We start from the raw sequence: 214,782 nt of genomic DNA on the forward strand, positions 1-214,782 counted from the left end.
AAACCCTAAACCCTAAACCCTAAACCCTAAACCCTAAACCCTAAACCCTAAACCCTAAACCCTAAACCCTAAACCCTAAACCCTAAACCCTAAACCCTAAACCCTAAACCCTAAACCCTAAACCCTAAACCCTAAACCCTAAACCCTAAACCCTAAACCCTAAACCCTAAACCCTAAACCCTAAACCCTAAACCCTAAACCCTAAACCCTAAACCCTAAACCCTAAACCCTAAACCCTAAACCCTAAACCCTAAACCCTAAACCCTAAACCCTAAACCCTAAACCCTAAACCCTAAACCCTAAACCCTAAACCCTAAACCCTAAACCCTAAACCCTAAACCCTAAACCCTAAACCCTAAACCCTAAACCCTAAACCCTAAACCCTAAACCCTAAACCCTAAACCCTAAACCCTAAACCCTAAACCCTAAACCCTAAACCCTAAACCCTAAACCCTAAACCCTAAACCCTAAACCCTAAACCCTAAACCCTAAACCCTAAACCCTAAACCCTAAACCCTAAACCCTAAACCCTAAACCCTAAACCCTAAACCCTAAACCCTAAACCCTAAACCCTAAACCCTAAACCCTAAACCCTAAACCCTAAACCCTAAACCCTAAACCCTAAACCCTAAACCCTAAACCCTAAACCCTAAACCCTAAACCCTAAACCCTAAACCCTAAACCCTAAACCCTAAACCCTAAACCCTAAACCCTAAACCCTAAACCCTAAACCCTAACCGTTTGGGTTCGTACAAAAAGCCGATATTTCCTTCTGCGTTGCTGCGGACCAACGATATAACCACGACGTCTGCCTCTTCACCCTGGTAATTGTCGATCGTGGACACGCGAACGGGCTTGAGTTCCGCGCGCTGTGGCGCGTTTGGATTGTCCGTCGTTCCATCAACGGAAACGGCGTCGACAGCTTCGAGTTCCTCCATGTCGACTTCCCCGATCATCACGCTAAATTCATCGGCGAGGGATTTTCGCAACAACTGTAGCTGCCCGAGATAAGGGGTCAACACGACGAGCTGCGTCGGATCGTATTCCTGTTGCGTGAGGTAGCGCACGATAGAACGAACCATGCCAACCTCATGCGCGTTCGTCTTCGAGTTAGCCTCGACCTTCCACGCCGCATTACTCCCTTCGGGCTCGTCGTGCTTGATAAGCACTACGCGCGACTTAACACCGCGTATCGCTGGGTGATTGAGCGTTTTTTCATCGTCGACGAGCTCATCGTACGTCGGCCGGATAAGCTTCGAAATCTCCGGGTGCATGCGGTGTTGCGAAGCCAACGACGCGTGCTCGACGGCGCCCGAGAGAACGAGGCGCTCGAAGAGCGACCGGTTGAAGTCGTGGCTCGTCGAGCTGCACGCGACACTCAGTTCGTAGGTATCGAGCTTCGGCCGCAGCTGCTTGTGATCGCCGATCATGATCAGGTGCTTCGTATTATTTTGCAGACTGGTGATGACGTGCGCCTCGAGAATTTCTGCCGCCTCTTCGACGATAACCACCGTCGGTTGAGCCGCCTCGATAAGTTCCTTGAACATAGCCGCGCCCGTGGTCGTGCAGCCGATGATACGCGCACCTCTGAGCTTGACAAGATCGCGCCCGCGTTTCAGTTCATTCAGCTGGTTCGAGACTGTGTCGTGCTCGACCATCTTTGCCGCTAGTTCCTCTCGGTCCTCGCGGAAGTACTCGTCCTGCCATTCGCCCTTTTTCTGTTGACGCTGTTTATAGTCAAGCGCCCAGATATCCAACTCCGCCTCCTCGTTCGCCGGACTCACTGCTTGGTGCTCGTCGCGAAAGCGCCGACGACGTTCGTCCCCGCGTTGGCTGCATGGCACCACTGATCGTGATTTGCCTTTGAGCCAGGCCTTCCACAGCGCATCTTTCGTGAGGTTGGCGCCGCCGTTGTACACGACCTCGAAGCCTGCTTCGTCTTTCATGTCCTCGTCGAACACGCACAGCTGCGACCACGCGAGCGGATCGTGTTTCTTCAGGAAGTCGCCGACCCCTGTATTCCACCACTTCTCTCCGATGGTGTACGTCGTCCTGTGCGAAAGTTTGTCGATATCCTTTTTCAATTTCTCAGCACGAGTTGCGAGTTCCTTGAATCGTCCCTTTTCCGCTCTGCTGTGGTCGCCGCCCTCGACTTTCAGATTTCTCAACAGGTAATCCTCCAGGCGCGGATCCTTGCTGCCACCGCCGAGGCGAACCATTTCAGTCATGCCTTCATTCAGAAGATCACTCATGAAATCATCGAGAGCGTGGTTCGTGAAGCACACGCACAAGATGCGCTCGTTCGTTAGCCTGTAGATGATATCTGTGAGGCGTACGCCTATAAAAGTCTTCCCCGTCCCAGGCGGACCTTGCGTGATCGAGACGCGGTTACGCAACGCGAGCCGCATCGCTTTTTTTTGATGGTCGTCGTAACGAAAGTGATCGAGCTCGCGGTAGGCGTCTTCCAAAGGTAGATAATTCGTCTCCCGCGACGGCAGGTTCATGACGAGCTCTTCGACTAGTGGAATCGTGTCCATCCTTTGTAAGCAACGGAGCACCGGCGTGTATTGGAAAAGCCCGGTGCTCACCTGCACGAGCGCGGCCTTGATCTCGCTCTTGTCTCTCCCGCAGTAAGACAGCATTTTTGACAAATCTTCCTCCGTCGCATTCCCACACGCCCCAGACGTGAGCCCTATCTCCGGTTCATTCTTTGCCAACAGCTCAGGTATGCGTCGGACGATCGTCGCAAAGCACACGGGCTTGTCGCCGATGCAGAGGACGCAGAGCGCCCCGTCGGCGAGAATGCTCCTGTGATCGTCCCAAAACGCGATGCGTTCTTTCTTACTGCGACAGCGACGCGCGCCGTGGTCCTGCGGCAACTCAAAAGAGACAATAACGCATGGGTTTAGCTTCTTATCGTCGCCACCGCTGTCAGCGCCGACGAATTTGACGCCGCGGAAGGTGAAGCGCGATGGCCTTCCTCGTCCCGCTTGGGTGTTAGTCAGCTGCTGTAGCTCTTCGCGCAGCGGGGCGATGAAATCCTCGCGGAGTAGCCGGAACTGACGGTCGAGGAGTGTTGCGACGCCGGAGGATACTGAGTTCGTGTCCCCGGCGGACGCCGCGGCGCGTGCGTCCGACATAGACAGCGGCTGCGGCAGATAAGGCTTTCGCTCGCACAGCACTTCTTCCATCGTTGGCAGAACGCGCACGTCCCGAAAACACTTGTAGTCGTTGTCGTGGCGATCACCTGGAAGGTCGAGACGATCTTCCGTTGACGAGTCGCCCAAGGCTGACGGTCCGTCGTCGAGAAGGACCCGCAGTCTCCACGCGATTGGCAGTTCGCGTTCCGCGAGAGCGTCAGCGATGCCTCGCACGTCGTCGTCCTCACGGGCTTCGCTTTTGCGGGTCGCGACATTGATTATGAATTGCGCGAACGGCGTCGGGTCGCGAATCTTGTCGGGCTCTTCGATCAGTTTGCGCAGGTTTTGCAAGAAACCGACGATCTCGTATACATCGTCGAAGAGCTGCTCTATCGGTCCCTTCGCGGTCCCTAAGATCATCTCCTCCGAGCAGAGCAGCTTTAGAAATGGACCAACTGCGTCGTTGAGAAAACTGGGCGACGTGTCCCCGCGTATCGCTTGTTTCAGCTGCTTCTTACCATTGTATGACGTAGAGACGAGAAGATACAGCATGTCGTGCCTATCTTCGAAGGACATCGCGGCTTCGAGGAACTTACGAGGGTCGCCGACCTTATCTTTGAACGGTTCGCCGCTCTTCACCACTGAGATGAAGAACTTACGCAAACGATCCCTGGGATCATCCCGTCCAGCGCCTCGTCCGCCGCGTCCTTCTTCGCCGCGTCCTTCTTCGCCGCGTCCTCGTCCGCCGCGTCCTCGTCCTCGACCTGCGGACATCTTTTCCTCGGAACAACGAAAGGTGGCGGAGATCGTTTTCTCGTATCACGTCTCGCGCTGGCCTGAGCGTCGGTGGTCCTCGCTCGTGTGGTCGCGAATCGAATATTTAGCGGCGATTTTAACGGCGGCTTCTGAATCACCAGCGCAAGAAGCCCTAAGAATCCCTAAGCCCATCACCAGCGCGACTCGATCGGTAATTCAAACATTCGTATGATAAGTTATCGTCCTTATTAAGTGTTACCTTCGTATTAGGTTTATTTATTTACTGCGTGCTTACTAAAAATTACCTTCGTATCAAGCCTTGCGTCCAGTTCCCTAATCTTTTCTTGAAGCCGAAAAATAATGGGGTCTGTAGAACTTTTTATAACCTCGTTTGATCGTTCCCCTGGTTGGTCATCGCTTCGCTTACGCATCGCGTCCGCTTGAGCTCTCATTGCAAAGTTTGGAGCAAGATCAAGTGATGCCAACTTTGCTCCCGTCAGTGGTGATGTGTCGTGTGTCTCAAACCATCGTTCAATGTGTTCGCGTTCATATGTTATACCGTCGCCACAACAAAACACGGGATCTTTAAACAGATCGTAGCCGATAGGACAAGTGACATGTTTGAGACGCTCTTCATCAATGACATTTTCAGCGAACTTCTTGACGGCCTTCACAGCACCTTTAGACATCTTCATTGGAGCCATCGCGAGGAGGAGAGTAACGTGGCGGAGTAAAGTTGCGGGTAGGTAGTGGTGGTTCTTGAACTGGCAGATCTTCAACTGGTGGACCGAATGGCTGAAGTCGACGCCGTTCAACTGGCAGTTCTTGAACTGGCGGTTCTTGAACTGGCGGTTCTTGCACTGGCGGTTCTTGAACTTGTGGAGCTTCTATCCAGAGGGGAGCACCTAGCACGCCCCGGTGGTTGACCGGATCTGGACGTTGAACTTGGTTGAGCGGATACGGGGTTCCGCGATCTATAACACGGCGTAGTTCCCGAACCCCTCTGCTGGTATTCTGGATTGTAGAAAATCGTTCGTCGGCCCTTCGTCGCTGACACCTTTGGCAGTAAACTTGGAAAGTAACACTCACAGCGATCGCTAAGACGACGACCAATGCTTCCACTACCCAGGTCGGTCCCATCCGCGGGTCAGTTTATGAGACACACGGCAAGCCTGTAGGCTCATGTAGGCTCATGTAGGCTTTTTCATTTACCCTACAGGCTTACTTTCTATATATTTTCTATATACTTTAGTAAAAAATGTAGGGTATGTAGGGTAAAACGGGTAAACTTATTATGTAAAAAAATTTTTGAAAATAAGTTTGTTTTTTTTACCCTACAGCCTACAGGCCTACAGGTTTTGCGACCTTGCTCATCACTCAATTAGGTTTATAGTAATTGGTTAATTAATTATTATATGATGATATCATTATTTTATGATATTATTATTATTATTATTATTATTATTATTATTACTTGCTTCACTTGCGCAAATTGATTAGTGCTTGATTGCTTGCGATTGCTTATTTTATTTATTATTACTTGCTTCATTATTAATATTATTCATTATTCGAAGATATTATTATTAATAATATTATTTTTTGTCATATATGCATATTAATGTTATTGCATTTGCATTTTATTATGGGAATCGAACGAACGAAGAAGCATATCATCCACTGAAAAATTCATGCCGGCCTGCCCAAACACAGAAGCAGATAAAGCAAGTCTTTACGCGCCTGATAAATGCACAGATATGAAAACGACGCTCAGAAGAAAGATATGCGTGGTGACGTCAAACCGCTCCGACTGGAGCAAACTGAAACTTGTTGCAATCAACTTGAGAAAGTTATGTACCTCACAAGATAATCAAGAAGCGAGCGACATCCAGGTAGATATCATTTGCTTAGGTTCACACCTATTGCATGAACTCGGAGCTACCAAAAATATCGTCAAAGAAGATTTCCCTAATGCGTACGAACTACACACTCTTGTTGCCGGTGACTCGGTCGAATCAATGACGGACTCAGTCGGTTTTGGAATCGTTAAGCTAACGTCGCTTCTCTGCGCCCTCAAGCCCAACATCGTTTTAGTACATGGAGATAGATTCGATGCGTTCTGTGCGGCTATTGCTGCTAACATGTTAAACCTCACGATCGCACATGTTGAGGGCGGTGAACTTTCTGGAACAGTCGATGGTACACTCAGGCATGCTATCACAAAATTGTCACACCTGCACTTTACATGCACGCCAGAGGCTGCAAGACGGATTCGTGGGATGGGCGAGAATCCAGCATCCATATTCGTCACTGGGTGTCCTTCATATGAAAGTCTCTTCGCTGTCTCGGCCACGTGTTGGGAAGATGAGAAAATGGATCAGTTCTTCAATGGTACACCGTTTAAGTTGAAACCTAATAAGTTCATCCTTGTGATAATGCATCCAGTGACGAACGATCTCGAGGAAAGTAACACACTCTACGGCTCACTTCTTAGTTGTCTATTCAGCAGAAAGACTCCAACGGTCATGTTTTACCCCAACGTAGATCCCGGTAACAAAAGCATGATTCAAACGCTGCATAAGCACCAAAAAGCTGACCCGGCCTCCACCAGCTGGCTACGCCTCGTGACGCATATGCCGCACGCGAAGTTCACAGCGCTGATGAGGCATGCATCAGCCATGGTGGGAAACTCAAGCGCGGGCATTCGCGAGAGTTGTGTTTTTGGTATTCCTACACTTAATCTTGGAAGTCGGCAAGAGGGCAGGCGTGTGCCTGCGAATGTTACTACTCTCGTGAAACCAAGTATCCGCTCCATTGATTGCTGGTTCGATAATGAACTTGGCAAAAGGTATGCTCAAAGCACGATGTATGGATTCCCAGATTCAGCTAAGCGAATAGCCCACCACCTTTCCCGCATAGATACATCTGCGGGCCAGCTTAAACAGTTCTGGGAACCGCGATATGCCTTGCTGCCACCCTTGCAACCACGCCAGTATGTCTCCCGAACGCAAGCTATCTTAGCTGACTCGACCTCTTCGCCGACCTCTTCGCCGATTGGAAGATGCAAAATTCTAGGTTTGATTACTGCCCGTGGGGGTTCGAAGGGTATACCTGGCAAAAATATTATTGATCTAAATGGGAAACCCTTGATCCAGTACACAATTGAAGCCGCACTCAGCTCCAAACAACTAGATAGAGTGATTCTGAGCACTGACAGTGACGAGATCGCTGAAGTAGCCCAGAATTGTGGCTGTGAAGTCCCGTTCAGGCGCCCTTCAGAGCTTGCGGCAGATGATTCTTCGCACCTCGCATGCATTGTTCATGCGTTGAACATTCTTCGAGAAACTGAGTGTTTCGTACCAGATTTCGTTGTGATATTGCAGCCGACAAGTCCTTTCCGCAAGAGTATCGACATTGACTCGTGTATCAACATAATGCTTACATCATCGTGTGACATGGTCTTGAGTGTCTGCGAATCATCTTTGAACCTCTCTAAGAATTTTTACTTCGCAGCTGACGGAACCCTTTCACCATTCGCGGAGTCAACAGCAGAGATTGATTATACACCAAGGCAAAAACTGTTGAAAACGTATGCCGAGAACGGGGCTGTCTATGTTTTGCGAACGCAGTCGCTTCTTTACCCTCCTGATAATGCGCCAAACGTCGGATCATTTCGCTCTGCAGACACGAAGGGTTATGAAATGCCGGTTGAACGGTCTTTAGATATCGACAACCCCTTTGATCTGCATGTTGCCCGACTTCTCATGGCGAAGCCATTCTAAAGCGGCGTCGTATTATGGTGCAACGATTGACCTTCGTAAATCGCGAAATGGTTCCCATCCAGCTGCTCCAGCAACTCGATATAGCGGTTTTGTGATCGAGCCCACGACCTGAATAGCTTTTCGGCTCTTTCCCTTGCGATCGACCGCGAATACCATTCCTCCAGCGCAATACTTATGAGACCGGATTGGGCTTACATATTTTTGCTGTTCATTACCTTCATTCGTACCTTGCTTTTGCTTGGGCGTACGACCTTCGTAATTCCCAATCTTTATTTGTTGTCCGTGAAAAGTGCCTCCCTTGCAACTGAGGAAATTTTGTATGGGGTTTGCGGGCGGCTGGTTTAGGACGAGTCTTCAGAACTCTTCAGAACCGCGACATGTTTTGAAAAATGCCGGGTTGGAATAATAATGTGGTGCTAAATTATTTCCTTCGTTCGTTTTTGTTTGTGTCACAATTTATTTTCATTCACCGCCCCTGCGCTGCTGGCTGGCTGGGACGACCGAATGTATCACATTATTATGTACCAGGGCGTATCTCGCTCGGGTGTGAAAACGGGGGATTCTTCGGGAAAACGAATGAAGGTACATTTCGAAAGAACGAAGTTTGAAGTAGCTCACACTGTTTTGTCCAAAGTTACTGTTCTGCAAATTTGTCCCCTGTCAGCCTTGCCTGTTCAGAGCAAAATCAACGACACTCTTCTTAAGACAAAATCGGCTTCGGTAGACGCATCAAAAGAAGGGCAACCATCGCAACATCATCAGTGTCGAGATCTATAGAATTGCAAGAAGTTGCTGGTTATGTCGGGTTCGCCAAGCTGGTCAATTCTGACACTTATGGGCGTAAATGATGTACAGCCGAGCCGTGCAAGGTACCGATACATCGGCCATGCGATGGTGAATAATGAAGCAAGGTACAATCAAGTAAAAAGATCGTTTGATTGCAGTTCCTTTTACTTACTTGCAACGTACGGACGGATGGGCAAACCGTTCCTCAATCTCATCAAAGACTTCGCCGCACACAACGCCCACCGAGCATAGGCCAACATCAACAAGCGAACGCAAGACATCTACGACTCCATCACCCCGCCCACCGAGCTCCGCAACCGAATCCACCTACGCAACCTCGCCCTCGTGCACGTCGCGCTTATCACCTCGCTCGTGCAAAGGGTCGCCGGATCGACCGTCGCTAACGATCGCGACCACGGTGCTCGCCACGGGTTGTACATGCGGTGCTCACGAATTTTGTGAGCAGCCGAACTCCGTCACCATTCCCCAATAAAAACTGGGGTTTTTGGAATAATAATAATTCAAGATCCAATAATGTACCCTCGAAGGTACGAAGGTATTTATTTGTGACAAGAAAATAAATACGACAACGGCAGGCATGAGGGAGACCGGATGGCGAGAAGAGGACCCTAGAAGGGACCCGGCTCTCATGGGCCATGCTCTAGTTATCGGCGTAACACCCAGGTACGAGCCGCGTGTTCATAGGAGCTAATACCGACCTTGTAATGAACACAATTGTCAGCACAGAGCAGAGGGACACCTCTAGCTCTAGTTCTTAAGAGTAATCACGCTAATTAAAAAGTTGCCAAGGGATGATGTCAGCGTGCCCGCGGCTGTTTGGGGCGCGCCGCTTCGCAGGAAATGCAGTGCACGATGCTAGCGTGATACATTTCATGCTATCAATGCGCGGACTGCCAGCACTCCTCCAGACACTTCAGCAAAAGCAAGCATCCAAACGACGCGTGACCAGGCCGTTGCACCAGGAGGGAGCACACCCTGTCATAGGAAGGAGGCTGGGAAAGCAGTTCGCACAGTGGATTTAAATTACCCGAGAGTGGCAAAGTTCTGCAAGCACGGTAGTCGGCGCGATAGCTTCAAGGAGTGCAGCGGGTCATCAATATGCAAGCACAGCCGTTTGCACTGGGAAGCAGGCGCTCTGCTAATTTGTCTGTGACTGCGAAAACGTGCATTTGACAGACAGTGAAAATGCCCAACAGTTAGTACAACCCTGTTAGCAGCTGGATACTGTTGACATTTTACGCCCGCAAATCTTTAAAGCTGTGCCACGCTAGTAGTAAAAAAGTCACAATCTGGCCGCCTTCTTCCCCCGTCTGTTCGCATTTGAGTACGTCACCAACCCGGCGATCGTGATGCCATAACCAACAATGGCGAAGCTTGAGACGGGGTTCCGAAACACGATGATAGACGCCACCACTGCGACCGCGCCCTTTGCGTTTCCCAACACCTGCAATGTGAGTGGACTTGTGCACTTGGTAACCAAAAAATTTGTTAGATTCACATTGAAGGCCAGGATGCAGTTGAGCGTCAGTATAAAGACGAATCTTGAAGAGTTGAGGCAGTTTTGGTAAAAAATGCCGAATGCATCCGGCTCCATGAAAATGGTGCTGGCGACGAGCACGAACAGCGCCACCGGGGACATGTACATTAGCAGGTTGTTCGAGTCCAATTTCTCATCGTCATTCGTCAGCAGCAAACCCTGCAGCACACCCTTCAGAGCCCTCGCGAAAGCAGCCGAGAGGCAAGTCACAAAACCAACGGAGTGGAACTGCGGCTCAGCCTTCGACGCGATTATGATCCCAAGGACAATCGGTACTAAGGTTATGTAGGTCTTTGTGCTCTCCTTGCGCCGCGTGATTAGCAAGGACAGTAGCGCAGAAAAAAACGGTGTGATAGCGCCAATTGCCTGGTTGAACGACACCGGGATGAATCGAAGCGAGATGTTGCCGCAAACCACCGACACGACAAAGACTACGGCGAGGACGGCAATCTTGATCGCGTGTGTCCTGCCCTTGATCGCCTGTTTCCGCACAACCCCGGACGCGTGGGCTGCCATGGAAAGTAAAGCGCACATGAGCTGTGGTTAAAAGTGGGAGGATGGTCATTACAGGGAATTCGATTGGGGGCGAGGAAATGGAGAGCAAAGTGTGAGTAAAGAAGGGAGGACTATTGCTTCGTGCATACCATGTGCATCATCGTGAGAAAGACGGGATATCGGAATCCGTAGTTGGACAGGAGGTACTTGTTCAAGAGGATGACGCAGACGTTGCTTAAGTACCACGCCGCTATCACACTCAAGGTGTAAACCGATGCCATCTCTCCGGAGCGGACACAGTGGATATTCTCGTAGGATGTTCGGGAGTGACCCCCCACTTTATGGGGTAAGGTTTATTTGTTTTAGTCCCCGCGATGCCTGATGGATGCGAGCTCGCGCGAGCGATGGCGAAACAATAGGGAAGATAGTTTTACACCGTTACGTACGTTATTATTATTAGTTGGAAAGCTCTTTTTGGATTTTCAACGCTCATGCAAAGAGTCGCCGGATCGACCGTCACCAACGACCGCCAGCACGGCGCTCGTGGCGGAATGTACGGAGCACACGAACACTACGTGCAGCCGTACCCGGTCACTAACTTCTATTTCAGGAGCTAGCACGGCGGGAAATGATTTTGCATATTTTGCATATGTTGCCTAGCTAGTAGCTAGCTAGCTATGCTAGCTATGTTGCCTATAGCGAATTTTGATGCCTAGCTATACGCAAAAAAACGATTTTCGATGAATGCCTAATAATATGGACGTATGTACATACGCTACTACTACCTTCGAATGAAGGTACGAACGAAGGTACGAAGGTAGACTAATATTTTTTCACGAACGAACGAAATACGAACGAATGAAGGTGACAAATAATAATAAATCAAAGTAGTCTACATATTATTTAGTACTCGAGCAGCAGTACTCGAGCGATGTTATTATTATTAATAATACTAGACTACATACGTGATATGTACGTTGTGAAGGTATGTACGTAGTCTACATATATGTACATATATACGAACGAACGAAGGTACATATTATTATTAATAAGTTATTATGTGCTCCTTTTATTTGGATTATTTTAGATAGAGTATTTATTAGACCGTTTGATTATCAGTCTACTAGCTCAGCTAGATATCTAGCTAGATATTATTATTTAAAATTGTTTTTCCGGTACATAGTACTATATATGATAGTCTATATATGTATGTAGATATGTCGTTGTCATAATATTTTATTTTATTGGACATAACTTTCATGTGAAACACATCATCAGTTCCAAAAGACCGTCCACTTTCAGTGTTGTCGGTTGGTCGATGGTTTCGCAAACGCCATCCCGGAGAATATATCTTGTCGGGTGGACGCTGCTGCTCTTTCTTCTCGTGTCCTCACAACAACGAAGACCAGACCTCGCTCGAAATCCTTGTGGTTTTTGTTCAGGACGCGTTGAACGCTCATCCACCCCGACTTGCCCGTCCGTCCGCCGAGGCCGAGCTTTCTCTCAGAACCAGACTGAGTTTTATGTTGACTTTGGTGGCAACGACAAACGGTATTCATACCATTCATATCTCAATGCCACTTCTACTGTTATGGAAATAGGTGGTTACACAGGGGTCGATATAACTGCCCTCCGAGAGCGATATGGAATGTTTCGGGTATTCATCTTTGAACCCATCTTTTATCGGGAAGCCACGAAAACTTTTGAGGGCGTGGAAAACGTCGAAATTTTTGCATTCGGAGTCGGTGCTTCGACACGAAAGTCCTACTTCAACTTGGATGGCGTGGGGTCGAAGCCTTCAAGTAATGACGAAGGCGTTGAAGTTGAGATAAGAAACTTCAACGATGTGCTCGACTCTCTAAAGCTGACAAGGATCGATCTTTTACAGATAAACTGCGAAGGTTGTGAATGGGAAGTGCTAGAGATGGTGCTCCGCATGCCTGCCGTGTTCGAACACATTCAGGTACAGTTTCACCCCGGCGCGACATGGGTATCGAACCGTCTGGAGAGATATGCAGCGATACAAGATGCGCTCGCCAAGCGCTACCTTTTGGTCTATGATGTCCCATGGATCTGGCAGATGTGGAGTCTTCCGTCGGTGCAAAAACACGCGAGTGTGAAACTTTAGCACAGAAAATAGAAAATAATCTTTTACGAACATAAATGAAAGCGAAAGTACTTTCGAGCGAGGCAACTTGAAATTATCGTGCAGGCAAGCCCAAAATGTTGTTTTCTTATTATTAATTAATAGACCATATGCCCTAGCTAGATATCTTGCCTTGCCTATACGTGCCTATTTTTGAAATCGTATGGCCAAATAGTATGTTGCCTATACGTGCTGTTTATAGGCATGCCTAATATGATGCCTATCTTGCCTATACGTGCATATCCATCATCGTATAGGCAAAATATAGGCAAATCATTTCCCGCCGTGCGTGGTAATAGTGATGAACGATTGATGATCATATATCGCATGTATGATGAATAATACATATCGAAGGTATGAAAAAGAATTCAATCCGCTCGATGGTCGACACACAAGACGGATGGGCAAACCGTTCCTCAACTTCCTCCAAGACGTCGCCGCGCACACCGCCGACCGAGCCTCGGGCAACGTCAACGAGCGAACGCAAGCCATTTATGATTCCATCGAACCGCCCAACGAGCTCCGAAACCATTTCCACCTGCGCAACCTCACCCTCGTACACGTCGCTCTTATCACCTCGCTCATGCAGTTGGTCTTTAGTTCTCTTGCTGATGTTCACGTTTGGAATAAATTTCCATGATCCACTGCTAACGGTGTCGCCGCAGTCGGACTCGCATTCGAGCATGTCTGGTTCGAACCTGATACTGCAAGCAACACAACAAGCTACTTGCAGTCTTGACTCTCGATTATTTGTTCTGCAGTGGGATGACATGTGGGGATTTGGGCAACTTTACCTCCTTGCTTTGAACGGACTGCGTGCTGCGCTTTTGACAAATCGACAACTTGTTTTTTCCCGCCCTCCGCAAGAAGGTGCACACTGGAACCTTGAAACGGGATTGTCCAGAATGTTTGCATTATCGTCATGCCAAAGATTATTTTGGGAGAACCCCTCTCAGTTCAACAACCGCATGAACTTCAGTGTCAAATCAGAAGACGTCGGCCCGTGGGCTTGGGCCCTCATTCCACAATTTCATGGAGAATCAGCTGTATCTGTCAATCGGCAACTCGCAAATTACTTGTATGTTCACCCTGTTTATATACCGAGCAACACAGGACTCCAAGGCTATAGTGGTGTAATCCGTGTTGTTTCATCCCCTTCTCCACTACGGGATTGTGCCGATGGCGTTCTCAAGTCATCTGCTTGGCTCGATAATCCAAAGGTTGGAGCAGGTCCTCGCGGCAAACCTCCAAAGATTGAGGAACCTGCTAGTTCCGTAATAGGTGCCATGAAGCGAAAAAATTTCGATCTTCGTGGGGTGTTTGGTGGATCTGATGTATTTATCATCGGCGTGCACATCCGTCGAGGAGATGCATGTTCTCGACGACACGTCAACAAAGGGCGTCCACCCTGTTGGAATGATGAGAAATATATTTCTTCTATGGAGAGGGCAGTGGAAAGCACAAGGCAGTTGCGGCTCGGAAAATTGTTGAAGTTTTATATTGCATCTGATGATCCCTCGGTAATGCATACCATTCCATGTCTTTGGGCAAACAATTTCACTCGACCTAAAGCCGCTTTTGCTTTTTTGGAGCTCAATCGTACCAAGTACGAAATTGTGGTGGAAAAAAATGTCAACATCGAGAACCACGGAATGGGCGATGCGATGGGCATCGAATTTTTCAGAGAATTCATCACAGAAGTATCCGTGCTGGCTCAAAGTGATTTTCTCGTCGGAAATTTTTACAGCGCATTCTTAAACCTTGCGTGGATTATGTCAGATGCGCTTGGTTATTTCTCCGTGGACGATTCTTTTCCCTGCCTGCGAGGAGGCTGCCCCAACCCTCATGGTTTGTCGACCACTTGGTGTCAAGGGACATGGTGGTGGATGACTGCTGACATGATGAACCATGAATTCTTCACATTCGATTTGCGTCATCAACGATGGTTGGCCGCTATTCATGAGTTACAAGACTGTGGTGCACACACCAATTTTAAAGATTACTCTCCATTTTGCATATTGAGCAGCGCGTCAGGAACGACATCCGGGTGTATGACTGGGCTTCAATGAAATTTCGCTGCAGGCAATCGCTTCGCCCTTGTCGCGGCCGCGAACCCTCCATAATGTTGGTCAAAAATAGACATCCATGATAATAGACCCGAATGTTACTTCCTTAAGTCTTCATATTTAGAACGCGATCAAAGAAAACACGCCTCAAACTCCACCCCATCGAAGTCCGACCTTAACGATAAAACATTGGTAAGATCCGGCGACTTCATCAAGACATTGAAAGAAAATCCCCTCTACTCCGAGTATGAATGCACCGTCTATGACCGACACGGCAACGAGTTGAGGATGAAAGGTTTGTACGTGACGGTGGACGGAGGTTATTTCAGATGGCCACAAACGTTGGACGGATACAAGAGATCAAGAGATCCCTCGACAATGATGAAATGCTTTATCGGGAGCATCAGGCGAGTGTTCGGAAGGTCGTCGAGTGCACTTTCGGCATCTTAAAGAAACGGTTTCGTATGCTGCGCCTACCTTTCCTGGTTCGGGACGGTATCGACACCGAAAAGATCTTCAAGACTCGCATAATATTAATATACACCCGCTACTCGTCGAGGTCGGTTTGGACTCGATCGGAGACCTAGATGGCGACTGGCTTAGCGGGATGTGAATGCGCGTCTCGAGGAGAACAGGGGATGCCGTGTATTTACATTCGGCGGCGTTGAGCACCGGGAGACGGCTGGAAACGGACTTTACGCGTCTTACGCTAATAAAAAAAATTAATAATAATACGAACAAATAAAGGTTTTAGTTATTATATATTGCATTTCGGTTCCCACTCCATGAGTACTCCATGGTATCCTTACCCGCCCACGTTACTCTCCGACCATTCGATCATTAAGTTCAAACGCACCGAGCGCGACCGTAGGGTGATGATCCTGTCCCTGGGTGGTTATGAGCGCGTCATCCGCGCGCGGTCATCCCGGTAACCGATACCGCCCAGGCACTGGGGAAAAAGACATTGTCATGACCTTTAACCCTATTTACATCGCTTCAGGTGCCTGTAGTTTTGCAAATTGGGCATAGGAGCGTGAGAATAGATCAAGAAATATGGAAGCTCTTCTTGCATTACTAGCTTTAGTCATCCAGAACACGGCTCTGGTCATCCTGTTAAAATTATCTTTCCGGGATGGCGCGGAGCCTTACGATCCGAGCACAGTCGTTCTCAACGTGGAGATCGTCAAATTGTTTGTTTGTTCTTTGACCCTTTGGCGGCACTCTGCGGACCTCCTCTTGCGTGCTTTTGGGGAAATACCGGGTCAGCATTTGTTACTCGTTCCATCTGTTCTCTATGTTCTGCAAAACAACCTTCTTTTTTGGGGGGCACAGCGCTTGTCGCCGATCGTTTACATCGTCTGTTCGCAAATGAAAATATTCACAACCGCGCTTGTAAGTCGAATTCTGTTGGGAACAACGCTTTCCACCACACAATATTGGTCACTTGTTTTTCTTGTTATTGGCATAATAATCGTGCAAGGGGAGGGTCTAAAGAAGCGGGATCAATCTGTTGGTCCTGGTTTCGACAGCTTTGTTGGTGTAGCGGCCGTTTTGCTTGCTTCGCTCACCTCAGGCACAGCTGGTGTAGTGCTGGAAAAAGTTTATAAGGCAGGACAGCGCAATTCGAACGGCTCAGGAAGTGCAGTTTGGGCCCGGAATATTCAGCTGAGCATCGTGTCCTTACCGTTCGCTTTCGTCGGCACTCTGTTTCAGGATGCCAGGAGCGGGCAGTTCTGGACAGGATATGATTCAGTTGTAGTGAGTGTGATTTTGCTGCAAGCTATTGGCGGCATAATTATCGGCTTTGTTTTGAAGTATGCCAACAACGTTTCGAAGTGCCTGGCAATATCTGTATCGATTTGTTGTTGTGCTGTATACTCCGTCGCGAGAAGAGACGTCCAGTTAACCGCATCATTAGTTCTTGGTTTGCTGATCGTTAGCGTTTCGGTTTTCGCGTATTCTCTCAGTCCAAGTGGTGATGAAACCAGGGAGCAAGAAACACAGATTGGACAACCTTTAAAAGTGTTCGGAAGAAGCTCCGCACCTCTCAAGTAGTTGAATCCTTTCATTCGATAACACGATCATCACGAGAACGCGCGTTGCGCTACATTTTTCACATGAAGCTTCTGTTGTGGGAAATATGTAAGGTTGTTGAGTCGTCTCCCACACACACAATAATACGTGTTCATAAGCCCATGTCAATACCTTCGACGGATAAGACGCGTCATCGTCAACGTGATTGTCCCAGAGGAAGAAACTTGAGCACACCGGCAATACAGTTTTGGGATAGCAAGGCCAAAGCTGAAGACAGCGAGCAACGCCTGACAGACAAGAATGTGCACCCTAACGAACATGCCGTTGTCAACTACCTTCGAAGGTACTTCATTGTAAAATACCACGATCAAGTACATTTGAAAAGATGTGCGAAGAACAACTGTGGTCACCAGGTGTGCGCCGTCAAAAGCGGTGTAAAGGAAGCCGCACTTTCTTGGACGGCGCCGAAGCAACAAGAACAACGTGTCCAGCTCCACAATTCCAGCAAGAGTCGTGAACTTTGAGTGGCGACAGTCAAGGAGTGGCCTCGTGAGGAATATCAATGTAACAATGTGGTGGATTACTATCCGAATCCGGTGGGCGGGGATGCAACTCGGTCGACGTGGTATCCAGGTCAAATCACACACTGCCGTGAGAAAAGGTGCTGAAACTTTATTCCCACCACCACCTGCTTGTCGATCGTGGTCAGGATGGGCTGGATGGCCTCGATGCTGTCCACGAGGCGCGCAGACATCCTCTTGTTCTGCTTCACGCATTCCATCGCGGCGCTGCATTTCTTGACAACGCCGAGGATGCTGTCTACGGGGTTGAGGTACTGGGACATCGCGACGACGCGCCTGCAAGATCCAATTTTGTCGGGATTTCAGACACGCGCACCCAACCGCTCGGGCTCGGCGAGCGGGACTGGCACCGGCGGACTCGGGAACGTCACGTGCCGGTCAGAAACGGCTGCAGCGACCGAGTCAGCACGCGGATGCGTGCGCGGGGTGGCGCAACCCGGGTCTGTCCGGCGGCTTCCGCATGTTTGAGAGCTCGTGATCGCTCGCTCGATAGACAGAATCAGACGAGTCAGAATCTGAGATTTCCAAAATACGTTTAAGAAAAGCTGCTAGGAAATATTTTCATGTACTTTGTGTGCACGGCTCATGTCCACACCATGACACGAGATGAGTGACGCAACGCGTAAACGCCCTGATAGGTCTGAAGTCGTGAAACGTAGAAAAACTTGAGATGGACAGTCGTCAAAGTCAAGTCTACCCGGGATACTCGTTGCACACCATCGTCAAGTTCCTTTTCGCGAAGGAACTTGATCGGCTGGTTGAGAACGTTTCAAACAAGTCAACAAGGTTAGTAGATGCCAATACGCACAAAATCTACTCAGCTGTACACTGCGGCTGAATGCCGCCATATTCATCCGCACAATGCCAACATATTGCTCACCTGCTGTCTCTCAAGAGGCGGATAGTTTAGACGTCCCCCACCATCACGGAGGGAGGTACCATTGCCCTGTGGGCCCTCTTCCTCTCGTAATATGCACCCGATTGATCAACTGAAGGTACTGCGCACACCTTGCATGATAATATACTACCGCGATTTTGGTTCGCGCATGTCCCCAGCTCTTAAATTCCTTTGGCCTGAAGCCACTGGTCATATGAGCATGTGCTGTTCAGCTCAGAGTTCCAGAATGGCAGCCCAAAGTCGCATCCGTGATTATGACGAATGACGTCGTGCATCGGCAGCCCGGCCTGTTTCCTGTTGCGGAGCACAACTTCTGGCAGCAAGCCCCACGTGTCGGGGGTTGGTGAAGCATACGTCTTGAGCCCCATCAGCTTGGCAACGATCGAAACCACAGACTGGTCACTTTGATGATTGTACGGTATTGGGTTGCCGCTGAATTCAAAGTAATCTGTCCCAAGAGTTGATGGCGCCTGCGTTCTGACCCACGCCGTCGGCACTGCCGCAGAGCTCCAGATGTCCAGAAACTGCCGCCCGAAATGATCATTACTCACCAACATGTACCCTGCCACCGCAGTGTTTGTGTAGGCGAAGTCTAGGGTGTCCCCCCCCAGCGAAATCATGGTGTCTCGCTTAGTGGTTTCCACATCCATGATGCCGTTTTCAAAGATGATGACGCTGCGGGCCTTGGCAGCACAAAAGTAGTTCGTAGGATCTTGGATGAAGACAGAGTCACTGTCGACCCAGAACAGGACGTCGTTTGGACCCGCCCTGTCCAGCTCAAACCTCAGCAAAAAGGGTTTCCAGACCCAGTTCCCAATGCCAGTTGGAAACTTGTCCATCCAATCTTCCAGAAAGGCGATGCCGGCCTCCTTCGTGGTCTGCCGGTTGTGAATGATGAATGTGTCAATTCCAAAATTCCCGCAGGACTCCTTTAGTCTTTGAGCCAGTTGCCATCTTGAGCTCCCCTCGGCATATGTCACAACAATTTTACGCCCATATCCGTATTGAGCATCCCACTGACAATTGCCCTCGCCCCCTTGGTCGTTTTCATACACGTACTTCCAATAGAATGAGTTGTACTGGTGGATGTGCCTCATATGGGGGGCGCACGGCTTGTGCTGCAGCCGACAGTGCTTCTCGTGGGGGACGTCCAAACCGCCCAATTGGGGGCACCCCCGGTTCACCGTCGAAAAGCGTAGTGTCTCATTGCCAATGAAAGCGGGCAGCACACCATCCGCGGCATTGGGCAACACAGTGGCCGTGGGTGGCACAGCATTCTTGGGCAGCACAGCGGTCGCCGGCGCCGCACTTGCCGTGGGCGACACACTGGTCATGAGCACAGCAGTAGGCGGCTCTGCAGCGGCCTGTTTGCTTGCATGTTGTGTACTCGCATCCTCGCTCCGATGACTGTCACGAAACGACTCACGCTCATGCACCAAGCCGATACATCGTGGCGAAGCTGATGGCAGGTGTACGTAGGAAAGATAGTCTGTCGAAAGCACAGTCAGGGCAACACCCACGGCAAGGCCAAAGAAAAACTGCACTAAATTGTTCGAGGTGCCTCGGTGGAGCATCCAGTTAAGGAAGCTGATGGACGGCGTGGTGGTACCGAGTGGGTGGTATATATGCGACTGTCTGTAATTTTGTTGGCGACTTGGGTTGCCGAAGGACGTCGTGTTCTTGACGTGATGGCCGTTTCTTCCCTTCAAAAACACGAATATGCCACGGGACTTTGTGATCAATTTGATTGGGCAAGGCCGGTGATGAGTAGCAAATTCGGGCTAAATTACGCTAAATTTGAACCGCCATTCAAGGTTTAAATGTTGCATATTAACAAGCAAATTTAGCCGGCGGGCGAATATCAAGTAGTACAGCAGGATTGTTAAATTTTTAGCTAAAACGGACCATCTCTGGTGATATGTAGCAAGAGGCAAGGTGTCATACTAATTGCCTATACGGAGCTCTTTTTTTGCGGCCGAATTTACGCCCCGTCAGCGAATAGCAGCTTCGCTAAATTTGGGGCTAAATTAATATGGGACAAATCGACGGTCTGCGACTCAAGAGAATTTAGCAAACGACTGCAAAAACTACTTTTCTTTGGGCTAAATTTCATGAAATTTACGCCGACCCGCACCGCATGTAATAAATTCGTTCGTAAACCAAAAATGATGCGGGACGAAACAGACCCAAAATCACGGTTCAAATTTAGCCTGACCTGCTATTCACTGCCCTAAAACACTTGACTTATTAATTTTATGATATGGCAATAATTTCAACGAAATAAATAATAAAACGAATGAACGAAAGTACTTTGTACATATTGTTCCGTCGTCGTTCGTACTTTAATCTTTAATAATTATGATATTAATATTCGGCTAGCCGAAGGCTGCCGATCATTACACGACCCCAACTTACGAAAATGTAACAATCACCTGGTATCGTTTATCAAGGTCGAAGGTTTATTCGTCTCATACATTGTCCACATTATTTTTGACATCATTAAATCAAGAACGTATGTAGGCGCAGGTCTAGCGCTACGTACATAGTTGTCCACATTTTCTACACCGTTAAATCAAGAACGACGGTCTATCCGTCTCATACATTGTTGACATTTTTGCATTTTTAGCTCGAGAATCTTGAGTCAGTGTCCCATATAGTTGTCACACGATGTTTACTCATATAAACGGGTATTTAAATAGGGTTGAAAAATACAGATGTATTTCAAGCCTTACTTATTATTAATACGAACGATGTTAAACTATCTACGTATACGACAGTAATATTAGTAATATCATGTATGCATGTGTATAAATATACATACGTATACGAATGCCTCATCGGCTAGCCGACCACCCACAGGACGAACGATTCACACCTCATCAGGCATGCTGAATGGAACCGATTCGAACCGACCGCAGTCAAGGTTGCGACGTGATGTTTTCTTCAGAACCGATTTTGAGATTTGCGAACCGATTCGAACCGACCGATCAACGCGCGGTTTCAAATATAACCTACCTTTCGGGCCGAAGGGTGCCGAAATTTTTCACCCACGGCACCCCGGTCAAAAGTCCAGCGCGTTCTCGTCTTTGTCGAATGTGGTGACTAGTCGCGCGCGCGTGCACGCAGCCACGCCGCCGTCGACTAGGGATTAGAGGCTCATCCGCCTGTGATCCCCCGTCTATGGTCGACACCCGCTCATCGCCCCGAGTAGGACACATGCGCGCCTCTCCTTCGAGCGCGCGCACCCCTGCTCAGCCCGTACGCCGTGCAGCATGCGCCCATAACGCATCTCCCCAGAGCCCCGCGGCACGCGCCTCGCTGGTAGCGCGAGTGGGGGCGGGGGCGGCGTCGCCTGCGCGGCGGCGTAGGGTGCTGTCGAAGCGGAGGGCGCGCGCGCCCCTCCCCCCGAGCGCGTCGTGGTATCCATTTCCGCGCAACGCACAGTGTGCGTACCGTGGCAACGGTCCCCATCGGTCCATCGGTTTCCTCGTCGGTGAACCGCGTCGGAGCGTGCGAATTTTGGTGAAAATGTACACAGGCTTTTCAGTCTGAAAGTTTTGCAATTAAAACCGCATCCGAGACTTTATTTTCTCAATGATTTTCTTCATCATCATCATCATATCCAAATAAATAAACATGTATGTTATTATACGAAGGTATGTATTTAAGTGAACACTAGGAATAATGGGGCGGACGCCGCCGCAGGCGATGTCCCGCCCGATGCGCATCTTGAGAGTCGTCAGAATTCGAGCGACGTACGTACTCGCCAGATTAAAGAAGGGGAGAACGTTCCATCGTGTTTTTTCTTTCCCAGCTCTTGTTCTGCTGCTCTTTTCTTTTCTTCGCGAAGGCATTCTTGACCACGCCAAAGTTCATTGGCGGCTCGCCCCTGATTCAGAGGCTTTGCGGCGGCAACAATTTCGATTTCTGCGAGATACGATGTACACATTCAAGATTCCAGGTTACTCTCCCGCACTTGGCACATTGCACCACCAAGATCGCTGTGCTCCTGCGTGCAGGAATGAGCTATCAAGAGCCAACCTGGAAAAGTTTGTGGGTTCTTCAAAATCTTGCAAGAACAAAAAATACCTGTCCAAGGTTATGGACGTGGTTTACAACCCTGGTGCCAAGAGATCTCTCGCAGTTGTCATTCCGCATCTCGGGAGAAATGGAACGGACAAATTAGCCTTGTTTCGGGACACGTCGAAGATCTGCCAGGAGTCCACAGATGCAGGCCTCTTCTTCCTGAGTTTTCAGGAGGATACACCAGTTCAGAGCGGACTCACGTCATGTTTCCAAACAATAAATCGCGCCATAGTGCGACGGTCAAGAATAGACTCTACCCGCACGTCAACGTTGTTTGGCGAATTCCTTTTGCAACACCTTCACCAGCTCACCAAATATGAATATTTTCTTTGGTTGGATCCTGATACAGTTCCTGTTCGTGACTTCTGGCTCACTGAAGTTTTGGGCACTGTGAAACGAGGAGGGCCGTTCCTCGTCAAAGCTTCTCCCTTTTTCGGAGACAAAGATGGGGTCCTTGAAAACATCAATATAATCCAAAAGCGAGAGGGAGATCGGAATCCTAAACCGCTCACTTACCAGACGATGAAAATGAGCGGAGCTGCTCTTTATGGCAGTTGGAATCTACCATTTCTTCGACTCGTGTATGATATAATCAGCTCTATTTCAGGGAAAATACTACAACCTGAGCAAGATACTTTCGAGAACATTTTAACTTGGTTCTGGTTCAACGATGCCTGCACCTTCAAGACTCTTTCGCCCTATCTGGTCTTTGATTTTTTCCTTCTCAACTCTCCTCGTCTGGTCCACCTTAATGACGCACCTCCTGAGACGATCCTTGTGAACAGACCGTTCAAATGCAATAAAGATTCTCGACCTGTTGCGCTAGAGATGCTCTTTGAACGCGAGTGGTTCACATGTCTTGACTCTGTTGACAAGGAAACATTTGATTTCTTGTCAGAGCGGAACTTCAGAACGTCTGGTCTCACTCTCGCTCTCCGACAATCTTGTCTCGCTACTATCGCTAATCGCGAACAGGCGGCATATGATGAGGTGGAAGATCGTCTGGGCGTTCCTTGCAGCACATTTCCACCGGTTGGGCCGAAAAAAAAGGATGAACCAAAATTGTTGGTGACAATTATTTTCTCAGCAAAACAATTCGACAAACTGCTTTACGCGCTCTCACGCATAAGAAATCCTAATTATTGGCCTTGTGGTCGAATTGGAAATAGTTTCGGCTTACTCTTCATCCAGTCCGATCCCGTTGGTCAGTCACTTGAAAAGAAACTTTTTTCACTTCTCAGGCACTTTGCCGGTCCTCTCAAATGTTTCTCTGAAATAAACTTCCAATTCGTTGACATACCTGAGGGAGATGATGGCTACAGATATGGCCCTCCGGAAATGTTCAAAGAAATGATTTTGGGTGTTTTCTCTGACGGTTACGACTATGCTCTACAAATAGAACCGGACGTCTTCCCGATTCGCAAGAACTGGCTTGATCGAACTATGGAAAGTGCCCTGGAAGAGGACTTTTGGGTGAAAGGAAGTGCTGGCCTCTATCCGGACCAAAACGATTTTGAACAGGGTTGCTTACAGACGATTGCCCTGCAAAATGGTAATAACATCGCTGTTGGGCCATTTGGACCTCGAATGCTGCACATCAATGGCAATGCTTTATATTCTCTGGGACATGACTTCCGTAGCGTTGTTCGAGAATTTTTCAGTCAGGCATCCATCGCTCCGTATGGGCTCTGTCCCCGAAACGATAGAATGAAATGCTCGTTACACATGTGTTTTGGATCTTTTGACACCAGCCTAGCCGAATTTCTGTTCTTGAACGCGCAGCACGGCGCGGGGCGTCTGACAAAATATCGCTATACAAATTTTTTTGTGAATGACATTGATCCGTTCATCCCTTTCACCCGCCTGATGAATCTGACAACCTTCATGCACAAACCTTGGAAAGGTTTGAAAGAGATACAAAAGGCTGCATTTGACGATGCCGATATAAAGTTACTAGTCACAGAGCTCGAGAGTTGCGCTGCCGACGGTTGCCGTGGCTTCTCGAAGGAGCAACAAACTTTTTTCAGTAACGAACAGTTGCAGTGAGTATGAGATACTCTGGAGACAAGGCGGGCCTGTAGTTTGGTCATGACCCTGAGCGAGATACTCTGGAGACACGGCGGGCCTGTAGTTTGGCCATGACCCTGAGCGAGATACTCTGGAGACACGGCGGGCATGTAGTTTGGCCATGACCCTGAGCGAGATACTCTGGAGACAAGGCGGGCCTGTAGTTTGGCCATGACCCTGAGCGAGATACTCTGGAGACACGGCGGGCATGTAGTTTGGCCATGACCCTGAGCGAGATACTCTGGAGACAAGGCGGGCCTGTAGTTTGGCCATGACCCTGAGCGAGATACTCTGGAGACACGGCGGGCATGTAGTTTGGCCATGACCCTGAGCGAGATACTCTGGAGACAAGGCGGGCCTGTAGTTTGGCCATGACCCTGAGCACTTGCTAATAAAGGGTTCCCCGTGCTTCAATAGCTGTAGATCACGAGGTGTTGGATTTCTTGTGCGCGTTCTCTGCAGTATCGTGTCGTTCTGCGCCCAAGCTCTTCAGTAGGGTTACATCGTGTAGTTCCTTGACGTGCTTTGTGGGACCGCGTGGAGTCTCGCGCCCATAATATGTTCAATCGAAATGTGGGATATGATGACGGTGGCGTAACAGCGGAGGCCACCGGCGCAGATTTCGGGAGGTACACTTCGTATTAATTTCGCAACCTTTTATTTTGGTTTCCATTTTGACTCTCCAATCCTTGGCGTTCTTAGGGATTACGTCCCACGTTACTCTCCGGCTGTTGTGCCTCCCGATCATGTGCTTATACACCGCGCGGCTGAAGAACGAGCCCATGTTCCCGATGAACACCTGCCCGTGAGCGAGAAAATCCAGCGCTTCCAGCGCAACCCTCCGTCTCCTCCTTGACGATGTCGTCCATGTTCTCTATCCATCCCTTCCCATGCTTTAGCTTGGAGCGGGCCGTGTCAAGCCGTGCGGTGCGATGCGCGCCCGCGTCCCTGGTTCCAGTCACATGTTATTGTCCGCTCCTCTTCCTCCACCCTGTCGCAAGCGTCTCCCATGCGCTTGTGAATAGACATGAACACCGGGTTCTTCGTGTCCCGCGGCAGGTTGACGTTGGACACCACATCGTTTAAACAGCCATTTCTGAAATCGCGCGCGAACACGCGTTGAGCGGCAGCGCCCACCGAAACATCCAGTCGTGCAATAGCTTGGACAGGTACTGCGATTTACCCTCGTTGCGTTGCAACTTGTCGAAGATGCCTGCCCTTTTTCTCCAGATTTCTCGCGGGACGGCGAACGCGCCCATGTCTGCGGCGTCCCTCGAAGGGTCCGTGCTGCCGAACATGCAGTCCCACGCGTCGTCGGTGGCGCACTCGAGCTTTCGGCCCCATCGCTCGCTCTTCGGGGTCACCTTTATGGCCCTTGGCGGCGGTTCGTGGGCTTCGGCACTAGCAGCTATCTACTCTACTACGAAGGTAGCTAGCTGCTGGCATACTCTACCTAGCTAGATAGGCACTTATCCTGCAGCACCGACGACACCAATAAGGGCGATCCCAACAAATTGCACACGCATGTGGCAACCGTCAATGCACTTTCTCCTCAATTGGTAATGACGAGCACATGTGCACGACGAGGGCGACAAGAGTGAATATACTCGCGTAGAATGTGCCTTGAGAGTTTCGTGTGTGTTCCGAAGGCCCAACAATTTTACAACAACAATCTCATCTGTGAGGGAGCTGCATGATACGGAGCAATCTTCCTGCTTCTCAACGGAAAACAAAATTTCGACGTCAGTAGGCGCGATAATCATCATCTGCAATACGGATGGATAGTTTTTATCCGAAGGCTCTGCCAAGCAAAAAGCATCACGATCCCAGCTATGGGCGATTGCACTTGGTGAATTAGGATCTGGATTTTCATGGTCGTCGGATACAGCCTCGAGCATGACTAATTTCTTGTCCATTCCAACCAATGCAGTGAAGACAGGGTGCGTTGGCTTGGCACGCTCCAGTTGCATTATTGGCGTATCAAAGCAAAAATAATTCAATGTTTTGATGCCCAAGTGACAAAAGGAAACCTGATTGTTCACCCTCGCACCGATGAGGCCAATCATCACACCGTTCAAGGTTGACACAGCCGAATGATACTTTTCTTCCTGCCCTCGACACTTGTGTACACACTTGTAGTAATCTAGCAAATCACATCGACCTCCTAGAGTTTTTGTAGTGATAGCATCTCCTAAACAGTTCACGTCCCCAATTAAACTCCACGAGAATGAACTGTGGTTCTCAGGCACGCTCAGACACTCCCACCAATAGTCCGAGTCAACCAAGCAAGAAGAAAATCTGCCGTTGTTGTCCTCATTGCAACCGCCACAGGCAGTACAGCAACTTTCATCGTTTGTCTGTTGCACGAAAACATTACCAGATACGCCTGGTAATGGACTATCACTCGAGTTACTAAAAGTGAGCTCATAAATTCCGGGATACCTCCATCCATGCCCGCCCATCGATCGAAGGTGGTACCGCAGATTTAATCGAACGGCTAAGTACAAGGAATTGTTGTGTTCAAATAGCGAACCGATGTTCTCGCCTCCAGCATCCTCGAAGCCATCCGTTACTAACCTTGTAAAAGTATTGTTCACTTCTCCTTTGAATATTCCAACACCATACTGCCCTTGGTGAACCGCTGCGTACAAACCTTGAGCAGTGCGCAGGAAATGACCGCTAGGCCACAAGTGAGATGGCCACATTTCCTTGCTAAATTTCGAAGAGGATGATACGAGATGTCGCAGCTCGGCGCCATGGATAAGTTTATTTTCATGGATGATAAGCTCGACAGGAAGGTGTTCTCCACGCATGTACCAGAGCGTAGCCGCGACAGCTGTACCGTTCAAGTATGTCAAAGATGGTTGCGACATTGTACGCGAGCCAGCCTTTGGAAAGTGAAATATCTCTGTCTTTGCCGACCGGACAAATTTGTAAGCTATGTTCTGATTTCCTACGGTTGGCAAGTGCAGAAAACATGCTGGCAAAACTTGCTCCCTCAATTCAACATGGGAACTGTCCTGCTCGTTCGGTTGCCTAATGCGACGCCTGCTCGGAAACAGTCGTTTCAAATACTGGCAAGCACTGCGGTTGTGACTCCCAATAATGTAAACACACTCTGCGCTCGTCGATACAACATCATGGTTAGATGCGGTTGTGTAGCGTAGTGTGTCTGATGTGTGCGCACGAGTTCTCTCCATTATGAACAAGAAAAACAATAGGCACAAGGATGCGCGTACCTTCGCGTATCTTTTAGAGTACGAATACTCAAGAATTCTAGTAATACTCTCCGCCTGTGCCTCATAGATGTAAGATGCAAATAGAACAAGTGCGAGCCCGATGGCATGTGAAGTGGTGAAGGTGTCCCCAAAAAGGACACAAGCGAGTAACCGCGATACGCACATGCTGGCGCCCGACAGGAAAAGTTTCAAGATATTGTCCGCGTACTTCATCACGAGCGAAGTCAACAGTCCAACTCCGGTCAACGTAACAACAGAACTCCATGCCCCTACATCTGCAATGTCTGGTAATCCACTGGAAAACCCAGCAAAGAAATTAGCGCCGTGGGTCAGGCCAATAAAAAACATATTCGCGAGAGTGCTATGAAAATACAGTTGCATATTTTGCAAGTTGATGCTCTGGGGCGAAGATTTAAGCATATACTCAGACCAGACGGCAGCGAATGCCGATAGAAGGGCGCTTAAAAATGTGAGTAAATATGCGTGGGTAGGTCCAGCCAGCGCAATACCATCATGGAAGTCAAGCAAACTAATAACTGTTCCGACGCCGAGCAGTAGCACGCCATATAATTGAGTCCGAGACAGTCTTTTCCCTAACATCAGCCACATTAACGTCGCGGTGGTTGGAATCTTGATAGTACTCAACATAACATACGTGCCGAGTTCCATTTTCCGCAAAATAATATACGGGACATTGTTGCAAAACGTGTATAATATGCCGGGAACTGCGAAAAGAAAAAAGTTCGACACCGAGACCGCGTCGAGGCAAGTGTTTTCCCCAACAATTCCGAACCGCTTTTCGCCAAATAAAAATATTGCGGAGATTATTAACTTTGATAGTTCGACAAAGAGAACCAGAATTTGAGGGTTTGGCTGCTTTAGACCGGAGCGCACGGAGTGCTTTATGGAAACTGCGTTTGCGCAGGTACAGAAAACAAGAAGTGCACAGCTCAAGCGCATCCCAACGCTCATGTGCGCGAATGAAACCTTCATTATCGATGCATGTTTGATATAATTGATGGACGTCAGAAACTGAACGACGGAGGGGCAGGCAGCGGTACATTCAGTTATTATTTTATTATTTAGTTTATTATTCATTATTACCTTGCTTCGTACGATCGAAGGTACGTACCTTATTATTACTTGCTGGTACATACGTACGTACGTACATAATAATAATAATAATATGCATGTACGTACCTTATTATATTTATTTATTTAATATCAATAATAATATTACTTAATAGTTATTCGGCTAGCTAGCCGAACGAAGGCTAATAAGCCGATCTTATTATTACACGACCCCAACTTACCAAATAAAATGTAACAATCACCTGGTATCGTTTATCAAGGTCGAAGGTCTATTCGTCCCATATACATTGTCGACATTTTTGACACCATTAAATCAAGAACGATGGTTTAGCGCTACATAGTTGTCGACATTTTTGACACCATTAAATCAAGAACGATCGATGGTTTAGCGCTACATAGCTAGTTGTCGACATTTTTGACACCATTAAATCAAGAACGATCGATGGTTTAGCGCTACATATTGTTGTCGACATTTTTGACACCATTAAATCAAGAACTAACGATGGTTTAGCGCTACATAGTTGTCGACATTTTTGACACCATTAAATCAAGAACGATGGTCTTCATCATATAAACGGGTATTTATTTTAAATAGGGTTGAATATTTACATTTATTTACATATATTTAAACGCATTTTGTTACGGTACGAACTAATTAAGACGGTTGCAGACTTGTCACACATACAGTAGTATCGTGTGTGTATAATATACGTATACGCGCATCCCTCATCGGCTAGCCGACCACCCACAGGACGAACGATTCACACCTCACAATCACTCGCACTCACGAACGGTTCGGCCTTTGGAGAATTATTATTATTATTATTAGTTCATTCGCAATATTATTCATTTTTTGTTTTTTGTTTTTTTGGGTTTATATATGATAGCGAATTTAGATGCATATCTATCACCGTAAAAACCAGTTTACTAAAAATATTATTACTAAATTATACGAAGGTACGAAGGTAATAACACAAAAGTCCCTCAAAATTTCCATTCGTGATTTCACAGCTAGTGATGAGATATATGTACCTGCTGCTTCATTCATTATTATTATTCACATAAAATAGTCTATTGTTGCACGGAAAAAATTGTTCGTCCTCACGAGCTCCTTCTCTCGGCGCCAAAACATGAAGCTCCCTGCTCGTCTTCGTCTTCCAAACGTTCGCCTGAAAGCCAGGCTCACCATATACGTCGCAATTTGCTGTTCACTGATCTTGTTTCTATTCTTCCTCGAAAAAAAAACGACATCCAAGGCGGACAGACTTCAAGCGGAGTACAGCACAGGCAAAACTCCCCTTGACGATCTTCGACCTGCTTCACGTTCGGTGCTGTTTCCGGAAGAGGAAATCGCGAGGATGAGAGTCACTCAGTACGAAGATCCTTTGAGAAAACATTGGGAAGGTCCTGGTGCTGAGCACATAGAACTTTTTCACTCAATTTTGAGTGCGAACCCTGGCGGTCTGTATCTTGATGTAGGTGCAAACGAAGGTGTACTGATGAGATTAGCTGCCATGATGGGGCATCCCACGATTGGCGTCGAGGCTATAGCTCAAAACTACGTGAGCCTCCTAAATATGATTGAAGAGAAGCAATATGCCGCCAATGTTCGGGTTGTTCACGCGGCTGCATCGGACCGCTCTGGCGCCTTAGTCGCCTTCAAAGAAAACTTGAACCCGGCATCAAAACAAAGAAACGGGCAGCAACTCATTAGAAGCTCTGTCGATGGTTTAGATAAACCTGGCATTCAATACACAACCACAGTCGTCGTGGATGATATTTTGGATTATTCTATTGCCTTGATGAAACTTGATTGCGAAGGCACCGAATTTCTCGCTTTGATGGGCTCGCGGCACCTGTTCCTGCACAGGAAAGTTAAGTATGTGCATTTTGAGTTTTCCCCTGGTAACATGGCTGCACTCTCAGGAAAACATTCCCCAAAAGCAATGCTTAACTTTTTGTTAGACAGCGGTCACAGGCTCTTCATTGAAGATTGCAGCCATGACATATCCGACCAAGTCATAGATCTACTCCCAAGTCGCTGTGCAAAGCAGACAGACACACACTACTTCTTGAAGTTTAGGAATGCTGATCTGGTTGCTCTCAGAGAATACGAAATTACCTTAGAAAAACTTGATATATTTGTTGATACTCTTCTGGAACACTCACATCAGGGCAGCATGCTTGTTAACATGCTCAGCATGCTCCTGTAATTGTATTTGCAATTGGAAAGATGATGTAAAGCAGAACTTCATATGATTGCGAATTTTGCAAAGCAGGGTGTGACGGGGGTCAAATAATGTTCTGAACGGGTCAAATGTTACATATCTTCGTTCTACCTTACCACCTCTAACATGAATGCACGTAATGCAAATCAGACTATCACATGTTGCTATGCTCATACACGGATGGATCTCGTACATCTTGATACTAGGGTCAGTGAACCGCTCGGGTCAACTCGATGAAATCTTGGTACATCTTGAAACTGGTGCATCGATAAACCGCTCGGGTCGACTTGATGAAAGGAACATACATTTTGATTGGGTCTTCACTTCGTACCTTCGTATTTGTCAGAAAGATACGAAGGTACCTTCGAAGGCTGGTGATGACTGACCCATCGCGGCCCCCGCTCGCCCTGCCCGTTGCAGCCCCCCGGGCAGCCGCGCGGTGGCCTCCAGCGCCTCGTACGGCCCGCTCGCGCGTGCTCGCCGTCCTTGGGGGCGACATTGGCTATTTCAGCATGTTTGTCTTCAACGCATGCTGCCGGGCCGCGGCGCGAAGTGTCCTGCTTGTGATTTGGGACGAGGAACGCCAGTGACGAAGTCACATTTAGTACCACATCCCACCCCAACTTTTTTCGACCTGTGTTTCATTATTTATTCGTCTTCTGATTGGTCGAGAGCTCGATCATTTGCAAAAGTCATAGACTAAACAACCGTACGGTCGTCGTTTGGTACTTTATGCGACTAACAAAACTAAGCGACGCCTTCCGTGTCTTTCGACGACGACTGCTCTGCGTGACGTCGTATCGTTGCGCTTGGCGTGCACGTAGTCGTCGTCCTCACGTGACGCCACTTGTAAACAAAGAGTGGACGCCAAAGCGTCTTCCGATGAGGCGGTGATAGACGTCGAAGTTGACCGATGTATCGATGAAAATTCAGCTTCAAACCATATATAAATAAGTAGCCTTTCTCAATGCGTCTTTCACCGAGGCTTCACCGAAGCTTCATCGAGACTCGTCCCAAATCAGCCTCCCGCGAACCAAATAAACGTTCCTGTTCATTATTATCACTGTTGTCCTGACGAACGTATGGCGGCCAGTCTGATTGCCTTGTTGCTAATGACTTCCTCACATGCCCATCAGGACAGATTTGTCCTGATATCAGGACAGTTTGTCCTGACAGAAACCGCAGCGCGCTACGCGCTCCGCTCTCTCGCTCGCGCGCTCGCGCACTCTCGCGCTGCCGTTTTTCTCACGCCGGGTCGGCGCCTCGGGCTCGGACGAGGACCTTGATGAGGCGACCGCTCGTGCTCCGCCGCCACGTCACGCGCCGGCCCATCGTGGCGGCTCGACGAGGCCGACGCGGAGGCCAAGGATCACCGGGGCGGTGCCAAGGGGGCGGAGGAACGAAGCGGCGCAGCCAAGGGGGAGGCTGCACCCACCGCATCAGCGCCAACCCGGGATCGCGGGGAACGCGACGCTCCAGTCGCCCGTCCCCGTCCCGCGGGCGCCACCACGAGAGGGCGAGGAGGTGGCGATCCCGACGACTGCAGTAAACGCCGGGGGGCATCGATGCAAGGAGACGTGCTCATCGTCCGCGTTGACCGCGTTGACGGAAGCGGTAGATGCTGCCGCGAAGGACTCCGCCTCGCGCTCGAGCCGCGCGGCGACGGCGGTGAGGGTATGCTCCTCTTCGCCGCGGCTCTCGCCGGAGCGTGCCGACGGTTTGCCTGAGGACGCCCCCCGGGGCATCGGGCAACGAGTCGAGCGCAACGGCCAATGGCCGCACGGGCGTGGGGTGGCGCCCGCGTGTCAGGACCATCAGGACCATCAGGATATTTTCTGTGACCATCAGGACGATACGTAAATTATTGAGACTGAATGCCCATGTGCCAAAAAGCGACCTTGTTGAAAATGTCCTTCATCAGTCTCACAGCAGGGAGGCACCTTGCACGGATAATAAATTCCTTTTATCGTCCTGACACGCACGTACGTATGTACATATTATCTTCGTTCGTACATCACATACACATACAGCGTAGCACGCACGAATACGGCATTAGACTAAATCTTCATAGCGACTGAGTATTTTGTCTGATTGGCCAACACTACTCTTCAATCCTGAATTAATATCCCTTTGAATCCTGATGTGCGAAAATCGCACAAAAACATATGTTTTCAGCCACTTCGCGCGCTAGCGCAAGAGCCGGCGCGACTTCGCAAAAGGTCTCGGGCCTGGGAAAATTTTTCCCGCTACCTTCATCGACCACCAACGGTCATCCAACTGTTCGCGGGCCCGTTCGCTGAACTCTCGCTTGAGTAACTCGCTTCTTCGTCATGTTGCATTCTTGGCCATCTCCCAAAGAAGCATGTGCGAATATCGCACGCGATTCTTCGCCGGGTGGTGTGCGACTTACCGGAGCCATCCGACCGTTTCTGGACGTGATTCAAAAGATGCGCGGTCCCCAAGGAGGTGAGGAACTCGGAAAAATACGCGACGGGCGTTGCCGATGTTTTGAACTGTTTGGGCAAGCCATCTGGCCGCGATGAGGACGTTATGCAGGCGTTTCCAGCAGGCGTTTCCTTGCTTGAGTGCTGAGTGATTCGCGCTGCACATCGTGATGACGTCTACTCGTACATACACGGACAAATGCGCATCGGTTTCGTGTGTATATCCGGACATCATAGCCGTCTCCTCGCACTTTTTTGGCCTTGTTTGAACTGGTCAAGCTTTTCTAGTGTTTGAATCGAAGCCACAAATCTTACCGCACAGGTTTACTTCTTCTTCGCAGGATGTCTGACCTTTTTATTAAGAACGGCGGCGCAGTTATACGATGTCGTCCCGAATTCTGATACATCGATTCCCCCTCCCCGTCGGACCCCCTCGAACCCACCGAGTAGCCCCAACCCCCCCTAGCAAACCGATAGCGACAGCGAGGTCGACAAGATTGCACCTCAACTCCCCCAACAAGATGCAACGCGACCACACACCATTATCATGTTATTATTAAGCATATCTTCGTTCGTACGAGGTACCTTGCTTGGTATTAATACCTTCGATTCGTTATTAGCGTTATTACGAACGACCTTGCTTGCTTCGTACCTTCGAAGGTATTATTATTAGTTAAATTTCAGGAAAATAAATGAAAGTTTGCTGGATCACTATGGGCTTTTAGTCCCGATGGAGCATCCGTACAAATTCTCTACCATGTTCACCAATTAGCATCACTTCCAAAGGAGAGAGAACACATCCAAAACACGCGCGACACATCACCTTCACGCTCTGGAAATTAACTTTTAACTTTTAAACAATTCGTGCAACAGATGGCGGACTCTTCCGAAATACAGTCAAAAATTGATGCAGAACTACAACAAAGCAAACGTGACCAACAAGATTCGTCCTTTTTAGAAACTCTCGTGCCGATTCCCGACTTCTTCTTCAACATCAAAGCGGAGATCGAACCCATCGGCGGGTCGAAATGGCGCATTCGTATATTTGGATACATCTTGTATTTTATCACTCTGTGCGTGATGTTTGGATCTTTCGCGTACTACTCGCTTCCCGAGCAGCGCGTGAGCTTGGAATCTATTGTCACCTCGGAGTGGCAAAAGCCCGGCTTTGCGTGCAAGGCCCTCCAGAAGACCACTTTGCACGGTCTGAGCACGGACTGGAGTTTCGATGAATGCGTAAAGAACGTAAATGTGCCCGATGCGACGAACGTCAAGTCGGTGACCAAACACGCCAACTATGTCCACTACGACTATGACTTTGCGAGCGACGGCGACTCGAACAAAGGCGTGATCAGCTTGTACGACGATAGGTATGCATCCTCTGTTTTGCAGAAAACCAACCAGGCGGCTAATGACTGGAAACGGGATGGATACTCGTGCTATCCGGAACCGCCGTACGACAATACTTATAATTTGAATTACAACGTCAGCGAGTGTCCTGCTGCCGTGCTTCCGCCATCTTTGGATACGGTGTCACTCGAATCGTTTTATGACATTAGCGCTTATCCGAATCCTGACAGGGCAAGGTATAATCCATTTGGGACAGCAAATGGAATTGGTTACCCAACACAGGTCACGGATGTCGTTTCGTCGACGAACACACGACTTGACGCTTCTGGTACATTCCCGACCTGCGATATGTACAAGAAACTTTATGGCGACTTTTATTTCAAATCTATGGAATTGACTGAGATGTTCGTTTACAAAATGGACTGCACGTCTAACGGCGTCGGGAGCTATTCATCCACGATGAAGTCCATCACAGTTTCCGAAGGGATTGAAGCTTGGGAAAAACTCCTCAGCACTCCTGCAGACCAGTATGGTAACTTCGGCGCAGATGCAATCTGCTCCAAATTTAAACGCAACGGCAACGGCTTCCGCTGCTTCGACAAGCCCAAGCCCCCGACCACCAAGGAGCTCGCGATTCAACGCTACGCCACGGAGTATCCGCCTGAGACAATCTGCGCGCCGCTCAAGCTGAACAGCCCTTTTCAGTGCGCCCGCAACGTGGAGGTGCCAGCGACGACGCGACTCAGCCTTTCGGTCGCGGCGGCGCAGGCCGTGTTTGCGCTCACAGGCATCGCGCTGGTAGCGCTGCTGAGGAAACTCCAGAAGCCGTCAACGACGACCTCGGAGAGCTTGTCGACTGATGGCGACCTGCGTTCCATGATGCGAAAGCTTCGAAATGAGTTTCACTCGACGGTTGATCAGCTTCGCAACGGCCAAGACCAGCTCCGCGTCGAGTTCCGCACCGGCCAAGACCAGCTCCGCGCCGGTCAAGGCACTCACGAGGAGCTCATTCAAAAGCTCCTGAGCAAAGAAGGAGGTCGTTAGCGGTGTCCTTACTTTCGTTTACGTCACGTTCCTCTGATATGTCGATCGTTTCTTCATCATGTTCCAAGCGACACTAAAGTTTTTGTTCAAAGTTTCTTCTCCGTGTTTTTGTGCTACGTTTGTGAATGAATAAAGAAAGTCGTGTCACCCGATCAAGCACGAGCGTATTTTTGCGCGACTCCGCCGATCGTTCCACGTGCCGTCCTCGAGTTCGGTGCCAAAACTCGCGATGGTTGTCGAGCTAAGTCGCACGAAGTATAAGCCCCTCGAGGTGTGATTTTGTGCGAAATTCGCACGTAGATTTTCAGGATTCAAAGGGATATGACTAAATGTTCGTGGCGACTGATAAATAAGGGAATAAAATAAATAACAATAGGCAAAATATGCAAAATCATTTCCCGCCGTGTATACGTACGTACGTACGTACGTACCGTCATTAATAATAATAATAATAATATTCGGCATAGCCGAGCGATATTAAAAACACCACCTTATTTACTTGCTTGCTTATTATTATTATTTAAACTTCCAAAATGTAACAATAAATCACCTGATATGCATTCATGCGTCGAAAATCGTTTTTTTTTGCTTACGAAGGTATTAGGCATAGCATCATATTTATTATTAGGCATCTAATAAAATTCGATATTAATAATAACATGATAATAGGCAACATATTTGCAACATATATGCAAAAATCATTTCCCGCCGAGATTCCATTCGTTCGTTCGTTCGTTCGTTCGTTCGTTCGTTCGTTCGTTCGTTCGTCGTCCTTCAGAAACGTATCATTACGAAGGCGTGAAAAAACGAGCGAGCAGAAACCACAGGCATAGTCTACATTCAAGTTTCGATGGGCGACACATCGCATAACTAGAATGATTGTCACCACCAACCAGCAGAGGCAGAGTGTTAAATGCGCGAAATTCATCTGCTCCCGCTAGAAACACAGACTGGAGCAAAAGGATTCCCGTTTACAAACACCGTGACCATGAACAGCAAGGGAATCCGAATACGTCGCTCGCGGAAACGCTACAGGCGCAAACGCGCGTACCTTATTTTTTCGTTGTGTGGATGCTTACTCTTCCTTATTTTCTTGTATCGAAGGGAGGCAACCCTCAACAGAGCACTTCCACGCTTTTTGCGGGAAGTCAAACGAAGCTCGGTGAACTGGGGAGCACGACTTGTTGTTGCTCGCTCTCGACCGAAATACAATACCAGCTCGGAAGAGTTAAACGTCTTCGTCATTACGCTCCAACGCACTCCAGCGCGTCGTGCCCAGCTAATTCACAACTTGACACAGGCAGGTGTTGCCCACAAAATCTTTTTCGCAGTGGACGGGCTTCTTCCCCTCAACGGTGACGACATTTTGAAGTATGCTGGGCTTCGCAAACGGTCGAGGCTGACATCCCTCGATGTCCTTAGGGCTCACTCTCCGTCGCCAGAGCTGGATCTGATGATTCACGAACGCCTCAGATTTGGTTGTTACATATCCCACGTTCGCTTGTGGGAGCACCTTGTAAACTCTGAGTTGCCGTTTGCTGTCATCCTCGAAGATGATGTAATAATACTCGAGCGATTCGACTACTCACTGAGACACTTGATTCGAAATTTGCCGGATAACTGGGACATTTTTTACTTGAACAGTTGTTTTTCAAAGCTTGGGGGTCTTCTTCGACCCGGGATCTTTCAACTCAGGGGCGCCCTTTGCACTTATGGGTACGTGATCTCAAAGGATGGTGCTAATAAACTATTACAGAGTACAGCTCTCAGCAGTGAGAAGCCAGTGGATCACATGCTTGACGAAGCGATCTTCAGCAGATCGTTGACAGCGTATCAAGCTTTGCCACCATTGATTTTGCCGCGTTTATATACATCAACGTTGGCGTATCCTCATGGGCGTTCTATTTGATATTAATGTTTCTCCTTTCTCCGTGTTTGCATTCGACCCCCACACATCAGTTCCTCGAGAAACTTGGAAAACTTCAGAAGATTGCACACAGTTTCCTTCTTTTCTGGATAACAGCCAAAGACGTGTGGCACCTCCTCGGCCGTCAATCTACGAATCAATTCCGATGAAGAGCTCCAGTCTGACAAAATTAGACCGCGCGATACGGCACTAAGGGTGAAGAACTCGACTAGCGTGTTTTGGAGACATGTTACCCCACGCCTTGAAGGCCCTGTGCAATCCTTGGCGCTCAACGAAATAATTTTGTCACCAAAAACTTTTTGGAGGCCGATGATAGCTTTATTTTCATCACTGGTGACGAGAAATGATGCGTCCTGATCTCTTTCTAACGCTGATTTGATGTGAGGAATAAATGCATTGTAGTGGCAGCGGTCGCGATTACGCTTCACAGGGCCCATGGCACTACTGCCTGCTGAATGGCCCTCAGAAAGATTGTATATCCCTGGCACGTCTATCTCAATATTCGACTGCATCCGAATATGCACTCCGATGACCACCTGGTTTTTCTTTAACCTCTCGGTCAATTCGGACACCCTGTGGTTGACCACTGTAATCGGTCGAAGCTTTTGTATCTCTCCTCTAATGTCCTTTTCTGATACAACGGTTTCAGATTGAAGAACATATGCGGACCTGACATATATCGCTGACAGAGATGTATCCTTTATGACTTTGTCTTTCCCCCCCTTGGAATTGTAATCATATATGATTGCATGCATATGCAGCCTCTCCAAGGTCGACAAAATGGCGAAGTCGAAGACAACATGATCAGTGATATCGAAAAGTTCTGAGAGACGTGCGTTGACGTGAACATCTGGTATCCACACGACTACCAAATGTCGGCCACTTTTTCTTGCCAAAGCAGCGGCGCTAGCATAAGCACGCAGACGATTTCCAAGGCCGTGATACGGTTCCACAATCAGAATATTTGGGAAGACATCGCGGAGGGTCATCACCGCCTCCAGCTCTTGTGCAGTTTCCGGCCCAGAAATACTGCCGTGTTGCTTCATGCTGCCGGGGAAGACTATAGTGTTTCCATGCAGAATTGCCCTTAGCGCCAAGAGTGATGCACAAACTAACAGTGTGGAGCGTAAAACCCGTCGGTTCATTTCCTTGGGATCAACCCGAGAGAAAATATTCGAAGGTACGTAGGTAGCGTTCTTTTCTCACGCATGTTCGACTTAAACGTAAGCTGTAGTCGCAATAGAATTCCGTGAAGCAATTCTATAGGTTCGTTTGCTGAGAACCCTCCCGACGTTCTTCCTGAGTGAAGTACGTCGACAGCGGCAAACCCAGAGCCGAGAAAGAGAAATAAATTAAACAGATAATAATAATAATAATAAATCCCTCGACAGCGGCAAATAAATAAATAATAAATAAATAATAAACCCAGAGCCGAGAAAGAGAAATAATAAATTAATATTAGCCCTTTGAATCCTGATGTGCGAAAATCGCACAAAAACATATGTTTTCAGCCACTCCGCGCGATAGCGCAAGAGCCGGCGCGACTTCGCGAAAGGTCTCGGGCCTGGGAAAAATTTTACCGCTACCTCCATCGACCACCAACGGTCATCCAACTGTTCGCGGGCCCGTTCGCTGAACTCCCGCTTGAGTAACTCGCTTCTTCGTCTTGTTGCATTCTTGGCCATCTCACAAAGAAGCATGTGCGAATATCGCACGCGATTCTTCGCCGGGTGGTGTGCGACTTAGCGGAACCATCCGACCGTTTCCGGACGTGATTCAAAAGGTGCGCGGTCCCAAAGGAGGTGAGGAACTCGGGAAAAATACGCGACGGGCGTTGCCGATGTTTTGAACTGTTTGGGCAAGCCATCTGGCCGCGATGAGGACGTTATGCAGGCGTTTCCTTGCTTGAGTGCTGAGTGATTCGCGCTGCACATCGTGATGACGTCTACTCGTACATACACGGACAAATGCGCATCGGTTTCGTGTGTATATCCGGACATCATGGCCGTCTCCTCGCATTTTTTTGGCCTTGTTTGAACTGGTCAAGCTTTTCTAGTGTTTGAATCGAAGCCACAAATCTTACCGCACAGCTTTACTTTTTCTTTGCAGGATGTCTGACCTATTTATTAAGAACGGCGGCGCAGTTATACGATGTCGTCCCGAATTCCGATACATCGATTCCCCCTCCCCGTCGGACCCCCTCGAACCCACCGAGTAGCCCCAACCCCCCCTAGCAAACCGATAGCGACAGCGAGGTCGACAAGAATGCACCTCAACTACCCCAACAAGATGCAACGCGACCACACACCATTATTTTAGTTGATTGTACATAATACTATAAAAATATGTCGGGATTCGTGGTAAATACCTATTATAGCTTCTCAATAAAATAAAGATCACAATAAAATATCCTTACTTACTTCATTCGTTCGTACCTTCGTTCGTACCTTCGTTCGTACCTTCGTTCGTTCGTACAGTACCTTCGTTCGTACCTTCGTTCGTACCTTCCATTCGTACGTTCGTACGTACCTTCGTTCGTACCTTCGTTCGTACGTACCTTCGTTCGTACCTTCGTTCGTGTCAAAAATACGTTTAAATATGTAAATGTAAATATCAAACACTATTTAAATACCCGTGTATATGAGTAAACATCGTGTGACAACTATATGTGACGCTGACTCAAGGTTCTCGAGCTAAAAATCCAAAAAATGTCATCATCTATGTAGCGCTAGAACATCGTTCTTGATTTATTAGTATATGTGTACTTCATTTGGCTCAGTGCGCTGTGCGTACCCGGGGCGTAACAATGGTGGAGTCTTCGGGAAAATATCACCAGTTGCGAAGTTGATTTCCGAATTTTTGCCCGGAAATCCTGGGAAAATAAATGAGCAAACAGTAACGACCATCGCCCGGAAATTAAATTTCAGCGGATTTCCGCCAAAAAGAATGCTGAAAATTTCGGGCTTGGTACATACGGACATCAGTTTTGCAAATAAGAGTGATAAATTCGCCAATAATGTTATGATTATTTCAGATGACGGAGATCGATATTCGTTCAGTGAATTTAGTGTTTCATTCGTAATCTCAATTTATGTTATGACACAATCGGCTCTTGGACACCATTGCGAGCAAGTTCCTGAGTGAGAGTTGCGCATGTGACCGCCGTCCTGAGACGTGGCGCCGGTGGTTATCTGCGTGCCTAAGGAAACATCTGAGTTGTGCTCCGAGCACTGGCACGTGGTGGCCAAATCTACACATCTCCTCCAGAGGCACTTTGAGCGCCCATAACGCGGTATTCTTGACGGAGAGCGACATCATTTCTCTGCTTTGCATGGTTACATATGACATAACGAACAAGTCTCCCAACAAAGTCTTCTTGAGATACTGGCTGGCTTCGCCAGTGGACCGCCCGTGCACCTGATGGGTGGCGTCATAGATATAGACTTTTGACAGATGTGGGGGGGGGGGAGGTCAGCCTGTGTTGACGCGCATCTTCCGACCGTGGAGGAGGATTTCAGGACGTACCGTCAGTGAAGGACCTACTCAATCTATCGTATATGCAACCGGCCGGAGTTCGTATGGTAAACATCCTGCCGACCGAAAGTCAACGGTATCGGGAAAATGGTCATTCCAAACGCGTGGATAACGCGCCAGTGACGGCTGGGACCACGTTCTGTTCGGCGGGTTTGAGATCGCGACCAGGTTGGAAAACCACACGAGCGCGTCCGTATGGACCCTCTCGTCGATGAGAGCGCGCGCTTCGTGTTGGTCGCGATCTCAAACCCGCCCATCCGCGCGCGTGAAGCCTCTTTGGGTGTTTTTCCGGTGCCGAAAAAGTCGCCTAACAGTAAAATGACCCAGTGTTCGTATGGGCATTCAAACCGGTGATAATTCGACGTGGTTTCACTCTCGAGAGACGTATGTGAACTAGTCAGAATCCAGATTTTCGTTATTCAGGCGCTGTCATTCCCACATAATTTTTGAGCCGGAATTTTCGACTCAGTGCGTGAGACAGGTGTTGATGGGCATTCCGTGGCGCGTGAGCGCTCACCTCTGTTGTTCAGGCACGGAGCTCGACGAACTGGGAGGACCACGATAACGTTAGGCGCCACGAAACCAATTGCGCGCCTACTAGCGCGCCCGTGCTGTGAGAATATTGAGACGATCCACGGTGAGTTTGGCGCACGAACCAACCTCCGCCCGGTCCCGGTCAGTTTTGTAACACCCAGCGTTTTTTGGGTCGGTTTGTCACTTCTCACGGTGAGTCTCGAAGCCCTATAGGCTTTTCACTTGCCGGTCGAAAAAAATTGTGAGACTGGATTTTTTTCGACCGGGTTTTTCGGATTTTTTGGGCGCGGCCTGAATCCCCTCGGGTGTCAGGCGGCGCTAAAGCCAAGCACCACCAACCGCCAAACGAACAAAACCTCGTGCGAACGATATCGCCGCATACAACCTGCTGGAGATGGCCCGTAGTCCTCTTCGCATGCGTGACTGCCGCCCTCCGCTGGTGATCCGCGCCAACATCTGCGGCTGATCTTTCTGATGACATCATCAAACTTCTTCCTAACAGACCACCAAAAGACATTTACGTACGCATTGCGCTGATTGTTTCCGATGTACGGAGGATTAGGGCACCGATCATCTGATGATGGCGTCGTGCAGCCTCTCCTCGACGAGCACACGCCCCTTCGCACCAGCCGTGGCGGTGGAGGGGTGTTACATCGCGTGACCCGCTTCGCTGGCGCCGCCGCGATCGGCGTGCTGGTCGTCGCCGCGGGCTTCATCGGCACCGATCCCTCGCATCCCGAGGTTAAAAAGTTCAACGGTATTTCAGAGCTGGGCGATGGGATCGCGGCCAAGGCTACGCCGACCCATCACGCGGCGTATCGCCGTGCGGCGCTGACCCCCGCGCATCACAGCCTGGGGTCCCTCGACGCCGATACCGTCGGTCGCCTTGGCGATGAGGACGACATCGCGCAAATCGATTCCCTCGACGCACAGGTCGAGCGGCTCACTCGCGAGCTCGCTGAATCCCGATCGGAGAGCACCGAGCTCGAGAAGCAGGTGCAGACTCTGGAGCAGTCCATCGTCGACACCCGCGAGGAGTTCCTCAAGATCGGCCACGGCGGTCGCAGCAAGCACCTCGCGGGCTCGCACGACAACGAGATCATCGCCGACCTCGAGAACCAGCTCAAGGACAAACACTACGAGCTCGAGAAGACCCGCAAACAAAAGTACAAGCTCTACATCAAGAACAACGAGTGCAACTCCGCACAGGCGGAACTCAGCAAGAAGGTGGCCGAATACAAGAAGGACATGATGGAGGCATTCGAGCGCGCCGAGGAAGTTAAAAAATTCGAAACGTGCGCCGCTGAGAAACATGCCATCGAGTCCAAGCTCTCGACGTGCTCTGAGAAACTCGAGACGTCGCAGACGGACCTCGCCGCCGCGCGGGGCGACGACGTCTCTGACGATGAGCGCATCTCCTCGCTCGAGTCCAAGCTCAGCCAGTGCCACGACTCGCTCGACGCCTATGCTGATACGATCGCCGACTTCAAGAAAGCCGTGGAGTCCGACCAACTCGAACTCGCCGCCCGCCAGAGACTCGTCGACGAGCTCAACACCAAAGCCGCCGCTTCCGACGAGCTCGCTGATCGCCTCAAGGTGGAGGTCTCGATGCTCGTTGAAGACGTCCAGGCGTGCGAGCTTGACGGCAAGTCATTCGACTTCTTCTGCGCGGGCGAGGGTGAAACATGCGAGTGCCCCGACGGCGACGTCGTCTGGGGCCCAAGGTACCACGCCTCCGACCCCGACAGGCAAAACATCTTCGCCGACGTCATTGCCACGCAAAGGTTCATTGTCAAGCCCGGAAAGTCCGACTACGAGTGCACCAACGAGCACTTCGGCGCCGATCCCGAGCCTGGTGAGTCCAAGGCGTGCTTCTGCGCGCCGAAGGGTCTGAATTACAACGTCAAGGCGTCCATCGACGGCGCACAGCCGTCACCTGCGCCCGCCGTGGTTTCCGAGCAACCCGCACCCCCAGCGCCGGAGGTTGTCGAGGAAGCCGTGGTCGACGACGCCGACATTGAATCCTACGAAGAATCGCTCGAGTCCGCACCCGCGCCAACGAAGCGCGAGATCGAGCCCGTCGAAGTGGCCGAGGAGCTCGCGAAGCAGTTCGAAGAGACTGTCGGCGATGACATCATCCATGAGGTCGAGACCGATGCGGAGATTCGCGAGGACGAAGCCGCCGCCACCTCCGCGCCGCACTCCGACACCAACACCAGCGACGCCGACTCCGCTGTCGCTCTCAAGGATGTGGCCTGGAAGACATACGAGGAGGAGGACCTCGACGATCTCTACGAGGATCTAAACGAGAAACTCGACGAGGATCTCCCCGAGAGTGCCGACGACATCGCCTCGCAAGTCGCCGCCGAGAACGCCGCCGCCGCCAAGGCCAAGGCTGACGCTAAGGCTGCCGCTGTGAAGGCTTTCGGCGAATGCCAGGCCATGTGCGCCGCTGAGCACGAGTGCTGCAACATCGACATCGTCCAGGGCTCCAATCAGAGGCTCTCTTGCCTCCAGGCCTGCACCATGGTGAAGGGCGGCGTCACCGCAGATCAGTGCAACGCCGAGTGTGCCGACGTCAAGTGCGACCGCACCGTCAACGGCGTCACCTACCACCACTGCAACTTCCCTGGCTGTGGTGACGTGCCCGCGCATAAGGACGCCTTCGGCGATAAGTTTCAGCTCGCGCCTTACGAGTGCGCCGCTCAATGGGGCACCAACGACAACTCCTGCAAGAAGGGCTGCCTCAACGGCGTCACCGACTACGAAGCCTTCAAGGCGAAACAGGCTGCCGAGGCCAAGGCCGAGGCCGAGGCCGAGGCCAAGGCCAAGGCTAAGGCTGAAGCAGAGGCCAAGGCTAAGGCTGAAGCAGAGGCCAAGGCTAAGGCTGAAGCAGAGGCCGCGCCCTATGACTCGTTCGTTTTTGCCGAAAGCCTTGTTGGCGTTCAGCAGGACTGGAGGCACGATGGGACCAGAAGAAATGGCGGCTTCGTTATTAACCCTGACGGCACGTGCACCTCTTTCGGGTCCACCGGTCCGGTGACGGTTGTCGACGAAACCACTATCATCGCAAGGTTCGCTAACATCAATCATAAGATCGAGTACAAGAAGATCGAGGACGGCTACTACGTTGGCACTGTCGTTGAGCCAGTGCGAAACCCGCCGACGAAAGTTACTTTCGGCAAACCGTCATCTCCGCCGCCCTCGCCCGCGTCTCCGCCGGCGCCGACGCCGACCATGGCTGAGGGGCTCTTCATGTTCATGGGCGGCGAGTCCGGCAGATCCTGCGCTGACGAAGGCAGCCGATTCATCTGCAACCGGCCCCACATCGGGAGCTGGGAGAGGAACACGTTTGCTTATCCCACTCGCGAGCAGATGAACCAAGTTTCCGGCCTCAAGCCCAACATGGTTTCCATCAAGGGCGGCCAGCGCGGGACCTACTGCTACACCCAGAACCTCGATATGAAGTGCGGCAGCGGCAGCCCAAACACCCTCGCGCACTGGTTCACAGTCGGGGGGGCGGATCCCGTGAAAGCCGACTGGACCGGCGGCGGCTTCGGCTCCGCGGACAAGAAGTTTGATTACTTCATCTCACTCAAGTCCAACGAGGCCGGCGGTGCTTTTTGCAACGACGCGCGGGGGAGCTCGACCATCAAGTGCGACAAGCCGACCGTCGGCAAGGGCGAGACATTCCACATGCTCTGGCTCTCGACGGAAGAGTCCAAGTCTGCTGACGAGAAGGCGGCGGCTGAAAAGATCGCCATCAACTCGGCACCCGCACCGCCGCCCTCGCCCGCGTCTCCGCCGGCGCCGACGCCGACCATGGCTGAGGGGCTCTTCATGTTCATGGGCGGCGAGTCCGGCAGATCCTGCGCTGACGAAGGCAGCCGATTCATCTGCAACCGGCCCCACATCGGGAGCTGGGAGAGGAACACGTTTGCTTATCCCACTCGCGAGCAGATGAACCAAGTTTCCGGCCTCAAGCCCAACATGGTTTCCATCAAGGGCGGCCAGCGCGGGACCTACTGCTACACCCAGAACCTCGATATGAAGTGCGGCAGCGGCAGCCCAAACACCCTCGCGCACTGGTTCACAGTCGGGGGGGCGGATCCCGTGAAAGCCGACTGGACCGGCGGCGGCTTCGGCTCCGCGGACAAGAAGTTTGATTACTTCATCTCACTCAAGTCCAACGAGGCCGGCGGTGCTTTTTGCAACGACGCGCGGGGGAGCTCGACCATCAAGTGCGACAAGCCGACCGTCGGCAAGGGCGAGACATTCCACATGCTCTGGCTCTCGACGGAAGAGTCCAAGTCTGCTGACGAGAAGGCGGCGGCTGAAAAGATCGCCATCAACTCGGCACCCGCACCGCCGCCCTCGCCCGCGTCTCCGCCGGCGCCGACGCCGACCATGGCTGAGGGGCTCTTCATGTTCATGGGCGGCGAGTCCGGCAGATCCTGCGCTGACGAAGGCAGCCGATTCATCTGCAACCGGCCCCACATCGGGAGCTGGGAGAGGAACACGTTTGCTTATCCCACTCGCGAGCAGATGAACCAAGTTTCCGGCCTCAAGCCCAACATGGTTTCCATCAAGGGCGGCCAGCGCGGGACCTACTGCTACACCCAGAACCTCGATATGAAGTGCGGCAGCGGCAGCCCAAACACCCTCGCGCACTGGTTCACAGTCGGGGGGGCGGATCCCGTGAAAGCCGACTGGACCGGCGGCGGCTTCGGCTCCGCGGACAAGAAGTTTGATTACTTCATCTCACTCAAGTCCAACGAGGCCGGCGGTGCTTTTTGCAACGACGCGCGGGGGAGCTCGACCATCAAGTGCGACAAGCCGACCGTCGGCAAGGGCGAGACATTCCACATGCTCTGGCTCTCGACGGAAGAGTCCAAGTCTGCTGACGAGAAGGCGGCGGCTGAAAAGATCGCCATCAACTCTGGAAATGTCGGCATCGACGCCAACTTTGTCTACGAGTTCACTCTGCAGTCGCCTGTTGCCGCAGGTCACGGACCTGAGATATACGAAATTTTGTTTGACGGCAAAGCTGTAACGAAAGACCAGGTGGCGGTGCATTTCCCGGCAATCGGGCGCGTCGGACATGGCTCTGAAGCGTTCATGGATGGTAATCCTAACACATATACGACTTGGCAAGACGGGAACAAAATTCCCCCCGGAACCAAATTTTTCAGCATCACGTCGAAGAAGGTGAAAGAAATTAAGATCAAGTACCACAGGCCGAAATACTCTCCTGGCTGGACCATCAAAGAAAATGGCATGCCGTTTGTGAGCGAAACGTCGAACCGTGGCACTGGATCTTGGCCATCACCAGTGACGTACACCTACAACTCCTAAGTTTCAAAGGTGTGATTGGATCACGAGTTCTACGGCAGCTTGAGCGATTTCGGCGGAACACATAAATCTGTTGAGATGTTGCGTGATGTCAAGCCGCTGCCCTGACTGCAAATAAAACCAGTTTTGTACATCATCAGTTTGGTGGGGAGTACTTCTAGGGGTGAACCGGTCGGTCGCAAACGCTCTGACTGTTTGCCCATACGAGACGAAAATAATCAGGGGTAGGGCGTAGGGGTAGGGACGTAATAACATCCGTATGTAGGTGCCTCCCTGTGAGACTGACCAGATAGATCGTTTCTTCATTGATAAATTTTCTATGAATATCAGTCTGCCGACAGACGTTGAGAAATCCCGCTCGAAATCCAGCTCGGTCATGGTAGTCATGGTGGCTGGGGGCGCGCGGGCACGACGCGCACGCACTTGGTCACATGGGTGCAACACGGCGCGGAACCTACGCGGCCGCCGAGGCCGCTACCGGTTTGTAGTGGTCTACCAACATGTCAATTGTGCCAACCGGCACCATTTTTTTCGTGAAAAAAACAAGCTGTCGCGTGCCAAATTGACACAGCGCCTATGGGCAAAATGACCCCCAGTTGGCACGTTGACATGTGGGGGTCAGTTTGACGAGTTGAACGAAATTCGATCGGCGTCTGTGACTGTTTGCTTGTGCGCGACAACTCAACTTTCGCAATTTACTTTTCGGAGACGACGGCAACCTTATCTCTCGAGTGAGGAAAGTTCCGCGTGGTCTCGGCGGTCGCACTTCTCGCGGTGCGCGCACCTCCCAACGCCTGTTCCACTTGAACACGCGCGCCCGTCTTTGCGAGAGCGACGACTCCAAGCCATCAGCGCTTCGATTGAGCGCAACATGCGTGACAACGACCGCCGCCGCCGCGCGTCGAAGCGCCATGGAGATGGAGGTGCTGACGGGGCGAGAGGTGCGCTCGCACCGCATCGTTCGCTCGCATCGCATCGCACACCGCCCCGCCACGACGTGCGCATCGTTTCCCGGCGCGCCCATCCCGGCGTCGCACTCCCGAACGTCGTCGGGGTCCGCGCGGCGCGCCATCTCAACCCGCGCGACCTCCCCTGCACCCTGCCGCGTCTGCTCATGGCGTGGTGGTGGGGCGCGCCGCCTCCGTCTCTTTTTTCACATTCCAGCGCCCACGTCCCTCAACGCAGGCCCCGTCAACGCGCCACCGTCCCAACGACCACGCTCCACGCAGCCAGAACCATTGTGGGGCAACGGAAGACGCAGGCACGTGACGGGGAAAAGTGTTCTTTGCAGGTTGCGCGACCACGGCTCGTGGATGCGCGGGACGGTGCTCGAGTACGATCACGCGTCAGAATCGTACCGCATCCGCGGGGACTTCGACGGGGCGCCGCGGGACGTGCCCGCGGAGGATGTCGCGCCGATCGCCTCTGATCCAGATGTTCAGTCGGTCACGCCGGACTTCGGAATGTTCACGGCGCCGGCGCCTCCGAACCTCGGTGAACACCGCGGACGGGATGCCGCCGCCGCGATCCTCGGTGGCGAGGCTTCGCCGCATCCTCGCGGCGCTCAGGGGGGCGGCCAGTCGCCTGCCCAGTTGGTGCGTGAAACGCCTCCAGCGATGGCTTCGCGACCGAAGAGCCCGGCAGGGCGCACGGGCGACACCGAAGTGCTTGAAGTCTCAGACGACTCCGGCGACGATGGCGATGCCGAGAATCTTCGCCGCGGCGACGTTTTCGACGAGGACGGCGACGACTTCGACGAGGACGGCGACGACTTCGACGAGGGCATCATCGGCACCGACTCGGAGGGCGAGAGCGACGAGGAACCGAACGGTGACGCCCCCGTTGTCGACCTCACCGGGGACTCTGATGACAGTCTCAGCAACAGCGACAGTCTGAGCGACGTCGACGGTGTTGCCGGGGGGGGTCCCAACGACGACATGGACGCCTTCAGCTCAGGGTCGGAAGTAGAGATTGTCGACGAGGTGCACGTCGTTCCTGACGAGCACGAGATCCCGCCGCCTGCGCAACATGACGGCGGTGGACGCGGCGGCGGACGCGGCGGTGGGCGCGGCGGCGGACGCGTCGGTGGTATGATATGAATAAAAAAGGTTTAGGATCTGAATAACTACAAACCCAGGACCACATAAACGAACCTGTTCGCCGGTCCAGGCGCGGTGCAACTCGTGCTTGGTGAGCAGGGGCGACGTTTCAGTGGGCCCTGAGGGACCAGATGCCCCGACTTCGCCCTTGCCGCACAGTCTACGCCCACTGGGCGCTCAGTTTTTTCCTTGGTTTTTCATCAAATTCCCTGCAATCAAAAAATTTCGTTGGCGACGTCCTCGCCACCTCCACGCGCCTCTCCGGGTGCCTCCTCCACGCAAATGGGACACACCCAGTCGCCCTCTGGTACCGTCGTCAGCGGCGGCCGCAGGCACGCAATGTGCCACGCGCGTTCGCACCCATCCCCGTCGCAGAGCACGGTCTCCGCATCGGTCATCCCCGGCCTTGTTTCACCGCCGCCCCCACAACCCTCGCACATCTGCTCGTCGACGTCGATCGACTCGGGAACCTCCCAACTGCAGTCCGAGTCTGAGTCATCGATATCATCCGACGGCGTTGACGGCGTTCCATCCAGGTCAATGAACGCGCGGAGGTCGTCCGTCGCCACCGTCATGTGTTCGTCAAGCTGGCCCTTCAGGACGTTAAAGTCAACTCTGTGGTCTAGAAGTCCAAACGCGGTACCCTTCTGCTTCTTCCACTGGTGAAAGCACACAAACGCTGGTCGAGGATACCCAAGCCTGGGCAGCCAGAACATGTGTGGCATTCCCTTCGTCTCACCACGGTCGGATAGGCGGAGAAATCCGACCAATCCCACATGACCGTCGACCTCTATTGCGACAGGAAGACAGAACTTCAAAATCGAACATCCAGGAAAGGCGGCGAGACAAAGCGCGGCGAGGTGATGCGAGAGGCTGGACTGTCGCCTCCTCGCCTCGTGTACCGCGGCTTTCTCGATGTACTCGATGATGTCGGATTGCTTCCAGGTGATCGCGTGCCCCGTCCGCAAACACTCTGATGCAACATCCGCTGCCGTGCGCTTACTTTGTTCGTCGTAGCGGACGATTGCCCTTGGCGTGCCCTCGTACCCGAAGATCTTGTCGCTACGCATGGACCAGTACCCCGCGTTGGGAAGGGAGCGTTCCGCCCAGTGTTGAACCTCCACCGCCCCATTAGGCAAAGCCTCGACGGGCGTTGCCTCGAGCAGATTGTCAACCAACTTGTTGATTACCGCATGGCCCACCGGTCGGCAGGCATTCGCCAACATCTTCAGGGCCTTCGGGTCCGTCGCGTCGTCCAAACCAAGCTCCTCGCGAGTGAACGTGAACAAGTCGGCGACGGCCTCCACAGTAAACTCGACGCACTTGTACTCGCCGTCGTCATCACGAAAGACGAAACAAGGTGGCCCGGTGCCTTCTGTCTGGCATGCGAGGCGACCTATCACGGGCGCGTCACCGACCTTCCTCATGCTGAAGCCGTATCCGTTCTCGGGCTTGGCACCGCGATACTCCTCCCCGAGATTCAAGAGGGTCCCGCGAACGCTGGTCACGGCTTCCTGCCGACACAAAATGAACACGCGGTCGCCGCTCATCGCGTCCACACCGCTGTCGAACAGTTTCCACTCTCCCGCGTAACCCAAGTCTTTCAGGTTGTGGATGATCCATCGCAAAAACTCGCCCTTCTCCCCTTTGTGCCGCGCGGAGAGCAGCCCCCGGACGTTCTCTAGGAGCATCACCTGGGGTTTGTTGTCAGTGTCCTTGAGCGCCCTGAAAAAGTGCTGGATCATACGCGTCTGGTCGTTATCGATCGCGTTCGTCGCACCCCTGACTTTACCCCGCGTCGACGTCCCCTTGCACGGGAACCCCACGAGCGCCAGTCGGCAGGGCGTTAGCTTGGCCAGCCCGGCGATGTCCCCGATGATGTGAGGACACCGGAACGCGCGCTCCAGCGCCTTCTTCGCTGTATCGTCCTTGTCGACGAACTGGCCGACGCGGAATCCTTGTTCGTGCCTTTCGACGGCGTCTTTAGACCATCTGGTCATGGGCCCCAGTCCCGCGAAGTACTCCGACACGACCACATCGTGCGGTTGAGCGCCGTGCATGTCTATCACGGTCGGAGACGACGGCGAAGAGCCGGGCCGGCCCGACGGCGCCGCCGCCATCCGGCCACGGGGCGACGCGATTGAACTGCTCCGTCCACGTCCACGGCGGGACGTCGTCAGCGACTCGAACGGTTTGTACATCTTGGGTTTGCGAGTCAGCCTCTTGGATCTCCGCCTGACTGGCGATGCTGGTGCCATCCTCCTGTGAGGGCGGTAAGAAGGGCCGTGGATATGCTGGTTATTAGGGTTTTCAGTTACCTTCGTACCTTCGAAGGTAACTGATGAGAGACACGACGGACGCGACGGGGTGTTCTTTCTCGGATTCGCGCGGGCGCACCTGCTCTATGCGGGTGCTCCAACCTTCTTTTGAACGTCTGGACGAATTAGTCCTTGGAATTGCGTCGCCTCTGTCCCGCTCAACGTCACTGATGTGCGACTCGTCTGGCGCCGCCATTTTCACCATTATTAGTCTACCTTCGTACCGAAGGTAGTCGAATAATTATTATTAATAAGTGTTACGAAGGTATGATATTTAGTCTATTATGATACCTTCATTCGTATAAGGTATTAATATTAATCAATCAATTAAACATTATTACGAACGAATGAAGCAAATAAAGCAAGGAAACACTTATTAATAATATTCGGCATAATAGCCGAGCGATATTCGGCTAGCCGATCTTACACGACCCCAACTTCCCAAAATGTAACAATCACCTGGTATCGTTTATCAAGGTCGAAGGTCTATTCGTCCCATACATTGTCGACATTTTTGACACCATTAAATCAAGAACGATGGTCTATCCGTCTCTTACATTGTTGACATTTTTGCATTTTTAGTTCGAGAATCTTGAGTCAGTGTCCCGTATAGTTGTCACACTATGTTTACTCATATAAACGGGTATTTAAATAGGGTTGGATATTTATTTACATATTTTATTTTTATCAGTACGAACGATGTTAAACTATATATACGACAGTATCGTGTGTATACGTATACACGAATGCCTCTTCGGCTAGCCGACCACCCACAGGACGAACGATTACACCTCACCATCACTCGCACTGACGAACGGTTCGACCTTTGGAGAATTTTTATTATTACACCACCTTCAAAATCGAATGGGACTTTATTTGCCGAAATTCCCATTCGATTAAAAAAAGTCCCACGTAATTTTGTGGGACTTTTGTGGGACTTTTATTAAAAGTCCCACGTAATTTTGTGGGAATTTTCTGGGAATTTTGTGGGACTTTTGTGGGACTTTGTAGGGTTAGGGTTTGTTGTGGTCTACCAGAAAGTCATTCGGGTTTTTTCCGGGTTTTTGATACAGCCTATGGGCAAAATGACCCCCCTTGAGGGTGGCGACTAGGGTGTGGGGTTTAAGGGCCGACGCGGTCAAAGCGCAGCCGAAGAGCGGCCAGGCGTCCGAACGCGACCAAAATGCGCGCGCACGCTCTCCATGACACGGGCATCGCCGTACGCGCCTCGCGCGCGGGTGCCGACGTCGTGCGCGGCCCGCGCGGCGACGGCTCCGTGGCGGCCTTGAGGGTAGCTCGAAACTCGGGTAGGGTTCGCCTAAACCCCTGCGGGTAGGCTCTAGTGGGTTTGTAGTGGCCTACCAATGTGACAATTGTGCCAACGGCACCATTTTTCTGACTGGCCCCCATACGCTGACCCTGTGACAATTGTGCCACCGGCACCGTTTTTTTCGTGAAAAAAAAAGCTGTCGTCGTGCCACAGCGCCTATGGGCAAAATGATCCCTCGTTGGCACGTTGTCACGCGGGGGTCAGTTTGACGAGTTGAACGAAATTCGATCGGCGTCTGTGACTGTTTGCTTGTGCGCGACAACTCAACTTTCGCATTTTACTTTTCAATCGCTGTTTGTGACTGTCGCGAGGCTGTCGAGGATGGTTTCGAGTAGTCTCGGACGGACGCAGGCAGTTTCGCCCACGCCGAGTGGGGTTTCGCTTTGGGTTTATGTGGCGCGGTGTGGGGTTTAAGGACCGACGCGGCCAAAGCGCGGCCGAGGAGCGGCCGGGCGTCCGAACGCGACTAAAACGAGCGCGCGCGCTCTTCATGACGCGTGCATTGTCGTACGCGTCTCGCGCGCGCCATTAAAAGTCCCACGTAATTTTGTGGTAAGTGAAACGCTGGCTCGCGCGGACGAGAATTCATTACCTTCGAAGGTATTAATTAATTTATTTTATTTACCTTCGTAAAAGTTATTACGAAGGTACCTTCGATGGTACCTTCGTACGAAGTAAGTAATAAAAGATACGAAGATACGTTCGAAGGTACCTTCGTACGAATGAAGTAATAATAATAATAAGGTATGTACATACGTACATATAGAAGAGACGTTTGTAATTTTTACTTTCCTATTTTGCCTCTTTTTCCGGAGTCACTTCGCGCGCGCGCATATGGCCTGGGGCGCGCGAGTCGCCCTGCGTCGACCATCACGGAATCGGCTGAAAATCGGTGTGCGCAGAGAAGGCACGGTCTCGAACGGCCTCCTCGAAACCCGGCGTCTAACTCGCACGGACGGCTGAGATTCGGCGTCGATCTGTTCGGTCGCACGTCGCGGGGCTTATATCGCAAACCCCAAAAATGAAAATCTGGCTCCTTTTTTTTTCGGTGCTCGCTACTGTGGCGCTTGCCGAGGTGACGGATATCGCTCTGGGCGGCTGGCACTCGTGTGCCCTGCTGACGGGCGGCGCGATCAAGTGCTGGGGTAGGAACAGGTATGGCGAGCTCGGGGACGGGACCACCACCAGTCGCACCAACCCGGTCGACGTGTCCGGCATCACGAACGCGACGAGCATCGCTCTGAGCGACCGCCACACGTGCGCTCTGCTCACGGGCGGCAGGATCAAGTGCTGGGGCTACAACGAGTACGGCCAGCTCGGTGACGGGACGACAACCCAGAGCACCACCCCCGTCGACGTGTCCGGGATCACGACGGCGACGAGCCTCGCTCTGGGTGGCTATAGCTCGTGCGCCCTGCTGACGGGCGGCACGATGAAGTGCTGGGGCTACAACTACAGAGGCCAGCTTGGGGATGGGACCACAACCAACCGCAAAAAACCAGTCAACGTGTCCGGGATCACGACGGCGACGAGCATCGCTCTGGGCAGCAGCCACATGTGCGCCCTGCTGACGGGCGGCACGATGAAGTGCTGGGGCGACAACTACAGAGGCCAGCTTGGGGACGGGACCACAACCAACCGCAACACACCAGTCAACGTGTCCGGGATCACGACGGCGACGAGCATCGCTCTGGGTGACCATAGCTCGTGCGTCCTGCTGACGGGCGGCACGATGAAGTGCTGGGGCGACAACCGCCTCGGCCAGCTTGGGGACGGGACCACGACCAACCGCAACACACCAGTCAACGTGTCCGGGATCACGACAGCGACGAGCATCGCTCTGGGCGCCCGCCACACGTGCGCGCTGCTGATGGGCGGCGCGATGAAGTGCTGGGGTTACAACGGCCTCGGCCAGCTTGGGGACGGGACTGCCAAAAACAACCACAACAACCCCGTCTACGTCATTGGGCTCTACGCTCCGTCGCTACCACCATCACCGCCGCCGCCACCGCCGCCTTTTCCATCGCCGCCATTGCCGCCTTTTCCATCGCCACCATCTTCACCACCGCCTCCGCCTCCTCCGAAGCTCATCCTCGACGAGGACGACCACGCCGCGGGACTCACGGGCATCCTCGTGGTTCTGGTGGCGACGATTTTCAACATGTTGTAAATAATAATGTTCTCTTAAGTTAAACATGTCCGACCCCGACCGATACAAATCCCGAGGCCGCAAGGAAAGGACCCCCGAACAGCTCAAGGTGCCCGCCATGGCCCGCGAGAAAGCACGCTTGGTAATTGCCGAGCGAACGGAGGTTAAACGCGAGATGTCGGAAGCTCCACCCCAGCCCGAGCCTGCCGAGCCTGAGCCTGCCGAGCCCGAGGAGATCGAACCCCCCACCCCTCCAACCGAGCCCGAGCCAGCCGATGAGCCAGAGCAAGAACCTATCGAAGAAGCCCAGCGAAATACGAGTCTCTATTCGCGCCGCTTGTGCCCCGAAGGCTCCGGCTCCCAAAATGACGTGGCCATCACTGAGCCCAGCTAGGGTTCAAATAAACGACTACACACGGTAGATCCGGTTACGACGAATCTCGTTTGACCAAATAAATTTCCCAATTCTGACTACCGCTCATACGTTTCGACGTGACTTAATAAAAAATTTCATACGAAGGTAACATAAGTTTCCCCACCCAAATCCTGAAAATGAGCTAAAATTTTCCGTAGGTGCCTCCCTGTGAGACTGATGAACAAGGAACGTTCGGTTCCGGGAGGCTGATTGGGACGAGTCTCGATGAAGCTTCGGTGAAGCCTCGGTGAAAGACGCATTGAGAAGGGCTACTTATCCATGGTTTGAAGCTGAATTTTCATCGATACATCGGTCAACTTCGACGTCTACCATCGCCTCATCAGAAGACGCCTTGGCGTCGATTATTCGTTCACAAGTGGCGCGCGTGTGAGGACGACGACTACGTGCACGTCACGCGCAACGATAAGGACGTCCCGCAGAACAATCGTCGTCCAAAGACACGGAAGGCGTCGCACAGCGTTGTTAGTCAGAAATAAAGTAACAAACGACGACCGTACGGTTGCATAGTATATGACTTTTGCAAATGATCGAGCTCTCGACCAATCAGATCACGAATAAACGTAACATAGTTCCAAAAAAGTTGGGGTAGAATGTGGTACTAAATGTGACTTTGTCACTGGCGTTCCTCGTCCCAAATGCTTCGTGCCATATCATAACCGGGGAATACGTACGGACTATAGACGATTCCCCATATTTTCCCCGGTCTTTCCCTATTTTCCCCGGTGTTTCCCCGATTTTTTTCCCACAGTGGAAGGTAACACTTAACCCTTATTAATATTATTACCTTCAAATCATAAATAAATAAATAAAGGTACGAAGCAAGGTACCTTCGTTCGTACGAAGGTACCTTCGTACGAAGGTACCTTCGAAGGTAATATTTTCCCGAAGACTCCCCCATTGTCACGCCCCGGGTACGCCCGGGTACGATCTCAGGGGCGGTGAATCAAAAATAAATTGACTCAAACATTATACCTTAACCCTAACTTGGCTGGAAATCAGAGCTTAAGGCTAATTACGAAAAAAATGGATGACTGCTCAGCTGTGGCCAAAAAAAATCGGTGTCTTTTCGGTGTCTAGGGCTAAGTTAGGGCGTTGTAATGGACCACATAATCCCCGCCTGCCCGATGCCGACCGACAATGAGCGGAATCGATGCGGGACGGCGCGCCTCGAAAGTATCCGTCCAACCCCAGGCGGCGCCGCGCCGTGGTTGTGCCCATTGCGAATTTGACGGCAAATCAGTTTGCTCGGTCCAACTTTTTCGGGACAGAGAAAGAACAGCAGGACGGGTCTTATTTACACGACTAACACGATCGCCAGCATCGCGGCGACGCAGGCGACGAGCCTTCCTCCCGGTCCCACCACCGCGTCGTCGTCGTCCTCCACCAAGCTCGGCGGCGGTGGGCTCGGCGGCGGCGGGGGCGGGGGAGGCTGCTCGCTCGACGGGGCCGCCGCCGCCGCGTCCTTGGCCTCACGGTCAAACGTTTGAAGCTTGTTGGTGTCGATGCCGGGGATGACCTTGAGCTCCTGCATCGGATCCACGGACGTCTGGGACGTAACGCCCTCCACGCCATTGGCCTTGAGCTCGTTCGCAGCCGCGGCGAGCGCGTCGTCGCTCACCTCGGATGATTTGAACATGAGCTCGACATTGTACGTCGTCGCGGAGAGGCGGCGTCTCCCGGCGGCGGCTGAGGTATCCGGCTTGGCGATGCACGCGCCCTTGCCCGAGCTCACCGCCGCCTTGGAGTACGCGGAGGCGCACGCGGCGTCCGCATCCGCGGCCGAGAGCTTGGCGGACAGTATCTGGACCGTTTCGCCGGCGATCGCCGCGTCGGCGAGGAGCTTGGCCTTTTTCTGCACTGCAGGGTCCGCGATGTCGGCGAGGATCGAGTCGCGGGTCTTCTCCGCCGTCTCCTTCTTTTCCTGCGCAGGCGATGGGGATGGCGTCGATGATTCCGGTGACGATCCTGGTGCCCCCGGCGACGATGCCGACGACGACGCGGTGCACTCTGTCGCGTTCCCGCCCGCGCTGGTCGTCCCCGTCGCACACGCCACGCACGCTCCATCCTTCAGGTACTGGCTCGTTGTGCACGACGGCGTGCTGGCGGCTTTCTTCTTGTAGCGGACGATGACGACGCCGGAGCCGCCTGACCCTCCAGTATACGAATCTCCGGCGCCACCACCTCCGCCCCCTGTGAAGGCTGAACCGTGATAACTAGAGAAAGATGATCCTGACGCACCTCCACCCAATCCTCCATTGCCAGAGATGCCGCCACCGCGGCCGCCGCCTCCGCCGCCACCGCCATAATAATCGGAGGTACCAGATATGGCCGATTCAACGCCAACGCCACCGTCACCACCTTTGATAAATGCACTCAAATCTGGTGTCTCTCCTGGTCCTCCAGCGCCACCGCCGCCTCCACCCGTACCCCTGGAGGACGATCCAGATCCACCTGCATTTCCGGAGCCGCTTGCCCCGCCATCACCTTTGCCAACCTTTCCAGCCTTTCCGCCATTTGCCACCACGCCATCAAAGACGCTGGCGCCGCCATCGCCAGAGGGCCAGCCGCCAGTGCCGCCGGTACCGACAGTGACAGTGATCGAACTCGACGACAGCGTTTTGCTCGCAGAGTACAGAACAGCCCCGCCTCCACCGCCGCCGCCATAATCGGCGCCTCCTCCTCCTCCGCCTCCCACGACCAGCACCTCCACTTCGATCAGAGAGGAGTCCGTGACGGCGAGCGTGCCGTTGGATGTGAAATTGTGGATGACGTAATCGCCAACGGTGGTGATCGTGCCGCCGGTGGCGCGTGCGTCGCTGGATCCTACCGACGGCGTGCTGGCGGCTTTCTTCTTGTAGCGGACGACGACGACGCCGGAGCCGCCTGGACTTCCATTGCCCGGGCCCGGGCCAAAATCATATGCACCGCCACCACCTCCGCCCCCTGTGTAGGCCGAACCCGAATAGCCAAGTCCGGCAGTCGCGGCTGGGAAGTAATATCCGCCTGACCCACCGCCACCAAATCCTCCATCGCCAGGGTTGCCGCTCATGTAGACGCCGCCACCGCCGCCACCGCCATAATAATTGGAGGTACCAGATATGGCCGATTCAACGCCCGGGCCACCGTCACCACCTTTATTCGAGAGTACTGTCTCCCCTGGTCCTCCAGCGCCACCGCCGCCTCCACCCATGTATTCGCTGTACCCGCCACCCAATTCTCCAGAGCCGCTTGCGCCGCCGTCACCTCGGCCTATACCACCCTTCCCACCACTTGCCACCATGCTGTCAAAAGCGCTGGCGCCACCATCGAGGCCACTGCCGTAGGTTTGACCGCCGTTACCGCCGTTACCGACAGTGACAGTGATCGAATTCGACGATAGCGTTTTGCTCGAAGAGGACAGAACAGCCCCACCTCCACCGCCCCCGCCATACCCCCAGCCTCCTCCTCCTCCGCCTCCCACGACCAGCACCTCCACTTCGGTCAAAGAGGGGTCCGTGACCTGGAAAATGCCGCTGGATGTGAAATTGTGGATGACGTAGTCGCCGAAGGTGGTGATTGTGCCGCCGGTGGCGCGTGCGTCGCTGGACCCTAGGCCCCCTTGTACGGAAAAGGCGAGAAACACGAAGATCATCGCAAAGAAGGAATTTCCAGAGCGGACGAACGTGGATGACGCTCGCCCCGCAGTATCAGACGCGTGGGGGCGTCCAGAAAGCATCGTTCAGTGACCTGAGCGGGTATCACCAGAGGATCTGTGATGTTATCGGCGAAGGAGGACTCGACGAGGACGCGACCGACGCAAATCTCTCTGGAGGCAGGCTTTTTCCCGTGTTGATCACCCAAATATTCGTAACGCGCACTTGAGGTCCGCGGCTGATACTCTCCGGCGCTCGCACCGCACTCGTGCGTGGCGTCAGTGGATGCTCAAAAAGGTCTGAGGATGAGAACCTTTATTTTGTGCTTTTCACACAGACGGAAGAAATCGGTCAAAACTTTGGATCCTGCCTGCCTGTTGAAAGAGGAAGCGGAGGTGCATTAATTTTCGGAGGTCTGCGAGCTTGTCTTATGAAAGAGGCAAGTGTTTTCCGGCTCGCGTGTCGACAGTTCGGAAGAATTCAATGACGACAAAACTTATTGGCTTGCAGGTAATGGGGTGAACCAATAGCTTCAATTCGTCCGTAAGAAACATGAAGAAATATGGAAAGATCAAGAAAGATCGTCGTGTTTGACTTGTGGCCGGGGGCAGCGCTCAGAGAAGGTAAATAGCACTTTTGGCGCGAAGTATTTCACCTGTTGAATTGCTCGTGGCTCGAGCTGGGAAGTTGGATGAACCCGGTAGAATGTGTAGAGAAGTAGCCTCAATTGTTGCTTGCTTGTTTGCCTGCATTATTGCTTGCGTCTTGCTTTAAAAATACTCGTAAATAATACCTTCGTAATAACACGAACGACGAAGATAATAGTCTAATAAAAAATATCCATATCATCATATGCAAATAGGCAAAATCATTTCCCGCCGTGTTTATTACCTTCGTACCTTCTAGTAGAACGAACTACGAAGGTACGAAGGTACCTTCGTAATAAATTACCTTACGAACTTTCGAAGGTACCTTCGTTCGGTATATATTATGTAACCATCTAATACATACGAAGGTACAGGTAATTTGTCTAATTTAAATTATTAGTAGACTACATATTTACGAACGAAGGTAAATAAACTATTATTATTATCATATCATGTATGCTGTTTATTATTATTAAAAGTAATGAATATTATTAGTTAAATTTCAGGAAAATAAATGAAAGTTTGCTGGATCACTACTTCACCAATTAGCATCACTTCCAAGGAGAGAGACCATAGCCAAAACACGCGCGACACATCACCTTCACGCTCTGGAAATAAACTTTTAAACACTTCGTGCAACAGATGGCGGACTCTTCCGAAATGCAGTCAAAAATTGATGCAGAACTACAGCAAAGCAAACGCGACCAGCAAGATTCGTCCTTTTTAGAAACTCTCGTGCCGATTCCCGACTTCTTCTTTAACATCAAAGCGGAGATCGAACCCATCGGCGGGTCGAAATGGCGCATTCGTATATTTGGATACATCTTGTATTTCATCACTCTATGCGTGATGTTTGGATCTTTCGCGTACTACTCGCTTCCCGCGCAGCGCGTGAGCTTGGAGTCTATTGTCACCTCGGAATGGAACAAGCCCGGCTTTGCGTGCAAGCCCCTCCAGAAGACCACTTTGCACGGTCTGAGCACGGACTGGAGTTTCGATGAATGTGTGAGTGCTACATCGAGTCCGAGCGCGGAAAGTATCGTATCGGTGCAGAAAAACGATGGCTCCACCCAGTTTGACTTTCGTTTCGCTGCGAAAGACGGGTCAACTGGAACCTTGAGTTTCTACGACATTTGGAACGCGAAGAGTGTTGAGACGACCACCTGGGAGAAGGAAGGTTTTTATTGCAGACCACTTCAGAAGACCACTTTTCACGGTCTGAGCACAGACTGGAGTTTCGATGAGTGCGTAAAGAACGTGAACATTCCCGATGCGACGAACATCAAGTCGGTGACCAAACACGCCAACTATGTCCACTACGACTATGACTTTGCGAGCGACGGCGATTCGAACAAAGGCATCATAAGCTTTTACGACGACAGGTACGCATCCTCTGTTTTGCAGAAAACCAATCAAGCGAGTGATGACTGGAAACGAGATGGTTATTCCTGCTATCCGGAACCGCCGTACGACAATACTTTTAACGTGCGCTACAACCACAGCGAATGTTTGGATGTCGTGCTGCCCCCATCTGCGGCAACTGTTCAGTCTCAGTCGCCAAATGGGTATGGTTTTTCATATCATCCTTTTGGTAATGAAGGAACCCTTGGCTACCCATGCTCTGCGAGCCTTGCTAGTCGTCTATACACTGCACATTCCTCTTGTCCAATCATGCCACCTTGCAGCGGTTCATGCCAGTGTATGTATGCAAAATTTCTGCCGAGTGGAGCTGTATTTCCAACCACGTGCGATGCGACGAAACCTTATTACGTATCTGGAGGTGGATTTTATTTAGGGATGCAAAATTCGCTCGATGCTACTGGAAGTATTACTCTTGACTTGGCCATCAAAGGTTGGAATGACATTCTGAACACGCAAGCTGATCAGCATGGAGGCTTTGGGAACGAGTTTGTGTGCTCATTCTTGAAACTAAACGGCAACGGTTTCCGCTGCTTCGACAAGCCCAAGCCCCCGACCACCAAGGAGCTCGCGATTCAACGCTACGCCTCGGAATACCCGCCCGAGACCATTTGCGGACCAATCAAGCAGAACGGTCCATTCCGCTGCAAGCCAAAGGAGGAGCCCCCGACCACCAAGGAGCTCGCGATTCAACGCTACGCCTCGGAGTATCCGCCCGAGACCATCTGCGCTCCGCTCAAGCTGAACAGCCCTTTCCAGTGCACCCGCAACGTGGAGGTGCCCGCAACGACGCGACTGAGCCTTTCAGTCGCGGCCGCGCAAGCTGTGTTTGCGCTCACAGGCATCGCCCTTGTAGCGCTGCTGAGGAAACTCCAGAAGCCGTCAACAACGACCTCGGAGAGCTTGTCGACTGATGGCGACCTGCGTTCCATGATGCGAAAGCTTCGCCTTACAGTGGATCGGCTTGACTCAAAAATTGACCATTTTGGCACCGGCCAGGACCAGCTACGCACCGACCAGGACCAGCTACGCGTCGGTCAGGACCAGCTACGCGTCGGTCAGGATCAGCTACGCGTCGGTCAGGATCAGCTACGCACCGGTCAAGGCACGCACGAAGAGCTCATTCAAAAGCTCCTGAGCAAGAAATGAGCTCCTTTGCGATATTACTTCTTTCGTTTACGTCATGTTCCTCTGATATGTCGATCGTTTCTTCATCATGTTTCAAGCGACACTAAAGTTTTTGTTCAAAGTTTCTTCTCCGTGTTTTTGTGCTACGTTTGTAAAAGAATAAAGAAAGTCGTGTCAACCGATCAAGCAAGAGCGTATTTTTCCGCGACTCCGCCGATCGTCCCACGCGCCCTCCTCGAGTTCGGTGCCAAGACTCGCAATGGTTGTCGAGGTAAGTCGCACGAAGTATAAGCCCCTCGAGGTGTGATTTTGTGCGAAATTCGCACATAGATTTTCAGGATTCAAAGGGTTAAATAAACAGATAGATGAACGAAAATAATAAATCACGATCGATTTGCCTAATAATATTATTATCTTGCCTAGCTATGTGCATATTTTTGAAATCGTATGGCCAAATAGTTTGTTGCCTATGTGATACTAGGCATGCATACGATGCATATCTTGCCGTACGTGCGTGGCTATCCATCATCATATAGGCAAGATATTGGCAAAATAGGCAAAATCATTTCCCGCCGTGTATGGCGTAGGCTAGCTAGGGCTGCCGCGCCGGCCACACCAGAAACGCTCCCCAACGAAGGTACAATGATCGAGCAAATATGGTAGAGACTTCGCACGACAGGCACGGAATATACCAAAGACGTCACTTTTTTATCGTGCTTTGCGTCGTTTTTACAGGCGCGGTTTGCACACAGCACTTTTTTCTCCGTGCGTTAGCCAACTTGCGTCCGACTCGCCATTCCCACAAACTCTTGCCCGCCGAGCTTCAAAATGTCAGCGGCCCAGATGACACAGAAGAGTTCTCGCGCGATGTGACTTGCATAGAACCTGGTCTTCCTCGAGGTGCTTTCCATGTCGTCATCGCTGGTTGGGATTTCGTGGAACATTTTGCCGACCACTACCTTTGGGATCTAGGTTTGACCAACGCACTTTTCGTCCTGTACCGACGCACAAGGCCAGAATTGCCACCCAGGATTTGGAAGGGGCCATGCGGTATGAGAGGTCAAGAGATCGTGATGCTGCCAAATCGGGGCTTGGAAGCTTCCGCTTTTTACGACTACTTGATAAAACATTTTGATAATCCTCCTCTGGGTTTAGCTTTCTTACACGGTCACGCCGCTATCAGTTGGCACACCTCTTGCGAGTCGGTGCTTTCGAGAGTTTTTTTATACTACAACAAGGTCCATGATGCAGATGAGATGGACATCCCAAACATGTTAACGTTAACGAGCAAATCAGATGGTAGGAATATGAAACCATTCGAATGGTTCGGAGGGAGAAAGCTTCTAGACGGCAAGCTGGCATCTTCAAATGCAAAGCGCATCGAAACATTAAATTTGTGCAAAGCCATCCTTAGTGATATTTCCACAAGGGGGAATAACATTACGCAATTTGTAGGTTCCGCTGTGCACCGACCAGAAACGCACTCCTGCTGTGCAAGTTTTGTGCTGAAAGGTGCTCAATTTGGCCAGATAGAACTGCGGGTCCTGCAAAACCTGAAAGCCCTAATGATGGGCACAGATGTAGAACAGAAGGTAGCCGCCACCCACTGTTTTGAGTTCATCGTTTATGCGATGTATGGGGACGATTCAACCTCAGTGGCTCGAACTTGGTATTTGCAAGCAGAAGCTATCTTGCCGAAGATCAAGCAAACCACAGCTTTTGTCAAGTGCTCGAGAGAACGTGCTGGACACATAAGTTAAATACCACTGCAGCACACCGGACAGAAGCGAACATTTTTGCTGTGGTAGATTCACGAGCCGGAAAACCGCATGGAGGGCCATCAACATTTGTCTTCTTCGCAATCTTAGGACCTATGCCCGAAACTTTGTTGGGGCCCTGCACGAGCTCGCGCGCGCTCGTGATGCCGTACGGCAGGTAGAAAACCGCGTCGGCCGCGCGGCGCAGGGCTATGCGCCAACCCGGCCATTGTTCGGCGAGGTCGATGAGCATCTCGTAGATATCATTGTTCTGCGTGGTGCAGAATTCGTCGTCGTCCTTGGATGACTCCTCCTCGGACTCCTCATAATCCGAATCCTCGGCGGAATCGTAATCGTCGTCGTCGCCGATCAGGGGTTTGGTGGTCGTCTCGTAGACAGACTTCTATCGCTTCTTGTCGCGGAACCCGTTCAATTCCTCGAGGGCGTCGACGCGTTCATCGTTCGCCTGCATGAGGAGCTTCGTGAGTTGCTCGATTTTTTCCCGAGACTCTCGATTCTCGGTCCCGAGTTTGGTGACGTATTCGGCGATGGATTCGGCATTCATCACTCCTTTGCGTACCCACCACCTTCTCTCTTAAGTAATAATAATCACGGCCCTAGATCTGAATCCCGACCGACCGGTGTTCGAGTCGGTGACAGAGTACGTGACCTTATACGTTCCGGGCGTGGCCGTGACCGTATCGCCTCGTATCTTCCTTCGGTACTTGTAATTTTGATGCATGTAAATGTGTTCGGGTCAAAATCAAAATGATCACCAGCGTCTTTGGATCGTACGCGGGCCTACCTCTCGGGCGTAAAAATAATACATCGCTCAATTTCGGCCTCCGTCTCGACCTCAGCTTCCGTATCGGCTGGAAGAGCAGCAGGCTTCCAGCCGGATTCCCTTAGCTTCATATCGATAGCCTTGAGAAGCTATGGTTTAGTTTGTTTATCATTCGGCCCGGGTTCCTGTAAACCCTAACCCATAGACAACCTTTGGGCGGGAAAAAGTCGATCCGACCATGTCAAGTCCGCGTGAAGTGTGCGACCGTCCGCGTCAAGTCCGCCGACCAGATGTCAAGTGTGCGCCCGTCCGCGTCAAGTCCTCGTCCGCCCAGATGTCAAGTGTGCGACCGTCCGCGTCAAGTCCGCGTCCGACCATGTCGAGTCAGATGTCAAGTCGCGACCGTCCTAACCCCAAAAATGTTACGTCCCTACCCCTACGCCCCACCCCTGATTATTTTCGTCTCGTACGGGCAAACAGTCAGAGCGTTTGCGACCGACCGGTTCACCCCTAGAAGTACTCCCCACTAAACCCGCGCGCCCTCCGCTTCGACAGCACCCTACGCCGCCGCGCAGGCGACGCCGCCCCCGCCCCCACTCGCGCTACCAGCGAGGCGCGTGCCGCGGGGCTCTGGCGAGATGCGTTATGGGCACATGCTGCACGGCGTACGGGCTGAGCAGGGGTGCGCGCGCTCGAAGGAGAGGCGCGCATGTGTCCTACTCGGGGCGATGAGCGGGTGTCGACCATAGACGGGGGATCACAGGCGGATGAGCCTCTAATCCCTAGTCGACGGCGGCGTGGCGGCGTGCACGCGCGCGCGACTAGTCACCACATTCGACAAAGACGAGAACGCGCTGGACTTTTGACCGGGGTGCCGTGGGTGAAAAAATTCGGCACCCTTCGGCCCGAAAAGTAGGTTATATTTGAAACCGCGCGTTGATCGGTCGGTTCGAATCGGTTCGGAAATCTCAAAATCGGTTCTGAAGAAAACATCACGTCGCAACCTTGACTGCGATCGGTTCGAATCGGTTCGATTCAGCATCCCTGATGACACGTTCATCTGCCCCATGTGCCGGTACCGGGAGTGCCTGGTGTCTGACGAGGACGGCTGTGGGGAGCTCCAGGTACAGCTTTAATCACAAATCGAAGCGTACACGATCTCCACGCGTCGGCGTGTCCCTCGAGTGTGATGTCCAATCGTGGCACCCGAGCGCCTCCGGGGGCATTACTCGAGCTAGGCGCAACCTTCGACAGCTTCTTTTACATCCTCGGGCAACTAACGAGGAGCCCGACAAAGTTGTCGAGCCGATTTTTATTCACCCCCTTGCCATCGAGCAATCGCGCCTCCCGCGGGGCCAAACGATGAGGCGGATCTCTGCGTCATGAGGCCCTTTCTAAAAAAATCGGCTCGACAACTTTGAAGGGACGTTCGCGGGCAACGGGAAAAAGAGGGTTTTATTTTGTGCAGATAAAACACCTACCGCGGCTGAATGCCGCCGAGAGTGTGCACGTGTGCGTGTTCGTGCTCCTATGAGCAAATAGTATGATTTTCAAAAGGCCGGTTTATTAAATAGTCTAATTACGTCACCCTGTCCTTAAGAAATCATCGCTCACAGCATTGGGGTAGAGGTGAAAGTCTATCACTCGTGTGGCATATATGTTGCTTTCTGTCGGCGCACGGATGTGACGGTATCTCCCCGTACCCATCTCATGATGGTGTTGATGAGGGAGACGTAGACGAGGGCGATGCTGTGGAGATGTGCCTTGTTACGGAACTGCAGGGGCGGGGGTCCTTGCTGTGTACGCGCCTTGTGACTTCGACGGCTCAGGATATACAGTGCGCCTGTTGCTCGATGACTTCCTTCAGCAGCTTGAGGAATGGTTTCCCCGTGCACCCGCAAGTGTCCATAGCCAGTGGGATGATTTCTTTGTCCGCATCGCGTGCGGGCTCGACGGCGTCTCTTATGGCGTTTTGGTTGTGTACATGCTGTCTCCTGCGTTGCCTTTTGCGGTGAACATGAGATGGTTAAACGCGTGGTGCTCATTACGAGCTATAATGATCTATCTTCGAAGGTTCGAAGGTATCAAGAGCTGATTTGTGGTCATGAGACCTGCGAAGGTCAGGCTAAAAGTCAACCAAGTGCGTTTTGCTGTGATAAGGCATGGGCGAGTCGCAGAGCATGCATCATCAAAACTATTCGTTGGGGAACGCGGGGAAAAACCACATGTGTACGGAGGGGTTGTGGTCAGGCTAAGTCGCATAAAGCACAAGGGCTGCCTCGACGAAGTGATCGTGTACGAAAGTCCAGCATTAATCTCACGGTCAAATTAAAAAATCAGTTCGCTAGACTGGAATTCGATCTGAACACAGTGGGCGAAGATCCGCCCTCTCGGAGAAAAGTTCCTCTAGGAACTGCTGTTGCTGCGTGCAACAACAATCAAGGGTACACAGGATTCTCGAGTAGTCATATTTGTTAGCGTTTATAGCTCGATAGTGGGTTATCGGTCTTGACTGAATCGACAAGAACTTCATTTACCTCATAGGAGAAAATGCGGCCATATGTTCTTTTCACAAGGTCCACGATCGTTCTTCTATCTTTGATTGTAACGCGTTTACCAGCTCGCACAAGGAGCTTCGCAACCTCAATCGGTTGAGATTCCTCTATGATATCAACGGGACATTTCGGCTTATAAGCAACATCTTCTATGATATACTCGTCAAGATTCTTTGCAAGCAAAATGTTTGCCATCGTATTGGCATGTAGTTTGTTGTACGAGTCGGTGGCATCGCAGATTTCTGGCAGGATGCCAACCTTGCGAGCATACGTTCCGAGAGCCCTGTTGTCTCTCGGGAAGCAAGGACCGCCGAAACCGTAACCAGGAAGAATGCACTTCGATCCCACGCGACTGTCTCCTCCAACAGCGGCAAGGATGTCTATCTTATTTGCACCAGGGGTAGCATCGGCAATATCACCTATCATGTTCGCAAAGCTTATCTTAGTTGTGACGAAACAGTTGACACTTAGCTTCATGATCTCAGCGCTCGCTGGAGACATGCGACAAATTCGAGGATGGTTATCAGTGGCGTCTTCGTAAATCGCCTGCAAAATATTTCCGGCTTCAGAACTACCCTCGCCGATGAGGACGACATCTGGCTTTGAAAGACCGTCCATAATCGCACCCTGCGCGATGAACTCTGGGTTGTAACTCAATGTGCAGCCTTCGCATTCTTCGATTAAGTATGATCCGACTGTCGAAATATACCCAGGCATCACAGTGCAGCATATTATAATATGCTTGTTCTTAGGCTTAAGCAAAGCGATATCCCGAAGGACTCTGCTGAGGGTTGAAGTATCATAGGCCTCTTCACCGACCCCTGTAGGCGTGGCCACCAAGATGAATATCACACCTGCGTGCTCAACTACTTCTTTCAGATTCAGGGTGGCGCGCAATTTAGTTGATGCACGCAATGCCTCCTCGACCCCAGGCTCTGAGCTTTTGAGAGTCTTTGAGTTTATACTGTCTACGTACGACGGGAAAACATCAGAGCCCAAAATATCCCATCCTGCTTGTTCAAATTTTAGTGCAGTGCAAAGGCCTAAACGTCCGAGTCCTACAAATCCGGCACGCTTATCAGAAAGGACAGATGATGCTGAGGCCATCGGAGTTTTGGTATTAGAGTAGTGGGGGATTTACAAGTTCTCGCAAGAAGCACTCAAGAAATACCTTCGTTCGAACGAAGATATCGATCCACCGTAAAAACCATATTAATATGTCTCGGTAATAATATTATTACATATTATTAATAATAATTCACGCACCGTAAAAACCATTTTATTATTACTAAATTATGTTTCAGTCAAAATTATTTTGATTCATGGACCCTGAGATCGTACCTGGGCGTACCCGGGGCGTAAAAATGGGGGAGTCTTCGGGAAAATATTACCTTATTACTTCGTACCTTCATTCGAAGGTACCTTCGTACGAACGAACGAACGAAGGTAAGAAGTACGAAGGTAAGTAATAAGCAAGGTACGAACGAAGGTGCATATTATTATTATTTATTATGCATATGTATAAAAAGCTTATGAAGGAAAAATGTAATAAATAATGTAAAATACCTTTGAAGGTAATAAATTACCTTCGTTCGTATTACCTTATTATTTTTAATAATAAATAAATAAATAAAGGATATGCCCGCAGGTCATTAATTATTACCTTCGTACCCTCGTAATAATAATAATAAATAAATAAATAAGCTTATTTATTACGAAGGTATTATTGAACGAATTATTGAAGAGGTGATGGATGATACATAAAAATGTATGAAACCCTGCTCGGCTTGCCCTTGTCTTTTGAACAAGCGCACCTCAAGGCGCACGTTCATGAACTCGGAGCATCGAAAAATTGTGGTTTGCAGAAATGAAACGAAGAAATAAAATCATTGGCATGATATTTGTCCTATGCGCAGTATTGTTGGGTTGTGGTCTGGAAACTGCACGGCGAAAAAGTCCCCCAAGCAAACGCGTCTCAAACAAGAGCTCACAACCTGCGGGCTTAGACCATTCGGTAGGGCATCATGGGTGGAAGACAGTATATCTTTTCAACGGCCCAGTATCTACGAGAATGATTGGTTCTTCAGATTGGAAGTCGAGTTCGCAGTCAAAACAGGACGAAGTAATCCGCAAAATGCTTCCATTAGAGCCGGGCCAATCCAGGGGACGGTTTTTCGTTGACTTAGCTGCGAATGACTGGCAATTTTTGTCGAACACGTATGCCTTGGAAACATATGAAGACTGGGATGGCATTTGCATTGAGCCAAACGACGTATATTGGAAAAATCACCATAAACGAAAATGTGCTCTTGTTGGTGCAGGCATCGGCATTCGGGGTGAAGAAGTATTCTTCAACTTTCACAATGGTGGCCGAGGCGGAATCGTCGGCCCTGGAATGGATAATAAAGACAAAGATAAGGATTCAAAGAAGATCCATCTGACAGATCTAAACGACGTTTTCTCAGTTTCGAAAGTGCCAAAAATAATTGACTACTTTTCTCTGGATATCGAAGGCGCGGAAACTGTAGCTTTCAAAAGTATACCTTTTCAGACGCACATCGTGTACATCTTCACGATCGAGAGACCCGATGAATCGTTGCGCGATGGGTTGCGCGATCGTTCGTATGTAGAAGTGGGCATACTTGGCACCTTTGGTGACACGATGTACCTGAGTAATGCGACACCGAACTTTAGGGAGGTTCTAAAGCGAGGACAAGAATCTATCACTATGATTTCAAAGCAGATCTCTAAAATTTCTGATGCTGATATTGGACCTGTCCGGCGCACAGGAAACTTGAAGAAAGGTGATCTTGTCAACCACCAGTATGCGTTCGGAGTGAGATGCCCATATTTTGAACTGGACTCTTGTGGCCATGAACTCCTTCCATGGGATCACCCTTACTGAGTTTTTTATTCGTAACGACTAGCTTGTAAGCGGCCAACTAGCTAGCAGGTTGTATGAGTTTCAAAATGGTCCCGAAGTGCGACGGAACAAAGGCCCGCCACACACGTCGGTTTGCAGAAAATGTGCAGGTGCAGCGAAACGAAAAATGAAAATACGTACCTTCGTGCATAATATCTTAATAATAATAATATGAATGATGATATCTTCATTATTCGTTCATTATTATTGTTTTGTTATTATTATTATTACCGGAGGACGGAGTATCTACCACCGTACGTAAAAACCATTTTACTAAATTATTACCTTCGTTCGTACGAAGGTACTAAATTTAGTAAAATTTTAATATATTAATTTTGAAAATTACTAAAATCGCAAAAATCTTACGCCGCATTTCGATTTTACGGTGTTAGTAAAATTTTAGTAAAAATTTATAGTAAAAATTTGTTCCTTCGAAGGTAAAATTTTGGGAAAATTTTAGTAATTTTGTGTAATAATTTAGTGATTTTTTTACTACAAATAAACGTGGCAATTGCCCATGGATGCTTCGCGCATAATAATCATTAGTTTTCTAATAATAATAATAAATTGGTTTCGTGTGTGCTCGGCTATGGAACCAAAATATTATTATTATTATTTTAGTTCCGCGCGCGGGCGCCCGCGCCGAGCGCCCATGAAGCGCCCGGCCCGCGCGGGCGACGGGCGCGCCGAGCTAAAATCGCAAAATCGATGATTGTATCTTTTATTGAGAAGCTAGGTATTTAACCACGAATCCCGACCACTAACCCCTAACCCCTGAGTTAGAAATTAGTGACCGGGTACGGCTGCACGTAGTGTTCGTGTGCTCCGTACATTCCGCCACGAGCGCCGTGCTGGCGGTCGTTGGTGACGGTCGATCCGGCGACCCTTTGCATGAGCGAGATGATAAGCGCGACGTGTACGAGGGCGAGGTTTCGGAGGTGGATACGGTTTCGGAGCTCGTTCGGCGGGTCGATGGAGTCGTAGATGGCTTGCGTCCGCTCGTTGACGTTGCCCGAGGCTCGGCGGGCGGTGAGTGCGGCGACGTCTTTGAGGAAGTTGAGGAACGGTTTGCCCATCCTTCCGTACGTGTCCATCACGAGCGGGATGAATTCCTTATGCACCGCCGTGGCCGCCGCCTTGTACTTGTTGTTCTTGTCAGTCTCGCGTCTCATGATGGGGTCGCTGTTGGGGGCTGAGTTGCCTTGGCGTGGTCGTGGTTGGCTCCTGTGGTTGGCTGCCGAGTCCATGATGTGGGTGATGGAGACGTCTGCGAGGATTGTGATGCCGGTGTCTCGCAGGCCGTCGACTCGGATGTCTGGTCGCAGGTTGTTGGTGTCGCCGTTCCGGTTCGTGGTGCCTGGTATCTCGCCGATGGGCTCGGTGAACGTAGTGAGGCCGCCCAACTTGCAGACCGCTTGAACGGCGAATTTTACCTTGTCGTGTGTCCTGGTCTGGTTGCCTCCTGCGTTGCTGGTGTGGACGCAGATTAGGTGGTTGAGAGCATGGCGAGGTTCGAGGGCCGCGTGAGGCGGGTTGCAGCAGTATGCGAGGCGCTGGTTGTTGTGCGCGTCGGTGAGGCAGGGCATGGGGAGGTCGAGTTCCTGTCGGATGCGCATCTTGCAGAGGTGTGAGGCGATCTGGAGCCGCGGTTCGAAAGGGCAGACGCGGTGCCATGTCATTGCGTGGGGGCTCGAGAGGGAGTGCATGGCGGCCGATACTTCGGGGGAAGCGTCATGGAAGAGTCCCTTGTACCGGCGCTCGTGTTCCAGGTGTGAGAGCGTGCGCTGCAGTCCTTTCACGGGGAAATCTTCACCGGTGGACTCGGAGAAATCCACTGCCAAAATTTTCTGCTCTTCGTCTCCGAGACTGCGGATTCTGTCCCACGCGGGCCGTATGTGTCCGTGGCAAGGGCCGCTTTGGCTGTGTTCCGGTCGACGGGTGGTGGCGGCGTTGCGTGTGCTGCGGCGCGGGCCTGGATTCTCGTTGGCGATGTCGGAGAGCGCGGGGGCTGTCTTGGCCAGGAGCGGAGCGCATGCTGCCCAGTTGGCGACCAAGGCCTGGTCTGCAATGTGAGAGGGGTCGGTGAGGCCTTGGCCGCCGTGCCTGAGGGGCAGGGCGATGCGTCCGCGGGTGACTTCGTCAGCCGTGTCGAGATCTTCGGTGATGCCGGCGATGCGTCCAAACGCACTGAGAATGTCCCTGTAGGAATCGTTGAAGGCTTGGGGAGCGACGTTATAGGGGACGCACTGAAGGAGGAAGGTAATCCGTGGGCAGGCGCACAGCCGCAGCAGCAAGAGCGCCTCTTGTGCGTGGCCGGCCTCGCCGAACTTGGCGATGTGATCGAGGCGGGCGCGGTGCTTGTCGACGATGTCAGCGACGAACTTCGCGGCGTATTCCGGGGAGCCGACGGGGGCGCCGACGATGCGGGCGCCGGAGTCGCAGTCGCGTTCCTGGCCGACGTCGACGCCGACGGTGTTGATGATGTTGATCTGGCCGTCTATGCCGGTGAGCTCGGTGGTGTCGATTCGGCGGCATTGCGATCCCAAGAGGATGTCGATCTTCTTGACGGTGAGGTCCGCATTCAGCAGGAGGCTCTCTTGCAAGCGTGTGGCAGCTTGAATGAGTTGTCCGGGTTCGCCCGCGAGGTTGATGTCGTCCGCGATGCAGTACGCGTGTACGCCTTGGACAGAGGTGGACGCGAGCGCCTTTTCGATGATTGGCTGGATAGCCAGGCAGAAGAAAGCCGACCCCAGGACACACCCCTGAGTGACGCCCGTCTTGGCGTCGACACTCATGTGTTCGCCTGTGCTCAGAAAGAAAGATAAAGGGTTAGTGCCAGAGTACATGGCGAGGCAGAAGCCCAACATCGCGCGGCCTTGTTTTTCTCCGAGTCTGTTGATTCCGAGGGCAATGGCTTCGCGGCTGACGCAGTTAAAGGCGTTCTTGAGGTCGAGCGAGAAAATCGCATGTTGCGGGTGAAGTCGCAGGTGTTCTTGGGCAGCCATTGCACACATCTGTGCGCCATGAGAGTGGCCGACGCCGAACTGCAGCACCCGTCCGTCTTGGGAAATCAGCGAGTCTCGTATGTGGTCGCGGTAGAGGATGTTGAGGACTCGGCCGGCGAGTTTACGGAATACGTCCGTGATGCCGATTGGACGGATGCCGCGGTTGTCGGGCTTGGATAGCGCTGTAAGCCGTGATCCGGCGATACTCTGGTAGAAGTGGTCGGTGCACTCTCCGCGCAGGAACTCGATGATGAAGAAGCGGAGGTCCTTGAGCGCATCGGAACCGAGCAAGGGGTGCCAGTGCTCGGAGCGCCAACCCCACCGGTCTTGCGAGCGGTGCCTGCCGGCTTTTTTCGCGGCGCGAATGATGATGGAGTCGTCGATGGTGTGCTCGTTGATGTCGTCTTTGACCTGTTCGAGCCTCGACCGCCAGGACTGGTTATCCTCGGGAATTTGCCCTTCGGGTGAGAAAAAACAACTGGGTGCGGGGTGCAAGTCGCGGAGGGCCAGGAGGGTGGATTCGATGGCGGGAGCGATAGAGGCGTTTTCCAAGGCGGTGACGGCTGCGGAGTACTCGCCGGCTCGAACCAACAAGAGAGCACGCCTGATGATGCGCTGATCGTTCTGATTTTTGCGCCACTCTTCGTCGGCCCGTTCCAGCGTCGCGAATTCGAAGGTGCGGGCGTCCATGTCGGGTGCAAGGAGCTCGCGCTGGGCTGCTTCGACCCATCTCCGCAACGTAGGGTGGTCCACAGAAGGGCCGAGCTCGCTGCGGGTGTACAGGCCACGTTCGATGAGTTCAGTACGACATTCTTCCATTTTCCAAGAAGCTGTTGGTAGCTCGGCACGTGCGCGGGCGTTGGCGATGCAAGTTTCCCGCTGTCGGAGGAGCCATTCTTGGTGTTCGAGAGACTTGAGGGCGCGCTCGGACTGATTCTTCTTCGCTTCGCAGGCGCGCTTGATGGCTTCTGAGAAGAGGCTGGCCCATTCTCCTCGGATGAAGCGCACGGTGGACTTCTCGATGAACTTGCGGGTCTGCGCGGGGGTAAGGCGAGGCGGGGGACAGAGCAGCAGAAGCGGCAGGAAGTTGTAGAGGGCCCCAGCTGCGGTCTTCTCGCGGTCGGTGGTCGCGTTGAGGATCCAAGAGGCAACGATCTGGTTGCAGTCAGCCCAGGCGAGCGAGCATTGTTTGGGCACGGCCTGTAGAGAGAGCCATCTGAAACGCAGAACAACCTCCGTGGCTGGGCAGTTAAAAAGTCGGGGTTCGATCGGTTCCAGGTCTCTGCGGATATCGTCGTCGGCCAAGGACCAGACAGACTCAGGTGGGAGAAGAGGCAAGAGGGGTTCGGGGTCCCAGGCGAAGTCCGTCCAGGCCAATTTGGCTGCATGTAGAGCTTCTGCGCGACCACGAGAGAGGTCGTGTTCTTCGGTCGTGTCGGAGGGAGAGACGGAGCCCAAGTTGGTGTTGCGCACGACGGCTGCGGCGCGGGCTCGACGAGCCACCGGGGCGGGTGGACGCGTCGGGGCGCCGACGACGGCGTTGAGCTCCATTCCGCTGAGTGGCGTGTTGCTGTGTCTGAAGTGGATCCCTCTGGCTGGTGTGCTGGCTGACGTAGTACCTGCCGGCTGCTGAACGCGGGGAAAGTGCTGCTGGATGCTGGGAATAGCGACGGGGAGGTGGCGCTGGCCCACGCGGACCGGCGCAACGGTGCCGCCGAGCTCCCAGGCATGTCTGGCGAGCGCGTCGGCATCGGTGTTCTGCTCTCTGGGAATCCAATCGAAAGACGGCTGGTCCGTGAATTCGCTGAGGATGGTACACGCAGTGTGGTGACAGGCTCGCATGTCCCTGCTGCGCACGTTCATCTCACTACGCATTTGCTTGATGACGAGCATGGAGTCCCCGTGGACATAGCGGAGGATTTAGTAATGTTTTAGTAATAATGTTTTGATAATAATTTAGTAAAATGGTTTTTACAATAGCTAGCTAGTGTACATACGTGTCGTACATACATATTATTATTACGTACATATTATTTTATGGTACAAATATAATAATAATAATGATGATGAAGGTACCTTCATTCGCTCGAAGGTATGAAGGTAATACTAAAGGTAATTAATAGGAATATTATTAATAATAATGGTTTAAACTAACGGCGGGCGGGGTTCGGAATAATGGCCGAAAAAAGTTATGGGGCCCCGTAACTTTATTTTTGCCTCCCCGTAACCCGTAATTTTCGTGCGCACGCATGCATGCATGCATATGAATAAAAGTCGTATGGACGGATAAATTACGAAGGTACATGTACATAATATCATACATATGTACAGATAGAATAATGAACGAACGAACGAACGAAAATATAATTTTATCATCATATATATTATCATATTTTAATATTATTTGTTGATTGTGTTTCCCGCAGACAGAAGACAGTGGCCTGCTGGTTCATTATCCCTACGAGGCAAAGTTATAATCACGTGTTGAACGATCAAATCGTCCACACGATGTCAGCGTCTCTGTGTCATGCACAACAGAAGCAGTTGGCAATTTCATTTTCGCTCGTCCTTCTTTTTTGTATTATTTCTCTTCGGTACACCTCCAGGAACGTTCCTTCCCACCGCCCAGTCGCTTTCGTTGACGCTCCTTCGCCGTTGTCCATCAAACCATGCCCGGTGCATTCGCGAGACCTTGAAGTATACAAGAGACCAATTGATGGTCGGCGACAATTATGTGCCGAGAGCTCCCAAGGAGCTGGCGGCACACGCTGCATGTCACCGTACGGCACTCTTCAGCCAATATGGATGTACGATTGGGGTAAGGTCAGTGTGGACTGGGAAACGAAAACTTTCCGTCATCTATTCAGACCTGAACGCCAGTTCTCCCTGCTAAGGGACTTCCATAAATACGAGCACGATGGACCTTGTCCCAAACGCAGTGATGTCGACGTGGACTACTACCAGCGAGCTGCGCTAACGATGGCAACGCTTGAAGCCGCGCGGGAGAGTTTTGTGATGTTCGAACTCGGCGGTGGGACATGCAGATGGATAATCGATGCTTTTCGATTTATCGGGATGAACAGACCATACATTCCTGTTACAGCATCCTGTGTCGAAGCCGATCCCCTCACCGTCGAATATGCCCGTGCCACGCTCGAATTGAATGGTCTTTCCCACAGCACAGCATACCTGTATCATGGCGCTGTATCGACAAAAGATGCCGAAACTCAACTATCACGCAAGAACAACGCATTATCTTACGGAGGATTTGATGGAAGAGGTATCGATGATACCGCGAGCAGGGTCTCTACCTTTTCGCTAGGAACCTTGTTGTCCCAGTTTTGGATGGTCGATCATGTTGACATCGACTGTAACGGCTGCGAAGACCAACTTTTTGGAGATGAAAGCACTTTGCAAGTAATGACGGAGAGAGTCAAATCAATATTTGTTGAAACGCACACTGCGCAGAAGCATGAAGTTGTAAAAGATGGGTTGGATAGTAAAGGTTGGCTGAAGGATTGTCCGTTTTACTTGGATTTTCCCGAGCAAGATCCGGTGAGTGGTGAAGTCAGTCCGGTGGACAAAGGACAAGGCGAGTTCATTCCTGAGCTAGCGGGATATTTCTGGTGTCTAAACCCACGATACCACTTGATGTGAGGTGCTCTGGATCCGCTTGAAAATTTCCTTGAGATTTTCTGAGTTTCATCGTTCGGCGAATCCTCTTGTTATTAGGCATGCCCCCGAAACTGTTTCATGACTAGGATAAACTGAAGCTCTTAGTCCGGCACAAAGCGAATCAAGCGTAGGGTCGCTGTCACGCAAATGACGCGGATTAAATGCAGTTTCTTGATGGTCGGTGAATAAGTGAATATCGGACCTGCCACTTTCTTGGGCTTCTGGCTAGCTCCCGGAGGTTTAACACAAGCTTTACCGTTACCCGCTCACAAAATAAATAGGCTCGAAGGCGCTCGGGTTTCACGATTGGCCATCACACTTGAGTGACGCATCAACTGCTGACCTCACATTTATCTTTCCGAGCAATTCAGTTGGTCCGCACACATCCTCCACACTCCCAGTACTGCGGATAGATGAGCTGGTCTTCATCATTTTATGTTCTTGAAATATACATACGGGCGTCTCTGCCAAAGCCTGCCGCCGACCTATGCAAAAGTCACGATGCAGTTGTTTTAGTGCGTACTCGTCCCAAGCTTCCTCTCACAGTCTCCTCTTCGATCTCCGCAGACTCGTTCGCATATCTGACACTCATCTACGCACGATCATCACGTATTTGCGTTTTTCTGATGGGTCAATTTGCCGCAACCGCATATCCAGCTTTTATTCCCTCTGTCGTTTTGACCTTATTATCACTTTTCACACGCCCGAAAAAAAGTCAAATCACGGGATTTCAGAGATGATCCAGAGGATTTTTCATCTGTAGTCTAGTTACTGTGTGAGGGTTATGTGTTATATGTTAGTCTGCCCCTGGCGCGCACGAGGTTAACGATGGGGACGGAGGAGCACCTCGCGCGCGACGTCGTATCGCAGTGAAACCGCAACGCGGTGCGCGTCCGGGACGGCGGGGGGGAAGGATGGGGTGTCGCGCGCGTCCGGGTGGCCTTGGAGAGGAAGGACAGTGTGCGCGCGGGTCGTCGGCGGTCGAACCGCGCGACGTTTGGGTCGAGCCCCTATGAGATCTGAAAGATTCGGCGGCGCCAGCCGCGGCACCAGCCCCGGCGATGGGTCGTCCACGACGGGCGTACACGCGTGTCGCCCCCCGCGTGGGGCGATGTGCGTGTGCCGTGTAGCGTCGGCCATCACCTCCGAGGATGGAGAGGCTGGCGTGGCGCGCTCTGGGGACGAATAGGAACCCGGGGGACTGCGGCTCGCAGGGAAACGCAGCGCGTCGAGGTTCACGACAGCCGCGGCGACGCCGCGACCTTCTCACCGCGCTCGCTGGTTCACGCGGGGCGCGCGGCGACGGCCATGATGGCAGCATGGGAGGCACCGCGCGGTTGCGGTCGTGGTGCCACGTCACACGTCGCCGCGTTGCCGGGGGTGGGTTGGCACGCGAGGGGACTTTCCTTTAATCTGACATGGGACGCGGCCGGACGGGCTGCGGACCGGGCGTTCGCGCGTGGGTTCGCGCGGCGGGACCGGGCATCGCTCCGCATGGTTAGTGGGCTCGTGCACGTCTCATGGTATGTAGGCGTGTGCGCGCCGCGTGGAGCGCCGGACAGGCTCCGGGCAGCCACCGGGATGGATGCACCCCTTCGCTCCCGCGACCCCAGATGGATTTTTCCCGAGTTTTCAGAGGTAGGACTAATAATTATTCCTTCGCGTTTTTTGAGGCTAAAATGGTTTTTACGGTGCGAAGATATGTACATATATACGTACGAAGGTATTGTTATTGCGCATTATTACATAATGTTTCAGTCAAAATTATTTTGATTCATGGACCCTGAGATCGTACCCGGGGCGTAACAATGGGGGAGTCTTCGGGAAAATATTACCCGAGGTTTAACCTCGGATTTTGGGGGTGTATTGTCCACCTTTCATGCATATGTGTTACGGGTTTTTTTTAAAAATCAAATTTGACGGGCTGATCCGTTTGTTCCCCATACGAAAACTTGCCAGCGTGCCGCGCGAGCCAATTCTGCGGAACATTTAAAAAGGAGATTTTCGAATAATAATGGTTACACGATATACGAATAATGAAGGTACGAAGGTAATAATATGTAATATTATTACGAATAATGAAGGTACATATTATTATTATACCTTATTATTATTATTAATATTATTATTACTTGTAATAATATGATGAATAAAAATAAAAGAACATATGTACCTTATTCGGCTAGCCGAAGGCTAAGCCGATCTTACATGACCCCAACTTACCAAAATGTAACAATCACCTGGTATCGTTCATCAATAATGTTGATGGTCTATCCGTCTCATACATTGTCCACATTTTTGACACCATTAAATCTAGAACGATGGTCTAGTGCTACATATAGTTGATGACATTTTTTACACCGTTAAATTAAGAACGACGGTCTATTCGTTCCATACATTGTCCACATTTTTGATTTTTTAGCTCGAGAATCTTGAGTCAGTGTCCCATATAGTTGTCACACTGTGTTTACTCATATAAACGGGTATTTAAATAGGGTTGAAAAATAAAGATGTATTTCAAGCCTTACTTATTATTATTAATACGATCGATGCTAAACTATCTACGTATACGACAGTAGTATAGTTTGTGTATAATATACGTATACGCGCATGCCTCATCGGCTAGCCGACCACCCACAGGACGAACGATTCACACCTCACCGTCACTCGCACTCACGAACGGTTCGGCCTTTGGAGAATTATTATTATTAATAATATTACGAAGGTATTTAAATATTATGATAGATAATAACATACATGCTTGCTTGATTGATTGGAAACTGATGACTACTTTCATTTCCGTTGTCATATATACATATGTACCTTGCTTCATTATTCTACGTACGAATGAACGAAGGTACGAATAATAATAAATCTCCAAAGGACGAGTGGTTGATTTGTGAGCGCGAGTGAGAGGGAAATTTCGTTCGTCCTCTGGGTGGTCGGCATAGCCGGGAGTTGGCGATTTCGTCGTACGCGCACGGAGTCTGAGGTCGAGTTCGTATTACCGGTATGGCTGGGTCGAATCACGTCTCCCTAGGTCTGATATACGTGTGTAGACTAGCTCTAGATAGCTAGTTAGTCTACGAGAAGATCGATAGATAGATATCCCTCTAAACTTCGTTAGTTCGTAGACTACGAAGGTACGAAGGTACCTCGGAAGAACCAACTATATGAGCAGCTGACTCAATCAAGGTTCTCGAGCTAAAAATAAGAAAATGTCATCAACTATATGTAGCGATAGACCATCGTTATTGATTTAATGATGTCAAAAATGTGGACACTCCATAGAACGATAGACCATATAGTTCTTGATTTAATGGTGTCAAAAATGTCGACAATGTATGAGACGAATAGACCTTCGACCTTGATAAACGATACCAGGTGATTGTTACATTTTGGAAGTTGGAGTCGTGTAAGTTCGGCTATGCCGAATAATAATAATAATATGTACTTAATAATATGTACCTTTTATTACTTGCTTCATTCGTACATATCTTCGAGGGTATGTACATATGTACATACATACGTACGTACGTACGTACATATGTACCTTCGTTCGTTATTAATAATAATAAGGTCTACGAACGAATATCGAACGAATGAAGGTATCTATCTAATATAAATAATAATAATATTATTATTATTATTACGTACATATATTATGTACGTACGGTAATATTTATTTAAATTAATATTATTAATAATATTATGAAGATATTATTATTACTTCGCTCGAGGAACTTTTTAGCATAATTTCCTGTACCCCACCAAACGTGCACCCAGCCTTGAGCACAACTTACGAAAGCGGCATACTACATACCTTCCAAGGTACAAAACAATTTCGATAATCTAATCAAATAATGTCTGCAGCTGGTTTCAAGCTTCGCGGCATCTACGGAACCGAGCCGTACTGGCCCAAGAAAAAGCTAAAAATATGTGTCACCGGCGCCGGCGGATTCATAGCTTCACATCTCGCGCAGAGGCTGAAAGAAGAGGGACACTTCGTCGTTGGCTGTGACTGGAAGCGAAACGAGCATATGCCGGTGCGTCCCCGGCAAATTCGGTCCCATGTTTTTCCTCATAGTCAATAGATTTTCCCTTTTCCTTTCTATCTTCGTATGAAGGAACTACACTCGTACAAAGGTACCTTCGCAGTAAGCAAGGTACATATGAAGGTACTGTACCTTCGTACCCTCGAAGTAAGGTACCTTCAAAGCCTTCGTACCTTCTTGTAGTTTATGAAATCACGTTGATTGTGTCCTGCTGCTGACACATTTTGCACCTATTATCGGCAGGAGGAGATGTTCTGCGACGAGTTCATCCTCGCGGACCTTCGCCTTTTCGAGAACTGCCAGAATGTTCTCAAGGGCTGCGACCACTGCTTCAACCTCGCCGCGGACATGGGCGGCATGGGCTTCATCCAGTCAAACCACTCCGTCATCTTCTACAACAACATCATGATATCTTTCAACATGATGGAGGCCTGCCGCGTCGAGGGCATCACCCGCGTCTTCTACGCCTCATCCGCGTGCATCTACCCCGAGGGTGCGCAGCTCACCACCGACCTCTCCGCAGGTCTCAAGGAGGCTGACGCCTGGCCCGCGCAGCCCCAGGACGCCTACGGACTCGAGAAACTCGCTTCCGAGGAGGTGTACAAGCACTACCAGTCTGACTTTGGCATCCAGACACGCATCGCGCGCTTCCACAACATCTACGGCCCCTTCGGTACCTGGAAAGGCGGCCGCGAGAAGGCGCCCGCTGCGTTTTGCAGAAAAGCCGCGACGGCGACGACCGAGGTTGAGATGTGGGGCGACGGAAAGCAGACCCGCTCTTTCACCTACATCGACGATTGCATCGAGGGTATCCTCCGCTTGACCAAGTCCGACTTCGCCGAGCCCGTCAACCTGGGTTCTGACGAGATGGTGAGCATGAACGAGATGCAGGCGCTGGCGCTCGGATTCGCGGGCAAGCCGAACATGCCCGTGAAGCACATCCCGGGGCCTGAGGGCGTGCGCGGTCGCAACTCCAACAACGACCTCATCATGGAGAAGCTCGGCTACGCGCCCTCCGTCAAGCTCGCGGACGGCCTCAAAGTGACCTACGAGTGGATCGAGGCGAAGATCAAGGAGGAGGTGGCAGACGGCGCCGACGCGGAGGCTGCGTTCTCCAAGTCCACCATCTGTGGCACCATGGCGCCCACCGAGCTTGGCGCCCTCCGCGCCGCCGACGGGGCCGAGAATCTGAAGTAAGGGAGGTACATGGCTTTGTGTAAGACGAGTGAAATACAATATTCTGCGTCAATCATGCCCCCTTGAACACTCTTGACTCGATCGTTACGAACGATAGGGACGGAGGGATGTACGGCCCTCGGAATGCTCCGAATCCCCGTAACGTCTCCCATGCCACTAAAACATAAATTTCGTAGGATATGATATTGCGAAGATACGTACCATCCACGCAAGCCGAATAATAATACCTTCGGCATAAACAATTTTCGAGAATATGTTCGAGTCTGAATTATTTTGATTCACCGCCCCTTGGACCGTACCTGGGGGCGGACCCACACGCTCGAAATTAACCCCGATCAGTAAAGTAATCGACGTGGGAGCGCTGTGAGAGGGCGGGGAAAAACCTCTATTATGGCAGTATTTATATACTACCTTCGTAGCTAGTAGCACGGGTCCCTGCAGGTCGGGGCGACGGACGCGACTGCAGGTAGCCCTTGTTCTTTCAAACTAAGGCGTTCCCTCTCCTAACTCTATCTGAACACTCGACTTAGATGGCTTGCCGCAGTTGTGATCATGCGTATCCTTTCAAATCAATGTGTGGTGCATAGGCAGGCACTAGCGGCAAGCTTGCCACAAGACCATTTGCCCTATATCGTCGTTGACCGTCGGTCGGACCCGAATTCGGACGGTTGTAATACATTTTGGGTCTTTTGGGTCGCGGGTGTTTATTATTTTACCCCTATGGCGCCTAGCTAGATAGTCAGGCCCAAATTCTTCGTATAAATTAAACAGGCATTTTTTGAGTCGCGACCCTTCTCAACAGATAGAGGCATTGACTAATACGAAGGTAATAAATAAAGAAATGCCTGTTTAAATATATATGAAGAATTTTCGCCATAATTATATATATACCTTCGTATGAAGAATTTCGCCATAAATTGAACCGGCATTTCCTGGTTCGAGCTCTGGACGGTCTCTGTCTCGTTTTCCAGGTAGCGGTGCAACGCAATATCTGACGACGCGAGCTCGGCAGCACCTATGCGCACTACTGATGATGGCGTCCTCCATGTTTGGCGCCAAACAGCGTATAAGTAAGCCGCTCAGCGCGCTCGCCGTCCACACTGGGCGCCATATAGAGAAATAAAACACCCGCGACCCAAAATGTTTGGCTCGAAGCGCGTGTCTGTATTTGCAACCGACCGATGATCGTATGGTAACTTCACTGCCGACCGAAAGTCAACGATATGGCAAATGGTCTATTGACAGTGAGGTGGAGTACATTGTTTCTTGATTTTCTGTGATAAAGACGGTATTGTACACATCAACGTCTATCACTTAAAAAGCAAATCCGGCCCACCCAAACACCCAGACTCGAGATTGCCACGACCACGTGTGAATCCGCCGAGCAAGGCTACAACTTCTGAAAATGAGCTATGAGAAGAATAGATGAACGAGGAAGTTCTCGAAAGTATCAGCATCTCAGCAAGTGCAAGTTGGACACAAACAGTGTTCCTTGGATTACCATCCATGCACCCTCTGTATTCTGGCAGCTCCGGGACGAACGCTTTGGACCCAAGTTCCTGAATCATGCCGTCACGTGCTTCCGTGCAGTCTGAAGATATGATGTATGTACTCGCAAAAGGGTCTTCAAGCTGCCTGATCCTTATTATATTCAGGAAATGCTTGAAGTGACACCTGTGTCTCAGCGCAGCAACGTCGAGCATTCTAGAAGTGGCGCCTCGAACGTCCATGTTTCCTAAGCTGCTGATTCCTGGGACGTCTCGCTCAAGGTCTGATTGCATCCGTATGTGCACTCCAACGGTTCCACGTGTCGATTGACCAGTTTGGACCATTAATTGCTTTTCTATCCGGTTGACAAAGTCTAAAACAGTGGGCGACGGCCTTAATCTAGAAAGCATAACCTTCGCCAAACTTGCGGCGTAATCGTCTTTCTCTTTGCCGATCACCCTGTAGGCGGTGCGAATGTAAATATGCTCGCTTATGTGAGTATTGATTTTCGGGCGTCTGCTTTCGTCCACCGGATCGCTCAAGTAGTCATAGACGACATACGTCTCGGAGCTCAGCGCGCACTGTAAGTAAGATTGCTCGATTATTTGACTATCAGAAACGTAAAACAGATCACGGATAGAGGCATTCAAGTGAAGATCCTGAATCCACACTACGTGTAGCTGGCGATTCGAAATACGAGCCAAAGCTGCAGCCGAGGAAATGGCTCTCAATCGATTCCCCAGACCATGCGAAACCTCCACGACAAGTTTACGTTCACCTCGATCGTGGTACAGTTTTTCAGCAGCTGCAGGATAGTTTTGGGTGCAAGGGTCGAGGTCGAAGTTGGTCTCCGAGTTCCAGTGCCTCGCATGCCTCGCAGTGCGGAAATAAGCCGCAAGCAAAAAAAGTATGAGCAGAGAACAACGGAACCTTCGCGTTGATCCTTTGACGGACTCGTGAAAGAGAGAACGCTTCCACATTGTCGCACGGGATGTTCGTCGGGACATGTTAATTCTGCGTTGTGAAGGTAATAATAATATGAATGATTATCTTCATTCACTATGAAATCACGAATGGGAATTTTGTGGGACTTTTGTATAATAATTCGGGACGAGTACGTAATAAGTACGAAGTCACGTTATTATTATTAGCACCAAATTCCCACCTAGTCTTTTTCCAACCTGTGATATTTTATTCGTCTTCTGATTGGCCCGTCATCGTCAATTCGTCTTCTGATTGGTCGTCATTTCGATCATTTTCATAAATCGTAGACTAAGTCACCGTGCGAGCACCGTTTGTCACTTTATTTCTGACTACAACGCTGTGCGACGCCTTCCCTTTTTTTGGACTACGACTGTTCCGCGTCACGTCCTTATCGTTGCGCTTGGCGTGCACGCACACGTCGTCCTCACACGCACGCCACTTCTGAAGGAAGCACGACGCAAACGCGTCTTCTTAGGAGGCGGTGGTCGACGTCGAAGTTGACCGATCATCGATGAAAATTCAGCTTCAAATCTAAACTATGTGCACTTCTTCATCGAAGCTGCATCGATCAAATCGTCTAAAACTTCGTCCCGAACCAGCCGACCGCGTCGTCATTTCTTAGTCATAATTCGTGGGTCATTCGTCCACAGGGAGGCACTTACGCAATAATAACTTCTGAAGATAATTATTTATTATTACCTTCGAAGGTACGTAGATATGTACGTACGTTCGTACGTACGTACGTACGTTCGTACGTACATACGTACCTTCATTCGTAATACCGTCGAAGGTAATAAATAAAGCAAGAAGCAAGCAATATGCAAGCAAACAAGCAAGCAACAATTGAGGCTACTTCTCTACACATTCTACCGGGTTCATCCAACTTCCCAGCTCGAGCCACGAGCAATTCAACAGGTGAAATACTTCGCACGAAAAGTGCAATATACCTTCTCGAAGAAACTTCTGAGCGCTGCCCCCGGCCACAAGTCAAACACGACGATCTTTCTTGATCTTTCCATATTTCTTCAGGTTTCTCACGACTTGAAGAAACAGGAGCAGAGAGGCGATGTGATCCGCGCGGCGTACGATGATGGCGATTACGACGTGTTCAGCTTGAAAAACGAGCATGTGCAGCTTTGTCCCGTCGATGAACTATGTGATGAATGGTGCGAGTCCCGGTACCCTTGGTGCCCTCCACGCCGCTATCCCGCACCGTTCGACCCGCGGCCGGAATGAACCAACCATCGTAGACTTGTCATGGGCGATGTGCGCCGGGCGATTCGTTCAAATTGTTTTTTTTCATTTGGCCACAATATTTCGACGAAAATCGTGCCCCTCGCATGCGAAATCAACCGCCAGTCTCCAAAAGCGATCCGCGGTAGTCCTGAAAATATTTTCCACCGATACTAAAACAAACTGCAGTATGTATGATTCCTTCGATGGTGCGAATGAAGGTACCTTCATAAGTCGTATTTAAGCAGGTTTCGATCGATGTTAGGACAAAATTCAACGCGTCAGCTTGCGCTCGATCCGAATCTGCCTCGGGGTATCTCATCATCTATAAGGGAACTTTTAAAGTTCATACTCCAACGCTGCGGCACCAACCCTGGAGGAGCCCACAACAACGCTGCAAAGCTACGTGGACTCCTGAATACAAATTGTTGTAGCAAGAATTTTGTCATCGGATTATACATGTTTCTGCAGTGAACTTTTCAACATGGGCCACAACAACGGTTGGATACGCGAACGCAACGCATCCAAGGCCAGCACAATTGGCTCAGTGTTATAGGCCTCTTCAATCAGTGCTTCAGAAAGGTCAAGACATTCTGGCGGAAAAGGAATGCTAGGAAAGCCGGCGTGCTCGTAATCTGGTAACCTTTCGTGTTTCGCCATCACATCTGTTATCAAATAATCTTTAAGATACGGCGAGCGACTAATGTCGATGATGTACTCTGCAGCCAGCACAAAATTCTCGAAAGAAGGCGGTTCCGCGATAGAAGCGTTCACGGATCTCCATATTGAAGGGATGTGAATGAAAGCAGACTCGTTAAAGATGAGTTTGGCAGCTGATATGTCGCCGTAGTAAATAGGGATCGCGCCTCCTGCAAGTGCGTCGACAAGCTTCTCAGATACATATCCCGGCTCAGGATAGTTTTCCATGACTAGTACAAACTTATATTTGGAGTAGGTCGAAGGATTTGAACCTCGTGCTTCCCGGTTACCTACGGAATCCATGTTGTTCTCACACTTTCCGAGGGCGTGGACACCAGTTACGCCTTTCGCATCGGCGACTTGCTTCAAAGCACGCCACATTGACGCCCTATACGACACGCAGTTGGAACTGATCCAAGCGATGAGGAAAGGCCTGTCAAAAAAATTGTCGAGGTTCCGACTCTTCAGCGTTGCCTTGTGACGAGGAACCCCATCACAAGCATAAGGTGCCCATATGAAATGAGTTTCAGGATGCACCTTTGCATAATACTTCAAAGTTGTGTCCAAACGAACGAGCGGAATCTCATGGTGCGGACACCATTTTTCATCGCGATAGTGTTTCCCAGGTTCTCCTGAAAATTGGACCCAAGCGCCTGATGTGTACCGACATGGGGTTGTCTCGTGCCTTTGGAAATGAGGGCAACTCTCGGCCACAATATCATATTCCGAGGGCACAAGCCTAGTATTCCGCTCAACAAGCGTATACCGAATGTCGATTTCGGGGAATGTCCGTTGCAGTAAGAAGTGCACTGCGTTCTTCCCATAATGCCCTCCAGACTGAAACACCACGCTCAAGTGCCTTCTGAAAGAAGTTGAGCGCAGTTTGCTAGCATGGTGTGCAGAGCTTGCAGTTCGAAGCAAAGGTGTGACCAGGCCAATAGTTGCCAAGAAGAAGCTACTAAAAATTATTCTAAACCACTTTCGGGTTGGTCTGCTGGACATGTCTCCCCTCGACCGTTGAATTAGAGAAGATGGAGCATATCCACAAAATCCCACCCACCCACCTGCATTAGTCGGCTGTAAGTATGTATCGATCGTCGGCTTCGCCGATACACCTGCGGACGGACATTCGTGATGAAATCACTCTTAGCTAGCTAGAGCTATCTCTTCGGCCGCTGGGGAATTCTTATCCGGAACGAGTCCGTTTGCGGAGCAAGTCACGCGCGCTCGCTGGAAAAAATAACTCCGAGGTACCTTCATTCGTGCACGGCGGGAAATGATTTTGCCTATATTTTGCCTATGATGATGTATGGATATGCACGCACGTATGCAATGCAAGATGGGCAAGATAGGCATGCATATATAAACAGCACGTATAGGCAACATTCTATTTGGCCATACGATTTCAAAAAATCACAATAATCATACACTATGAAATCGCGAATGGTAATTTTGATACTTTTGTACCACAAAATTGAGTGGTACTTTCGGCAAATAAAGTACCACAAAAGTACCACATAATTTTGTGGTACTTTTTATTCCTGAGTGGTACTTTTGTGGTACTTTATTTGCCGAAAGTACCACAAAAGTACCACATAATTTTGTGGTACTTATTTTGTGGTACTTTTAATAAATGAAGCGAGCGCTTGCCGCTGGCTCGGCGTTAATAATAATAATAATATTTGTACGTTTTATTTCGTTCATATATTAATACGAATTATTTAATTTTCGCACTGATATTTCGCACGGAGAAAAAATATTATTATTAATAATAATAGCAGCACGACACATATATATTATTGCTAGATATCTATTAGCAGCAGCAATAATATGCTACGTGCGCGTGGGCACGATATTATTATTATTTGCATTTAATAATAATGCAAATAACAATAATATTTTCCTGCGTGCCCGCTGCTGGGCGGCGCCGCTCCGCTTGAAATGCAGCGCGCTTGGCTGGCCAAGCGCGATGCAGTCCCAGCTGTGCGCGGACCCCGCAAAAAAAAAAAAGAAAGTACCACAAAAATTGACGAAAACGGGCTATTATTTAATTTGTACCACAAAAGTACCACAAAATTACCACAAAATTACCATTCGCGATTTCATAGTGATACCTTCGTATTATTATAATATCGAATCGCTCATATTATCGATCGTGATTTATTATTTATTTATTTTCGTTCAATATGATATTAAGACAAACCAATCAAGTCAATCTAAATAAGGACATGTTAACCGGTTGAATCCTGAAAATCTATGTGCGAATTTCGCACAAAATCACACCTCGAGGGGCTAATACTTCGTGCGACTTAGCTCGACAACCATAGCGAGTCTTGGCACCGAACTCGAGGACGCCACGTGGGACGATCGGCGGAGTCGCGAAAAAATACGTTCGTGCTTGATCGGGTGACACGACTTTCTTTATTCATTCACAAACGTAGCACAAAAACACGGAGAAGAAACTTTGAACAAAAACTTTAGTGTCGCTCGGAACATGATGAAGCAACGATCGACATATGAGAGGAACATGACGTAAACGAAAGTAGGGACACCGCTAACGACCACCTTCTTTGCTCAGGAGCTTTTGAATGAGCTCCTCGTGCCTGCCTTGACCGGTGCGTAGCTGGTCCTGGCCGGTGCGTAGCTGGTCCTGGCCGGTGCGTAGCTGGTCCTGGCCGGTGCGTAGCTGGTCCTGGCCGGTGCGTAGCTGGTCCTGGCCGGTGCGTAGCTGGTCCTGGCCGGTGCGTAGCTGGTCCTGGCCGGTGCGAAGCTGATCACACGTCGAGTGAAACTCATTTCGAAGCTTTCGCATCATGGAACGCAGATCGCCATCAGTCGACAAGCTCTCCGAGGTCGTTGTTGACGGCTTCTGGAATTTCCTCAGCAGCGCCACCAGCGCGATGCCTGTGAGCGCAAACACAGCCTGCGCCGCGGCCACCGAAAGGCTCAGTCGCGTCGTCGCGGGCACCTCCACGTTGCGGGCGCACTGAAAAGGGCTGTTGAGCTTGAGCGGCGCGCAGATGGTCGCGGGCGGGTATTCCGAGGCGTAGCGTTGAATCGCGAGCTCCTTGGTGGTCGGGGGTTTGGGCTTGTCGAAGCAGCGGAAACCGTTGCCGTTGAGTTTGAACACTGAGCAAATCAACTGGTTGCCGAAGCTGCCATACTGGTCGGCCGGCGTTTCAAGAATCTCCTTCCAAGCCGAAATGGCAGATTCTAGGTCAAGTGATGATGATGATGCACAATAACTTGCCTTGACACGCACTCCTGGATCTCCGTTCGCGACTCTGGCTCCTCCTGGAAGGAGGGGACCACACCACCTCGTGCAACAATGAATATTTTCCAATCTCCGGTAAACGTTAGCGTTACCGTAAGCATATTCCAGATTATCGGTTCCGAAAGGATAGTAAGCGAAAGAATCGGAGGAACTCGTAGTAGAGGTTACTGAATCTTCTCCTGGAACCTTTACGGCATCGAAACATTCAGTGTAGTTATAATTCAAATTATAAGTATTGTCGTACGGCGGTTCAGGATAGCACGAATATCCATCACGTTTCCAGTCCTCAGATGCTTGGTTGGTTTTCTGCAAAACAGAGGATGCATACCTTTCGTCGTAAAAGCTTATGACGCCTTTGTTCGAGTCGCCGTCGCTCGCAAAGTCATAGTCGTAGTGGACATTATTGGCGTGTTTGGTCGCCGCCTTGACGTTCGTCGTATCAGGGGGTTTCACATTTGCAAGACACTCATCGAAACTCCAGTCCGTGCTCAGACCGTGCAAAGTGGTCTTCTGGAGGGGCTTGCACACAAAGCCGGGCTTTTGCCATTCCGAGGTGACGATAGACTCCAAGCTCACGCGCTGCGCGGGAAGCGAGTAGTACGCGAAAGATCCAAACATCACGCATAGAGTGATGAAATACAAGATGTATCCAAATATACGAATGCGCCATTTCGACCCGCCGATGGGTTCGATCTCCGCTTTGATGTTAAAGAAGAAGTCGGGAATCGGCACGAGAGTTTCTAAAAAGGACGAATCTTGTTGGTCGCGTTTGCTTCGTTGTAGTTCTGCATCCGGTTTGGACTGTATTTCGGAAGAGTCCGCCATCTGTTGCACGAAGTGTTTAAAAGTTTGTTTCCAGAGCGTGAAGGTGATGTGTCGCGCGTGTTTTGGCTGTGGTCTCTCTCTCCTTGGAAGTGATGCTAATTGGTGAAGTGATCCAGCAAACTTTATTTTATTATTATTTTCCTGAAATTTACGAACGAAGTAATAATAATAAGCAAGGTAATAATAACTTATTTACCGATCAAATAATAATCAAGGTATTTATTAATTAATAAGTTCGTTCATTCATAATAATTTACCTTCGTAATAAATAAATACCTTCGTACCTTCGTTCGTTCGTACGAATGAAGATATGACTTACGGGATAATCGAAATTTCCCAAATCAACGAGTCAACGATAGATAGGGAATATGGTCTATTAGAAGTTAGTGACCGGGTACAGCTGCACGTAGTGTTCGTGTGCTCCGTACATTCCGCCACGAGCGCCGTGCTGGCGGTCGTTGGTGACGGTCAATCCGGCGACCCTTTGCATGAGCGAGATGATAAGCGCGACGTGTACGAGGGCGAGGTTGCGGAGGTGGATTCGGTTTCGGAGCTCGTTCGGCGGGTCGATGGAGTCGTAGATGGCTTGCGTTCGCTCGTTGACGTTGCCCGAGGCTCGGTGGGCGGTGTGTGCGGCGACGTCTTTGAGGAGGTTGAGGAACGGTTTGCCCATCCGTCCCTACGTGTCCATCACGAGCGGGATGAATTCCTTGTGCACCGCCTCAGCCGCAGCCTTGTACTTGTTGTTCTTCTCAGTCTCGCGTTTCATGATGGGATCGCCGCTGGGAGCCGAGTTGCCTTGGCGGGGTCGTGGTTGGCTCGTGTGGTTGGCTGCCGAGTCCATGATGTGGGTGATGGAGACGTCTGCGAGGATTGTGATGCCGGTGTCTCGCAGGCCGTCGACTCGGATGTCTGGTCGCAGGCTGTTGGTGTTGCCGTCCCGGTTCGTGGTACCTGGTATCTCGCCGATGGGCTCGGTGAAAGTAGTCAGGCCTTCGTTCGAACAAATAAAGGTATGTACTACCTTCGAAGGTAATAATAATTGAAGATAATATGATGTATGAATATTTATTTATTCATTCACTATATAGTCATACATACATGCACGAACTGACCCTTCATTCGGTGACAACTAATAACAGATCTATTCGTTCGTTTTTTAAAATTACATGAAGTTTACATGATCTCCGAATGAAGGGCCAAAAATGCCGATACGAGATGATGTAATTTGGGAAAATTACATGATGATCTGGTCCCAAAATCACGCGAAAATTACTACGAAGGTAGTTTATTTACATGAAAATTACATGAAGTTTATTTATTTACATGAAGTTTACATGATCTTTTTTCATAGTGGTACGTACATATGTGTGAGAACCGGAGTCGTGCGTGGCCAAATAAAGTCAATTTTAAATGAGGCGCCGTTTCAGGCAATCCTTGGCAAATTTAGTTGTCATCGGCGGCATCGCACTTTGCACAACGCTCTCTCAGCGGTCTTATCGATGCGCTACATTACTGTCGTCAGATCAAGCGGGTGAATCCCATATGAAAAGCTCAGAAGTCGGCAACGCCAAAGTAATTTCGCGTTCCAGTGCTACCCACAGACCCTCCGCATGTGAGGCGTTTGTAGGCCCTTCGAGTGATGATAGCCAAGTAGTCCAAGCCAGAACTTTACACACCCAGTTTGCCATGCATGTCTACAGAAAAGGTAAAGTCAAGGACATTGTCTCCAATACTATCGAGCAAGCTGGAGCCTGGGAAACACAAGACACAGAAAAATTGATGGATATTCTGGGCTGCGGCGATTCCTTTAAATGTTCCCCCGAGACGGCGAAAAAGGGAGTACTCGTAGATGTCGGAGCAAATATAGGATGGTTTACCCTCGCTGCTCTACACTTGGGTCACACTGTCGTTGCCTTTGAACCATTCGAAAGAAATGCGGAATTGATGTGTGCCTCCGTACAAGCTGTGCAAAATTACGAAACGCGTTTTCAATTAAATCGACTAGGCCTTGACCACAAAGGAAGGGAGTGCGAGTTGTTCCAACAAAAGGAATTGAATATCGGAGACACGCACTCAGTCTGTGATGATGAAACGAGGAAGGTGTTTGTCGAGAAAAACTATGAACCTCTTGGCTGGATGAATACAACTACTCTTGACAACGCTATGCGCACGGGAATGTTTGGCACGATAGACACGATAGACGTGATGAAAATTGATGTTGAAGGCTTCGAACCATCTGTATTTCTTGGTGGTAACGAATTCTTCCAGTCTAAATTGACGCCAAAGTTCATATTTGTTGAGCTTGTTTCAGAGAGGATGGGTGAGGTGCGGGGACAACATGATCGAGGTAAACACAGATTGAGAAGTGTTTTGCTTTCCTTGACTAACTATGGCTATGAGATCGACGACTACAGCAAGGAAGGCAACAGCGGCTTGAGTCTTTTGACAAGCTCACTTGAGCACCTAGAATCTTCAATCGACGGGCGCACCGTGTTGTTCCGACGAGCTACACCTGTAAGTACTTCTAGGGTTTAGGGTTTAGTGAAACGAGCTCAGTTTTGGGCGCTAGGTTTAGGGTTTGTTGTGGACTACCAGAGGTGTCAATTGTGCCAACGGCACCATTTTTTCTGACTGGCCCCCGTACGAAAACCCTGTGTCAATTGAGCCAACGGCACCAACATTTTCGGGAAAAAATAAGCTACCGTCGTGCCAATTTGACACAGCGCCTATGGGCAAAATGACCCCCCGTTGGCACGTTGACACGTGGGGGTCAGTCTGACGAGTTGAACGAAATTCGATCGGCGTCTGTGACTGTTTGCTTGTGCGCGACTACTCAACTTTCGCAATTTACTTTTCGACAACCTGATCTCGAGCGAGGAAAGTTCAGCACGCACGGTCTCGGTTGCGCACTTCTCGCCTGCGCTAGCACCTCCGCACGCCTGTTCCACTTGAACACGCGCGCCCGTCTTTGCGAGAGCGACGACTCCAAGCCATCAGCGAAACGATTGATCGCGATATGCGTGACGACAACCACCGCCGCCGCGCGTCGAAGCGCAATGGAGGCGCGGATGCTGACTATGCATCACCAGGTGAGCTCCGCGGCATCGCGTCGCACCCCGCCCGCTACGACGTGCGCATCGGTTCCCGGCGCGCCCGTGCCGGCGTCGCCATCTCGAATGTCGTCGGAGTCCGCGCGGCGCGCCAGCGTCACCCGCGCGACCTCCCCTGCCCGTGGCCGCGTCAACGATGGGCGCGACCGCCGTCGTTTTTTCTCCTCTTGCTCACGATTCGTCGCACATCGTCTCTCAACGCAGACCCCGTCGGCGCGCCACCGTCTCAACGACGACGCTCCGCGCCGTCAGAACTATTGTGGGGCAACAGGGGACGCAAACACGTGAAACAGGAGAGGGTTCTTTGCAGGTTGCGTGACCACGTGGTGATGCGCGGGACGGTGCTCGGGTACGATCACGGGTCAGAATCGTACGGCATCCGCGGGGACCTCGACGGGGTGTTCCGGGACGTTCACGCCATGGATGTCGCGCCGATCCACCCCCCTGATCAAGGCATTCAGTCGGATACGCCGGACTTCGGAATGTTCACGGCGCCGGCGCCTCTGAACCCCGGTGGACACCGCGGGCGCGATGCCGCCGCCGCGATCCTCGGTGCGATGGCTTCGCCGCATCCCCGCGGCGCTCAGGGGGACGGCCAGTCGCCTGCCCAGTTGGTGCGTGAAACGCCTCCAGCGATGGCTTCGCGACCGAAGAGCCCGGCACGGCGCACGAGCGACACCGAAGTGGTTGAAGTCTCAGACGACTCCGGCGACGATGGCGATGGCGAGAATGGCGATCTTCGCCGCGGCGACGTTTTCGACGAGGACGGCGACGACTTCGACGAGGGCATCATCGGCACCGAATCGGAGGGCGAGAGCGACGAGGAACCGAACGGTGACGCCCCCGTTGTCGACCCCACCGGGGACTCTGATGACAGTCTCAGCGACAGCGACGGTGACGTTCAGGTTGCCGGAGGGGGTCCCAACGACGACATGGACGCCTTCAGCTCAGGCTTGGAAGTAGAGATTGTCGACGAGGTACACGTCGTTCCTGACGAGCACGAGAACCCGCCGCCTGGGCAACATGGCGGCGGGGGGCGCGGCGGGGGGCGCGGCGGCGCCGCCCAAGGCGACGCTCAGCAGCGGCAAGGCCCACCACCGCCCCGCCCACCCCCTGGCTTTGCTGACACGCTTCAAGTCGCGGAAGAAGGCTGGCTCCAAACCGAAGCACGCAGCCAGGATATAAACGGCGACGAGGGCGTCAAGCCGGGCGATTGGATCTGCCCCGCCCCTTGTCACCATCGTAACTGGAATCGCTTCATGATGTGCAAACGGTGTTGGAACCTCGGCGAACGACCAGAGGGTGTCTTCGATCCGAGGGGAGACACGAGGCTCAATGCACGCGTCATCGATGTATGGTATCGTCAACTAACCAGGAGTCGATGTTTATTTATATATACAAATCGAGACCCGTAGACTCGGCCCGGTTGTTCCTAGAGTTACCTCTCGGTAAGCGGCCGACGCTGTTTATTTCTTCCATACATTGTATGATATGATATGATATGATTAACGTGGATAATGGTGGCTCGTACACCAGCATCCATTGAGCTGGTCGTAGGCTATACCCTCGTAAAGCGATCGACTTCCCGGCTCCTTCAAGACTGCCGACGGATGTTGCCACCCCCCGCTCCGCCTTCGGTCCATCGCCTGATTCCATCCGGCACGCGGCGGCTCCTGCGCCCCACCTTCCTTTGTCCTCCCCCCCTTCCATCGACTTCCCCCTTAATCCCACGGCTCGTCAAGCCGCGGGGCGGAATTGTACCTGTGGGATTCGCCAAGCGAACTTCCACAGGGGCCGGGTGGAACTCCCCCCCCAACTCCGTCCCATTGCTCGACCCCCGAGCAATGGCTCCCGGCTCACACTACACCCGAGCGCACCCTTCAGATTCAACCCTAAAAAGGATCTCCTCGTCAGGGGCGCCGGGCCGGATTTACGCCGCGGTCCCTGGGAAGGGATCGGGAACGCGGCGTCCGCAGGGCCGGTACAGAGTCCTCGGGCAAGGGCTCCCACGACACCCTGGCAGTGGTCTTCTTTCCCACACACGCGCTCAGCACGATCCCGGCGGACGTGCTAGGGCTTGATCGGCGGCAGATTCAGTAAAGTGGGGCGGGTTCCGCGGGCGCGGGGATGCACAGAGCCCACCAGGAGACGTTGTCGCCGATGGGTAACGCTCGACCCGCGGCCGCGGAACCCTCACCAAACCACTAGGGAACATACCTTCCGTCAAGGCCCAAGCCCTCCTACGGGGCGCCGCGTCTCCAAGGCGGGATCACGAGCCCGCCGAAAAACGTGTCTCCGGCGGGTACGCTAGGGCTTGTCCAAGATCTCGGAGATGGACGGCGATATATGGCAGCGGGGATGCACGGTGGCCCGCCGAAGACAGTGTCGTCGACGCGCTACGCTCAACCCGTCACCGTATGCCACCGTCCCAAGGCGACTGTCGTGACGCGTGCGCGGTAGGAAGTGATTCCATACATTGTAATTAAACATCAAGGTTTCTATGCACGACACTCGCGTAACTCGCGTTGACGATTCTTGACGACGACCGCGCACGCGCTCCGACGTATTTTACCATACACATTCAACAGAAAGTTTAGGTCGGTGATCGTGAGGAGGCGGAAGACACACAGGGGAGTGAGTGCGTGCGAGGTGACGTTGACGAGAACGGCAGGTTGGGGAGCAGGCGGCGGTGGTGTTGCGATCGCCTCGGCCGCAGCAGCCGCCTCACATCAAGTGGTATCGTGGGTTTAGGCACCAGAAATATCCCGCTAGCTCAGGAATGAACTCGCCTTGTCCTTTGTCTACCGGACTTACTTCACCACTCACCGGATCTTGCTCGGGAAAATCCAAGTAAAACGGACAATCCTTCAGCCAACCTTTACTATCCAACCCACTTTTTAACAACTTCATGCTTCTGAGCAGTGTGCGTTTCAACAAATATTGATTTGACTCTCTATGTCATAACTTGCAAAGTGCTTTCGTCTCCAAAAAGTTGGTCTTCGCAGCCGTTACAGTCGATGTCAACATGATCGATCATCCAAAACTGGGACAACAAGGTTCCTAGCGAAAATGTAGAGACCCTGCTCGCGGTATCATTGACACCTCTTCCATAAAATCCTCCGTAAGATAGTGCGTTGTTCTTGCGTGATAGTTGAGTTTCGGCATCTTTTGTCGATACAGCGCCATGATACAGGTATGCTGTGCTGTGGGAAAGACCAATCAATTCGAGCGTGGCACGGGCATATTCGACGGTGAGGGGATCGGCTTCGACACAGGATGCTGTAACAGGAATGTATGGTCTGTTCATCACGAAAAATCGAAAAGCATCGATTATCCATTTGCATGTCCCACCACCGAGTTCGAACATCACAAAACTCGCGCGCGCGGCTTCAAGCGCTGCCATCATTAACGTAGCTCGCTGGTAGTAGTCCACGCTGTCGACATCACTGCGTTTGGGACAAGAAGAGTCCAAGTTGTCGACATCACTGCGTTTGGGATAAGGTCCATCGTGCTCGTATTTATGGAGTTCCTTAGCAGGCTTAGCAGGAATAACTGGCATTCAGGTCTGAATAGATGACGGAAAGTTTTCGTTTCCCAGTCCACACTGACCTTACCCCAATCGTACATCCATATTGGCTGAAGAGTGCCGTACGGTGACATGCAGCGTGTGCCGCCAGCTCCTTGGGAGCTCTCGGCACATAATTGTCGCCGACCATCAATTGGTCTCTTGTACACTTCAAGGTCTCGCGAATGCACCGGGCATGGTTTGATGGACAACGGCGAAGGAGCGTCAACGAAAGCGACTGGGCGGTGGAAATTTAATACCTTCGAAGGTACCTACTTTCGAAGGAACGTTCCTGGAGGTGTACCGAAGAGAAACAATACAAAAAAGAAGGACGAGCGAAAATGAAAGTGCCAATTGCTTCTGTTGTGCATGACACAGAGACGCTGACATCGTGTGGACGATTTGATCGCTCAGCGCGTGATTATAACTTTGCCTCGTAGGGATAATGAACCAGCAGGCCACATCTGTCTTCTGTCTGCTGGAAACACAACAAAAAAGTTGTCGAACGAATGAATGAAGGTACATTAATTTATTCACAAATAAATTATTACGTATATTTAATTAATAATATTATTTATTTAATTAATTTTAATAATATTATTTATTTATTTAATTTTACCTTCGTATTAAGTATTACCTTCGTTCGTACCTTCGTACATACCTTCGTATTACCTTCGAAGGTACTTAACAGTAATATTATGATATTATTTTAATAATCCATCTTCGAAATACCTTCGAATGAAGGTACCTTCGTATTTATTTATTAAATAATGAATGAAGGTGTACACTGGGTTTATTTTGTTATTAGTACACTGGGTACCTTCATTCGTACGCGCGCCCGTTCACGCTCGCCGTCGACATCATCTCTCGAAGGAGGATGGCATGACACTGCGGAGCGGGCATTTCAGTAAAATCACTTTTGCCCGCGGCACCCACAAAGTAGACGTGTGCTGGAACTGGACACAAAGTGACAATGCGACGAATTCTATTCTCCTTCGCAACTGCATCTTGGCCCTCAAGGATTCGTTTGGCCTGAAACGTGAGATAGCGCTACTATTTTGCGCAAGGCCGGGAGGTGATATTATTGTAGCCGAGCGGTTGATTGAATATTTACGTGACGAATGTGCGTTTCACAATACAGAATGTGACAAAGTTTCCGTCATTTTTGAGACCTTTGCAGCAAATGACAACTGGTGGTTGGCCGACGGAGCCGGGAACCGGGGGGTGAAAGGGAAGCGGAAATTCAATGCGTTATCGGGAGAGCAAATGTCCCAGCACACACGCATATGTCGTGACCTTGATCGGGCTGCCGATCTCGCCCATGCTCCCTCGCACTTGTCCTCGCTTCCGGGCGTTGCCGATATCCGTGAATGTGTGGCTTTTCATGAGGGGAGAAGAATATTGATTAAAAGTATTTCACACGGAACAGGTATCCTCAAAACTGTGGAGGAAATCGAATAATGATAAACGGTTCCTTATCGTGGCTCTGCGGGCAGGGGAATAGCTTGAAAATACAACACGCAATTGTATTTGTAGCATGCGGTCAGCCCTTCTGGAAAAAAACTTGACTCTTGAGTCAATAAACCGCCCAGCAGCCTCGGCCTCCCGCCCTTGGACCTAACTACCTTCGGTACCTTCGGTACCTTCGTACCTTCGTACTAGCTAGCTGGACTACGGACATTGCGTTTTTCAACACCAAAAGCCTGCTCTGCTGCTCATGCTGTCCGCATACAGCGAGAGGCAGAGCAAACGTACCTTGCATGTAACTCGCGTTGACGCATATCCATCTTGAGTGGAGGATAACTGCGTGGAATAATTGCACCACACCCACGCCACCGCGACGATACACGGTACCACAACCTACTAGATAGATAGATAGGTAGATAGATGTGATACCCTCGCTACAGCTACTCTAGCTCACGGCGTATCAAGGTTTTGGCAGTGCGGAAGTCGTAGTTCTCCCTAGTCGTGTCGGAACGGTGCGGTTTTGTCCCCGGTCTTGTCCGGGGCCGCCCGTTTGCGGCCCACAACCCGCGCGCTCAGACCCGCGCTTTCGCCTCGGGTCCCCAGCGTGGGGTGCCCACTGCCCGGTTCACTCTCAAAGTCTCTCCCCCCTATTTGCTGTTCTCCCCCTACCCAACCGGTGGCCGAGGCCGCCGGTCGTTAGCCCGCCCTTGCGGCTGGCCGCCCCGCCCTCTTGCGGAGGCGCGTGCAGATCCCTTGGGGACCCATCACCTCTGCTTCCAGCTTCCTCCTGATCTGGCAGCATCGTACCACAACCTACACCCCACACACCACACACACCAGACACACACCGCTCCCGTTTGCCCACGCTTGCACCGCCCCTCGCGCGACACCCACGCGCGTTATTAATATACCGTCTTGCTTGTGAATCTGGTCGATCGTATGCGTTTTTTGTGTAGAAGCAAGCAGCTCGTGATTTTTGCGCTTTCGCGATCTCCGAAAATCGTATGCATGGATTTTAGTTACCTTCGTAAGATATGAGGCGATTTACGGGGCTCGGACGAGCCGGAAAATGCAACGGGGCCCCGTAACTTTTGGCGCCCCCGTAACCCGTAATTTTCGAAGGTACGAACGAAGGTACGAACGAAGGTAGAAAAAAACTACCTTCGTTCGAAGGTACGAAGATAGTAAATAATAATAACACGAACGAAGATAATAATAAAAAATATCCATGCATATCATCATATATGCAAATAGGCAAAATACTGGCAAAATCATTTCCCGCCGTGTTTATTAGAACGAACTAAATTACCTTACGAACTTTCGAAGGTACCTTCATTCGGTATTATTTAACCATCTAATACGAAGGTACAGGTAGGTAATTTGTCTAATAATAAGTAATACGAAGGTAATAAGTACGAAGGTAATACGAAGGTAAATTAAATAAATAAATAATATTATTAAAGGTACGAAGGTACATACGTACATACGTTTCATTCATTGCTTGAAGGTCGTACCTTGCTTATTACTTATTACTTGGTAAATATGAAGGTAATAATAAAATATCCATATTATGTTTCAGACAAAATTACTTTGATTCATGGACCCTGAGATCGTACCTGGGCGTACCGGGGCGTAAAAATGGGGGAGTCTTCGGGAAAATATTATTACCTTCGTACCTTCGTTCGAGGTCCATGATATTAATGTTTCAGTCAAAAATATATTTGATTCATGACCCCCTGAGATCGTACCTGGGCGTACCGAGTCGTAACAATAATAATAATATCATACCTTCGGTATGAAGCAAGGTACATATTATTATGTACCTTCGAAGGTACGAAGGTACGTACGTACATATTCTGAATTTCATAAGGGTGAGCCACTTTTTTCATAACTTAACTCAATAACGATTAACGATAACCCGCTTACATATTTTCGTAAGAACATAAGCGAGTTATGTCCTGGGCGGTCGCGGTCGGTCGATTTGAAAAAACGAGCTCGGCGGCGGTTCGCGTGGATTTGTTAAATCGTCACGCGCGGGGGAACTCGCGCGCTGCCGCCAGCCATGAACCTACGCTCGCTGTTAAGCGTTATATATATTTTATGTTCGGCAAGTGTGGCAACCTCATCATACGGGGACCCGCCGTTGTTCATACATAAGATAAACGATGCCGGCGGCCATTACCGTCATGGCCATGCGCTAAGCTGGGAGTGCAGATTGGAAATACTTAGTCTGCACGTGGGAGGCTGCACGGCCTCGCAGATCGCGCGTGAGACGAGCAGATCGCGCTGGTGCGTTAGAAAGATTGTCGAGTGGTTCGACCGAACCGGCCTCTCGTCGCCTCGTCCAATAGCAGGAAGACGCCCTCCGAAACTCCGTTTGCCGGAGCTGCTCTACCTGAAGGTGAGTTTCACCCGCTTGTTTTTCCGGGCCTGGCAAGCCGCTCTTCTCTTGAATAATGTCGCGCGACCACGAACCCATCATTGGTTTCTGACCTTCGCGAAACGCTCCTATCGCTTGTGCATCGCAGTGGCTCACGAAGGCTAGGCCTTGTCTTAAGCACGCCGAGTACGTGCAACGTCTGTTGCAGGACATGGAGGTCCTCGTTTCTGAATCCACAGTTTGCCGAGCGTTAAAGTACTTACGCTTAACAAGAAAACGAAAGACCAAGGCCGCATACCGCAAGTACGCACCCGCAAATTTACTGCGCATCAAAGACTACGAAGCGTGGCAGTCGGAACGCGATGCGAGGCGCATCGTTTTCGTCGATGAGATGGGCATACGCGCGGCTGACGCCGAAACAAATTACGCACGATCGCAGGCTGGACATAAGGCGGTGGTGCCCGGTGCTTCGCACGAAACAGGCGAGAGAGGCATCAAATGGAATTTTCTCGCGGCGATGACAGTCGATGGGGTACTAGACTGCAGCTTCATGAAGACTGGAAGCATCAACGGCCAAACCTTCGAGAATTGGGTAGCTATTACGCTGATCCCCACCATCTTGCAGGCTTATCCAGATGGAGGTGTTTCTGTGGTGATGGACAATGCTTCCTTTCACAGGAGCCGCATTCTGACACCCATGTTCGCGCATCATGACATGGAACTAATGTTTCTGCCCGCGTACTCTCCGGAATTCAACCCAATAGAAACATTATTCGCGTGGGTGAAAGGGCATGTGAGGCGAGATGCGTTGGGGTCCATTAGTGACATCCCCGGGGCAACTTTCCGTGCCCTTGCGGCAGTCACGCCGAGACTTTGCAAGTCTTGGCTCAAGTTCAGCGACTACGTCGTGGATTGAAGCACGCACTCGTGCGTACCATGCGTGACGTACGATTTATTATTTTTATTATTGATTGCCACCTCTTTGGCTTTTGTATTATCAACACGAACCTTAACATCTTCACCTCATCTCTTGACAAACTTTTCGTGGATGCATCTTATAAAGTTCACAAAAGAAACATTTGAAGGCTTATTCATAAAACAACCGTAAATGTGTATGAAAAAGGTCGCGATGCTAATGCTCGTCCGTGCGTATCTAATACACGTCGTATCGTCTATATCTCTCACCATCAGTAACTCGAGTCGAAAGAGTCATCCTCCAATGTCTCTCCCGACGAGTCAAACAGCTGGGCGCCCGTAGCTCTCCCGAGTTCAAACGCCTCCTTGAACTCGTCGAAGTTATAAGCGCCGTCCTCCTCATCGTCGTCGTCGTCGTCGTTGTCGAGGTCGTTCACGTTCATCTGTGCTGAAACATTTGTGAATAAGTGTGTTAGTTGAGCGTCGTGAAAAAAACAAAAGAGAACGATAAAAGTTAAACAAAGGAAAATACAAAAGCATCTTGAAATATAGTCAATGCATTGGAACCACGTACCAATATGCCGCGCACCAGAAGGCGCAGGGCACGGTGCGTGATGTTTTCCTGTGCGTTCTCAAGCAGGTCGATGACGCCAGGACTCAACTCGTCCCAGTCATCGTCCTCGCATTTGCCGAGGGCCTCGTAGAGGCTGCCCTCGAGGTTGTTTCGTGAAGCGTGGCTCAGCTCATCGTCATGTACCAGGAGAACTAACATCTCCTCGATGGTGTGCACACGCAATTTCGGAGCAGCCGGGACAGGTCTGCGATGTGCAGACGTTTAGAAAATTTAATTCAAAAGAACAAAGACAAATACGAAGCCTTACCCAGAAGGGCCGGTGATCCCGGCGTGGATCGCAGCCTCGTGCGTGTCCTCCATCTCGGCACGCCTGCTCCCCCTCCCAATCTTTGTCGTTATCGAGCCACCTTCAGCCCGTTTGGCAGCGGCGATTCCGCTTGCGGACATGACACGGGGCATGTCTGGCCCGGAAGCGCCGAAGAATCCATAGCCGCCTGCGCCGCCAGTGTTGTTGTTTACAACAGTTGGGGACGTGAGGTCGACAACAACAGGAGGAAGGACGGTGCTAGACCTCGGAGGGCTGTTGGACTCGATCTTGACTGCTCCTTTAACTTTGCCTAGGCCAGACGGCTCGGCGCGGTTGCTGAGCTCCTGTAAGGGAGCCTTAGAGCTAGTACAGAAGTTTGAAGCTCCGGCGCGCCCCCCGGCTGCGTGCTTCGAAGCCATGATTCGCTGCATGCTGGCAGCTTCAACTGCGCCCAAGGTGTGCCGAGGGTCTGTAAACAAGAACATTAAGCGACGATGTAAACATCTTGAAAATGCGTCAAGACTTACCTGGCAGTAGGATGGCACCGCGAGGCTGCGCAGCGAACTTGAGGCGCTCCTGCGGGTCGGCCGGAGGAGCCTCGGCCGTCCGCTTCGCGCCGGTGCTTTTGTTCCGAGTGAAACCAAGAACCGAAGCGGCGGTTTCTGGGTTCGCGTTCACCCTGGCGATGGCGTCACGAAGACCTTCATGCGCGGTATCGTTGCGCCTGGCCTGTTGTGCCTGGCCAAGTCGAACCGTATCGCGCTGGACGAGGCGGTCCTGCACCACCGCCTGGTCCTTCGAAGGGTCCCTCCGGGCGTCGTCAAGCATCTTGATAACCTCAGGCCCCAAGACGGTAATATCCGTCGCCTGGTTACCGAATTCTCGACCGCTGTCGTACAAAAGGGGTTCGTGTACTTTTGGAAGCTTACCCACTTGAACACCATCTTGCAACCTGACACGGTTGATCTCCCGCCGTTTCCTTACGCCATGGTAGGCGTCAAAGAGCTCGCAAACTCCACACCCACACATGGTACCCGAGATCGGGTCCCGCAGCGTGAGGTCCTTGTGGACGTGCAGGTCAGGATTCTTTCCGGGGACCAAGCGGGCAACCCCCATTTTTTTCGTGAAGTCGGCGGGCGACATTAGCTTGCTGAAGTTCACCGCCGCCATGGCGATGTGATCTTCGTAGCCGCCGCGCCTCTCCAAGTGACGCGGCAAAAAACGTACAACGACGGTGAGTTACTGGCGCGAATTTTTGAACTTGGTGAACATGCATTGTCCGGCCGAATTATTATTTATGCGTAAGAACTTTATGTTTGAACCTTATCATTAATGATAAGGTTCTTATGTTCTTATGGTTATCAGTTATCGATAAAAAAGTGGCTCACCCTTATGAAATTCAGAATATGTACATACGCTCATGCGGCACCCGAGAAATGGTTGTTTGTCCTTCCGGGCGCTACGAACCGAGCGATGTCCGCGCTTTCCGGCGGTTTTTGCGTGAATGACGCCGCCTGCGGCATGTGCGACACGTATCCAACCGTATTGCGCTTGGCGCGTGCGTGTTCAGCGCGTACCCGCGCGGCGGTGGGTTAACCGCAAATAGCGACGAGACAGTTCTTCGGTACCAGCATATACCGCCCTCTCATTGATTGGTTTGTATTTTGCTTCTATACCACGTGACCAATCACAGAACGAATAACGTTACGAAAGGGGGTCTACGAGAATTTGTCGATTCACGTGATTGGTCGGATTTCATACGTACGGGCTTTTTGAATACAAGCAAGTTGGGCCCGTACGCGCTTCTTCGCCGCTCAGTGTGATTTTCGATGGAGAGGATGCTTTTTTAACTCGTCGTTTCAGGGATTGATGAGTCGGGCTTTGGGTGTACGTAACTGTCACTCACGCTTCTGACCCTGCCCGTGCATCGCGCCTCCGGCGCTTCTGACCCTGCCCGTGCATCGCGCCTTCGGCGCTTCTGACCCTGCCCGTGCATCGCGCCTTCGGCGCTTCTGACCCTGCCCGTGCATCGCGCCTTCGGCGCTTCTGACCCTGCCCGTGACTATCGCGCCTCTCGAGATCAAACCATTCCTCTTTCCTCCGACGCAACGAAACGCGCTGACGCGCCGCTTCGCCGGCTCCGCGTCGACGCGCCGACGCGAATGTCGGCGCGCCGCGGCCGGGGTACACTCGTGGCACGTCGACGCACGCGTCACCCGTCGCGCGCGCCGCGCGTGGGGTGTCCTCGCGCGCCCGCGCGGGGGGTCCGTTCCGCGCGCGGCATCCGGCGAATACGGCGTTCTGATTGGTCGAGAGCGCTCAAGTCGCTGATGTGGCACTCGAAATCGTGAGAAGCGCTGAGAGCGCTCGGCGAGATTCGTGTATTTTATTGTCAATGCCTCCGAATTTGTGCAACTTGCGCATTTCGCTATTTATCGTGCGTGATGTGGGTGATTGACGATAGATATTGGTGGTTTTTACAATATGTGCCTATCCATCATCTATATCCCTTTGAATCCTGAAGTGCGAAAATCGCACAAAAACATATGTTTTCAGCCACTTCGCGCGCTAGCGCAAGAGCCGGCGCGACTTCGCGAAAGGTCTTGGGCCTGGGAAAAATTTTCCCGCTACCTTCATCGACCACCAACGGTCATCCAACTGTTCGCGGGCCCGTTCGCTGAGCTTCCGCTTGAGTAACTCGCTTCTTCGTCATGTCGCATTCCTCGCCATCTCCCAAAGAAGCATGTGCGATTATCGCACGCGATTCTTCGCCGGGTGGTGTGCGACTTACCGGAGCCATCCGACCGTCTCTGGACGTGATTCAAAATATGCGCGGTCCCCTAGGAGGTGAGGAACTCGGAAAAAATACGCGACGGGCGTTGCCGATGTTTTGAACTGTTTGGGCAAGCCATCTGGCCGCGATGAGGACGTTATGCAGGCGTTTCCTTGCTTGAGTTCTGAGTGATTCGCGCTGCACATCGTGATGACGTCTACTCGTACATACACGGACAAATGCGCATCGGTTTCGTGTGTATATCCGGACATCATAGCCGTCTCCTCGCACTTTTTTGGCCTTGTTTGAACTGGTCGAGCTTCTCTAGTGTTTGAATCGAAGCCACAAATCTTACCGCACAGGTTTACTTCTTCTTCGCAGGATGTCTGACCTTTTTATTAAGAACGGCGGCGCAGTTATACGATGTCGTCCCGAATTCTGATACATCGATTCCCCCTCCCCGTCGGACCCCCTCGAACCCACCGAGTAGCCCCAACCCCCCCTAGCAAACCGATAGCGACAGCGAGGTCGACAAGATTGCACCTCAACTACCCCAACAAGATGCAACGTAACCACACACCATTATTAGTCATACGAACGAAGGTAGACTTTATTAGTCTATCATGTTAATTAATTAATAAAGTGACTATCTATCCGTAGGTGCCTCCCTGTGAGACTGATGAACAAGGAACGTTCGGTTCGGGAGGCTAATTTGGGACGAGTCTCGATGAAGCTTCGGTGAAGCCTCGGTGAAAGACGCATTGAGAAGGGCTACTTATCCATGGTTTGAAGCTGAATTTTCATCGATACATCGGTCAACTTCGACGTCTACCATCGCCCCACCAGAAGACGCCTTGGCGTCGACTCTTCGTTCACAAGTGGCGTGCGTGTGAGGACGACGACTACGTGCACGCCAAGCGCAACGATAAAGACGTCCCGCAGAACAGTCGTCGTCCAAAGACACGGAAGGCGTCGCACAGTTTTGTTAGTCTGCAATAAAGTAACAAACGACGACCGTACGGTGGTTTAGTCTATGACTTTTGCAAATGATCGAGCTCTCGACCAATCAGAACACGAATAAACGTAACAGAGTTCCAAAAAAGTTGGGGTAGAATGTGGCACTAAATGTGACTTCGTCACTGGCGTTCCTCGTCCCAAATATATCTAGCGCATAGACTAAATATTACCTTCATTCGTACGAAGATATGCGTACGTACGTACCTTCGTATTATTAGTTAAATTTCAGGAAAATAAATGAAAGTTTGCTGTATCACTTCACCATTTAGCATCACTTCCAAGGAGAGAGACCACAGCCAAAACACGCGCGACACATCACCTTCACGCTCTGGAAATAAACTTTTAAACACTTCGTGCAACAGATGGCGGACTCTTCCGAAATACAGTCAAAAATTGATGCAGAACTACAACGAAGCAAACGTGACCAACAAGATTCGTCCTTTTTAGAAACTCTCGTCCCGATTCCCGACTTCTTCTTCAACATCAAAGCGGAGATCGAACCCATCGGCGGGTCGAAATGGCGCATTCGTATATTTGGATACATCTTGTATTTTATCACTCTATGTGTGATGTTTGGATCTTTCGCGTACTACTCGCTTCCCGCGCAGCGCGTGAGCTTGGAATCTATCGTCACCTCGGAGTGGCAAAAGCCCGGCTTTGCGTGCAAGCCCCTCCAGAAGACCACTTTGCACGGTCTGAGCACGGACTGGAGTTTCGATGAATGCGTAAAGAACGTAAATGTGCCCGATGCGACGAACGTCAAGTCGGTGACCAAACACGCCAATTATGTCCACTACGACTATGACTTTGCGAGCGACGGCGACTCGAACAAAGGCGTGATCAGCTTTTACGACGACAGGTACGCATCCTCTTTTTTGCAGAAAACCAATCAGGCGGCTAATGACTGGAAACGTGATGGGTATTCGTGCTATCCAGAACCGCCGTACGACAATACTTATAATTTGAATTATAACGTCAGCGAGTGTCCTGCTGCCGTGCTTCCACCATCTTTGGATACGGTCTCACTCGAATCGGTTTACACGTACCCTAGTTCTAATTCCATTGACAAGACACTTATCGACATTGCAAAGTATAATCCATTTGGGAAAGCAAATGGAATTGGTTACCCAACACGGGTCACGGATGTCGTTTCGGAGACGTACACACGACTTACCGCTTCCGGTACATTCCCTACCTGCGGTGGACTCGCTAAACTTCATGGCGACTTTTATTTCGAATATCAGATGTTCATTTATAAAATGGACTGCACGTCTTACGGCGCCGGGTCCTATTCATACACGATGAAGTCCATCACAGTCCCCGAAGGGATTGAAGCTTGGGAAAAACTCCTAGGCACTCCTGCAGACAAGTATGGTAACTTCGGCGCCGATGCAATCTGCTCCAAATTTAAACTCAACGGCAACGGTTTTCGCTGCTTCGACAAGCCCAAGCCCCCGACCACCAAGGAGCTCGCGATTCAACGCTACGCCTCGGAGTATCCGCCCGAGACAATCTGCGCTCCGCTCAAGCTGAACAGCCCTTTTCAGTGCGCCCGCAACGTGGAGGTGCCCGCGACGACGCGACTGAGCCTTTCGGTCGCGGCGGCGCAGGCCGTGTTTGCGCTCACAGGCATCGCGCTGGTAGCGCTGCTGAGGAAACTCCAGAAGCCGTCAACAACGACCTCGGAGAGCTTGTCAACTGATGACGACCTGCGTTCCATGGTGCAAAAGCTTCGAAATGAGTTTCACTCGACGTTTGATCAGCTTCGCACCGGCCAAGACCAGCTCCGCACCGGCCAGGACCAGCTCCGCACCGGCCAGGACCAGCTCCGCACCGGCCAGGACCAGCTCCGCGCCGGTCAAGGCACTCACGAGGAGCTCATTCAAAAGCTCCTTAGCAAAGAAGGAGGTCGTTAGCGATGTCCCTACTTTCGTTTACGTCATGTTCCTCTGATATGTCGATCGTTTCTTCATCATGTTCCAAGCGACACTAAAGTTTTTGTTCAAAGTTTCTTCTCCGTGTTTTTGTGCTACGTTTGTGAATGAATAAAGAAAGTCGTGTCACCCGATCAAGCAAGAGCGTATTTTTCCGCGACTCCGCCGATCGTCCCACGTGCCGTCCTCGAGTTCGGTGCCAAGACTCGCAATGGTTGTCGAGCTAAGTCGCACGAAGTATAAGCCCCTCGAGGTGTGATTTTGTGCGAAATTCGCACATAGATTTTCAGGATTAAAAGGGTTATATATCGTGTGCAAATAAAATAGGCAAAATCATCATTTCCCGCCGTGTTGCATGCATGTTAAAATAATAATAATATTAATATTAATAATAATGATAATAATAATAAATATGATAACGCTATCAGATATGTGTCCATTCACCCGGCGGTCTTGCCTTAACTTCCTTTGTTGTTTCGTCGTCGCAGGTGGCGTAGCTTTTACAGCATATACAGGTCTGTTCATTTACTGAGGGGGTAAGTTTCGTATAATTTATTGGCGCGAGTTACCCTTCACGCACATTTAGAGTCAAACGAACAGTAGTCACAACTCAACTCTGCATCGAACGAAGCGTCGCAAATTGCGGCATTGCCATGAGGATAACATGTCTCGCGAGTTGTGTTCTTAACCAGTGGGCCCTCGACTTCGAAGGCAACGTTAAAAGGGTGAAAGCCTCAATTCAACAAGCCAAGCAAAGAGGTGCTCGGTACCGACTCGGACCCGAGCTTGAGTTGCCGGGTTATGGGTGCGAAGATCACTTCCTTGAACTGGACACAACGGAGCACTCGTGGGAAAGCCTCGTCGAACTATTGAATGGAGACGAAACCGACGACATAGTCTGCGACGTCGGCATGCCTGTCATTCACGGAGGGGTCCGGTATAATTGCAGAGTCTTTGTGCTGAACCGCAAGATTCTCTTTATTCGCCCCAAGCTCTGCCTCGCCAACGACGGAAACTACAGAGAGTCGCGCTGGTTTACGGCATGGCAACACCAAAAGAAGATTGAGGATCATCAGTTACCTCCCGCGATCGTTGCCGTGACCGGTCAGTCCTACGTTCCTTTCGGCGATGCGATACTCACTTTCATCGACGCTAGCATGGGAAGTGAAACTTGTGAAGAACTGTTCACCCCAGCCGCCCCGCACATTCAGATGGCACTGAACGGAGTTGAGGTCATCAGCAACGGCAGCGGCAGTCATCATCAGCTCCGTAAACTAAACACTCGGACGGATCTCATTCGTTCGGCTACAGGAAAGTGCGGTGGTGTTTATATGTACGCAAATCAACGTGGATGCGACGGTGGGCGCCTTTATTACGACGGCTGCGCGTGCATCGCAGTTAACGGGGAAATCGTCGCACAAGGAGAACAGTTTGCGATTCAAGAAGTCGAGGTGGTGACTGCTAACGTTGATCTAGATGCCGTGGTTGGATTTCGCGGTGCTTTCCAGAGTATGGCGGTACAAGCCTCAGCGAGTGACAAGTATCCGACGATACGCGTCCCGTTCACTTTATGCCCAACGGATTATGTCTCGCAAGTACCACATCCCCCGTGTGAGATTCGCTATCATTTACCACAGGAAGAGATTGCACTCGGGCCGGCATGCTGGCTCTGGGATTATCTTCGCCGTTCAGGTGCGAGTGGATACCTCTTACCTCTTTCTGGTGGTGCCGACAGCTCCTCGACAGCTGCGATTGTTGGTTCAATGTGCCAGCTAGCAACAGCAGCAGCAATATCAGGGGATGATGTAGCCGCTGCAGACATTCGCCGAATCGCTCGAATTGAAGGAACCGATTCTCTTCCGTCGGCGAAAGAGCTGGCCCGGATCTTGTTTCAGACGGTCTACCTGGGCAGCGAGAACAGCAGCGCTGCGACAAGGAGTCGTTCCTCCGCACTGGCTGCTGAGATTGGGGCTTCTCATCTCGATGTCAGGATCGATGCCGTGGTCGCAGCAGTGATTGCATTTTTCACCTCTGTGACGCAGAAGACACCCAAGTTCAAGGTCGACGGAGGTAGCGATGTGGAAAACTTAGCTCTGCAGAACATTCAGGCGAGGATCCGCATGGTTCTCTCATTTGTGCTGGCTCAACTGATGCCTTGGGTTCGGGGTCGAGGTGGGTTTTTGTTGGTTCTTGGAAGTGCAAACGTGGACGAGGGACTTCGCGGTTACATGACGAAGTATGACTGTTCATCGGCAGATATCAACCCTATTGGTGGCATTAGCAAGAGAGACCTTCGGTCTTTCCTGCGCTGGGGGGCAGACAAGTTGGGCTACCCAACTCTCGCATTGGTTGAGGAAGCACCGCCCACCGCCGAGTTGGAGCCCATCCGTGATGATTACGTTCAAACAGACGAAGAGGATATGGGGATGACGTACGAGGAGCTCGGAGTGTTTGGTCGCCTGCGCAAAATATCTAGGCTCGGACCGGTTGAGATGTTCAAGCGACTGTTGCACGAGTGGAAACACCGGGCGTCTCCCGAAGAAATTGCCGCGAAGGTGAAGAGCTTCTTCTTCTACTATTCATCTAACCGTCACAAGATGACAACGCTGACGCCGTCGTACCACGCGGAGAACTACTCGCCTGAGGACAATAGGTTTGACCTCCGGCCATTTCTGTATAACGTCAAGTGGCCATGGCAGTTCAGGAAGATAGATGAGGTTGTGATGGCTCGAGAAAGAAGTTATCAGGAAAGCATCTAAATACAGGTCGATTGCACGGAAATTACCTGATTTCATCATCAGATTAGCGACCGAACAGAAGCAATAAATCTCCGCGAAAATCAACGCGCCTGCACTTCATTTTCGCCCCAGCATCTTCACATCTGTCACCTTCTTACCTTCTTGTCTGCTTTGCGGGGCGGAAGCGGGCAAAAATTAATAACGTACAACCGAGTTTCGGCGAGGCTTACATTATTCTGATCTCCTCGAAGCGTTAAGACACCATGTCATCCTGCCCCCCCGCAAACAGCCGATTGGCGGGTGGACGCCCTTTATTCCAGGGGTGCCCGTCAAATGCGCCCACTGAGTTCAATTCAGAAGGTCGCATTGGATCTACAGTACCTTGCGGGATCTAAATCGTTCATAGGTCTGTCATCATCGCGCGCTCCCGATCCAGACGCATATCTCATGCCAGGGATTGACGTAAGTACACAAGACGCAAATACGATGATGATGGTCACGATGACAGGATGACTTCGATGACGGAGTTTGCTCGGATTTGGCCAAACACCCTGACATGTTAATCTATGTGTGAGTATTGTTCAGCACAAGTTGCTGATGCTAGCCCATGTCGTGTGTTGCCGGATAGATCCTCCTGCGGTTCACGAAAAACCCAATAATTGTCACGTCCATCTATGTTCATTTATGGCCAATCATCTTCTCTCCGCGCGACGGCACGTTTGCGCATCAAGATGGAGTAAAACGACCCCGAAACAAAATCAATTTTCTGCCCAGGTGACTCGGTGTGCGAGGACACGTCGGCCATATGAATGAACTCTCGTGTCGCGTTCGGAGAAATCACGACGAGCGCGACAGCAGGGAATCCCGAAGAGCACGCCCGAATCACCACTTTGTTGAAAACTCGTTTTAAGCCATCATCAGCCTGTAGTTCGGCTGCAGGTATCATAGGAGCCCAGAAATGACTATCCCGGACTATCCCTTTCGACCAGACCCTAAACCCAGTCCCTCACCCTCTCACCGAGAGGAAGGATGACGCAGGCATTGCTAACAGGTCCTCCGGTGGAATCCACTACGTGGTTTACAAGGGGTCCTGGCGAAACGTTCACTAATGGCCGGGAGCACCGCAGACGATATTGACCCAAAGAAATAACATACCACTACCAATATTTCAATAATAATATCATCTACTCTCGCATATATGAGTAATAGGAGGCAATCTGGAAGATTCGCTTGGAATACCCAGCTCCTTGTTTAACCATCGATTGTCTTGAGTTGGTCTCACTTGAGAGCAGTGCACGTGATGGGTCTTTAAAAAGAAACAAGGATTGTGCAGGGCCAGACCGTGAGAAGTCAACTGATGTAAAAAGACTCTCTCGCTTCCCCAGAGCCCGCCGAAACGAAAACTTGTCGTATTTCCAAGAACAAGAATCGCTGGAAGGGGGGACCTAAATACATACGAGTCGTGGCAGTTATCATATATACGGCAGTCACAAACCCCTGTTTGCTTTTGTATTGACATGCAAGTAGAATCTTCATAACGTGTCAGCGCGAGGCCATTATTTTGAGAGACGCTCGCGTTTAACACCGAGAAGTCAAAACCATCGCCTAAATAGATGTCAGCGTTTGTTAGGACGGCGAGGGAGTTCTCTGGCAACATATTCATCGCCTTCACTGCATCTTCATAAAGGATTCGTCGACCGATTATGTGAACAACTACCTTGTTTGTACGATCAGATATCAAAGGAATGCTGTCTAGGTCGAAGTCGCGTTCCTGCAATAGATGAATGCTTTTGACAGCCGGGTGCCAGATGTTGCATTGCAGTGCCTTCACGAACTCTCGATAGCGCACAGTTGGAAGGTCTGCTTCATTTTGAGGAAATTGAAGAAATACGTGAAGAAAGGGTGAGCTCGAAACTCGCTTCTGTGCGCCGATGATTCCTACAGGTGGACCTTCATATAACTCAGGTCGATACGCACAGTTTGCGAGTTCGAGCCAGTTCGCAGGTTGATGCCCTGAACCTTTTCGATAATGTGACACCGCGTCATAGCAAACATGTACAGCGAAGTTAAGTGCGACAAAAGCAAGCAAACCACACAATCGTTTTCTCGTTGTGACGTTCCGCCGCCGTGATGGATGTTGCATTGCTGATGGGACAACGTTCTCTCGTGCCATCATGTATGACTATCAATTAGATCAGGACGTCACAGGTGCGGGTCGTCACACGAACTAAAGAGTGTCGCGAGAAAATGCTTCTGCTTGCTTGCATACATGAGACTGAGTGCATGTGACGCAGTCACAACGATCTGTAGAATAATATCTACTACCTTCCACGGCAGGAAATGAAGTTACTATACTGCTATACACTGTGCGAAAAATCGGGGAAACTTCCCCGGTGTTTCCCCATCCACATATATGTGTTATTACTACTCCGTCCCTGCCTACATATAATACAAATAAATATTAAAGGGACGAGCGCGAATATATATATGGTAATAATAATATTTATATGATCGGCTAGCCGAATAATAATAATAATAATAATAATGAAGATATTTATTAAAAATAATATCAGAGCAATTAATAATAATAACACTTACAAAATCCGAAACCACACATACATGTATGCTGTGCGGTATAACGGCACCGTACACATCTATGTATGTGCGTGCCAGCAGCCATGCATATAGCAGAGCAGCAATAAACCGAGCAGCAATCAAGAACCCGGTGATATGCGTCGGAATGGACCATGGGAGCGTTGCAGACTTCTTGCGTTTGAAAACATCTCTCGCAAGACGTTATTACGTGGCTCAAGGAGCGCCTCGCATATCGCTACCAAAGTTGTCTGGAAACGCCGAAAGTCTGCGTGTCACCTAAGAAGGAGGAAGTTTGCAGCGACTTCAGCTCTCATATTTTTCGCTTCGTTGTTTTTCCTTGCGCCTCGAAGCAGACAACAAGCCAATCGACGTCTTCCAACTGAAGCGCTTTACGACTGTTACGATTGTCTTAACGAGTCTGCTCAGTTTTCCCGTTTGCATTTGCCTGCTTCTGGTGATCAGAATCACACCGTAGGATTGACTTCAAGAGTGTATGGCCCTGTTCGGCGAAGCGTGGGACTCTCGTGGTTTGCATATGAGAATGTGTGCATGAATGGTGAGGACTCAATAAAGTACTTTGAGACTGAAGACGGAGGTTACTTGGCAAATGTATCTCGCCTGGGATTGTCAGGTGTGACTCAACCTTACAGGAGTGCCCCCTTCAATAGGGGGAGGGCCGGGGCGACCGATCTTTATTATTTGAGAGGTACGACGCTCATCCTCGGCTGTTGGCGGGTAGCACGGGGCAGGTTGCAGCCATCACATTTTTTGTTTGGCTATGGCAAGTTGTATGCCTTAATCAATGATGGCTTAAATCGATTGGACGTGAATCATGTTGTCTTTTTCCAGTGTCCAGATGCATTTCAAGGCAACCGAGGCGACTTTTTCCATTCAATCTTCGAAATAGTTTTCCGCTCTGGAACGCGAAACGGCTGGTTTAACTCGTCCACGCGGATTTACACGGTTGGATTTGAGGAACGCACGCCGATCTTGTGTATTGAGAGAGGGATGATGGATCATTCAACGGGACGTTATCTCGGGCAAAATCACGATAAGACAATTCTATCTTGGAAAGGCGATTTATTGCGCTTTCTGCAGAGCGAGTCCAAAAGCAGGAAGTTGGAAGAAAGAGAATATCCATCTCCCAGAAATGGTATACTGTCACGACCGAAAGGCTTCCATCTTGACTGCTTCTCTACGTTGCGAATAGGCATCTTCCAACGTTCAGAAGGGAGTAATCTTCGGCTGTTTACAAATCTTCCAGACGTTATCGCATTGGCTGAGACATTCAGTGCGAGTGTTGAAGTTTTCACAGTAGATTCAAGCACCAGCTTTCATAAAGCACTCATAACGTTCAACTCCTTTGATATATTTGTTGTGCCACATGGTAGTCACATGACAAATGGATTGCTGATCGATTCCCGACGGCGCAGGGTGACTGTAATCGAGGTAGTTGCCACGTGTGTAAATTCAGATTTCATGCAGAACCTTAAACCTTTTGTTGCGAGCTATGAGATCAGTACCGGGCACACTGTTCGTGAAAGTTCGGTACAGCAATACATCTCAGAGTGCGAGACATACGAAGTACGAGGATGTTCTTTCACACCGCGTTGTGGTTTCCCCCATGTAAGACGTGCGTTGCAAGATGTCCTGGTAAACATTACGGTGCTGCGACGTGCTCTTCAGCGAGCTGTGGCGCTATCTTGTGGTAAACCTCACCATCTATGGTCATTTGGGTAGAAGTCTTGAGTCGGACACGGCAATAATAATACTATAATCAGTTGCTTTGCTTGAGTATTAGGATAGAGTGGAAATGGGCGTCATTTCTTCGAGCGAGCGGGTACCTTTATTTGTGCTGATTATTAGTAGCATTTCCTGCAAATGTGCTTTTGTTTTTTTGTTCTTCCTTTGTGCATTTGCTTGGAAGATGTCTTGATTTCTTGATACAACTAGGATCTACGCTATTGCGCTGTGTTGGAACGAAAGGCGCTCCTTTCTCTCGACGACAGACACATGACTAAGTCAACTCCCGCGAGTTTAAGGTTGCTTCGCAGGTGAAAAGAATTCCTTCCTGAATCGGGAATGAATTGGCCACCTCCGCAGATCATGTGACCCGTAGTGATTTGTCAAGATTTCTAGAGCTGAAGCCACTGACAGTTGTAGATAAAACATGCCGATTGATTTTGCTCATTTATCAGCCCCGGTCAGCAGCTCCTAGAAGTCTCCGGGAAATACACTCATGCCCCCAGTCTTGCGCGGCCATGGGTTCACCGCTAACCAGTTAGGGACGGCGCGCACATGGGACGCACACGGGACTCCGGGACTCCGCAAACTAGTATCGGGCTCGGAGATCTTCAAAATCATGCGCGTCGCACGGGGGCGTCGAACCCGTTCGATTTGTGCCCCTTCCCGTGGTCTCGACCGCACAGTTGGCGGTGTGGATGAACATGGCAATGTGCGCGAGCGTTGTGCTTCTTCTTCCCGTCGCGCTTGCGATGGAAGAACGTGCAAAGCAAACCTGCTCACGAGCTTGTCCACAGTTGATTCCGCTTCTGGGTATGGGGATAAAACACGGCTCGCTCAGTTAAATGTACATGGTCGCACGAATAACTCCTCATTTGTGTTTCCGAATGCTCGTTTGTTGACATATTGCGGCTCACTGAGTCCGTGGTACCTTTGTTCGACCCCTTGAAAATGTCTGACTGACCAGATTTTGATCAGTCAGCATGATCACGGCATCAGCATGGATGTCGCATGCGTGTTATTCTCCGAATGGACACGGGCGTCTCGTGTCAGGATGCCACACGTGGTTGTACACCCAAATAACTTTCCGTAATCACAACTCCCTTCACTGTGTGGGAAACTTTTGGTATTGTTCAGCCACGCGGCATCATGCGCCCAGGTTGCCGCAGGTTCCACAATAAAATTAATGCCGGCGTTATCAATAGGACATGCCCGCCAATACACGCTATTCAGGTTGAGGTGTGAGTCATCCCTGTTTGGGGCCAGCACTTGCCATGCTGCATCCATCAGACGTTTGTTCCGTTTTCGGCCCTCTCCACCTAGTAGCATATTCCTCGTGCGTACGTTAGTGTGTCCGTATTCGTGTTCCAGATGAATCACAAAGGTCACAGGGGAAAGGTCAATCAACATGCCGAATGTATTTGCGACGAGGGCCATATAATCATCCCAAACAAAACGCCCTAGCATGAAATCGGGTATTCCCCCATGCCTCTCCCAGAATTCTCGTCTGTAAATCCAGTAATCCTTCCCGGTAGGTGCATGGGGAAGGCATTCCCGAAATGACGATTCCAATCTGGGATATGTTGATGATGATGCTAGTTTAAGAAGATTTTCAGCAGATTGAAGTGGACCCTTACAATCGGTACGGGTTCCAGTAAGTACTATTTCGGATGGACGAGTTCTCTCGCCCGTCGAAAAACTGCGATGGGAAGCAGTCACAAAATTTGATGGCAGAACAATATCTGCGTTTACGTAGGTGAATATGTCTTCCTCTGATTGTGGCATTACCGCTCGCTTGGCAGTGGAGAAAACGAAGCGGAGATTCGGGCCAACGTCGCCATCGGAAGTTTTTATTATCCCTTCGTTGTCCAATCGAACGTACTTCACTTTCGTGGGTCGTTCACGCCGCTGAGCTTCATCACCATACTTACGAGCAAGGTCTTGGAGGCCAGAATCACTTTCGAATCCAATCAAAAGCACAAGGTCTGCCGGAGGATCTAACCAGAACACCCAGCTGGCCAAGGCAACCTCTTCATTCACTGCCGTTTGCGTGTGGTTCGGGCCTTTGGGACAGGCGAAAATGGTGAACCGAGGATGAATGTACCTACTTGGCGTTCGTATTTGACTCGTCATGGAAATAGCACATGTGTATGCCAAGGATACCACCGCGGCTAATAGAAAGGAGATGAGTATCGAGCGCCGTCGTGCGAATAAGCGAGACCTACGCATGCCGTGACCGTTTGTTTCTGTGCGCGCGGCCCGCAAGGTACAAATAATAAATACGAAGGTAATAATAAATACTCGAAGGTAATAATAATAAGTACGAAGGTAATAAATACGAAGGTAAATAATAAGGTCGAAAAAAATAATATTATTATTATGATTATTACGATACGAAGCAATCAAGCAATCCAAGTAAGGTACATATATGAAGGTTAATTAATACCTTCGTAATAATTATTTAACATACACCTTCGAGGGCACGAACGAAGCAATGCAAGCAATCAATCAAGCAATCAATCAAGGTACCTTCGTCATTCGTACGAACGAACGAAGGATGATAAATAATAAACCTTCGAATGAATGAACGAAGGTACATATCATCATAAGTCAACGTCACGCGAGTTACTCATGTAAATCGCGTATATAGTGAATATGCATATGGTATATGCTAATAAGCGTACGCATGTACGTATGTACGTTCGTTCGAACGAACGAATGAAGGTCGAACGAATGAAGCAAGCAAGTAATAAGTAAGGTACGTACGTATGTATTATTATTTATCACCTTCGTCCGTATTTATTATTAAATCATGCATGAAATTCCCGTTGCTCGTCCATATTGCTTTAACATATATTTACGAACGCGACCTGTATGGTGATTAGTCATACGAGTTAAGCAAATCAGCCATCGTATGGTACATGACTATATATATCGTACCTTCGTACGCATGAATAAAAGTCGTATGGATAAATTACAAATGCGAATTACTCATCTCCGTCCGCTTAACTTATTATTAATTAATAATATGTACGTACGTACATACGTACCTTCGTACCTTCATATAATATGTATTCGTGCGAAGGTATCATATTTTATTTTTATCGTCCGTTTTTCCCCGGCGGTCTTTCCCCACTAAAAATTTAATTTGACGTAAATAGATGTACATAGATGCATACACAAATAGTCACGTATCGTATTTGTGGTTAACGTCAATGGCGGCCGTTACTGGAGCGCAGCGACACATACAGGATTCCTTGAATTTCTTATAATAATTAATATCTTCATGTGCGTGCAAATGAATCATAATATTAAATACGAAAGTACGAAGCAAGGTGACACTCGCTCACTGCTGTAATAATATGATTGAACATTATTATTACCTTCATTCGCTCGTATTGAGGAGGCCTAATGTCTATAGTTTGTCAAGATTGACAAGCAAAATATCTACATCCCCAGTGGGGACCGGAATTGATTCTGCACTGAGGTAAGTAGGCACTATCTCGCTTATCTTTGCTATCTCTTTGGAGCGTATTGCGTCGACAAGCGCTCCATAATTGGGCTGTTCTGGATTATATGAACCGTGTTGTGTTAACACGCAAAAGAGGTAGTTCCCTTGCAGCATATTGGCGAAGTCATAGAACCACCGTTGCATGCCTGTCTCTATGAGATAAAAGGTAACACTCGAACCAGAAGTTCTCAAAAAATGCTTACTGCCCTTGAACCAGCCAGGCTCGCATCCGTCGCAATCGATCTTGTACAGGTAAACATCCGAATCCTTATCAAGCAAGTCATCCATGCGATGCATCAGAGAGGACGATCGAATTTCCAAGTGTTCAACGTTAGCATCAGCGTCAAGCACGGTGCAGTCTCTCACCAAGATATTCTCAGGGCGCCGATCTTGACATGTCAATACAGCTCCCGTCTCCTCGGCGACGGCCGCGTGAATCACTCGTAATCTGTCGTGGACTCCGTTGAGAATTCCCATCAGTTGTATTTCACGAACTCTATCCGCCTGTATCTCAACACTGACAACGTTGAACCCTAGAACGGCAGGAAGGATGCTGTAAGCGCCCATGTTTGCACCAACGTCGACAACGACTTTGTCTTTCGGTACATCGCGCAAGAGTGCGACGTACAAGCTCTCGAAGCCATGCCCATCACCATTCATCCGCGCCTCTATCGTGACTGGCTCACTGCAAGGGTGCGGCACCACTTTCCAGTACACAGTACCCTCGACAGGGACAGCGAACGGAAAGACAATGCGAGCGTCGCGCCAAACGCCGGAAAGTAACTGTTGGGACCGCTTATCCGCAGACAGTTTGTCCACCAATCGGAGAGAACACCCGCGCTTATCAAGTTGAGCGATCTGTTCGCTAGAAGGCGTCGGATCGATAGGCCATTTGGTAGATATTTCGTGCTCCTTCTGACTTCCGCACGAGGGGGGTGCATATCCGCGAGTTTTTCCACGCGCACGGGTTTGCACCATGTACAAAAAAGTACATAGCACAACGATCACGAGCACCGTGGTGCGTTTCTGTATTGGGGTGAAACTAAAGGCTCTGTGAAGCATGGTGTATTCTTGCGTTGGATTGTACGGCGATCTGACCCATTTGATAATAAACATGCAAGTAATAAGGGGCAAGGGCAAACTTGAATCAATAGCTATTTTGCTATTATCACTTTATTTGTCTTCTTATCACGAATGTTAAACATCATCCGTCACGTCGCCGGTATCATATCTAGCTAGATAATATGCACGTACCGATAATTACTCGCAACAATACTGTAAATATTCGTTCATATCGTAATGAGTCTGCTGCTGCTGGTGGCTGGAGATAGAGGAAGCTCTCCAAACACTATCGTTACGTTCGTACTTTATTTTATACTATATATTATTTTCATTTGATATATGATACACTGTGCGAAAAAAATCGGGGAAACACCGGGGAACTTCCCCGGTGTTTCCCCACCGGGGAATAACGTACCTTATTATAATATTTATCACCTCGTACTTTTTATAACGTTCGTTTTTCCCCGGTCTTTCCCCACTAAATTTATTACCTTCGTACAAAGTAAGCATCGTATGAAATATCAGTCGGATGTCATTTATTTTATAGTATATTTTTCCGTTCCCCGGTCTTTCCACACTAAATTTATTAATTTCTTCCGTCATTGAACCTATGAATAATAATGGTGAATTGTCGATCGTATATCGTGTTAATAATTATTATTATGAATAAATTTCGTTCCCCGGTGTTTCCCCGGTGTTTCCCCGGTGTTTCCCCGGGTCGAATTAGCTATGGCTATTCGATGCACTGTGTGTGCGTTTAATATTAGGATTTTAGGATTTATTATTATTAATTGAATGCAGCATCAATGTATGTGGTGCTGCAAATCAATTAATAATAATGAAATACCCAATATTTTGAAAGCTCCGCGCGCGGGCGCCCGCGCCGAGCGCCCACGAAGCGCCCGGCCCGCGTTCGCCCGCGCGTTCGCCAGTGCGTCGATCCGCACGGGCTGCCGTGCGCGGTCCAGGCGCGGTGCAATTTGTGCTTGGTGAGCAGGGGCGACGCTCCAGTGGGCCCTGCGGGACCAGATGCCCCGCCCTCGCCCTTGCCGCGCCGTCTACGCCCACTGGGCGCTCAGCGGCGCGCCAGCTGTTTTTTCTTGGTTTCCAAACCAAGAAATTCCTGCAATCAAATTTTTTTCAGGTCACGAAATAAACAAAAAAACAGGTCCGGATCGGCTCGTTCTTACCTCGCGCCCGCCGTGAGATGCGGAAAGGAGAGGCCATCCGATTGTCGTGGTGCAGTGCAACAGCTCCCTGCTGAGTCGTGGGAGGTCATGCGGTCAGTACGTAGAAGCATCACATCGACGAAACACATGGCTCACCTTCTTTAACCTACGGCTGGAACTGCCAGAGCAAACGGGAGATGGGAGACCTCCCGCGTGAGAAAACGACGCGTAAATTGAAGACGTCGCTGCCCTCGGTGCTCTACAGGTAGGTCGACGCGTTCACCTGCGACGTCTCAATGCATATTTGAAACACTTTGTCCATCCGCACCGCGCGCTTTCACTCGTGCGAGGGGAAATAATGGAAGAATGAAGGAACGAACGGACGGAGGTAATAAAAATTTTGAGCCAATCAATCAATCAATCAACTAATACGAAGGTAATAAATAACATACATGCATGTATGCATGAATATTTTTATGATGACTGACAGCATACAAAAATCATCTGACTGGTCTTCATAGAAAGTTTGGAGATGTAAGTAAAAATCTTGAGTTTTGTTGATTATCCCTAACCACAAAACTCATACGCCTTTTCAAATTTCTTTCAGTACTATTTTTTTAATAACAATCTATTGAATATGGTGGAAGACGACGCTGAACATTACTGCTTCACGTGATGACTTCAACCTCATGAGCTATCTATACGTAATGTAGCGCCTTGCCCACCAGCTGCGCCACGAGATCATCAGGAATACGTTGCGCTTCTTCTTTCGGAACGCCAGGCGTGCCATCTGCGCTGCGACCGCCCTGCGCGCGACACATATGTTTGCCATCCACACACCCAGAGCAAGGAGTGTTTTTCGTGCATCGTTCGAGCTCGAGGTCGGGAACGTTTGACCAGATGCATGTATTCTTCCGGAAATCGGTGCCGTACTTGCAGAAGGAGCACACGTGCATGTTGTCTTGGAGGAACTGCATGAACCTTCTCTTCCGCAGCATGGTGAAAGGGTTCTCGATGAAGTACACGCCATCCAAAGTGCCATTTTTCTTCTCTCCCAACGCCAGCGCGATTATGTCGAGGCAGGCGCGGACGATTCTGTCGGCGCTCGGCAATTTCCGAATGCCAATGGTCTTCGCGGGAGAGTATTCCGTACAAGGGGGTGAGGCCCACACTATCGAAAACCATCCGATCGGGTAGTAATCCATGTAATTCCATTTGGTGACGTCGGCGACGTGTGTGGGATGGGCCGAGTCGATAATGTCCAGGGTAACGATGATGGCGCAGGGAAACTTGACGCGCAGGTAGTTTGCAAAGGATTTTGATCCGCAGCACAGTTCCAAAATTCGCAGTTGTGTCGGAAAGTTTTGTTTGAGTTTGTCTGCACTGCGCATGTACTTCTCGACGATCGACTGGTGCAAGTTTACAGCCCGCGCATTCTCCAGTAAGAGCTTCTCGTTCCGCAGCCAAAACAAGAAATCTTTTGCGCTAAGCAGAAACGCGCACCAGTCATCACATAGTTCATCGACGGGACAAAGCTGCACGTGAAAGTTTTTCAAGCTGAACACGTCGTAATCGCCATCATCGTGCGCCACGCGGATCGCATCTCTGCTTCTGTAGGGTTTGACTTGTTGAACCGTTCCCTTTGTGAACACCCCGCCGCCATCTCCATCTGATCGTTCTCGGCAGATGACGACGTTCGTGCCGATCGTTGGAAACTCATTTGGAAAGTGCGACCTGATCCGACGTAGTCCCCACCATATCTCGTGGTAGTATACACCGCTTCGAGTTGCTGGGTGTAATGGGGATGCTTTGGTATCGCCACCGGCAACTTCACGTTTCTTCGGACGTCCTGCGAGCTTATACTGTCCAGGCGATCGAGCAAGATTCTTTTTCACGGGACCAGGAGCACTAGTCTTGCGATTGAGCTTACGGCGGCTGGAAACGCCCATGGCTGTAGTAGCGAGGTCCTAGCTACGTAATGGTCCTGTGCGGCTGTAAATGTTTCGAGTGGCGATCTGTGCGCACCACTATGTTCTGATTTTTCTTCGCAGCGCAACAATCGACTAATTCTATCAAGTCAACTCTGGCGGTGCCGCATATGCCGTGCATGAATCGGGGGAGAGGGGGGACATGAAATAATAGCAACACATCAATAACATCGATTGAATACCATTATCGAGCAAGTGTGACATGTCTGGGATGTCTCCCCCCGCCCCCGGGGTCATGCATGTTACCTCGTGGCGCTTCGCTGCACATCGATTAACGATGTTCCCCGTCAAACGAGGCACCTGCCGCCGCAGTTCTGCGCATGAATCGGGGGTGAGGGGGAACATGAAATAATAGCAACACATCGACAACATCGATCATGCGACACTATCGTGCGAGTGCGACATGTCTTGGATGTCTCCCCCCGCCCCCCGGTTTCTGTCGGTTGCACATGTTCGCGCTCAGACGCCTTCTGTAGCGCAAAGCGCACGGTAACTTCACTTCTGCGCGTAATCATCGCACCGCCACTTCTGTTCGAATTTATGTTCACTGATTGCATACATCTTAATTATTACTTCTTGTCAGCTACAATTCGCCCGGTGGAGGTCAACGGTATGACCTTGAACGCTCCTATTTCCTGCATCTTTGGGGGGCTCGTGAACATCACTTTATGACAAATAGCGTTGAACGGAATGTAAATCTAAACAGGCTCTCTCTGCTGGACAGTGTCGTACTGTCTGAATCTCGCGTTTGAATCTGTCGTGGTTCTGTACCGCCACAGCTCGCAAATGCGGACCCTGATGTTCGCGTGCGTCAACAACAAGTAACGCTGAATCTTGCCGAATTGTTTCTCTCCTTCGGGCGCGTCCCGTGGGAAACGGAACCTGACGTGATGTGAACATCTCGATTGAACTCTCATATACTCCGCAGAATGAAAGTCTGCGCCCAAACGATTTGCCCTCTTGAAACTGGAAAGAACGATCTGTTCCTCGGGTACATCGCAAAGTGCAGGCTCCAGCTGCTTTGCCAAATGAAGTAGGTCGGCTTTTCCTGAAGATGCGACAAACAGAGTCACGGTCAAGGAGCTTGTTCTGAGTTTGATGAAAGAAATGATATCGCGTCGGTAGACGAAGGAAAACTTCGACTAGGATTGCAAGAGAATGAAGCATGTGTTTGGGAATGTCCCGAACAACTGGCTGAAGAGCCTCGATGAATGCAAGAAAATACTGGCAGCTGAGGATGCGTGGGAATATACGCGGCACTACTGTCCAAACCACTGCAAGTGTTTTGACTCTGTGCCAAGAAATGCGTTCCCAAACACATGGCGACTTCAAAGCTACAGTTCTGCAAACGGCAAAGAATCTACGCGCATCAGGTAAAATGCACACACGAACAACAAGAGAACAAGACATATAATAATAGCCATCTCTCTCACTGGCTGTCTGTCCTGAACTGTAAGACTCGGCAGCCCAAGGCGTTCTTGAAAATTTGGGGGTGTCCGTGGAAGCAGGTTAGACATGTGGTTCCAGAATGCCAAGTGGTAAACATCTGGTTCACGTTCGATTCGAGTAGAAAAACCAATAAAGAACGAATCCCAACCCATGCCATGGCGCATTGCATGTCTGAATGCTGACTTTCGCACGAATATGCGTTCCCAAACGCGAGCATACGCTAAGTCTTGGGGAAATCGCAATCCACGACGAAAGTCGACAAAGAAAGGTTCTTCACAAGGGCTCAAGTTCTCATCGCACTCGATGATCTCAAGCACAAGATCATAATCTTGAAAGTTTGCCCACGTGAAGTAGTACTCAAGTGCCTCCCGCCTTCGCATGATGAATGGAGCAAACTTGACGGCAGTCTCTTCATAAGGTCGTAGCATCAACCTGACTTTTGATGCTGGATGAGATGCAAAATGTCCTTTTCTCGTCACCGGCATAGTGAGGTCGGGTTTTTTCATGTCTAACAACCTCCCAGGGGTGGGCACAAAGACGCCAATACTGCCATGGAACGTGTCTTCAACCTTCCGAGCGACATCGATCGCCGAGTTCTTAGTGTTCAATCGCCGTATTCTCGTATCGGATGGTCTTGCCTCAGAAAAGTATCCTGCAAAAGGAATGAATATATCTGGTCGAAGCTTCTCAAGCAGGTTCATTGTCTTTGCAAGATAGGTAGCATTCATTTGCTGTTTCTTTTTCACGATGTATTTATCAGAATACTTCTCCATTTTCATGCACATGGGATAGCCGGAAGCACCACCTGCAAAGTCACCTAAAACAATGTCTACTTTTCCCAGCTGTCCGTTGTTTGGGTCCCCGCAATCAACGTAATTGAATAATGAATACCCTTTGTACTCAAGTAAGAGACTTGTGTCCAAGTCGCCAAGCGCTCCGTCTGGGAGAATCGCGAGCCTCATTTCGTTCGAAAACTCTTTCCATCTCCCGAGTTCAAGTCGGTGCACTTTTGTCATTGGCAAGTAGCTGTCCACAACTGACCCGCCGCGAAGATCACCTACGATGATTGGAATCGAGGGGTTCTGTTTCGCAATGACGCGAAGGGTTTGAGGTGAGTAGTGATCAGGATGACGGTGGGATATGTAAATCATGTCAACTTCAGCGAGGTCTTTATGCCAATTTTTTGGTGGTTCGTGCAGTGGATACCATCCTCCCAGGAAAGCATCTCCAACGAGCCAGGGATCAGTGGCGATTTTGAATGACCCGGCTTTGATTATGACACAAGCGTGCCCATAGTATGTCACTGTGAACTCTCCTGCGACAAGGCTACTTTTAGGACTGCGCGTCTTAAGCTTTCCCTCTGCGAACTGCACGACATCTGATGATTTTGCTACGTCCACGACAACCTCATAAACTTCAAGGTCGCCTGAAGAACTTAGCGTTGTGTAGAGCTCTTCTTGGATGAAGCACGGGTTTTCACCGTTTGCAGGTGGGTTTGTGTAATGGCCAGTTCTGGAATTAAACTTCCAACCATGACGCGAGCAGACAGCAGTGTCAGCATCTTCTAGGTCTGGCACGAATTTCCCACCTTGATGGGCGCATCGGTTTTTGTAAACGTGGATTCCTCCCGAATGTATGTTGACAACCAATGCAATCTTGTTCACAACAACGCAGTTGCATCCCTCAACAAGAGTGCTGAGCTTGGAGGAGGGGATCGCGGCGATAAACTTCTGCTCCCTCGGCATTTGTTCTGCTATCTCTGAATCTACGCAAAGTGATCTCTATTGGACTGACTGGTTGAGGTAACTACATTCGACACCTATCGATGGACGACCAAACGAATAACGTTCGGCGAACAGCAACGAGGTGTAATTATCAAGATGTTCTAGATTTCAATCAAGTGTTTATTATGCATATGTGAACCAGACCTTCGTTTCGTACCTGCTTCATTCGTAATAATTCGTACATACGATCATACGTACGTACGTATGTAGATATATATGTACCTTCGTTCGTACTTTTAATTATTTATATTACCTTCGAAGATATTATTTATTACCAATTGCAATAATCAAGCAAAGCAAGTAATAATAATAATAATGTATCCACATATGCTTCATTCGTACGCGTAATAAAATAAAATAAAAGTTAATATGTTATTATTATTTTATTCTGGAGTTATAATAATAAAGGTATTATTAATCACGGCGGGAAATGATTTGCCTATATTTTGCCTATATATACGATGATGGATATGCACATAGGCAAGATATGCATCGTATAGGCATGCCTATAAACAGCACGTATAGGCAACATACAATTTGGCCATACGATTTCAAAAATAGGCACATAGGCAAGATATGCAAATCGATCGTGATTTATTTTCGTTCATATATTATTAAAATGAGGTTCTAATCGGTCGGTTGCGAATTGCTTGATTACTTCTTCATTCGTACATATGTACGAAGTAAGGCACATGTGAATGGACTCGTAAACAGTTGGACTATTTAAATAAAACTAAAATGCAAGGTACCTTTTTTAATATATAGCTTCATATCTTCGAAGGTATTATTTTTTATTATTTATTACGAATAATTGAAGATATGAATATTTATTTTATTCATTCACTTTATTTTATTTTTTTATTTGGTGAACATTATTTTTTTTATTGTTCATGTTATTTTTGCTTGAGACTCCCCCGTTTTCCCTGCCACCTGGACCAATCAAAATTCTGTATTATTTTTACGCCCCGGGTACGCCCAGGTACAATCTCAGGGTCCATGAATCAAAGTAATTTTGACTCGAACATTATACCTAGTCATTCATTCGTTCGAACGAAGCTAATAATAATAAGGTACATACGTACATATGAACGATACATATGTACATATCTTGCTTCGTACATACATACGTATGTACGTACGTACGTACCTTATTATTCATTCGTTCGTACTACTACAAATAATAATCAGCTTTCCATACACGAATCAAATAAAGTAATTTTGACTGAAACATTAACCAGATATCACCATTATTTGTGGATTTCCAGTGGAAATTTCGTATTTCCCCCGATTTCCAGCTCGAAATTTCCCGGATTTTCCTATCAAATTCGCGGTCAGATTTGATAGTAAAAGTGGGTCAACTTGCATTTCCACGATCAAATTACCTATCAAAGCTAATAAATTTGACGGAAATCCGGATTTCCACAGTTGATTTTCAGTGGATTTCCAGTGGAAATTTCGGATTTCTGATAGAGCGACCGGTTCATCCGAGTCGCCCCGATCTATCCGAGCAAAATCCTCCCCTAATAATGAACGAACAGTGGCTCGGATGATCGATCCATACGAGTCACACTGACCTCAGAATAAACGAAATCGGCGAAAAATGGTCACTGCCTCACTGCCGTAGCGCCGGCCCCCCCCGAGCGCGTTCGTCGCGCGACGCCGAACGCGCCGACGCCCCCTACGCGCGACGCGCGACGCGCGAGGCTCCCTCACGATGCGGTCGTCGCGCGCCGCCCGTGAAACGCATGCGCTACATGTCAACTTTTCGCCGCACGCGGCGCGCAAAGGCAAGCAGCGCGGCGGCATGACCCTGTGTTTTATATGGGAGATTTAAACAGGCGATTCCTGGTTCGGGTCCAAAATCTCGTTCCCACGTTTGCGTCGTTGTTAACATCTCATCTGGGGCGACGGGGGGTGCCGGCACTTAAGCGCGACGCACGGCGAAAGGTTGATAGTAATGCATGCATATTAACATCGCGGATGCGTCGATTACCCCATCACGCGTGCCTACACCGCCGCGCTGCCGCCGCTTGCGCCACCGCCGCTTGCGCCACCGCCGCTTGCGTCACCGCCGCGCCCGAACCAGCCCCACGATTTTTTTTTCGGCGGTGAGGGCTCTTCGGCGGCGGGCTCTTTGGCGGGTCCCTTCTGCTTCCTCCACTGATGGTAGCGCTCTTCATCCGACCGGGAATCCTCGGCCCACTTCTTCAGCTCTTCGGGTTGCAAGCGCAGGTCGTCCTTGTTAACACCGAGAGCGCGGAGGAAATTCGCGACGCTGCTCAGCACCATCGGCTGCGAAGCCCCCTGCGCCAACTTCCCTTTGGCGTCGCGCTTCCTCTTCCTCAGGTTTTGTGGAAGCTCGACCTTGGCATCCTCGAACCATTCCTGGAAGAACTTCTTCGTCATCAGCTCCGCCTTCTGGGCCAATCGCGTGTTCTCGAGGCGCGAGGCTGCCGTCGACTGACGCCGCATGAGCTTCCTCTCGTCCTCCGTCAGCATGGCGGTGAGCACCGTGAGCGTGAGGTTCGCCTCCAGCTTCCTCGACATCCATGTCTTCTCCGGATATCCCGGCGGCTTCCACACCTGGCCGCCGTGCTTCGAGTATGCTTCCACGAGGAATTCATAGGCCACGTTCGGGAGCCTGTCGTCGGCGAGGTCGGCGCTCGGTCGATTGACCATCAGAGCGCTCAGAGCACTGGGGGGAGCTGCAGATGGACGGGGAGCGGACTCCCTCCCCGTGAGGTCGATGAGCGCGATGGGGTCCACAGGACCCGGTGCCTCCTCCGCCTCAGCAGGCGCCGCCTCCGCCTCAGCAGCAGGCAGCGCAGGGTTGTCCGGGGGGGCGATGGGCTCGGCGATGTTGGACTCGGCGGCGTAGACGTTGCCCTGGTTCCCCCGCAGGGGGAGCAACTTGTTGAAGGCTTGCATCAGCTGCTGCTGCTGCTGCGCCATGGACATGATGAGGGTGTTCTGAAGCTCGACGGTGTCGCGGAGCGCGGCGATCTCGTTCGCGTTCCCCTCCACCTTCGTCTGCACGACCTGCATTATCGCCGCCATCTGCTTGGGCAACTCGGCTTTCTCGCGGAGGAGGAGATGGCGGTTGTCCTGCTCGAAGCGCTTCACGAGGATCTTGCCCCACTCCTCGAGGACGACGTGTGCGTGACCTTTAGTGGCGTTCCCGGTCTGCACGAGCGCCTGGCGCAGTCTCGTGTTCACGTCGTTGCACTCGCCCGCGGCCACGCGCGCCGCGTAATGCATCACCTGGCTTGCGAACGCCGATTTCAAAACGGGCCTTAAGGCCCCGCCCTTCGACAGCACAGCCTCCGTCACGTTCGTGATGCCGTACAGCTCGTCGATGATGGTGTCGAAGCCGTCGTAGGTTAGAGGGACGTGCGCGAGTGAATCGAGATCTGCCGGCTTGCCGCACACGCCCCGTTGTCCCCACGGCAGCGCGGGGAATCCGCCGAGCACAACCGCGCCTGGCATGGCGTTCGCGGTGGTGGCGTCGATGTACTCCTGGTGCGCCCCGCTCTCGAGCTTGTGGCCGGTGACCGTGATCGCGAAGCACTCCGGCATATTCGAGTGCAGGATGTTGCAGCACCCCGCCCGGATGCCCGCCGCGTTGATGTCCGACGGAAGACAGTCGACCGCAAACTCCTTGTACTCCTTGGCGCCGCCCTGACGCCTGAGGTCCCTGATGTAGTCGCCGACCCTGCTGCCCGGCGACGAGATGTCGACGAGGTCCGGGAACAGCCACGCCACGTCGTCCTCATCCGATGCCTTGTCCGTGTAGCTCTCGGTGCACAGCCTGTCGCCGAAGTTCGTGAACCAGCAGAGATGGCGGTTGATGCCGGCGGTGAACACAACCTTTTTGGTTTTGACGGTCTTCACCTGGTTGACCTCGACGTGGACGCACCGGAAGTACGGATCCCATTCCAGCTTCTTGTAGGAGAGCGTCGCGATCTCGCCGCTTCGCCCGGCCACCTGGAAGAGCGACAACACGATGAACTTCCTCCTGTGCGCTGCACGACCGGTCGAGACGTTCGTTGAGGCCATGCGCGAGTAGGACTTCATGATCGCAGTCAAGTGGTCGAAGGTCAGCGGCGTCGCGGACTCGTCCATCTTCTCGCCGTTCTGCACCGCGCGCGTGAAGATCTCTCTCCACATGTTCTCGCGAACGACGACGAACCACCTGCGGGGTAGACAGAGGTTGATGTCCTGGCGATGGTCCAGGCAGAGGAAGAACGGGTCGCCGGCGTGCACCTTGTAGGCGAGCTGCATCGCCGTCGCGAAGATCTTGCTCACCGTGTTGATGCCGAGGTGCTCGCCCGCACCCTTGCCAGCGACTTTCCTGTAGTCGCGCACCAGGTACTCGCCGAAGAGCTGCCACATCTGCTGGCTGGTCGCGTGTTCCTTGATGATGAGCTTGTGTGACATGCCCATGAGGCTGCCCAAGTTGGGGAAGGGGTTCGGGATCTGACCTCCATCCTTGTCGACGCGGTAGGGGAGGTACGCGGCGAACATGTTGAAGATCCTGGACACGTTGTTCTGCTGCACCGACCAGGATCTGGAGTTCCCGGTCGTGGCGACGATGCCGGCGTTCCCGGGGTGCGCGAGGGCGCCGGAGTCGTCGCGGAGCGCGAGCGCGAGGTCGTCGGCGGTGGCCGTCACGAGAGCCATTTTCCTCGCGTTCAAAGTGCGGGGGCGCTCGGATGAAATGGTGAATTCTCATCCAAGCGCTTCGCACTCGGATAGATCGGGGGAAAACTCGGATGGGGGACTTTATTTCTGCGTATTTTTTTTCCCCGGATTCCGGCCAATAATTTGGAATTCAACTTTATTTATTTGCAAATGGTAGGTGATACATAATAACTAAAATAACCCTTACTTATTCGTTAACGAATGAAGACTCACCCGTTATTTCACGCCCGAGGTACGCCCCGGTACGTACGGTACCATCCAGGGGCGGTGAACCATAATAATTTTGACTCGAACATTATGATATCAACATCTTCAAAACCCCTCATAGCCGCGATCAGACAGTCATGGGCACTGCGTAGCAACACGATCACAGGAAGAAGGACTGGTCGTTGATCAAGCAAGACAGTGGTAGATCCCGCTATGTCACCCACTCATTCACGTGCTATGAATCAGTCTCCGAAATGGCCTGATCCCGTAAAGTTGGGGGTGAAATATCGATTTCCCCTCGCCGCGTTCGTGATTCTATCTTGTACACTGTTAGTATATCAATGTAGCCGGCTACATGATAAAAGAAGCAATCTTGAGCTGCGAGACGTTCTAACGAGGGAACCAGCGCGCGAGAACTCGATTTCAACTCGGCGCGCACGGGTCGTATATGTTGGGGATTCCCGGACACGTCACATGTACGGAGCTCACCTTCGAAGCTTGGGTCTTGACTCGAGTATGCACTCGTATTATTACTCGGACGCAAGCTGCAAAAATAACTCATACCGATATTTACACGAAGATGCATGCTCAAAGGCAGAAACGAGCGTTGCGATTGCAGAACAGCAGATAAATTATCGGGCGTGCTGGCGCACGGATCAAGAGTGTTTCCAACAGCTAAGCGGCAGCGTTTCAAGTGCCGAGGTTTATCTGCAGATGACAGAGCACGAAAATATCGACCTGTTCTTGAACCTCGGTCTTCATGACGTGGTGTACAAACTATGTTCACCTGCAGTATTTCTGGATCGCATGCGCAAGCTGTTTTCTACGTTGTCCAGGATGCCTAATCTCAAAGTTACTTGGTTAGCGATATACCCACTTTTGCCTCCACAGCCAGATAAGGTCGCAAAATTCCCGAATTTCGAGGAACTGAATACCATCTTGCGCTCAGTAACGAACCAAACAAACCAAGCAGCATTAGCGTATAATATCCATGTTTTTGATATTGCAGAGAAGCTAACAACTTGGAAGGCAAATTATAGTGCAGATACTGTGCATCTGAAGGAAGATGTCGATGACTATCTTTTCATGGAGCTTGCGAACAATAGCATCGAAACAATATCGATGGATCCTCTTTCTCTGTCGAAGCTACCGGGGTTGAGCGATGATCTCTCGTGCGGTAACCAAAATTATACCTTGCCCGGTGCTAATCAGTCAATATCAATTGTGTTTATGGGCGGCTCTGTCACGAGTGATGGCAAATATATCAGAGGGTTCAAATCGTTTGCGGAGAAAAACTTTCAATGGATAACGTCAATTATAAACCTAGGAGAGGCTGGGACAGGGAGTTTGTATCATTCCCTGTGTTGGAAACAAACTTCCCATGGTTTTGGTCGAGATTTAGCCTCAGCTCGATTTGTCATTGTAGAGTTTTGTGCCAATGACTTCGACCTTCACGCGACTTCTCTGCGACGCCTCTTGCTTGAGTTGCTCACCACACCGAGCAATCCTACCGTACTCTACTACTGTCATTTGAGCCCCAAATCACGAATGAATTCATTAGGGAAGGGAGGTTTAACCGTGCAAGATAGGCACTGGGAACTCGCAAAAAAACTGGGTGTGATTGCAATTCGAGACAAGCTCATGATCGACATGCTCTTGAAACGCGATGAAAGTTTTTTTTTCCGAGACGCCGTACACCTCAATGACCGTGGCGGTTCGCGTGTCGGTGGCAGGCTTGCTGAAGCATTGAAAATTTGTGCATCAAAAGGCCATACTGTTCGCCAAGAAAATTTCCCGCCTGCAAAACTGGAGAATATCGTTGCCACGAGGGCCAGGTGCTTCACTTCTCTTGGACCCCCAGAATCAAGAAATATCCATGCCTTAGTGAATGGTTGGGAATTCGTCCAAACCAAGCATATTTCAGCACCAAACGGGAAAAACGGGTATGAAACTACCACGCCTGGTGCATGTCTTCACATCACACTCAACATTTCCTGCCCTCCTGTGGTCACATTATTTCACCTTGCATCTTCATCACCTGACATGGGTGATGCAACTGTTTCGATGAATGATTGTGTTGGGTACTCGCAACTTGTAGGTGGTCGCCTTCCGGGTGCAACCATAACACGGGGGCGAAAACTGTCATTGCCACAGAATTGCTGCTCAACATATAAAAACCGTACCATAAGCCTGTGCACTGAGCATCGCCATGGCAAAAATTCGACTCGATTCCGCATGATAGCCATTGCAACAGAGTGATGCGAAGGAGGCGGCGACGCCAACGGACAAACGACTTGTCGTTGGCGAATATTATCCTTTTTGCGAAGATTTCAAATGAGGTACTCCCTTCTTCATCACACGTAGCGAGAACTAGCAATCAACCTCGCTCGTAATACATACCAACTCTAATTACCTTCGTATCGGGACTACCGTGCGTGGATCGCTTTTGGGTCCACCTATTTGTTTTCAGGACTAACTTGAATCATTTTTACCTTCGAAGGTATTTGGAGGCTACCGTCATTTATGATCATCACGCGCCCGCCAATCAACTTCAAAGTCGACACTGTAAGCTCGAAGGCGTTTCCTGGCGGACCATGGGCACCCAAGCAAGGGGCGCGCTCATAGTGGATGCCTCGTGATACATAACCGACGTTTAGCCGCGTGAATTCCATGTGGGGACGGTTGTCGTGGGTTATGGACTGTCTCCGACCAAGTGGTTGGTCTCTGCAGCCCCTGTCATGTGGTGCCAGCGACGAGCTCGAATTAGCATCCATCATCGCCGAAAACGAAAATCTGCCGCAGGTCGGAGCAGCGCAAGGAGATGAAGACCTGGCATCATTTCCACACCATGAAAGTAGACGAGCTGAAACGGTCGCATTCGGGCTTCCTCGAGGATATCACCGTGGCAAGCTTGAAGGACTGGGTTGAGAAGCAGGCGAGGGTTCACCTCCACCTCGGTCACCAATGAAAGTACAGAAAGAAAATGCAGATGCAGGTGTGGGAGTACACTGCACGACCAGGAAGTTCAGCAAATGTCCTCACCACCAAGCGCATGATCACCACCGCGATCGACCAGCGCCGGTACAACAAGCCCTACCACCCGGCTGACGCCACGCACAATTTCACGCTTGAGGGGCACCCTATCCTCATGATCGGAAGCGTGAACTGGAAGAGGCAGTTCCTCGCCACCGCGGTGATGATGTCCACCGAGCAGAAAGACTTCGCGTTGATCAAAGAGACAGTCCGCGTGCATATGCGAAAGCTCTTTCCGCGGCTACACGAGGTCGGTGCACTCTCATACGCCGTCTCTTACATGCTGGCGGACTCTGCGGGCGCGATCAAGAATGGAGAGGCGTTGGTCAGTGGGCTGCTTGAGCACGATGAGGAGAAGCTACTCACCTGCTGCTCGAACATGATTCGCGATGATTTCACGCTCGCTCGAGTTTATCATCCAGCTGGTGCGCAGGGCGCTACCTTGCATCTAATTTGACAAGCATTGAGTGTGGCACATGAGACGCATTTAGGCTCCCGATATCTCGGTACGTAGGGATCTCTAACAGTATTTGGTTTTTCGTCAAAGCCGAACTCGGAAATTCGGAAATTATTGTCCACAGTACGGCCATTTCAGTCAGGACGAGCGAGGTACCGAGCGATACCTGTGAGTTTAGGGTTTAGGGTAGGTTATTTATTACAGTGAAAATCAGAATCATTACAGTGACTGATAATCAGTTCCGAACCCAGACCTAAAATTCCAAAATGCAACCTCGGGTAGCTACTGTATGAGAATTCAGTACCCGAGGTTTAACCCCGGATTTTGGGGCTCTGTTGCCCCCCTCTATTTTGCCCATACTGAAATAGCAATTGATTGCAATTTGGCACGACGGTTACTGGAGTCCTCGTTGGCAAGGATTTGTTTTTTGCCATCAGGTACCGTACAAGCAATTAGTCTCTGTGGCAACCCACCTTGGCACGAAATTGGGGTCCGGTGCCCCACATAAAACCCTAATGTCTCTCTAAAGGGGGGCATCGTAAAAGCTTCTCTGTTACGCTTGACCAGGGCACTGCTGATGGATTATATTTCTGATTGAAAACCGTCGCACCCCTGTGTTGCCCAAAATCAGCGTCAGGACTTTCCCAGAGAGTAGCGCCCTTGCGCAACCTGTAGAAAACAAATTTTTTCAACAGCCACGTCTCGATCCTGAAGCCGCCCTGGTGTAGCCACCAAGCGTATATCCGCTCTGCATTCAGCCCCTTCCAACGCCGAGGAAGCCTCGTGACAAACCCTTTATCACACAAGCCGGTGTGAAGACCCAAGTAGTGATCAAGCGCTGGGCCACTCCTTGAAATGAGGAACCTGTCGTTAATCCCACCAAATGGTTGCCAAGGAGGAACTTGCACCGCGTCGACGTCAAGTCGGCAAAGTGGCGGCAGTGCAGTCGTGTACACGACATCCGGTCGAGCAAGAATGACCGCGTCAAACGTGATTCCCCTGTTCTTCTCGATGTTTTTGCGAAGAGAGTTGACAGACTCTCGATATCTTAGTTGTGTCAAAAGCTCGGCCGCATAAGTGTTTCCCTCTTTCACTAATTGTTGCATGCGTTTTTCATATTTGTCGTCAAGGGCCATCGCGCACTGTGTCGCGGTCAAGTTCACGTCTTGCAACTCGATGTGGCATTGGACTCCTAGTTTCGATACTTCATTCAAGTAAGCTGCGTATTGCCAGCTGTCGCCATCCGATTCGCCGTGTACGAATACGCTCACTTTGTTGCTTGCGTTCAGGAGTGGTGCGAGGATGTGTTCAGTAACGCTACAATGCGTGCGATTGAGGGTGCGTGCCTGCCCATAAAAAAGTACGGCAACGTTTGCTCCAAAAAGCGGCTTCTGGCATTTTTCTACAAGTGTGAAAGGATTTGACTGGACAAGAATGCTGGCGAAGACGAGAAAGGTGAACAAAATTTTTGCTCCCGCGCACTCCCGGTCTTTTCTTTTGACCAGCCGCCTATCGTGTGCTCCCATCCAGAATCACGTTTGAAGGGTCGCAGCACGCACGTAATAAGATCTTTATTTCTTTTATTTTTATTCATCATATTATTACAATCAAGTATAAATAAATAATACGAAGGTATGACATAACATGTACGAAGGTACATAATACTACCCGAAGGTACTACTCTAGCTAATTAAATAATAATAATAAGCTACTACGTACATACATATATGAACGAATGAAGATATCTAGGATCCAGTCGCACGCACGCACGCACTTCCACAAAGAAACTTCTCACGGCGCTTTCTTGCATTCCATTGCAAATCCGTTCCTCCTTTATTTCAAACGTCGAAGCAAACTATAACAATATGAGCAACGACGGACAAATAATAGTTAAAGAGCTCACCTCGGATAGTCGTTGGGATCATGAAAACGGCTATTACTGGTTCAGCGACACTCGAAGAATCGGTAAACTCCTTGCGCATTATGAGCTTTTTAAGAGGGTACTGTCGCTCCCTGGCGACGTCGTTGAGTGCGGTGTTTTCAAAGCCGCGTCGTTGATCCGTTGGCTTACTTTTCGGTCGATTCTTGAGTCCGTTCACTCGAGGAAGGTGTTCGCCTTTGACGCGTTCGGGAAGTTCCCAACGACGCAAGTGGCAGGCCAGGCAGACAAAACGTTTGTACAAAGATTTGAGTCCGACGCGGGCGATGGTCTGAGCATCGAAGAGATGCAAAAGGTGCTCCAATACAAGTCCCTTGCTGAAAATATATATTATATTCAAGGCGATGTGATCGACACCATGCCAAAGTGGCTTGAAGATAATCCTCACTCACGCATCGCCTTACTGCATCTTGACATGGACGTCTACGAGCCCACTAAAGCAGCGCTAGATCACTTGTGGAAGAGGATGGTCAGAGGTGGCATTGTCGTCATAGACGATTACAACACTGTTGAAGGAGCCACGAGGGCAGTCGAAGAGTTCCTTGCAGACAAGGACATCAAACTTGAGAAGCTGGGACTGAACCACACACCGAGCTTCTTCACAAAGCCTTAGGCGACAACCCCTACATATTCGGCGTTTCGATTTGCATATAAGCGTGGAACGACGCGAAGTGATTGGGGACTGATTATCACATTTAGTCACGGAGGAACGCTTACCAACCTTGTACCTTCGTGCTTCTTTGTCTTTTCGCGTTCATTCATTGGGTCGCCGCTTGGCGTCTTTTTGCGTTGGCGGCGGCAGCATGGTTGGCTTGTGGGGTGTCTAGCTAGGATATTAATTAAAATCCTTTGTGCATTCGTATGTAGACTCTCGCTGGACTATGCGTGTTACGTGACCGAATCCACGAATCGATGAGAAAACCCCTGTGAGTCGAATCGTGCGTGGGATTTGAAAGCGACTCTATTTATTTTCATCATGCATGGAACAATCCCCTTTCTAAGTTTTATTCGTCCGGCCATATTGTTGTTTCTACGTACTCATCATGACAGCTGTCGGAGTCGCGATAAAAATAATCCTTCATTCGTACCTTCGAACTAAGGAATGAACTCGCTCACGCTCGTTCGCTCGATATATTGGGCGATTTCACTGTGTTAATACGTACCTTCGCCTTCGGAAGGTAGTCTACGAAGGTACGAATAATGAAGGTGGTTATTATTTTTTATTACTTCGTTCTCCATCGCATCGATCCTGTTCGTTCGTCAGTACGTACTAACACACTTACGAACAATGGGAAAGAATTGCGGTAAGAGGGATTCGATCCATGTGGCGTTCGACGATGGCAGGAAAGAGGTGATGAACTTGAAAAAATATCATCTACTAATGTGTCCAATTGATGAACTGTGCGATGAACATGCCGGGGTCAACCTAAGCCGCGAGCAAATCCTGTTTTGGCGTCGGCACGAGGCGCAGCTATTGGACTCTGCAAGTGCCGCAAACTTGCACCAGTCGATCGTCGAGAAGTACATGCGCAATGCAGAAAAACTCAAAACAGACCTTCCGACACAATTGAGAATTTTGGAGCTGTGCTGTGGATCAAAATCCTTTGCAAACTACCTGCGCGTCAAGTTTCCCCGGGCCATCATCGTTACCTTGGACATCATCGACTCCGCCCATCCCACACACGTCGCCGTTTTTGATTTAATGGTGTCAAAAATGTCAACAGTGCATGGGACAAATAGACCTTCAACCTTGATAAACGATACCAGGTGATTGTTACATTTTGGAAGTTGAAGTCGTGTAAGATCGGCTATCTAGCCGAATATCTTGCTTGCTTGCTTATTATTTATTTTTCCACTCATATGCTGGGAAGAAAATCCCGATTGAGGTGTCGCAGAAGAAAGCTCAGCTTGTCAATATTTTTCACAAAAAATGACTTCAGTGGTTGTTTGTGAACACCATAACGAAGCAATTCCTTTGATTTTCAGCTTAGGAGACGCATCCTCAGCGACGCACGTTGCCCTTGCGCGCTAAACGCTGCTTCTGACCTAGTCTTCCCTGCTCAACCAGCCAGAAAAAAGTGGTTTGTTTAAATTTTTTGTCGTTCAAATAAGAGTTAGCGACATAAAGCGACAAGCGCATGGACTCGTATGATACAGAAGTATAGTGGAAACCAAAATTCTCCCCTCAAAATAGTCCAGCTACCAAAATCCGCTGAATTCACGCAGTTTCATATGGCGACGTCAGAGACGTAGGTACGTAGCAACCCGCGTTGCAGCGAAGCAGTAAGTACAGCAGTTCGGCGGCAGCAATAATCCAGCCTGCGACTCTGCATATTCCTTTCATCGGGCGTCAATGCATACAGGCTGCAGGATGTTGTGTGCTTCTGTTTTCATTCATGACATGCCCTCGGCAGTGCGGTCTTCGATGTGTTGCGATCACATTTCTTTAATAATAAGGTCACCCTCCCCCTAAGTGTTAGCTAGATATCTACTTGATTTTTTTTGGGCAACTTTATTTATTTATTTATTTCCTTCATTCGTTCGTTCGTTCGATTCGTAGCAAGCGATCGAGCGAGATATCTCTTTCTATTATTCGGCTAGCCGAAGGCTGCCGATCATTACACGACCCCAACTTACGAAAATGTAACAATCACCTGCTGGTATCGTTTATCAAGGTCGAAGGTTTATTCGTCTCATACATTGTCCACATTTTTGACATCATTAAATCAAGAACGTAGGTCTAGCGCTACATATAGTTGTCGACATTTTCTACACCGTTAAATCAATATATAGTTGTCGACATTTTCTACACCGTTAAATCAAGAACGACGGTCTATCCGTCTCATACATTGTTGACATTTTTGATTTTTTAGCTCCAGAATCTTGAGTCAGTGCCCCATATAGTTGTCACACTGTGTTTACTCATATAAACTGGTATTTAAATAGGGTTTGATATTTACATTTACATATTTGAACGTATTTCAAGCCTTACTTATTATTAATACGAACGATGCTAAACTATCTATCTACGTATGACAGTAATATCATGTGTGTATAAATATACGTATACGCGCATGCCTCATCGGCTAGCCGACCACCCACAGGACGAACGATTCACACCTCGCCTCACTCGCACTCACGAACGGTTCGGCCTTTGGAGAATTATTATTATTATTATTACAAATAATAGACCATACAAATAAAATTAAACTCCCTATTAGCTAATAATAATATCGTTGACTTTATTTCGGTCGGCAATCAAGCAATCAAGGTGGTTACCATAATATATTTACGTTTTCAAATACCGACACGTGCTCCGCGCCAAACATTTTGGGTCGCGCGGGTTTTTTTTCCATATGGCGCCCAGTTTGGACGGCGAGCGCGCTAGACAACTGGCAAATACGCTACTCGGCGCCAAAGATGGAGGACGCCATCATCAGGAGCGCGCATCGGCGTTGACGAGCTTGCGTCGTCACATGCGAAGTTGCGCCTTAGCTACGACAACATTATGATTTTACGAGTTAATAGACCGTCAACTCGCCTCTGAAACCGTAGCTCAGGCGCAACGTCGTTTCGTGCGACGCAAACTCGTCAACACCAATGTGCGCTTCCGATGATGATGCCCTCCATCTTTGGCGCCGAACGGTGTATTAGTGAGCCGCTCAGCGCGCTCGCCGTCCTGACTGGGCGCCATAGGGGAAAAAAACACCGCGACCCTGTTTTAGTCAAAAGTCAACGAGTCAACGAAATCAACGAGTCAAAGCAACGATATGGAGTATGGTCTATTATTAATGATAATAATCAATATTAATCAAAATAAACAAATAATAATAAAGCAAGTATTCTGGATTATTTCAATCAAGTGTATGTGCAATAATACGTGTCGTGCTGCATATTTTTTCTCCGTGCGAAATATGTGTGCGAAAAATAAATAATTCATATTTTATTAAATATGAACGAAATATTAATAAATATGAACGAAATAAAACGTTCAAATATTATTAATATTGACGCCGAGCGAGTGGCAATAAGCGCTTCATTATTTAATTTATGAAAAGTACCAGAAAAATAATAAAGTACCACAAAATTATGTGGTACTACTGGGAGTGGAGCCATTCGCGATTTCATATTGCAATAATGAATGAATGAACGAAGGTACGTACGTACATACGATATGAATGAAGCCAATCGCAAGCAATAATCAAGGTACGAAGGTAATAAATAAGGTACCTTCGAAGGTAATAATATATATCTAGCTAGCTAGCTAGCTAGACTAACTAGCTAGAGCTAGATATCTAGCTGCTAGCTAGATATATTAGGGGCTGGGCATATGCCGATCGAATAGATAAAATATCGTCTTATTACCCTGCCTGCTAGCTAGAAGTCAACGCACCGCGTCATCATGACCAAGGAATCGTCATTCGAAATGCCCGAAATCGTGTTGAACGGTCGGAGAATTGGTACCAACCACCCCCCCCTCGTGATCGCTGAGATAGGCATTAACCACGAAGGAGAAATAGAAAAGGCTTTTCGCATGATAGAGGATGCAAAGAAAGCTGGCTGTGAGGTTTGCAAGTTCCAGAGTCATGTGATTGCTGACGAAATGATCCCCGAAGCCAAAAAAGTAATTCCTGGGAACACGAACGTCAGCATATGGGAAGTAATGGAGAGGTGCGCTCTCTCTGAGGAAGCAGAAAGAAAAATAAAGACGCACGTTGAGAGTCTCGACATGATCTTCCTTTCCACTCCGTTTTCTCGGGCAGCAGCCGATCGGCTGAAGTCTATGGACGTCTGTGCATATAAAATTGGGTCTGGGGAGTGTAATAATTATCCACTCGTCGAGCATATTGCCTCTTTTGGCAAACCCGTGTTTCTATCCACTGGAATGAACAACATCGAGAGCATTACACCAGCTGTTGAAATTCTGCGTGCAGCTTCCATACCTTTCTGCCTGATGCACTGCACGTCAATCTACCCAACCCCTTACAATCGAGTCAATCTGGGGGCTCTCGACGTCCTTGGCGCATCATTTCCAGACGCTATTTTGGGTCTCTCTGATCACTCCAAAGGGATTTGGACATGTGTTGGGGCTTGCGCCCGCGGTGCAGTGGTCCTTGAGAAGCACTTCGTATCTGATAAAACCTGGCCTGGACCAGACGTCGAAGTTTCAATTGATCCTGCCGAACTATTTGAGTTGAAGCTCGCTTCTCAAGCTGTATGGGAGGCTTCGAAGGGCAAGGAGAAGTGCATCTTCCCAGAGGAACAAGTGACCATAGACTTTGCCTACTCTTGCGTGGTTACCATCGCTCCAATCAAGGCAGGAGACACGTTTTCCATGAAAAATATTTGGTGCAAGCGACCAGGAACGGGAGAGTTAAAGGCTTCGAAGTTCAGGGACATCATAGGGAGAACAGCTGCAAATGACATTCCTGCAGATGTACACTTGAAACTCCAGGACGTCGCCGAGTGTTGAGTTAACACAACTCAACTCAAGAATGATACCTTCGAAGGTAATATGCTGAAGGCTGGGAAGGTCATCAGTCCATAATAAGAAGCTGTCCATTAAGCAATCAAGACTGTTATTATTTGATGGATGAAGTATTATTTAATAATAGTACTTTCACATTCTTTTAATGATATCTCGCCCACCATATCCTTCGATCGTTCGGCAGCACATACAGTAGATAAATCGGCTTAAGGACAGGGGTGACGTAATTATCTGACTAGCGCCCAGCGCGTGTCAGCATATGTTCCTTGAGTTATTAAACCAGCGTTTCCGTCTCTGAAATGCTCCGAGCCCTCCTCGGAGGCTTTTTGTTGTTGTTTGCAAATGCCGTCGAGACGCGCTCAGAGAACGCGCCCTCGTGGCCCGACGAGTTCGTATCCACCCTTGCCTTCCGAATCGTAAATGGCACGCCCCACGATATCCCTGAAGCCCCAGCGCGCACCGACGGAAACGTTTCGGATGATGCGCACGCCGTCGTGTCCGGCGCGTCATTCGATCGCGCGTCCATCGATCACGGACACGTCGCGCCCTGACGCGCTTGCCTTCCCTCGTGTGCGCAGGCTGCGGTGCCCAACTACGCCCCCGAGGCGTGGAAGTCTCAGGGGGCTTTCCTGGACGCCTACGCTGCGCTCCACGGCGTGCCGCAGGTCAAGCTGTCCCAGCTCTTGAACGAGGAGTACCTCCTGGAACTCGGGAGTGCCTTTCCAGACGACCCCGACTTTCCCGCGAAGCCGTCGAACGGCAACTACAGGTTCAGGACGTATAGGTGGATCAGCAGGATGGTGGACGTTGGTACCCACGGGCGCGAGAAGTTCCCCGACGACGTGACGGCCGCCATTCGTGAACGCTGGCCGTCAGAGGAGTACACGGGGTACAAGCCGAGGAGGTGAAGTGTCGTAGCTTTCGTTGTAACGAACGTCGTGTAACGCATGAGCCTGTCACTTCCATTCGCGCGCTATGGACAACAAGAAAACGTGGAAGAAGCGGGGAAGTAAGCGGAAGAAGGCCGCGTCCAACTTTGCTTTAACGCGCAGGTTGGCCACCTGCGCTCAGCCGCCTCGTGAGACGCTCGCCATCGCGGCTCCACCTCAAGGTACGAAGACCAGATCCTTCCCGGGAAAAAAACAAGCGCGACCGCCTCGCTGATGAAATTCTTCCCCGCAGTGTCCGAGCCGCAGGAGGATGCGCCAGCGATCGGCGCCGCGGATGGCGGGCATGCGAACCAGGTGCTCGTCAGGCTCGCGAGCGTGCACATCACTCCACCGAGCTCTGGACCAGGCTTTTGTGCCAGGGCGGTGAAACGACGGCACGAGGGCCCAGCCCCGGGCAGCCCAGCCGCGGTCCCCGGGGCCCTCGTTGGAGGACCGACGCCGTTAGCCCTTGGGGGGTTGCGGGAGGATGAAACGGAGCAGGAACAAAGCGCTTAACCTGTACATATTACATATGTGAGCCCCGACAACATCCGCAGGGCCTTCGGCGTCACTAGTTAACACATCTGATATACATGAGAAAATTTGAGTTCCGTCTCGCGCCGCTTGCGCCTCGGTTCTGCTTCCGGTTCTGCTCCACTTTTATTTCGAAACGGCGGGAAATGATAATGGCGCGTGTAACCTCCGTCCTGAGACGTGGCGCCGGTGGTTATCTGCGTGGCTTAGCAAACGTCTGATGTTTGCTCCGAGCCATGGGATGTGGTGGCCAAATCTACACCTCCTCCAGGGGCACTTTGAGCGCCCATAGCGCGGTAATCTTGACGGTGAGCGACATCGTTTCACTGCTTTGCCTGGTTCCATATGACATGACGAGCAAGTCTCTAACCGAGGTCTTCTTGAGATACTCGCTAGCTTCGCCAGTAGTGGCCCGCCCCTGCACTTGATGGTTGGTATCACAGATGGAGACTTTTGCATGCAAGGTACGTTTGCTCTGCCTCTCGCTGTATGCGGACAGCATGAGCAGCAGAGCAGGCTTTAGGTGTTGAAAAATGCAATGTCCGTAGTCCAGCTAGCTAGCTAGTACGAAGGTACCGAAGGTACCGAAGGTAGTTAGGTCCAAAGGGCGGGAGGCCGAGGCTGCTGGGCGGTTTATTGACTCAAGAGTCAATTTTTTTTCCAGAAGGGCTGACCGCACGCTACAAATACGATTGCGTGTTGTATTTTCAAGCTATTCCCCTGCCCGCAGAGCCACGATAATGAACCGTTTATCATTATTCGATTTCCTCCACTGTTTTGAGGTTACCTGTTCCGTGTGAAATACTTTTAATCAATATTCTTCTCCCCTCATGAAAAGCCACACATTCACGGATATCGGCAAAGCCCGGAAGCGAGGACAAGTACGAGGAAGCATGGGCGAGATCGGCAGCCCGATCAAGGTCACGACATATGCGTGTGTGCTGGGACATTTGCTCTCCCGATAACGCATTGAATTTCCGCTTCCCTCTCACCCCCCGGTTCCCGGCTCCGTCGGCCAACCACCAGTTGTCATTTGCTGCAAAGGTCTCAAAAATGACGGAAACTTCGTCACATTCTGTATTGTGAAACGCACATTCGTCACGTACATATTCAATCAACCGCTCGGCTACAATAATATCACCTCCCGGCCTTGCGCAAAATAGTAGCGCTATCTCACGTTTCAGGCCAAACGAATCCTTGAGGGCCAAGATGCAGTTGCGAAGGAGAATAGAATTCGTCGCATCGTCATTTTGTGTCCAGTTCCAGCACACGTCTACTTTGTGGGTGCCGCGGGCAAAAGTGATTTTAGTGAAATGCCCGCTCCGCATTGTCATATCAACCTCCTTCGAGAGATGATGTCGACGGCGAGCGTAAACGGGCGCGCGTACGAATGAAGGTACCCTTTGTACTAACTAAACCCAGTGTACACCTTCGTTCGTTCATTATAATATAACACTTGAATATTTCGAATGAAGATGGATTATTTTAATATAATATTATTATTGATTATGATATTATTATTGGTAATAATAATAAGATCTTACCTTATTATTATTATTAATATTAGCTTCATTCATTATTATTCGATGGTACGTACACTATGTGCATGAAGTTTACATGATCTGTTTTCATAGTGGTAGCTAGCTAGACTACGTACGTACGTACGTACATACGTACGTACATACATATTATCCCGTTTAATAAAATAATAATAATAAATCTCCAAATAAAGGTCGAACCGTTCGTGTGTGCAAGTGATGGTGTGGTGTAATCGTTCGCCCTCTGGGTGGTCGGCATAGCCGCGAGGCATGCAATATGTAAATGTGAATATCCAACCATATTTAAATACCCGTTTATATGAGTAAACATTGTGTGACAACTATACGAGACGCTGACTCAAGATTTTCGAGCTAAAAATCCAAAAATGGCGACAACTATGTGTAGCGCTAGACCATCCATCGTTCTTGATTTATTAGCTAGTGTCAAAAATGTCAACAATAATGTATGGAACGGATAGTAATAAGTACCACAAAATAATAAATAAGTAATGATAATAAGGCATATATATATATGTTGATTGATTGCTTGATTATTATTGCTTGATTATTGGAAGTTATTCTTAAAATAAGTTTCGAAGAAGGTAATGATAGATATTTCCCCGAAGACTCCCCCTATATCCACGCCCGGTACCGTCCCAGGGGCGGTGAATCATAATAATTAATTTTGACTCGAACATTACTGGAGTGACTGCTGCTGCTGCTTGCTTGCTTGCACGCTAGCTTGTTCATCCTCACATCCTTCGGCACAAAAATGAAGCTCCCTGATCTTCGTGTGCCAAACGTTCGCCTGAAAGCCAGGCTCGCCATATACGGCGCAGTTTGCTGTTCACTGATCTTGTTTCTCTTCTTCCTCGGAAAAAAAACGACATCCAAGGCGGACAGACTTCAAGCGGAGTACATCACAGGCAAATCTCCTCTTGACGATCTTCGACCTGCTTCACGTTCCGTCTTGTTTCCGGAAGAGGAAATCGCGAGGATGAGAGTCACTCAGTACGAAGATCCTTTGGGAAAACATTGGGAAGGCCCTGGCGCTGAGCACATAGAACTTTTTCACTCAATTTTGAGTGCGAACCCCGGCGGTCTGTATCTTGATGTAGGTGCAAACGAAGGTGTACTGATGAGATTAGCTGCCATGATGGGACATCCCACGATAGGCGTCGAGGCTATAGCTCAAAACTACGTGAGCCTGCTAAATATGATTGAAGAGAATCAATATGCGACCAATGTTCGGGTTGTTCACGCGGCTGCATCGGACCGCTCTGGCACGATGGTGGCCTTCAGTGAAAATCACTCAGGAAAGCAGAGAAACGGCCAACAACTCGTGAAAGGGCAGTCGTCCGAGTTCCCAATCCAATACTCGCCGACAGTAGCTTTGGATGATATTGTCGCCTCGAAAGTCTGCTTGATGAAACTTGACGTTGAAGGGACCGAATATAACGCGTTGAGAGGTGCGAAAAGCCTCGTTACCTTGAGGAAAATCAGGTTCGTTCACTTTGAGTTTTCTCCTTCAAACATGGCAAGTTTATCGGGGACAACTGCACCGAAAGATATGCTGCTATATTTACTCGAGAACGGCTACAAACTTTACGTTGAAAGCGTCTCAAAGCAAAACATGGACGACGTGGTCGTTCACGAGCTGCCTCAGTTGCGGCAAAGCGAAACCGGGGCTGCCTTTTTCAACCGATTGTCAACCAATGAATTTCGCGGAAGTGATCAGCGAGAAGTCCTTTCAGGAGACGTGGACGACTTCGTGGATATGTTTATCTCGCGCTCAACTAACCGCAGTCTTCTTGTTAACTTTTTGGCTGTGCTCAATTGATTCTCGCGACGTGTGCAAACATTTCTGAATAATACCACGGCACGATTTGGGAAGGTAAGAATTTCTGTCAAATGGCTGCTCCTTGGCATAGCACCGAACGCCATTCGGTGGCACATTCACCCGAAGCTTACAGGGAATCACCCCAGGCGTGACCGGCATCTTTACCTCCACAGACTTGGGCAACACGCCGCTGCACTCTTCTTGACGGGGAGCAATTCAATAGCGCCACATAGAGCAACGACACATAATAGTGTGGAGTCTAGCTAGTCCTGATAGTTGACATCCAGCAGAAACTGACGACGTATCTCACTGGGTCCTGTATTATGCGAAGCTGCACGATGCGGGACGGTGATGCAAGCACAAAATACTTCGGAGCAAGCTGCAAGGAACGTCGATGGAAGTCGTCATGGACCCCTGGTCTTGCGCAGTTTTGCTGTTTGTGACTCGTGGTATGTGCGACATGGGACGTTACATTTTGTTTTTCCTTGCGCGAATCATGTAGGGCCGCGCTAACGACCTTCCTGTTTGCTCAGAAACGTTTGAACGAGCTCGTCGTGCACGCCCTGGCCTGTGCTCAGCCAGTCCATTGGAACGCGAAGTTTTCGAACTAAAAAGCGCATATCGTCCTCGTCGGACAAGACCTCCGTGGTCTTTGTAGATGGCTTCTCTGTAGTTTCCTCCGCAGCGCTACCAGCTAAGTCAGCCAATGCGAACGCCGCGCCGACCGAAAGGCTCGGCCGCGTCGTGGCGAGAAGCTCCACGGTGCAGGTGCATTGTAAACGACTGTTCGGCCTGAGCGGCGCGCAGATGGTATTGGGCTGGTAGGCGGGAGCAGTAGCGTTGAAACGCGAGTTCCTTGCCGGGGACTTGGCTTGTCGAAGCAGCAGAGACCATTGCATTTAAACATAGATCAAGTCACGGCTGGGCCGAACCTGCGCGCTAACAGGTTGATATGTCTAATAACTCTTTCGTCGCGCAAATCGATTCGTTTATCGTGATTGCCTCTTCGGCCAGAGCGCCCAATCCATGTACGTTGCTGCAATTTTGCTTTGATGGTCTCAAAGACGAGATCGGTTTGTCGCCAACACGGCCATGCGCACGATGCGCGCGCGCCCCTTCTGCGGCACCGTGCCGTTTCGTTCGTCCAAGACAATTAATCAGGAGTAGATGGTTCGGGTGGAGGCGGGCAATATGCGTTTCTGAACACGCCTCATCAAATCGCCAAGGCGGCAACCCAACATTATCCAGCGGCGCATCCGGACTCTACGACCGGTCCAGTGAGATATTGCGGATAAGCGGCGTTCCTGTCGGGAGTTCGAGACGGTGTCTGTGAACAGGAGGTAGGGTTTGCGAGGTCATCAGACATCCGGCGTCCCGCTGAAAGGTCGTTCCCAACTCCAGACTAGGCGGGAAAATCTGCCTCGCACCGGGCACCTCCGAGGGCGAACCGATGGGACTGGCGGTCATGGCCGCCTTTAGATGCCCGAAATGCACACTCTCCGTCCTTCGTGGTCACCATCGCATGCGCTTGTGGCGCGCGAGACGTCAAGATACGCATCGTGTGCCAAAATTGTGGCACGGTTTTGGAAACTAACCGTGAAGGGATTTCGCATTTTTTGCATATCGAGGGAAAGGCGCTGGAAAAAATGAGTGTCGTCGGGAGTACAATTTATCAAGAACCTCCACAAAGTCAAATCGAAGCGATCTCGGGTTGTTTTGAAGATCGAGTTTTGTCTTAAAATGCTCGCCCGGTTCTTTGTGATTGATGGCAAAATAATACTTTTCTGTTGGCGCATCGCGCATGCACTTTGTGAAAGAATATCGCAGCTGTGTCTTCCCAAAGTCGAAATTGTAGCGCCACACCCAAGAAGATTGGACATCTTTACCCTCAAGCAGATACTTGTTATAGTTGTAGGCAAATGAATCTTCAACTAACGGCAGCTGCCCTTCCAACTTCATCGAAAATACCCAATCAATATATCGTCGCCAGTGGTCGTATTTCCAAATCGGACCCCAGTTGCAAGGTTCCGGGCTTAAATACAGAAATGAAGAAAACTCTCTGCGGCAAGCAGAATCAGTCTGGACTTCCCAGTCGTTAGGATGTAGGCAGAGTGCCGAGACATCAGATGACGAGAAGGACTTCTCACGAACTAGTAAAGAAAAAAACTTGTAAAAATGTATACTGAACTCCATGTCGTCCTCAAAAATAGCTACGAACTCGTGAGCGTCCGTAATGTAGGGCACCTCAAACCAACTGTTGGATAGTCCCGCGTGTATGAGTCGTCTATGCACTACCTTTCTGCCATGAGTCCATGAAAAGGCGGCTGCAACTTCGACACAGCGTGCAGAATCATCGGTATGGTGGCTGGGCATATCGACATTAATTTGCAAGTCAATTGTTGCACAGCCGTATTCAGCTGCGGCCAAGGAAAGTAACAACCGTTGGAGCGATTCAGGTCGGCTCGCCGTGAGCACAATAATTTGCAGACTTGGAAGGTCACACAGAGAACTCTCAAGCGAAGAAATTGGGACTGGTTTGGTAGCTGAAATATCACGCGGAACTGCCTCGATGGTGGTGAAAATTCTAGTGGTCAAGAAAACTCCACATAGCATGCCAGCAACAGCACACGCTCGTCGAAAGCAGTTTCCTGTCGGCAGCAAATTTCCGCGAAAATTGTGTCCGTGGGACAGGGATGGCATTGCAATTACTTCAGAAGCTTGACTGTGAAAACCTTGTGCTGATGTTGCACCTGTCAAGTCACGAAAATAAAGGGGGGGTCTTCGGGAAAATATTCGGCATAAGAGTTAGCCGATAATATCTTATTATTATTACACGACCCCAACTTCCCAAAATGTGACAATCACCTGGTATCGTTTATATCAAGGTTGAAGGTCTATTCGTCCCATACACTGTTGACATTTTTGACACCGTACCATTATTAAATCAAGAACGATGGTCTAGCTAGATAGCTAGCGCTACATACTTAAAGTTGATGACATTTTTGGATTTTTAGCTCGAGAACCTTGAGTCAGCGTCACATATAGTTGTCACACTATGTTTATTTACTCATGTAAACGGGTATTTAAATAAGGTTTGATATTTACATTTACATATTTATATATGTACCTTAATATTATTATTACTTGCGTTGCTTGATTATTGGTACGAACGAACGAATGAACGAACGAAGTAATAATAATAATAATACCTTCGTAATAAGCAAATAATAATAATAATATATGCAATCAATGCAAGGTACCTTCGTTCGAAGGTACGAAGGTACATATTATTATTATTATTATTATTACATATTATTATAAACGAATGAATGAAGCAATCAAGGTACATATTATTTAATACTGATGATATGTACGTACGTACGAACGAACGAATGAAGATAATGTAGTATTTGTTTCGACTGATATGAGTATTTATTAGTATGCCTGACTATTATTGTCAAGTCAGATATTCGTGACAGCTTCATTCCCATGCATCCAGCGACATTTCATTTTTAGCATTTTTTAGCGCCCCTTTTTGATAATGATGATGGCGCGACCGATCGAGAAGTTTTCCTGACTATTTTAAGTTGGTAATAAACATGAAGCCAGGGTCAAAGATTACTGGCATGTTCATGCTCGTCATGTGCACATTTACAATCATCTTGACATCATTCGACATTAGAAGCAGCCCTCAGAGCGTCCCCCTACAGGAAACTTCTCCAAACCCATTTGTTACCCTCTCGGACTCGTCCTTCCCTGGTGCCGAAGTCAAGACGAGCAATCCGCTGGGTCCTGGTAGGCTTATGCAAGTGCAGAATGCGGAGCTCGGTTCTGCGGTTGAGCGCACGGCTTTCGTTGTCGTTACTCAAGGAACCGGGACTCCACTGTTTCAAGCCCAGCTGCGGACCTGGTTTTCCCTCGTGCCAAACCGTCTAGTTTACGAAACGAATGGCGAGCTCAGGGGAAGCTCTTTCATTGAAGCGATGGCAGTTTTGAGTGCTAAATTTAATACTGCCCACTTCGAGTGGTTTGTTCTCATCGATGACGACGGGTACATTGACCTTGAACAGCTGGACAGTTTGTTGGAAAAATCTCAGTCCCCTGACCCAGTCTACATGGGAATCCACCACTGCCAAGGCCCAAATTTCAGGTGTAGGAAGGGTTCAGTGAAAGATTCTCTAGGAGGTTGGGTCAATGGCGGGGCGGGTACTATCATGAATCGTCGACTTGTAGACATGGTCGATTGGAGTCTCTCCGTGAAGCACTATGCTCGAAATTGGCCGTACAAGCCTGTTGCTGCTGACGTCGCACTAGCGTGCGCATTACAGGACTATGCTGGGAATAGTAACGATCAAGAAGGCAGTAAGCTGAGTATCAAACATGTGGAGCAGATGTATTACGGACCTAAAGTAATGAAAGAGTGTGAATGCATGATCGATGAGAATCGCCTCTGCACAAACGGGACCATATTACGGCCGATTTCCTTACATCACGTCACGTCTGCTGGAATGGACGCCTTATTCTCGGCCAACACCAAAAACAGAACGAGGTATTTGTGTATGGCCGGGAGTGATTCACACGCGTTTGATCGTGGAGACTGCATTTCTGGCTCTCAATTTAAGGATTGGTTCGATTCCGATTGCCTCGAATGGAACCACTTATCTGGCCCTTGGACCACCACGGTGGACACCTCCCAGTGTAAGAAATTCATTCACACTCGTTCAACTTGTGTCGAACGAGATGGTGCAATCGGACGTGTGCAGCACTGTGGACACTCTATGCGCTGGAAGCATCTTGGTTCCCTTCCGACATGGGTGCTTGACGACCCACGGAAGAAAGAAAAGTTCTTGGCGTATAGCCAATATCGCAAAAATTATAAATCTTCCCAGGCGAAAAATGTTCTTCGCGTCGATAATGGTACGGGCATCTCGCTGTGGGAGTCCAGTTGGAACGGTGATTTATTCCTCTCACCTTCGTCACTCAATCAAAGACGTCACAACAGTTGTGCGGTAGTTTTGCGAGGTCCCAACCTATGCAAGCATAATTTGTCCGGTATAATTGATTCAACCGAGTTTTTCGACGCGGTATTTCGCAAAGGGAACGATTTCTCCCACATTCACCCTGAGGAAGGAATCAGTAAGTGCAGTGGGACGCGATCAACGTATGCTGTCACGCATACACTTGACACGAAACAAGTCGGTGACACTTTGCGATCCAGCGAAAATATCGTCATGATTCCAAATGACGATCCAAAGTTGTTTAATGATAAAAATTTGCGACATGAGGGGCGCAAAGTAAACTTGATCTCACACCATTTTGCGATGTTTCTGCGAAATGCAACCTGTCCATGTCAACTGCCGCCAAAGAGTCCTGTAGTACCTGGTATTTCTTCCGGCTTCTATATCGTGATGGTGGCGAAATTGATGTGTGAGAAGGTCACAGTATTCTGTTGGGAGAACTATGGCTGGGGCACACCCGCATTCTTTGAAACAAACGCTAAAATTTATGATGATGGCATACAAAGAAATAACCATTTCGCGAATTTGAATGCAGATCCCAAAAGCGAGCACTGCTTGCTCGAGGAATCCTTATGGCTTCGAGAAATGAGGGATGAAGGGCATATCCAATATGTCTGTGGTTCAGATAAAACTTTTGTACCCGCCTGGAGAATGAATTTCGGATTGCAGCAGGAAGAGGGAAAATGAAATCTCATGATCCAGCTGGATATCCCGTTGAAACGGATCTCTAATCCGGACCGCGCATGGTATTCAGTCAAGAAACATTGGTCGTTGGTAGAGTAGTGGTCATTGAAACGGATCTTGTGGCCCCTGCGGAACCGTTTCTTGAGGTGCTCGTGGGAGCGATAATGTGCAATTGGATACATATTCCAGGCATCAGCTCGCGCCAGCGAGCTTTGTGTCTCATATTAAGCTCGTCTAGGGTCGCGCGCGCGGGATCCGCTTCAGCGATCCGTTTTTTTAACGGATATCCATCCGATCGTAGTGTTGGCCACTTTGTGATTGCATGCATGGGATATGGTTTGGTCGCAGTCTAAGAGGTAGCTAGATCACGACCAGTTTATGCCATTCCGTGACGTTTTCAGGGTTAGCACATACCAGAGTTTATGGGGTGGGGTAACCAATGATGTCACAACGCTTTTTGTTGTTGCTTGCACATGCTGTCGAGACACGCGCTCAGAACGCGCACGCTCGTGGCCCGACGAGTTCGTATCCACCCTTGCCTTCCGAATCGTGAATGGCACGCCCCACGATATCCCTGAAGCCCCAGCGCGCACCGACGGAAACGTTTCGGATGATGCGCACGCCGCCGTGTCCGGCGCGTCATTCGATCGCGCGTCCATCGATCACGGACACGTCGCGCCCTGACGCGCTTCCCTTCCCTCGTGTGCGCAGGCTGCGGTGCCCAACTACGCCCTCGAGGCGTGGAAGTCTCAGGGGGCTGTCCTGGACGCCTACGCTGCGCTCCACGGCGTGCCGCAGGTCAAGCTGTCCCGGCTCTTGAACGAGGAGTACCTCCTGGAACTCGGGAGTGCCTTTCCAGACGACCCCGACTTTCCCGCGAAGCCGTCGAACGGCAACTACAGGTTCAGGACGTATAGGTGGATCAGCAGGATGGTGGACGTTGGTACCCACGGGCGCGAGAAGTTCCCCGACGACGTGACGGCCGCCATTCGTGAACGCTGGCCGTCAGAGGAGTACACGGGGTACAAGCCGAGGAGGTGAAGTGTCGTAGCTTTCGTTGTAACGAACGTCGTGTAACGCATGAGCTTGTCACTTCCATTCGCGCGCTATGGACAACAAGAAAATGTGGAAGAAGCGGGGAAGTAAGCGGAAGAAGGCCGCGTCCAACTTTGCTTTAACGCGCAGGTTGGCCACCTGCGCTCAGCCGCCTCGTGAGACGCTCGCCATCGCGGCTCCACCTCAAGGTACGAAGACCAGATCCTTCCCGGGAAAAAAACAAGCGCGACCGCCTCGCTGATGAAATTCTTCCCCGCAGTGTCCGAGCCGCAGGAGGATGCGCCAGCGATCGGCGCCGCGGATGGCGGGCACGCGAACCAGGTGCTCGTCAGGCTCGCGAGCGTGCACATCACTCCACCGAGCTCTGGACCAGGCTTTTGTGCCAGGGCGGCGAAACGACGGCACGAGGGCCCAGCCCCGGGCAGCCCAGCCGCGGTCCCCGGGGCCCTCGTTGGAGGACCGACGCCGTTAGCCCTTGGGGGGTTGCGGGAGGATGAAACGGAGCAGGAACAGCCCGCGCCTCCGCCTCCACCTCCACCTCCACCTCCGTTCTTCGGCGACCGCGTGATATGGGACCTGGGGTGCATGGAGACCACCCTGGGGCAGCTCACGTGCCCAAACTGCAGCGACGCGCACTTGCTTTTTTCCCGCGATGCTGAGGGCAATTTGCTGGACCAGCAGCAGGGGCTGCGACACAAGTACATTATCGTGTGCGACCGCGCCGAATGCGACTTCGCGTTGGACATGGAGTCCTCGCGCGTGATGCAGACGGGAAGACAGGGGCGCCCGCCCGCCGAGGTTAACGTCGCGGCTGTCGCTGCCGCGGAGATGTCTGGGTTACGCCAGAAGGCCCTCGACTTGATGTTCGTGGCCATGGGGGTGCGGGGCATCCACAACCGCCGGACTTACACCCGGCACTCGCGTCCTGTGCAGGACGCGATGGTGCAGCTTGGCCACGCGCAGATTATCGAGAACAGGCGCATTGTGCGCGCGTTCCTCGAAGAGCAGGGCGTGGAAGCGGACGAGCACAACCGGATCCCCGTGACTGTCGCAGCCGATGGGAATTGGCCTGTTAGGGGTGCCTGCTCGGCGTGTGGTCACGGGTCCTTGATCTTCCGTGACGACATGCTCCAGGGGGGTAAGAACTTCGTCATCGCGCAGGGCTTCAGGCACAAGCACTGCGCGGTCTGTAGTTATTATAATTCCAACGAGCATGCAAAGCTGCTGGAGCCCCCGCAACACGCTTGCAAGAAGAATTGGGACGACACCTCCAAGGCGATGGAGACGGACATCCTCATCAACTTGGTGGGTGAAGTCGGCCAGCACTGCGACAAGGCGCGCGAAGGTGGGGCCTTAGTGCCGCGCGACGAGACATCGCTCCTACGGGTGGAGTACGTCGTGTGCGATGAGGACTCGTCGTTCATGGTGAGGATAATGGACCAATTACCCGAGGACCTCAGGCCAGGGAAATTGTCAGACGTTAACCACCTGGCCAATAACTTCTTCAAGGCTCTGGTGGCGATCAAGACAAGCTCGGATTTCAAGAATACGCGCGTGCTCTCAAAGATCGAGGAGTGACACCTCTCGCATTATTGGCGCACGATCGTCCGCCAGAACCCGAAGAACCCCTGGCGTGCCCACAAGATGATGGTGAACCTCGAGGCCCACGTCTTCGGCGACCACAGCATGTGCCACCTCTGCCCCACGAAGGTGATACCCTCGACCCCTTCTCTATTATTTGCCAAATGCTTAATCCCTGACCCGTGTTTCAATTTCAGGACGCCAATGGAGTCGAACATCAGTGGTGCGCCAATGCGCGTGGTGCGACTGATCACCCTCAGCGAATCCTTTTCGAGGAAGAGCCCGAGGTTTCCCGAGCGGATCCCTCGGACAAGAAGAAACGCGTGAAGGTTAAGCTGCCTCTGCGGAAGCGTCTTCACGAGGTGATCTCCAAGTTTGGCAGCTTGGAAGTCATGGAAAAGGCGGTGCACGGGTAAGGCTCAGTTGCTTGCGCGCATGTGTGCATCTTGTCCAATTTTCTCTGACGCTCACGATCTCTTGCTTGACCCTTGTTGCAAGGCTTTCATCCAACCCGAACGAGTCCTTGCACGCCACGGGGACGCACATGCTCGGCGGCAAGCAAAAGTTTCACGGGCAGAGTGATTTCTTCGAGGCCACCATGAGAGGGGCGGTGATGAAAAATGTGAGTGGGCAGGCTTTCCAGCTTGATGTGGTGGAGAAGCTCGGATTACCAGTGACCGACGCCATGCACGCCCGCTATGCCCAGATCGACGCCGACCGCGCCGCCAAGCGCGAATTTTTGTACGCCAACCCCAACGAGGCCTTGAAACGGCTGCGTCGAAAGGCGGAGCGGAAGCACGCGGCGTGGAGGGATAAGGACTCCTACGGCAAGGGCGTGGCGCTGCAACACACACTAGGCACCTCCGCGGATGACGACGCGGCGGAAGGTGGAGACGCGAGCGAGTCTGCGGAGATCGTGGAGGAGGCTGAGGAGGAGTCCGAGGATGAGGATGAGCTCGTCTGCGATTTCTGCCACGAAGGGAAGGACGCTGAAAAGGGGACAATGCACCTGTGCGAGGGTGGCGACTGCGACCAGCTTTGGCACAGAGATTGCCTCGTCCCCAAGCAGGATTTCGAGGAGATTAAGGACGATGAAGAAAATCATTGAGAAAAGTCTCGGATGCGGTTTTAATTGCGAAACTTTCAGACTGAAAAGCCTGTGTACATTTTCACCAAAAGCGATCGAGTTTATTTATTAGTTAAGTTAATAATAACTGCAATACGTTCACCGAGCCCATCGGCGAGATACCGGGTACCACGAACCGGAACGGCAACACCAACAACCTGCGACCAGACATCCGAGTCGACGGCTTGCGAGACACCGGCATCACAATCCTCGCAGACGTCTCCATCACCCACATCATGGACTCGGCAGTCAACCACTTGAGCCAACCACGACCCCGCCAAGGCAACTCAGCCCCCAACAGCGACCCCATCATGAGACGCGAGACTGACAAGAACAACAAGTACAAGGCGGCGGCCACGGCGGTGCATAAGGAATTCATCCCGCTCGTGATGGACACGTACGGAAGGATGGGCAAACCGTTCCTCGACTTCCTCAAAGACGTCGCCGCACTCACCGCCCGCCGAGCCTCGGGCAACGTCAACGAGCGGACGCAAGCCATCTACGACTCCATCGACCCGCCGAACGAGCTCCGAAACCGTATCCACCTCCGAAACCTCGCCCTCGTACACGTCGCGCTTATCATCTCGCTCATGCAAAGGGTCGCCGGATCGACCGTCACCAACGACCGCCAGCACGGCGCTCGTGGCGGAATGTACGGAGCACACGAACACTACGTGCAGCCGTACCCGGTCACTAATTTCTAACTCAGGGGTAGGTGGTCGGGATTCGTGGTAAATAGTCCTAAATACCTACCTTCGTAGTTTCTCAATAAAAGTTTAGACTGCAATACGGGTTTTTCCCCGCAGGTCGGGGCGATGGACGCGACTGTGGGTTTCTCCCCTCTTCTCTTATCAAACAAGCTACAGGCGCCCCCCCTTCACCCTCCTCATGGAGGAGGTAGGGAGGGGGCAGGACGCCGGAGGTGCAGGATGGCACCGGAGGTGCAGGCCGGCACGGTCTTCCCACCGTGTGACGGCGTGCTCTAGCCCACAGGGCCGGACACACCGCGTGGGTTACACTACGCAAAAACCAAGGCCAGGGTGGAGGAAGGCGAGGGAACGCCGAACGTCCCGAGCGGGTGACGAAAGCCGCCCGTGATGAAGGCTGTCCTGGTACAGGCTAATATCCGACAGGTCCCTGCCCATGTGCGGTTGACTAACGATCGCGTGGGACCAACAGAACCAGGAAAGATTTCCGCCGAGATATTGACCCAGATGGAATAATAAACTATATCATCAATAATAATATATGTTAAGTTACACTGTAAAAACCATTTTACTAAATTATTACTAAAACATTACTAAAACATTACTAAATCACCGATTTTGCGATTTTAGCAATTTCAAGTAGGCATTTTAGTCGATTATGCTTAAATTAGTACGAAGGTAATAAATTAGTAATTTTTTTTACTAAAACATTTAAAATTACGTGTGGAAAGGGATTTCATGAAATTTTATGTGATTTCTTATTATGATTGCTTGAAGTAAGGTAATACCTTCGTAATTAAATATCTTCGATTCGTAATGATAAAATACCTTGGTACGAAGGTACGAACGAAAGCAAATAATAAAATAAGGTACATAGACTAGTACCTTCAGGGTAATAAAATACCTTCGTATGAAGTAATAATGCTTGGCGTCCGGATTATTATTACCTTCGTTCGTATTATTATTATTATTACCTTCGTTCGTATTATTATTATTATTACTTTCGTATTACCTTCGAAGGTATTTTTTAATTAGCAATAATGTTCTAAATTATTATTATTATTATTATTATTACCGAAGGTATTAATAAAACCATCATCATAGGCAAAATATGCAAAATCATTTCCCGCCGTGATAAAACAGATATTATCATTATCATATTAATAATAATAATAAACTGCAGATATGTTGATTGTGTCGATGTGGTGCGGGACTTCCCTTTCTTGGGAATCGTTTTCGTCAATTTTTGTGGGACTTTTCCTATTCTCCCACTCGATTTTGTGGGACAAAAGTCCCACAAAATTCCCATTCGTGATTTCATAGTGTTCGTTCGTTCGAACAAGCCAATAAACGTACGTACCATGCATATTTACCGCAAGCAAAAGCAAGGTACGAACGAACGAACGAACGAAGGTACATACCTTCGAAGGTAATATTTAATAATATGATCTTATTATTCTTAATTATGATGATATGTACGTACATATTATTATTCATATGTACGAACGAACGAAGGTACATAATATGTACATATATAATATATATGTACATATTATTACGTACATACGTACATATTATGTACCCTCGCTCATTCGTTCGAGCGATATTCTTCATTCGGAGGTAAATTTTCCTTATTTGTTCGTTCGATAAAACCCCCTTTCCCGACCATAGCAGTTTGCTTGCGCGCGTGGATAGCAGAACGACGCATGCAGTACCATGGACTCTGCAGTCAGATTCCCTGTACTGATGCGGGGATGCCATGTACAAGGATAGTCATCTGTAAGATTTAACGCGGAAAATACGTGTCCATTTTGATGGCCTGGTTAAAAACAAAAAAGAACTCACGACGCTGGGCCGCGGTTATTTTCTTCCCAAGCATTGGATTCTTTTCGCTTCTATTTGACACGATTAAACACAATTATCACATGACTTGCGTCGAAATGAACTACCTGCTGGCGATGAGGCAAATGTCGCTCGTGGATTGGCAGTGCAAATTGAACGAGAGTCGTTCAAGTTCAAATTTTGAGTTCGACCTCCCACGTGTTCACGTACATGTCATCTCACTCGCGCGATCCTTTGAACGACGCCGCGCGTGTGTCGAAGCACTTCAGATCCAGAATATTTCTTATGAGATTTTCTCAGCGGTAGATGGACTAGATGACGGCGCCTTTCATGAAAGAGAGATCGCACGCTACGCAGGCAAGAAGAAGCGTGCAGCTTTACACCGCACTTCGATGATGCGGCGCGATGAGTTAGAGAGCGCACGTTCACATTACGATACCGCTTCGCTACCCGAAGAAGTCCGCAATGATTTACACGAGCGCCTGCGATTTGGATGCTCTATGTCACATGTGCGTCTTTGGATGAGGTTGTTATCCACGAACCTGCCTTTCTTTGTGATTTTGGAAGATGATGCCAGAGTCGTCCCGAATTTTCAGAGGAGAATTGTGGACGCGTTGAGGCAACTCCCTAAGGATTGGGACTTGTTTTACGCATTTGCATGTGACATTCGTCCGGGGGAATACTTGCGAGGAAACATTCGCCAGTTCAGAGGCGGAGCTTGTACTCTAGGCTACGCGATTTCACGCAAGGGTGCTGAACACTTGCTTTTCGATGCGGCCATAGGAAGCGAACTACCTGTGGATAAGATGATGAACGTGCCAGTGTCCCGAGGTCGGATGCTTGCATTTTACGCCGACCCATTCCTGGTTGAGAGAGTCGACAATGCGCACGAGCAAAGCACTTTAGCGTATCTATAATCAACTAATGGAAGATGAACCCCAGGAAAATCTGCTGGTGAACAATAAAACATATATTAAAATGAGATATTAAAGGACAGGGCGGGGGTCACTGGGCACCGCATTGATTTTTAATGGTCACCGCGCTGAAATATTTGAGAGCGCAAATCCTGTCACGTGATTGGTCTATTTGGTATTAAGCGCGGTCACCACTGGTCACCGCGCTTAGACTGAAAAGCCGATGAGATGGTCACTCAGTGATTTTATATTGAGAAACTAGGTGTTTACCACGAATCCCGACCACAAACCCCTAAGTTAGAAGTTAGTGACCGGGTACGGCTGCACGTAGTGTTCGTGTGCTCCGTACATTCCGCCACGAGCGCCGTGCTGGCGGTCGTTGGTGACGGTCGATCCGGCGACCCTTTGCATGAGCGAGATGATAAGTGCGACGTGTACGAGGGCGAGGTTGCGAAGGTGGATTCGGTTTCGGAGCTCGTTCGGCGGGTCGATGGAGTCGTAGATGGCTTGCGTTCGCTCGTTGACGTTGCCCGAGGCTCGGTAGGCGGTGTGTGCGGCGACGTCTTTGAGGAAGTTGAGGAACGGTTTGCCCATCCGTCCGTACGTGTCCATCACGAGCGGGATGAATTCCTTGTGCACCGCCGAGGCCGCCGCCTTGTACTTGTTGTTCTTATCAGTCTCGCGTTTCATGATGGGATCGCAGTTGGGGGCCGAGTTGCCTTGGCGGGGTCGTGGTTGGCTCGTGTGGTTGGCTGCCGAGTCCATGATGTGGGTGATGGAGACGTCTGCGAGGATTGTGATGCCGGTGTCTCGAAGGCCGTCGACTCGGATGTCTGGTCGCAGGTTGTTGGTGTTGCCGTTCCGGTTCGTGGTACCTGGTATCTCGCCGATGGGCTCGGTGAACGTAATCAGGCCGCCCAGCTTGCAGACCGCTTGAACGGCGAATTTTACCTTGTCGTGTGTCCTGGTCTGGTTGCCTCCTGCGTTGCTGGTGTGGACGCAGATTAGGTGGTTGAAAGCGTGGCGAGGTTCGAGGGCCGCGTGAGGCGGGTTGCAGCAGTACGCGAGGCGCTGGTTGTTGTGCGCGTCGGTGAGGCAGGGCATGGGGAGGTCGAGTTCCTGTCGAATGCGCATCTTGCAGAGGTGCGAGGCGATCTGGAGCCGCGGCTCGAAGGAGCAGACGCGGTGCCATGTCATTGCATAATACATGTCATATACAGATAATAGCATAATATTGTTGCTATTATTGTTGCTTGATTGATAGAGCTAAAAATCCAAAAATGTGGACAATGTATGGAACGAATAGACCGTCGTTCTTTATTTAACGGTGTAAAAAATGTCGACATCTATATATTATATATATACCTTCGTAAGTGTTATTATTATGTAGCGCTAGACCTACATATTTTCGACGATTTTTCAGCCCGTCGCAGTGCCTCGTATGTACGAAGGTATTTTATTGGGGAAAAAGGTGACGTTATGCTCCTCTTGCGAAAAAAGTTTTTAGCCATGGGTCGCGGTTCCGCACACAAGGTCGCGGCACCTTCGAAATGCTGAGAAGTGAAATGACCCGGTAAACCTCCGTTTCCGTTCGTGGACATCACGTCCACGTCCTAAAAATAATTTTCGGATCAAGGTATCGGGCGCTCTGAGGGCATTTGTCGCCGTCAGCTCCGTGAACGTCGCCCGGCACGCCGGGTTCAGGCACACCGGCGTCCCGGGCGGCGCCTCCATCCCGCACCCTTCGCAGACCCATTCCACGTCCGCCGCCTCTTCCATCTCCCGACGTTCCTCACGAAGTCCTCGTTGCGCGCCCGCCTCTTCGCCGCGCACTCTCGCCTCCTCGTCACCTCCCTCCTTTCCACCATCATCGCTTCCACGTCGGCCTTCAGGGCGCACGCCTCGCCGTGCGGCGCCGTCCCCGGGGTCATCGCCGCCCCCCGCATGAACCGCAGCAGCTGTCGCCCCTCTGCGTTCAGTCCGTGCCATCTCGCTGCCTTGGCCTCGGGCGTCGCCGCCGGGTCCATCATTACCAGGATCGCCCGGTGGATAGGGCGGTACTCACCCATGATTTCGTCCGTCACCCGCCGCGGCTTCTGCGCCGTCGCCTTCCCCACCCCACGTTCCCCGGCCCGCATCACCTTGCCCTGCAGGCCCGTGTAGTCGTCGGGCTCCGACTCGTCCCCCTCCATCTCCGCCCTGAAGCGCGCCCAGCCTCTCGCGTATCCCCATCGGTATCCTTCGTACCCCTCGGGTTCCGATCCGATGCCCGCGATCCACTTCCCCGCCTCTTCGGTCTTCGCCACGACGGTCCACTCTTTCGACTGCCCTTTCATGCCCCGCGTGAGTTGCACCTCGAGTCCCTCCGGCGCGTCCATACGCTCCCGGAGGTAGCGCCTGATCGCCTCCAGTTTGACCCCTTCCTTTGCCGGTCGTCCCGCCACGCCCGTCAGCGATATTTTCCACCGGTCCCCCTCGCCTGCCTCCCCCCTCGGCGCCACCCTGACGTTCCAGTCGGGAATCGTGTCCTCTCCGGGCGCCATCATCTGCGGCCACCCCCGTCCACTCGCCTCCGCCTGCACCGCCTCCCTCCTGCGCCGCCACATCCCGAGCAGCTCCGCTGTGGCCCCGTCAACCCCGATTCTCACGATCCGCTCTTGGCGCTCCCACGTCGCCATCTTCGTCCTCGCGTCGGGGTCCTGCCGCCTCTGAATGCCGTCCGCGACGATCTCGCTCACGCGCCTGCCACCCTTCTGCCAGAGACCCGCCGCTTTGATCCATCCTTCCATAACGCCTCCCTCCGTCACCTCTTTGCCCGCAGGGTCAAAGAGTCGCATCCTGAACCCCTCCCCGACCTTGTGTTCCTCCGCCGCCGCGAACCTCACTCTCCTTGCGCGGCTCGCTCGTTCCGTCCGCTGCGGCTCTCGGAACGCCGGGTCCATCTCCACCCACGCGATACCGTGGCCGGACGCGTCGAAAAACCCGTCCCGATCTCGGCCGCCGCTCCCCTTCACCGTCAGCCCCGCCCCGACGTATATGCGGTCGAGCCTCGCGGCATGCCGCCCACCCGCGTTCGCGTGCTCCGCCACGCTCTAGTATGTGAACGCGAAAGCCCTTTCCAGGTTCTGCCTCCACTCCACGAGTGCCCGTACCACCTCCGCCGACCCGGTTCTGTCCAGCTCGACGTCCATGAAGAGACCCTGCGCTTCGACGGACATTCCCTCCAGGTGCGTCTGCCACAGATAGGCCTCGTACCGCTCGTCCAGCGCCGCAGCCTCCACCACCGCCGGCTTCATCGTCCACGCCTCTGCCACGTCTCGCAGCAGTGGCCCGCTGTCCTCGTCATCCGTCTGACGGAGGTCTCTCGTGAGGAAGTTCGCGAGGCACTCGTCGACGTCCGTCAACGCCCGCGCCGCTCCGCCCTCACGCCCCCGTCGATCCCGGGCTCAAACTGACCACCTGCCCACGAAACTCGGCGCGCGAGGACATGTCGGCCGTATAAACTGACCCCCGCGTCGCGATCGGCGGAACTGTGCCCGGAGCGGCGTCGGGGGTGACCGACGAGCGCGCCCTTTTCCCGCCTTTTTCCCGTTTAAAACCATCGCCCGTCTTTTGCACGACCGTGGACGCGCTAGTCGCCCGGCATCGGCTCTCCCACAACGCAGGAACATCTGAAAGCCCAATGCGGCTGGTGGAGGCTCGTCATGAGCCAGCGCCTCGGGATGGGGCGCGGGGGCGAGGGAAGCTCGCGGCTGTCATGCCGGTGGGGCGGGCCAGGAGGTGGAACAGGGTGGTACTGTACGTACAAGTAGCGCGGTTGGTACACGTCACGTACTGGGTTCCTGCTGGTCGGGCGATGGACGCGACTGCAGGCACGCTGCGGGTCGGGGCGGTGGACGCGACTGCGGGTGGTCCCTCTTTTCTTCTCAAAAACGCAACAGGCGTCCCCCCCTTCACCCTCCTCATGGAGGAGGTAGGGAGGGGGCAGGACGCCGGAGGTGCAGGACGGCACCGGAGGTGCAGGCCGGCACGGTCTTCCCACCGTGGGACGGCGTGCTCTAGCCCACAGGGCCGGACACACCGCGTGGGTTACACTACGCAAAAAACTAAGGCCAGGGTGGAAGAGAAGGCGAGGGAACGCCGAGCGTCCCGAGCGGGCGACGGAAGTCGCCCGTGATGGAGGCTGTCCTGGTACAGGCTAATATCCGACAGGTCCCTGCCCATGTGCGGTTGACTAACGATCGCGTGGGACTAACAGATCCACGTTCATTCGTACATATGTACGAACGAAGGTACGAAGTAAATAATAAGGTACATAACTTATTATTAACCTGCATGTATGTCCCATCTCGCATGTCCTTATTATTATTATTTTAGATTGATTTGGTTTGTCATACGAAGGTATTATTTTATTTTATTAATTAATTATTGATTATTGGTTTATTTATTTGTCATAAATATGATATGAAGATATTATGATATATATATATGAACGAAGTAATAAGGTAAAATATATATGGATATAGATGGCTGGTGTGACGATGTATGTAATAATATATGGCTGCCTGCTGATGAACATATATATAGTACGTATGTAGTTCAAAGAGCATATATAGGAAGCAAGGCTGCAAGAAAGGACACCTGAAAAAAATGAGAACGGTCTCTTCCAGGCGAGTGTTTGCAAGAGGATTTCTCACTGGATGTTTGGCTCTGCTTACTATACGTACGACCTTGTTTTACGGAGAGCGTTCTGACGAGAAAGGACCACCGAAAATATTTTTTTCTCCGACAAGTGGTCTTGGAAATAGTATACTAGCGCTCGTCAGCACAGCCCAGCTTGCGAGGTCGATCAACGCACCGTTTGCCATTTCGTGGGACACGGACACCTCGCCCTCATGCCAAGCTTCATATGATGACATATTCCAGAGAGCGCACAGCAGCGTAGGTGACCTTGAGGATTGTAAGCGAAAGTGCAAACTGGACCTAACGCAAAGCGGTGCAAGGAGCTGTTGGAAAGTCCTTACGTGTGAAGAAAGGATTAAAATTGCGCAGCTCTTCGCATCCTGCGACTGTGTGCACGTGTCAAGTAATCAGTTTTTTTTGCCGATCTTCAGTTCACACGTTGTCAATGATCTCTCCTCGTTGGCAAAACAATATCTTAAACCTTCCAAAAGGTTGGAACATAGGCTGTACCGATCCCAGGAATATTGGAAGAAGGAGTTCGGTGTCACGCATGTGATTGGGATTCACGTGAGAGCCGCTCACTCCAACAGTGGTTCTCGTGATGGCAAATGGATTCCGAAGAAGCGAACTTTTGAGCGCGTGTTTTGGCCGTGCTTACAAAAAGTTGTCAGGGAAGTGTATGCGCGTTCTGAAACGATAGGCGTTTTTGTCGCTGCCGACATGCCAGAAGTACGGATTGAAGCAACGGAATTGTTGAGCACCGATGAACGAGTCGTCGAGCTGCCGACACCTTTGAAAACCCTACCCAACGACACAGGGTTGGGGCCACAAAGAAGCAGTGTTGAAGTTCAGGACGCCGCACTCGAGCTGTTTTTACTACTGAACAGCGATTCACTTTTAGTCAAACGAGGAATGCATTTCGACAGTACTTTTTCTGCTTCTGCAATGGCTCTTACGAGGTGTGGTTCTGCAACGTCTTGCTATTATGTTGACCAAGAAAAGTGCGAATTAGTCACTGGGCAGGTGACTCCTGACTTTCATTTGCAAGGAAAGATCAGCTGCGGGATTGGTGTTGGGGAAGAGGAGGAAGAATGCGACTTGCTTCCTGTAAAAGCAAGACTATGATGAGAATATATTACCTTCGTACCTTAAGGTAATAATAATTACGAAGGTATTAGATATCGATATTCGGCTAGCCGATCTTTATTTACACGACCCCAGCCAGCCAACTTATTACAAACATGTAACAATCACCTGGTATCGCTTGAGCGCAGGGTATCATTTCGGCTGTGTCAACCTTGAACGGTGTGATGATTGGTCTCATCGGTGCAAGGGTGAACAATTAGGTTTCCTTTTGTCACTTGGGCGCTCTGATGTTCGCATGATCTTTATGTGCCCAGATCACAGACACAACGATCTGCATTTCGAGATGGCCGCGCAGTTCCCAGGAGCCACCACGCTCCGAGCGTGGCAGCAGGAGGTTGTCGACAAGGTTTCTGTTGATGAAGTACGACATCTACGAGGTGTTGGAGCAGCTCTGCGACGGGCACGTGAGCAGCGGCAAGTACGAGTCGAACATCTCTCGAAGGAGGTTGATATGAGAATGCGGAGCGGGCATTTCAGTAAAATCACTTTTGCCCGCGGCCCCTTCAGCGGCGCAGAACGCATCATCAACTGGTATTTTGAAGAAGTCGGCAATGTTGGAAAGTCCTTCATGTCCCGCTTCCTCGCGGTGCACTTCAACGCCATCCGCATCAACGGCTGCATGAAGAAGGACGACATGCTGCATACCCTGATGCGGAAGATGAGCCGGAGTTTCATGGTTCAATTACTCGGTACGGATGAACATCTCTTGAGTTGATAAACCTTCAAATTCTCAATATAAAGCCTCGATCAACCTTCCTTCTAAGCCGCGTTTTTCAAAGGGATCAATTCAAAGCAAAATTTTCTGATTTCTTTTTGCGATCAAATTGCCTTTCAAGCAGGATATTTCGAAACTGATTATTTTTGTGCCTGAATCTATTTATTGCCCTTTATTCGTTAAGGAGAAGTGAACACACCATACATCGTACGACATTGGTAACCCTCAAGAATTCTTTCTTGAAAATCAATCGAGTATTAGTGGGCTGGTCCGTCTCGACGATCTTGCGAATATTCCAGCGATCGTCGCTCATCGTTCCGCGCCTGGGCTTGGAGTTTGAAAAGACGGTGATGTGCACCGGCTGGATGGCGTGGAGCAGGGCCTGATGCCCTTCACGGTCCATCTCTTCCATGAGGTTTTCAACATACTCCCCGCCGGCTTCGAGATCATTGAGATCGAGTTCCTCCTGTTGAGGTGGGAAAATTAGCCATCGGGGTCGGGGAACACGCGCGGGCCGACGCACCTCTTCGCTTTCTTCCACTTCATCTTCATCATCTTCGGCTGCATCGTCAACGAGCGGGTTGCGTGCCCGGTTGCCTGGCATGTTTACTTAGTGATCACTTGGTTGCGCGCGTCGTGAAACAGTGACCTCCGTCGAACCGGATCGGCGAAATAAGCTCGAAAGGTCGCCGGACGACACTGTTCGGCTGACGTCCTTGCCCCCAAACCAGAACACCCGGGTTCGACGGTCGCCATATAGCGACCTTTGCGGGCACGATGCCGAAAGGTCCATGCCGAAAGGTCCGCTAGGTTTCTCACCTCCGCCCCTATTCTTCAGGGTTACGAACCAAGCCGAAAGGCAATCATTACAGCATCGCCATAAGGGCTCCCCGTCGTACCACCGCTCCTGCCGCTCGGAACGCAACCGCCGATGACTCGCGTGCCGTCGCTGACGTCCCTGCCCTGCCTGCTCCCAGGCAGCCGCTGGCCCTCAACTGGGATGCCATGATCGACGACGTCACCGCGGAGCCCTCGCCTCTGTTGACTCCGGAGATTGAGGAAATTGCTCCACCTTTCGTCGTTTCCGAGACGGCGCGGAACTTCCTCGACGACCTGGGTTGCCCGTCCGCCGACATCGACGCCTGCACGTGCAAAGCAGATCTCGACGGCCTCTTCGACATCTGGAGGGACAGGCCGCCTAAAAAAATGCTGGCCGCTCTGAAGCACAAGGGCTGCAAGGACTTCAGCCGCATAACGACGAAGGAGGTCGCGAAGGCTCTCCTGTCCAAAATAAAAACAGACGCTCCTGCGACGCCTAACCAACTCGACTACATCAAAGTCCTGCAGCGCAGAGCGAACATCAACAGGCCCATCCCCGACGGTCTGAGCGAGGCCGCGGCGTCCGAAATGATCACGACCCTCATCAAGACCACTCCAGCTACTGACGCGCAGGTCGCCGAGCTTCGCAGGCTCGGCGTGGACCACAATATCGTGCGTGCCTTGCTTTTTCGCACTGTCATTTACCCATCTTTCTTTCCTATTGACATTACGTTTCCCTATTTCAATTTCAGCTGCGAACGATCAAATACCATGATGCGACGAAAATGATCCGAGACCTGATGAAGAACGTCACCCGTCAACGACCTCATACTCCTGCCTGATCTTCAAGTTCCTTTCAAGCTCATGAGTTTCCCTTTGAAATTCACGATCAAGACCTCCATGGCCCACCGATGAAAAATCGCCGCGCTGCGCGCCGACGAGAACCATTTTGATCGGAAGCTGTCCTTTCAAAATTTTCCTTGTTCCTTTCAGTTTTAATTTTACTTTCAACCAAAATAACGTGCGTGTCGCTCCCAAATATATAAACAAATATATGATGTCAATCAACAAACACACTGCGCGGTCACAACGCCGAATCGGCCAAGCTTCGTGATGAAAATGTGGAAGATGACAGCGGCTCCCACTGGTAATCAGATGAAAGATACATCGCTAGATGCGGTCGAAAATGTGACGAGCGAAGACAAGACACAGGCCCAAACAGACGGACGTACTTTGTCTCGAACCCAACTGAAAATGGTGCCTTCAAGAAAGGTACGTGCCGCCAAAGTATCGCCCGCTCAAAGACATGTCCTAATACGTTTATCATCGTAGCTGCTTTGTGTGCTCGTCGCCGGCATTGCTATGTCATTCGCGGTTGTCATGGTAACGCGTCAGGCAGAGGGCGCGGATGCGGATATTCTGGTTTCTCTGGTTTCTCGTTTACAAAAGAGTCGCGGATATGCTCCACCAAAAATCGTCGTCAATAGTCAGCAGTCGTCCGTCGCTCGTGAATTTCTGCTGAAATTTCTTTTAAAATACCATATCAACGACATCGCTGACATCATTTTTGTTGTCGGAGGAGAAAAGTTGACTTACGACAGAAGAGGCCACGGGCTGACAAGGAATATCAGCTGGGTCAGTGTCGAATATAATGCTATAGACTTTAACGGCCTTATCTGGGCAAGTGAGAATCTTGGCAAGGAAGACTGGTTCCTGTATGTTCATGATACAATACGATTGGGAGATAAGTTCCGTGATATTTTTCAAGGCCTTCCCAGTGCTACAAAGCCAATGTTGCGCGTTGCTTCGATGAATATAGGAACGTATGTGGTGCGTGATCTGAAAAGAACTAAAATAAAGGGAAAGCTTCTCGAGTTCAAATATTCCCAAGAGCCCATCGTGGTAAAAAAAAAGCGAGCGATTCTTGAGGAGGACGTCATTTTTAAGATGCTTGGATCATCTCCCATAAGTGGCAACGATACGCGTTATGTTGTCGCGGGACCAAAAGATGTTTATGGCACGGGAACGCTAAGAATAACAGAGTATTATGCAAATCTGGATTTGTACAAATTCAAAGCTAACTGGGGCCAGCTGGACTACAACGCTGAAGTCGTGGAACTTAATATAAGGAAGCAGTAACACTACGAAGAATTTCACCATCCGGGATCGCGGATTTAAGAAAAAGCCTTGAAAACGAGAAAATGTGTCACCACATTTCAACCCCGAAATACTGCTCATCAGTCACAGTTTAAGAGATTCCGAACACTGGGAAACTTCACTGTTAACGCCATTGGAGAACAAGTTCGCACGACTGCCGAGATATGCAGCGGAATACATTCCCCGCTAGCGTCGCCGCAGCCTTGGGTCAGTGAGGCGAGTCCTACGGATCCGATCGAATGGTTTACGATGGTGTGGTCCTCACCCCCTTGTACGGAGTACTCTCCCTGAAGACCATTGGCATTCGGAAATTGCCGAGCGCAGACAGAGTCGTCCACGCATGCCTCGACATCATCGTGCTCGCGTTGAGCGAAAAGAAGAATGACATTTTTGATGGTGTGTACTTCATGAGAACTCGTTCACGATGTTGCGGAACAGAAGGTTCATGCAATTCCTCCAGGACAACATGCACGCCGGCAGGGTCAGTAGCGTGACTGACGAGTATAAAATTCACATATCTCGCGCCAGCGCAAAGTCGGCGACGGGACGCCGCACTCCGAACTCGCGCGATGTCCGTTGAACCTTTCGTAATCTTTATCTACGATTCTGCGCTCTCAGCGCTTCTCAGCTTTCCTGCGCTCGCAGCGATGTGAGCGCTCTCTCGACCAATCAGAACGCCGTATTCGCCGAATGCCGCGCGCGGAACACCGGACCCCCGCGCAGGGCGCGCGCAGGGCGCGCGATGTTCGTCCAGGATCGAGATGCGTTGGAGGTGGAGCTCAACGCCCTCTCTAACGACTACCACCCGAAGAACGCGCTCAAGCACGCGCCGCTGAGGCAAGACTTCCGGTCATTCCGATTGACGGTAAACATACGACGCCCAGGTACGATCTCAGGGTCCATGAATCAAAGTAATATATTGACTCGAACATATTAATGTCTCAGTCAAAAATATGTTAAGTCCAGGAGGACCCAGAGCGTATGAAAATCCAGGCAGCGCCCTTCTGATATCCGAAGTCGCCTGCATAATGATCAGAAACAACGGCATAGTCTCCGTAGAGAGCAACACGGTGACCAAAGTAACTCACCCTGGAGCTATCTGTGGCACTAAGTTTTCGCTGTTGTGTCCATGATGTGCCATACCTAACCCCGGCGGTGCGTGAACCTTGCCCAAAAAAATATGAACTGCGGTTTGCCGCCCGCGCCATTTTTCTTCTCTGCACAAACAGATTTCCACTTGTTATTTAATATCAAATCGTCACTTTTCCAATACATCCCGGTTGCGAGTAACACTTCTAATAGGGAAATACTCGCTTTCCTAGCTACTGAGGCACCCGGAGAGGCGCGGGGAGGTGGCGAGGACGTCGTCAATGAATTTTTTGATTGCAAAGAATGCCAGCTTGACGAACACATGACGGTGGCGACGGACGACCTCCGCGCGTTCATTGACCTGGATGGAACGCCGTCAACGCCGTCGGATGATATCGATGACTCAGACTCGGACTGCAGTTGGGAGGTTCCCGAGTCGATCGATGTCGACGAGCAGATGTGCGAGGGTTGTGGGGGCGGCGGTGAAACACGGCCGGGGATGACCGATGCGGAGACCCTGCTCTGCGACGGGGATGGGTGCGAACGCACGTGGTACATTGCGTGCCTGGGGCCGCCCCTGACCGCCCTAAACTTAAACCACGCGTGCCATGAATCGGGATGCCTTCGGGCGCTTTTTTGCTTTTGCGGAGTCGCGGTTGGCTTGGGTGGTGTCTAGCCTGATTTTGGAAATTGGCTGTTTACGCCATTTCCGCTCAAGGTCGTCAAGTGAAGCAAGCAATGCAAGCATGAGCAACCAACCTAGCGTACGTCACGTAGAGAACGTACGTACATTAGTACTACGACTAGACGCGTCTTCGAAATTTACCAACGCGTAAGAACCAGCTGTTTTTAGGTGTGCATTTTGATCCAGGTGTGTAGTCGCAACGGGCGCCCAAGAGTGCGACAGATATTACTCGACTGATAGGCAAAATCTTGTTCGAGTGTCAATAACCTTTTGTAAAAACCCGCCCTCACCAGATGTTCCTTGCGGTCTGAAATTAAGCCTTTGGTACTGTGGGCTCAATTCATCAGCGTTTACAAGACTTTCAAGTGCCTTTATCTCATCGACTGTCGGCGAAAATTGAGCGTAATAAGGATGTCGTGGCTTGTCCACATGTGGAATGCTGTGCATGTGGAGAAATGTATGGGTCACCATGAATTGCGAGAGAGCCTCAAAGTAAAACGTGTCAGATTTCCAGTCGTTCATCAAAATGATACAACGCTTCTTGAGAATAATTGGAAAAACTGCTTCTGAACCGTGTGGAGCGATTACCACGTCATACTGAGAGACCTCGCACAGGATGTCAAGCAGAGAGTTTTTCTTCATGTCAACATATATACTAACGACGCCTTCAGGGATCGATGTGTCGCTAATGGATCGACCATATTCCTCGCGCCGGCGAATCATAAGAGCGTGCCCAGATTTCCCCTTCGCTGAGCAGCTTGTTTCTACTTTCTGACGAATATGAGTACCAAGGTGCACCATTTGCGGCTCTGTGTATCGCACGAGGCGGACCCGATCACCGACTTGGTGCCTGAGATCTTGCGTTTGGTAGAACCCAAAGTAAAGAAAGTTTTCTTGACACTTTCTGGAATTCAAACGTGGGCTGTAGTCGAGGAGACCATTGAATGTGTGTTGTTCCTTGACGTTACAAATGTACTCAGGTCGATAGAGCAGAAGGTTGAGCATATCGTCCAGGATGATGTGACCAGCGTTCGTGTTTGAATACAAGTTCATGTATATTTTCTTGTTCGTGCAAAGCTCGATGTTTTTGGACGAACAGCTTGGTCTTTTGTCGTCAGTTTCTCCGTTCTCGCCTATGCTGAACATCTTGAACCTGCCCATGTGAATGCTTGGGTTCAATATGCTTGTCAGAACACAAGAGGACAGCAGGATGCCAAGGGTAGCGGCAAAGAACCGCAGTCTCATATTCATATATCTTGAAAGAAGCAGTGATGGCGTGGAGGTTGAAAGGAAAAGCACTTTATACTCATGCGCTCAAGCACGGAACCAAGTTATGCAACTAACGCAATCCAGGAACCAGCTCACGAAAATAGCGGTTATGCTGCGAATCGTCTATTACCGCTCGTCCGCCGAATCGAATAACGAACCGGGTGGGGTGAAAGGTGTCTGTCTCGAGTACACAGAGAACAAATAAACGAAGGTTATTTTTGCACTGGCACATATTACATGCATGCATACAATATGTAGACTATGAATAATAATAATAATAATAATGCGAAGCGATATCTACATATACTCTATAGCTATTAGGTCCCTATCTAGCTAGCTACTCAGGACCCGCTTGGGTCCCAAAAATGAGACCGAAAGGCAAATTTTTTGACGGTCTATTAACTCAAAGACATACTAATTGCCCATACGGAGATTTTTCAGTGAGCGTTTTTTTCGTAAATAGAAATGCGAATTGGCAGTTTAACGGCAAATACGTTTTGCCCATATACAAAAACATTTATATGGCGAGCTTGACTCAAGAATAACCCTCCAAAACTTTGCATTTCGGTCTCATTTTTGGGACCCAGGCGGGTCCTGACTAGCTAGCTAGCTAGCGTAACTAGCTATCTAGCTAGGATAGCTAGCTAGGGACCCTATCTATCTCTATATCTGCTACATATCTTGATTATTGCTTGCTTGCACGCACAGAACGAAGGGATTGATTGCTTATTATTATTATTATTATTACTACTTGATTGAAATCCTGAAAATATTACCTTCGTACGTAATAATAATACATAGACCATCCAGTTTCCATTATTGCATATATGCCTGCTGCCTATATCGTTGACTCGTTGATTTCATTATTTCACCACAATAATGGTTTTTTCGGTATATGTATGTAGGTGCAGAAGCGCAACGATCATAATCAGTTCAGCAGCACATTTGATTGGCAAACGAAGTGCACATGACGCGCGCACCTGGATGACATTAATGGGATGGTCGCACCAGAAATGAAAGCATCTCATGTCCGTGGACCGGATCCTGAAGGTCGCTCTCCAAATCTGCACCGTAAATTTTCAAACAAAATAATAACTTGCTTTTTTGCTTTGTCTTTGATTCTCACGCTTCTCGTGTTCGACTGCGGCGTTGCTTCCACGTTCATCGATACACGGATTGATGTGGCTGGCGACGGGCAATTGGGAAGAAGTTTTGATTGTTGCGTTGTTGTAAATAACGCCAGGTATCTGATGAATTCGGGAGGTTTTCATATTGGGCACTGGGGGTTTGTGCTCGTTGATATTTTCAGGAAACTTGCCGCACCACAACCTCGCCCGGATGCGTGCCATGTCATCCTTAGAGACGCCGTGGCGAGCCGACGGCGCATGCGCAAATTGTACGATGTAGCCAGACGGAGTGAATACTTGAGAGCAAGCTGTAAGATGTTCAAGAGTATGTCAGGGGTATCACTTGACTTTTCTTCTAGTCCACCTGGGTTCTCATGTTCAGGAACAAGGTTGATTAGAACTGATGCAGCTATTGAGCCTCATGAGTGGGTCAATTTTTCATCCTACAAAGCCCCAGAGCTGGCTGCAAGAGACAATTTTGGTTGCCGGGACGAATCTACGGAAGATGTATTGATATATAATCGTCGAGGGTCGAGGAATATTCGAAACGACGTAGAAGTCACCGAGTTTTTATCTAAGCAATATGGAGTGCATGCAAAAGTGCTTTTCCCAAACCAGTTGTCTCCTGAGGAACAGATTTGCGAGATGACAAAGAGACGCAAAATAATCATCACACCACACGGTGGGCAGCAGGGGTCCCTGATATTCAAACGAGCTGGGGTCGCCGTGGTGGTGATATCTCCTGAAGAGGCTTTGCTGGAGTGTTATCGATTTTTTTCACATGAACAGGACCTCTGGTATCATGTTCGGGGAAATGTGTCTTGGGCGTGTGATGGTCACTGCTCAAAGAGCCTCGGTGCCTGGAAAAACGACGCTGATTGCAATCGAGCATGCGTGGTAAAGGGCCGTGACAGCACGATCGATTTGTCCGTGTCTGCGCTTCAGGATGTGCTAAAAAGAATGGATTTATTTGAGCACTGATGAGGAAAAGTGGACTCGTGTGATCACGCGCTCGGACAAATATCAGTTCTTAATCATTCGGCCCACCCCTCGATGGTATTCTCACCCGCCCGCGTTACTCTCCGGGCATTTGAAGGTCAAACGATATCGAGCGCGGCTGTGGGTGATGATCCTGTCCCTGGGTGGTTATGTGCGCGTTGCGCGCGCGCGGTCTTCCCGGCAATCGACACCACCCAGGCTCTGGGTTATCGCGTTTTCAGCCGCAAGCCCCCCTCGCCCGCACAAGACAATTCGTTATCGGAAGACCAAAACACCCAGCACACACACATATGTCGCGGCCTTTGCCGAGCTGCGGATCTCGCCCGTGCTCCCTCGCAATTGTCCTTGCTTGTGGGAGATGCCGATATCCGTTAATGTGCAGTGGCGGGTTGGCGCGGCGGTTTGGGGTCTTATCCCACAAGTCGGCAGTGGGGGCAATGGGGCATCTCGGGGAAACTTATATCCCGCTCCACTGGTAACGACCTTCGTACAGGGTAGAAGATCCGATGTGTTACCGATGGACTCGATCCGCACACGTGCGTCAAGGCGGAGGACCGATACGGGCTACCTGTGTATCGATGCCACGGCAGAGGCAGCGTGAACGCCGAGACCCTGCACAGCGTTATGATCGAGTGGATTTCAGGCCAGACAGTAAGTCGTTGGTTGCCCGGCTCTTCAGCAAAGGGGCGTGGGGCACCGCAATCACTCGGACTCATGTGTGAACGCCATCTGCTGCAAGAGGCTCACCAGGCAGAGGCGGTGAAAGTGACAAGGAGGTGGTGGTGGAGGATCCTGTTTATTATTTTTACCTTTAGGAATGTGTTCATAGGGAAAATTGGATCTCACATCAATTTGGATCACCCCGCCCCAGCATACAACCAAAAAGAACCCCTCCCTACCTGCCCCTCAACCTCGAGCACCCCTCTTCCTCTTTTGCGTGGTTGGTACGACCCTTTCCCTTCTTCGGTTTCAACGGATTCCTCATGATCCTCCCGGTGTTGGAGTCAATAGCGCCCGAGTCTTCGTACACGGAGTGTTTCAGATCGACACGCTTGCTGTTTGCTAGCTAGGAGCTGAGATATCGCTCACTCCTTGCTAAAAGCTGTTTATTGAGCTCTTCGTGCGTGCTTTGACCGGTGCGAAGCTGGTCCTGCTCGATGCGCATGTAGCTGGTATTGGCCGTGCTAAGCTTGTCAACTGTTTGTGCGGATCGGAGCTAGGCCTGATCTTCGCGGAACTCGTTTCGCAGCTTTCGAACCACGGAACACAAATCTTCATCGCCCGACATGCTCTCTGAGGTCGTTGTTGACGGCTTCTGGACTTTCCTCAGCAGCGCTACCAGTCTGATGCCCGCCAACGTGAACACAGCCTGCGCCGCGGCAACTGGAAGGCTCAATCGCGTCATGGCGGGCAACTCCCCGTCGCGCGTGCATTGGAAAGGGCTGTTAAGCTCGAGCGGCGCGCAGATGGTTGCGGGCGGGTAATCCGAGGCGTAGCGTTCAACCGCGAGCCCCTTAAAAAACACCGGAAGACGTTACCATGTTGTTTGAAAATTCCACAAATGAAATCCGCACGAAAACTGGGTTCGACGGCACAATTGCATATTGCAGGGTCCTCCTGTCGATTAGCCGAAAAGAAATAAACGTACATTTGCAGTCAGTCGAGACAAAATGCTGCGTTTCCCCCTCGGTAACTTCTCTTGATGTTTCTTGCGCGAAAACATGCGAAAGACACCCGGCTTTCGTTTGTGAGAAAAAAACTTTGCATTGTTTTTGGCAACCATGTCCCATTCAGTTTCAAGGCCAGGGGGTGATCGCTTCCATATAATTATGCAATTTTCGCTGAATGCGATGTGTGACACAAGGTGATCAACTCGAGACGTGAAAATGGAAAAAGCTGGGTCACTATCGATGAACTTGCGGTTCAGGACATCAACCATCCACTGCAGAAGAAAACAAATTTCTCAAAATTTCAACTGGGAAAATGATTTCGGCACAGCACCTTGAACTTTTCGACAACGCTTCCTTTCTTTCCCATTCCAGCATCGATAATATCGTAACCGTAAATTTTCGGATGACTTCCATCCCAGTATGACGTCTCAACATCCTCGATTATGTACAGCCCGCCAGGTTTCAACCAAGTGTCGAACATTATCTCAAAGGTAAAAAGTTGGTGCCACGGCACGTGAGAGCCGTCGTCGACGATGATGTCAAACTGTTCGTGATTGAGATCGACTTTCATCTGCTTCAAAAAGTGTACGTCGGACTGGTCACCCGTGTATATCGACAACTTTGAAGTCAGCTCATTCTTGAAACCTTTTGCAACTGCGTCACCGATGCCGTATCCCAGCCCTACGATCTTTTCAGCCATCAGGGTGCAAAGCAAAGATCGATGATACATAAACACAAGATACAAGGTAAACAAATTATTTGCCGCGAGCAAAAGATTTCCCGAACCCTACCATGGTTTGGGAATAAGGTCCCCCAGAGCTTCAGGGAGGCACCATCGAGCACACCTATTTCCAGTAATCTCTTTTGGATATTGAAATAGGTCAAAGTGGTGCACATTTGGATTCGCCCGCGTGGGTAGCTCTTATTAGGTAAAACATGGGCAATTGATGCTCACCACATTTGTTTCGAGGTAAGGAGCAAGGAACGGTCCATACATCAAGTGATATGAGTGAAGCGATATTTTATCGCTGCCAGCTTCATTAGCGGCCCTAAAACGAATAGCAGACTCGTATGGAGATGGAACGCCATCTAGCGGGAAAGAAAGGTTCGAAGCGACCAAATTATGTTCGCGTCCATATTCGGCGTTGTCATCCGCGTATGCTCCTTCAGAACTTCTCTGCGTCATGGCAGACGAAAGCGGTGGATTATCGACGAAAACTATAGGATCGCACAACCCAGATGGTTTCACGGTTGCCGTGAACGAGGCTCCGACGAGCATTCCAGTGAAAAGAGTAAGCACTGTTCGAATGATCTTATTTTGACGGGCGAAGGACATCTTTAGGGGAGCGTGGATATCGTTCGTCTGATTTCGTGCCGTCAGATTAATAGTCGAATCGGTATTGTTTATGAATGATGCATGCATGGTGCGTACATATGTGTCGTGGCGGCGGCGGGTCCGTTATTATTATTATTAAATATTAATTCATCATATAATCTATCTGTTATTACCGAAGGTAGTTATTACATAATCATCTCCGTCCGTTTGCAGATAGCTAGATATATAGATATTGTTAACGTTGCTTGCTGTCGGGAATTTTCGACGAATATTTTTTTGAGTGTGGCAAGATCGTGTGTGTTTTATTTGTGGTTTCGGAAAAAAATCTGAGATTTTTTGCCAGTCAAAACCACGATCAATTTTGAAAGCAAACGTGTGTCAATTTGCAATTTGCCTATCAAATCACCGATCAGTCGAGCGAAAAATCAAAACACTGTGTGTGTTTTGTGGTCGGATTGTGGTGGGGTTAGTGGAAATCCAAAAAATATTCGTCCAAAATTCCCGACAGCATCTCTATCTCTGCAGAATTAATAATATATAAGTCAATCTATGATAGACTATATGGAAAAAGTGTATCACCCTCGCTCCCTGAGCCAAATGATGAAGCACTAAAAACATATCAGTAATATTTGTCGTGCTGCGAACGAATAGTGGAGCATCCGTGCAAATTCTCTACCATCCGGTTCATATTTCTTGTGGAGTGTCTTTCAGGGTTTATAATTCGTGAAGCGTGAATTCATGCATTTTTTTCATTCAGACTGTTTGCCACTGCTTCGCCAAAAAACGCGATTTTTTTCGGAAATCGGGCGAATTCATTCGCTGTCCTCCCCCTCCTTGAAGAACTCGTACTCCTCGACCGCCCCATTCGTGGGCGGCTTGCTCGGGACGCCCGGGATTTTGGAGTGGGGCATCTTGAACTGGTTCCCACCGTCGTGTGAAACAATCTTCAGGGCCACGGCGCTCTTGAGCCTCCACAGGTTAGTGAGCTTGTCCTCGCTATGCCACTTGCGGTACACCTCCTGAACCTGCTCGTCAAATCTCAAGAAGCCCCATCCGTCCTTCTTCGTCTTCGCCAGGGCGCTCTTGAGGGAATTGAAGAAGCAGAAGTCGTTGAGGTTGGTGTCGGGTGACTGGGGGGGGTGCTTTACCCAGCGGATCCGGCGTTCGCGCTCCTCGAGCCCCTCCTCGACCGCAGTCTTGATGCCTCTCTCGTGAGGGGTAGCACCGTCGTACTGGATCACGATCTCCTTCGCCCATGGGCACTTCCTCTGTATCGCTGGCACCAGCTTGTTGATGATAAAGTCCGCGAAGACCTTGTGGTTGATGCTTTTGATGGGTTCGAGATCATCCAGGCCGGCGTCGCGATTCTTGCTCTTCCTCTTGGTCTTGGTCAAGGTGGCGAATGGCCACAACCCAACCTTGGCGTCGAACTTCTTCTTTTTGTTGGGATTGGCGACTGCGCTCAAGTACATCATCGAGGGGACGTGTCGCCTCGCGACAGTCATGGGGACCCTCCCGCAGTGTCCACCCTGGCCGTTCTTCATGTCTCGTGGGCTGAGCTTCCTTTTCCCCTTGAATTGAAACATGGGCAGCGAGACCTCGTCGATGTCGATCCACACCGTCGCATCGTCGCCCCAGCGATTGTGTTGTTCAATCCGGTTGTGGTACGCCCACAGGCGGCGCTCTTTCATGTGGTCCTCGGTGAGTTTGGGGCAGGGGCGCTTTCGTATGGAGCGCCACTTATCGCGATGGTAGGTGCGAAACACCGTGGCTTTCGAGATCTTGAGGGAACATTTCTTGTTGAACTCCCTCGCCATCTCCTCGAATGTGAGCGAGCCTCGTGCCTCCTCGTTGATGTCCATGAGCACCTCCTTGTCCTCCTTGCTTAGCTTTTGAGGGCGACCCGACCCAGGCTTAGGATCGGCGGTGCCTTCCCGTATCTGCTTGGCGTAACGTGCATACGCATTCTTGTTCAATCCGTACCACTTCGTCGTCTCTGCGATGCTGATACCTTGCGCGAGTCCGTCATCAACCGCTTTGACAAACCGAGCTTTTTCGGCGGTGCTCAGGTTCTTGTTGGGAAGTCGGAAGAAAGGGACCTCCGTCATAGAGATAACTCCTCGCTCGCGCGCGCCAACGCTTCTCCGCGATGTAGTCCGCGTCGGTGCCGATCCGTAGATTTCCCTTCGCGTCCTACGCCGCGCGCGACCGCCAGAGCCCGGCGAGGGTGTAAACAATAGATTTGCGTTTCTTCGTTCGAAAGTCGGCACCGTGTTCTCGTCAAGATGGCCCGATATCGGTGGTGGCCGCGGGGTGGATATAGCCCGATAGTCGCCCGATGGCGACGACATGGCGTGAGCGTGATTATCCCGGTTGGAGACGGCTTCAGAGCCGCGTGGGGCGCCCTGGGAGGGTGTGGAACTGACCGTTCGCGAGAACACAAAGTTCAGACTGTTTGCCATAGAAAAGGGAAAAACCATAATTTTGAACTGACCTTCGGCCCTTCTGGCGCGCGCCGAACGGTCGATCAATCGTTCGCTGACCGGGAGAGGTGGGGGAAACGATCAATCTGCCTTTCGGGAAAATCCCCTTGAGCGGAACTTGCGGTGTTCTTGAAAGTGACCTTAAACCTAGGGTATTCCACAAGAAATATGAACCGGAGGTAGTAGCGTCCGTAGCGTCAGGTAGCGAGGCATATCTCTAACAGCCGGTCGTTCCGCGTTTATAGCAGATACATTACGCCAGTGATTGTACCTCCACCCTTAGTCCGAGGCAAATGTGTTATCGAGTCAACCCATGACGCGCGCATCGACTATCAGTGTGGCATCCATACAATGTCCCACAATATCCAGCTGAGCCCCTGCACCGTCGGAACGCGTCAGCGAGACACAGTATTTGTTCAGTGATGTTCGCAGGAAGCCGAGGAAGCAGTAACGCGGCGAAAGATCGCTCAGCGTAGTGTCCCTCGATGATGTTATCACCCCGCTCAAGCATGATTTGCATTCTCGCCAACGATGGAGCTGCGTTCATGATGTTACGCGTTTGGACAGCAAAGAAACCGGAATAACACACGGGCATGATTTTGTCGAGCTCGGGTGCTCCGAGCATTTTCCACCACGCCCCAAAAGTAGGAACTGCACTCGCCGAGAAGAGTTTTTTGTTCTTTTCGTCAAGTTCGCTGTGATACCGACCGTAGCTTACATAAGAATCCATCGTGAACTTTGATATTTCGGACACATCGTGCCAGAACGACCATTCAGCGCCATAATTAAATATAGTATCAAACCACGATTTCCTGTGAGGTTTTATTTTGTCAAAAGTGAGTTTGTAGTTTGGTAGTTTGCCACAACTGAATCCCGAAGGCCCTGAAGCTTCTGCGACCACTTCAGTAAGATCCCTTTGTTCGAGACCAGTATGATGTGGCACGGCAAACGTGTCCTTCACAAACAACACCACAGATTCTGATTCCATACGTTTTGCGCCACCAAGAGTATTCATGTGATAAGCGAAAGAATGATCGCAACGGCCAACGTTGGGAAGCTGGATAATATGCGCATTCGCAGGTGCCCCGACCACGGGTTTGCCACACTTCGAATACACGGTTACACTACGTACATCTAGGTCAGATGTAGCGTCATTGAACCAATCCAAGGCTTGTGCACAGTGAGAAATGACTATTGATACCTTCAAGGATGTATCTCTGTTGTTGAGCCCAGTGTCGTTGCCAAGCACGTCGTTTAAATACCCTCGCCATAAACTGCGTGGACCGCAACTCACGGTGTATTCATTTGGAAATTTTAGGAAGGGCTGCCCCGCTGCTGATATATGGTCTTCAACGGTACCTTTTGTGGTTAAGGCTGATTTGCCCTGGCTGTCATCAAAATCATGTATTTCGCTCGCAAGGAATAAAATGATAGGTATGTACCACCAAAGCCTTTGCAGTTTGAGGTACACGCTTCTTTGGTACATGAAACCGTAACAAACAGGATCGTCACAGGTAATTGCGTTTGGGCATATCCTTCGCTGAAATGATACAGAAGAGCTGAATCACACGCGTCGAACGAGCGGGCTAGCGTCGCGACACGATTATTGGTTAACGTTTCCCAGTATCTGTTGTATCTGCTTGTGGCCTCACAGGATCTGAGCACCGTCCGTTCAGCGGAAGGCTCTCGTGAATGACTCCTAAGCACCTACTCGAGGTACTTTTCCTCCTGAACACCCGCCGGATTCCATCGTCCTTCGTGGGCTCGTCGCACTTCTACGATCGAAAGGTATTTTGTGAGCCATACATCGTTCACCGTAAAAACCATTTTACTACCTTGATTGCTTGCTTGATTGGTACGAACGCTTCGTAATTCTTTACCTTGCTTATCCTTATATTCATTCGGTACCTTCGAAGGTACACATGCATGCATGGTACACTAGCTAGACTATGAAATCACGAATGGGAATTTTGTGGGACTTTTGTCACATAACTTCCAAAATGTAACAATCACCTGGTACCGTTTATCAAGGTCGAAGGTCTATTCGTCTCATACATTGTCGACATTTATGACACCATTAAATCAAGAACGATGGTCTAGCGCTACATATAGTTGATGACATTTTTGTATTTTTAGTTCGAGAACCTTGAGTCAGCGTCTCGTAGTTGTCACGTAATGTTTACTCATAAACGGGTATTTAAATAGGGTTTGATATTTACATTTACATATTTAAACGTATTTTTGTCACAACGAACGAAGGTACGAACGAACGAAGGTACAAATATACGACTAGTCTTCCATGCATACATATGGCTCGTCTCTGCTTATTATTATTATCTCCGCTTATCTCGTATATGAGGAATCTTCTGGTTCATTAACTCAAGAAACGAATAGAATACCTTGCTTGCTTGCTCATTACTTATTACCTTCGAAGGTAATAACTAATTTTAACTTATTATTTCCTTCGTACGAATGAAGGTATCATATTTTATTCATAATATCTTCGAAGTATTCGTTAATAATAATAAGATCTTATTATGTTTCAGTCAAAATTATTTTGATTCATGGACCCTGAGACCGTACCCGGGGCGTGACAATGGGGGAGTCTTCGGGAAAATATTACCTTCGTACCTTCGAATGAAGGTATGTACATACGTACGTACGTACAATATGAGTTTCGAATTCGTTCAAATATTAAAATACGAACGAACCAACGAACGAATAATGAAGGTGAAATAAATAAAGATAAATTTAAATAATACCTTCATTCATACGTTCGTACCTTCGACGTAAGGTAAGAAAACACCAATTAGCATCACTTCCCGAGAGACCAAAGCCAAAACACGCGCGACACATCACCTTCACGAGCTTTTAAACACTCCTTGTAACAGATGGCGGACTCTTCCGAAATACAGTCCAAACCGGATGCAGAAATACAACAAAGCAAACGCGACCAACAAGATTCGTCCTTTTTAGAAACTCTCGTGCCGATTCCCGACTTCTTCTTTAACATCAAAGCGGAGATCGAACCCATCGGCGGGTCGAAATGGCGCATTCGTATATTTGGATACATCTTGTATTTCATCACTTTATGCGTGATGTTTGGATCTTTCGCGTACTATTCGCTTCCCGCGCAGCGCGTGAGCTTGGAATCTATTGTCACCTCGGAATGGCAAAAGCCCGGCTTTGTGTGCAAGCCCCTCCAGAAGACCGCTTTGCACGGTCTGAGCACGGACTGGAGTTTCGATGAATGTGTAAGTGCTACATCGAGTCCGAGCGCGGAAAGTATCGTATCGGTGCAGAAAAACGATGGCTCCACCCAGTTCGACTTTCGTTTCGCTGCGAAAGACGGGTCAACTGGAACCTTGAGTTTCTACGACATTTGGAACGCGAAGAGTGTTGAGACGACCACCTGGGAGAAGGAAGGTTTTGAGTGCAGACCACTTCAGAAGACCGCTTTGCACGGTCTGAGCACGGACTGGAGTTTCGATGAGTGCGTAAAGAACGTAAATGTGCCTGATGCGACGAGCGTCAAGTCGGTGACCAAACACGCCAATTATGTCCATTACGACTATAACTTTGCGAGCGACGGCGACTCGAACAAAGGCGTCATCAGCTTTTACGACGACAGATACGCATCCTCTGTTTTGCAGAAAACCAACCAGGCGGCTAATGACTGGAAACGGGATGGATACTCGTGCTATCCGGAACCGCCGTACGACAATACTTTTAACGTGCGCTACAACAGCAGTGAATGTGCTGCGGCGGTGCTCCCACCATCAGAACTCACTGTTGTGAGCAAGAAATATTTTCCTTTTGGGACCAGCGCTCCATATCCATGTGTATCTGCAACCACGCCCACTGTCTACTCAAGATTAAGTATCCAACATCGGAAACCATGCTCTGGGTACATTGGGTACACTGGAAACGTCCTGCCAGGTGGAAGCGGTTTTGGCTGCGTTAACTCTGGCGCTGAAAACTATATTTTCGTCGGAACTCTTGATGGCATGTGTAATACTTACTATGCCTCCGGCACAGCAATTCTTAAAACCGATGCTATTCAAGCCTGGAATGAGATTCTCGCCACTACCGCAGACGGCGATGGCGAATTCAGCAATGATTTCATCTGCGGTGAGCTTAAACTCAACGGCAACGGTTTCCGCTGCTTCGACAAGCCCAAGCCCCCGACCACCAAGGAGCTCGCGATTCAACGCTACGCCTCGGAGTACCCGCCCGAGACCATTTGCGGACCAATCAAGCAGAACGGTCCATTCCGCTGCAAACCAAAGGAGAAGCCCCCGACCACCAAGGAGATCGCCATCGAGCGGTACGCCTCGGAGTACCCGCCCGCGACCATCTGCGAGCCGCTCAAGCTGAACAGCCCTTTCCAGTGCGCCCGCAACGTGGAGGTGCCCGCGACGACGCGGTTGAGCCTTTCGGTCGCCGCGGCGCAGGCTGTGTTTGCGCTCACAGGCATCGCGCTTGTAGGGCTGCTGAGAAAACTCCAGAAGCCGTCAACAACGTCCTCGGAGACCTTGTCGACTGATGGCGACCTGCGTTCTATGATGCGAAAGCTTCGAAATGAGTTTCACTCGACGTTTGATCAGCTTCGCACCGGCCAAGACCAGCTCCGCACCGGCCAGGACCAGCTACGCGTCGGCCAGGATCAGCTCCGCGCCGGTCAAGGCACTCACGAGGAGCTCATTCAAAAGCTCCTGAGCAAAGAAGGAGGTCGTTAGCGGTGTCCTTACTTTCGTTTACGTCACGTTCCTCTGATATGTCGATCGTTACTTCATCATGTTCCAAGCGACACTAAAGTTTTTGTTCAAAGTTTCTTCTCCGTGTTTTTGTGCTGCGTTCGTAAAAGAATAAAGAAAGTCGTGTCCCCTGATCAAGCATGAACGTATTTTTCCGCGACTCCGCTGATCGTCACACGTGCCGTCCTCGAGTTCGGTGCCAAGACTCGCGATGGTTGTCGAGCTAAGTCGCACGAAGTATAAGCCCCTCGAGGTGTGATTTTGCGCGAAATTCGCCCATAGATTTTCAGGAATATTCAAGGAAGGGCTATCGTTCACTTTATTTTATTTATTTTACCTTCGTACGAAGGTATTTATTTGCTTGGTGAACATTATTATTATTATTGATATTTTGATATTTTGATGATATATTGCTTGAGACTCCCCCGTTTTCCCTGCCACCTGGACCAATCAAAATTCCGTATTATTTTTACGCCCCGGGTACGCCCGGGTACGATCTCAGGGTCCATGAATCAAAATAATTTTGACTGAAACATTAAATACCTAGGTATTGATTATTGCAGAGATATTTTATTCGGCTAGCCGATCTTACACGACCCCAACTTCCCAAAATGTAACAATCACCTGGTACCGTTATTAGTTTATCAAGGTCGAATGTCTATTCGTCCCATACATTGTCGACATTTATGACACCATTAAATCAAGAACGATGGTCTAGCGCTACATATAGTTGATGACATTTTTGTATTTTTAGTTCGAGAACCTTGAGTCAGCGTCTCGTAGTTGTCACATAATGTTTACCTTCGAAGGTACTTATAAACGGGTATTTAAATAGGGTTTGATATTTACATTTACATATATTTAAACGTATTTTTGTCACAACGAACGAAGGTACGAACGAACGAAGGTACAAATATACGAACGAAGGTAGACTATATTTTAGTTCGATAAATACTACGGTAATCGTAATTAGAGCGCAGAGGTAGAACATCGGCCGTAGAACTTGTGCCCGGAAGGAATTTGCTATTTCCATCGCTCGAGGGATTAATAACTCAAGAAACTTCATATAAAATCGAGGGTCTAAATGTATCGGTCTCTCGCGAGGCGCGCGTCGGCCCCTCGGGCGATTCTGATCGTGAACGTCGCGTCGCCACACTCCTCGCGACCAGCGGCGTAGGTTGCCCTTCTCAATGCGTCTTTCACCGAGGCTTCACCGAAGCTTCATCGAGACTCGTCCCAAATCAGCCTCCCGGAACCGAACGTCCCTGTTCATCAGTCTCACAGGGAGGCACCTACGGATAAGTTATCGGCTTAAAAGTGTGCCAACCTGGTTGAAATCCAGAATACGATATGAATATCTCCGTTAATTACGAAGGTAATATCGATCAAACTAGACTAATAATAAAAACTAGACTAAAATAATAATTTGGATTTCCGTTTAAGATTTTAGGTTATGGATTTTGGCGGGGCAGCCGGTTTGCTCTCGGAACCAACTTTTGTCCCTCTGACAAATTCATGATACGAAACAGAATCTCCGTCACGATTCTCGCCGCCATAGGCGCGGGGGTCGCGTCGCCGCTCGGCGCCCATCCATCCAACTTCAGCGGGATTTTTTTCCGTGGGACGTCGGGGTGAGATAAATTGTATCCCAAAAATTTGTGCGGAGATATGTTTTACATACAGGTTTATTTCAGGACAAATACGGGTGTGAAATATGACTAATTTAACTTGGCTTAGAAATCTCACGGGAAATGCTAATTTCACTTTTCCGGAGAACCACTGACTAAGTTGTCCGGGAAATCTGAGAAATTGTTAAATGAAATTTGACGGGCTGATCCGGTCCCCATACGAAAACTTGCCAGCGTGCCGCGCGAGCCAATAGAGCGGAACGTTGAAAAGGAGATTTTCGAATGGTTCGTTATTTATGAGTTAAAATTTCCCGTGAGATTTCCCGCACGGGAAATTCGCGTATATTTCCGAGGGAAAGCGATAAAATACAAGGAAGCTAATCGGAAACTGATTTCCTTCATACCACCTCACCTTAATTCGTACGGGAATCGAAATGGCCGTGAGCTTTACGCCTCCCGTCTTTCATTTTAACGTGACTAATTAAACAAGCACGATTTCTGGACAAAAACGCTTTAGTAACGTATGATTTTGTTAATATAAAAGCTTCACGACACCTCCAGGTACGCTTCTGACATGTCGGACATGGATTGGTTGCACTTTACGATAGCATTGAGGCCTACGACTCATTAAACAGCTGGGCTAATGATCGCATTCAAGATAATTTTTTGGCTGAAAACACCGAATGCTTCTTCAAGCTATTTTCCGGAGGTGAGAATGCGCAGCGAGTTGAACAAACTGAGCGTTTTTTAAGTTTCATCTGGGGAAATGAGTATTACATGGTCACTATCAAAGCAAAGCAAAGCAAAACAAAGCAAATGCAAGTTCCAAACAAGTCGTAGGCGCGTCAATAGAACCTCCCCTGCTCATCACGCCTCTGGTGGACAGACCGATGGCCCTTGCGGGGCTTGGGGGGAGGAGGAAGCGCGGCATCGTCATCGTCATCGTTTCCGTGATATTGGTCGTCGTCATCGCCGCCTCCGCCCCCGCCTTGCTCATCCGGGTCACGCCTGTTCCAGCGGAGCAGTATGAGAACTGCGAACAAGCCTAAGCCTATAGCACCAACAAATATGAGTCGAAAAGAACCGGCAGGAAGCGCCGTGCATTCTTCACTCACACGCCTGCGGCGATTTTTTTCGATCATTGTAATGACCAGGGCGATGCCATCTACGACTTCTGTGTGCATCTTTGCGCGCTCATCCCCAAAAATCGAAACCCAAATTAACAGAAGGACGAATGCGGACAGGATGAATGCGGACAGGATCGCCTGAACGCGCGCGAGGTCTTCGCGAATCGCAACCGGCGGTGTAGAAGTCGGTGTTGAACTAGCCGATGTTTGAGATTCCGCCGGCGAGACCGTTGACGGTAAGGTGAGGGGCAAGACCGTTTGGACCGCCGGTGAGACAGCAGTCAGCGCGCGCTCATTACCGCTTGGGGTTGAAGGAGCAAGTGGTTCTCCAAGCCCCAGCGGCTGCGCCGACGATTGGCTGCTCGGTGTTTGAGCACCCTCATTACGGCCGGGAATTGAAGGAGCCGTTATTTCTCCGAGCTGCTCCTCAAGTTCGCGTATAGTTTGCAATCGAGTTTGCATCCTACTCGAGAACTCATCAAAATCTGCCAAACGACGTGCTTCTAACCGAAGCCGCTGATTTTGCCACGCATTTCTTCTCCATGCGTCGAATCCTCTGCGGAGTACGATTGCTGTTTGATAACGCTGCGAAATCTCCCACATCCTCAGCAGATATGTTCGACGTGCCTGGTACGCGCGTTCCTGGCGCACGTATGTACGCCACGTTAAAAATATGTTGTTTCGCTGGTAGGTTAGCCTGCGATGGAGGAACCTTTCGGCACGTCGCATGGTCGCCTCCCGCTCTCGAGAGCGAATCGTTGCAAGCATCAGCTGCAAATCATTGATGAAAATCTTGGCACGTCTCCTGACGGTCGCCAGATTGGCACGCAGTAACTCGACTTCTGTGTATCCGGTCGGGGTCTCTGTTACTGTGTACCTCGGGGGCTGAGCATCGCTCTCGAGAACATCTGGCTCCGTATCAGCCTCGATCTCGGTTATCGACACCATCTGTTAATCCGGCCGTTCCTAATCTGTTGAGACCAACCAGTGTCCGGCCGTTCCAAATCGGATGCGACCGCCCAGAATGCGACCGAGGTCGATACCAGTATATCGGTGCGCGTTTTAGGGTTTAAGCGGATATGGCCGGGCAAACTGAGTTTTGAGAAGCGCGACGTCGCGCGCGCTCAGAACTTAGTCTTTTCGTCTGAACTTTCAGATCTGGTCGTCCGTTTGCGCTCGTTTTCAAGTCGGCGAAGGCGTGCCGTTGCTTTGCTCGCGTGCAGAGTGTCCTTCCCGGTGTTCACAGCTGGCTGAAATCCAGAATATTCTGGATTTCAATCAATCAAGTTTGGACATATTTAATATACGAACGAAGGTACGTACTTGCTGGTTAATATCCTTTAGAACCTGGGGGTATATTTCTTTATCGGACATATTCGACCGATAATGAAATCGGGCATTTTTTGCAAACTGAATACCCTGCAGACTGAATAACCATATGTAGTAACCATATGTACGTAACCATATGTACGTATATATGACGAGGAAAATTTTCCAGATTTGTCCGCCCGGAATGAAAATTTTCAGATAACTCGTAATACGAAGGTATTCTGGATTTCAGGCAGCTGTATGTGGACACCCCGGAGATAATAATAATACATAGTCTAATAATAATAATTCTCCAAAGGCCGAACCGTTCGTGAGTGCGAGTGAGGGTGAGGTGTGAATCGTTCGTCCTGTGGGTGGTCGGCTAGCCGATGAGGCATGCGCGCATACGTATATTATATATACACACACACTATTACTGTCGTATACGTAGATAGTTGATAATAACATCGATCGTTCGTATTAATAATAAGTAAGGCTTGAAATACATCTTTATTTTTAAGAGTTAGGTCGTTACGTCACCCTATCTAGCTGTCTATCTAGTTAGTCATTAAATTTCAAATTATTACGTGATTTCATAGTTTAGCAATAATAAGCGAAAGCAGTCATCCAGCGCAGGACAAAAATACGTTTAAATATGTAAATGTAAATATCAAACCCTATTTAAATACCAGTTTATATGAGTAAACATGGTGTGACAACTATATGGGACACTGACTCAAGATTCTGGAGCTAAAAATCCAAAAATGTCAACAATGTATGAGACGGATAGACCGTCGTTCTTGATTTAACGGTGTAGAAAATGTGGACAACTATATGTAGCGCTAGACCTACGTTCTTGATTTAATGGTGTCAAAAATGTCGTCAATGTATGGGACGAATAGACCTTCGACCTTGATAAACGATACCAGGTGATTGTTACCGAAGGTACATGTTTGTATTTGGCCGGGAGATTTCACGGGAGATTTTTGACTCCCATTTGACGGTCTAATTCCGTCCCGATACTTTTGCCATTCTCCCGGAAATTTTCCCGTGGGCTTTCCCGTCCGGGAGATTCGTCCATTTTCCCGGACGGGACATCTCACGGGAGATCTCACGGGAAAATTTAACTCGTAAATTACCATTCGAAATACCCATATAAAAGTTCGCTCGGTTGGCTCGCGCGGCGCGCTGGCAAGTTTTCGTATCAGGACCGAAAGAGACCGTCAAACTGGAGTTAACAATTTCTCAGATTTCCCGGCCAAATTAGTCCGGGGTTCTCCGGGAGAAGTGAAAATTTGGGACGAGGAACGCCAGTGACGAAGTCACATTTATGATAGTACCACATTATTCTACATACGTACCCCAACTTTTTTTGGAACTATGTTACGTTTATTCGTCTTCTGATTGGGCGAGAGCTCGATCATTTGCAAAAGTCATAGACTAAACAACCGTACGGTCGTCGTTTGTTACTTTATTGCAGACTAACAAAACTGTGCGACGCCTTCCGTGTCTTTGGACGACGACTGTTCTGCGCGACGTCCTTATCGTTGCGCTTGGCGTGCACGTAGTCGTCGTCCTCACACGCACGCCACTTGTGAACGAAGAGTCGACGCCAAGGCGCCTTCTGGTGAGGCGATGGTAGACGTCGAAGTTGACCGATGTATCGATGAAAATTCAGCTTCAAACCATAATAAGTAGCCCTTCTCAATGCGTCTTTCACCGAGGCTTCACCGAAGCTTCATCGAGACTCGTCCCAAATCAGCCTCCCGGAACCGAACGTTCCTGTTCATTAGTATCACTGTTGTCCTGACGAACGTATGGCGGCCAGTCTGATTGCCTTGTTGCTAATGACTTCCTCACATGCCCATCAGGACAGATCTGTCCTTGCAAACTTGTTCTGTCGCGTTTTTTGGCTTTCCACAGGCAAATAGTCACAATCTTGAAAATGGACGATCCCTTTAAAATCCCGCTCGGTCATGGTAGTCATGTTGGCTGGGGGCGCGCGGGCACAACGCGCACGCACGTGGTCACATGGGTGCAACACGGCGCAGAAGCTACGCGGCGACCGAGCCGGCTACCGCCGCAACCGGTTCGGAGGCTCCCCAGCTGGCACGGCGTCCTCGCCAGCGAGGGTCTCGACGTCCGCTCGGTGGAACCAATGCGTTGGAAAAACGCTCTCGGGCTAACCGCTCGCGACAAGGATGGAAGTCGCGACATGGCCGTCGAGCTCTGCCGCGAGCTCTGGCCCCAATGCCCCGATCTTCAAGACGCCTCCAAGCTTAAAAAGCATCACAGGCGGGCGGCGGCTTTCCTCATCGCGGCGTACGGCCATGCGAGCTCGGGAGAACCGCAGGGCAGGTTGCGCGAACGCGACCCCCTCTCGGTCATCCTCGCCCGTCTCGCTCGGCGAAAGAATGGTGAGGAGGAGGAGCCGGCGCCGGCGACGCCGTTGGCGACGATTGCCCTCCCCCCCCCCGAGGCGGCGCCGGTCACGCCGGTGGACCGGGCCTCTGGGCACGCCACGCCGGATGACCCCATCACCATCGACATCGACCTCGCTCAGTGAGACACGCGTCCTCTCGCGGGATGGATGAGATGGTGAAGGTTGGTTGAGCCGCTCGAAGTGTTACCAGGTTTCTGAAGTGAAGCAAAAATAGACCGTCGAGAAACCCATATAAAAGGACCCATTAAAATCCCTTCACACCCGTCCTTGCCGAAGGGATTTTTGCAAAAATCCCTTCAGAAAATCCCTTCAGTCTTCCCAATTTTAGTCAGGATCTCTCAGACCTGTCCTTCCGGCTGTTCGTGAAGGGATTTCAGGTTGACCTAACTGATATCAGGACAGTTTGTCTTGACAGAAACCGCAGCGCGCTACGCGCTCCGCTCTCTCGCTCGCGCGCTCGCGCACTCTCGCGCGGCCGTTTTTCTCACGCCGGGTCGGCGCCTCGGGCTCGGACGAGGACCTTGATGAGGCGACCGCTCGTGCTCCGCCGCCACGTCACGCGCCGGCCCAGCGTGGCGGCTCGACGCGGAGGCCAAGGATCACCGGGGCGGTGCCAAGGGGGCGGAGGAACGAAGCGGCGCAGCCAAGGGGGAGGCTGCACCCACCGCATCAGCACCCACCCGGGATCGCGGGGAACGCGACGCTCCAGTCGCCCGTCCCCGTCCCGCGGGCGCAACCACGAGAGGGCGAGGAGGTGGCGATCCCGACGACTGCAGTAAACGCCGGGGGGCATCGATGCAAGGAGACGTGCGAGCTCTGGGCGTCGCGCTCCGGAATGGGCATCGGTCAATTCCTTTCTCGGAAACAAACTGACTGCCGATCTTTCTTCAAACGCGAATGACAGATTTGGTCACAGCCACTGACAGGCGCGCGTGGAGCCATGCCGCGACCGCCCAAGCCGCGGTCGCCGAAGCCGGCGACGAAAGAGAAAAAGACGACGTCCCGCGCAACGAAGACGCAAGCGCGCTTGGACGCGGGTGCCACCCGTGCATATCCGTGGAACGCTTTCTTCCCGGCCAAGAACCGCGATGCCGACAACAAGGTCGTGTTCAGGTCGAGGCAGATGCGGCTGCTCGAACAGGTCGGCGGCGCAGCTCAAGCGGAGATATTCTTCTCCTCCTCTGATGATGAACTCACCCCCCTGGGGTTGCAAGCGCGGCGCCTCGTCTCTGAAGCGATCTGCTCTAAGGACAAGAGCACGGCCTTGTCGTACGACGCGCGGCTCCGCTCGTTCGAAAGTTTCTGCCTGTCCGTCCTCCCCGACGGCCACGCCGAGAAGAAGCGCATCCAGCGCATCGATCAGGCGCTGCTTAAGGAGGAGAAGAGCTTTCGACTGACCGAGAACACAACCCCCAACGCGTGGATGCAGTACGTCGCCGCTTTGAAGGCCCCCGCGACGGAGAAGTTCAAGTTCTGCGACGGGACGGAGTTTCACGGCCGCGGCGTCGGGTGGAAGGTGGTGGAGGGCGCGTGGAATGCGCTCAAGTGGGCCGACGAGGCCCTCACGGGCACTCCGACCCGCCTTCGCATGGACGGTGTCAGGCACGCGATGCAGCTGATTCGACGGGAGTGGGTCCCGGAGGCTGCGAAGGCGTTTGACGTCGCGGAGTCGCTCCCGCGATTGCATGATGCTCTTTTCGTGCCCGAGTACGGCGGTCGCGTGAACCCTTTCAACTCCGCCATCATGCGGCAGGAGGTGCACGCCATGTTCTACGTCATGCTCGCGTCTTGCGCGCGCCGGTCGCTGTTCACGACGTACTCGCCGCGTATCGACCAGGTCACGTTCTCGGAGGCGGTGGACGCGTTTGGGGTGCCCATGTATTACACCATTGAGTTGGAGCGGTGGAAGGGCAACCGCGACGGGCTCAAGAAGCAGCAGCTCCTCATCAAGCGCAACCCGGTTTCCCGGAAGTACTGTCCCGTTGTCGCGATGTTGATGTGGTTCAAGACGTTGGAGTCTATGGGGGTGGAGAATGGGCCGTTGTTCCCGGCGCTCGACGACTCGCACAACAATTTCAGGCGCGACAAAGATGGAAACATCTTGCACATGACCGGGGCAACGTGGTCGAGATGGTGGGGCAGTCTCGCCACGTACGTGGGGGGCAGTCTCGCCGAGACTACCACGCACTCGTTGCGTCGCTCGGTCGTAAAGTGGGCGGCGAAATGCGGCGCGCGTGAGCTCGACGTGGTGGAGGCTGGGAGGTGGGAAGATTCTTCTGGTTCCTTCAGGTTCTACTGGAAAGACGGGTCGCAACGGAGGGTTGAGTGTGAGGCGGGAGGGACGGTCGACCCCGTTCTCCGCGTCTGGAAGTGGGTGCCGACTGCGTATAGCAATAGCGCGGGATGATAGCGCGCTCGCTGAATGTTCCGTCGAAGCCTCTGTACAGTATAAGATATACACGGTGTTCTACATGCTCTCACCCTTGAGCAATCCCACCAACCCTCCCCTCCCTTGCTCGCGCACGCGCAAACTCCGCGACTCGCTCGAACCTGTCCCCGACGGTACCCAACATCTTCCCACCGGCCGTTCTGAGGTCGTGGTAGGTCGTGGTAGGCGCGATACCATCGGGGAGTCCCTCGGGGTGCGTCGCCCCCCAGTACGCCTTCAGAAGCTCGCCAAAACAGTTCGACAACTTCCGCGCGTCCGCCCTTCCCGCCCACGCCTCCTTCCTCCGGTCGGGAGTCCACATCCGAAGCGGTGCGTGACGCGAGGCGCCTTCTCCACTCGGCGTCCACGCATGCTCCCACACGTGAATCAGGTGTTCGACCTTGGAGAGGCGTCGGCCGTCGGGGAGGACACGAGCCTCAAATTTGGGCAGGCACTCGCTGATGGCGCCATCGAGTTCGCCGCGTTCGCCGTCGCGCTCACCGTCGCTCGCGCGCCCGCGCGTGCGCTCGCCCTCGCGGTCGATTCCGGGTTGCGTCGGGGGCGTGGGTCGCACCTTATTGGCTTTTCCAACCAACTCCCATCCATCGCGAAGGCAAGCCTCTTCCGCGGATGCGCTCAACGCGACTTCCATCCCGCCTCCCCTGCCATGGGGAGGCTTCCAGAGCGACACCTCGTGGGCGGGCATGATCATGATGCCCGGTTGGCCACCGTCAGCGTCCCCGCCAGTAACCCCGGCCGCGCGCGAATGACTCTCCAGCGCCTCGATGCAGGCCTTGTAGTTGGTGGACATGCGAAACCGCGTGGACGGCGCGTCCTTGTCCAAAGCCTTATGCGGCAACGGGCCCGGGTCGCTCCATCCGACCTTGGCCCAAAGCGGGTTGTCCGAGGAGCACAAGGACCGCTTCGCGGCGATGGAGGCAGGAGGATCATCGGGAAGATCCACTCGGAGATCCCCGTCGTTCCTCTTGGCGAAGGTAACGGGTGGGCCTGGGTCGTCGTCGTCCGACGACGCCGGCTCATCGTCCGCGTTGACCGCGTTGACGGAAGCGGTAGATGCTGCCGCGAAGGACTCCGCCTCGCGCTCGAGCCGCGCGGCGACGGCGGTGAGGGTATGCTCCTCTTCGCCGCGGCTCTCGCCGGAGCGTGCCGACGGTTTGCCTGAGGACGCCCCCCGGGGCATCGGGCAACGAGTCGAGCGCAACGGCCAATGGCCGCACGGGCGTGGGGTGACGCCCGCGTGTCAGGACCATCAGGACCATCAGGATATTTTCTGTGACTATCAGGACGATACGTAAATTATTGAGACTGAATGCCCATATGCCAAAAAGCGACCTTGTTGAAAATGTCCTTCATCAGTCTCACAGGGAGGCACCTACGGATCAGTTTTCCCGTGAAATCTCCCGGCAAAATTAGTCCGTGGCCTGATACGCGCACGGCAATTGACCAGTGCATTTATTATTAGCACTTTCATAAAAACCAATAATAATTTCGAGCGCCAGCAGGAGCGCTCGATCCGCGCGGGCGACGTGCACTCGTTCGCCAGTGCGGCGACGCTGCCGTGCCCAACACCGCGCCGATTCGCATGACCTGCATCGCGCCGGTCAAGCGCGCTGCAATTGAGTGGGGGCGACACTCCAGTCGAGCGAATGCGCCTCTCCTCCTTGCTTGTGGACGCCCTCGCCTCCTCTGCGGGTGCTGCTCCCGCGACCGCGTTTAACCCTGAGATTTAACTCAGGGATTTCCTAATAAAATGAAGAGATGGTACCACGGGGGGGGGGGAGATCTGGGCATCTGGGGGGGGGGGGCTCTGGGCCATCTGGGCCATCTGGGCCATCTGGGCCTCTAGGCCATCTGGGCCATCTGGGCAATCGAGTCACGTGCGGAGTGTGATGTTCAACGCTTCAATCGACACCAAGCAAACTAGTTAGGGTTAGTTCGTTCTTCCGCAATTCAAACGGATCTCCGCTGAAAGCGGTCGCGATGGGCGTGCGGAGTGTGATGGTCAACGGTTCAATCGACGATTTTCCTACGTACAATTACCTTCGTATTTTTTTTTATTAACCAAATAAAGGTATTTGCTTCATCGGGCGTGCCGTCGCGGTCGCAATGAGCGTACGAAGCGTGATTTCCAACGGTTGAGTCGACATCAAGCTAGCACGGACCACATGAACCCTGCAACATAACCCTCCACGGCAACCACAGCGGCCGTTTCAATCTGCGCCGCGTCGACGATGACGATCACGGGCTCGACTCGACTCTGCTCGACCCGTGCGAGGTGTCGATGCGTCGGGCGTGCCGTCGCGGTCGCGATGAGCGTACGGAGCGTGATTTCCAACGGTTGAATCGACACAAAGCCAGCACGGACCACATGAACCCTCAACATAACCCTCCACGGCAACCACAGCGGCCGTTTCAATCTGCGCCCCGTCGACGGTGACGATCACGGCCTCGACTCGACTCTGCTGGACCCGTGCGAGGTGTCGATGCGTCGGGCGTGCCGTCTCGGTCGCGATGAGCGTACGGAGCGTGATTTCCAACGGTTGAGTCGACACCAAGCTAGCACGGACCACATGAACCCTCAACATAACCCTCCACGGCAACCACAGCGATCGTTTCAATCTGCGCCCCGTCGACGATGACGATCACGGCCTCGACTCGACTCTGCTCGACCCGTGCGAGGTGTCGATGCGTCGGGCGTGCCGTCGTGGTCGCGATGAGCGTACGAAGCGTGATTTCCAACGGTTGAATCGACACCAAGCCAGGACGGACCACATGAACCCTCAACATAACCCTCCTTGGCAACCACAGCGATCGTTTCAATCTGCGCCCCCTCGACGGTGACGATCACGGCCTCGACTCGACTCTGCTCGACCGTGCGAGGTGTCGATGCGTCGGGCGTGCCGTCGCGGTCGCGAAAGGCGTACGAAGCGTGATTTCCAACGGTTGAATCGACACCAAGCTAGCAAGGACCACATGAACCCTGCAACGTAACCCTCCACGGCAACCACAGCGGTAGTTTCAATCTGCGCCGCGTCGACGATGACGATCACGGGCTCGACTCGACTCTGCTCGACCCGTGCGAGGTGTCGATGCGTCGGGCGTGCCGTCGTGGTCGCGATGAGCGTACGAAGCGTGATTTCCAACGGTTGAATCGACACCAAGCCAGGACGGACCACATGAACCCTCAACATAACCCTCCACGGCAACCACAGCGATCGTTTCAATCTGCGCCCCCTCGACGGTGACGATCACGGGCTCGACTCGACTCTGCTCGACCCGTGCGAGGTGTCGATGCGTCGGGCGTGCCGTCGCGGTCGCGATGAGCGTACGAAGTGCGATTTCCAACGGTTGAATCGACACCAAGCTAGCAAGGACCACATGAACCCTCAACATAACCCTCCACGGCAACCACAGCGGTCGTTTCAATCTGCGCCCCGTCGACGATGACGATCACGGGCTCGACTCGACTCTGCTCGACCCGTGCGAGGTGTCGATGCGTCGGGCGTGCCGTCGCGGTCGCGATGAGCGTACGAAGCGTGATTTCCAACGGTTGAATCGACACCAAGCCAGGACGGACCACATGAACCCTCAACATAACCCTCCACGGCAACCACAGCGGCCGTTTCAATCTGCGCCCCGTCGACGATGACGATCACGGGCTCGACTCGACTCTGCTCGACCCGTGCGAGGTGTCGATGCGTCGGGCGTGCCGTCGCGGTCGCGATGAGCGTACGAAGTGCGATTTCCAACGGTTGAATCGACACCAAGCTAGCACGGACCACATGAACCCTCAACATAACCCTCCACGGCAACCACAGCGGTAGTTTCAATCTGCGCCCCGTCGACGATGACGATCACGGGCTCGACTCGACTCTGCTTGACCCGTGCGAGGTGTCGATGCGTCGGGCGTGCCGTCGCGGTCGCGATGAGCGTATGAAGTGTGATTTCTAACGGTTGAATCGACACCAAGCCAGCACGGACCACATGAAGCCTGCAACATAACCCTCCACGGCAACCACAGCGATCGTTTCAATCTGCGCCCCGTCGACGATGACGATCGCGGGCTCGACTCGACTCTGCTCGACCCGTGCGAGGTTTCGATGCGTCGGGCGTGCCGTCGCGGTCGCGATGAGCGTACGGAGCGTGATTTCCAACGGTTGAGTCGACACCAAGCTAGCAAGGACCACATGAACCCTCAACATAACCCTCCACGGCAACCACAGCGATCGTTTCAATCTGCGCCCCGTCGACGATGACGATCACCGGCTCGACTCGACTCTGCTCGACCCGTGCGAGGTGTCGATGCGTCGGGCGTGCCGTCGCGGTCGCGATGAGCGTACGGAGCGTGATTTCCAACGGTTGAATCGACACCAAGCTAGCAAGGACCACATGAACCCTCAACATAACCCTCCACGGCAACCACAGCGGCCGTTTCAATCTGCGCCCCGTCGACGATGACGATCACGGGCTCGACTCGACTCTGCTGGACCCGTGCGAGGTGTCGATGCGTCGGGCGTGCCGTCGCGGTCGCGATGAGCGTACGAAGTGTGATTTCCAACGGTTGAATCGACACCAAGCCAGCACGGACCACATGAACCCTCAACATAACCCTCCACGGCAACCACAGCGGTAGTTTCAATCTGCGCCCCGTCGACGATAACGATCACGGCCTCGACTCGACTCTGCTCGACCCGTGCGAGGTGTCGATGCGTCGGGCGTGCCGTCGCGGTCGCGATGAGCGTACGAAGTGCGATTTCCAACGGTTGAATCGACACCAAGCTAGCAAGGACCACATGAACCCTCAACATAACCCTCCACGGCAACCACAGCGGCCGTTTCAATCTGCGCCCCGTCGACGATGACGATCACGGGCTCGACTCGACTCTGCTGGACCCGTGCGAGGTGTCGATGCGTCGGGCGTGCCGTCGCGGTCGCGATGAGCGTACGAAGTGTGATTTCCAACGGTTGAATCGACACCAAGCCAGCACGGACCACATGAACCCTCAACATAACCCTCCACGGCAACCACAGCGGTCGTTTCAATCTGCGCCCCGTCGACGATGACGATCGCGGGCTCGACTCGACTCTGCTCGACCCGTGCGAGGTTTCGATGCGTCGGGCGTGCCGTCGCGGTCGCGATGAGCGTACGAAGTGCGATTTCCAACGGTTGAATCGACACCAAGCTAGCAAGGACCACATGAACCCTCAACATAACCCTCCACGGCAACCACAGCGGTCGTTTCAATCTGCGCCCCGTCGACGATGACGATCACCGGCTCGACTCGACTCTGCTCGACCCGTGCGAGGTGTCGATGCGTCGGGCGTGCCGTCGCGGTCGCGATGAGCGTACGAAGTGCGATTTCCAACGGTTGAATCGACACCAAGCCAGCACGGACCACATGAACCCTGCAACATAACCCTCCTCGGCAACCACAGCGGTAGTTTCAATCTGCGTTCCGTCGACGATGACGATCACGGGCTCGACTCGACTCTGCTGGACCCGTGCGAGGTGTCGATGCGTCGGGCGTGCCGTCGCGGTCGCGATGAGCGTACGGAGCGTGATTTCCAACGGTTGAGTCGACACCAAGCTAGCAAGGACCACATGAACCCTCAACATAACCCTCCACGGCAACCACAGCGATCGTTTCAATCTGCGCCCCGTCGACGATGACGATCACCGGCTCGACTCGACTCTGCTCGACCCGTAAGAGGTGTCGATGCGTCGGGCGTGCCGTCGCGGTCGCGATGCGCGTACGAAGTGCGATTTCCAACGGTTGAATCGACACCAAGCTAGCAAGGACCACATGAACCCTCAACATAACCCTCCACGGCAACCACAGCGGCCGTTTCAATCTGCGCCCCGTCGACGATGACGATCACGGCCTCGACTCGACTCTGCTGGACCCGTGCGAGGTGTCGATGCGTCGGGCGTGCCGTCGCGGTCGCGATGAGCGTACGAAGTGCGATTTCCAACGGTTGAATCGACACCAAGCTAGCAAGGACCACATGAACCTTGCAACATAACCCTCCACGGCAACCACAGCGATCGTTTCAATCTGCGCCCCGTCGACGATGACGATCACGGGCTCGACTCGACTCTGCTCGACCCGTGCGAGGTGTCGATGCGTCGGGCGTGCCGTCGCGGTCGCGATGAGCGTACGGAGCGTGATTTCCAACGGTTGAATCGACACCAAGCTAGCAAGGACCACATGAACCCTCAACATAACCCTCCACGGCAACCACAGCGGTAGTTTCAATCTGCGCCCCGTCGACGATGACGATCACGGGCTCGACTCGACTCTGCTGGACCCGTGCGAGGTGTCGATGCGTCGGGCGTGCCGTCGCGGTCGCGATGGGCGTACGGAGCGTGATTTCCAACGGTTGAATCGACACCAAGCCAGGACGGACCACATGAACCCTTCAACATAACCCTCCACGGCGCGGTAGTTTCAATCTGCGCCGCGTCGACGATGACGATCACGGGCTCGACTCGACTCTGCTCGACCCGTGCGAGGTGTCGATGCGTCGGGCGTGCCGTCGCGGTCGCGATGAGCGTACGAAGTGCGATTTCCAACGGTTGAGTCGACACCAAGCCAGCACGGACCACATGAACCCTCAACATAACCCTCCACGGCAACCACAGCGGCCGTTTCAATCTGCGCCCCGTCGACGATGACGATCACCGGCTCGACTCGACTCTGCTCGACCCGTGCGAGGTGTCGATGCGTCGGGCGTGCCGTCGCGGTCGCGATGAGCGTACGGAGCGTGATTTCCAACGGTTGAGTCGACACCAAGCTAGCAAGGACCAAATGAACCCTCAACATAACCCTCAACATAACCCTCCACGGCAACCACAGCGATCGTTTCAATCTGCGCCCCGTCGACGATGACGATCACGGGCTCGACTCGACTCTGCTCGACCCGTGCGAGGTGTCGATGCGTCGGGCGTGCCGTCGCGGTCGCGATGAGCGTACGAAGTGCGATTTCCAACGGTTGAATCGACACCAAGCTAGCAAGGACCACATGAACCTTGCAACATAACCCTCCACGGCAACCACAGCGGCCGTTTCAATCTGCGCCGCGTCGACGATGACGATCACCGGCTCGACTCGACTCTGCTGGACCCGTGCGAGGTGTCGATGCGTCGGGCGTGCCGTCGCGGTCGCGATGAGCGTACGAAGTGCGATTTCCAACGGTTGAATCGACACCAAGCCAGCACGGACCACATGAACCCTCAACATAACCCTCCACGGCAACCAGAGCGGCCGTTTCAATCTGCGCCCCGTCGACGATGACGATCACGGCCTCGACTCGACTCTGCTCGACCCGTGCGAGGTGTCGATGCGTCGGGCGTGCCGTCGCGGTCGCGATGAGCGTACGAAGCGTGATTTCCAACGGTTGAATCGACACCAAGCCAGGACGGACCACATGAACCCTCAACATAACCCTCCACGGCAACCACAGCGGTAGTTTCAATCTGCGCCCCGTCGACGATGACGATCACGGGCTCGACTCGACTCTGCTCAACCCGTGCGAGGTGTCGATGCGTCGGGCGTGCCGTCGCGGTCGCGATGAGCGTACGGAGCGTGATTTCCAACGGTTGAATCGACACCAAGCCAGGACGGACCACATGAACCCTCAACATAACCCTCCACGGCAACCACAGCGGCCGTTTCAATCTGCGCCCCGTCGACGATGACGATCACGGGCTCGACTCGACTCTGCTCGACCCGTGCGAGGTGTCGATGCGTCGGGCGTGCCGTCGCGGTCGCGATGAGCGTACGAAGTGCGATTTCCAACGGTTGAGTCGACACCAAGCTAGCAAGGACCACATGAACCCTCAACATAACCCTCCACGGCAACCACAGCGGTAGTTTCAATCTGCGCCCCGTCGACGATGACGATCACGGGCTCGACTCGACTCTGCTTGACCCGTGCGAGGTGTCGATGCGTCGGGCGTGCCGTCGCGGTCGCGATGAGCGTATGAAGTGTGATTTCCAACGGTTGAATCGACACCAAGCCAGGACGGACCACATGAACCCTGCAACATAACCCTCCTCGGCAACCACAGCGGTAGTTTCAATCTGCGCCCCGTCGACGATGACGATCGCGGGCTCGACTCGACTCTGCTCGACCCGTGCGAGGTGTCGATGCGTCGGGCGTGCCGTCGCGGTCGCGATGAGCGTACGAAGCGTGATTTCCAACGGTTGAATCGACACCAAGCTAGCAAGGACCACATGAAACCTCAACATAACCCTCCACGGCAACCACAGCGGCCGTTTCAATCTGCGCCGCGTCGACGATGACGATCACGGCCTCGACTCGACTCTGCTCGACCCGTGCGAGGTTTCGATGCGTCGGGCGTGCCGTCGCGGTCGCGATGAGCGTACGAAGTGCGATTTCCAACGGTTGAATCGACACCAAGCTAGCAAGGACCACATGAACCCTCAACATAACCCTCCACGGCAACCACAGCGGTAGTTTCAATCTGCGCCCCGTCGACGATGAAGATCACCGGCTCGACTCGACTCTGCTCGACCCGTGCGAGGTGTCGATGCGTCGGGCGTGCCGTCGCGGTCGCGATGAGCGTACGGAGCGTGATTTCCAACGGTTGAATCGACACCAAGCTAGCACGGACCACATGAACCCTCAACATAACCCTCCACGGCAACCACAGCGGTAGTTTCAATCTGCGCCCCGTCGACGATGACGATCACGGGCTCGACTCGACTCTGCTCGACCCGTGCGAGGTGTCGATGCGTCGGGCGTGCCGTCGCGGTCGCGATGGGCGTACGGAGCGTGATTTCCAACGGTTGAATCGACACCAAGCTAGCACGGACCACATGAACCCTCAACATAACCCTCCACGGCAACCACAGCGGTAGTTTCAATCTGCGCCCCGTCGACGATGACGATCACGGGCTCGACTCGACTCTGCTCGACCCGTGCGAGGTGTCGATGCGTCGGGCGTGCCGTCGCGGTCGCGATGAGCGTATGAAGTGTGATTTCCAACGGTTGAATCGACACCAAGCCAGCACGGACCACATGAACCCTGCAACATAACCCTCCACGGCAACCACAGCGATCGTTTCAATCTGCGCCCCGTCGACGATGACGATCACGGCCTCGACTCGACTCTGCTCGACCCGTGCGAGGTGTCGATGCGTCGGGCGTGCCGTCGCGGTCGCGATGAGCGTACGGAGCGTGATTTCCAACGGTTGAATCGACACCAAGCTAGCACGGACCACATGAACCCTCAACATAACCCTCCACGGCAACCACAGCGGTAGTTTCAATCTGCGCCCCGTCGACGATGACGATCACGGGCTCGACTCGACTCTGCTGGACCCGTGCGAGGTGTCGATGCGTCGGGCGTGCCGTCGCGGTCGCGATGAGCGTACGGAGCGTGATTTCCAACGGTTGAGTCGACACCAAGCCAGCACGGACCACATGAACCCTCAACATAACCCTCCTCGGCAACCACAGCGATCGTTTCAATCTGCGCCCCGTCGACGATGACGATCACGGGCTCGACTCGACTCTGCTCGACCCGTGCGAGGTGTCGATGCGTCGGGCGTGCCGTCGCGGTCGCGATGAGCGTACGAAGTGCGATTTCCAACGGTTGAATTGACACCAAGCTAGCAAGGACCACATGAACCCTGCAACGTAACCCTCCACGGCAACCACAGCGGCCGTTTCAATCTGCGCCGCGTCGACGGTGACGATCACGGCCTCGACTCGACTCTGCTCGACCCGTGCGAGGTGTCGATGCGTCGGGCGTGCCGTCGCGGTCGCGATGAGCGTACGGAGCGTGATTTCCAACGGTTGAATCGACACCAAGCCAGCACGGACCACATGAACCCTGCAACATAACCCTCCTCGGCAACCACAGCGGTAGTTTCAATCTGCGCCCCGTCGACGATGACGATCGCGGGCTCGACTCGACTCTGCTCGACCCGTGCGAGGTGTCGATGCGTCGGGCGTGCCGTCGCGGTCGCGATGAGCGTACGAAGCGTGATTTCCAACGGTTGAATCGACACCAAGCTAGCAAGGACCACATGAAACCTCAACATAACCCTCCACGGCAACCACAGCGGCCGTTTCAATCTGCGCCGCGTCGACGATGACGATCACGGCCTCGACTCGACTCTGCTCGACCCTTGCGAGGTTTCGATGCGTCGGGCGTGCCGTCGCGGTCGCGATGAGCGTACGAAGTGCGATTTCCAACGGTTGAATCGACACCAAGCCAGCACGGACCACATGAACCCTGCAACATAACCCTCCTCGGCAACCACAGCGGTAGTTTCAATCTGCGCCCCGTCGACGATGACGATCGCGGGCTCGACTCGACTCTGCTCGACCCGTGCGAGGTGTCGATGCGTCGGGCGTGCCGTCGCGGTCGCAATGAGCGTACGAAGCGTGATTTCCAACGGTTGAATCGACACCAAGCTAGCAAGGACCACATGAAACCTCAACATAACCCTCCACGGCAACCACAGCGGCCGTTTCAATCTGCGCCGCGTCGACGATGACGATCACGGCCTCGACTCGACTCTGCTCGACCCGTGCGAGGTTTCGATGCGTCGGGCGTGCCGTCGCGGTCGCGATGAGCGTACGAAGTGCGATTTCCAACGGTTGAATCGACACCAAGCTAGCAAGGACCACATGAACCCTCAACATAACCCTCCACGGCAACCACAGCGGCCGTTTCAATCTGCGCCCCGTCGACGATGACGATCACCGCCTCGACTCGACTCTGCTCGACCCGTGCGAGGTGTCGATGCGTCGGGCGTGCCGTCGCGGTCGCGATGAGCGTACGGAGCGTGATTTCCAACGGTTGAATCGACACCAAGCTAGCAAGGACCACATGAACCCTCAACATAACCCTCCACGGCAACCACAGCGGCCGTTTCAATCTGCGCCCCGTCGACGATGACGATCACGGGCTCGACTCGACTCTGCTCGACCCGTGCGAGGTGTCGATGCGTCGGGCGTGCCGTCGCGGTCGCGATGAGCGTACGAAGTGCGATTTCCAACGGTTGAATCGACACCAAGCTAGCACGGACCACATGAACCCTCAACATAACCCTCCACGGCAACCACAGCGGTAGTTTCAATCTGCGCCCCGTCGACGATGACGATCACGGGCTCGACTCGACTCTGCTTGACCCGTGCGAGGTGTCGATGCGTCGGGCGTGCCGTCGCGGTCGCGATGAGCGTACGGAGCGTGATTTCCAACGGTTGAATCGACACCAAGCCAGCACGGACCACATGAACCCTGCAACATAACCCTCCACGGCAACCACAGCGATCGTTTCAATCTGCGCCCCGTCGACGATGACGATCACCGGCTCGACTCGACTCTGCTGGACCCGTGCGAGGTGTCGATGCGTCGGGCGTGCCGTCGCGGTCGCGATGAGCGTACGAAGTGCGATTTCCAACGGTTGAATCGACACCAAGCTAGCAAGGACCACATGAACCCTCAACATAACCCTCCACGGCAACCACAGCGGTAGTTTCAATCTGCGCCCCGTCGACGATGACGATCACCGGCTCGACTCGACTCTGCTCGACCCGTGCGAGGTGTCGATGCGTCGGGCGTGCCGTCGCGGTCGCGATGAGCGTACGGAGCGTGATTTCCAACGGTTGAATCGACACCAAGCTAGCAAGGACCACATGAACCCTCAACATAACCCTCCACGGCAACCACAGCGGCCGTTTCAATCTGCGCCCCGTCGACGATGACGATCACGGGCTCGACTCGACTCTGCTCGACCCGTGCGAGGTGTCGATGCGTCGGGCGTGCCGTCGCGGTCGCGATGAGCGTACGAAGTGCGATTTCCAACGGTTGAATCGACACCAAGCTAGCACGGACCACATGAACCCTCAACATAACCCTCCACGGCAACCACAGCGGTAGTTTCAATCTGCGCCCCGTCGACGATGACGATCACGGGCTCGACTCGACTCTGCTTGACCCGTGCGAGGTGTCGATGCGTCGGGCGTGCCGTCGCGGTCGCGATGAGCGTATGAAGTGTGATTTCTAACGGTTGAATCGACACCAAGCCAGCACGGACCACATGAAGCCTGCAACATAACCCTCCACGGCAACCACAGCGATCGTTTCAATCTGCGCCCCGTCGACGATGACGATCACGGGCTCGACTCGACTCTGCTCGACCCGTGCGAGGTGTCGATGCGTCGGGCGTGCCGTCGCGGTCGCGATGAGCGTACAGAGCGTGATTTCCAACGGTTGAATCGACACCAAGCTAGCACGGACCACATGAACCCTGCAACGTAACCCTCCACGGCAACCACAGCGGTAGTTTCAATCTGCGCCCCGTCGACGATGACGATCACCGGCTCGACTCGACTCTGCTCGACCCGTGCGAGGTGTCGATGCGTCGGGCGTGCCGTCGCGGTCGCGATGAGCGTACGAAGTGCGATTTCCAACGGTTGAATCGACACCAAGCTAGCAAGGACCACATGAACCCTCAACATAACCCTCCACGGCAACCACAGCGGCCGTTTCAATCTGCGCCCCGTCGACGATGACGATCACGGGCTCGACTCGACTCTGCTCGACCCTTGCGAGGTTTCGATGCGTCGGGCGTGCCGTCGCGGTCGCGATGAGCGTACGAAGTGCGATTTCCAACGGTTGAATCGACACCAAGCTAGCAAGGACAACATGAACCCTCAACATAACCCTCCACGGCAACCACAGCGGTAGTTTCAATCTGCGCCCCGTCGACGATGACGATCACGGGCTCGACTCGACTCTGCTCGACCCGTGCGAGGTGTCGATGCGTCGGGCGTGCCGTCGCGGTCGCGATGAGCGTACGAAGTGCGATTTCCAACGGTTGAATTGACACCAAGCTAGCAAGGACCACATGAACCCTCAACATAACCCTCCACGGCAACCACAGCGGCCGTTTCAATCTGCGCCCCGTCGACGATGACGATCACGGGCTCGACTCGACTCTGCTCGACCCGTGCGAGGTGTCGATGCGTCGGGCGTGCCGTCGCGGTCGCGATGAGCGTACGGAGCGTGATTTCCAACGGTTGAATCGACACAAAGCTAGCAAGGACCACATGAACCCTCAACATAACCCTCCACGGCAACCACAGCGGCCGTTTCAATCTGCGCCGCGTCGACGATGACGATCACCGGCTCGACTCGACTCTGCTCGACCCGTGCGAGGTGTCGATGCGTCGGGCGTGCCGTCGCGGTCGCGATGAGCGTACGAAGTGCGATTTCCAACGGTTGAATCGACACCAAGCCAGCACGGACCACATGAACCCTGCAACATAACCCTCCTCGGCAACCACAGCGGTAGTTTCAATCTGCGCCCCGTCGACGATGACGATCGCGGGCTCGACTCGACTCTGCTCGACCCGTGCGAGGTGTCGATGCGTCGGGCGTGCCGTCGCGGTCGCGATGAGCGTACGAAGCGTGATTTCCAACGGTTGAATCGACACCAAGCTAGCACGGACCACATGAACCCTGCAACGTAACCCTCCACGGCAACCACAGCGGTAGTTTCAATCTGCGCCCCGTCGACGATAACGATCACGGCCTCGACTCGACTCTGCTCGACCCGTGCGAGGTGTCGATGCGTCGGGCGTGCCGTCGCGGTCGCGATGAGCGTACGAAGTGCGATTTCCAACGGTTGAATCGACACCAAGCTAGCAAGGACCACATGAACCCTCAACATAACCCTCCACGGCAACCACAGCGGCCGTTTCAATCTGCGCCCCGTCGACGATGACGATCACCGGCTCGACTCGACTCTGCTCGACCCGTGCGAGGTGTCGATGCGTCGGGCGTGCCGTCGCGGTCGCGATGAGCGTACAGAGTGCGATTTCCAACGGTTGAATTGACACCAAGCTAGCAAGGACCACATGAACCCTGCAACGTAACCCTCCACGGCAACCACAGCGGCCGTTTCAATCTGCGCCGCGTCGACGGTGACGATCACGGCCTCGACTCGACTCTGCTCGACCCGTGCGAGGTGTCGATGCGTCGGGCGTGCCGTCGCGGTCGCGATGAGCGTACGAAGTGCGATTTCCAACGGTTGAATCGACACCAAGCCAGGACGGACCACATGAACCCTCAACATAACCCTCCACGGCAACCACAGCGATCGTTTCAATCTGCGCCGCGTCGACGATGACGATCACGGGCTCGACTCGACTCTGCTCGACCCGTGCGAGGTGTCGATGCGTCGGGCGTGCCGTCGAGGTCGCGATGAGCGAACAGAGTGCGATTTCCAACGGTTGAATCGACACCAAGCTAGCAAGGACCACATGAACCCTGCAACATAACCCTCCACGGCAACCACAGCGGTAGTTTCAATCTGCGCCCCGTCGACGATAACGATCACGGCCTCGACTCGACTCTGCTCGACCCGTGCGAGGTGTCGATGCGTCGGGCGTGCCGTCGCGGTCGCGATGAGCGTACGAAGTGCGATTTCCAACGGTTGAATCGACACCAAGCCAGGACGGACCACATGAACCCTCAACATAACCCTCCACGGCAACCACAGCGGCCGTTTCAATCTGCGCCCCGTCGACGATGACGATCACCGGCTCGACTCGACTCTGCTCGACCCGTGCGAGGTGTCGATGCGTCGGGCGTGCCGTCGCGGTCGCGATGAGCGTACGAAGTGCGATTTCCAACGGTTGAATCGACACCAAGCCAGGACGGACCACATGAACCCTCAACATAACCCTCCACGGCAACCACAGCGGCCGTTTCAATCTGCGCCCCGTCGACGATGACGATCACCGGCTCGACTCGACTCTGCTCGACCCGTGCGAGGTGTCGATGCGTCGGGCGTGCCGTCGCGGTCGCGATGAGCGTACGAAGTGCGATTTCCAACGGTTGAATCGACACCAAGCCAGGACGGACCACATGAACCCTCAACATAACCCTCCACGGCAACCACAGCGGCCGTTTCAATCTGCGCCCCGTCGACGATGACGATCACCGGCTCGACTCGACTCTGCTCGACCCGTGCGAGGTGTCGATGCGTCGGGCGTGCCGTCGCGGTCGCGATGAGCGTATGAAGTGTGATTTCCAACGGTTGAATCGACACCAAGCTAGCAAGGACCACATGAACCCTCAACATAACCCTCCACGGCAACCACAGCGGCCGTTTCAATCTGCGCCCCGTCGACGATGACGATCACGGGCTCGACTCGACTCTGCTCGACCCGTGCGAGGTGTCGATGCGTCGGGCGTGCCGTCGCGGTCGCGATGAGCGTACGAAGTGCGATTTCCAACGGTTGAATCGACACCAAGCTAGCAAGGACCACATGAACCCTCAACATAACCCTCCACGGCAACCACAGCGGCCGTTTCAATCTGCGCCCCGTCGACGATGACGATCACCGGCTCGACTCGACTCTGCTCGACCCGTGCGAGGTGTCGATGCGTCGGGCGTGCCGTCGCGGTCGCGATGAGCGTACGAAGTGCGATTTCCAACGGTTGAATCGACACCAAGCTAGCAAGGACAACATGAACCCTCAACATAACCCTCCACGGCAACCACAGCGGTAGTTTCAATCTGCGCCCCGTCGACGATAACGATCACGGCCTCGACTCGACTCTGCTCGACCCGTGCGAGGTGTCGATGCGTCGGGCGTGCCGTCGCGGTCGCGATGAGCGTACGAAGTGCGATTTCCAACGGTTGAATCGACACCAAGCTAGCAAGGACCACATGAACCCTCAACATAACCCTCCACGGCAACCACAGCGGCCGTTTCAATCTGCGCCCCGTCGACGATGACGATCACCGGCTCGACTCGACTCTGCTCGACCCGTGCGAGGTGTCGATGCGTCGGGCGTGCCGTCGCGGTCGCGATGAGCGTACAGAGTGCGATTTCCAACGGTTGAATCGACACCAAGCTAGCAAGGACCACATGAACCCTCAACATAACCCTCCACGGCAACCACAGCGGCCGTTTCAATCTGCGCCCCGTCGACGATGACGATCACGGGCTCGACTCGACTCTGCTCGACCCGTGCGAGGTGTCGATGCGTCGGGCGTGCCGTCGCGGTCGCGATGAGCGTACGAAGTGCGATTTCCAACGGTTGAATCGACACCAAGCCAGGACGGACCACATGAACCCTCAACATAACCCTCCACGGCAACCACAGCGATCGTTTCAATCTGCGCCGCGTCGACGATGACGATCACGGGCTCGACTCGACTCTGCTCGACCCGTGCGAGGTGTCGATGCGTCGGGCGTGCCGTCGCGGTCGCGATGAGCGTACGGAGCGTGATTTCCAACGGTTGAATCGACACCAAGCTAGCACGGACCACATGAACCCTGCAACGTAACCCTCCACGGCAACCACAGCGGCCGTTTCAATCTGCGCCCCTTCGACGATGACGATCACGGCCTCGACTCGACTCTGCTCGACCCGTGCGAGGTGTCGATGCGTCGGGCGTGCCGTCGCGGTCGCGATGAGCGTACGAAGTGCGATTTCCAACGGTTGAATCGACACCAAGCCAGGACGGACCACATGAACCCTCAACATAACCCTCCACGGCAACCACAGCGATCGTTTCAATCTGCGCCCCGTCGACGATGACGATCACGGGCTCGACTCGACTCTGCTCGACCCGTGCGAGGTGTCGATGCGTCGGGCGTGCCGTCGCGGTCGCGATGAGCGTACGGAGCGTGATTTCCAACGGTTGAATCGACACCAAGCTAGCACGGACCACATGAACCCTGCAACGTAACCCTCCACGGCAACCACAGCGGTAGTTTCAATCTGCGCCCCGTCGACGATAACGATCACGGCCTCGACTCGACTCTGCTCGACCCGTGCGAGGTGTCGATGCGTCGGGCGTGCCGTCGCGGTCGCGATGAGCGTACGGAGCGTGATTTCCAACGGTTGAATCGACACCAAGCTAGCAAGGACCACATGAACCCTGCAACATAACCCTCCACGGCAACCACAGCGGCCGTTTCAATCCGCGCCGCGTCGACGATGACGATCACGGGCTCGACTCGACTCTGCTGGACCCGTGCGAGGTGTCGATGCGTCGGGCGTGCCGTCGCGGTCGCGATGAGCGTACGAAGTGTGATTTCCAACGGTTGAATCGACACCAAGCTAGCACGGACCACATGAACCCTGCAACGTAACCCTCCACGGCAACCACAGCGATCGTTTCAATCTGCGCCCCGTCGACGATGACGATCGCGGCCTCGACTCGACTCTGCTCGACCCGTGCGAGGTGTCGATGCGTCGGGCGTGCCGTCGCGGTCGCGATGAGCGTACGAAGTGCGATTTCCAACGGTTGAATCGACACCAAGCCAGGACGGACCACATGAACCCTCAACATAACCCTCCACGGCAACCACAGCGATCGTTTCAATCTGCGCCCCGTCGACGATGACGATCACGGGCTCGACTCGACTCTGCTCGACCCGTGCGAGGTGTCGATGCGTCGGGCGTGCCGTCGCGGTCGCGATGAGCGTACGGAGCGTGATTTCCAACGGTTGAATCGACACCAAGCTAGCACGGACCACATGAACCCTGCAACGTAACCCTCCACGGCAACCACAGCGGTAGTTTCAATCTGCGCCCCGTCGACGATAACGATCACGGCCTCGACTCGACTCTGCTCGACCCGTGCGAGGTGTCGATGCGTCGGGCGTGCCGTCGCGGTCGCGATGAGCGTACGGAGCGTGATTTCCAACGGTTGAATCGACACCAAGCTAGCAAGGACCACATGAACCCTGCAACATAACCCTCCACGGCAACCACAGCGGCCGTTTCAATCCGCGCCGCGTCGACGATGACGATCACGGGCTCGACTCGACTCTGCTGGACCCGTGCGAGGTGTCGATGCGTCGGGCGTGCCGTCGCGGTCGCGATGAGCGTACGAAGTGTGATTTCCAACGGTTGAATCGACACCAAGCTAGCACGGACCACATGAACCCTGCAACGTAACCCTCCACGGCAACCACAGCGATCGTTTCAATCTGCGCCGCGTCGACGATGACGATCGCGGCCTCGACTCGACTCTGCTCGACCCGTGCGAGGTGTCGATGCGTCGGGCGTGCCGTCGCGGTCGCGATGAGCGTACGAAGTGCGATTTCCAACGGTTGAATCGACACCAAGCTAGCAAGGACCACATGAACCCTGCAACATAACCCTCCACGGCAACCACAGCGATCGTTTATATCTGCGCCCCGTCGACGATGACGATCACGGGCTCGACTCGACTCTGCTGGACCCGTGCGAGGTGTCGATGCGTCGGGCGTGCCGTCGCGGTCGCGATGAGCGTACGGAGCGTGATTTCCAACGGTTGAGTCGACACCAAGCTAGCAAGGACCACATGAACCCTGCAACATAACCCTCCACGGCAACCACAGCGATCGTTTCAATCTGCGCCCCTTCGACGATGACGATCACGGGCTCGACTCGACTCTGCTGGACCCGTGCGAGGTGTCGATGCGTCGGGCGTGCCGTCGCGGTCGCGATGAGCGTACGAAGCGTGATTTCCAACGGTTGAATCGACACCAAGCCAGGACGGACCACATGTACCCTGCAACATAACCCTCCACGGCAACCACAGCGGCCGTTTCAATCTGCGCCCCTTCGACGATGACGATCGCGGGCTCGACTCGACTCTGCTCGACCCGTGCGAGGTGTCGATGCGTCGGGCGTGCCGTCGCGGTCGCGATGAGCGTACGAAGTGTGATTTCCAACGGTTGAATCGACACCAAGCTAGCACGGACCACATGAACCCTGCAACGTAACCCTCCACGGCAACCACAGCGATCGTTTCAATCTGCGCCGCGTCGACGATGACGATCGCGGCCTCGACTCGACTCTGCTCGACCCGTGCGAGGTGTCGATGCGTCGGGCGTGCCGTCGCGGTCGCGATGAGCGTACGAAGTGCGATTTCCAACGGTTGAATCGACACCAAGCTAGCAAGGACCACATGAACCCTGCAACATAACCCTCCACGGCAACCACAGCGGCCGTTTCAATCTGCGCCCCGTCGACGATGACGATCACGGGCTCGACTCGACTCTGCTGGACCCGTGCGAGGTGTCGATGCGTCGGGCGTGCCGTCGCGGTCGCGATGAGCGTACGGAGCGTGATTTCCAACGGTTGAGTCGACACCAAGCTAGCAAGGACCACATGAACCCTGCAACATAACCCTCCACGGCAACCACAGCGATCGTTTCAATCTGCGCCCCGTCGACGATGACGATCACCGGCTCGACTCGACTCTGCTCGACCCGTGCGAGGTGTCGATGCGTCGGGCGTGCCGTCGCGGTCGCGATGAGCGTACGAAGCGTGATTTCCAACGGTTGAATCGACACCAAGCTAGCACGGACCACATGAACCCTCAACATAACCCTCCACGGCAACCACAGCGGCCGTTTCAATCTGCGCCGCGTCGACGATGACGATCACGGCCTCGACTCGACTCTGCTGGACCCGTGCGAGGTGTCGATGCGTCGGGCGTGCCGTCGCGGTCGCGATGAGCGTACGGAGCGTGATTTCCAACGGTTGAATCGACACAAAGCCAGCACGGACCACATGAACCCTCAACATAACCCTCCACGGCAACCACAGCGATCGTTTCAATCTGCGCCCCGTCGACGATGACGATCACGGCCTCGACTCGACTCTGCTGGACCCGTGCGAGGTGTCGATGCGTCGGGCGTGCCGTCGCGGTCGCGATGAGCGTACGAAGTGCGATTTCCAACGGTCGAATCGACACCAAGCCAGGACGGACCACATAAACCCTGCAACGTAACCCTCCACGGCAACCACAGCGGTAGTTTCAATCTGCGCCGCGTCGACGATGACGATCACGGCCTCGACTCGACTCTGCTGGACCCGTGCGAGGTGTCGATGCGTCGGGCGTGCCGTCGCGGTCGCGATGGGCGTACGGAGCGTGATTTCCAACGGTTGAATCGACACCAAGCCAGCACGGACCACATGAACCCTGCAACATAACCCTCCACGGCAACCACAGCGGTAGTTTCAATCTGCGCCCCGTCGACGATGACGATCACGGCCTCGACTCGACTCTGCTCGACCCGTGCGAGGTGTCGATGCGTCGGGCGTGCCGTCGCGGTCGCGATGAGCGTACGGAGCGTGATTTCCAACGGTTGAATCGACACCAAGCTAGCAAGGACCACATGAACCCTCAACATAACCCTCCACGGCAACCACAGCGATCGTTTCAATTAGGGTTTAGGGTTTAGGGTTTAGGGTTTAGGGTTTAGGGTTTAGGGTTTAGGGTTTAGGGTTTAGGGTTTAGGGTTTAGGGTTTAGGGTTTAGGGTTTAGGGTTTAGGGTTTAGGGTTTAGGGTTTAGGGTTTAGGGTTTAGGGTTTAGGGTTTAGGGTTTAGGGTTTAGGGTTTAGGGTTTAGGGTTTAGGGTTTAGGGTTTAGGGTTTAGGGTTTAGGGTTTAGGGTTTAGGG

The 214,782-nt window shown here is 51.4% G+C and overlaps 84 protein-coding genes across 84 annotated transcripts; 48 read left to right on the forward strand and 36 right to left on the reverse strand.

Moving 5' to 3' along the window:
- Positions 1-719: 719 nt before the first annotated feature.
- On the reverse strand, positions 720-3,716 carry MICPUN_104668 (hypothetical protein; the record flags this gene model as incomplete). Its single annotated transcript, XM_002506931.1, has 1 exon — positions 720-3,716. One exon carries the CDS (start codon positions 3,714-3,716, stop codon positions 720-722), a length of 2,997 nt encoding a protein of 998 aa, XP_002506977.1.
- Positions 3,717-4,168: 452 nt separating this feature from the next.
- Positions 4,169-4,600, reverse strand: MICPUN_64941 (hypothetical protein; the record flags this gene model as incomplete). The annotated part of the gene is made up of 1 exon (XM_002506932.1): positions 4,169-4,600. One exon carries the CDS (start codon positions 4,598-4,600, stop codon positions 4,169-4,171), a length of 432 nt encoding a protein of 143 aa, XP_002506978.1.
- A 984-nt stretch (positions 4,601-5,584) lies between these two features.
- Positions 5,585-7,675, forward strand: MICPUN_64942 (udp-n-acetylglucosamine 2-epimerase/CMP-N-acetylneuraminic acid synthetase; the record flags this gene model as incomplete). Its single annotated transcript, XM_002506883.1, has 1 exon — positions 5,585-7,675. The coding sequence occupies one exon, from the start codon at positions 5,585-5,587 to the stop codon at positions 7,673-7,675; it is 2,091 nt and encodes a 696-aa protein (XP_002506929.1).
- A 606-nt stretch (positions 7,676-8,281) lies between these two features.
- On the reverse strand, positions 8,282-10,795 carry MICPUN_113366 (Drug/Metabolite transporter superfamily; the record flags this gene model as incomplete). Its single annotated transcript, XM_002506933.1, has 2 exons — positions 8,282-10,556; positions 10,664-10,795. 2 exons carry the CDS (start codon positions 10,793-10,795, stop codon positions 9,765-9,767), a joined length of 924 nt encoding a protein of 307 aa, XP_002506979.1. The 3' UTR covers positions 8,282-9,764.
- Positions 10,796-11,781: 986 nt separating this feature from the next.
- Positions 11,782-12,702, forward strand: MICPUN_53194 (methyltransferase). Its single transcript, XM_002506884.1, has one exon. It carries the CDS (start codon positions 11,833-11,835, stop codon positions 12,640-12,642), a length of 810 nt encoding a protein of 269 aa, XP_002506930.1. The 5' UTR covers positions 11,782-11,832; the 3' UTR covers positions 12,643-12,702.
- A 2,110-nt stretch (positions 12,703-14,812) lies between these two features.
- MICPUN_109663 (predicted protein) lies at positions 14,813-15,400 on the forward strand. The gene has a single exon (XM_002506885.1). It carries the CDS (start codon positions 15,056-15,058, stop codon positions 15,311-15,313), a length of 258 nt encoding a protein of 85 aa, XP_002506931.1. The 5' UTR covers positions 14,813-15,055; the 3' UTR covers positions 15,314-15,400.
- Positions 15,401-15,761: 361 nt separating this feature from the next.
- MICPUN_89231 (Drug/Metabolite transporter superfamily) lies at positions 15,762-16,781 on the forward strand (the record flags this gene model as incomplete). The annotated part of the gene is made up of 1 exon (XM_002506886.1): positions 15,762-16,781. A coding segment is annotated over one exon (1,020 nt), but the record flags the coding sequence as incomplete, so codon positions are not given.
- A 527-nt stretch (positions 16,782-17,308) lies between these two features.
- Positions 17,309-18,179, forward strand: MICPUN_64950 (predicted protein; the record flags this gene model as incomplete). Its single annotated transcript, XM_002506887.1, has 1 exon — positions 17,309-18,179. The coding sequence occupies exon 1, from the start codon at positions 18,012-18,014 to the stop codon at positions 18,177-18,179; it is 168 nt and encodes a 55-aa protein (XP_002506933.1). The 5' UTR covers positions 17,309-18,011.
- Positions 18,180-18,400: 221 nt separating this feature from the next.
- On the reverse strand, positions 18,401-19,942 carry MICPUN_64951 (predicted protein; the record flags this gene model as incomplete). Its single annotated transcript, XM_002506934.1, has 2 exons — positions 18,401-19,646; positions 19,779-19,942. Coding segments are annotated over 2 exons (1,410 nt in total), but the record flags the coding sequence as incomplete, so codon positions are not given.
- A 2,991-nt stretch (positions 19,943-22,933) lies between these two features.
- Positions 22,934-26,053, reverse strand: MICPUN_109665 (predicted protein). The gene has a single exon (XM_002506935.1). It carries the CDS (start codon positions 25,649-25,651, stop codon positions 25,475-25,477), a length of 177 nt encoding a protein of 58 aa, XP_002506981.1. The 5' UTR covers positions 25,652-26,053; the 3' UTR covers positions 22,934-25,474.
- Positions 26,054-27,692: 1,639 nt separating this feature from the next.
- MICPUN_89260 (Drug/Metabolite transporter superfamily) lies at positions 27,693-28,591 on the reverse strand (the record flags this gene model as incomplete). The annotated part of the gene is made up of 1 exon (XM_002506936.1): positions 27,693-28,591. A coding segment is annotated over one exon (899 nt), but the record flags the coding sequence as incomplete, so codon positions are not given.
- Positions 28,592-29,806: 1,215 nt separating this feature from the next.
- MICPUN_53202 (predicted protein) lies at positions 29,807-31,055 on the forward strand. The gene has a single exon (XM_002506888.1). The coding sequence runs from the start codon at positions 29,854-29,856 to the stop codon at positions 30,934-30,936; it is 1,083 nt and encodes a 360-aa protein (XP_002506934.1). The 5' UTR covers positions 29,807-29,853; the 3' UTR covers positions 30,937-31,055.
- Positions 31,056-31,074: 19 nt separating this feature from the next.
- On the forward strand, positions 31,075-31,899 carry MICPUN_109666 (predicted protein). Its single transcript, XM_002506889.1, has one exon. The coding sequence runs from the start codon at positions 31,329-31,331 to the stop codon at positions 31,539-31,541; it is 213 nt and encodes a 70-aa protein (XP_002506935.1). The 5' UTR covers positions 31,075-31,328; the 3' UTR covers positions 31,542-31,899.
- Positions 31,900-33,150: 1,251 nt separating this feature from the next.
- MICPUN_53204 (predicted protein) lies at positions 33,151-33,714 on the reverse strand. Its single transcript, XM_002506937.1, has one exon. It carries the CDS (start codon positions 33,628-33,630, stop codon positions 33,358-33,360), a length of 273 nt encoding a protein of 90 aa, XP_002506983.1. The 5' UTR covers positions 33,631-33,714; the 3' UTR covers positions 33,151-33,357.
- Positions 33,715-34,268: 554 nt separating this feature from the next.
- Positions 34,269-35,789, forward strand: MICPUN_64957 (predicted protein; the record flags this gene model as incomplete). Its single annotated transcript, XM_002506890.1, has 1 exon — positions 34,269-35,789. The coding sequence occupies one exon, from the start codon at positions 34,269-34,271 to the stop codon at positions 35,787-35,789; it is 1,521 nt and encodes a 506-aa protein (XP_002506936.1).
- A 745-nt stretch (positions 35,790-36,534) lies between these two features.
- MICPUN_113368 (glycosyltransferase family 25 protein) lies at positions 36,535-39,103 on the forward strand. Its single transcript, XM_002506891.1, has 2 exons — positions 36,535-37,505; positions 37,546-39,103. The coding sequence occupies exons 1-2, from the start codon at positions 36,703-36,705 to the stop codon at positions 37,613-37,615; spliced, it is 873 nt and encodes a 290-aa protein (XP_002506937.1). The 5' UTR covers positions 36,535-36,702; the 3' UTR covers positions 37,616-39,103.
- Positions 39,104-42,330: 3,227 nt separating this feature from the next.
- MICPUN_64960 (predicted protein) lies at positions 42,331-47,139 on the forward strand (the record flags this gene model as incomplete). Its single annotated transcript, XM_002506892.1, has 1 exon — positions 42,331-47,139. The coding sequence occupies one exon, from the start codon at positions 42,331-42,333 to the stop codon at positions 47,137-47,139; it is 4,809 nt and encodes a 1,602-aa protein (XP_002506938.1).
- A 908-nt stretch (positions 47,140-48,047) lies between these two features.
- MICPUN_64961 (predicted protein) lies at positions 48,048-49,235 on the forward strand (the record flags this gene model as incomplete). The annotated part of the gene is made up of 1 exon (XM_002506893.1): positions 48,048-49,235. The coding sequence occupies one exon, from the start codon at positions 48,048-48,050 to the stop codon at positions 49,233-49,235; it is 1,188 nt and encodes a 395-aa protein (XP_002506939.1).
- A 215-nt stretch (positions 49,236-49,450) lies between these two features.
- On the reverse strand, positions 49,451-51,355 carry MICPUN_64962 (predicted protein; the record flags this gene model as incomplete). Its single annotated transcript, XM_002506938.1, has 1 exon — positions 49,451-51,355. The coding sequence occupies one exon, from the start codon at positions 51,353-51,355 to the stop codon at positions 49,451-49,453; it is 1,905 nt and encodes a 634-aa protein (XP_002506984.1).
- Positions 51,356-53,883: 2,528 nt separating this feature from the next.
- On the forward strand, positions 53,884-55,053 carry MICPUN_89262 (predicted protein; the record flags this gene model as incomplete). The annotated part of the gene is made up of 1 exon (XM_002506894.1): positions 53,884-55,053. A coding segment is annotated over one exon (1,170 nt), but the record flags the coding sequence as incomplete, so codon positions are not given.
- A 545-nt stretch (positions 55,054-55,598) lies between these two features.
- On the forward strand, positions 55,599-55,944 carry MICPUN_64964 (predicted protein; the record flags this gene model as incomplete). The annotated part of the gene is made up of 2 exons (XM_002506895.1): positions 55,599-55,637; positions 55,715-55,944. The coding sequence occupies exons 1-2, from the start codon at positions 55,625-55,627 to the stop codon at positions 55,942-55,944; spliced, it is 243 nt and encodes an 80-aa protein (XP_002506941.1). The 5' UTR covers positions 55,599-55,624.
- An 818-nt stretch (positions 55,945-56,762) lies between these two features.
- On the reverse strand, positions 56,763-59,183 carry MICPUN_104675 (predicted protein; the record flags this gene model as incomplete). Its single annotated transcript, XM_002506939.1, has 1 exon — positions 56,763-59,183. One exon carries the CDS (start codon positions 59,181-59,183, stop codon positions 56,763-56,765), a length of 2,421 nt encoding a protein of 806 aa, XP_002506985.1.
- A 1,206-nt stretch (positions 59,184-60,389) lies between these two features.
- MICPUN_64966 (predicted protein) lies at positions 60,390-62,315 on the forward strand (the record flags this gene model as incomplete). Its single annotated transcript, XM_002506896.1, has 1 exon — positions 60,390-62,315. One exon carries the CDS (start codon positions 60,390-60,392, stop codon positions 62,313-62,315), a length of 1,926 nt encoding a protein of 641 aa, XP_002506942.1.
- A 560-nt stretch (positions 62,316-62,875) lies between these two features.
- MICPUN_64967 (hypothetical protein) lies at positions 62,876-64,607 on the forward strand. Its single transcript, XM_002506897.1, has one exon. The coding sequence runs from the start codon at positions 62,951-62,953 to the stop codon at positions 64,052-64,054; it is 1,104 nt and encodes a 367-aa protein (XP_002506943.1). The 5' UTR covers positions 62,876-62,950; the 3' UTR covers positions 64,055-64,607.
- MICPUN_109668 (predicted protein) lies at positions 63,756-64,810 on the reverse strand. The gene has a single exon (XM_002506940.1). It carries the CDS (start codon positions 64,614-64,616, stop codon positions 64,455-64,457), a length of 162 nt encoding a protein of 53 aa, XP_002506986.1. The 5' UTR covers positions 64,617-64,810; the 3' UTR covers positions 63,756-64,454.
- Positions 64,811-66,024: 1,214 nt separating this feature from the next.
- MICPUN_64969 (predicted protein) lies at positions 66,025-66,201 on the forward strand (the record flags this gene model as incomplete). Its single annotated transcript, XM_002506898.1, has 1 exon — positions 66,025-66,201. The coding sequence occupies one exon, from the start codon at positions 66,025-66,027 to the stop codon at positions 66,199-66,201; it is 177 nt and encodes a 58-aa protein (XP_002506944.1).
- A 181-nt stretch (positions 66,202-66,382) lies between these two features.
- Positions 66,383-66,880, reverse strand: MICPUN_64970 (predicted protein; the record flags this gene model as incomplete). Its single annotated transcript, XM_002506941.1, has 1 exon — positions 66,383-66,880. One exon carries the CDS (start codon positions 66,878-66,880, stop codon positions 66,476-66,478), a length of 405 nt encoding a protein of 134 aa, XP_002506987.1. The 3' UTR covers positions 66,383-66,475.
- A 260-nt stretch (positions 66,881-67,140) lies between these two features.
- On the reverse strand, positions 67,141-68,493 carry MICPUN_109669 (predicted protein). The gene has a single exon (XM_002506942.1). The coding sequence runs from the start codon at positions 68,006-68,008 to the stop codon at positions 67,310-67,312; it is 699 nt and encodes a 232-aa protein (XP_002506988.1). The 5' UTR covers positions 68,009-68,493; the 3' UTR covers positions 67,141-67,309.
- A 764-nt stretch (positions 68,494-69,257) lies between these two features.
- Positions 69,258-70,295, forward strand: MICPUN_64972 (predicted protein; the record flags this gene model as incomplete). Its single annotated transcript, XM_002506899.1, has 1 exon — positions 69,258-70,295. The coding sequence occupies one exon, from the start codon at positions 69,258-69,260 to the stop codon at positions 70,293-70,295; it is 1,038 nt and encodes a 345-aa protein (XP_002506945.1).
- Positions 70,296-71,078: 783 nt separating this feature from the next.
- On the reverse strand, positions 71,079-75,181 carry MICPUN_64973 (predicted protein; the record flags this gene model as incomplete). The annotated part of the gene is made up of 1 exon (XM_002506943.1): positions 71,079-75,181. The coding sequence occupies one exon, from the start codon at positions 75,179-75,181 to the stop codon at positions 71,093-71,095; it is 4,089 nt and encodes a 1,362-aa protein (XP_002506989.1). The 3' UTR covers positions 71,079-71,092.
- A 645-nt stretch (positions 75,182-75,826) lies between these two features.
- MICPUN_64974 (predicted protein) lies at positions 75,827-76,975 on the forward strand (the record flags this gene model as incomplete). The annotated part of the gene is made up of 1 exon (XM_002506900.1): positions 75,827-76,975. One exon carries the CDS (start codon positions 75,827-75,829, stop codon positions 76,973-76,975), a length of 1,149 nt encoding a protein of 382 aa, XP_002506946.1.
- Positions 76,976-77,815: 840 nt separating this feature from the next.
- Positions 77,816-78,133, reverse strand: MICPUN_64975 (predicted protein; the record flags this gene model as incomplete). The annotated part of the gene is made up of 1 exon (XM_002506944.1): positions 77,816-78,133. The coding sequence occupies one exon, from the start codon at positions 78,131-78,133 to the stop codon at positions 77,816-77,818; it is 318 nt and encodes a 105-aa protein (XP_002506990.1).
- Positions 78,134-79,138: 1,005 nt separating this feature from the next.
- Positions 79,139-79,342, forward strand: MICPUN_64976 (predicted protein; the record flags this gene model as incomplete). Its single annotated transcript, XM_002506901.1, has 1 exon — positions 79,139-79,342. The coding sequence occupies one exon, from the start codon at positions 79,139-79,141 to the stop codon at positions 79,337-79,339; it is 201 nt and encodes a 66-aa protein (XP_002506947.1). The 3' UTR covers positions 79,340-79,342.
- A 1,419-nt stretch (positions 79,343-80,761) lies between these two features.
- Positions 80,762-82,297, forward strand: MICPUN_92683 (predicted protein). Its single transcript, XM_002506902.1, has 2 exons — positions 80,762-81,039; positions 81,292-82,297. Exons 1-2 carry the CDS (start codon positions 80,857-80,859, stop codon positions 82,243-82,245), a joined length of 1,137 nt encoding a protein of 378 aa, XP_002506948.1. The 5' UTR covers positions 80,762-80,856; the 3' UTR covers positions 82,246-82,297.
- A 500-nt stretch (positions 82,298-82,797) lies between these two features.
- On the forward strand, positions 82,798-83,368 carry MICPUN_64978 (predicted protein; the record flags this gene model as incomplete). Its single annotated transcript, XM_002506903.1, has 2 exons — positions 82,798-82,892; positions 83,188-83,368. 2 exons carry the CDS (start codon positions 82,798-82,800, stop codon positions 83,366-83,368), a joined length of 276 nt encoding a protein of 91 aa, XP_002506949.1.
- A 187-nt stretch (positions 83,369-83,555) lies between these two features.
- On the reverse strand, positions 83,556-84,740 carry MICPUN_53218 (predicted protein; the record flags this gene model as incomplete). The annotated part of the gene is made up of 1 exon (XM_002506945.1): positions 83,556-84,740. The coding sequence occupies one exon, from the start codon at positions 84,738-84,740 to the stop codon at positions 83,556-83,558; it is 1,185 nt and encodes a 394-aa protein (XP_002506991.1).
- Positions 84,741-84,861: 121 nt separating this feature from the next.
- MICPUN_53219 (fucosyltransferase) lies at positions 84,862-87,651 on the reverse strand (the record flags this gene model as incomplete). The annotated part of the gene is made up of 1 exon (XM_002506946.1): positions 84,862-87,651. The coding sequence occupies one exon, from the start codon at positions 87,649-87,651 to the stop codon at positions 86,404-86,406; it is 1,248 nt and encodes a 415-aa protein (XP_002506992.1). The 3' UTR covers positions 84,862-86,403.
- Positions 87,652-89,203: 1,552 nt separating this feature from the next.
- On the reverse strand, positions 89,204-90,748 carry MICPUN_64982 (hypothetical protein; the record flags this gene model as incomplete). Its single annotated transcript, XM_002506947.1, has 1 exon — positions 89,204-90,748. One exon carries the CDS (start codon positions 90,746-90,748, stop codon positions 89,204-89,206), a length of 1,545 nt encoding a protein of 514 aa, XP_002506993.1.
- Positions 90,749-91,124: 376 nt separating this feature from the next.
- Positions 91,125-91,421, reverse strand: MICPUN_64983 (hypothetical protein; the record flags this gene model as incomplete). The annotated part of the gene is made up of 1 exon (XM_002506948.1): positions 91,125-91,421. One exon carries the CDS (start codon positions 91,419-91,421, stop codon positions 91,125-91,127), a length of 297 nt encoding a protein of 98 aa, XP_002506994.1.
- Positions 91,422-92,161: 740 nt separating this feature from the next.
- MICPUN_64984 (hypothetical protein) lies at positions 92,162-93,286 on the forward strand (the record flags this gene model as incomplete). The annotated part of the gene is made up of 1 exon (XM_002506904.1): positions 92,162-93,286. The coding sequence occupies one exon, from the start codon at positions 92,162-92,164 to the stop codon at positions 93,284-93,286; it is 1,125 nt and encodes a 374-aa protein (XP_002506950.1).
- Positions 93,287-93,767: 481 nt separating this feature from the next.
- MICPUN_64985 (predicted protein) lies at positions 93,768-95,276 on the forward strand (the record flags this gene model as incomplete). Its single annotated transcript, XM_002506905.1, has 1 exon — positions 93,768-95,276. The coding sequence occupies one exon, from the start codon at positions 93,768-93,770 to the stop codon at positions 95,274-95,276; it is 1,509 nt and encodes a 502-aa protein (XP_002506951.1).
- Positions 95,277-98,165: 2,889 nt separating this feature from the next.
- On the forward strand, positions 98,166-99,335 carry MICPUN_64986 (hypothetical protein). The gene has a single exon (XM_002506906.1). It carries the CDS (start codon positions 98,201-98,203, stop codon positions 98,885-98,887), a length of 687 nt encoding a protein of 228 aa, XP_002506952.1. The 5' UTR covers positions 98,166-98,200; the 3' UTR covers positions 98,888-99,335.
- A 1,620-nt stretch (positions 99,336-100,955) lies between these two features.
- MICPUN_64987 (hypothetical protein) lies at positions 100,956-102,189 on the forward strand (the record flags this gene model as incomplete). The annotated part of the gene is made up of 2 exons (XM_002506907.1): positions 100,956-101,294; positions 101,422-102,189. 2 exons carry the CDS (start codon positions 100,956-100,958, stop codon positions 102,187-102,189), a joined length of 1,107 nt encoding a protein of 368 aa, XP_002506953.1.
- Positions 102,190-102,460: 271 nt separating this feature from the next.
- Positions 102,461-104,239, reverse strand: MICPUN_64988 (hypothetical protein; the record flags this gene model as incomplete). The annotated part of the gene is made up of 4 exons (XM_002506949.1): positions 102,461-102,631; positions 102,763-103,006; positions 103,070-103,538; positions 103,597-104,239. The coding sequence occupies 4 exons, from the start codon at positions 104,237-104,239 to the stop codon at positions 102,461-102,463; spliced, it is 1,527 nt and encodes a 508-aa protein (XP_002506995.1).
- Positions 104,240-106,521: 2,282 nt separating this feature from the next.
- MICPUN_64989 (predicted protein) lies at positions 106,522-106,841 on the forward strand (the record flags this gene model as incomplete). Its single annotated transcript, XM_002506908.1, has 2 exons — positions 106,522-106,534; positions 106,612-106,841. 2 exons carry the CDS (start codon positions 106,522-106,524, stop codon positions 106,839-106,841), a joined length of 243 nt encoding a protein of 80 aa, XP_002506954.1.
- Positions 106,842-108,160: 1,319 nt separating this feature from the next.
- Positions 108,161-108,775, forward strand: MICPUN_104679 (predicted protein; the record flags this gene model as incomplete). Its single annotated transcript, XM_002506909.1, has 1 exon — positions 108,161-108,775. The coding sequence occupies one exon, from the start codon at positions 108,161-108,163 to the stop codon at positions 108,773-108,775; it is 615 nt and encodes a 204-aa protein (XP_002506955.1).
- Positions 108,776-109,446: 671 nt separating this feature from the next.
- Positions 109,447-111,552, forward strand: MICPUN_92688 (carbon nitrogen hydrolase/NAD synthase; the record flags this gene model as incomplete). The annotated part of the gene is made up of 1 exon (XM_002506910.1): positions 109,447-111,552. The coding sequence occupies one exon, from the start codon at positions 109,447-109,449 to the stop codon at positions 111,550-111,552; it is 2,106 nt and encodes a 701-aa protein (XP_002506956.1).
- Positions 111,553-112,679: 1,127 nt separating this feature from the next.
- Positions 112,680-113,888, reverse strand: MICPUN_53223 (hypothetical protein). The gene has a single exon (XM_002506950.1). The coding sequence runs from the start codon at positions 113,705-113,707 to the stop codon at positions 112,712-112,714; it is 996 nt and encodes a 331-aa protein (XP_002506996.1). The 5' UTR covers positions 113,708-113,888; the 3' UTR covers positions 112,680-112,711.
- Positions 113,889-114,261: 373 nt separating this feature from the next.
- On the forward strand, positions 114,262-115,866 carry MICPUN_113370 (hypothetical protein; the record flags this gene model as incomplete). Its single annotated transcript, XM_002506911.1, has 1 exon — positions 114,262-115,866. One exon carries the CDS (start codon positions 114,262-114,264, stop codon positions 115,864-115,866), a length of 1,605 nt encoding a protein of 534 aa, XP_002506957.1.
- A 182-nt stretch (positions 115,867-116,048) lies between these two features.
- MICPUN_64994 (hypothetical protein) lies at positions 116,049-118,189 on the reverse strand. The gene has a single exon (XM_002506951.1). The coding sequence runs from the start codon at positions 118,096-118,098 to the stop codon at positions 116,857-116,859; it is 1,242 nt and encodes a 413-aa protein (XP_002506997.1). The 5' UTR covers positions 118,099-118,189; the 3' UTR covers positions 116,049-116,856.
- Positions 118,190-119,187: 998 nt separating this feature from the next.
- Positions 119,188-120,081, reverse strand: MICPUN_109674 (predicted protein). Its single transcript, XM_002506952.1, has 2 exons — positions 119,598-120,081; positions 119,188-119,546 (listed from the first exon to the last, which is right to left on the reverse strand). Exons 1-2 carry the CDS (start codon positions 119,666-119,668, stop codon positions 119,285-119,287), a joined length of 333 nt encoding a protein of 110 aa, XP_002506998.1. The 5' UTR covers positions 119,669-120,081; the 3' UTR covers positions 119,188-119,284.
- Positions 120,082-121,076: 995 nt separating this feature from the next.
- Positions 121,077-121,951, forward strand: MICPUN_53230 (predicted protein). The gene is made up of 3 exons (XM_002506912.1): positions 121,077-121,565; positions 121,633-121,699; positions 121,768-121,951. Exons 1-3 carry the CDS (start codon positions 121,472-121,474, stop codon positions 121,826-121,828), a joined length of 222 nt encoding a protein of 73 aa, XP_002506958.1. The 5' UTR covers positions 121,077-121,471; the 3' UTR covers positions 121,829-121,951.
- A 260-nt stretch (positions 121,952-122,211) lies between these two features.
- On the reverse strand, positions 122,212-124,227 carry MICPUN_64996 (predicted protein). Its single transcript, XM_002506953.1, has one exon. It carries the CDS (start codon positions 123,558-123,560, stop codon positions 122,310-122,312), a length of 1,251 nt encoding a protein of 416 aa, XP_002506999.1. The 5' UTR covers positions 123,561-124,227; the 3' UTR covers positions 122,212-122,309.
- Positions 124,228-125,163: 936 nt separating this feature from the next.
- On the reverse strand, positions 125,164-126,793 carry MICPUN_53233 (hydrolase; the record flags this gene model as incomplete). The annotated part of the gene is made up of 1 exon (XM_002506954.1): positions 125,164-126,793. A coding segment is annotated over one exon (1,630 nt), but the record flags the coding sequence as incomplete, so codon positions are not given.
- A 2,046-nt stretch (positions 126,794-128,839) lies between these two features.
- Positions 128,840-131,512, reverse strand: MICPUN_64999 (hypothetical protein; the record flags this gene model as incomplete). The annotated part of the gene is made up of 1 exon (XM_002506955.1): positions 128,840-131,512. The coding sequence occupies one exon, from the start codon at positions 131,510-131,512 to the stop codon at positions 128,840-128,842; it is 2,673 nt and encodes an 890-aa protein (XP_002507001.1).
- Positions 131,513-132,454: 942 nt separating this feature from the next.
- On the forward strand, positions 132,455-134,314 carry MICPUN_53235 (predicted protein; the record flags this gene model as incomplete). Its single annotated transcript, XM_002506913.1, has 2 exons — positions 132,455-133,999; positions 134,241-134,314. The coding sequence occupies one exon, from the start codon at positions 132,455-132,457 to the stop codon at positions 133,997-133,999; it is 1,545 nt and encodes a 514-aa protein (XP_002506959.1). The 3' UTR covers positions 134,241-134,314.
- A 361-nt stretch (positions 134,315-134,675) lies between these two features.
- Positions 134,676-135,451, forward strand: MICPUN_53236 (predicted protein; the record flags this gene model as incomplete). The annotated part of the gene is made up of 1 exon (XM_002506914.1): positions 134,676-135,451. A coding segment is annotated over exon 1 (392 nt), but the record flags the coding sequence as incomplete, so codon positions are not given.
- A 291-nt stretch (positions 135,452-135,742) lies between these two features.
- Positions 135,743-136,756, reverse strand: MICPUN_65002 (predicted protein; the record flags this gene model as incomplete). Its single annotated transcript, XM_002506956.1, has 1 exon — positions 135,743-136,756. One exon carries the CDS (start codon positions 136,754-136,756, stop codon positions 135,743-135,745), a length of 1,014 nt encoding a protein of 337 aa, XP_002507002.1.
- A 339-nt stretch (positions 136,757-137,095) lies between these two features.
- MICPUN_107273 (dtdp-6-deoxy-l-hexose 3-o-methyltransferase) lies at positions 137,096-137,782 on the forward strand (the record flags this gene model as incomplete). Its single annotated transcript, XM_002506915.1, has 1 exon — positions 137,096-137,782. The coding sequence occupies one exon, from the start codon at positions 137,096-137,098 to the stop codon at positions 137,780-137,782; it is 687 nt and encodes a 228-aa protein (XP_002506961.1).
- A 589-nt stretch (positions 137,783-138,371) lies between these two features.
- MICPUN_65004 (predicted protein) lies at positions 138,372-138,979 on the forward strand. The gene has a single exon (XM_002506916.1). It carries the CDS (start codon positions 138,458-138,460, stop codon positions 138,938-138,940), a length of 483 nt encoding a protein of 160 aa, XP_002506962.1. The 5' UTR covers positions 138,372-138,457; the 3' UTR covers positions 138,941-138,979.
- Positions 138,980-139,522: 543 nt separating this feature from the next.
- On the forward strand, positions 139,523-139,907 carry MICPUN_65005 (predicted protein; the record flags this gene model as incomplete). Its single annotated transcript, XM_002506917.1, has 2 exons — positions 139,523-139,626; positions 139,730-139,907. 2 exons carry the CDS (start codon positions 139,523-139,525, stop codon positions 139,905-139,907), a joined length of 282 nt encoding a protein of 93 aa, XP_002506963.1.
- Positions 139,908-141,595: 1,688 nt separating this feature from the next.
- On the forward strand, positions 141,596-142,642 carry MICPUN_89245 (predicted protein; the record flags this gene model as incomplete). The annotated part of the gene is made up of 1 exon (XM_002506918.1): positions 141,596-142,642. The coding sequence occupies one exon, from the start codon at positions 141,596-141,598 to the stop codon at positions 142,640-142,642; it is 1,047 nt and encodes a 348-aa protein (XP_002506964.1).
- A 314-nt stretch (positions 142,643-142,956) lies between these two features.
- Positions 142,957-143,565, forward strand: MICPUN_65007 (predicted protein; the record flags this gene model as incomplete). Its single annotated transcript, XM_002506919.1, has 2 exons — positions 142,957-143,196; positions 143,236-143,565. The coding sequence occupies 2 exons, from the start codon at positions 142,957-142,959 to the stop codon at positions 143,563-143,565; spliced, it is 570 nt and encodes a 189-aa protein (XP_002506965.1).
- Positions 143,566-144,573: 1,008 nt separating this feature from the next.
- Positions 144,574-145,541, reverse strand: MICPUN_65008 (predicted protein). Its single transcript, XM_002506957.1, has one exon. It carries the CDS (start codon positions 145,446-145,448, stop codon positions 144,876-144,878), a length of 573 nt encoding a protein of 190 aa, XP_002507003.1. The 5' UTR covers positions 145,449-145,541; the 3' UTR covers positions 144,574-144,875.
- An 889-nt stretch (positions 145,542-146,430) lies between these two features.
- Positions 146,431-147,498, forward strand: MICPUN_53239 (predicted protein; the record flags this gene model as incomplete). Its single annotated transcript, XM_002506920.1, has 1 exon — positions 146,431-147,498. One exon carries the CDS (start codon positions 146,431-146,433, stop codon positions 147,496-147,498), a length of 1,068 nt encoding a protein of 355 aa, XP_002506966.1.
- Positions 147,499-148,007: 509 nt separating this feature from the next.
- MICPUN_65010 (predicted protein) lies at positions 148,008-148,397 on the reverse strand (the record flags this gene model as incomplete). Its single annotated transcript, XM_002506958.1, has 1 exon — positions 148,008-148,397. One exon carries the CDS (start codon positions 148,395-148,397, stop codon positions 148,008-148,010), a length of 390 nt encoding a protein of 129 aa, XP_002507004.1.
- A 691-nt stretch (positions 148,398-149,088) lies between these two features.
- On the reverse strand, positions 149,089-150,198 carry MICPUN_65012 (predicted protein; the record flags this gene model as incomplete). The annotated part of the gene is made up of 1 exon (XM_002506959.1): positions 149,089-150,198. One exon carries the CDS (start codon positions 150,196-150,198, stop codon positions 149,089-149,091), a length of 1,110 nt encoding a protein of 369 aa, XP_002507005.1.
- Positions 150,199-151,097: 899 nt separating this feature from the next.
- On the forward strand, positions 151,098-153,203 carry MICPUN_65013 (predicted protein; the record flags this gene model as incomplete). Its single annotated transcript, XM_002506921.1, has 1 exon — positions 151,098-153,203. The coding sequence occupies one exon, from the start codon at positions 151,098-151,100 to the stop codon at positions 153,201-153,203; it is 2,106 nt and encodes a 701-aa protein (XP_002506967.1).
- Positions 153,204-153,753: 550 nt separating this feature from the next.
- MICPUN_53242 (predicted protein) lies at positions 153,754-154,020 on the forward strand (the record flags this gene model as incomplete). Its single annotated transcript, XM_002506922.1, has 1 exon — positions 153,754-154,020. The coding sequence occupies one exon, from the start codon at positions 153,754-153,756 to the stop codon at positions 154,018-154,020; it is 267 nt and encodes an 88-aa protein (XP_002506968.1).
- A 288-nt stretch (positions 154,021-154,308) lies between these two features.
- MICPUN_65015 (predicted protein) lies at positions 154,309-156,945 on the forward strand (the record flags this gene model as incomplete). The annotated part of the gene is made up of 5 exons (XM_002506923.1): positions 154,309-154,444; positions 154,516-155,771; positions 155,901-155,966; positions 156,035-156,249; positions 156,336-156,945. 5 exons carry the CDS (start codon positions 154,309-154,311, stop codon positions 156,943-156,945), a joined length of 2,283 nt encoding a protein of 760 aa, XP_002506969.1.
- A 329-nt stretch (positions 156,946-157,274) lies between these two features.
- MICPUN_104683 (predicted protein) lies at positions 157,275-157,667 on the forward strand (the record flags this gene model as incomplete). Its single annotated transcript, XM_002506924.1, has 1 exon — positions 157,275-157,667. One exon carries the CDS (start codon positions 157,275-157,277, stop codon positions 157,665-157,667), a length of 393 nt encoding a protein of 130 aa, XP_002506970.1.
- A 1,943-nt stretch (positions 157,668-159,610) lies between these two features.
- Positions 159,611-160,429, forward strand: MICPUN_65017 (glycosyltransferase family 25 protein; the record flags this gene model as incomplete). Its single annotated transcript, XM_002506925.1, has 1 exon — positions 159,611-160,429. One exon carries the CDS (start codon positions 159,611-159,613, stop codon positions 160,427-160,429), a length of 819 nt encoding a protein of 272 aa, XP_002506971.1.
- A 294-nt stretch (positions 160,430-160,723) lies between these two features.
- On the reverse strand, positions 160,724-161,635 carry MICPUN_65018 (predicted protein; the record flags this gene model as incomplete). Its single annotated transcript, XM_002506960.1, has 1 exon — positions 160,724-161,635. The coding sequence occupies one exon, from the start codon at positions 161,633-161,635 to the stop codon at positions 160,724-160,726; it is 912 nt and encodes a 303-aa protein (XP_002507006.1).
- A 491-nt stretch (positions 161,636-162,126) lies between these two features.
- MICPUN_104685 (predicted protein) lies at positions 162,127-163,722 on the reverse strand (the record flags this gene model as incomplete). The annotated part of the gene is made up of 2 exons (XM_002506961.1): positions 162,127-163,518; positions 163,579-163,722. 2 exons carry the CDS (start codon positions 163,720-163,722, stop codon positions 162,127-162,129), a joined length of 1,536 nt encoding a protein of 511 aa, XP_002507007.1.
- A 1,234-nt stretch (positions 163,723-164,956) lies between these two features.
- On the forward strand, positions 164,957-166,376 carry MICPUN_53243 (predicted protein). Its single transcript, XM_002506926.1, has one exon. The coding sequence runs from the start codon at positions 165,077-165,079 to the stop codon at positions 166,232-166,234; it is 1,158 nt and encodes a 385-aa protein (XP_002506972.1). The 5' UTR covers positions 164,957-165,076; the 3' UTR covers positions 166,235-166,376.
- An 870-nt stretch (positions 166,377-167,246) lies between these two features.
- On the reverse strand, positions 167,247-168,807 carry MICPUN_53245 (predicted protein). Its single transcript, XM_002506962.1, has 2 exons — positions 168,542-168,807; positions 167,247-168,461 (listed from the first exon to the last, which is right to left on the reverse strand). Exons 1-2 carry the CDS (start codon positions 168,617-168,619, stop codon positions 167,811-167,813), a joined length of 729 nt encoding a protein of 242 aa, XP_002507008.1. The 5' UTR covers positions 168,620-168,807; the 3' UTR covers positions 167,247-167,810.
- A 1,496-nt stretch (positions 168,808-170,303) lies between these two features.
- MICPUN_109680 (predicted protein) lies at positions 170,304-172,112 on the forward strand. The gene is made up of 2 exons (XM_002506927.1): positions 170,304-170,830; positions 170,892-172,112. Exon 2 carries the CDS (start codon positions 171,358-171,360, stop codon positions 171,709-171,711), a length of 354 nt encoding a protein of 117 aa, XP_002506973.1. The 5' UTR covers positions 170,304-170,830; positions 170,892-171,357; the 3' UTR covers positions 171,712-172,112.
- Positions 172,113-173,987: 1,875 nt separating this feature from the next.
- Positions 173,988-175,964, forward strand: MICPUN_65027 (hypothetical protein; the record flags this gene model as incomplete). Its single annotated transcript, XM_002506928.1, has 2 exons — positions 173,988-175,064; positions 175,102-175,964. 2 exons carry the CDS (start codon positions 173,988-173,990, stop codon positions 175,714-175,716), a joined length of 1,692 nt encoding a protein of 563 aa, XP_002506974.1. The 3' UTR covers positions 175,717-175,964.
- A 1,122-nt stretch (positions 175,965-177,086) lies between these two features.
- On the reverse strand, positions 177,087-178,121 carry MICPUN_65028 (prokaryotic methyltransferase-like protein; the record flags this gene model as incomplete). Its single annotated transcript, XM_002506963.1, has 2 exons — positions 177,087-177,473; positions 177,741-178,121. The coding sequence occupies 2 exons, from the start codon at positions 178,119-178,121 to the stop codon at positions 177,087-177,089; spliced, it is 768 nt and encodes a 255-aa protein (XP_002507009.1).
- A 474-nt stretch (positions 178,122-178,595) lies between these two features.
- MICPUN_65029 (hypothetical protein) lies at positions 178,596-180,473 on the reverse strand. The gene has a single exon (XM_002506964.1). It carries the CDS (start codon positions 180,470-180,472, stop codon positions 178,934-178,936), a length of 1,539 nt encoding a protein of 512 aa, XP_002507010.1. The 5' UTR covers position 180,473; the 3' UTR covers positions 178,596-178,933.
- A 429-nt stretch (positions 180,474-180,902) lies between these two features.
- On the reverse strand, positions 180,903-182,090 carry MICPUN_65030 (hypothetical protein; the record flags this gene model as incomplete). The annotated part of the gene is made up of 1 exon (XM_002506965.1): positions 180,903-182,090. The coding sequence occupies one exon, from the start codon at positions 182,088-182,090 to the stop codon at positions 180,903-180,905; it is 1,188 nt and encodes a 395-aa protein (XP_002507011.1).
- Positions 182,091-183,495: 1,405 nt separating this feature from the next.
- Positions 183,496-185,343, forward strand: MICPUN_65031 (hypothetical protein; the record flags this gene model as incomplete). Its single annotated transcript, XM_002506929.1, has 1 exon — positions 183,496-185,343. The coding sequence occupies one exon, from the start codon at positions 183,496-183,498 to the stop codon at positions 185,341-185,343; it is 1,848 nt and encodes a 615-aa protein (XP_002506975.1).
- A 2,491-nt stretch (positions 185,344-187,834) lies between these two features.
- On the reverse strand, positions 187,835-189,064 carry MICPUN_65032 (predicted protein; the record flags this gene model as incomplete). Its single annotated transcript, XM_002506966.1, has 1 exon — positions 187,835-189,064. The coding sequence occupies one exon, from the start codon at positions 189,062-189,064 to the stop codon at positions 187,835-187,837; it is 1,230 nt and encodes a 409-aa protein (XP_002507012.1).
- Positions 189,065-191,369: 2,305 nt separating this feature from the next.
- Positions 191,370-191,990, forward strand: MICPUN_65033 (predicted protein; the record flags this gene model as incomplete). The annotated part of the gene is made up of 1 exon (XM_002506930.1): positions 191,370-191,990. The coding sequence occupies one exon, from the start codon at positions 191,370-191,372 to the stop codon at positions 191,988-191,990; it is 621 nt and encodes a 206-aa protein (XP_002506976.1).
- Between the last annotated feature and the right edge of the window lie 22,792 nt (positions 191,991-214,782).

Source organism: Micromonas commoda, chromosome 17, assembly GCF_000090985.2.
Source record: "Micromonas commoda chromosome 17, complete sequence".
NCBI lineage: Eukaryota > Viridiplantae > Chlorophyta > Mamiellophyceae > Mamiellales > Mamiellaceae > Micromonas > Micromonas commoda.

Bases quoted from the DNA above. Each gene is read 5' to 3' on its own strand.
- MICPUN_109668 (XM_002506940.1), bottom strand. From the start codon at position 64,616: ATGAATGCCGAATCCATCGCCGAATACGTCACCAAACTCGGGACCGAG.
- MICPUN_113368 (XM_002506891.1), top strand. From the start codon at position 36,703: ATGCGCGAAATTCATCTGCTCCCGCTAGAAACACAGACTGGAGCAAAA. The intron at 37,506-37,545 runs GTACGTGATCTC...AAACTATTACAG, and splicing joins GGCGCCCTTTGCACTTATGG to AGTACAGCTCTCAGCAGTGA.
- MICPUN_65008 (XM_002506957.1), bottom strand. From the start codon at position 145,448: ATGCGGAGCGGGCATTTCACTAAAATCACTTTTGCCCGCGGCACCCAC.
- MICPUN_53194 (XM_002506884.1), top strand. From the start codon at position 11,833: ATGGTTTCGCAAACGCCATCCCGGAGAATATATCTTGTCGGGTGGACG.
- MICPUN_53202 (XM_002506888.1), top strand. From the start codon at position 29,854: ATGAAGCTCCCTGCTCGTCTTCGTCTTCCAAACGTTCGCCTGAAAGCC.
- MICPUN_109674 (XM_002506952.1), bottom strand. From the start codon at position 119,668: ATGGATGACTTGCTTGATAAGGATTCGGATGTTTACCTGTACAAGATC. The intron at 119,547-119,597 runs CTGGTTCAAGGG...TTCGAGTGTTAC, and splicing joins TGCGACGGATGCGAGCCTGG to CTTTTATCTCATAGAGACAG.
- MICPUN_64996 (XM_002506953.1), bottom strand. From the start codon at position 123,560: ATGGGCGTTTCCAGCCGCCGTAAGCTCAATCGCAAGACTAGTGCTCCT.
- MICPUN_53223 (XM_002506950.1), bottom strand. From the start codon at position 113,707: ATGATGGCACGAGAGAACGTTGTCCCATCAGCAATGCAACATCCATCA.
- MICPUN_53204 (XM_002506937.1), bottom strand. From the start codon at position 33,630: ATGATGTCCGGATATACACACGAAACCGATGCGCATTTGTCCGTGTAT.
- MICPUN_53230 (XM_002506912.1), top strand. From the start codon at position 121,472: ATGCCCCGCCCTCGCCCTTGCCGCGCCGTCTACGCCCACTGGGCGCTC. The intron at 121,566-121,632 runs CTGCAATCAAAT...GCTCGTTCTTAC, and splicing joins GTTTCCAAACCAAGAAATTC to CTCGCGCCCGCCGTGAGATG. The intron at 121,700-121,767 runs CTGCTGAGTCGT...CACATGGCTCAC, and splicing joins TGGTGCAGTGCAACAGCTCC to CTTCTTTAACCTACGGCTGG.
- MICPUN_64994 (XM_002506951.1), bottom strand. From the start codon at position 118,098: ATGCGTAGGTCTCGCTTATTCGCACGACGGCGCTCGATACTCATCTCC.
- MICPUN_65029 (XM_002506964.1), bottom strand. From the start codon at position 180,472: ATGTCGTCGCCATCGGGCGACTATCGGGCTATATCCACCCCGCGGCCA.
- MICPUN_53243 (XM_002506926.1), top strand. From the start codon at position 165,077: ATGAGAACGGTCTCTTCCAGGCGAGTGTTTGCAAGAGGATTTCTCACT.
- MICPUN_65004 (XM_002506916.1), top strand. From the start codon at position 138,458: ATGGGAAAGAATTGCGGTAAGAGGGATTCGATCCATGTGGCGTTCGAC.
- MICPUN_64986 (XM_002506906.1), top strand. From the start codon at position 98,201: ATGAAGGTGTACACTGGGTTTATTTTGTTATTAGTACACTGGGTACCT.
- MICPUN_109666 (XM_002506889.1), top strand. From the start codon at position 31,329: ATGACTGACCCATCGCGGCCCCCGCTCGCCCTGCCCGTTGCAGCCCCC.
- MICPUN_109665 (XM_002506935.1), bottom strand. From the start codon at position 25,651: ATGGGCGCGTTCGCCGTCCCGCGAGAAATCTGGAGAAAAAGGGCAGGC.
- MICPUN_109669 (XM_002506942.1), bottom strand. From the start codon at position 68,008: ATGGACGGTCTTTCAAAGCCAGATGTCGTCCTCATCGGCGAGGGTAGT.
- MICPUN_92683 (XM_002506902.1), top strand. From the start codon at position 80,857: ATGTCTGCAGCTGGTTTCAAGCTTCGCGGCATCTACGGAACCGAGCCG. The intron at 81,040-81,291 runs GTGCGTCCCCGG...TATTATCGGCAG, and splicing joins AGCGAAACGAGCATATGCCG to GAGGAGATGTTCTGCGACGA.
- MICPUN_64967 (XM_002506897.1), top strand. From the start codon at position 62,951: ATGGTAGAGACTTCGCACGACAGGCACGGAATATACCAAAGACGTCAC.
- MICPUN_109663 (XM_002506885.1), top strand. From the start codon at position 15,056: ATGGCCACAAACGTTGGACGGATACAAGAGATCAAGAGATCCCTCGAC.
- MICPUN_53245 (XM_002506962.1), bottom strand. From the start codon at position 168,619: ATGAGGTCGTTGACGGGTGACGTTCTTCATCAGGTCTCGGATCATTTT. The intron at 168,462-168,541 runs CTGAAATTGAAA...CAAGGCACGCAC, and splicing joins TGGTATTTGATCGTTCGCAG to GATATTGTGGTCCACGCCGA.
- MICPUN_109680 (XM_002506927.1), top strand. From the start codon at position 171,358: ATGACGGTGGCGACGGACGACCTCCGCGCGTTCATTGACCTGGATGGA.